Here is a 288,358-nt window from a genome sequence, read left to right as displayed (position 1 = left end):
TCTCGATTTAGAAGGACAATACATGGAACCCAGAGCATTTCATATGGACGCTAATTGTGTGTTAATTCGTCAATGTGAGGGAGCGAGGGATGCAGTAATCGAGGAATAATGCATCGGAAAAGAAAAACTCGTCTCCCAAAAGAAAATCCTATTGTTTCCGTAAAAACGTATCTCGAATTAGAAAGACAATGCAGGGAACCCAGAGTATTTCATATGGACGCTAATTGTGTGTTAATTAATCAATGTGAGGGAGCGAGGGATACAGTAAAGGAGGAATTATACATCGGAAAAGAGATACTCGTCTCCAAAAAGGAAATCCTGTCGTTTCCGTAGAAACGTATCTCGATTTAGAAGTAGATGGCACGGAACCCGAAGTATTTCATATGGACGCAAATTGTGCGTCAATTCTTCAATGTGAGGGAGCGAGGGATGCAGTAAAGGAGGAATAATGCATCGGAAAGGAGATACACGACTCCCAAAAGAAAATCCTATCGTTTCCGTAGAAACGTATCTCGATTTAGAAGGACAATTCAGGGAACCCAGAGTATTTCATATGGACGCTAACTGTGTGTTAATTCGTCAATGTGAGGGAGCGAGGGATGCAGTAAAGGAGGAATAATGCATCGGAAAAGAGATACTCGACTCCCAAAAGAAAATCCTATCGTTTCCGTAGAAACGTATCTCGATTTAGAAGGACAATGCAGGGAATCCAGAGTATTTCATATGGACGAAAATTGTAGGATAATTTGTCAATATGAGGGAGCGAGGGATGCATTAAAGGAGGAATAATGCATCGGATAAGAGATACTCGACCCACAAAAGAATATCCTTTCGTTTCCGCAGAAACGTATCTCGATTTAGAAGGACAATGCAGGGAACACAGAGAATTTCTTTTGGAAGCAAATTGTGTGTTATTTCGTCAATGTGAGGGAGCGGAGGATGCAGTAAAGGAGGAATAATCCATCGGAAAAGAGATACTCGACTCCAAAAGAAAATCGATTTAGAAGGACAATGCTGGGAAACCAGAGTATCTCATATGGAAGCTAATTGTGTGTTATTTCGATAATGTGAGGGAGCGAGGGATACAGTAAAGGAGGAATAATGCATCGGAATAGAGATACTCGACTCCAAAAAGAAAATGCTATCGTTTCCGTAGAAAAGTATCTCGATTTAGAAGTAGATGGCACTGAACACGAAGTATTTCATATGGACGCAAATTGTGCGTTAATTCTTCAATGTGAGGGAGCGAGGGATGCAGTAAAGGAGGAATAATGTATCGGAAAAGAAATACTCGACTCCCAAATGAAAATCCCATCGTTTCCATGGAAACGTATTCCGATTTAGAAGGACAATGCAGGGAACCCAGAGCAATTCATATGGACGCTAATTGTGTGTTAATTCGTCAATGTGAGAGAGCGAGGGATGCAGTAATCGAGGAATAATGCATCGGAAAAGAAAAACTCGACTCCCAAAAGAAAATCCTATCGTTTCCGTAGAAACGTATCTCCATCTAGAAGGACAATGCAGGGAACACAGAGTATTTCATATGGACGCAAATTGTGTGTTAATTCGTCTATGTGAGGGAGCGAGGGATGCAGTAAAGGAGGAATAATGCATCGGAAAGGAGATACACGACTCCCAAAAGAAAATCCTATCGTTTCCGTAGAAACGTATCTCGATTTAGAAGGACAATTCAGGGAACCCAGAGTATTTCATATGGACGCTAACTGTGTGTTAATTCGTCAATGTGAGGGAGCGAGGGATGCAGTAAAGGAGGAATAATGCATCGGAAAAGAGATACTCGACTCCCAAAAGAAAATCCTATCGTTTCCGTAGAAACGTATCTCGATTTAGAAGGACAATGCAGGGAATCCAGAGTATTTCATATGGACGAAAATTGTAGGATAATTTGTCAATATGAGGGAGCGAGGGATGCATTAAAGGAGGAATAATGCATCGGATAAGAGATACTCGACCCACAAAAGAATATCCTTTCGTTTCCGCAGAAACGTATCTCGATTTAGAAGGACAATGCAGGGAACACAGAGAATTTCTTTTGGAAGCAAATTGTGTGTTATTTCGTCAATGTGAGGGAGCGGAGGATGCAGTAAAGGAGGAATAATCCATCGGGAAAGAGATACTCGACTCCAAAAGAAAATCGATTTAGAAGGACAATGCTGGGAAACCAGAGTATCTCATATGGAAGCTAATTGTGTGTTATTTCGATAATGTGAGGGAGCGAGGGATACAGTAAAGGAGGAATAATGCATCGGAATAGAGATACTCGACTCCAAAAAGAAAATGCTATCGTTTCCGTAGAAAAGTATCTCGATTTAGAAGTAGATGGCACTGAACACGAAGTATTTCATATGGACGCAAATTGTGCGTTAATTCTTCAATGTGAGGGAGCGAGGGATGCAGTAAAGGAGGAATAATGTATCGGAAAAGAAATACTCGACTCCCAAATGAAAATCCCATCGTTTCCATGGAAACGTATTCCGATTTAGAAGGACAATGCAGGGAACCCAGAGCAATTCATATGGACGCTAATTGTGTGTTAATTCGTCAATGTGAGAGAGCGAGGGATGCAGTAATCGAGGAATAATGCATCGGAAAAGAAAAACTCGACTCCCAAAAGAAAATCCTATCGTTTCCGTAGAAACGTATCTCGATTTAGAAAGACAATGCAGGGAACCCAGAGTATTTCATATCGACGCAAATTGTGTGTTCATTCGTCAATGTGAGGGAGCGAGGGATGCAGTAAAGGAGGAGTAATGCATCGGAAAAGAGATACTCGTCTCCCAATAGAAAATCCTATCGTTTCCGTAGAAACGTATCTCGATTTAGAAGTAGATGGCAGGGAACCAAAAGTATTTCATATGGACGCAAATTGTGCGTTATTTCTTCAATGGGAGGGAGCGAGGGATGCAGTAAATGAGGAACAATGCATCGGAAAAGAGATACTCCACTCCCAAATGAAAATCCTACCGTTTCCGTGGAAACGTATCTCGAATTAGAAAGACATTGCAGGGAACGCAGAGCATTTCATATGGACGCTAATTGTGTGTTAATTCGTCCATGGGAGGGAGCGAGGGATGCAGTAATCGAGGAATAATGCACCGGAAAAGAAAAACTCGACTCCCAAAAGAAAATCCTATCGTTTCCGTAGAAACGTATCTCGATTTAGAAAGACAATGCAGGGAACCCAGAGTATTTCATATCGACGCAAATTGTGTGTTAATTCGTCAATGTGAGGGAGCGACGGATACAGTAAAGGAGGAATAAAGCATCGGAAAAGAGATTCTCGACTCCAATAAGAAAATCCTATCGTTTCCGTAGAAACGTATCTCGATTTAGATGTAGATGGCACGGAACCCGTAGTATTTTATATGGACACAAATTGTGCGTTAATTCTTCAATGTGAGGAAGCAAGGGATGCAGTAAAGGAGGAATAATGCATCGGAAAAGAGATACTCGACTCCCAAATGAAAATCCTATCGTTTCCGTGGAAACGTATCTCGATTTAGAAGGACAATGCAGGGAACCCAGAGCATTTCATATGGACGCTAATTGTGACGTTAATTGGTCAATGTGAGGGAGCGAGGGATGCAGTAATCGAGGAATAATGCATCGGAAAAGAAAACCTCGACTCCCAAAAGAAAATCCTATAGTTTCCGTAGAAACGTATCTCGATTTAGAAGGAGATGGCAGGGAACCAAGAGTATTTCATGTGGACGCAAATTGTGTGTTAATTCGTCAATGTGAGGGAGCGAGGGATGCAGTAAAGGAGGAATAATGCATTGGAAAAGAGATACTCGTCTCCCAAAAGAAAATCCTATCGTTTCCGTGGAAACGTATCTTGATTTAGAAATACAATGCAGGGAACACAGAGTATTTCATATGGACGCAAATTGTGTGTTAATTCGTCAATGTGAGGGAGCGAGGGATGCAGTAAAGGGGGAATAATACATCGGAAAAGAGATACTCGTCTCCAAAAAGGAAATCCTATCGTTTCCGTAGAAACGTATTTCGATTTAGAAGTAGATGTCACGGAACCCGAAGTATTTCATATGGACGCAAATTGTGCGTAAATTCTTCAATGTGAGAGAGCGAGGGATGCAGTAAAGGAGGAATAATGCATCGAAAAAGAGATACTCGTCTCCCAAAAGAAAATCCTATCGTTTCCGTAGAAACGTATCTCGATTTAGATGTAGATGGCACGGAACCCGAAGTATTTCATATGGACGCAAATTGTGCGTTAATTCTTCAATGTGAGGGAGCGAGGGATGCAGTAAAGGAGGAATAATGCATCGGAAAAGAGATACTCGACTCCCAAATGAAAATCCTATCGTTTCCGTGGAAACGTATCTCGATTTAGAAGGACAAAGCAGGAAACCCAGAGCATTTCATATGGACGCAAATTGTGTTAATTCGTCAATGTGAGGGAGCGAGGGATGCAGTAATCGAGGAATAATGCATCGGAAAAGAAAACTCGACTCCCAAAAGAAAATCCTATCGTTTCCGTAGAAACGTATCTCGATTTAGAAAGACAATGCAGGGAACCCAGAGTATTTCATATGGACACAAATTGTGTGTTAATTAGTCAATGTGAGGGAGGGAGGGATGCAGTAAAGGAGGAATAATGAATCGGAAAAGAGATACTCGTCTCCCAAAAGAAAATCCTATCGTTTCCGTAGGAACGTATCTCGATTTAGATGTAGATGGCACGCAACACGAAGTATTTCATATGGACGCAAATTGTGCGTTAATTCTTCAATGTGAGGGAGCGAGGGATGCAGTTAAATAGGAATAATGCATCGGAAAAGAGATACTCGACTCCCAAATGAAATTCCTATCGTTTCCGTGGAAACGTATCTCGATTTAGAAGGACAATACATGGAGCCCAGAGCATTTCATATGGACGCTAATTGTGTGTTAATTCGTCAATGTGAGGGAGCGAGGGATGCAGTAATCGAGGAATAATGCATCGGAAAAGAAAAACTCGTCTCCCAAAAGAAAATCCTATTGTTTCCGTAAAAACGTATCTCGAATTGGAAAGACAATGCAGGGAACCCAGAGTATTTCATATGGACGCTAATTGTGTGTCAATTAATCAATGTGAGGGAGCGAGGGATACAGTAAAGGAGGAATAATACATCGGAAAAGAGATACTCGTCTCCAAAAAGGAAATCCTGTCGTTTCCGTAGAAACGTATCTCGATTTAGAAGTAGATGGCACGGAACCCGAAGTATTTCATATGGACGCAAATTGTGCGTCAATTCTTCAATGTGAGGGAGCGAGGGATGCAGTAAAGGAGGAATAATGCATCGGAAAAGAGATACTCGACTCCCAAAGAAAATCCTATCGTTTCCGTAGAAACGTATCCCGATTTAGAAGGACAATGCAGGGAATCCAGAGTATTTCATATTGACGAAAATTGTGTGTTAATTTGTCAATGTGAGGGAGCGAGGGGATGCATTAAAGGAGGAATAATGCATCGGATAAGAGATACTCGACCCACAAAAGAATATCCTATCGTTTCCACAGAAACGTATCTCCATCTAGAAGGACAATGCAGGGAACACAGAGTATTTCATATGGACGCAAATTGTGTGTTAATTCGTCTATGTGAGGGAGCGAGGGATGCAGTAAAGGAGGAATAATGCATCGGAAAGGAGATACGCGACTCCCAAAAGAAAATCCTATCGTTTCCGTAGAAACGTATCTCGATTTAGAAGGACAATTCAGGGAACCCAGAGTATTTCATATGGACGCTAACTGTGTGTTAATTCGTCAATGTGAGGGAGCGAGGGATGCAGTAAAGGAGGAATAATGCATCGGAAAAGAGATACTCGACTCCCAAAAGAAAATCCTATCGTTTCCGTAGAAACGTTTCTCGATTTAGAAGGACAATGCAGGGAATCCAGAGTATTTCATATGGACGAAAATTGTAGGATAATTTGTCAATGTGAGGGAGCGAGGGATGCATTAAAGGAGGAATAATGCATCGGATAAGAGATACTCGACCCACAAAAGAATATCCTTTCGTTTCCGCAGAAACGTATCTCGATTTAGAAGGACAATGCAGGGAACACAGAGAATTTCTTTTGGAAGCAAATTGTGTGTTATTTCGTCAATGTGAGCTAGCGGAGGATGCAGTAAAGGAGGAATAATCCATCGGAAAAGAGATACTCGACTCCAAAAGAAAATCGATTTAGAAGGACAATGCTGGGAAACCAGAGTATCTCATATGGAAGCTAATTGTGTGTTATTTCGATAATGTGAGGGAGCGAGGGATACAGTAAAGGAGGAAGAATGCATCGGAATAGAGATACTCGACTCCAAAAAGAAAATCCTATCGTTTCCGTAGAAAAGTATCTCGATTTAGAAGTAGATGGCACTGAACACGAAGTATTTCATATGGACGCTAATTGTGTGTTAATTCGTCAATGTGAGAGAGCGAGGGATGCAGTAATCGAGGAATAATGCATCGGAAAAGAAAAACTCGACTCCCAAAAGAAAATCCTATCGTTTCCGTAGAAACGTATCTCGATTTAGAAAGACAATGCAGGGAACACAGAGTATTTCATATGGACGCAAATTGTGTGTTCATTCGTCAATGTGAGGGAGCGAGGGATGCAGTAAAGGAGGAGTAATGCATCGGAAAAGAGATACTCGTCTCCCAAAAGAAAATCCTATCGTTTCCGTAGAAACGTATCTCGATTTAGAAGTAGATGGCACGGAACCAAAAGTATTTCATATGGACGCAAATTGTGCGTTATTTCTTCAATGGGAGGGAGCGAGGGATGCAGTAAATGAGGAACAATGCATCGGAAAAGAGATACTCCACTCCCAAATGAAAATCCTACCGTTTCCGTGGAAACGTATCTCGAATTAGAAAGACATTGCAGGGAACGCAGAGCATTTCATATGGACGCTAATTGTGTGTTAATTCGTCCATGGGAGGGAGCGAGGGATGCAGTAATCGAGGAATAATGCACCGGAAAAGAAAAACTCGACTCCCAAAAGAAAATCCTATCGTTTCCGTAGAAACGTATCTCGATTTAGATGTAGATGGCACGGAACCCGTAGTATTTTATATGGACACAAATTGTGCGTTAATTCTTCAATGTGAGGAAGCAAGGGATGCTGTAAAGGAGGAATAATGCATCGGAAAAGAGATACTCGACTCCCAAATGAAAATCCTATCGTTTCCGTTGAAACGTATCTCGATTTAGAAGGACAATGCAGGGAACCCAGAGCATTTCATATGGACGCTAATTGTGAGTTAATTCGTCAATGTGAGGGAGCGAGGGATGCAGTAATCGAGGAATAATGCATCGGAAAAGAAAACCTCGACTCCCAAAAGAAAATCCTATAGTTTCCGTAGAAACGTATATCGATTTAGAAGGAGATGGCAGGGAACCAAGAGTATTTCATGTGGACGCAAATTGTGTGTTAATTCGTCAATGTGAGGGAGCGAGGGATGCAGTAAAGGAGGAATAATGCATTGGAAAAGAGATACTCGTCTCCCAAAAGAAAATCCTATCGTTTCCGTGGAAACGTATCTTGATTTAGAAATACAATGCAGGGAACACAGAGTATTTCATATGGACGCAAATTGTGTGTTAATTCGTCAATGTGAGGGAGCGAGGGATGCAGTAAAGGGGGAATAATACATCGGAAAAGAGATACTCGTCTCCAAAAAGGAAATCCTATCGTTTCCGTAGAAACGTATTTCGATTTAGAAGTAGATGTCACGGAACCCGAAGTATTTCATATGGACGCAAATTGTGCGTAAATTCTTCAATGTGAGAGAGCGAGGGATGCAGTAAAGGAGGAATAATGCATCGAAAAAGAGATACTCCTCTCCCAAAAGAAAATCCTATCGTTTCCGTAGAAACGTATCTCGATTTAGATGTAGATGGCACGGAACCCGAAGTATTTCATATGGACGCAAATTGTGCGTTAATTCTTCAATGTGAGGGAGCGAGGGATGCAGTAAAGGAGGAATAATGCATCGGAAAAGAGATACTCGACTCCCAAATGAAAATCCTATCGTTTCCGTGGAAACGTATCTCGATTTAGAAGGACAAAGCAGGAAACCCAGAGCATTTCATATGGACGCAAATTGTATTAATTCGTCAATGTGAGGGAGCGAGGGATGCAGTAATCGAGGAATAATGCATCGGAAAAGAAAACTCGACTCCCAAAAGAAAATCCTATCGTTTCCGTAGAAACGTATCTCGATTTAGAAAGACAATGCAGGGAACCCAGAGTATTTCATATGGACACAAATTGTGTGTTAATTAGTCAATGTGAGGGAGGGAGGGATGCAGTAAAGGAGGAATAATGAATCGGAAAAGAGATACTCGTCTCCCAAAAGAAAATCCTATCGTTTCCGTAGAAACGTATCTCCATTTAGATGTAGATGGCACGGAACACGAAGTATTTCATATGGACGCAAATTGTGCGTTAATTCTTCAATGTGAGGGAGCGAGGGATGCAGTTAAATAGGAATAATGCATCGGAAAAGAGATACTCGACTCCCAAATGAAATTCCTATCGTTTCCGTGGAAACGTATCTCGATTTAGAAGGACAATACATGGAACCCAGAGCATTTCATATGGACGCTAATTGTGTGTTAATTCGTCAATGTGAGGGAGCGAGGGATGCAGTAATCGAGGAATAATGCATCGGAAAAGAAAAACTCGTCTCCCAAAAGAAAATCCTATTGTTTCCGTAAAAACGTATCTCGAATTGGAAAGACAATGCAGGGAACCCAGAGTATTTCATATGGACGCTAATTGTGTGTCAATTAATCAATGTGAGGGAGCGAGGGATACAGTAAAGGAGGAATAATACATCGGAAAAGAGATACTCGTCTCCAAAAAGGAAATCCTGTCGTTTCCGTAGAAACGTATCTCGATTTAGAAGTAGAAGGCACGGAACCCGAAGTATTTCATATGGACGCAAATTGTGCGTCAATTCTTCAATGTGAGGGAGCGAGGGATGCAGTAAAGGAGGAACAATGCATCGGAAAAGAGTTACTCGACTCCCAAAGAAAATCCTATCGTTTCCGTAGAAACGTATCTCGATTTAGAAGGACAATGCAGGGAATCCAGAGTATTTCATATTGACGAAAATTGTGTGTTAATTTGTCAATGTGAGGGAGCGAGGGGATGCATTAAAGGAGGAATAATGCATCGGATAAGAGATACTCGACCCACAAAAGAATATCCTATCGTTTCCACAGAAACGTATCTCCATCTAGAAGGACAATGCAGGGAACACAGAGTATTTCATATGGACGCAAATTGTGTGTTAATTCGTCTATGTGAGGGAGCGAGGGATGCAGTAAAGGAGGAATAATGCATCGGAAAGGAGATACGCGACTCCCAAAAGAAAATCCTATCGTTTCCGTAGAAACGTATCTCGATTTAGAAGGACAATTCAGGGAACCCAGAGTATTTCATATGGACGCTAACTGTGTGTTAATTCGTCAATGTGAGGGAGCGAGGGATGCAGTAAAGGAGGAATAATGCATCGGAAAAGAGATACTCGACTCCCAAAAGAAAATCCTATCGTTTCCGTAGAAACGTTTCTCGATTTAGAAGGACAATGCAGGGAATCCAGAGTATTTCATATGGACGAAAATTGTAGGATAATTTGTCAATGTGAGGGAGCGAGGGATGCATTAAAGGAGGAATAATGCATCGGATAAGAGATACTCGACCCACAAAAGAATATCCTTTCGTTTCCGCAGAAACGTATCTCGGTTTAGAAGGACAATGCAGGGAACACAGAGAATTTCTTTTGGAAGCAAATTGTGTGTTATTTCGTCAATGTGAGGGAGCGGAGGATGCAGTAAAGGAGGAATAATCCATCGGAAAAGAGATACTCGACTCCAAAAGAAAATCGATTTAGAAGGACAATGCTGGGAAACCAGAGTATCTCATATGGAAGCTAATTGTGTGTTATTTCGATAATGTGAGGGAGCGAGGGATACAGTAAAGGAGGAAGAATGCATCGGAATAGAGATACTCGACTCCAAAAAGAAAATCCTATCGTTTCCGAAGAAAAGTATCTCGATTTAGAAGTAGATGGCACTGAACACGAAGTATTTCATATGGACGCAAATTGTGCGTTAATTCTTCAATGTGAGGGAGCGAGGGATGCAGTAAAGGAGGAATAATGTATCGGAAAAGAAATACTCGACTCCCAAATGAAAATCCCATCGTTTCCATGGAAACGTATTCCGATTTAGAAGGACAATGCAGGGAACCCAGAGCACTTCATATGGACGCTAATTGTGTGTTAATTCGTCAATGTGAGAGAGCGAGGGATGCAGTAATCGAGGAATAATGCATCGGACAAGAAAAACTCGACTCCCAAAAGAAAATCCTATCGTTTCCGTAGAAAAGTATCTCGATTTAGATAGACAATGCAGGGAACACAGAGTATTTCATATGGACGCAAATTGTGTGTTCATTCGTCAATGTGAGGTAGCGAGGGATGCAGTAAAGGAGGAGTAATGCATCGGAAAAGAGATACTCGTCTCCCAAAAGAAAATCCTATCGTTTCCGTAGAAACGTATCTCGATTTAGAAGTAGATGGCACGGAACCAAAAGTATTTCATATGGACGCAAATTGTGCGTTATTTCTTCAATGGGAGGGAGCGAGGGATGCAGTAAATGAGGAACAATGCATCGGAAAAGAGATACTCCACTCCCAAATGAAAATCCTACCGTTTCCGTGGAAACGTATCTCGAATTAGAAAGACATTGCAGGGAACGCAGAGCATTTCATATGGACGCTAATTGTGTGTTAATTCGTCCATGGGAGGGAGCGAGGGATGCAGTAATCGAGGAATAATGCACCGGAAAAGAAAAACTCGACTCCCTAAAGAAAATCCTATCGTTTCCGTAGAAACGTATCTCGATTTAGATGTAGATGGCACGGAACCCGTAGTATTTTATATGGACACAAATTGTGCGTTAATTCTTCAATGTGAGGAAGCAAGGGATGCAGTAAAGGAGGAATAATGCATCGGAAAAGAGATACTCGACTCCCAAATGAAAATCCTATCGTTTCCGTGGAAACGTATCTCGATTTAGAAGGACAATGCAGGGAACCCAGAGCATTTCATATGGACGCTAATTGTGAGTTAATTCGTCAATGTGAGGGAGCGAGGGATGCAGTAATCGAGGAATAATGCATCGGAAAAGAAAACCTCGACTCCCAAAAGAAAATCCTATAGTTTCCGTAGAAACGTATCTCGATTTAGAAGGAGATGGCAGGGAACCAAGAGTATTTCATGTGGACGCAAATTGTGTGTTAATTCGTCAATGTGAGGGAGCGAGGGATGCAGTAAAGGCGGAATAATGCATTGGAAAAGAGATACTCGTCTCCCAAAAGAAAATCCTATCGTTTCCGTGGAAACGTATCTTGATTTAGAAATACAATGCAGGGAACACAGAGTATTTCATATGGATGCAAATTGTGTGTTAATTCGTCAATGTGAGGGAGCGAGGGATGCAGTAAAGGGGGAATAATACATCGGAAAAGAGATACTCGTCTCCAAAAAGGAAATCCTATCGTTTCCGTAGAAACGTATTTCGATTTAGAAGTAGATGTCACGGAACCCGAAGTATTTCATATGGACGCAAATTGTGCGTAAATTCTTCAATGTGAGAGAGCGAGGGATGCAGTAAAGGAGGAATAATGCATCGAAAAAGAGATACTCGTCTCCCAAAAGAAAATCCTATCGTTTCCGTAGAAACGTATCTCGATTTAGATGTAGATGGCACGGAACCCGAAGTATTTCATATGGACGCAAATTGTGCGTTAATTCTTCAATGTGAGGGAGCGAGGGATGCAGTAAAGGAGGAATAATGCATCGGAAAAGAGATACTCGACTCCCAAATGAATATCCTATCGTTTCCGTGGAAACGTATCTCGATTTAGAAGGACAAAGCAGGAAACCCAGAGCATTTCATATGGACGCTAATTGTGTGTTAATTCGTCAATGTGAGGGAGCGAGGGATGCAGTAATCGAGGAATAATACATCGGAAAAGAAAAACTCGTCTCCCAAAAGAAAATCCTATTGTTTCCGTAAAAACGTATCTCGAATTAGAAAGACAATGCAGGGAACCCAGAGTATTTCATATGGACGCTAATTGTGTGTTAATTAATCAATGTGAGGGAGCGAGGGATACAGTAAAGGAGGAATAATACATCGGAAAAGAGATACTCGTCTCCAAAAAGGAAATCCTGTCGTTTCCGTAGAAACGTATCTCGATTTAGAAGTAGATGGCACGGAACCCGAAGTATTTCATATGGACGCAAATTGTGCGTCAATTCTTCAATGTGAGGGAGCGAGGGATGCAGTAAAGGAGGAATAATGCATCGGAAAAGAGATACTCGACTCCCAAAAGAAAATCCTATCGTTTCCGTAGAAACGTATCTCGATTTAGAAGGACAATGCAGGGAATCCAGAGTATTTCATATTGACGAAAATTGTGTATTAATTTGTCAATGTGAGGGAGCGAGGGGATGCATTAAAGGAGGAATAATGCATCGGATAAGAGATACTCGACCCCCAAAAGAATATCCTATCGTTTCCACAGAAACGTATCTCCATCTAGAAGGACAATGCTGGGAACACAGAGTATTTCATATGGACGCAAATTGTGTGTTAATTCGTCTATGTGAGGGAACGAGGGATGCAGTAAGGGAGGAATAATGCATCGGAAAGGAGATACGCGACTCCCAAAAGAAAATCCTATCGTTTCCGTAGAAACGTATCTCGATTTAGAAGGACAATTCAGGGAACCCAGAGTATTTCATATGGACGCTAACTGTGTGTTAATTCGTCAATGTGAGGGAGCGAGGGATGCAGTAAAGGAGGAATAATGCATCGGAAAAGAGATACTCGACTCCCAAAAGAAAATCCTATCGTTTCCGTAGAAACGTATCTCGATTTAGAAGGACAATGCAGGGAATCCAGAGTATTTCATATGGACGAAAATTGTAAGATAATTTGTCAATGTGAGGGAGCGAGGGATGCATTAAAGGAGGAATATGGCATCGGATAAGAGATACTCGACCCACAAAAGTATATCCTTTCGTTTCCGCAGAAACGTATCTCGATTTAGAAGGACAATGCAGGGTACACAGAGAATTTCTTTTGGAAGCAAATTGAATGTTATTTCGTCAATGTGAGGGAGCGGAAGATGCAGTAAAGGAGGAATAATCCATCGGAAAAGAGATACTCGACTCCAAAAGAAAATCGATTTAGAAAGACAATGCTGGGAAGCCAGAGTATCTCATATGGAAGCTAATTGTGTGTTATTTCGATAATGTGAGGGAGCGAGGGATACAGTAAAGGAGGAATAATGCATCGGAAAAGAAATACTCGACTCCAAAAAGAAAATCCTATCGTTTCCGTAGAAAAGTATCTCGATTTAGAAGTAGATGGCACTGAACACGAAGTATTTCATATGGACGCAAATTGTGCGTTAATTCTTCAATGTGAGGGAGCGAGGGATGCAGTAAAGGAGGAATAATGTATCGAAAAAGAAATACTCGACTCCCAAATGAAAATCCCATCGTTTCCATGGAAACGTATTCCGATTTAGAAGGACAATGCAGGGAACCCAGAGTAATTCATATGGACGCTAATTGTGTGTTAATTCGTCAATGTGAGAGGGCGAGGGATGCAGTAATAGAGGAATAATGCATCGGAAAAGAAAAACTCGACTCCCAAAAGAAAATCCTATCGTTTCCGTAGAAACGTATCTCGATTTAGAAGTAGATGGCACGGAACCAAAAGTATTTCATATGGACGCAAATTGTGCGTTATTTCTTCAATGGGAGGGAGCGAGGGATGCAGTAAATGAGGAACAATGCATCGGAAAAGAGATACTCCACTCCCAAATGAAAATCCTACCGTTTCCGTGGAAACGTATCTCGAATTAGAAAGACATTGCAGGGAACGCAGAGCATTTCATATGGACGCTAATTGTGTGTTAATTCGTCCATGGGAGGGAGCGAGGGATGCAGTAATCGAGGAATAATGCACCGGAAAAGAAAAACTCGACTCCCAAAAGAAAATCCTATCGTTTCCGTAGAAACGTATCTCGATTTAGAAAGACAATGCAGGGAACCCAGAGTATTTCATATCGACGCAAATTGTGTGTTAATTCGTTAATGTGAGGGAGCGACGGATACAGTAAAGGAGGAATAAAGCATCGGAAAAGAGATTCTCGACTCCAAAAAGAATATCCTATCGTTTCCGTAGAAACGTATCGCGATTTAGATGTAGATGGCACGGAACCCGTAGTATTTTATATGGACACAAATTGTACGTTAATTCTTCAATGTGAGGAAGCAAGGGATGCAGTAAAGGAGGAATAATGCATCGGAAAAGAGATACACGACTCCCAAATGAAAATCCTATCGTTTCCGTGGAAATGTATCTCGATTTAGAAGGACAATGCAGGGAACCCAGAGCATTTCATATGGACGCTAATTGTGAGTTAATTCGTCAATGTGAGGGGGCGAGGGATGCAGTAATCGAGGAATAATGCATCGGAAAAGAAATCCTCGACTCCCAAAAGAAAATCCTATAGTTTCCGTAGAAACGTATCTCGATTTAGAAGGAGATGGCAGGGAACCAAGAGTATTTCATGTGGACGCAAATTGTGTGTTAATTCGTCAATGAGAGGGAGCGAGGGATGCAGTAAAGGAGGAATAATGCATTGGAAAGGAGATACTCGTCTCCGAAAAGAAAATCCTATCGTTTCCGTGGAAACGTATCTTGATTTAGAAATACAATGCAGGGAACACAGAGTATTTCATATGGACGCAAATTGTGTGTTAATTCGTCAATGTGAGGGAGCGAGGGATGCAGTAAAGGGGGAATAATACATCGGAAAAGAGATACTCGTCTCCAAAAAGGAAATCCTATCGTTTCCGTAGAAACGTATTTCGATTTAGAAGTAGATGTCACGGAACCCGAAGTATTTCATATGGACGCAAATTGTGCGTAAATTCTTCAATGTGAGAGAGCGAGGGATGCAGTAAAGGAGGAATAATGCATCGAAAAAGAGATACTCCTCTCCCAAAAGAAAATCCTATCGTTTCCGTAGAAACGTATCTCGATTTAGATGTAGATGGCACGGAACCCGAAGTATTTCATATGGACGCAAATTGTGCGTTAATTCTTCAATGTGAGGGAGCGAGGGATGCAGTAAAGGAGGAATAATGCATCGGAAAAGAGATACTCGACTCCCAAATGAAAATCCTATCGTTTCCGTGGAAACGTATCTCGATTTAGAAGGACAAAGCAGGAAACCCAGAGCATTTCATATGGAAGCAAATTGTGTTAATTCGTCAATGTGAGGGAGCGAGGGATGCAGTAATCGAGGAATAATGCATCGGAAAAGAAAACTCGACTCCCAAAAGAAAATCCTATCGTATCCGTAGAAACGTATCTCGATTTAGAAAGACAATGCACGGAACCCGAAGTATTTCATATGGACGCAAATTGTGCGTTAATTCTTCAATGTGAGGGAGCGAGGGATGCAGTTAAATAGGAATAATGCATCGGAAAAGAGATACTCGACTCCCAAATGAAATTCCTATCGTTTCCGTGGAAACGTATCTCGATTTAGAAGGACAATACATGGAACCCAGAGCATTTCATATGGACGCTAATTGTGTGTTAATTCGTCAATGTGAGGGAGCGAGAGATGCAGTAATCGAGGAATAATGCATCGGAAAAGAAAAACTCGTCTCCCAAAAGAAAATCCTATTGTTTCCGTAAAAACGTATCTCGAATTAGAAAGACAATGCAGGGAACCCAGAGTATTTCATATGGACGCTAATTGTGTGTTAATTAATCAATGTGAGGGAGCGAGGGATGCAGTAAAGGAGGAATAATGCATCGGAAAAGAGATACTCGACTCCCAAAAGAAAATCCTGTCGTTTCCGTAGAAACGTATCTCGATTTAGAAGGACAATGCAGGGAATCCAGAGTATTTCATATTGACGAAAATTGTGTGTTAATTTGTCAATGTGAGGGAGCGAGGGGATGCATTAAAGGAGGAATAATGCATCGGATAAGAGATACTCGACCCCCAAAAGAATATCCTATCGTTTCCACAGAAACGTATCTCCATCTAGAAGGACAATGCAGGGAACACAGAGTATTTCATATGGACGCAAATTGTGTGTTAATTCGTCTATATGAGGGAGCGAGGGATGCAGTAAAGGAGGAATAATGCATCGGAAAGGAGATACGCGACTCCCAAAAGAAAATCCTATCGTTTCCGTAGAAACGTATCTCGATTTAGAAGGACAATTCAGGGAACCCAGAGTATTTCATATGGACGCTAACTGTGTGTTAATTCGTCAATGTGAGGGAGCGAGGGATGCAGTAAAGGAGGAATAATGCATCGGAAAAGAGATACTCGACTCCCAAAAGAAAATCCTATCGTTTCCGTAGAAACGTATCTCGATTTAGAAGGACAATGCAGGGAATCCAGAGTATTTCATATGGACGAAAATTGTAGGATAATTTGTCGATGTGAGGGAGCGAGGGATGCATTAAAGGAGGAATAATGCATCGGATAAGAGATACACGACCCACAAAAGAATATCCTTTCGTTTCCGCAGAAACGTATCTCGATTTAGAAGGACAATGCAGGGAACACAGAGAATTTCTTTTGGAAGCAAATTGTGTGTTATTTCGTCAATGTGAGGGAGCGGAGGATGCAGTAAAGGAGGAATAATCCATCGGAAAAGAGATACTCGACTCCAAAAGAAAATCGATTTAGAAGGACAATGCTGGGAAACCAGAGTATCTCATATGGAAGCTAATTGTGTGTTATTTCGATAATGTGAGGGAGCGAGGGAGACAGTAAAGGAGGAATATTGCATCGGAAAAGAGATACTCGACTCCAAAAAGAAAATCCTATCGTTTCCGTAGAAAAAGATCTCGATTTAGAAGTAGATGGCACTGAACACGAAGTATTTCATATGGACGCAAATTGTGCGTTAATTCTTCAATGTGAGGGAGCGAGGGATGCAGTAAAGGAGGAATAATGTATCGGAAAAGAAATACTCGACTCCCAAATGAAAATCCCATCGTTTCCATGGAAACGTATTCCGATTTAGAAGGACAATGCAGGGAACCCAGAGCAATTCATATGGACGCTAATTGTGTGTTAATTCGTCAATGTGAGAGGGCGAGGGATGCAGTAATCGAGGAATAATGCATCGGAAAAGAAAAACTCGACTCCCAAAAGAAAATCCTATCGTTTCCGTAGAAACGTATCTCGATTTAGAAAGACAATGCAGGGAACACAGAGTATTTCATATGGACGCAAATTGTGTGTTCATTCGTCAATGTGAGGGACCGAGGGATGCAGTAAAGGAGGAGTAATGCATCGGAAAAGAGATACTCGTCTCCCAAAAGAAAATCCTATCGTTTCCGTAGAAACGTATCTCGATTTAGAAGTAGATGGCACGGAACCAAAAGTATTTCATATGGACGCAAATTGTGCGTTATTTCTTCAATGGGAGGGAGCGAGGGATGCAGTAAATGAGGAACAATGCATCGGAAAAGAGATACTCGACTCCCAAATGAAAATCCTATCGTTTCCGTGGAAACGTATCTCGATTTAGAAGGACAATGCAGGGAACCCAGAGCATTTCATATGGACGCTAATTGTGAGTTAATTCGTCAATGTGAGGGAGCGAGGGATGCAGTAATCGAGGAATAATGCATCGGCAAAGAAAACCTCGACTCCCAAAAGAAAATCCTATAGTTTCCGTAGAAACGTATCTCGATTTAGAAGGAGATGGCAGGGAACCCAGAGTATTTCATGTGGACGCAAATTGTGTGTTAATTCGTCAATGTGATGGAGCGAGGGATGCAGTAAAGGAGGAATAATGCATTGGAAAAGAGATACTCGTCTCCCAAAAGAAAATCCTATCGTTTCCGTGGAAACGTATCTTGATTTAGAAATACAATGCAGGGAACACAGAGTATTTCATATGGACGCAAATTGTGCGTAAATTCTTCAATGTGAGAGAGCGAGGGATGCAGTAAAGGAGGAATAATGCATCGAAAAAGAGATACTCGTCTCCCAAAAGAAAATCCTATCGTTTCCGTAGAAACGTACCTCGATTTAGATGTAGATGGCACGGAACCCGAAGTATTTCATATGGACGCAAATTGTGCGTTAATTCTTCAATGTGAGGGAGCGAGGGATGCAGTAAAGGAGGAATAATGCATCGGAAAAGAGATACTCGACTCCCAAATGAAAATCCTATCGTTTCCGTGGAAACGTATCTCGATTTAGAAGGACAAAGCAGGAAACCCAGAGCATTTCATATGGAAGCAAATTGTGTTAATTCGTCAATGTGAGGGAGCGAGGGATGCAGTAATCGAGGAATAATGCATCGGAAAAGAAAACTCGACTCCCAAAAGAAAATCCTATCGTTTCCGTAGAAACGTATCTCGATTTAGAAAGACAATGCACGGAACGCGAAGTATTTCATATGGACGCAAATTGTGCGTTAATTCTTCAATGTGAGGGAGCGAGGGATGCAGTTAAATAGGAATAATGCATCGGAAAAGAGATACTCGACTCCCAAATGAAATTCCTATCGTTTCCGTGGAAACGTATCTCGATTTTGAAGGACAATACATGGAACCCAGAGCATTTCATATGGACGCTAATTGTGTGTTAATTCGTCAATGTGAGGGAGCGAGGGATGCAGTAATCGAGGAATAATGCATCGGAAAAGAAAAACTCCTCTCCCAAAAGAAAATCCTAATGTTTCCGTAAAAACGTATCTCGAATTAGAAAGACAATGCAGGGAACCCAGAGTATTTCATATGGACGCTAATTGTGTGTTAATTAATCAATGTGAGGGAGCGAGGGATACAGTAAAGGAGGAATAATACATCGGAAAAGAGATACTCGTCTCCAAAAAGGAAATCCTGTCGTTTCCGTAGAAACGTATCTCGATTTAGAAGTAGATGGCACGGAACCCGAAGTATTTCATATGGACGCAAATTGTGCGTCAATTCTTCAATGTGAGGGAGCGAGGGATGCAGTAAAGGAGGAATAATGCATCGGAAAAGAGATACTCGACTCCCAAAAGAAAATCCTATCGTTTCCGTAGAAACGTATCTCGATTTAGAAGGACAATGCAGGGAATCCAGAGTATTTCATATTGACGAAAATTGTGTGTTAATTTGTCAATGTGAGGGAGCGAGGGGATGCATTAAAGGAGGAATAATGCATCGGATAAGAGATACTCGACCCCCAAAAGAATATCCTATCGTTTCCGCAGAAACGTATCTCCATCTAGAAGGACAATGCAGGGAACACAGAGTATTTCATATGGACGCAAATTGTGTGTTAATTCGTCTATGTGAGGGAGCGAGGGATGCAGTAAAGGAGGAATAATGCATCGGAAAGGAGATACGCGACTCCCAAAAGAAAATCCTATCGTTTCCATAGAAACGTATCTCGATTTAGAAGGACAATTCAGGGAACCCAGAGTATTTCATATGGACGCTAACTGTGTGTTAATTCGTCAATGCGAGGGAGCGAGGGATGCAGTAAAGGAGGAATAATGCATCGGAAAAGAGATACTCGACTCCCAAAAGAAAATCCTATCGTTTCCGTAGAAACGTATCTCGATTTAGAAGGACAATGCAGGGAATCCAGAGTATTTCATATGGACGAAAATTGTAGGATAATTTGTCAATGTGAGGGAGCGAGGGATGCATTAAAGGAGGAATAATGCATCGGATAAGAGATACTCGACCCACAAAAGAATATCCTTTCGTTTCCGCAGAAACGTATCTCGATTTAGAAGGACAATGCAGGGAACACAGAGAATTTCTTTTGGAAGCAAATTGTGTGTTATTTCGTCAATGTGAGGGAGCGGAGGATGCAGTAAAGGAGGAATAATCCATCGGAAAAGAGATACTCGACTCCAAAAGAAAATCGATTTAGAAGGACAATGCAGGGAACACAGAGTATTTCAAATGGACGCAAATTGTGTGTTAATTCGGCTATGTGAGGGAGCGAGGGATGTAGTAAAGGAGCAATAATGCATCGGAAAAGAGATACGCGACTCTCAAAAGAAAATTTCTATCGTTTCCGTAGAAACGTATCTCGATTTAGAAGGACAATTCAGGGAACGCAGAATATTTGATATGGACGCAAATTGTGTAGTAATTCGTCAATGTGAGGGAGCGAGGGATGCAGTAAAGGAGGCATAATTAATCGGAAAAGAGATTCTCGACTCCCAAAAGAAAATCCTATCGTTTCCGTAGAAACGTATCTCGATTTAGAAGACCAATGCAGGGAATCCAGAGTATTTCATATGGACGCAAATTGTGTGTTAATTCGTCAATGTGAGGGAGCGAGGGATGCAGTAAAGGAGGAATAATGCATCGGAAAAGAGATACTCGACTCCCAAATGAAAATCCTACTGTTTCCGTGGAAACGTATCTCGATTTAGAAGGACAAAGCAGGAAACCCAGAGCATTTCATATGGACGCAAATTGTGTGTTAATTCGTCAATGTGAGGGAGCGAGGGATGCAGTAATCCAGGAATAAAGCATCGGAAAAGAAAACTCGACTCCCAAAAGAAAATCCTATCGTTTCCGTAGAAACGTATCTCGATTTAGAAAGACAATGCAGGGAACCCAGAGTATTTCATATGGACACAAATTGTGTGTGAATTAGTCAATGTGAGGGAGGGAGGGATGCAGTAAAGGAGGAATAATGTATCGGAAAAGAGATACTCGTCTCCCAAAAGAAAATCCTTTCGTTTCCGTAGAAACGTATCTCGATTTAGATGTAGATGGCACGGAACCCGAAGTATTTCATATGGACGCAAATTGTGCGTTAATTCTTCAATGTGAGGGAGCGAGGGATGCAGTTAAATAGGAATAATGCATCGGAAAAGAGATACTCGACTCCCAAATGAAATTCCTATCGTTTCCGTGGAAACGTATCTCGATTTAGAAGGACAATATATGGAACCCAGAGCATTTCATATGGACGCTAATTGTGTGTTAATTCGTCAGTGTGAGGGAGCGAGGGATGCAGTAATCGAGGAATAATGCATCGGAAAAGAAAAACTCGTCTCCCAAAAGAAAATCCTATTGTTTCCGTAAAAACGTATCTCGATTTAGAAGGACAATGCAGAAAACCCAGAGTATTTCATATGGACGCATATTGAGTTTATTCGTCAATGTTAGGGTGCTAGGGATCCAATAAATAAGGAATAATTCATCGGAATAGAGATACTCGACTCCCAAAAGAAAATCCCATCGTTTCCGTAGAAACGTATCTCGATTTAGAAGTAGATGGCACGGAACCCGAAGTATTTCATATGGACGCAAATTGTGCGTTAATTCTTCAATGTGAGGGAGCGAGGGATGCAGTAAAGGAGGAATAATGCATCGGAAAAGAGATACTCGACTCCAAAATGAAAATCCTAGCGTTTCCGTGGAAACGTACCTCGATTTAGAAGGACAATGCAGGGAACCCAGAGCATTTCGTATGGACGCTAATTGTGTATTAATTCGTCCATGGGAGGGAGCGAGGGATGCAGTAATCGAGGAATAATGCATCGGAAAAGAAAAACTCGACTCCCAAAAGAAAATCCTTTCGTTTCCGTAGAAACGTATCTCGAATTAGAAAGACAATGCAGGGAACCCAGAGTATTTCATATGGACGCTAACTGTGTGTTAATTCGTCAATGTGAGGGAGCGGAGGATGAAGTAAAGGAGGAATAATGCATCGGAAAAGAGATACTCGACTCCCAAAGTAAATCCTATCGTTTCCGTAGAAACGTATCCCGATTTAGAAAGAAAATTCAGGGAACCCAGAATATTTCATATGGACACAAATTGTGTTAATTCGTCAATGTGAGGGAGCGAGGGATGCAGTAAAGGAGGAATAATGCATCGGAAAAGAGATACTCGTCTATCAAAAGGAAATCCTATCGTTTCCGTAGAAACGTATCTCGATCTAGAAGGACAATGCAGGGAATCGAGAGTATTTCATATGGACGCAAATTGTGTGTTAATTTGTCAATGTGGGGGAGCGAGGGATGGATTAAAGGAGGAATAATGCATCGGTTAACAGATACTCGACTCCCAAAAGAACATCCTATCGATTCCGTAGAAACGTATCTCGATTTAGAAGGACAATGCAGGAAACCCAGAGTATTTCATATCGACGCAAATTGTGTGTTATTTCGTCAATGTGAGGGAGCGGAGGATGAAGTAAAGGAGGAATAATGCATCGGAAAAGAGATACTCGACTCCCAAAGTAAATCCTATCTTTTCCATGGAAACGTATCTCGATTTAGAAGGACAATGCAGGGAAATCAGAGTATCTCATATGGACGCAAATTGTGTGTTATTTCGATAATGTGAGGAGGCGAGGGATACAGTAAAGGAGGAATAATGCATCGGATAAGAGATAATCAACTCCAAAAGAAAATCCTATCGTTTCCGTAGAAACATATCTCGATTTAGAGAGATATGGCAGGGAACCCAGAGTACTTCATTTGGACGCAAATTGATTGTTAATTCGTCAATGTGAGGGAGCGAGGGATGCAGTAAAGGAAGAATAATGCATCGGAAAAGAGATATTCGACTCCCAAAAGAAAATCCTATCGTTTCCGTAGATACGTATCTCGATTTAGAAGGACAATGCAGGGAATCCAGAGTATTTCATATGGACGCAAATTGTGTGTTAATTCGTCAATGTGAGGGAGCGAGGGATGCAGTAAAGGAGGAATAATACATCGGAAAAGAGATACTCGTCTCCAAAAAGGAAATCCTATCGTTTCCGTAGAAACGTATCTCGATTTAGAAGTAGATGTCACGGAACCCGAAGTATTTCATATGGACGCAAATTGTGCGTAAATTCTTCAATGTGAGAGAGCGAGGGATGCAGTAAAGGAGGAATAATGCATCGGAAAAGAGATACTCGTCTCCCAAAAGAAAATCCTATCGTTTCCGTAGAAACGTATCTCGATTTAGATGTAGATGGCACGGAACCCGAAGTATTTCATAGGGACGCAAATTGTGCGTTAATTCTTCAATGTGAGGGAGCGAGGGATGCAGTAAAGGAGGAATAATGCATCGGAAAAGAGATACTCGACTCCCAAATGAAAATCCTACCGTTTCCGTGGAAACGTATCTCGATTTAGAAGGACAAAGCAGGAAACCCAGAGCATTTCATATGGACGCAAATTGTGTGTTAATTCGTCAATGTGAGGGAGCGAGGGATGCAGTAATCGAGGAATAATGCATCGGAAAAGAAAACTCGACTCCCAAAAGAAAATCCTATCGTTTCCGTAGAAAGGTATCTCGATTTAGAAAGACAATGCAGGGAACACAGAGTATTTCATATGGTTGCAAATTGTGTGTTAATTAGTCAATGTGAGGGAGCGAGGGATGCAGTAAAGGAGGAATAATGTATCGGAAAAGAGATACTCGTCTCCCAAAAGAAAATCCTATCGTTTCCGAAGAAACGCATCTCGATTTAGATGTAGATGGCACGGAACCCGAAGTATTTCATATGGACGCAAATTGTGCGTTAATTCTTCAATGTGAGGGAGCGAGGGATGAAGTTAAATAGGAATAATGCATCGGAAAAGAGATACTCGACTCCCAAATGAAATTCCTATCGTTTCCGTGGAAACGTATCTCGATTTAGAAGGACAATGCATGGAACCCAGAGCATTTCATATGGACGCTAATTGTGTGTTAATTTGTCAATGTGGGGGAGCGAGGGATGCATTAAAGGAGGAATAATGCGTCGGAAAACAGATACTCGACTCCCAAAAGAACATCCTATCGTTTCCGTAGAAACGTATCTCGATTTAGAAGGACAATGCAGGAAAACAGAGTATTTCATATCGACGCAAATTGTGTGTTATTTCGTCAATGTGAGGGAGCGGAGGATGAAGTAAAGGAGGAATAATGCATCGGAAAAGAGATACTCGACTCCCAAAGTAAATCCTATCGTTTCCATGGAAACGTATCTCGATTTAGAAGGACAATGCAGGGAAATCAGAGTATCTCATATGGACGCAAATTGTGTGTTATTTCGATAATGTGAGGAGGCGAGGGATACAGTAAAGGAGGAATAATGCATCGGATAAGAGATAATCAACTCCAAAAGAAAATCCTATCGTTTCCGGAGAAACATATCTCGATTTAGTAAGATATGGCAGGGAACCCAGAGTATTTCATATGGACGCAGATTGATTGTTAATTCGTCAATGTGAGGGAGCGAGGGATGCAGTAAAGGAAGAATAATGCATCGAAAAAGAGATATTCGACTCCCAAAATAAAATCCTATCGTTTCCGTAGAAACGTATCTCGATTTAGAAGGACAATGCACTGAATCAAGAGTATTTCATATGGATGCTAATTGTGTGTTAATTCGTCTATGTGAGGGAGCGAGGGAAGCAGTAAAGGAGGAACAATGCATCGGAAAAGAGATACGAGACTCCCAAAAGAAAATCCTATCGTTTCCGTAGAAGCGTATCTCGATTTTGAAGGACAATTCAGGGAACCCAGAGTATTTCATATAAACGCTAATTGTGTGTTAATTCGTCAATGTGAGGGAGCGAGGGCTGCAGTAAAGGAGGAATAATGCATCGGAAAAGAGATACTCGACTCCCAAAAGAGAATCCTATCGTTTCCGTAGAAACGTATCTCGATTTAGAAGGACAATGCAGGGAATCGAGAGTATTTCATGTGGACGCAAATTGTGTGTTACTTTGTCAATGTGAGGGAGCGAGGGATGCATTAAAGGAGGAATAATGCATCGGATAACAGATATATGACTCCCAAAAGAATTTCCTATCGTTTCCGTAGAAACGTATCTCGATTTAGAAGGACAATGCAGTGTAATCAGAGTATCTCATATGGACGGAAATTGTGTGTTATTTCGATAATGTGAGGAGGCGACGGATACAGTAAAGGAGGAATAATGCATCTGATAAGAGATACTCGATTCCAAAAAGAAAATCCTATCGTTTCCGTAGAAACGTGTCTCGATTTAGAAGTAGATGGCACGGAACCCGAAGTATTTCATATGGACGCTAATTGTGCGTTAATTCTTCAATGTGAGGGAGCGAGGGATGCAGTAAAGGAGGAATAATGCATCGGAAAAGAGATACTCGACTCCCAAATGAAAATCCTATCATTTCCGTGGAAACGTATCTCGATTTAGAAGGACAATGCAGGGAACCCAGAGCATTTCATATGCACGCTAATTGTGTGTTAATTCGTCCATGGGAGGGAGCGAGGGATGCAGTAATCGAGGAATAATGCATCGGAAAAGAAAAACTCGACTCCCAAAAGAAAATCCTATCGTTTCCGTAGAAACGTATCTCGATTTAGAAAGACAATGCAGGGAACACAGAGTATTTCATATGGACGCAAATTGTGCGTTAATTCTTCAATGTGAGGGAGCGAGGGATGCAGTAAAGGAGGAATAATGCATCGGAAAAGAGATAATCGACTCCCAAATGAAAATCCTATCGTTTCCGTGGAAACGTATCTCGATTTAGAAGGACAATGCAGGGAACCCAGAGCATTTCGTATGGACGCTAATTGTTTGTTAATTCGTCCATGGGAGGGAGCGAGGGATGCAGTAATCGAGGAATAATGCATCGGAAAAGAACAACTCGACTCCCAAAAGAAAATCCTTTCGTTTCCGTAGAAACGTAACTCGATTTAGAAAGACAATGCAGGGAACCCAGAGTATTTCATATGGACGCAAATTGTGTGTTCATTCGTCAATGTGAGGCAGCGAGGGATGCAGTAAAGGAGGAATAATGCATCGGAAAAGAGATACTCGTCTCCCAAAAGAAAATCCTCTCGTTTCCGTAGAAACGTATCTCGATTTAGAAGTAGATGGCACGGAACCCGAAGTATTTCATACGGTCGCAAATTGTGCGTTAATTCTTCAATGTGAGGGAGCGAGGGATGCAGTAAAGGAGGAATAATGCAACGGAATAGAGATACTCGACTCCCAAATGAAAATCCTACCGTTTCCGTGGAAACGTATCTCGATTTAGAAAGACAATGCAGGGAACCCAGAGCATTTCATATGGACGCTAATTGTGTGTTAATTCGTCAATGTGAGGTAGCGAGGGATGCAGTAATCGAGGAATAATGCATCGGAAGAGAAAAACTCGACTCCCAAAAGAAAATCCTATCGTTTCCGTAGAAACGTATCTCGAATTAGAAAGACAATGCAGGGAACCCAGAGTATTTCATATGGACGCTAATTGTGTGTTAATTAATCAATGTGAGGGAGCGAGGGATACAGTAAATGAGGAATAATACATCGGAAAAGAGATACTCGTCTCCAAAAAGGAAATAATATCGTTTCCGTAGAAACGTATCTCGATTTAGAAGTAGATGGCACGGAACCCTAAGTATTTCATATGGACGCAAATTGTGCGTAAATTCTATAATGTGAGGGAGCGAGGGATGCAGTAAAGGAGGAATAATGCATTGGAAAAGAGATACACGACTCCCAAATGAAAATCCTATCGTTTCTGTGGAAACGTATCTCGATTTAGGAGGACAAAGCAGGAAACCCAGAGCATTTCATATGGACGCTAATTGTGTGTTAATTCGTCAATGTGAGGGAGCGAGGGATGCAGTAATCGAGGAATAATGCATCGGAAAAGAATAAATTCGACTCCCAAAAGAAAATCCTATCGTTTCCGTAGAAACGTATCCCGATTTAGAAAGAAAATTCAGGGAACCCAGAATATTTCATATGGACACAAATTGTGTTAATTCGTCAATGTGAGGGAGCGAGGGATGCAGTAAAGGAGGAATAATGCATCGGAAAAGAGATACTCGTCTATCAAAAGGAAATCCTATCGTTTCCGTAGAAACGTATCTCGATCTAGAAGGACAATGCAGGGAATCGAGAGTATTTCATATGGACGCAAATTGTGTGTTAATTTGTCAATGTGGGGGAGCGAGGGATGCATTAAAGGAGGAATAACGCATCGGATAACAGATACTCGATTCCCAAAAGAACATCCTATCGTTTCCGTAGAAACGTATCTCGATTTAGAAGGACAATGCAGGAAACCCAGGTTATTTCATATCGACGCAAATTGTGTGTTATTTCGTCAATGTGAGGGAGCGGAGGATGAAGTAAAGGAGGAATAATGCATCGGAAAAGAGATACTCGACTCCCAAAGTAAATCCTATCGTTTCCATGGAAACGTATCTCGATTTAGAAGGACAATGCAGGGAAATCAGAGTATCTCATATGGACGCAAATTGTGTGTTATTTCGATAATGTGAGGAGGCGAGGGATACAGTAAAGGAGGAATAATGCATCGGATAAGAGATAATCAACTCCAAAAGAAAATCCTATCGTTTCCGTAGAAACATATCTCGATTTAGAAAGATATGGCAGGGAACCCAGAGTATTTCATATGGACGCAAATTGATTGTTAATTCGTCAATGTGAGGGAGCGAGGGATGCAGTAAAGGAAGAATAATGCACCGGGAAAGAGATATTCGACTCCCAAAAGAAAATCCTATCGTTTCCGTAGAAACGTATCTCGATTTAGAAGGACAATGCACTAAACCAAGAGTATTTCATATGGATGCAAATTGTGTGTTAATTCGTCTATGCGAGGGAGCGAGGGATGCAGTAAAGGAGGAATAATGCATCGGAAAAGAGATACTCGTCTCCCAAAAGAAAATCCTCTCGTTTCTGTAGAAACGTATCTCGATTTAGAAGTAGATGGCACGGAACCCGAAGTATTTCATACGGTCGCAAATTGTGCGTTAATTCTTCAATGTGAGGGAGCGAGGGATGCAGTAAAGGAGGAATAATGCAACGGAATAGAGATACTCGACTCCCAAATGAAAATCCTACCGTTTCCGTGGAAACGTATCTCGATTTAGAAAGACAATGCAGGGAACCCAGAGCATTTCATATGGACGCTAATTGTGTGTTAATTCGTCAATGTGAGGTAGCGAGGGATGCAGTAATCGAGGAATAATGCATCGGAAAAGAAAAACTCGACTCCCAAAAGAAAATCCTATCGTTTCCGTAGAAACGTATCTCGAATTAGAAAGACAATGCAGGGAACCCAGAGTATTTCATAAGGACGCTAATTGTGTGTTAATTAATCAATGTGAGGGAGCGAGGGATACAGTAAATGAGGAATAATACATCGGAAAAGAGATACTCGTCTCCAAAAAGGAAATAATATCGTTTCCGTAGAAACGTATCTCGATTTAGAAGTAGATGGCACGGAACCCTAAGTATTTCATATGGACGCAAATTGTGCGTAAATTCTCCAATGTGAGGGAGCGAGGGATGCAGTAAAGGAGGAATAATGCATTGGAAAAGAGATACACGACTCCCAAATGAAAATCCTATCGTTTCTGTGGAAACGTATCTCGATTTAGGAGGACAAAGCAGGAAACCCAGAGCATTTCATATGGACGCTAATTGTGTGTTAATTCGTCAATGTGAGGGAGCGAGGGATGCAGTAATCGAGGAATAATGCATCGGAAAAGAATAAATTCGACTCCCAAAAGGAAATCCTATCGTTTCCGTAGAAACGTATCCCGATTTAGAAAGAAAATTCAGGGAACCCAGAATATTTCATATGGACACAAATTGTGTTAATTCGTCAATGTGAGGGAGCGAGGGATGCAGTAAAGGAGGAATAATGCATCGGAAAAGAGATACTCGTCTATCAAAAGGAAATCCTATCGTTTCCGTAGAAACGTATCTCGATCTAGAAGGACAATGCAGGGAATCGAGAGTATTTCATATGGACGCAAATTGTGTGTTAATTTGTCAATGTGGGGGAGCGAGGGATGCATTAAAGGAGGAATAACGCATCGAATAACAGATACTCGATTCCCAAAAGAACATCCTATCGTTTCCGTAGAAACGTATCTCGATTTAGAAGGACAATGCAGGAAACCCAGGGTATTTCATATCGACGCAAATTGTGTGTTATTTCGTCAATGTGAGGGGGCGGAGGATGAAGTAAAGGAGGAATAATGCATCGGAAAAGAGATACTCGACTCCCAAAGTAAATCCTATCGTTTCCATGGAAACGTATCTCGATTTAGAAGGACAATGCAGGGAAATCAGAGTATCTCATATGGACGCAAATTGTGTGTTATTTCGATAATGTGAGGAGGCGAGGGATACAGTAAAGGAGGAATAATGCATCGGATAAGAGATAATCAACTCCAAAAGAAAATCCTATCGTTTCCGTAGAAACATATCTCGATTTAGAAAGATATGGCAGGGAACCCAGAGTATTTCATATGGACGCAAATTTATTGTTAATTCGTCAATGTGAGGGAGCGAGGGATGCAGTAAAGGAAGAATACTGCATCGGAAAAGAGATATTCGACTCCCAAAAGAAAATCCTATCGTTTCCGTAGAAACGTATCTCGATTTAGAAGGACAATGCACTAAACCAAGAGTATTTCATATGGATGCAAATTGTGTGTTAATTCGTCTATGCGAGGGAGCGAGGGATGCAGTAGAGGAGGAATAATGCATCGGAAAAGAGATTCTCGACTCCCAAAAGAAAATCCTATCGTTTCCGTAGAAACGTATCTCGATTTAGAAGGACAATGCAGGGAATCCAGAGTATTTCATATGGACGCAAATTGTGTGTTAATTCGTCAATGTGAGGGAGCGAGGGATGCAGTAAAGGAGGAATAATACATCGGAAAAGAGATACTCGTCTCCAAAAAGGAAATCCTATCGTTTCCGTAGAAACGTATCTCGATTTAGAAGTAGATGTCACGGAACCCGAAGTATTTCATATGGACGCAAATTGTGCGTAAATTCTTCAATGTGAGAGAGCGAGGGATGCAGTAAAGGAGGAATAATGCATCGGAAAAGAGATACTCGTCTCCCAAAAGAAAATCCTCTCGTTTCCGTAGAAACGTATCTCGATTTAGAAGTAGATGGCACGGAACCCGAAGTATTTCATACGGTCGCAAATTGTGCGTTAATTCTTCAATGTGAGGGAGCGAGGGATGCAGTAAAGGAGGAATAATGCAACGGAAAAGAGATACTCGACTCCCAAATGAAAATCCTACCGTTTCCGTGGAAACGTATCTCGATTTAGAAAGACAATGCAGGGAACCCAGAGCATTTCATATGGACGCTAATTGTGTGTTAATTCGTCAATGTGAGGGAGCGAGGGATGCAGTAATCGAGGAATAATGCATCGGAAAAGAAAAACTCGACTCCCAAAAGAAAATCCTATCGTTTCCGTAGAAACGTATCTCGAATTAGAAAGACAATGCAGGGAACCCAGAGTATTTCATATGGACGCTAATTGTGTGTTAATTAATCAATGTGAGGGAGCGAGGGATACAGTAAATGAGGAATAATACACTGGAAAAGAGATACTCGTCTCCAAAAAGGAAATATTATCGTTTCCGTAGAAACCTATCTCGATTTAGAAGTAGATGGCACGGAACCCTAAGTATTTCATATGGACGCAAATTGTGCGTAAATTCTTCAATGTGAGGGAGCGAGGGATGCAGTAAAGGAGGAATAATGCATTGGAAAAGAGATACACGACTCCCAAATGAAAATCCTATCGTTTCTGTGTAAACGTATCTCGATTTAGGAGGACAAAGCAGGAAACCCAGAGCATTTCATATGGACGCTAATTGTGTGTTAATTCGTCAATGTGAGGGAGCGAGGGATGCAGTAATCGAGGAATAATGCATCGGAAAAGAATAAATTCGACTCCCAAAAGAAAATCCTATCGTTTCCGTAGAAACGTATCCCGATTTAGAAAGAAAATTCAGGGAACCCAGAATATTTCATATGGACACAAATTGTGTTAATTCGTCAATGTGAGGGAGCGAGGGATGCAGTAAAGGAGGAATAATGCATCGGAAAAGAGATACTCGTCTATCAAAAGGAAATCCTATCGTTTCCGTAGAAACGTATCTCGATCTAGAAGGACAATGCAGGGAATCGAGTGTATTTCATATGGACGCAAATTGTGTGTTAATTTGTCAATGTGGGGGAGCGAGGGATGCATTAAAGGAGGAATAACGCATCGGATAACAGATACTCGATTCCCAAAAGAACATCCTATCGTTTCCGTAGAAACGTATCTCGATTTAGAAGGACAATGCAGGAAACCCAGGGTATTTCATATCGACGCAAATTGTGTGTTATTTCGTCAATGTGAGGGAGCGGAGGATGAAGTAAAGGAGGAATAATGCATCGGAAAAGAGATACTCGACTCCCAAAGTAAATCCTATCGTTTCCATGGAAACGTATCTCGATTTAGAAGGACAATGCAGGGAAATCAGAGTATCTCATATGGACGCAAATTGTGTGTTATTTCGATAATGTGAGGAGGCGAGGGATACAGTAAAGGAGGAATAATGCATCGGATAAGAGATAATCAACTCCAAAAGAAAATCCTATCGTTTCCGTAGAAACATATCTCGATTTAGAAAGATATGGCAGGGAACCCAGAGTATTTCATATGGACGCAAATTGATTGTTAATTCGTCAATGTGAGGGAGCGAGGGATGCAGTAAAGGAAGAATAATGCATCGGAAAAGAGATATTCGACTCCCAAAAGAAAATCCTATCCGTTCCGTAGAAACGTATCTCGATTTAGAAGGACAATGCACTAAACCAAGAGTATTTCATATGGATGCAAATTGTGTGTTAATTCGTCTATGCGAGGGAGCGAGGGATGCAGTAGAGGAGGAATAATGCATCGGAAAAGAGATTCTCGACTCCCAAAAGAAAATCCTATCGTTTCCGTAGAAACGTATCTCGATTTAGAAGGACAATGCAGGGAATCCAGAGTATTTCATATGGACGCAAATTGTGTGTTAATTCGTCAATGTGAGGGAGCGAGGGATGCAGTAAAGGAGGAATAATACATCGGAAAAGAGATACTCGTCTCCAAAAAGGAAATCCTATCGTTTCCGTAGAAACGTATCTCGATTTAGAAGTAGATGTCACGGAACCCGAAGTATTTCATATGGACGCAAATTGTGCGTAAATTCTTCAATGTGAGAGAGCGAGGGATGCAGTAAAGGAGGAATAATGCATCGGAAAAGAGATACTCGTCTCCCAAAAGAAAATCCTCTCGTTTCCGTAGAAACGTATCTCGATTTAGAAGTAGATGGCATGGAACCCGAAGTATTTCATACGGTCGCAAATTGTGCGTTAATTCTTCAATGTGAGGGAGCGAGGGATGCAGTAAAGGATTAATAATGCAACGGAAAAGAGATACTCGACTCCCAAATGAAAATCCTACCGTTTCCGTGGAAACGTATCTCGATTTAGAAAGACAATGCAGGGAACCCAGAGCATTTCATATGGACGCTAATTGTGTGTTAATTCGTCAATGTGAGGGAGCGAGGGATGCAGTAATCGAGGAATAATGCATCGGAAAAGAAAAACTCGACTCCCAAAAGAAAATCCTATCGTTTCCGTAGAAACGTATCTCGAATTAGAAAGACAATGCAGGGAACCCAGAGTATTTCATATGGACGCTAATTGTGTGTTAATTAAACAATGTGAGGGAGCGAGGGATACAGTAAATGAGGAATAATACATCGGAAAAGAGATACTCGTCTCCAAAAAGGAAATAATATCGTTTCCGTAGAAACCTATCTCGATTTAGAAGTAGATGGCACGGAACCCTAAGTATTTCATATGGACGCAAATTGTGCGTAAATTCTTCAATGTGAGGGAGCGAGGGATGCAGTAAAGGAGGAATAATGCATTGGAAAAGAGATACACGACTCCCAAATTAAAATCCTATCGTTTCTGTGGAAACGTATCTCGATTTAGGAGGACAAAGCAGGAAACCCAGAGCATTTCATATGGACGCTAATTGTGTGTTAATTCGTCAATGTGAGGGAGCGAGGGATGCAGTAATCGAGGAATAATGCATCGGAAAAGAATAAATTCGACTCCCAAAAGAAAATCCTATCGTTTCCGTAGAAACGTATCCCGATTTAGAAAGAAAATTCAGGGAACCCAGAATATTTCATATGGACACAAATTGTGTTAATTCGTCAATGTGAGGGAGCGAGGGATGCAGTAAAGGAGGAATAATGCATCGGAAAAGAGATACTCGTCTATCAAAAGGAAATCCTATCGTTTCCGTAGAAACGTATCTCGATCTAGAAGGACAATGCAGGGAATCGAGAGTATTTCATATGGACGCATATTGTGTGTTAATTTGTCAATGTGGGGGAGCGAGGGATGCATTAAAGGAGGAATAATGCATCGGATAACAGATACTCGACTCCCAAAAGAACATCCTATCGTTTCCGTAGAAACGTATCTCGATTTAGAAGGACAATTCAGGAAACCCAGAGTATTTCATATCGACGCAAATTGAGTGTTATTTCGTCAATGTGAGGGAGCGGAGGATGAAGTAAAGGAGGAATAATGCATCGGAAAAGAGATACTCGACTCCCAAAGTAAATCCTATCGTTTCCATGGAAACGTATCTCGATTTAGAAGGACAATGCAGGGAAATCAGAGTATCTCATATGGACGCAAATTGTGTGTTATTTCGATAATGTGAGGAGGCGAGGGATACAGTAAAGTAGGAATAATGCATCGGTTAAGAGATAATCAACTCCAAAAGAAAATCCTATCGTTTCCGTAGAAACATATCTCGATTTAGAAGTAGATGTCACGGAACCCGAAGTATTTCATATGGACGCAAATTGTGCGTAAATTCGTCAATGTGAGAGAGCGAGGGATGCAGTAAAGGAGGAATAATGCATCGGAAAAGAGATACTCGTCTCCCAAAAGAAAATCCTATCGTTTCCGCAGAAACGTATCTCGATTTAGATATAGATGGCACGGAACCCGAAGTATTTCATAGGGACGCAAATTGTACGTTAATTCTTCAATGTGAGGGAGCGAGGGATGCAGTAAAGGAGGAATAATGCATCGGAAAAGAGATACTCGACTCCCAAATGAAAATCCTACCGTTTCCGTGGAAACGTATCTCGATGTAGAAGGACAAAGCAGGAAACCCAGAGCATTTCATATGGACGCAAATTGTGTGTTAATTCGTCAATGTGAGGGAGCGAGGGATGCAGTAATCGAGGAATAATTCATCGGAAAAGAAAACTCGACTCCCAAAAGAAAATCCTATCGTTTCCGTAGAAAGGTATCTCGATTTAGAAAGACAATGCAGGGAACACAGAGTATTTCATATGGTTGCAAATTGTGTGTTAATTAGTCAATGTGAGGGAGCGAGGGATGCAGTAAAGGAGGAATAATGTATCGGAAAAGAGATACTCGTCTCCCAAAAGAAAATCCTATCGTTTCCGAAGAAACGCATCTCGATTTAGATGTAGATGGCACGGAACCCGAAGTATTTCATATGGACGCAAATTGTGCGTTAATTCTTCAATGTGAGGGAGCGAGGGATGAAGTTAAATAGGAATAATGCATCGGAAAAGAGATACTCGACTCCCAAATGAAATTCCTATCGTTTCCGTGGAAACGTATCTCGATTTAGAAGGACAATGCATGGAACCCAGAGCATTTCATATGGACGCTAATTGTGTGTTAATTTGTCAATGTGGGGGAGCGAGGGATGCATTAAAGGAGGAATAATGCGTCGGATAACAGATACTCGACTCCCAAAAGAACATCCTATCGTTTCCGTAGAAACGTATCTCGATTTAGAAGGACAATGCAGGAAACCCAGAGTATTTCATATCGACGCAAATTGTGTGTTATTTCGTCAATGTGAGGGAGCGGAGGATGAAGTAAAGGAGGAATAATGCATCGGAAAAGAGATACTCGACTCCCAAAGTAAATCCTATCGTTTCCATGGAAACGTATCTCGATTTAGAAGGACAGTGCAGGGAATCGAGAGTATTTCATATGGACGCAAATTGTGTGTTACTTTGTCAATGTGAGGGAGCGAGGGATGCATTAAAGGAGGAAAAATGCATCGGATAACAGATATATGACTCCCAAAAGAATATCCTATCGTTTCCGTAGAAACGTATCTCGATTTAGAAGGACAATGCAGTGTAATCAGAGTATCTCATATGGACGGAAATTGTGTGTTATTTCGATAATGTGAGGAGGCGAGGGATACAGTAAAGGAGGAATAATGCATCTGATAAGAGATACTCGATTCCAAAGAGAAAATCCTATCGTTTCCGTAGAAACGTGTCTCGATTTAGAAGTAGATGGCACGGAACCCCAAGTATTTCATATGGACGCAAATTGTGCGTTAATTCTTCAATGTGAGGGAGCGAGGGATGCAGTAAAGGAGGAATAATGCATCGGAAAAGAGATACTCGACTCCCAAATGAAAATCCTATCATTTCCGTGGAAACGTATCTCGATTTAGAAGGACAATGCAGGGAACCCAGAGCATTTCATATGGACGCTAATTGTGTGTTAATTCGTCCATGGGAGGGAGCGAGGGATGCAGTAATCGAGGAATAATGCATCGGAAAAGAAAAACTCGACTCCCAAAAGAAAATTCTATCGTTTCCGTAGAAACGTACCTCGATTTAGAAAGACAATGCAGGGAACACAGAGTATTTCATATGGACGCAAATTGTGCGTTAATTCTTCAATGTGAGGGAGCGAGTGATGCAGTAATCGAGGAATAATGCATCGGAAAAGAAAAACTCGTCTCCCAAAAGAAAATCCTATTGTTTCCGTAAAAACGTATCTCGATTTAGAAGGACAATGCAGAAAACCCAGAGTATTTCATATGGACGCATATTGAGTTTATTCGTCAATGTTAGGGTGCTAGGGATCCAATAAATAAGGAATAATTCATCGGAATAGAGATACTCGACTCCCAAAGGAAAATCCCATCGTTTCCGTAGAAACGTATCTCGATTTAGAAGTAGATGGCACGGAACCCGAAGTACTTCATATGGACGCAAATTGTGCGTTAATTCTTCAATGTGAGGGAGCGAGGGATGCAGTAAAGGAGGAATAATGCATCGGAAAAGAGATACTCGACTCCCAAATGAAAATCCTATCGTTTCCGTGGAAACGTATCTCGATTTAGAAGGACAATGCAGGGAACCCAGAGCATTTCGTATGGACGCTAATTGTTTGTTAATTCGTCCATGGGAGGGAGCGAGGGATGCAGTAATCGAGGAATAATGCATCGGAAAAGAACAACTCGACTCCCAAAAGAAAATCCTTTCGTTTCCGTAGAAACGTAACTCGATTTAGAAAGACAATGCAGGGAACCCAGAGTATTTCATATGGACGCAAATCGTCTGTTCATTCGTGAATGTGAGGCAGCGAGGGATGCAGTAAAGGAGGAATAATGCATCGGAAAAGAGATACTCGTCTCCCAAAAGAAAATCCTCTCGTTTCCGTAGAAACGTATCTCGATTTAGAAGTAGATGGCACGGAACCCGAAGTATTTCATACGGTCGCAAATTGTGCGTTAATTCTTCAATGTGAGGGAGCGAGGGATGCAGTAAAGGAGGAATAATGCAACGGAAAAGAGATAATCGACTCCCAAATGAAAATCCCACCGTTTGCGTGGAAACGTATCTCGATTTAGAAAGACAATGCAGGGAACCCAGAGCATTTCATATGGACGCTAATTGTGTGTTAATTCGTCAATGTGAGGGAGCGAGGGATGCAGTAATCGAGGAATAATGCATCGGAAAAGAAAAACTCGACTCCCAAAAGAAAATCCTATCGTTTCCGTAGAAACGTATCTCGAATTAGAAAGACAATGCAGGGAACCCAGAGTATTTCATATGGACGCTAATTGTGTGTTAATTAATCAATGTGAGGGAGCGAGGGATACAGTAAATGAGGAATAATACATCGGAAAAGAGATACTCGTCTCCAAAAAGGAAATAATATCGTTTCCGTAGAAACGTATCTCGATTTAGAAGTGGATGGCACGGAACCCTAAGTATTTCATATGGACGCAAATTGTGCGTAAATTCTTCAATGTGAGGGAGCGAGGGATGCAGTAAAGGAGGAATAATGCATTGGAAAAGAGATACACGACTCCCAAATGAAAATCCTATCGTTTCTGTGGAAACGTATCTCGATTTAGGAGGACAAAGCAGGAAACCCAGAGCATTTCATATGGACGCTAATTGTGTGTTAATTCGTCAATGTGAGGGAGCGAGGGATGCAGTAATCGAGGAATAATGCATCGGAAAAGAATAATTTCGACTCCCAAAAGAAAATCCTATCGTTTCCGTAGAAACGTATCCCGATTTAGAAAGAAAATTCAGGGAACCCAGAATATTTCATATGGACACAAATTGTGTTAATTCGTCAATGTGAGGGAGCGAGGGATGCAGTAAAGGAGGAATAATGCATCGGAAAAGAGATACTCGTCTATCAAAAGGAAATCCTATCGTTTCCGTAGAAACGTATCTCGATCTAGAAGGACAATGCAGGGAATCGAGAGTATTTCATATGGACGCAAATTGTGTGTTAATTTGTCAATGTGGGGGAGCGAGGGATGCATTAAAGGAGGAATAATGCATCGGATAACAGATACTCGGCTCCCAAAAGAACATCCTATCGTTTCCGTAGAAACGTATCTCGATTTAGAAGGACAATGCAGGAAACCCAGAGTATTTCATATCGACGCAAATTGTGTGTTACTTCGTCAATGTGAGGGAGCGGAGGATGAAGTAAAGGAGGAATAATGCATCGGAAAAGAGATACTCGACTCCGAAAGTAAATCCTATCGTTTCCATGGAAACATATCTCGATTTGGAAGGACAATGCAGGGAAATCAGAGTATCTCATATGGACGCAAATTGTGTGTTATTTCGATAATGTGAGGAGGCGAGGGATACAGTATAGGAGGAATAATGCATCGGATAAGAGATAATCAACTCCAAAAGAAAATCCTATCGTTTCCGTAGAAACATATCTCGATTTAGAAAGATATGGCAGGGAACCCAGAGTATTTCATATGGACGCAAATTGATTGTTAATTCGTCAATGTGAGGGAGCGAGGGATGCAGTAAAGGAAGAATAATGCATCGGAAAAGAGATATTCGACTCCCAAAAGAAAATCCTATCGTTTCCGTAGAAACATATCTCGATTTAGAAGGACAATGCACTGAACCAAGAGTATTTCATATGGATGCAAATTGTGTGTTAATTCGTCAATGTGAGGGAGCGAGGGATGCAGTAGAGGAGGAATAATGCATCGGAAAAGAGATTCTCGACTCCCAAAAGAAAATCCTATCGTATCCGTAGAAATGTATCTCGATTTAGAAGGACAATGCAGGGAATCCAGAGTATTTCATATGGACGCAAATTGTGCGTAAATTCTTCAATGTGAGAGAGCGAGGGATGCATTAAAGGAGGAATAATGCATCGGATAACAGATAGTCGACTCCCAAAAGAATATCCTATCGTTTCCGTAGAAACGTATCTCGATTTAGAAGGACAATGCAGGGAACCCAGAGCATTTCATATGGACGCTAATTGTGAGTTAATTCGTCAATGTGAGGGAGCGAGGGATGCAGTAATCGAGGAATAATGCATCGGAAAAGAAAACCTCGACTCCCAAAAGAAAGTCCTATCGTTTCCGTAGAAACGTATCTCGATTTAGAAGGAGATGGCAGGGAACCCAGAGTATTTCATGTGGACGCAAATTGTGTGTTAATTCGTCAATGTGAGGGAGCGAGGGATGCAGTAAAGGAGGAATAATGCATTGGAAAAGAGATACCCGTCTCCCAAAAGAAAATCCTATCGTTTCCGTGGAAATGTATCTTGATTTAGAAATACAATGCAGGGAACACAGAGTATTTCATATGGACGCAAATTGTGTGTTAATTCGTCAATGTGATGGAGCAAGGGATGCAGTAAAGGAGGAATAATGCATCGGAAAAGAGATACTCGAGTCCCAAAAGAAAATCTTATCGTTTCCGTAGAAACGTATCTCGATTTAGAAGGACAATGCAGGGAACCCAGAGCATTTCATATGGACGCTAATTGTGAGTTAATTCGTCAATGTGAGGGAGCGAGGGATGCAGTAATCGAGGAATAATGCATCGGAAAAGAAAACCTCGACTCCCAAAAGAAAATCCTATCGTTTCCGTAGAAACGTATCTCGATTTAGAAGGAGATGGCAGGGAACCCAGAGTATTTCATGTGGACGCAAATTGTGTGTTAATTCGTCAATGTGAGGGAGCGAGGGCTGCAGTAAAGGAGGAATAATGCATCGGAAAAGAGATACTCGACTCCCAAAAGAAAATCCTATCGTTTCCGTAGAAACGTATCTCGATTTAGAAGGACAATGCAGGGAATCGAGAGTATTTCATATGGACGCAAATTGTGTGTTACTTTGTCAATGTGAGGGAGCGAGGGATGCATTAAAGGAGGAATAATGCATCGGATAACAGATATATGACTCCCAAAAGAATATCCTATCGTTTCCGTAGAAACGTATCTCGATTTAGAAGGACAATGCAGTGTAATCAGAGTATCTCATATGGACGGAAATTGTGTGTTATTTCGATAATGTGAGGAGGCGAGGGATACAGTAAAGGAGGAATAATGCATCGGATAAGAGATACTCGATTCCAAAAAGAAATTCCTATCGTTTCCGTAGAAACGTGTCTCGATTTAGAAGTAGATGGCACGGAACCCGAAGTATTTCATATGGACGCAAATTGTGCGTTAATTCTTCAATGTGAGGGAGCGAGGGATGCAGTAAAGGAGGAATAATGCATCGGAAAAGAGATACTCGACTCCCAAATGAAAATCCTATCATTTCCGTGGAAACGTATCTCGAATTAGAAGGACAATGCAGGGAACCCAGAGCATATGATATGGACGCAAGTTGTGTGTTAATTCGTCCATGGGAGGGAGCGAGGGATGCAGTAATCGAGGAATAATGCATCGGAAAAGAAAAACTCGACTCCCAAAAGAAAATCCTATCGTTTCCGTAGAAACGTATCTCGATTTAGAAAGACAATGCAGGGAACACAGAGTATTTCATATGGACCCAAATTGTGTGTTCATTCGTCAATGTGAGGCAGCGAGGGATGCAGTAAAGGAGGAATAATGCATCGGAAAAGAGATACTCGTCTCCCAAAAGAAAATCCTATCCTATCCGTAGAAACGTATCTCGATTTAGAAGTAGATGGCACGGAACTCGAAGTATTTCATATGGGCGCAAATTGTGGGTAAATTCTTCAATGTGAGGGAGCGAGGGATGCAGTAAAGGAGGAACAATGCATCGGAAAACAGATACTCGACTCCCAAATGAAAATCCTATCGTTTCCGTGGAAATGTATCTCGATTTAGAAGGACATTGCAGGGAACCCAGAGCATTTCATATGGACGCTAATTGTGTGTTAATTCGTCAATGTGAGGGAGCGAGGGATGCAGTGATCGAAGAATAATGCCTCGGAAAAGAAAACCTCGACTCCCAAAAGAAAATCCTATCGTTTCCGTAGAAACGTATCTCGATTTAGAAAAACAATGCAGGGAACCCAGAGTATTTCATATGGACGCAAATTGTGTGTTAATTCGTCAATGTGAGGGAGCGAGGGATGCATTAAAGGAGGAATAATGCATCGGATAACAGATAGTCGACTCCCAAAAGAATATCCTATCGTTTCCGTAGAAACGTATCTCGATTTAGAAGGACAATGCAGGGAACCCAGAGCATTTCATATGGACGCTAATTGTGAGTTAATTCGTCAATGTGAGGGAGCGAGGGATGCAGTAATCGAGGAATAATGCATCGGAAAAGAAAACCTCGACTCCCAAAAGAAAGTCCTATCGTTTCCGTAGAAACGAATCTCGATTTAGAAGGACAATGCAGGGAATCGAGAGTATTTCATATGGACGCAAATTGTGTGTTAATTCGTCAATGTGAGGGAGCGAGGGATGCAGTAAAGGAGGAGTAATGCATTGGAAAAGAGATACTCGTCTCCCAAAAGAAAATCCTATAGTTTCCGTGGAAATGTATCTTGATTTAGAAATACAATGCAGGGAACACAGAGTATTTCATATGGACGCAAATTGTGTGTTAATTCGTCAATGTGATGGAGCAAGGGATGCAGTAAAGGAGGAATAATGCATCGGAAAAGAGAAACTCGAGTCCCAAAAGAAAATCTTATCGTTTCCGTAGAAACGTATCTCGATTTAGAAGGACAATGCAGGGAACCCAGAGCATTTCATATGGACGCTAATTGTGAGTTAATTCGTCAATGTGAGGGAGCGAGGGATGCAGTAATCGAGGAATAATGCATCGGAAAAGAAAACCTCGACTCCCAAAAGAAAATCCTATCGTTTCCGTAGAAACGTATCTCGATTTAGAAGGAGATGGCAGGGAACCCAGAGTATTTCATGTGGACGCAAATTGTGTGTTAATTCGTCAATGTGAGGGAGCGAGGGATGCAGTAAAGGAGGAATAATGCATTGGAAAAGAGATACTCGTCTCCCAAAAGAAAATCCTATCGTTTTCGTGGAAATGTATCTTGATTTAGAAATACAATGCAGGAAACACAGAGTATTTCATATGGACGCAAATTGTGTGTTAATTCGTCAATGTGATGGAGCAAGGGATGCAGTAAAGGAGGAATAATGCATCGGAAAAGAGATACTCGAGTCCCAAAAGAAAATCTTATCGATTCCGTAGAAACGTATCTCGATTTAGAAGGACAATGCAGAAAACCCAGAGTATTTCATATGGACGCATATTGTGTGTTTATTCGTCAATGTGTGGGTGCTGGGTACCAATAAAGGAGGAATAATGCATCGGAATAGAGATACTCGACTCCCAAAAGAAAATCCTATCGTTTCCGTAGAAACATATCTCGATTTAGAAGGATAATGCAGGGAACCCAGAGTATTTCATATGGACGCAAATTGATTGTTAATTCGTCAATGTGAGGGAGCGAGGGATGCAGTAAAGGAGGAATAATGCATCGGAAAAGACATATTCGACTCCCAAAAGAAATTCTATCGTTTCCGTAGAAACGTATCTCGACTTAGAAGGACAATGCAGGGAACCCAGAGTATTTCATATGGACGCAAATTGTGTGTTAATTCGTCTATGTGTGGGAGCGAGGGTTCCAGTAAAGGAGGAATAATGCATCGGAAAAGAGATACGCGACTCCCAAAAGAAAATTTCTATCGTTTCCGTAGAAACGTATCTCGATTTAGAAGGACAATTCAGGGAACGCAGAGTATTTGATATGGACGCAAATTGTGTGTTAATTCGTCAATGTGAGGGAGCGAGGGATGCAGTAAAGGAGGAATAATTCATCGGAAAAGAGATTCTCGACTCCCAAAAGAAAATCCTATCGTTTCCGTAGAAACGTATCTCGATTTAGAAGGACAATGCAGGGAATCCAGAGTATTTCATATGGACGCAAATTGTGTGTGAATTCGTCAATGTGAGGGAGCGAGGGATGCAGTAAAGGAGGAATAATACATCGGAAAAGAGATACTCGTCTCCAAAAAGGAAATCCTATCGTTTCCGTAGAAACGTATCTCGATTTAGAAGTAGATGTCACGGAACCCGAAGTATTTCATATGGACGCAAATTGTGCGTAAATTCTTCAATGTGAGAGAGCGAGGGATGCAGTAAAGGAGGAATAATGCATCTGAAAAGAGATACTCGTCTCCCAAAAGAAAATCCTATCGTTTCCGTAGAAACGTATCTCGATTTAGATGTAGATGGCACGGAACCCGAAGTATTTCATAGGGACGCAAATTGTGCGTTATTTCTTCAATGTGAGGGAGCGAGGGATGCAGTAAAGGAGGAATAATGCATCGGAAAAGAGATACTCGACTCCCAAATGAAAATCCTACCGTTTCCGTGGAAACGTATCTCGATTTAGAAGGACAAAGCAGGAAACCCAGAGCATTTCATATGGACGCAAATTGTGTGTTAATTCGTCAATGTGAGGGAGCGAGGGATGCAGTAATCGAGGAATAATGCATCGGAAAAGAAAACTCGACTCCCAAAAGAAAATCCTATCGTTTCCGTAGAAACGTATCTCGATTTAGAAAGACAATGCAGGGAACACAGAGTATTTCATATGGACGCAAATTGTGTGTTAATTAGTCAATGTGAGGGAGCGAGGGATGCAGTAAAGGAGGAATAATGTATCGGAAAAGAGATACTCGTCTCCCAAAAGAAAATCCTATCGTTTCCGAAGAAACGCATCTCGATTTAGATGTAGATGGCACGGAACCCGAAGTATTTCATATGGACGCAAATTGTGCGTTAATTCTTCAATGTGAGGGAGCGAGGGATGCAGTTAAATAGGAATAATGCATCGGAAAAGAGATACTCGACTCCCAAATAAAATTCCTATCGTTTCCGTGGAAACGTATCTCGATTTAGAAGGACAATGCATGGAACCCAGAGCATTTCATATGGACGCTAATTGTGTGTTAATTCGTCAATGTGAGGGAGCGAGGGATGAAGTAATCGAGGAATAATGCATCGGAAAAGAAAAACTCGTCTCCCAAAAGAAAATCCTATTGTTTCCGTAAAAACGTATCTCGATTTAGAAGGACAATGCAGAAAACCCAGAGTATTTCATATGGACGCATATTGAGTTTATTCGTCAATGTTAGGGTGCTAGGGATCCAATAAATAAGGAATAATTCATCGGAATAGAGATACTCGACTCCCAAAAGAAAATCCTTTCGTTTCCGTAGAAACGTATCTCGATTTAGAAGTAGATGGCACGGAACCCGAAGTATTTCATATGGACGCAAATTGTGCGTTAATTCTTCAATGTGTGGGAGCGAGGGATGCAGTAAAGGAGGAATAATGCATCGGAAAAGAGATACTCGACTCCCAAATGAAAATCCTATCGTTTCCGTGGAAACGTATCTCGATTTAGAAGGACAATGCAGGGAACCCAGAGCATTTCATATGGACGCTAATTGTGTGTTAATTCGTCCATGGGAGGGAGCGAGGGATGCAGTAATCGAGGAATAACGCATCGGAAAAGAAAAACTCGACTCCCAAAAGAAAATCCTTTCGTTTCCATAGAAACGCATCTCGATTTAGAAAGACAATGCATGGAACCCAGAGTATTTCATATGGACGCAAATTGTTTGTTCATTCGTCAATGTGAGGCAGCGAGGGATGCAGTAAAGGAGGAATAATGCATCGGAAATGAGATACTCGTCTCCCAAAAGAAAATTCTCTCGTTTCCGTAGAAACGTATCTCGATTTAGAAGTAGATGGCACGGAACCCGAAGTATTTCATACGGTCGCAAATTGTGCGTTAATTATTCAATGTGAGGGAGCGAGGGATGCAGTAAAGGAAAAATAATGCATCGGAAAAGAGATACTCGACTCCCAAATGAAAATCCTACCGTTTCCGTGGAAACGTATCTCGATTTAGAAAGACAATGCAGGGAACCCAGAGCATTTCATATGGACGCTAATTGTGTGTTAATTCGTCAATGTGAGGGAGCGAGGGATGCAGTAATCGAGGAATAATGCATCGGAAAAGAAAAACTCGACTCCCAAAAGAAAATCCTATCGTTTCCGTAGAAACGTATCTCGAATTAGAAAGACAATGCAGGGACAGCAGAGTATTTCATATGGACGCTAATTGTGTGTTAATTAATCAATGTGAGGGAGCGAGGGATACATTAAAGGAGGAATAATACATCGGAAAAGAGATACTCGTCTCCAAAAAGGAAATCCTGTCGTTTCCGTAGAAACGTATCTCGATTTAGAAGTAGATGGCACGGAACCCGAAGTATTTCATATGGACGCAAATTGTGCGTAAATTCTTCAATGTGAGGGAGCGAGGGATGCAGTAAAGGAGGAATAATGCATTGGAAAAGAGATACACGACTCCCAAATGAAAATCCTATCGTTTCTGTGGAAACGTATCTCGATTTAGAAGGAAAAAGGAGGAAACTCAGAGCATTTCATATGGACGCTAATTGTGTGTTAATTCGTCAATGTGAGGGAGCGAGGGATGCAGTAATCGAGGAATAATGCATCGGAAAAGAAAAACTCGACTCCCAAAAGAAAATCCTATCGTTTCCGTAGAAACGTATCTCGATTTAGAAAGAAAATGCAGGGAACCCAGAATATTTCATATGGACACAAATTGTGTTAATTCGTCAATGTGAGGGAGCGAGGGATGCAGTAAAGGAGGAATAATGCATCGGAAAAGACATACTCGTCTCCCAAAAGGAAATCCTATCGTTTCCGTAGAAACGTATCTCGATTTAGAAGTAGATGGCACGTAACACAAAGTATTTCATATGGACGCAAATTGTGCGTAAATTCTTCAATGTGAGGGAGCAAGGGATGCAGTACAGGAGGAACAATGCATCGGAAAAGAGATACTCGACTCCCAAATGAAAATCCTATCTTTTCCGTGGAAATGTATCTCGATTTAGAAGGACAATGCAGGGAACCCAGAGCATTTCATATGGACGCTAATTGTGTGTTAATTCGTCCATGGGAGGGAGCGAGGGATGCAGTAATCGAGGAATAATGCATCGGAAAAGAAAAACTCGACTCCCAAAAGAAAATCCTATCGTTTCCGTAGAAACGTATCTCGATTTAGAAACACAATGCAGGGAACCCAGAGTATTTCATATGGACGCAAATTGTGTGTTCATTCGTCAATGTGAGGCAGCGAGGGATGCAGTAAAGGAGGAATAATGCATCGGAAAAGAGATACGCGTCTCCCAAAAGAAAATCCTCTCGTTTCCGTAGAAACGTATCTCGATTTAGAAGTAGATGGCACGGAACCCGAAGTATTTCATACGGTCGCAAATTGTGCGTTAATTCTTCCATGTGAGGGAGCGAGGGATGCAGTAAAGGAAAAATAATGCATCGGAAAAGAGATACTCGACTCCCAAATGAAAATCCTACCGTTTCCGTGGAAACGTATCTCGATTTAGAAAGACAATGCAGGGAACCCAGAGCATTTCATATGGACGCTAATTGTGTGTTAATTCGTCAATGTGAGGGAGCGAGGGATGCAGTAATCGAGGAATAATGCATCGGAAAAGAAAAACTCGACTCCCATAAGAAAATCCTATCGTTTCCGTAGAAACGTATCTCGAATTAGAAAGACAATGCAGGGAACCCAGAGTATTTCATATGGACGCTAATTGTGTGTTAATTAATCAATGTGAGGGAGCGAGGGATACAGTAAAGGAGGAATAATACATCGGAAAAGAGATACTCGTCTCCAAAAAGGAAATCCTGTCGTTTCCGTAGAAACGTATCTCGATTTAGAAGTAGATGGCACGGAACCCGAAGTATTTCATATGGACGCAAATTGTGCGTAAATTCTTCAATGTGAGGGAGCGAGGGATGCAGTAAAGGAGGAATAATGCATTGGAAAAGAGATACACGACTCCCAAATGAAAATCCTATCGTTTCTGTGGAAACGTATCTCGATTTAGAAGGAAAAAGCAGGAAACCCAGAGCATTTCATGTGGACGCTAATTGTGTGTTAATTCGTCAGTGTAAGGGAGCGAGGGATGCAGTTATCGAGGAATAATGCATCGGAAAAGAAAAACTCGACTCCCAAAAGAAAATCCTATCGTTTCCGTAGAAACGTATCTCGATTTAGAAAGAAAATGCAGGGAACCCAGAATATTTCATATGGACACAAATTGTGTTAATTCGTCAATGTGAGGGAGCGAGGGATGCAGTAAAGGAGGAATAATGCATCGGAAAAGAGATACTCGTCTCCCAAAAGGAAATCCTATCGTTTCCGTAAAAACGTATCTCGATTTAGAAGTAGATGGCACGTAACACAAAGTATTTCATATGGACGCAAATTGTGCGTAAATTCTTCAATGTGAGGGAGCAAGGGATGCAGTAAAGGTGGAACAATGCATCGGAAAAGAGATACTCGACTCCCAAATGAAAATCCTACCTTTTCCGTGGAAATGTATCTCGATTTAGAAGGACAATGCAGGGAACCCAGAGCATTTCATATGGACGCCAATTGTGTGTTAATTCGTCAATGTGAGGGAGCGAGGGATGCAGTAATCGAGGAATAATGCTTCGGAAAAGAAAACCTCGACTCCCAAAAGAAAATCCTATCGTTTCCGTAGAAACGTATCTCGATTTAGAAAAACAATGCAGGGAACCCAGAGTATTTCATATGGACGCAAATTGTGTGTTAATTCGTCAATGTGAGGGAGCGAGGGATGCAGTAGAGGAGGAATAATGCATCGGAAAAGAGATACTCGTCTCCCAAAAGAAAATCTTAGCGTTTCCGTAGAAACGTCTCTCGATCTAGAAGGACAATGCAGGGAATCGAGAGTATTTCATATGGACGCAAATTGTGTGTTAATTTGTTAATGTGGGGGAGCGAGGGATGCATTAAAGGAGGAATAATGCATCGGATAACAGATACTCGACTCCCAAAAGAACATCCTATCGTTTCCGTAGAAACGTATCTCGATTTAGAAGGACAATGCAGGGAACCCAGAGCATTTCATATGGACGCCAATTGTGTGTTAATTCGTCAATGTGAGGGAGCGAGGGATGCAGTAATCGAGGAATAATGCTTCGGAAAAGAAAACCTCGACTCCCAAAAGAAAATCCTATCGTTTCCGTGGAAACGTATCTCGATTTAGAAAAACAATGCAGGGAACCCAGAGTATTTCATATGGACGCAAATTGTGTGTTAATTCGTCAATGTGAGTGAGCGAGGGATGCAGTAGAGGAGGAATAATGCATCGGAAAAGAGATACTCGTCTCCCAAAAGAAAATCTTAGCGTTTCCGTAGAAACGTCTCTCGATCTAGAAGGACAATGCAGGGAATCGAGAGTATTTCATATGGACGCAAATTGTGTGTTAATTTGTCAATGTGGGGGAGCGAGGGATGCATTAAAGGAGGAATAATGCATCGGATAACAGATACTCGACTCCCAAAAGAACATCCTATCGTTTCCGTAGAAACGTATCTCGATTTAGAAGGACAATGCAGGAAACCCAGAGTATTTCATATGGACGCAAATTGTGTGTTATTTCGTCAATGTGAGGGAGTGGAGGATGAAGTAAAGGAGGAATAACGCATCGGAAAAGAGATACTCGACTCCCAAAGTAAATCCTATCGTTTCCATGGAAACGTATCTCGATTTAGAAGGACAATGCAGGGAAATCAGAGTATCTCATATGGACGCAAATTGTGTGTTACTTCGATAATGTGAGGAGGCGAGGGATACAGCAATGGAGGAATAATGCATCGGATAAGAGATAATCAACTCCAAAAGAAAATCCTATCGTTTCCGTAGAAAGATATCTCGATTTAGAAAGATAATGCAGGGAACCCAGAGTATTTCATATGGACGCAAATCGATTGTTAATTCGTCAATATGAGGGAGCTAGGGATGCAGTAAAGGAAGGATAATGCATCGGAAAAGAGATATTCGACTCCCAAAAGAAAATCCTATCGTTTCCGTAGAAACGTATCCCGATTTAGAAGGACAATGCACTGAACCCAGAGTATTTCATATGGACGCAAATTGTGTGTTAATTCGTCTATGTGAGGGAGCGAGGGATGCAGTAATGGAGGAACAATGCATCGGAAAAGAGATACGAGACTCCCAAAAGAAAATCCTATCGTTTCCGTAGAAACGTATCTCGATTTTGAAGCACAATTCAGGGAACCCAGAGTATTTCATATAAACGCTAATTGTGTGTTAATTCGTCAATGTGAGGGAGCGAGGGCTGCAGTAAAGGAGGAATAATGCATCGGAAAAGAGATACTCGACTCCCAAAAGAAAATCCTATCGTTTCCGTAGAAACCTATATCGATTTAGAAGGACAATGCAGGGAATCGAGAGTATTTCATATGGACGCAAATTGTGTGTTACTTTGTCAATGTGAGCGAGCGAGGGATGCATTAAAGGAGGAATAATGCATCGGATAACAGAAATATGACTCCCAAAAGAATATTCTATCGTTTCCGTAGAAACGTATCTCGATTTAGAAGGACAATGCAGTGAAATCAGAGTATCTCATATGGACGGAAATTGTGTGTTATTTCGATAATGTGAGGAGGCGAGGGATACAGTAAAGGAGGAATAATGCATCTGATAAGAGATACTCGATTCCAAAAAGAAAATCCTATCGTATCCGTAGAAACGTGTCTCGATTTAGAAGTAGATGGCACGGAAGCCGAAGTATTTCATATGGACGCAAATTGTGCGTTAATTCTTCAATGTGAGGGAGCGAGGGATGCAGTAAAGGAGGGATAATGCATCGGAAAAGAGATACTCGACTCCCAAATGAAAATCCTATCGTTTCCGTGGAAACGTATCTCGATTTAGAAGGACAATGCAGGGAACCCAGAGCATTTCATATGGACGCTAATTGTGTGTTAATTCGTCCATGGGAGGGAGCGAGGGATGCAGTAATCGAGGAATAATGCATCGGAAAAGAAAAACTCGACTCCCAAAAGAAAATCCTATCGTTTCCGTAGAAACGTATCTCGATTTAGAAAGACAATGCAGGGAACCCAGAGTATTTCATATGGACGCAAATTGTGTGTTCATTCGTCAATGTGAGGCAGCGAGGGATGCAGTAAAGGAGGAATAATGCATCGGAAAAGAGATACTCGTCTCCCAAACGAAAATCCTATCCTATCCGTAGAAACGTATCTCGATTTAGAAGTAGATGGCACGGAACTCGAAGTATTTCATATGGACGCAAATTGTGCGTAAATTCTTCAATGTGAGGGAGCGAGGGATGCAGTAAAGGAGGAACAATGCATCGGAAAAGAGATACTCGTCTCCCAAATGAAAATCCTATCGTTTCCGTGGAAATGTATCTCGATTTAGAAGGACAATGCAGGGAACCCAGAGCATTTCATATGGACGCTAATTGTGTGTTAATTCGTCAATGTGAGGAGGCGAGGGATACAGTAAAGGAGGAATAATGCATCGGATAAGAGATAATCGACTCCAAAAGAAAATGCTACCGTTTACGTGGAAACGTATCTCGATTTGGAAAGATAATGCAGGGAACCCAGAGCATTTCATATGGAGGCTAGTTGTGTGTTAATTCGTCAATGTGAGGGAGCGAGGGATGCAGTAATCGAGGAATAATGCTTCGGAAAAGGAAACCTCGACTCCCAAAAGAAAATCCTATCGTTTCCGTAGAAACGTTTTCGATTTAGAAAAACGATGCAGGGAACCCAGAGTATTTCTTATGGACGCAAATTGTGTGTTAATTCGTCAATGTGAGGGAGCCAGGGATGCAGTAGAGGAGGATTAATGTATCGGAAAAGTGATACTCGTCTCCCAAAAGAAAATCCTATCGTTTCCGTAGAAACGTATCTCGATTTAGAAGGACAATGCAGGGAATCGAGAGTATTTCAAATGGACGCAAATTGATTGTTAATTCGTCAATGTGAGGGAGCGACGGATGCAGTAAAGGAGGAATAATGCATCGGAAAAGAGATACTCGACTCCCAAATGAAAATCCTATCGTTTCCGTGTAAACGTATCTCGATATAGAAGGACAATGCAGGGAAACCAGAGCATTTCATATGGACGCTAATTGTGTGTTAATTCGTCCATGGGAGGGAGCGAGGGATGCAGTAATCGAGGAATAATGCATCGGAAAAGAAAAACTCGACTCTCAAATGAAAATCCTATCGTTTACGTAGAAACGTATCTCGATTTAGAAAGACAATGCAGGGAACCCAGAGTATTTCATATGGACGCAAATTGTGTGTTCATTCGTCAATGTGAGGCAGCGAGGGATGCAGTAAAGGAGGAATAATGCATCGGAAAAGAGAGACTCGTCTCCCAAAACAAAATCCTATCGTTTCCGTAGAAACGTATCTCGATTTAGAAGTAGATGGCACGTAACACAAAGTATTTCATATGGACGCAAATTGTGCGTAAATTCTTCAATGTGAGGGAGCAAGGGATGCAGTAAAGGAGGGATAATGCATCGGAAAAGAGATACTCGACTCCCAAATGAAAATCCTATCGTTTCCGTGGAAACGTATCTCGATTTAGAAGGACAATGCAGGGAACCCAGAGCATTTCATATGGACGCTAATTGTGTGTTAATTCGTCCATGGGAGGGAGCGAGGGATGCAGTAATCGAGGAATAATGCATCGGAAAAGAAAAACTCGACTCCCAAAAGAAAATCCTATCGTTTCCGTAGAAACGTATCTCGATTTAGAAAGACAATGCAGGGAACCCAGAGTATTTCATATGGACGCAAATTGTGTGTTCATTCGTCAATGTGAGGCAGCGAGGGATGCAGTAAAGGAGGAATAATGCATCGGAAAAGAGATACTCGTCTCCCAAACGAAAATCCTATCCTATCCGTAGAAACGTATCTCGATTTAGAAGTAGATGGCACGGAACTCGAAGTATTTCATATGGACGCAAATTGTGCGTAAATTCTTCAATGTGAGGGAGCGAGGGATGCAGTAAAGGAGGAACAATGCATCGGAAAAGAGATACTCGTCTCCCAAATGAAAATCCTATCGTTTCCGTGGAAATGTATCTCGATTTAGAAGGACAATGCAGGGAACCCAGAGCATTTCATATGGACGCTAATTGTGTGTTAATTCGTCAATGTGAGGAGGCGAAGGATACAGTAAAGGAGGAATAATGCATCGGATAAGAGATAATCGACTCCAAAAGAAAATCCTACCGTTTACGTGGAAACGTATCTCGATTTGGAAAGATAATGCAGGGAACCCAGAGCATTTCATATGGACGCTAGTTGTGTGTTAATTCGTCAATGTGAGGGAGCGAGGGATGCAGTAATCGAGGAATAATGCTTCGGAAAAGGAAACCTCGACTCCCAAAAGAAAATCCTATCGTTTCCGTAGAAACGTTTTCGATTTAGAAAAACGATGCAGGGAACCCAGAGTATTTCATATGGACGCAAATTGTGTGTTAATTCGTCAATGTGAGGGAGCCAGGGATGCAGTAGAGGAGGATTAATGCATCGGAAAAGTGATACTCGTCTCCCAAAAGAAAATCCTATCGTTTCCGTAGAAACGTATCTCGATTTAGAAGGACAATGCAGGGAATCGAGAGTATTTCAAATGGACGCAAATTGATTGTTAATTCGTCAATGTGAGGGAGCGACGGATGCAGTAAAGGAGGAATAATGCATCGGAAAAGAGATACTCGACTCCCAAATGAAAATCCTATCGTTTCCGTGTAAACGTATCTCGATTTAGAAGGACAATGCAGGGAAACCAGAGCATTTCATATGGACGCTAATTGTGTGTTAATTCGTCCATGGGAGGGAGCGAGGGATGCAGTAATCGAGGAATAATGCATCGGAAAAGAAAAACTCGACTCTCAAATGAAAATCCTATCGTTTACATAGAAACGTATCTCGATTTAGAAAGACAATGCAGGGAACCCAGAGTATTTCATATGGACGCAAATTGTGTGTTCATTCGTCAATGTGAGGCAGCGAGGGATGCAGTAAAGGAGGAATAATGCATCGGAAAAGAGAGACTCGTCTCCCAAAACAAAATCCTATCGTTTCCGTAGAAACGTATCTCGATTTAGAAGTAGATGGCACGAAACTCGAAGTATTTCATATGGACGCAAATTGTGCGTTAATTCTTCAATGTGAGGGAGCGAGGGATGCAGTAAAGGAGTAATAATGCATCGGAAAAGAGATACTCGTCTTCCAAATGAAAATCATACCGTTTACGTGGAAACGAATCTCGATTTAGAAAGACAATGCAGGGAACCCAGAGCTTTTCATATGGACGCTAATTGTGTGTTAATTCGTCAATGTGAGGGAGCGAGGGATGCAGTAATCGAGGAATAATGCTTCGGAAAAGAAATCCTCGACTCCCAAAAGAAAATCCTATCGTTTCCGTAGAAACATATCTCGATTTAGAAAAACAATGCAGGGAACCCAGAGTATTTCATATGGACGCAAATTGTGTGTTAATTCGTCAATGTGAGGGAGCGAGGGCTGCAGTAAAGGAGGAATAATGCATCGGAAAAGATATACTCGACTCCCAAAAGAAAATCCTATCGTTTCCGTGGAAACGTATCTCGATTTAGAAGGACAATGCAGGGAACCCAGAGCATTTCATATGGACGCTAATTGTGTGTTAATTCGTCCATGGGAGGGAGCGAGGGATGCAGTAATCGAGGAATAACGCATCGGAAAAGAAAAACTCGACTCCCAAAAGAAAATCCTGTCGTTTCCATAGAAACGCATCTCGATTTAGAAAGACAATGCAGGGAACCCAGAGTATTTCATATGGACGCAAATTGTTTGTTCATTCGTCAATGTGAGGCAGCGAGGGATGCAGTAAAGGAGGAATAATGCATCGGAAAAGTGATACTCGTCTCCCAAAAGAAAATCCTCTCGTTTCCGTAGAAACGTATCTCGATTTAGAATTAGATGGCACGGAACCCGAAGTATTTCATACGGTCGCAAATTGTGCGTTAATTCTTCAATGTGAGGGATCGAGGGATGCAGTAAAGGAAAAATAATGCATCGGAAAAGAGATACTCGACTCCCAAATGAAAATCCTACCGTTTCCGTGGAAACGCATCTCGATTTAGAAAGACAATGCCGGGAACCCAGAGCATTTCATATGGACGCTAATTGTGTGTTAATTCGTCAATGTGAGGGAGCGAGGGATGCAGTAATCGAGGAATAATGCATCGGAAAAGAAAAACTCGACTCCCAAAAGAAAATCCTATCGTTTCCGTAGAAACGTATCTCGAATTAGAAAGACAATTCAGGGAACCCAGAGTATTTCATATGGACGATAATTGTGTGTTAATTAATCAATGTGAGGGAGCGAGGGATACAGTAAAGGAGGAATAATACATCGGAAAAAAGATACTCGTCTCCAAAAAGGAAATCCTGTCGTTTCCGTAGAAACGTATCTCGATTTAGAAGTAGATGGCACGGAACCCTAAGTATTTCATATGGACGCAAATTGGGCGTAAATTCTTCAATGTGAGGGAGCGATGGATGCAGTAAAGGAGGAATATTGCATTCGAAAAGAGATACACGACTCCCAAATGAAAATCCTATCGTTTCTGTGGAAACGTATCTCGATTTAGAAGGAAAAAGCAGGAAACCCAGAGCATTTCATATGGACGCTAATTGTGTGTTAATTCGTCAGTGTGAGGGAGCGAGAGATGCAGTAATCGAGGAATAATGCATCGGAAAAGAAAAACTCGACTCGCAAAAGAAAATCCTATCGTTTCCGTAGAAACGTATCTCGATTTAGAAAGAAAATGCAGGGAACCCAGAATATTTCATATGGACACAAATTGTGTTAATTCGTCAATGTGAGGGAGCGAGGGATGCAGTAAAGGAGGAATAATGCATCGGAAAAGAGATACTCGTCTCCCAAAAGGAAATCCTATCGTTTCCGTAGAAATGTATCTCGATTTAGAAGGACATTGCAGGGAACCCAGAGCATTTCATATGGACGCTAATTGTGTGTTAATTCGTCAATGTGAGGGAGCGAGGGATGCAGTGATCGAGGAATAATGCATCGGAAAAGAAAAACTCGACTCCCAAAAGAAAATCCTATCGTTTCCGTAGAAACGTATCTCGAATTAGAAAGACAATTCAGGGAACCCAGAGTATTTCATATGGACGCTAATTGTGTGTTAATTAATCAATGTGAGGGAGCGAGGGATACAGTAAAGGAGGAATAATACATCGGAAAAAAGATACTCGTCTCCAAAAAGGAAATCCTGTCGTTTCCGTAGAAACGTATCTCGATTTAGAAGTAGATGGCACGTAACACAAAGTATTTCATATGGACGCAAATTGTGCGTAAATTCTTCAATGTGAGGGAGCAAGGGATGCAGTAAAGGAGGAACAATGCATCGGAAAAGAGATACTCGACTCCCAAATGAAAATCCTATCTTTTCCGTGGAAATGTATCTCGATTTAGAAGGACAATGCAGGGAACCCAGAGCATTTCATATGGACGCCAATTGTGTGTTAATTCGTCAATGTGAGGGAGCGAGGGATGCAGTAATCGAGGAATAATGCTTCGGAAAAGAAAACCTCGACTCCCAAAAGAAAATCCTATCGTTTCCGTAGAAACGTATCTCGAATTAGAAAAACAATGCAGGGAACCCAGAGTATTTCATATGGACGCAAATTGTGTGTTAATTCGTCAATGTGAGGGAGCGAGGGATGCAGTAGAGGAGGAATAATGCATCGGAAAAGAGATACTCGTCTCCCAAAAGAAAATCTTAGCGTTTCCGTAGAAACGTATCTCGATCTAGAAGGACAATGCAGGGAATCGAGAGTATTTCATATGGACGCAAATTGTGTGTTAATTTGTCAATGTGGGGGAGCGTGGGATGCATTAAAGGAGGAATAATGCATCGGATAACAGATACTCGACTCCCAAAAGAACATCCTATCGTTTCCATAGAAACGTATCTCGATTTAGAAGGACAATGCAGGAAACCCAGAGTATTTCATATGGACGCAAATTGTGTGTTATTTCGTCAATGTGAGGGAGCGGAAGATGAGGTAAAGGAGAGAATAACGCATCGGAAAAGAGATACTCGACTCCCAAAGTAAATCCTATCGTTTCCATGGAAACGTATCTCGATTTAGAAGGACAATGCAGGGAAATCAGAGTATCTCATATGGACGCAAATTGTGTGTTATTTCGATAATGTGAGGAGGCGAGGGATACAGCAATGGAGGAATAATGCATCGGATAAGAGATAATCAACTCCAAAAGAAAATCCTATCGTTTCCGTAGAAACATATCTCGATTTAGAAGGACAATGCAGGGAATCGAGAGTATTTCAAATGGACGCAAATTGATTGTTAATTCGTCAATGTGAGGGAGCGACGGATGCAGTAAAGGAGGAATAATGCATCGGAAAAGAGATACTCGACTCCCAAATGAAAATCCTATCGTTTCCGTGTAAACGTATCTCGATTTAGAAGGACAATGCAGGGAAACCAGAGCATTTCATATGGACGCTAATTGTGTGATAATTCGTCCATGGGAGGGAGAGAGTGATGCAGTAATCGAGGAATAATGCATCGGAAAAGAAAAACTCGACTCTCAAATGAAAATCCTATCGTTTACGTAGAAACGTATCTCGATTTAGAAAGACAATGCAGGGAACCCAGAGTATTTCATATGGACGCAAATTGTGTGTTCATTCGTCAATGTGAGGCAGCGAGGGATGCAGTAAAGGAGGAATAATGCATCGGAAAAGAGAGACTCGTCTCCCAAAACAAAATCCTATCGTTTCCGTAGAAACGTATCTCGATTTAGAAGTAGATGGCACGAAACTCGAAGTATTTCATATGGACGCAAATTGTGCGTTAATTCTTCAATGTGAGGGAGCGAGGGATGCAGTAAAGGAGTAATAATGCATCGGAAAAGAGATACTCGTCTTCCAAATGAAAATCCTACCGTTTACGTGGAAACGAATCTCGATTTAGAAAGACAATGCAGGGAACCCAGAGCTTTTCATATGGACGCTAATTGTGTGTTAATTCGTCAATGTGAGGGAGCGAGGGATGCAGTAATTGAGGAATAATGCTTCGGAAAAGAAATCCTCGACTCCCAAAAGAAAATCCTATCGTTTCCGTAGAAACATATCTCGATTTAGAAAAACAATGCAGGGAACCCAGAGTATTTCATATGGACGCAAATTGTGTGTTAATTCGTCAATGTGAGGGAGCGACGGCTGCAGTAAAGGAGGAATAATGCATCGGAAAAGATATACTCGACTCCCAAAAGAAAATCCTATCGTTTCCGTGGAAACGTATCTCGATTTAGAAGGACAATGCAGGGAACCCAGAGCATTTCATATGGACGCTAATTGTGTGTTAATTCGTCCATGGGAGGGAGCGAGGGATGCAGTAATCGAGGAATAACGCATCGGAAAAGAAAAACTCGACTCCCAAAAGAAAATCCTGTCGTTTCCATAGAAACGCATCTCGATCTAGAAAGACAATGCAGGGAACCCAGAGTATTTCATATGGACGCAAATTGTTTGTTCATTCGTCAATGTGAGGCAGCGAGGGATGCAGTAAAGGAGGAATAATGCATCGGAAAAGTGATACTCGTCTCCCAAAAGAAAATCCTCTCGTTTCCGTAGAAACGTATCTCGATTTAGAATTAGATGGCACGGAACCCGAAGTATTTCATACGGTCGCAAATTGTGCGTTTATTCTTCAATGTGAGGGAGCGAGGGATGCAGTTAAGGAAAAATAATGCATCGGAAAAGAGATACGAGACTCCCAAAAGAAAATCCTATCGTTTCCGTAGAAACGTATCTCGATTTTGAAGGACAATTCAGGGAACCCAGACTATTTCATATAAACGCTAATTGTGTGTTAATTCGTCAATGTGAGGGAGCGAGGGATGCAGTAATCGAGGAAGAATGCATCGGAAAAGAAAAACTCGACTCCCAAAAGAAAATCCTATCGTTTCCGTAGAAACGTATCTCGAATTAGAAAGACAATTCAGGGAACCCAGAGTATTTCATATGGACGCTAATTGTGTGTTAACTAATCAATGTGAGGGAGCGAGGGATACAGTAAAGGAGGAATAATACATCGGAAAAGAGATACTCGTCTCCAAAAAGGAAATCCTGTCGTTTCCGTAGAAATGTATCTCGATTTAGAAGTAGATGGCACGGAACCCGAAGTATTTCATATGGACGCAAATTGGGCGTAAATTCTTCAATGTGAGGGAGCGATGGATGCAGTAAAGGAGGAATAATGCATTGGAAAAGAGATACACGACTCCCAAATGAAAATCCTATCGTTTCTGTGGAAACGTATCTCGATGTAGAAGGAAAAAGCAGGAAACCCAGAGCATTTCATATGGACGCTAATTGTGTGTTAATTCGTCAGTGTGAGGGAGCGAGGGATGCAGTAATCGAGGAATAATGCATCGGAAAAGAAAAACTCGACTCGCAAAAGAAAATCCTATCGTTTCCGTAGAAACGTATCTCGATTTAGAAAGAAAATGCAGGGAACCCAGAATATTTCATATGGACACAAATTGTGTTAATTCGTCAATGTGAGGGTGCGAGGGATGCAGTAAAGGAGGAATAATGCATCGGAAAAGAGATACTCGTCTCCCAAAAGGAAATCCTATCGTTTCCGTAGAAACGTATCTCGATTTAGAAGTAGATGGCACGTAACACAAAGTATTTCATATGGACGCAAATTGTGCGTAAATTCTTCAATGTGAGGGAGCAAGGGATGCAGTAAAGGAGGAACAATGCATCGGAAAAGAGATACTCGACTCCCAAATGAAAATCCTATCTTTTCCGTGGAAATGTGTCTCGATTTAGAAGGACAATGCAGGGAACCCAGAGCATTTCATATGGACGCCAATTGTGTGTTAATTCGTCAATGTGAGGGAGCGAGGGATGCAGTAATCGAGGAATAATGCTTCGGAAAAGAAAACCTCGACTCCCAAAAGAAAATCCTATCGTTTCCGTAGAAACGTATCTCGAATTAGAAAAACAATGCAGGGAACCCAGAGTATTTCATATGGACGCAAATTGTGTGTTAATTCGTCAATGTGAGGGAGCGAGGGATGCAGTAGAGGAGGAATAATGCATCGGAAAAGAGATACTCGTCTCCCAATAGAAAATCTTAGCGTTTCCGTAGAAACGTATCTCGATCTATAAGGACAATGCAGGGAGTCGAGAGTATTTCATATGGACGCAAATTGTGTGTTAATTTGTCAATGTGGGGGAGCGTGGGATGCATTAAAGGAGGAATAATGCATCGGATAACAGATACTCGACTCCCAAAAGAACATCCTATCGTTTCCGTAGAAACGTATCTCGATTTAGAAGGACAATGCAGGAAACCCAGAGTATTTCATATGGACGCAAATTGTGTGTTGTTTCGTCAATGTGAGGGAGCGGAAGATGAGGTAAAGGAGGAATAACGCATCGGAAAAGAGATACTCGACTCCCAAAGTAAATCCTATCGTTTCCATGGAAACGTATCTCGATTTAGAAGGACAATGCAGGGAAATCAGAGTATCTCATATGGACGCAAATTGTGTGTTATTTCGATAATGTGAGGAGGCGAGGGATACAGCAATGGAGGAATAATGCATCGGATAAGAGATAATCAACTCCAAAAGAAAATCCTATCGTTTCCGTAGAAACATATCTCGATTTAGAAAGATAATGCAGGGAACCCAGAGTATTTCATATGGACGCAAATTGATTGTTAATTCGTCAATGTGAGGGAGCGAGGGATGCAGTAAAGGAAGGATAATGCATCGGAAAAGAGATATTCGACTCCCAAAAGAAAATCCTATCGTTTCCGTAGAAACGTATCTCGATTTAGAAGGACAATGCAGGGAATCGAGAGTATTTCATATGGACGCAAATTGTGTGTTACTTTGTCAATGTGAGGGAGCGAGGGATGCATTAAAGGAGGAATAATGCATCGGATAACAGATATATGACTCACAAAAGAATATCCTATCGTTTCCGTAGAAACGTATCTCGATTTAGAAGGACAATGCAGTGAAATCAGAGTATCTCATATGGACGGAAATTGTGTGTTATTTCGATAATGTGAGGAGGCGAGGGATACAGTAAAGGAGGAATAATGCATCTGATAAGAGATACTCGATTCCAAAAAGAAAATCCTATCGTTTCCGTAGAAACGTGTCTCGATTTAGAAGTAGATGGCACGGGACCCAAAGTATTTCATATGGACGCAAATTGTGCGTTAATTCTTCAATGTGAGGGAGCGAGGGATGCAGTAAAGGAGGAACAATGCATCGGAAAAGAGATACGAGACTCCCAAAAGAAAATCCTATCGTTTCCGCAGAAACGTATCTCGATTTTGAAGGACAATTCAGGGAACCCAGAGTATTTCATATAAACGCTAATTGTGTGTTAATTCGTCAATGTGAGGGAGCGAGGTCTGCAGTAAAGGAGGAATAATGCATCGGAAAAGAGATACTCGACTCCCAAAAGAAAATCCTATCGTTTCCGTAGAAACGTATCTCGATTTAGAATGACAATGCAGGGAACCCAGAGCATTTCATATGGACGCTAATTGTGTGTTAATTCGTCAATGTGAGGAGGCGAGGGATACAGTAAAGGAGGAATAATGCATCGGATAAGAGATAATCGACTCCAAAAGAAAATCCTACCGTTTACGTGGAAACGTATCTCGATTTAGAAAGATAATGCAGGGAACCCAGAGCATTTCATATGGACGCTAATTGTGTGTTAATTCGTCAATGTGAGGGAGCGAGGGATGCAGTAATCGAGGAATAATGCTTCGGAAAAGGAAACCTCGACTCCCAAAAGAAAATCCTATCGTTTCCGTAGAAACGTTTTCGATTTAGAAAAACGATGCAGGGAACCCAGAGTATTTCATATGGACGCAAATTGTGTGTTAATTCGTCAATGTGAGGGAGCGAGGGATGCAGTAGAGGAGGAATAATGCATCGGAAAAGTGATACTCGTCTCCCAAAAGAAAATCCTATCGTTTCCGTAGAAACGTATCTCGATTTAGAAGGACAATGCAGGGAATCGAGAGTATTTCAAATGGACGCAAATTGATTGTTAATTCGTCAATGTGAGGGAGCGACGGATGCAGTAAAGGAGGAATAATGCATCGGAAAAGAGATACTCGACTCCCAAATGAAAATCCTATCGTTTCCGTGTAAACGTATCTCGATTTAGAAGGACAATGCAGGGAACCCAGAGCATTTCATATGGACGCTAATTGTGTGATAATTCGTCCATGGGAAGGAGCGAGGGATGCAGTAATCCAGGAATAATGCATCGGAAAAGAAAAACTCGACTCTCAAATGAAAATCCTATCGTTTCCGTAGAAACGTATCTCGATTTAGAAAGACAGTGCAGGGAACCCAGAGTATTTCATATGGACGCAAATTGTGTGTTCATTCCTCAATGTGAGGAAGCGAGGGATGCAGTAAAAGAGGAATAATGCATCGGAAAAGATATACTCGTCTCCCAAAAGAAAATCCTATCCTATCCGTAGAAACGTATCTCGATTTAGAAGTAGATGGCACGGAACTCGAAGTATTTCATATGGACGCAAATTGTGCGTAAATTCTTCAATGTGAGGCAGCGAGGGATGCAGTAAAGGAGGAACAATGCATCGGAAAAGAGATACTCGACTCCCAAATGAAAATCCTATCGTTTCCGTGGAAATGTATCTCGATTTAGAAGGACAATGCAGGGAACACAGAGCATTTCATATGGACGCTAATTGTGTGTTAATTCGTCAATGTGAGGAGGCGAGGGATACAGTAAAGGAGGAATAATGCATCGGATAAGAGATAATCGACTCCAAAAGAAAATCCTACCGTTTACGTGGAAACGTATCTCGATTTAGAAAGATAATGCAGGGAACCCAGAGCATTTCATATGGACGCTAATTGTGTGTTAATTCGTCAATGTGAGGGAGCGAGGGATGCAGTAATCGAGGAATAATGCTTCGGAAAAGGAAACCTCGACTCCCAAAAGAAAATCCTATCGTTTCCGTAGAAACGTTTTCGATTTAGAAAAACGATGCAGGGAACCCAGAGTATTTCATATGGACGCAAATTGTGTGTTAATTCATCAATGTGAGGAGCGAGGGATGCAGTAGAGGAGGAATAATGCATCGGAAAAGTGATACTCGTCTCCCAAAAGAAAATCCTATCGTTTCCGTAGAAACGTATCTCGATTTAGAAGGACAATGCAGGGAATCGAGAGTATTTCAAATGGACGCAAATTGATTGTTAATTCGTCAATGTGAGGGAGCGACGGATGCAGTAAAGGAGGAATAATGCATCGGAAAAGAGATACTCGACTCCCAAATGAAAATCCTATCGTTTCCGTGTAAACGTATCTCGATTTAGAAGGACAATGCAGGGAACCCAGAGCATTTCATATGGACGCTAATTGTGTGATAATTCGTCCATGGGATGGAGCGAGGGATGCAGTAATCGAGGAATAATGCATCGGAAAAGAAAAACTCGACTCTCAAATGAAAATCCTATCGTTTCCGTAGAAACGTATCTCGATTTAGAAAGACAGTGCAGGGAACCCAGAGTATTTCATATGGACGCAAATTGTGTGTTCATTCGTCAATGTGAGGCAGCGAGGGACGCAGTAAAGGAGGAATAATGCATCGAAAAAGAGAGACTCGTCTCCCAAAAGAAAATCCTATCGTTTCCGTAGAAACGTATCTCGATTTAGAAGTAGAAGGCACGGAACTCGAAGTATTTCATATGGACGTAAATTGTGCGTTAATTCTTCAATGTGAGGGAGCGAGGGATGCAGTAAAGGAGTAATAATGCATCGGAAAAGAGATACTCGTCTTCCAAATGAAAATCCTACCGTTTACTTTGAAACGTATCTCGATTTAGAAAGACAATGCAGGGAACCCAGAGCTTTTCATATGGACGCTAATTGTGTGTTAATTCGTCAATGTGAGGGAGCGAGGGATGCAGTAATCGAGGAATAATGCTTCGGAAAAGAAATCCTCGACTCCCAAAAGAAAATCCTATCGTTTCCGTAGAAACGTATCTCGATTTAGAAGGACAATGCAGGGAATCGAGAGTATTTCATATGGACGCAAATTGTGTGTTACTTTGTCAATGTGAGGGAGCGAGGGATGCATTAAAGGAGGATTAATGCATCGGATAACAGGTATATGACTCCCAAAAGAATATCCTATCGTTTCCGTAGAAACGTATCTCGATTTAGAAGGACAATGCAGTGAAATCAGAGTATCTTATATGGACGGAAATTGTGTGTTATTTCGATAATGTGAGGAGGCGAGGGATACAGTAAAGGAGGAATAATGCATCTGATAAGAGATACTCGATTCCAAAAAGAAAATCCTATTGTTTCCGTAGAAAGGTGTCTCGATTTAGAAGTAGATGGCACGGAACCCGAAGTATTTCATATGGACGCAAATTGTGCGTTAATTCTTCAATGTGAGGGAGCGAGGGATGCAGTAAAGGAGGAAAAATGCATCGGAAAAGAGATACTCGACACCCAAATGAAAATCCTATCGTTTCCGTGGAAACGTATCTCGATTTAGAAGGACAATGCAGGGAACCCAGAGCATTTCATATGGACGCTAATTGTGTGTTAATTCGTCCATGGGAGGCAGCGAGGGATGCAGTAATCGAGGAATAATGCATCGGAAAAGAAAAACTCGACTCCCAAAAGAAAATCCTATCGTTTCCGTAGAAACGTATCTCGATTTAGAAAGACAATGCAGGGAACCCAGAGTATTTCATACGGACGCAAATTGTGTGTTCATTAGTCAATGTGAGGCAGCGAGGGATGCAGTAAAGGAGGAATAATGCATCGGAAAAGAGATACTCGTCTCCCAAAAGAAAATCCTATCCTATCCGTAGAAACGTATCTCGATTTAGAAGTAGATGGCACGGAACTCGAAGTATTTCATATGGACGCAAATTGTGCGTAAATTCTTCAATGTGAGGGAGCGAGGGATGCAGTAAAGGAGGAACAATGCATCGGAAAAGTGATACTCGACTCCCAAATGAAAATCCTATCGTTTCCGTGGAAATGTATCTCGATTTAGAAGGACAATGCAGGGAACCCAGAGCATTTCATATGGACGCTAATTGTGTGTTAATTCGTCAATGTGAGGAGGCGAGGGATACAGTAAAGGAGGAATAATGCATCGGATAAGAGATAATCGACTCCAAAAGAAAATCCTACCGTTTACGTGGAAACGTATCTCGATTTAGAAAGATAATGCAGGGAACCCAGAGCATTTCATATGGACGCTAATTGTGTGTTAATTCGTCAATGTGAGGGAGCGAGGGATGCAGTAATCGAGGAATAATGCTTCGGAAAAGGAAACCTCGACTCCCAAAAGAAAATCATATCGTTTCCGTAGAAACGTTTTCGATTTAGAAAAACGATGCAGGTAACCCAGAGTATTTCATATGGACGCAAATTGTGTGTTAATTCGTCAATGTGAGGGAGCGAGGGATGCAGTAGAGGAGGAATAATGCATCGGAAAAGTGATACTCGTCTCCCAAAAGAAAATCCTATCGTTTCCGAAGAAACGTATCTCGATTTAGAAGGACAATGCAGGGAATCGAGAGTATTTCAAATGGACGCAAATTGATTGTTAATTCGTCAATGTGAGGGAGCGACGGATGCAGTAAAGGAGGAATAATGCATCGGAAAAGAGATACTCGACTCCCAAATGAAAAGCCTATCGTTTCCGTGTAAACGTATCTCGATTTAGAAGGACAATGCAGGGAACCCAGAGCATTTCATATGGACGCTAATTGTGTGTTAATTCGTCCATGGGAGGGAGCGAGGGTTGCAGTAATCGAGGAATAATGCATCGGAAAAGAAAAACTCGACTCCCAAAACAATATCCTATCGTATCCGTAGAAACATATCTCGATTTAGAAAGATAATGCAGGGAACCCAGAGCATTTCATATGGACGCTAATTGTGTGTTAATTCGTCAATGTGAGGGAGCGAGGGATGCAGTAATCGAGGAATAATGCTTCGGAAAAGGAAACCTCGACTCCCAAAAGAAAATCCTATCGTTTCCGTAGAAACGTTTTCGATTTAGAAAAACGATGCAGGGAACCCAGAGTATTTCATATGGACGCAAATTGTGTGTTAATTCGTCAATGTGAGGGAGCGAGGGATGCAGTAGAGGAGGAATAATGCATCGGAAAAGTGATACTCGTCTCCCAAAAGAAAATCCTATCGTTTCCGTAGAAACGTATCTCGATTTAGAAGGACAATGCAGGGAATCGAGTGTATTTCAAATGGACGCAAATTGATTGTTAATTCGTCAATGTGAGGGAGCGACGGATGCAGTAAAGGAGGAATAATGCATCGGAAAAGAGATACTCGACTCCCAAATGAAAATCCTATCGTTTCCGTGTAAACGTATCTCGATTTAGAAGGACAATGCAGGGAACCCAGAGCATTTCATATGGACGCTAATTGTGTGATAATTCGTCCATGGGAAGGAGCGAGGGATGCAGTAATCGAGGAATAATGCATCGGAAAAGAAAAACTCGACTCTCAAATGAAAATCCTATCGTTTCCGTAGAAACGTATCTCGATTTAGAAAGACAGTGCAGGGAACCCTGAGTATTTCATATGGACGCAAATTGTGTGTTCATTCGTCAATGTGAGGCAGCGAGGGATGCAGTAAAGGAGGAATAATGCATCGAAAAAGAGAGACTCGTCTCCCAAAAGAAAATCCTATCGTTTCCGTAGAAACGTATCTCGATTTAGAAGTAGAAGGCACGGAACTCGAAGTATTTCATATGGACGTAAATTGTGCGTTAATTCTTCAATGTGAGGGAGCGAGGGATGCAGTAAAGGAGTAATAATGCATCGGAAAAGAGATACTCGTCTTCCAAATGAAAATCCTACCGTTTAGGTTGAAACGTATCTCGATTTAGAAAGACAATGCAGGGAACCCAGAGCTTTTCATATGGACGCTAATTGTGTGTTAGTTCGTCAATGTGAGGGAGCGAGGGATGCAGTAATCGAGGAATAATGCTTCGGAAAAGAAATCCTCGACTCCCAAAAGAAAATCCTATCGTTTCCGTAGAAAAGTATCTCGATTTAGGAAAACAATGCAGGGAACCCAGAGTATTTCATATGGACGCAAATTGTGTGTTAATTCGTCAATGTGAGGGAGCGAGGGCTGCAGTAAAGGAGGAATAATGCATCGGAAAAGAGATACTCGAATCCCAAAAGAAAATCCTATCGTTTCCGTAGAAACGTATCTCGATTTAGAAGGACAATGCAGGGAATCGAGAGTATTTCATATGGACGCAAATTGTGTGTTACTTTGTCAATGTGAGGGAGCGAGGGATGCATTAAAGGAGGATTAATGCATCGGATAACAGATATATGACTCCCAAAAGAATATCCTATCGTTTCCGTAGAAACGTATCTCGATTTAGAAGGACAATGCAGTGAAATCAGAGTATCTTATATGGACGGAAATTGTGTGTTATTTCGATAATGTGAGGAGGCGAGGGATACAGTAAAGGAGGAATAATGCATCTGATAAGAGATACTCGATTCCAAAAAGAAAATCCTATCGTTTCCGTAGAAACGTGTCTCGATTTAGAAGTAGATGGCACGGAACCCGAAGTATTTCATATGGGCGCAAATTGTGCGTTAATTCTTCAATGTGAGGGAGCGAGGGATGCAGTAAAGGAGGAATAATGCATCGGAAAAGAGATACTCGACTCCCAAAAGAAAATCCTATCGTTTCCGTGGAAACGTATCTCGATTTTGAATTACAATGCAGGGAACCCAGAGCATTTCATATGGACGCTAATTGTGTGTTAATTCGTCCATGGGAGGCAGCGAGGGATGCAGTAATCGAGGAATAATGCATCGGAAAAGAAAAACTCGACCCCCAAAAGAAAATCCTATCGTTTCCGTAGAAACGTATCTCGATTTAGAAAGACAATGCAGGGAACCCAGAGTATTTGATACGGACGCAAATTGTGTGTTCATTAGTCAATGTGAGGCAGCGAGGGATGCAGTAAAGGAGGAATAATGCATCGGAAAAGAGATACTCGTCTCCCAAAAGAAAATCCTATCCTATACGTAGAAACGTATCTCGATTTAGAAGTAGATGGCACGGAACTCGAAGTATTTCATATGGACGCAAATTGTGCGTAAATTCTTCAATGTGAGGGAGCGAGGGATGCAGTAAAGGAGGAACAATGCATCGGAAAAGTGATACTCGACTCCCAAATGAAAATCCTATCGTTTCCGTGGAAATGTATCTCGATTTAGAAGGACAATGCAGGGAACCCAGAGCATTTCATATGGACGCTAATTGTGTGTTAATTCGTCAATGTGAGGAGGCGAGGGATACAGTAAAGGAGGAATAATGCATCGGATAAGAGATAATCGACTCCAAAAGAAAATCCTACCGTTTACGTGGAAACGTATCTCGATTTAGAAAGATAATGCAGGGAACCCAGAGCATTTCATATGGACGCTAATTGTGTGTTAATTCGTCAATGTGAGGGAGCGAGGGATGCAGTAATCGAGGAATAATGCTTCGGAAAAGGAAACCTCGACTCCCAAAAGAAAATCATATCGTTTCCGTAGAAACGTTTTCGATTTAGAAAAACGCTGCAGGTAACCCAGAGTATTTCATATGGACGCAAATTGTGTGTTAATTCGTCAATGTGAGGGAGCGAGGGATGCAGTAGAGGAGGAATAATGCATCGGAAAAGTGATACTCGTCTCCCAAAAGAAAATCCTATCGTTTCCGAAGAAACGTATCTCGATTTAGAAGGACAATGCAGGAAATCGAGAGTATTTCAAATGGACGCAAATTGATTGTTAATTCGTCAATGTGAGGGAGCGACGGATGCAGTAAAGGAGGAATAATGCATCGGAAAAGAGATACTCGACTCCCAAATGAAAAGCCTATCGTTTCCGTGTAAACGTATCTCGATTTAGAAGGACAATGCAGGGAACCCAGAGCATTTCATATGGACGCTAATTGTGTGTTAATTCGTCCATGGGAGGGAACGAGGGATGCAGTAATCGAGGAATAATGCATCGGAAAAGAAAAACTCGACTCCCAAAACAATATCCTATCGTATCCGTAGAAACATATCTCGATTTAGAAAGATAATGCAGGGAACCCAGAGCATTTCATATGGACGCTAATTGTGTGTTAATTCGTCAATGTGAGGGAGCGAGGGATGCAGTAATCGAGGAATAATGCTTCGGAAAAGGAAACCTCGACTCCCAAAAGAAAATCCTATCGTTTCCGTAGAAACGTTTTCGATTTAGAAAAACGATGCAGGGAACCCAGAGTATTTCATATGGACGCAAATTGTGTGTTAATTCGTCAATGTGAGGGAGCGAGGGATGCAGTAGAGGAGGAATAATGCATCGGAAAAGTGATACTCGTCTCCCAAAAGAAAATCCTATCGTTTCCGTAGAAACGTATCTCGATTTAGAAGGACAATGCAGGGAATCGAGAGTATTTCAAATGGACGCAAATTGATTGTTAATTCGTCAATGTGAGGGAGCGACGGATGCAGTAAAGGAGGAATAATGCATCGGAAAAGAGATACTCGACTCCCAAATGAAAATCCTATCGTTTCCGTGTAAACGTATCTCGATTTAGAAGGACAATGCAGGGAACCCAGAGCATTTCATATGGACGCTAATTGTGTGATAATTCGTCCATGGGAAGGAGCGAGGGATGCAGTAATCGAGGAATAATGCATCGGAAAAGAAAAACTCGACTCTCAAATGAAAATCCTATCGTTTCCGTAGAAACGTATCTCGATTTAGAAAGACAGTGCAGGGAACCCAGAGTATTTCATATGGACGCAAATTGTGTGTTCATTCGTCAATGTGAGGGAGCCTGGGATGCAGTAAAGGAGGAATAATGCATCGAAAAAGAGAGACTCGTCTCCCAAAAGAAAATCCTATCGTTTCCGTAGAAACGTATCTCGATTTAGAAGTAGAAGGCACGGAACTCGAAGTATTTCATATGGACGTAAATTGTGCGTTAATTCTTCAATGTGAGGGAGCGAGGGATGCAGTAAAGGAGTAATAATGCATCGGAAAAGAGATACTCGTCTTCCAAATGAAAATCCTACCGTTTACGTTGAAACGTATCTCGATTTAGAAAGACAATGCAGGGAACCCAGATCTTTTCATATGGACGCTAATTGTGTGTTAATTCGTCAATGTGAGGGAGCGAGGGATGCAGTAATCGAGGAATAATGCTTCGGAAAAGAAATCCTCGACTCCCAAAAGAAAATCCTATCGTTTCCGTAGAAAAGTATCTGGATTTAGGAAAACAATGCAGGGAACCCAGAGTATTTCATATGGACGCAAATTGTGTGTTAATTCTTCAATGTGAGGGAGCGAGGGCTGCAGTAAAGGAGGAATAATGCATCGGAAAAGAGATACTCGAATCCCAAAAGAAAATCCTATCGTTTCCGTAGAAACGTATCTCGATTTAGAAGGACAATGCAGGGAATCGAGAGTATTTCATATGGACGCAAATTGTGTGTTACTTTGTCAATGTGAGGGAGCGAGGGATGCATTAAAGGAGGATTAATGCATCGGATAACAGATATATGACTCCCAAAAGAATATCCTATCGTTTCCGTAGAAACGTATCTCGATTTAGAAGGACAATGCAGTGAAATCAGAGTATCTTATATGGACGGAAATTGTGTGTTATTTCGATAATGTGAGGAGGCGAGGGATACAGTAAAGGAGGAATAATGCATCTGATAAGAGATACTCGATTCCAAAAAGAAAATCCTATCGTTTCCGTAGAAACTTGTCTCGATTTAGAAGTAGATGGCACGGAACCCGAAGTATTTCATATGGACGCAAATTATGCGTTAATTCTTCAATGTGAGGGAGCGAGGGATGCAGTAAAGGAGGAATAATGCATCGGAAAAGAGATACTCGACTCCCAAATGAAAATCCTATCGTTTCCGTGGAAACGTATCTCGATTTAGAAGGACAATGCAGGGAACCCAGAGCATTTCATATGGACGCTAATTGTGTGTTAATTCGTCCATGGGAGGCAGCGAGGGATGCAGTAATCCAGGAATAATGCATCGGAAAAGAAAAACTCGACTCCCAAAAGAAAATCCTATCGTTTCCGTAGAAACGTATCTCGATTTAGAAAGACAATGCAGGGAACCCAGAGTATTTCATACGGACGCAAATTGTGTGTTCATTAGTCAATGTGAGGCAGCGAGGGATGCAGTAAAGGAGGAATAATGCATCGGAAAAGAGATACTCGTCTCCCAAAGGAAAATCCTATCCTATCCGTAGAAACGTATCTCGATTTAGAAGTAGATGGCACGGAACTCGAAGTATTTCATATGGACGCAAATTGTGCGTAAATTCTTCAATGTGAGGGAGCGAGGGATGCAGTAAAGGAGGAACAATGCATCGGAAAAGTGATACTCGACTCCCAAATGAAAATCCTATCGTTTCCGTGGAAATGTATCTCGATTTAGAAGGACAATGCAGGTAATCGAGAGTATTTCAAATGGACGCAAATTGATTGTTAATTCGTCAATGTGAGGGAGCGACGGATGCAGTAAAGGAGGAATAATGCATCGGAAAAGAGATACTCGACTCCCAAATGAAAAGCCTATCGTTTCCGTGTAAACGTATCTCGATTTAGAAGGACAATGCAGGGAACCCAGAGCATTTCATATGGACGCTAATTGTGTGTTAATTCGTCCATGGGAGGGAGCGAGGGATGCAGTAATCGAGGAATATTGCATCGGAAAAGAAAAACTCGACTCCCAAAACAATATCCTATCGTATCCGTAGAAACATATCTCGATTTAGAAAGATAATGCAGGGAACCCAGAGCATTTCATATGGACGCTAATTGTGTGTTAATTCGTCAATGTGAGGGAGCGAGGGATGCAGTAATCGAGGAATAATGCTTCGGAAAAGGAAACCTCGACTCCCAAAAGAAAATCCTATCGTTTCCGTAGAAACGTTTTCGATTTAGAAAAACGATGCAGGGAACCCAGAGTATTTCATATGGACGCAAATTGTGTGTTAATTCGTCAATGTGAGGGAGCGAGGGATGCAGTAGAGGAGGAATAATGCATCGGAAAAGTGATACTCGTCTCCCAAAAAAAAATCCTATCGTTTCCGTAGAAACGTATCTCGATTTAGAAGGACAATGCAGGGAATCGAGAGTATTTCAAATGGACGCAAATTGATTGTTAATTCGTCAATGTGAGGGAGCGACGGATGCAGTAAAGGAGGAATAATGCATCGGAAAAGAGATACTCGACTCCCAAATGAAAATCCTATCGTTTCCGTGTAAACGTATCTCGATTTAGAAGGACAATGCAGGGAACCCAGAGCATTTCATATTTACGCTAATTGTGTGTTAATTCGTCCATGGGAGGGTGCGAGGGATGCAGTAATCGAGGAATAATGCATCGGAAAAGAAAAACTCGACTCTCAAATGAAAATCCTATCGTTTCCGTAGAAACGTATCTCGATTTAGAAAGACAATGCAGGGAACCCAGAGTATTTCATATGGACGCAAATTGTGTGTTCATTCGTCAATGTGAGGCAGCGAGGGATGCAGTAAAGGAGGAATAATGCATCGGAAAAGAGAGACTCGTCTCCCAAAAGAAAATCCTATCGTTTCCGTAGAAACGTATCTCGATTTAGAAGTAGATGGCACGTAACACAAAGTATTTCATATGGACGCAAATTGTGCGTAAATTCTTCAATGTGAGGGAGCAAGGGATGCAGTAAAGGAGGAACAATGCATCGGAAAAGAGATACTCGACTCCCAAATGAAAATCCTATCTTTTCCGTGGAAATGTATCTCGATTTAGAAGGACAATGCAGGGAACCCAGAGCATTTCATATGGACGCCAATTGTGTGTTAATTCGTCAATGTGAGGGAGCGAGGGATGCAGTAATCGAGGAATAATGCTTCGGAAAAGAAAACCTCGACTCCCAAAAGAAAATCCTATCGTTTCCGTAGAAACGTATCTCGATTTTGAAAAACAATGCAGGGAACCCAGAGTATTTCATATGGACGCAAATTGTGTGTTAAATCGTCAATGTGAGGGAGCGAGGGATGCAGTAGAGGAGGAATAATGCATCGGAAAAGAGATACTCGTCTCCCAAAAGAAAATCTTAGCGTTTCCGTAGAAACGTATCTCGATCTAGAAGGACAATGCAGGGAATCGAGAGTATTTCATATGGACGCAAATTGTGTGTTAATTTGTCAATGTGGGGGAGCGTGGGATGCATTAAAGGAGGAATAATGCATCGGATAACAGATACTCGACTCCCAAAAGAACATTCTATCGTTTCCGTAGAAACGTATCTCGATTTAGAAGGACAATGCAGGAAACCCAGAGTATTTCATATGGACGCAAATTGTGTGTTATTTCGTCAATGTGAGGGAGCGGAGGATGAAGTAAAGGAGGAATAACGCATCGGAAAAGAGATACGCGACTTCCAAAGTAAATCCTATCGTTTCCATGGAAACGTATCTCGATTTAGAAGGACAATGCAGGGAAATCAGAGTATCTCATATGGACGCAAATTGTGTGTTATTTCGATAATGTGAGGAAGCGAGGGATACAGCAATGGAGGAATAATGCATCGGATAAGAGATAATCAACTCCAAAAGAAAATCCTATCGTTTCCGTAGAAACATATCTCGATTTAGAAAGATAATGCAGGGAACCCAGAGTATTTCATATAAACGCTAATTGTGTGTTAATTCGTCAATGTGAGGGAGCGAGGGCTGCAGTAAAGGAGGAATAATGCATCGGAAAAGAGATACTCGACTCCCAAAAGAAAATCCTATCGTTTCCGTAGAAATGTATCTCGATTTAGAAGGTCAATGCAGGGAATAGAGAGTATTTCATATGGACGCAAATTGTGTGTTACTTTGTCAATGTGAGGGAGCGAGGGATGCATTAAAGGAGGAATAATGCATCGGATAACAGATATATGACTCCCAAAAGAATATCCTATCTTTTCCGTAGAAACGTATCTCGATTTAGAAGGACAATGCAGTGAAATCAGAGTATCTCATATGGACGGAAATTGTGTGTTATTTCGATAATGTGAGGAGGCGAGGGATACAGTAAAGGAGGAATAATGCATCTGATAAGAGATACTCGATTCCAAAAAGAAAATCCTATCGTTTCCGTAGAAACGTGTCTCGATTTAGAAGTAGATGGCACGGAACCCGAAGTATTTCATATGGACGCAAATTGTGCGTTAATTCTTCAATGTTAGGGAGCGAGGGATGCAGTAAAGGAGGAATAATGCATCGGAAAAGAGATACTCGACTCCCAAATGAAAATCCTATCGTTTCCGTGGAAACGTATCTCGATTTAGAAGGACAATGCAGGGAACCCAGAGCATTTCATATGGACGCTAATTGTGTGTTAATTCGTCCATGGGAGGGAGCGAGGGATGCAGTAATCGAGGAATAATGCATCGGAAAAGAAAAACTCGACTCCCAAGAGAAATTCCTATCCTATCCGTAGAAACGTATCTCGATTTAGAAGTAGATGGCACGGAACTCGAAGTATTTCATATGGACGCAAATTGTGCGTAAATTCTTCAATGTGAGGGAGCGAGGGATGCAGTAAAGGAGGAACAATGCATCGGAAAAGAGATACTCGACTCCCAAATGAAAATCCTATCGTTTCCGTGGAAATGTATCTCGATTTAGAAGGACAATGCAGGGAACCCAGAGCATTTCATATGGACGCTAATTGTGTGTTAATTCGTCAATGTGAGGAGGCGAGGGATACAGTAAAGGAGGAATAATGCATCGGATAAGAGATAATCGACTCCAAAAGAAAATCCTACCGTTTACGTGGAAACGTATCTCGATTTAGAAAGATAATGCAGGGAACACAGAGCAATTCATATGGACGCAAATTGTGTGTTAATTCGTCTATGTGAGGGAGCGAGGGATGCAGTAAAGGAGGAACAATGCATCGGAAAAGAGATACGAGACTCCCAAAAGAAAATCCTATCGTTTCCGTAGAAACGTATCTCGATTTTGAAGGACAATTCAGGGAACCCAGAGTATTTCATATAAACGCTAATTGTGTGTTAATTCGTCAATGTGAGGGAGCGAGGGCTGCAGTAAAGGAGGAATAATGCATCGGAAAAGAGATACTCGACTCCCAAAAGAAAATCCTATCGTTTCCGTAGAAATGTATCTCGATTTAGAAGGTCAATGCAGGGAATCGAGAGTATTTCATATGGACGCAAATTGTGTGTTACTTTGTCAATGTGAGGGAGCGAGGGATGCATTAAAGGAGGAATATTGCATCGGATAACAGATATATGACTCCCAAAAGAATACCCTATCGTTTCCGTAGAAACGTATCTCGATTTGGAAGGACAATGCAGTGAAATCAGAGTATCTCATATGGACGGAAATTGTGTGTTATTTCGATAATGTGAGGAGGCGAGGGATACAGTAAAGGAGGAATAATGCATCTGATAAGAGATACTCGATTCCAAAAAGAAAATCCTATCGTTTCCGTAGAAACGTGTCTCGATTTAGAAGTAGATGGCACGGAACCCGAAGTATTTCATATGGACGCAAATTGTGCGTTAATTCTTCAATGTGAGGGAGCGAGGGATGCAGTAAAGGAGGAATAATGCATCGGAAAAGAGATACTCGAATCCAAAAAGAAAATCCTATCGTTTCCGTAGAAACGTATCTTGATTTAGAAGTAGATGGCACGGAACCCGAAGTATTTCATATGGACGCAAATTGTGCGTTAATTCTTCAATGTGAGGAAGCGAGGGATGCAGTAAAGGAGGAATAATGCATCGGAAAAGAGATACTCGACTCCCAAATGAAACTCCAATCGTTTCCGTGGAAACGTTTCTCGATTTAGAAGGACAATGCAGGGAAACCAGAGCATTTCATATGGACGCTAATTGTGTGTTAATTCGTCCATGGGAGGGAGCGAGGGATGCAGTAATCGAGGAATAATGCATCGGAAAAGAAAAACTCGACTCCCAAAAGAAATCCTATCGTTTCCGTAGAAACGTATCTCGATTTAGAAAGACAATGCAGGGAACCCAGAGTATTTCGTATGGACGCAAATTGTGTGTTAATTCGTCAATGTGAGGGAGCGAGGGATGCAGTAAAGGAGGAATAATGCATCGGAAAAGAATACTCGTCTCCCAAAAGAAAATCCTATCGTTTCTGTAGAAACGTATCTCGATTTAGAAGTAGTTGGCACGGAAACCGAAGTATTTCATATGGACGCAAATTGTGCGTTAATTCTTCAATGTGAGGGAGCGAGGGATGCAGTAAAGGAGGAATAATGCATCGGAAAAGAGATACTCGACTCCCAAATGAAAATCCAATCGTTTCCGTGAAAACGTATCTCGATTTAGAAGGACAATGCAGGGAAACCAGTGCATTTCATATGGACGCTAATTGTGTGTTAATTCGTCAATGTGAGGGAGCGAGGGATGCAGTAATCGAGGAATAATGCTTCGGAAAAGGAAACCTCGACTCCCAAAAGAAAATCCTATCGTTTCCGTAGAAACGTTTTCGATTTGGAAAAACGATGCAGGGAACCCAGAGTATTTCATATGGACGCAAATTGTGTGTTAATTCGTCAATGTGAGGGAGAGAGGGATGCAGTAGAGGAGGAATAATGCATCGGAAAAGTGATACTCGTCTCCCAAAAGAAAATCCTATCGTTTCCGTAGAAACGTATCTCGATTTAGAAGGACAATGCAGGGAATCGAGAGTATTTCAAATGGACGCAAATTGATTGTTAATTCGTCAATGTGAGGGAGCGACGGATGGAGTAAAGGAGGAATAATGCATCGGAAAAGAGATACTCGACTCCCAAATGAAAATTCTATCGTTTCCGTGTAAACGTATCTCGATTTAGAAGGACAATGCAGGGAACCCAGAGCATTTCATATGGACGCTAATTGTGTGTTAATTCGTCCATGGGAGGGAGCGAGGGATGCAGTAATCGAGGAATAATGCATCGGAAAAGAAAAACTCGACTCCCAAAACAATATCCTATCGTATCCGTAGAAACATATCTCGATTTAGAAAGATAATGCAGGGAACCCAGAGCATTTCATATGGACGCTAATTGTGTGTTAATTCGTCAATGTGAGGGAGCGAGGGATGCAGTAATCGAGGAATAATGCTTCGAAAAAGGAAACCTCGACTCCCAAAAGTAAATCCTATCGTTTCCGTAGAAACGTTTTCGATTTAGAAAAACGATGCAGGGAACCCAGAGTATTTCATATGGACGCAAATTGTGTGTTAATTCGTCAATGTGAGGGAGCGAGGGATGTAGTAGAGGAGGAATAATGCATCGGAAAAGTGATACTCGTCTCCCAAAAAAAATCCTATCATTTCCGTAGAAACGTATCTCGATTTAGAAGGACAATGCAGGGAATCCAGAGTATTTCAAATGGACGCAAATTGATTGTTAATTCGTCAATGTGAGGGAGCGACGGATGCAGTAAAGGAGGAATAATGCATCGGAAAAGAGATACTCGACTCCCAAATGAAAATCCTATCGTTTCCGTGTAAACGTATCTCGATTTAGAAGGACAATGCAGGGAACCCAGAGCATTTCATATGGACGCTAATTGTGTGTTAATTCGTCCATGGGAGGGAGCGAGGGATGCAGTAATCGAGGAATAATGCATCGGAAAAGAAAAACTCGACTCTCAAATGAAAATCCTATCGTTTCCGTAGAAACGTATCTCGATTTAGAAAGACAATGCAGGGAACCCAGAGTATTTCATATGGACGCAAATTGTGTGTTCATTCGTCAATGTGAGGCAGCGAGGGATGAGTAAAGGAGGAATAATGCATCGGAAAAGAGAGACTCGTCTCCCAAAAGAAAATCCTATCGTTTCCGTAGAAACGTATCTCGATTTAGAAGTAGATGGCACGTAACACAAAGTATTTCATATGGACGCAAATTGTGCGTAAATTCTTCAATGTGAGGGAGCAAGGGATGCAGTAAAGGAGGAACAATGCATCGGAAAAGAGATACTCGACTCCCAAATGAAAATCCTATCTTTTCCGTGGAAATGTATCTCGATTTAGAAGGACAATGCAGGGAACCCAGAGCATTTCATATGGACGCCAATTGTGTGTTAATTCGTCAATGTGAGGGAGCGAGGGATGCAGTAATCGAGGAATAATGCTTCGGAAAAGAAAACCTCGACTCCCAAAAGAAAATCCTATCGTTTCCGTAGAAACGTATCTCGATTTAGAAAAACAATGCAGGGAACCCAGAGTATTTCATATGGACGCAAATTGTGTGTTAAATCGTCAATGTGAGGGAGCGAGGGATGCAGTAGAGGAGGAATAATGCATCGGAAAAGAGATACTCGTCTCCCAAAAGAAAATCTTAGCGTTTCCGTAGAAACGTATCTCGATCTAGAATGACAATGCAGGGAATCGAGAGTATTTCATATGGACGCAAATTGTGTGTTAATTTGTCAATGTGGGGGAGCGTGGGATGCATTAAAGGAGGAATAATGCATCGGATAACAGATACTCGACTCCCAAAAGAACATCCTATCGTTTCCGTAGAAACGTATCTCGATTTAGAAGGACAATGCAGGAAACCCAGAGTATTTCATATGGACGCAAATTGTGTGTTATTTCGTCAATGTGAGGGAGCGGAGGATGAAGTAAAGGAGGAATAACGCATCGGAAAAGAGATACTCGACTTCCAAAGTAAATCCTATCGTTTCCATGGAAACGTATCTCGATTTAGAAAGACAATGCAGGGAAATCAGAGTATCTCATATGGACGCAAATTGTGTGTTATTTCGATAATGTGAGGAGGCGAGGGATACAGTAAAGGAGGAATAATGCATCTAATAAGAGATACTCGATTCCAAAAAGAAAATCCTATCGTTTCCGTAGAAACGTGTCTCGATTTAGAAGTAGATGGCACGGAACCCGAAGTATTTGATATGGACGCAAATTGTGCGTTAATTCTTCAATGTGAGGGAGCGAGGGATGCAGTAAAGGAGGAATAATGCATCGGAAAAGAGATACTCGACTCCCAAATGAAAATCCTATCGTTTCCGTGGAAACGTATCTCGATTTAGAAGGACAATGCAGGGAACCCAGAGCATTTCATATGGACGCTAATTGTGTGTTAATTCGTCCATGGGAGGGAGCGAGGGATGCAGTAAAGGAGGAATAATGCATCGGAAAAGAAAAACTCGACTCCCAAAAGAAAATCCTATCCTATCCGTAGAAACGTATCTCGATTTAGAAGTAGATGGCACGGAACTCGAAGTATTTCATATGGACGCAAATTGTGCGTAAATTCTTCAATGTGAGGGAGCGAGGGATGCAGTAAAGGAGGAACAATGGATCGGAAAAGAGATACTCGACTCCCAAATGAAAATCCTATCGTTTCCGTGGAAATGTATCTCGATTTAGAAGGACAATGCAGGGAACCCAGAGCATTTCATATGGACGCTAATTGTGTGTTAATTCGTCAATGTGAGGAGGCGAGGGATACAGTAAAGGAGGAATAATGCATCGGATAAGAGATAATCGACTCCAAAAGAAAATCCTACCGTTTACGTGGAAACGTATCTCGATTTAGAAAGATAATGCAGGGAACACAGAGCAATTCATATGGACGCAAATTGTGTGTTAATTCGTCTATGTGAGGGAGCGAGGGATGCAGTAAAGGAGGAACAATGCATCGGAAAAGAGATACGAGACTCCCAAAAGAAAATCCTATCGTTTCCGTAGAAACGTATCTCGATTTTGAGGGACAATTCAGGGAACCCAGAGTATTTCATATAAACGCTAATTGTGTGTTAATTCGTCAATGTGAGGGAGCGAGGGCTGCAGTAAAGGAGGAATAATGCATCGGAAAAGAGATACTCGACTCCCAAAAGAAAATCCTATCGTTTCCGTAGAAATGTATCTCGATTTAGAAGGTCAATGCAGGGAATCGAGAGTATTTCATATGGACGCAAATTGTGTGTTACTTTGTCAATGTGAGGGAGCGAGGGATGCATTAAAGGAGGAATATTGCATCGGATAACAGATATATGACTCCCAAAAGAATATCCTATCGTTTCCGTAGAAACGTATCTCGATTTAGAAGGACAATGCAGTGAAATCAGAGTATCTCATATGGACGGAAATTGTGTGTTGTTTCGATAATGTGAGGAGGCGAGGGATACAGTAAAGGAGGAATAATGCATCTGATAAGAGATACTCGATTCCAAAAAGAAAATCCTATCGTTTCCGTAGAAACGTGTCTCGATTTAGAAGTAGATGGCACGGAACCCGAAGTATTTCATATGGACGCAAATTGTGCGTTAATTCTTCAATGTGAGGGAGCGAGGGATGCAGTAAAGGAGGAATAATGCATCGGAAAAGAGATACTCGAATCCAAAAAGAAAATCCTATCGTTTCCGTAGAAACGTATCTTGATTTAGAAGTAGATGGCACGGAACCCGAAGTATTTCATATGGACGCAAATTGTGCGTTAATTCTTCAATGTGAGGGAGCGAGGGATGCAGTAAAGGAGGAATAATGCATCGGAAAAGAGATACTCGACTCCCAAATGAAAATCCAATCGTTTCCGTGGAAACGTATCTCGATTTAGAAGGACAATGCAGGGAAACCAGTGCATTTCATATGGACGCTAATTCTGTGTTAATTCGTCCATGGGAGGGAGCGAGGGATGCAGTAATCGAGGAATAATGCATCGGAAAAGAAAAACTCGACTCCCAAAAGAAATCCTATCGTTTCCGTAGAAACGTATCTCGATTTAGAAAGACAATGCAGGGAACCCAGAGTATTTCGTATGGACGCAAATTGTGTGTTAATTCGTCAATGTGAGGGAGCGAGGGATGCAGTAGAGGAGGAATAATGCATCGGAAAAGTGATACTCGTCTCCCAAAAGAAAATCCTATCGTTTCCGTAGAAACGTATCTCGATTTAGAAGGACAATGCAGGGAATCGAGAGTATTTCAAATGGACGCAAATTGATTGTTAATTCGTCAATGTGAGGGAGCGACGGATGGAGTAAAGGAGGAATAATGCATCGGAAAAGAGATACTCGACTCCCAAATGAACATTCTATCGTTTCCGTGTAAACGTATCTCGATTTAGAAGGACAATGCAGGGAACCTAGAGCATTTCATATGGACGCTAATTGTGTGTTAATTTGTCCATGGGAGGGAGCGAGGGATGCAGTAATCGAGGAATAATGCATCGGAAAAGAAAAACTCGACTCCCAAAAGAAAATCCTATCGTATCCGTTGAAACATATCTCGATTTAGAAAGATAATGCAGGGAACCCAGAGCATTTCATATGGACGCTAATTGTGTGTTAATTCGTCAATGTGAGGGAGCGAGGGATGCAGTAATCGAGGAATAATGCTTCGGAAAAGAAATCCTCGACTCCCAAAAGAAAATCCTATCGTTTCCGTAGAAACGTATCTCGATTTAGAAAAACAATGCAGGGAACCGAGAGTATTTCATATGGACGCAAATTGTGTGTTAATTCGTCAATGTGAGGGAGCGAGGGATGCAGTAGAGGAGGAATAATGCATCGGAAAAGAGATACTCGTCTCCCAAAAGAAAATCCTATCGTTTCCGTAGAAACGTATCTCGATTTAGAAGGACAATGCAGGCAATCGAGAGTATTTCATATGGACGCAAATTGTGTGTTAATTTGTCAATGTGAGAGAAGCGAGGGATGCATTAAAGGAGGAATAATGCATCGGATAACAGATAGTCGACTCCCAAAAGAATATCCTATCGTTTCCGCAGAAACGTATCTCGATTTAGAAGGACAATGCAGGGAACCCAGAGTATTTCATATGGACGCAAATTGTGTGTTATTTCGTCAATGTGAGGGTGCGGAGGATGAAGTAAAGGCGGAATAATGCATCGGAAAAGAGTTACACGACTCCCAAAGTAAATCCTATCGTTTCCGTGGAAACGTATCTAGATTTAGAAGGACAATGCAGGGAAATCAGAGTATCTCATATGGACGCAAATTGTGTGTTATTTCGATAATGTGAGGAGGCAAGGGATACAGTAAAGGAGGAATAATGCATCGGATAAGAGATACTCGAATCCAAAAAGAAAATCCTATCGTTTCCGTAGAAACGTATCTTGATTTAGAAGTAGATGGCACGGAACCCGAAGTATTTCATATGGACGCAAATTGTGCGTTAATTCTTCAATGTGAGGGAGCGAGGGATGCAGTAAAGGAGGAATAATGCATCGGAAAAGAGATACTCGACTCCCAAATGAAAATCCAATCGCTTCAGTGGAAACGTATCTCGATTTAGAAGGACAATGCACGGAAACCAGTGCATTTCATATGGACGCTAATTGTGTGTTAATTCGTCCATGGGAGGGAGCGAGGGATGCAGTAATCGAGGAATAATGCATCGGAAAAGAAAAACTCGACTCCCAAAAGAAATCCTATCGTTTCCGTAGAAACGTATCTCGATTTAGAAAGACAATGCAGGGAACCCAGAGTATTTCGTATGGACGCAAATTGTGTGTTAATTCGTCAATGTGAGGGAACGAGGGATGCAGTAAAGGAGGAATAATGCATCGGAAAAGAATACTCGTCTCCCAAAAGAAAATCCTATCGTTTCTGTAGAAACGTATCTCGATTTAGAAGTAGATGGCACGGAACCCGAAGTATTTCATATGGACGCAAATTGTGCGTTAATTCTTCAATGTGAGGGAGCGAGGGATGCAGTAAAGGAGGAATAATGCATCGGAAAAGAGATACTCGACTCCCAAATGAAAATCCAATCGTTTCCGTGAAAACGTATCTCGATTTAGAAGGACAATGCAGGGAAACCAGTGCATTTCATATGGACGCTAATTGTGTGTTAATTCGTCCATGGGAGGGAGCGAGGGATGCAGTAATCGAGGAATAATGCATCGGAAAAGAAAAACTCGACTCCCAAAAGAAATCCTATCGTTTCCGTATTAACGTATCTCGATTTAGAAAGACAATGCAGGGAACACAGAGTATTTCGTATGGATGCAAATTGTGTGTTAATTCGTCAATGTGAGGGAGCGAGGGATGCAGTAAAGGAGGAATAATGCATCGGAAAAGAATACTCGTCTCCCAAAAGAAAATCCTATCGTTTCCGTAAAAACGTATCTCGATTTAGAAGTAGATGGCACGGAACCCGAAGTATTTCATATGGACGCAAATTGTGCGTTAATTCTTCAATGTGAGGGAGCGAGGGATGCAGTAAAGGACGAATAATGCATCGGAAAAGAGATACTCGACTCCCAAAAGAAAATCCTACAGTTTCCGTGGAAACGTATCTCGATTTAGAAAGACAATGCAGGGAAACCAGAGCATTTCATATGGACGCAAATTGTGTGTTAATTTGTCAATGTGCGGAAGCGAGGGATGCAGTAATCGAGGAATAATGCATCGGAAAAGAAAAACTCGACTCCCAAAAGAAAATCCTATCGTTTCCGTAGAAACGTATCTCGAATTAGAAAGACAATGCAGGGAACACAGAGTATTTCATATTGACGCTAATTGTGTGTTAATTAATCAATGTGAGGGAGCGAGGGATGCAGTAAAGGAGGAATAATGCATCGGAAAAGAGATACTCGACTCCAAAAAGAAAATCCTATCGCTTCCGTAGAAACGTATCTCGATTTAGAAGTAGATGGATCGGAACCCGAAGTATTTCATATGGACGCAAATTGTGCGTTAATTCTTCAATGTGAAGGAGCGGGGGATGCAGTAAAGGAGGAATAATGCATCGGAAAAGAGATACTCGACTCCCAAATGGAAATCCTATCGTTTCCACGGAAACGTATCTCGATTTAGAAGGACAATGCAGGGAACCCAGAGCATTTCATATGGACGCTAATTGTGTGTTAATTCGTTCATGGGAGGGAGCGAGGGTTGCAGTAATCGAGAAATAATGCATCGGAGAAGAAAAACTCGACTCCAAAAAGAAAATCCTATCGTTTCCGTAGCAACGTTTCTCGATTTAGAAAGACATTGCAGGGAACCCAGAGTATTTCATATGGACGCAAATTGTGTGTTCATTCGTCAATGTGAGGCAACGAGGGATACAGTAAAGGAGGAATAATGCATCGGAAAAGAGATACTCGTCTCCCAAAAGAAAATCCTATCGTTTCCGTAGAAACGTATCTCGATTTAGAAGTAGATGGCACGGTACCCGAAGTATTTCTTATGGACGCAAATTGTGCGTTAATTCTTCAATGTGAGGGAGCGAGGGATGCAGTAAAGGAGGAATAATGCATCGGAAATGAGATACTCGACTCCCAAATGAAAATCCTACCGTTTCCGTGGAAACGTATCTCGATTTAGAAAGACAATGCAGGGAACCCAGAGCATTTCATATGGACGCTAATTGTGTGTTAATTCGTCAATGTGAGGGAGCGAGGGATGCAGTAATCGAAGAATAATGCATCGCAAAAGAAAAACTCGACTCCCAAAAGAAAATCCTATCGTTTCCGTAGAAACGTATCTCGAATTAGAAAGACAATGCAGGGAACACAGAGTATTTCATATAGACGCTAATTGTGTGTTAATTAATCAATGTGAGGGAGCGAGGGATACAGTAAAGGAGGAATAATGCATCGGAAAAGAGATACTCGACTACAAAAAGAAAATCCTATTGGTTCCGTAGAAACGTATCTCGATTTAGAAGTAGATGGCACGGAACCCGAAGTATTGCATATGGACGCAAATTGTGCGTTAATTCTTCAATCTGAGGGAGCGAGTGATGCAGTAAAGGAGGAATAATGCATCGGAAAAGAGACACTCGACTCCCAAATGAGAATCCTATCGTTTCCGTGGAAAAGTATCTCGATTTAGAAGGACAATGCAGGGAACCCAGAGCATTTCATATTGACGCTAATTGTGTGTTAATTCGTCAATGTGAGGGAGCGAGGGATGCAGTAATCGAGGAATAATGCATCGGAAAAGAAAAACTCGACTCCCAAAAGAAAATCCTATCGTTTCCGTAGAAACGTATCTCGAATTAGAAAGACAATGCAGGGAACCCAGAGTATTTCATATGGACGCAAATTGTGTGTTATTTCGATAATGTGAGGAGGCGAGGGATACAGTAAAGGAGGAATAATGCATCGGAAAAGAGATACTCGACTCCAAAAAGAAAATCCTATCGTTTCCGTAGAAACGTATCTCGATTTAGAAGGACAATGCAGGGAACCCAGAGCAGTTCATATGGACGCTAATTGTGTGTTATTTCGTCAATGTGACGGAGCGAGGGAAGCAGTAAAGGAGGAATAATGCATCGGAAAAGAAAAAATCGACTCCCAAAAGAAAATCCTATCGTTTCCGTAGAAACGTATCTAGATTTAGAAAGACAATGCAGGGAACCCAGAGTATTTCATATGGTCGCAAATTGTGTGTTAATTCGTCAATGTGAGGGAGCGAGGGATGCAGTAAAGAGGAATAATGCATCAGAAAAGAGATACTCTACTCCCAAATGAAAATCCTATCGTTTCCGTGGAAACGTATCTCGATTTAGAAGGACAATGCAGGGAAAATACAGCATTTCATATGGACGCTAATTGTGTGTTAATTCGTCAATGTGAGGGAGCGAGGGATGCAGTAATCGAGGAATAATGCATCGGAAAAGAAAACCTCGACTCCCAAAAGAAAATCCTATCGTTTCCGTAGGAACGTATATCGAATTAGAAAAACAATGCAGGGAACCCAGAGTATTTCATATGGACGCAAATTGTGTGTTAATTCGTCAATGTGAGGGAACGAGGGATGCAGTTAAGCTGGAATAATGCATCGGAAAAGCGATACTCGTCTCCCAAAAGAAAATCCTTTCGTTTCCGTAGAAACATATCTCGAATTAGAAGTAGATGGCACGGAATCCGAAGTATTTCATATGGACGCAAATTGTGCGTTAATTCTTATATGTGAGGGAGCGCGGGATGCAGTTAAATAGGAATAATGCATCGGAATAGAGATACTCGACTCCCAAATGAAATTCCTATCGTTTCCGTGGAAACGTATCTCGATTTAGAAGGACAATGCAGGGAACCCAGAGCATTTCATATGGACGCTAATTGTGCGTTAATTCGTCAATGTGAGGGAGCGAGGGATGCAGTAATCGTGGAATAATGCATCGGAAAAGAAAAACTCGACTCCCAAAAGAAAATCCTATCGTTTCCGTAGAAACGTATCTCGATTCAGAAAGACAATGCCGGGAACCGGGAGTATTTCATATGGACGCTAATTGTTTGTTAATTCGTCAATGTGTGGGTGCGAGGGATACAGTAAAGGAGGAATAATGCATCGGAAAAGAGATACTCGACTCCAAAAATCCTATCGTTTCCGTAGAAACGTATCTCGATTTAGAAGTAGATGGCACGGAACCCGAAGTATTTCATATGGACGCAAAATGTGCGTTAGTTCTTCAATGTGAGGGAGCGAGGGATGCAGTAAAGGAGGAATAATGCATCAGGAAAAGAGATACTCGAATCCCAAATGAAAATCCTATCGTTTCCGTAGAAACGTATCTCGATTTAGAAAAACAATGCAGGGAACCCAGAGTATTTCATATGGACGCAAATTGTGTGTTAATTCGTCAATGTGAGGGAGCGAGGGATGCAGTAGAGGAGGAATAATGCATCGGAAAAGAGATACTCGTCTCCCAAAAGAAAATCCTATCGTTTCCGTAGAAACGTATCTCGATTTAGAAGGACAATGCAGGGAATCGAGGGTATTTCATATGGACGCAAATTGTGTGTTAATTTGTCAATGTGAGGGAGCGAGGGATGCATTAAAGAAGGAATAATGCATCGGAAAAGAGATACTCGACTCCCAAAGTAAATCCTATCGTTTCCGTGGAAACGTATCTCGAGTCAGAAGGACAATGCAGGGAAATCAGAGTATCTCATATGGACGCAAAGTGTGTGTTATTTCGATAATGTGAGGAGGCGAGGGATACAGTAAAGGAGGAATAATGCATCAGATAAGAGATAATCCACTCCAAAAGGAAATCCTATCGTTTCCGTAGAAATGTTTCTCGATTTAGAAGTATATGGCACGGAACCCGAAGTATTTCATATGGACGCAAATTGTGCGTTAATTCTTCAATGTGAGGGAGCGGGGGATGCAGTAAAGGAGGAACAATGCATCGGAAAAGAGATACTCGACTCCCAAATGGAAATCCTATCGTTTCCACGGAAACGTATCTCGATTTAGAAGGACAATGCAGGGAACCCAGAGCATTTCATATGGACGCTAATTGTGTGTTAATTCGTTCATGGGAGGGAGCGAGGTTTGCAGTAATCGAGAAATAATGCATCGGAGAAGAAAAACTCGACTCCAAAAAGAAAATCCTATCGTTTCCGTAGAAACGTTTCTCGATTTAGAAAGACATTGCAGGGAACCCAGAGTATTTCATATGGACGCAAATTGTGTGTTCATTCGTCAATGTGAGGCAACGAGGGATACAGTAAAGGAGGAATAATGCATCGGAAAAGAGATACTCGTCTCCCAAAAGAAAATCCTATCGTTTCCGTAGAAACGTATCTCGATTTAGAAGTAGATGGCACGGTACCCGAAGTATTTCTTATGGACGCAAATTGTGCGTTAATTCTTCAATGTGAGGGAGCGAGGGATGCAGTAAAGAGGAATAATGCATCGGAAATGAGATACTCGACTCCCAAATGAAAATCCTACCGTTTCCGTGGAAACGTATCTCGATTTAGAAAGACAATGCAGGGAACCCAGAGCATTTCATATGGACGCTAATTGTGTGTTAATTCGTCAATGTGAGGGAGCGAGGGATGCAGTAATCGAAGAATAATGCATCGCAAAAGAAAAACTCGACTCCCAAAAGAAAATCCTATCGTTTCCGTAGAAACGTATCTCGAATTAGAAAGACAATGCAGGGAACACAGAGTATTTCATATAGACGCTAATTGTGTGTTAATTAATCAATGTGAGGGAGCGAGGGAAACAGTAAAGGAGGAATAATGCATCGGAAAAGAGATACTCGACTACAAAAAGAAAATCCTATTGGTTCCGTAGAAACGTATCTCGATTTAGAAGTAGATGGCACGGAACCCGAAGTATTGCATATGGACGCAAATTGTGCGTTAATTCTTCAATCTGAGGGAGCGAGGGATGCAGTAAAGGAGGAATAATGCATCGGAAAAGAGACACTCGACTCCCAAATGAGAATCCTATCGTTTCCGTGGAAAAGTATCTCGATTTAGAAGGACAATGCAGGGAACCCAGAGCATTTCATATTGACGCTAATTGTGTGTTAATTCGTCAATGTGAGGGAGCGAGGGATGCAGTAATCGAGGAATAATGCATCGGAAAAGAAAAACTCGACTCCCAAAAGAAAATCCTATCGTTTCCGTAGAAACGTATCTCGAATTAGAAAGACAATGCAGGGAACCCAGAGTATTTCATATGGACGCAAATTGTGTGTTATTTCGATAATGTGAGGAGGCGAGGGATACAGTAAAGGAGGAATAATGCATCGGAAAAGAGATACTCGACTCCAAAAAGAAAATCCTATCGTTTCCGTAGAAACGTATCTCGATTTAGAAGGACAATGCAGGGAACCCAGAGCAGTTCATATGGACGCTAATTGTGTGTTATTTCGTCAATGTGACGGAGCGAGGGAAGCAGTAAAGGAGGAATAATGCATCGGAAAAGAAAAAATCGACTCCCAAAAGAAAATCCTATCGTTTCCGTAGAAACGTATCTAGATTTAGAAAGACAATGCAGGGAACCCAGAGTATTTCATATGGTCGCAAATTGTGTGTTAATTCGTCAATGTGAGGGAGCGAGGGATGCAGTAAAGAGGAATAATGCATCAGAAAAGAGATACTCTACTCCCAAATGAAAATCCTATCGTTTCCGTGGAAACGTATCTCGATTTAGAAGGACAATGCAGGGAAAATACAGCATTTCATATGGACGCTAATTGTGTGTTAATTCGTCAATGTGAGGGAGCGAGGGATGCAGTAATCGAGGAATAATGCATCGGAAAAGAAAACCTCGACTCCCAAAAGAAAATCCTATCGTTTCCGTGGAAACGTATCTCGATTTAGAAGGACAATGCAGGGAACCCAGAGCATTTCATATGGACGCTAATTGTGCGTTAATTCGTCAATGTGAGAGAGCGAGGGATGCAGTAATCGTGGAATAATGCATCGGAAAAGAAAAACTCGACTCCCAAAAGAAAATCCTATCGTTTCCGTAGAAACGTATCTCGATTCAGAAAGACAATGCCGGGAACCGGGAGTATTTCATATGGACGCTAATTGTTTGTTAATTCGTCAATGTGTGGGTGCGAGGGATACAGTAAAGGAGGAATAATGCATCGGAAAAGAGATACTCGACTCCAAAAATCCTATCGTTTCCGTAGAAACGTATCTCGATTTAGAAGTAGATGGCACGGAACCCGAAGTATTTCATATGGACGCAAAATGTGCGTTAGTTCTTCAATGTGAGGGAGCGAGGGATGCAGTAAAGGAGGAATAATGCATCAGGAAAAGAGATACTCGAATCCCAAATGAAAATCCTATCGTTTCCGTAGAAACGTATCTCGATTTAGAAAGACAATGCAGGGATCCCAGAGTATTTCATATGGACGCAAATTGTGTGTTAATTCGTCAATCTGAGGGAGCGAGGGATGCAGTAAAGGAGGAATAATGCATCGGAAAAGAATACTCGTCTCCCAAAAGAAAATCCTATCAGTTCCGTAGAAACGTATCTCGATTTAGAAGTAGATGGCACGGAACCCGAAGTATTTCATATGGACGCAAATTGTGCGTAAATTCTTCAATTTGAGGGAGCGAGGGATGCAGTAAAGGAGGAATAATGCATCGGAAATGAGATACTCGACTCCCAAATGAAAATCCTATCGTTTCCGTGGAAACGTATCTCGATTTAGAAGGACAATGCAGGGAACACAGAGCATTTCATATGGACGCTAATTGTGTGTTAATTCGTCAATGTGAGGGAGCGAGGGATGCAGTAATCGAGGAATAATGCATCGGAAAATAAAACCTCGACTCCCAAAAGAAAATCCTATCGTTTCCGTAGAAACGTATCTCGATTTAGAAAGACTTTGCAGGGAACCCAGAGTATTTCATATGGACGCTAATTGTTTGTTAATTCGTCAATGTGAGGGAGCGAGGGATGCAGTAAAGGAGGAATAATGAATCGGAAAAGAGATACTCGTCTCCCAAAAGAAAATCCTATCGTTTCCGTAGTAACGTATCTCGATTTAGAAGTAGATGGCACGGAACCCGAAGTATTTCATATGGACGGAAATTGTGCGTTAATTCTTCAATGTGAGGGAGCGAGGGATGCAGTAAAGGAGGAATAATGCATCGGAAAAGAAAACCTCGACTCCCAAAAGAAAATCCTATCGTTTCCGTAGAAACGTATATCGAATTAGAAAAACAATGCAGGGAACCCAGAGTATTTCATATGGACGCAAATTGTGCATTAATTGTTATATGTGAGGGAGCGAGGGATGCAGTTAAATAGGAATAATGCATCGGAAAAGAGATACTCGACTCCCAAATGAAATTCCTATCGTTTCCGTGGAAACGTACCTCGATTTAGAAGGACAATGCAGGGAACCCAGATCATTTCACATGGACGCTAATTGTGCGTTAATTCGTCAATGTGAGGGACCGAGGGATGCAGTAATCGAGGAATAATGCATCGGAAAAGAAAAACTCGACTCCCAAAAGAAAATCCTATCGTTTCCGTAGAAACGTATCTCGATTCAGAAAGACAATGCAAAGAACCGGGAGTATTTCATATGGATGCTAATTGTTTGTTAATTCGTCAATGTGTGGGAGCGAGGGATACAGTAAAGGAGGAATAATGCATCGGAAAAGAGATACTCGACTCCAAAAATCCTATCGTTTCCGTAGAAACGTATCTCGATTTAGAAGTAGATGGCACGGAACCCGAAGTATTTCATATGGACGCAAATTGTGCGTAAATTCTTCAATTTGAGGGTGCGAGGGATGCAGTAAAGGAGGAATAATGCATCGGAAATGAGATACTCGACTCCCAAATGAAAATCCTATCATTTCCGTGGAAACGTATCTCGATTTAGAAGGACAATGCAGGGAGCACAGAGCATTTCATATGGATGCTAATTGTGTGTTAATTCGTCAATGTGAGGGAGCGAGGGATGCAGTAATCGAGGAATAATGCATCGGAAAAGAAAACCTCGACTCCCAAAAGAAAATCCTATCGTTTCCGTAGAAAAGTATCTCGATTTAGAAAGACTTTGCAGGGAACCCAGAGTATTTCATATGGACGCTAATTGTGTGTTAATTCGTCAATGTGAGGGAGCGAGGGATGCAGTAAAGGAGGAATAATGAATCGGAAAAGAGATACTCGTCTCCCAAAAGAAAATCCTATCGTTTCCGTAGTAACGTATCTCGATTTAGTAGTAGATGGCACGGAACCCGAAGTATTTCAGATGGACGCAAATTGTGCGTTAATTCTTCAATGTGAGGGAGCGAGGGATGCAGTAAAGGAGGAATATGCATCGGAAAAGAGATACTCGACTCCCAAATGAAAATCCTATCGTTTCCGTGGAAACGTATCTCGTTTTAGAAGGACAATGCAGGGAACGCAGAGTCTTTCATATGGACGCTAATTGTGTGTTGATTCATCAATGTGAGGGAGCGAGGGATGCAGTAATCGAGGAATAATGTATCGGAAAAGAAAAACTCGACTCCCAAAATAAAATCCTATGGTTTCCGTAGAAACGTATCTCGAATTAGAAAGACAATGCAGGGAACCCAGAGTATTTCATATGGACGCAAATTGTGTGTTATTTCGATAATGTGAGGAGGCGAGGGATACAGTAAAGGAGGAATAATGCATCGGAAAAGAGATACTCGACTACAAAAAGAAAATCCTATCGTTTCCGTAGAAACGTATCTCGATTTAGAAGGACAATGCAGGGAACTGAGAGCATTTCATATGGACGCTAATTGTGTGTTAATTCGTCAATGTGAGGGAGCGAGGGAAGCAGTAAAGGAGGAATAATGCATCGGAAAAGAAAAAATCGACTCCCAAAAGAAAATCCTATCGTTTCCGTGGAAACGTATCTAGATTTAGAAAGACAATGCAGGGAACCCAGAGTATTTCATATGGTCGCAAATTGTGTGTTAATTCGTCAATGTGAGGGAGCGAGGGATACAGTAAAGGAGGAATAATGCATCGGAAAAGAGATACTCGACTCCAAAAAGAGAATCCTATCGTTTCCGTAGAAACGTATCTCGATTTAGAAGGACAATGCAGGGAACACAGAGCATTTCATATGGACGCTAGTTGTGTGTTAATTCGTCAATGTGAGGGAGCGAGGTATGCAGTAATCGAGGAATAATGCATCGGAAAAAAAAACCTCGACTCCCAAAAGAAAATCCAATCGTTACCGTAGAATCGTATATCGAATTAGAAAAACAATGCAGGGAACCCAGAGTATTTCATATGGACGCAAATTGTGCATTAAATCTTATATGTGAGGGAGCGAGGGATGCAGTTAAATAGGAATAATGCATCGGAAAAGAGATACTCGACTCCCAAATGAAATTCCTATCGTTTCCGTGGAAACGTACCTCGATTTAGAAGGACAATGCAGGGAACCCAGATCATTTCATATGGACGCTAATTGTGCGTTATTTCGTCAATGTGAGGGACCGAGGGATGCAGTAATTGAGGAATAATGCATCGGAAAAGAAAAACTCGACTCCCAAAAGAAAATCCTATAGTTTCCGTAGAAACGTATCTCGATTCAGAAAGACAAGCCAAAGAACCGGGAGTTTTTCATATGGACGCTAATTGTTTGTTAATTCGTCAATGTGTGGGAGCGAGGGATACAGTAAAGGAGGAATAATGCATCGGCAAAGAGATACTCGACTCCAAAAATCCTATCGTTTCCGTAGAAACGTATCTCGATTTAGAAGTAAATGGCACGGAACCCGAAGTATTTCATATGGACGCAAATTGTGCGTAAATTCTTCAATTTGAGGGTGCGAGGGATGCAGTAAAGGAGGAATAATGCATCGGAAATGAGATACTCGACTCCCAAATGAAAATCCTATCGTTTCCGTGGAAACGTATCACGATTTAGAAGGACAATGCAGGGAACACAGAGCATTTCATATGGATGCTAATTGTGTGTTAATTCGTCAATGTGAGGGAGCGAGGGATGCAGTAATCGAGGAATAATGCATCGGAAAAGAAAACCTCGACTCCCAAAAGAAAATCCTATCGTTTCCGTAGAAAAGTATCTCGATTTAGAAAGACTTTGCAGGGAACCCAGAGTATTTCATATGGACGCTAATTGTGTGTTAATTCGTCAATGTGAGGGAGCGAGGGATGCAGTAAAGGAGGAATAATGAATCGGAAAAGAGATACTCGTCTCCCAAAAGAAAATCCTATCGTTTCCGTAGTAACGTATCTCGATTTAGTAGTAGATGGCACGGAACCCGAAGTATTTCATATGGACGCAAATTGTGCGTTAATTCTTCAATGTGAGGGAGCGAGGGATGCAGTAAAGGAGGAATATGCATCGGAAAAGAGATACTAGACTCCCAAATGAAAATCCTATCGTTTCCGTGGAAACGTATCTCGTTTTAGAAGGACAATGCAGGGAACGCAGTGCCTTTCATATGGTCGCTAATTGTGTGTTGATTCATCAATGTGTGGGAGCGAGGGATGCAGTAATCGAGGAATAATGCATCGGAAAAGAAAAAAACTCGACTCCCATAAGAAAATCCTATGGTTTCCGTAGAAACGTATCTCGAATTAGAAAGACAATGCAGGGAACCCAGAGTATTTCATATGGACGCAAATTGTGTGTTATTTCGAATTTGTGAGGAGGCGAGGGATACAGTAAAGGAGGAATAATGCATCGGAAAAGAAAAAATCGACTCCCAAAAGAAAATCCTATCGTTTCCGTAGAAACGTATCTAGATTTAGAAAGACAATGCAGGGAACCCAGAGTATTTCATATGGTCGCAAATTGTGCGTAAATTCTTCAATGTGAGGGAGCGAGGGATGCAGTAAAGGAGGAATAATGCATCGGAAAAGAGATACTCGAATCCCAAATGAAAATCCTATCGTTTCCGTTGAAACGTACCTCGATTTAGAAGGACAATGCAGGGAACCCAGATCATTTCACATGGACGCTAATTGTGCGTTAATTCGTCAATGTGAGGGACCGAGGGATGCAGTAATCGAGGAATAATGCATCGGAAAAGAAAAACTCGACTCCCAAAAGAAAATCCTATCGTTTCCGTAGAAACGTATCTCGATTCAGAAAGACAATGCAAAGAACCGGGAGTATTTCATATGGATGCTAATTGTTTGTTAATTCGTCAATGTGTGGGAGCGAGGGATACAGTAAAGGAGGAATAATGCATCGGAAAAGAGATACTCGACTCCAAAAATCCTATCGTTTCCGTAGAAACGTATCTCGATTTAGAAGTAGATGGCACGGAACCCGAAGTATTTCATATGGACGCAAATTGTGCGTAAATTCTTCAATTTGAGGGTGCGAGGGATGCAGTAAAGGAGGAATAATGCATCGGAAATGAGATACTCGACTCCCAAATGAAAATCCTATCATTTCCGTGGAAACGTATCTCGATTTAGAAGGACAATGCAGGGAGCACAGAGCATTTCATATGGATGCTAATTGTGTGTTAATTCGTCAATGTGAGGGAGCGAGGGATGCAGTAATCGAGGAATAATGCATCGGAAAAGAAAACCTCGACTCCCAAAAGAAAATCCTATCGTTTCCGTAGAAAAGTATCTCGATTTAGAAAGACTTTGCAGGGAACCCAGAGTATTTCATATGGACGCTAATTGTGTGTTAATTCGTCAATGTGAGGGAGCGAGGGATGCAGTAAAGGAGGAATAATGAATCGGAAAAGAGATACTCGTCTCCCAAAAGAAAATCCTATCGTTTCCGTAGTAACGTATCTCGATTTAGTAGTAGATGGCACGGAACCCGAAGTATTTCATATGGACGCAAATTGTGCGTTAATTCTTCAATGTGAGGGAGCGAGGGATGCAGTAAAGGAGGAATATGCATCGGAAAAGAGATACTCGACTCCCAAATGAAAATCCTATCGTTTCCGTGGAAACGTATCTCGTTTTAGAAGGACAATGCAGGGAACGCAGAGCCTTTCATATGGACGCTAATTGTGTGTTGATTCATCAATGTGAGGGAGCGAGGGATGCAGTAATCGAGGAATAATGCATCGGAAAAGAAAAACTCGACTCCCAAAAGAAAATCCTATGGTTTCCGTAGAAACGTATCTCGAATTAGAAAGACAATGCAGGGAACCCAGAGTATTTCATATGGACGCAAATTGTGTGTTATTTCGATAATGTGAGGAGGCGAGGGATACAGTAAAGGAGGAATAATGCATCGGAAAAGAGATACTCGACTCCAAAAAGAAAATCCTATCGTTTCCGTAGAAACGTATCTCGATTTAGAAAAACAATGCAGGGAACCGAGAGCATTTCATATGGACGCTAATTGTGTGTTAATTCGTCAATGTGAGGGAGCGAGGGAAGCAGTAAAGGAGGAATAATGCATCGGAAAAGAAAAAATCTACTCCCAAAAGAAAATCCTATCGTTTCCGTAGAAACGTATCTAGATTTAGAAAGACAATGCAGGGAACCCAGAGTATTTCATATGGTCGCAAATTGTGTGTTAATTCGTCAATGTGAGGGAGCGAGGGATACAGTAAAGGAGGAATAATGCATCGGAAAAGAGATACTCGACTCCAAAAAGAGAATCCTATCGTTTCCGTAGAAACGTATCTCGATTTAGAAATAGATGGCACGGAACCCGAAGTATTTCATATGGACGCAAATTGTGCGTAAATTCTTCAATGTGAGGGAGCGAGGGATGCAGAAAAGGAGGAATAATGCATCGGAAAAGAGATACTCGAATCCCAATTGAAAATCCTATCGTTTCCGTTGAAACGTATCTCGATTTAGAAGGACAATGCAGGGAACACAGAGCATTTCATATGGACGCTAGTTGTGTGTTAATTCGTCAATGTGAGGGAGCGAGGTATGCAGTAATCGAGGAATAATGCATCGGAAAAAAAACCTCGACTCCCAAAAGAAAATCCAATCGTTACCGTAGAATCGTATATCGAATTAGAAAAACAATGCAGGGAACCCAGAGTATTTCATATGGACGCAAATTGTGCATTAATTCTTATATGTGAGGGAGCGAGGGATGCAGTTAAATAGGAATAATGCATCGGAAAAGAGATACTCGACTCCCAAATGAAATTCCTATCGTTTCCGTGGAAACGTACCTCGATTTAGAAGGACAATGCAGGGCACCCAGATCATTTCATATGGACGCTAATTGTGCGTTAATTCGTCAATGTGAGGGACCGAGGGATGCAGTAATTGAGGAATAATGCATCGGAAAAGAAAAACTCGACTCCCAAAAGAAAATCCTATAGTTTCCGTAGAAACGTATCTCGATTCAGAAAGACAATGCAAAGAACCGGGAGTTTTTCATATGGACGCTAATTGTTTGTTAATTCGTCAATGTGTGGGAGCGAGGAATACAGTAAAGGAGGAATAATGCATCGGAAAAGAGATACTCGACTCCAAAAATCCTATCGTTTCCGTAGAAACGTATCTCGATTTAGAAGTAGATGGCACGGAACCCGAAGTATTTCATATGGACGCAAATTGTGCGTAAATTCTTCAATTTGAGGGTGCGAGGGATGCAGTAAAGGAGGAATAATGCATCGGAAATGAGATACTCGACTCCCAAATGAAAATCCTTTCGTTTCCGTGGAAACGTATCTCGATTTAGAAGGACAATGCAGGGAACACAGAGCATTTCATATGGATGCTAATTGTGTGTTAATTCGTCAATGTGAGGGAGCGAGGGATGCAGTAATCGAGGAATAATGCATCGGAAAAGAAAACCTCGACTCCCAAAAGAAAATCCTATCGTTTCCGTAGAAAAGTATCTCGATTTAGAAAGACTTTGCAGGGAACCCAGAGTATTTCATATGGACGCTAATTGTGTGTTAATTCGTCAATGTGAGGGAGCGAGGGATGCAGTAAAGGAGGAATAATGAATCGGAAAAGAGATACTCGTCTCCCAAAAGAAAATCCTATCGTTTCCGTAGTAACGTATCTCGATTTAGTAGTAGATGGCACGGAACCCAAAGTATTTCATATGGACGCAAATTGTGCGTTAATTCTTCAATGTGAGGGAGCGAGGGATGCAGTAAAGGAGGAATATGCATCGGAAAAGAGATACTAGACTCCCAAATGAAAATCCTATCGTTTCCGTGGAAACGTATCTCGTTATAGAAGGACAATGCAGGGAACGCAGAGCCTTTCATATGGTCGCTAATTGTGTGTTGATTCATCAATGTGTGGGAGCGAGGGATGCAGTAATCGAGGAATAATGCATCGGAAAAGAAAAAAACTCGACTCCCAAAAGAAAATCCTATGGTTTCCGTAGAAACGTATCTCGAATTAGAAAGACAATGCAGGGAACCCAGAGTATTTCATATGGACGCAAATTGTGTGTTATTTCGATAATGTGAGGAGGCGAGGGATACAGTAAAGGAGGAATAATGCATCGGAAAAGAGATACTCGACTCCAAAAAGAAAATCCTATCGTTTCCGTAGAAACGTATCTCGATTTAGAAGGACAATGCAGGGAACCGAGAGCATTTCATATGGACGCTAATTGTGTGTTAATTCGTCAATGTGAGGGAGCGAGGGAAGCAGTAAAGGAGGAATAATGCATCGGAAAAGAAAAAATCGACTCCCAAAAGAAAATCCTATCGTTTCCGTAGAAACGTATCTAGATTTAGAAAGACAATGCAGGGAACCCAGAGTATTTCATATGGTCGCAAATTGTGCGTAAATTCTTCAATGTGAGGGAGCGAGGGATGCAGTAAAGGAGGAATAATGCATCGGAAAAGAGATACTCGAATCCCAAATGAAAATCCTATCGTTTCCGTTGAAAAGTATCTCGATTTAGAAGGACAATGCAGGGAATCCAGAGCATTTCATATGGACGCTAATTGTGTGTTAATTCGTCAATGTGAGGGAGCGAGGGTTGCAGTAATCGAGGAATAATGCATCGGAAAAGAAAACCTCGACTCCCAAAAGAAAATCCTATCGTTTCCGTAGAAACGTATATCGAATTAGAAAAACAATGCAGGGAACCCAGAGTATTTCACATGGACGCAAATTGTGCATTAATTCTTATATGTGAGGGAGCGAGGGATGCAGTTAAATAGGAATAATGCATCGGAAAAGAGATACTTGACTCAAAAATGAAATGCCTATCGTTTCCGTGGAAACGTATCTCGATTTAGAAGGACAATGCAGGGAACCCAGAGCATTTCATATGGACGCTAATTGTGCGTTAATTCGTCAATGTGAGGGAGCGAGGGATGCAGTAATCGAGGAATAATGCATCGGAAAAGAAAAACTCGACTCCCAAAAGAAAATCCTATCGTTTCCGTAGAAAAGTATTTCGATTTAGAAAGACTTTGCAGGGAACCCAGGGTATTTCAAATGGACGCATATTGTTGTGTTAATTCGTCAATGTGAGGGAGCGAGGGATACAGTAAAGGAGGAATAATGCATCGGAAAAGAGATACTCGACTCCAAAAAGAGAATCCTATCGTTTCCGTAGAATCGTATCTCGATTTAGAAGGACAATGCAGGGAACACAGAGCATTTCATATGGACGCTAATTGTGTGTTAATTCGTCAATGTGAGGGAGCGAGGGATGCAGTAATCGAGGAATAATGCATCGGAAAAGAAAGCCTCGACTCCCAAAAGAAAATCCTATCGTTTCCGTAGTAACGTATCTCGATTTAGTAGTAGATGGCACGGAACCCGAAGTATTTCATATGGACGCAAATTGTGCGTTAATTCTTCAATGTGAGGGAGCGAGGGATGCAGTAAAGGAGGAATATGCATCGGAAAAGAGATACTCGACTCCCAAATGAAAATCCTATCGTTTCCGTGGAAACGTATCTCGTTTTAGAAGGACAATGCAGGGAACGCAGAGCCTTTCATATGGACGCTAATTGTGTGTTGATTCATCAATGTGTGGGAGCGAGGGATGCAGTAATCGAGGAATAATGCATCGGAAAAGAAAAACTCGACTCCCAAAAGAAAATCCTATGGTTTCCGTAGAAACGTATCTCGATTTAGAAAGACAATGCAGGGAACCCAGAGTATTTCATATGGACGCAAATTGTGTGTTATTTCGATAATGTGAGGAGGCGAGGGATACAGTAAAGGAGGAATAATGCATCGGAAAAGAGATACTCGACTCCAAAAAGAAAATCCTATCGTTTCCGTAGAATCGTATCTCGATTTAGAAGGACAATGCAGGGAACCGAGAGCATTTCATATGGTCGCTAATTGTGTGTTAATTCGTCAATGTGAGGGAGCGAGGGAAGCAGTAAAGGAGGAATAATGCATCGGAAAAGAAAAAATCGACTCCCAAAAGAAAATCCTATCGTTTCCGTAGAAACGTATCTAGATTTAGAAAGACAATGCAGGGAACCCAGAGTATTTCATATGGTCGCAAATTGTGTGTTAATTCGTCAATGTGAGGGAGCGAGGGATACAGTAAAGGAGGAATAATGCATCGGAAAAGAGATACTCGACTCCAAAAAGAGAATCCTTTCGTTTCCGTAGAAACGTATCTCGATTTAGAAATAGATGGTACGGAACCCGAAGTATTTCATATGGACGCAAATTGTGCGTAAATTCTTCAATGTGAGGGAGCGAGGGATGCAGTAAAGGAGGAATAATGCATCGGAAAAGAGATACTTGAATCCCAAATGAAAATCCTATCGTTTCCGTTGAAACGTATCTCGATTTAGAAGGACAATGCAGGGAACCCAGAGCATTTCATATGGACGCTAATTGTGCGATAATTCGTCAATGTGAGGGAGCGAGGGATGCAGTAATCGAGGAATAATGCATCGGAAAAGAAAAACTCGACTCCCAAAAGAAAATCCTATCGTTTCCGTAGAAACGTATCTCGATTCAGAAAGACAATGCAAGGAACCGGGAGTATTTCATATGGACGCTAATTGTTTGTTAATTCGTCAATGTGTGGGAGCGAGGGATACAGTAAAGGAGGAATAATGCATCGGAAAAGAGATACTCGACTCCAAAAATCCTATCGTTTCCGTAGAAACGTATCTCGATTTAGAAGTAGATGGCACGGAACCCGAAGTATTTCATATGGACGCAAATTGTGCGTAAATTCTTCAATTTGAGGCAGCGAGGGATACAGTAAAGGAAGAATAATGCATCAGGAGAAGAGATACTCGACTCCCAAATGAAAATCCTATCGTTTCTGTAGAAACGTATCTCGATTTAGAAAGACAATGCAGGGATCCCAGAGTATTTCATATGGACGCAAATTGTGTGTTAATTCGTCAATCTGAGGGAGCGAGGGATGCAGTAAAGGAGGAATAATGCATCGGAAAAGAATACTCGTCTCTCAAAAGAAAATCCTATCGTTTCCGTAGAAACGTATCTCGAGTTAGAAGTAGATGGCACGGAACCCGAAGTATTTCATATGGATGCAAATTGTGCGTAAATTCTTCAATTCGAGGGAGCGAGGGATGCAGTAAAGGAGGAATAATGCATCGGAAATGAGATACTCGACTCCCAAATTAAAATCCTATCGTTTCCGTGGAAACGTATCTCGATTTAGAAGGACAATGCAGGGAACACAGAGCATTTCATATGGACGCTAATTGTGTGTTAATTCGTCAATGTGAGGGAGCGAGGGATGCAGTAATCGAGGAATAATGCATCGGAAAAGGAAACCTCGACTCCCAAAAGATAATCCTATCGTTTCCGTAGAAACGTATCTCGATTTAGAAAGACTTTGCAGGGAACCCAGAGTATTTCATATGGACGCTAATTGTGTGTTAATTCGTCAATGTGAGGGAGCGAGGGATGCAGTAAAGGAGGAATAATGAATCGGAAAAGAGATACTCGTCTCCCAAAAGAAAATCCTATCGTTTCCGTAGTAACGTATCTCGATTTAGTAGTAGATGGCACGGAACCCGAAGTATTTCATATGGACGCAAATTGTGCGTTAATTCTTCAATGTGAGGGAGCGAGGGATGCAGTAAAGGAGGAATATGCATCGGAAAAGAGATACTAGACTCCCAAATGAAAATCCTATCGTTTCCGTGGAAACGTATCTCGTTTTAGAAGGACAATGCAGGGAACGCAGTGCCTTTCATATGGTCGCTAATTGTGTGTTGATTCATCAATGTGTGGGAGCGAGGGATGCAGTAATCGAGGAATAATGCATCGGAAAAGAAAAAAACTCGACTCCCATAAGAAAATCCTATGGTTTCCGTAGAAACGTATCTCGAATTAGAAAGACAATGCAGGGAACCCAGAGTATTTCATATGGACGCAAATTGTGTGTTATTTCGAATTTGTGAGGAGGCGAGGGATACAGTAAAGGAGGAATAATGCATCGGAAAAGAAAAAATCGACTCCCAAAAGAAAATCCTATCGTTTCCGTAGAAACGTATCTAGATTTAGAAAGACAATGCAGGGAACCCAGAGTATTTCATATGGTCGCAAATTGTGCGTAAATTCTTCAATGTGAGGGAGCGAGGGATGCAGTAAAGGAGGAATAATGCATCGGAAAAGAGATACTCGAATCCCAAATGAAAATCCTATCGTTTCCGTTGAAACGTACCTCGATTTAGAAGGACAATGCAGGGAACCCAGATCATTTCACATGGACGCTAATTGTGCGTTAATTCGTCAATGTGAGGGACCGAGGGATGCAGTAATCGAGGAATAATGCATCGGAAAAGAAAAACTCGACTCCCAAAAGAAAATCCTATCGTTTCCGTAGAAACGTATCTCGATTCAGAAAGACAATGCAAAGAACCGGGAGTGTTTCATATGGATGCTAATTGTTTGTTAATTCGTCAATGTGTGGGAGCGAGGGATACAGTAAAGGAGGAATAATGCATCGGAAAAGAGATACTCGACTCCAAAAATCCTATCGTTTCCGTAGAAACGTATCTCGATTTAGAAGTAGATGGCACGGAACCCGAAGTATTTCATATGGACGCAAATTGTGCGTAAATTCTTCAATTTGAGGGTGCGAGGGATGCAGTAAAGGAGGAATAATGCATCGGAAATGAGATACTCGACTCCCAAATGAAAATCCTATCATTTCCGTGGAAACGTATCTCGATTTAGAAGGACAATGCAGGGAGCACAGAGCATTTCATATGGATGCTAATTGTGTGTTAATTCGTCAATGTGAGGGAGCGAGGGATGCAGTAATCGAGGAATAATGCATCGGAAAAGAAAACCTCGACTCCCAAAAGAAAATCCTATCGTTTCCGTAGAAAAGTATCTCGATTTAGAAAGACTTTGCAGGGAACCCAGAGTATTTCATATGGACGCTAATTGTGTGTTAATTCGTCAATGTGAGGGAGCGAGGGATGCAGTAAAGGAGGAATAATGAATCGGAAAAGAGATACTCGTCTCCCAAAAGAAAATCCTATCGTTTCCGTAGTAACGTATCTCGATTTAGTAGTAGATGGCACGGAACCCGAAGTATTTCATATGGACGCAAATTGTGCGTTAATTCTTCAATGTGAGGGAGCGAGGGATGCAGTAAAGGAGGAATATGCATCGGAAAAGAGATACTCGACTCCCAAATGAAAATCCTATCGTTTCCGTGGAAACGTATCTCGTTTTAGAAGGACAATGCAGGGAACGCAGAGCCTTTCATATGGACGCTAATTGTGTGTTGATTCATCAATGTGAGGGAGCGAGGGATGCAGTAATCGAGGAATAATGCATCGGAAAAGAAAAACTCGACTCCCAAAAGAAAATCCTATGGTTTCCGTAGAAACGTATCTCGAATTAGAAAGACAATGCAGGGAACCCAGAGTATTTCATATGGACGCAAATTGTGTGTTATTTCGATAATGTGAGGAGGCGAGGGATACAGTGAAGGAGGAATAATGCATCGGAAAAGAGATACTCGACTCCAAAAAGAAAATCCTATCGTTTCCGTAGAAACGTATCTCGATTTAGAAAAACAATGCAGGGAACCGAGAGCATTTCATATGGACGCTAATTGTGTGTTAATTCGTCAATGTGAGGGAGCGAGGGAAGCAGTAAAGGAGGAATAATGCATCGGAAAAGAAAAAATCTACTCCCAAAAGAAAATCCTATCGTTTCCGTAGAAACGTATCTAGATTTAGAAAGACAATGCAGGGAACCCAGAGTATTTCATATGGTCGCAAATTGTGTGTTAATTCGTCAATGTGAGGGAGCGAGGGATACAGTAAAGGAGGAATAATGCATCGGAAAAGAGATACTCGACTCCAAAAAGAGAATCCTATCGTTTCCGTAGAAACGTATCTCGATTTAGAAATAGATGGCACGGAACCCGAAGTATTTCATATGGACGCAAATTGTGCGTAAATTCTTCAATGTGAGGGAGCGAGGGATGCAGAAAAGGAGGAATAATGCATCGGAAAAGAGATACTCGAATCCCAAAAGAAAATCCTATCGTTTCCGTTGAAACGTATCTCGATTTAGAAGGACAATGCAGGGAACACAGAGCATTTCATATGGACGCTAGTTGTGTGTTAATTCGTCAATGTGAGGGAGCGAGGTATGCAGTAATCGAGGAATAATGCATCGGAAAAAAAACCTCGACTCCCAAAAGAAAATCCAATCGTTACCGTAGAATCGTATATCGAATTAGAAAAACAATGCAGGGAACCCAGAGTATTTCATATGGACGCAAATTGTGCATTAATTCTTATATGTGAGGGAGCGAGGGATGCAGTTAAATAGGAATAATGCATCGGAAAAGAGATACTCGACTCCCAAATGAAATTCCTATCGTTTCCGTGGAAACGTACCTCGATTTAGAAGGACAATGCAGGGAACCCAGATCATTTCATATGGACGCTAATTGTGCGTTAATTCGTCAATGTGAGGGACCGAGGGATGCAGTAATTGAGGAATAATGCATCGGAAAAGAAAAACTCGACTCCCAAAAGAAAATCCTATCGTTTCCGTAGAAAAGTATCTCGATTTAGAAAGACTTTGCAGGGAACCCAGAGTATTTCATATGGACGCTAATTGTGTGTTAATTCGTCAATGTGAGGGAGCGAGGGATGCAGTAAAGGAGGAATAATGAATCGGAAAAGAGATACTCGTCTCCCAAAAGAAAATCCTATCGTTTCCGTAGTAACGTATCTCGATTTAGTAGTAGATGGCACGGAACCCAAAGTATTTCATATGGACGCAAATTGTGCGTTAATTCTTCAATGTGAGGGAGCGAGGGATGCAGTAAAGGAGGAATATGCATCGGAAAAGAGATAGTAGACTCCCAAATGAAAATCCTATCGTTTCCGTGGAAACGTATCTCGTTATAGAAGGACAATGCAGGGAACGCAGAGCCTTTCATATGGTCGCTAATTGTGTGTTGATTCATCAATGTGTGGGAGCGAGGGATGCAGTAATCGAGGAATAATGCATCGGAAAAGAAAAAAACTCGACTCCCAAAAGAAAATCCTATGGTTTCCGTAGAAACGTATCTCGAATTAGAAAGACAATGCAGGGAACCCAGAGTATTTCATATGGACGCAAATTGTGTGTTATTTCGATAATGTGAGGAGGCGAGGGATACAGTAAAGGAGGAATAATGCATCGGAAAAGAGATACTCGACTCCAAAAAGAAAATCCTATCGTTTCCGTAGAAACGTATCTCGATTTAGAAGGACAATGCAGGGAACCGAGAGCATTTCATATGGACGCTAATTGTGTGTTAATTCGTCAATGTGAGGGAGCGAGGGAAGCAGTAAAGGAGGAATAATGCATCGGAAAAGAAAAAATCGACTCCCAAAAGAAAATCCTATCGTTTCCGTAGAAACGTATCTAGATTTAGAAAGACAATGCAGGGAACCCAGAGTATTTCATATGGTCGCAAATTGTGCGTAAATTCTTTAATGTGAGGGAGCGAGGGATGCAGTAAAGGAGGAATAATGCATCGGAAAAGAGATACTCGAATCCCAAATGAAAATCCTATCGTTTCCGTTGAAAAGTATCTCGATTTAGAAGGACAATGCAGGGAATCCAGAGCATTTCATATGGACGCTAATTGTGTGTTAATTCGTCAATGTGAGGGAGCGAGGGTTGCAGTAATCGAGGAATAATGCATCGGAAAAGAAAACCTCGACTCCCAAAAGAAAATCCTATCGTTTCCGTAGAAACGTATATCGAATTAGAAAAACAATGCAGGGAACCCAGAGTATTTCACATGGACGCAAATTGTGCATTAATTCTTATATGTGAGGGAGCGAGGGATGCAGTTAAATAGGAATAATGCATCGGAAAAGAGATACTTGACTCAAAAATGAAATGCCTATCGTTTCCGTGGAAACGTATCTCGATTTAGAAGGACAATGCAGGGAACCCAGAGCATTTCATATGGACGCTAATTGTGCGTTAATTCGTCAATGTGAGGGAGCGAGGGATGCAGTAATCGAGGAATAATGCATCGGAAAAGAAAAACTCGACTCCCAAAAGAAAATCCTATCGTTTCCGTAGAAAAGTATTTCGATTTAGAAAGACTTTGCAGGGAACCCAGGGTATTTCAAATGGACGCATATTGTTGTGTTAATTCGTCAATGTGAGGGAGCGAGGGATACAGTAAAGGAGGAATAATGCATCGGAAAAGAGATACTCGACTCCAAAAAGAGAATCCTATCGTTTCCGTAGAATCGTATCTCGATTTAGAAGGACAATGCAGGGAACACAGAGCATTTCATATGGACGCTAATTGTGTGTTAATTCGTCAATGTGAGGGAGCGAGGGATGCAGTAATCGAGGAATAATGCATCGGAAAAGAAAGCCTCGACTCCCAAAAGAAAATCCTATCGTTTCCGTAGTAACGTATCTCGATTTAGTAGTAGATGGCACGGAACCCGAAGTATTTCATATGGACGCAAATTGTGCGTTAATTCTTCAATGTGAGGGAGCGAGGGATGCAGTAAAGGAGGAATATGCATCGGAAAAGAGATACTCGACTCCCAAATGAAAATCCTATCGTTTCCGTGGAAACGTATCTCGTTTTAGAAGGACAATGCAGGGAACGCAGAGCCTTTCATATGGACGCTAATTGTGTGTTGATTCATCAATGTGTGGGAGCGAGGGATGCAGTAATCGAGGAATAATGCATCGGAAAAGAAAAACTCGACTCCCAAAAGAAAATCCTATGGTTTCCGTAGAAACGTATCTCGATTTAGAAAGACAATGCAGGGAACCCAGAGTATTTCATATGGACGCAAATTGTGTGTTATTTCGATAATGTGAGGAGGCGAGGGATACAGTAAAGGAGGAATAATGCATCGGAAAAGAGATACTCGACTCCAAAAAGAAAATCCTATCGTTTCCGTAGAATCGTATCTCGATTTAGAAGGACAATGCAGGGAACCGAGAGCATTTCATATGGTCGCTAATTGTGTGTTAATTCGTCAATGTGAGGGAGCGAGGGAAGCAGTAAAGGAGGAATAATGCATCGGAAAAGAAAAAATCGACTCCCAAAAGAAAATCCTATCGTTTCCGTAGAAACGTATCTAGATTTAGAAAGACAATGCAGGGAACCCAGAGTATTTCATATGGTCGCAAATTGTGTGTTAATTCGTCAATGTGAGGGAGCGAGGGATACAGTAAAGGAGGAATAATGCATCGGAAAAGAGATACTCGACTCCAAAAAGAGAATCCTTTCGTTTCCGTAGAAACGTATCTCGATTTAGAAATAGATGGTACGGAACCCGAAGTATTTCATATGGACGCAAATTGTGCGTAAATTCTTCAATGTGAGGGAGCGAGGGATGCAGTAAAGGAGGAATAATGCATCGGAAAAGAGATACTTGAATCCCAAATGAAAATCCTATCGTTTCCGTTGAAACGTATCTCGATTTAGAAGGACAATGCAGGGAACCCAGAGCATTTCATATGGACGCTAATTGTGCGATAATTCGTCAATGTGAGCGAGCGAGGGATGCAGTAATCGAGGAATAATGCATCGGAAAAGAAAAACTCGACTCCCAAAAGAAAATCCTATCGTTTCCGTAGAAACGTATCTCGATTCAGAAAGACAATGCAAGGAACCGGGAGTATTTCATATGGACGCTAATTGTTTGTTAATTCGTCAATGTGTGGGAGCGAGGAATACAGTAAAGGAGGAATAATGCATCGGAAAAGAGATACTCGACTCCAAAAATCCTATCGTTTCCGTAGAAACGTATCTCGATTTAGAAGTAGATGGCACGGAACCCGAAGTATTTCATATGGACGCAAATTGTGCGTAAATTCTTCAATTTGAGGCAGCGAGGGATACAGTAAAGGAAGAATAATGCATCAGGAGAAGAGATACTCGACTCCCAAATGAAAATCCTATCGTTTCTGTAGAAACGTATCTCGATTTAGAAAGACAATGCAGGGATCCCAGAGTATTTCATATGGACGCAAATTGTGTGTTAATTCGTCAATCTGAGGGAGCGAGGGATGCAGTAAAGGAGGAATAATGCATCGGAAAAGAATACTCGTCTCTCAAAAGAAAATCCTATCGTTTCCGTAGAAACGTATCTCGAGTTAGAAGTAGATGGCACGGAACCCGAAGTATTTCATATGGATGCAAATTGTGCGTAAATTCTTCAATTCGAGGGAGCGAGGGATGCAGTAAAGGAGGAATAATGCATCGGAAATGAGATACTCGACTCCCAAATTAAAATCCTATCGTTTCCGTGGAAACGTATCTCGATTTAGAAGGACAATGCAGGGAACACAGAGCATTTCATATGGACGCTAATTGTGTGTTAATTCGTCAATGTGAGGGAGCGAGGGATGCAGTAATCGAGGAATAATGCATCGGAAAAGGAAACCTCGACTCCCAAAAGATAATCCTATCGTTTCCGTAGAAACGTATCTCGATTTAGAAAGACTTTGCAGGGAACCCAGAGTATTTCATATGGACGCTAATTGTGTGTTAATTCGCCAATGTGAGGGAGCGAGGGATGCAGTAATGGAGGAATAATGAATCGGAAAAGAGATACTCGTCTCCCAAAAGAAAATCCTATCGTTTCCGTAGTAACGTATCTCGATTTAGAAGTAGATGGCACGGAACGCTAAGTATTTCATATGGACGCAAATTGTGCGTTAATTCTTCAATGTGAGGGAGCGAGGGATGCAGTAAAGGAGGAATAATGCATCGGAAAAGAGATACTCGATTCCCAAATGAAAATCCTATTGTTTCCGTGGAAACGTATCTCGGTTTAGAAGGACAATGCAGGGAACGCAGAGCCTTTCATATGGACGCTAATTGTGTGTTAATTCGTCAATGTGTGGGAGCGAGGGATGCAGTAATCGAGGAATAATGCATCGGAAAAGAAAAACTCGACTCCCAAAAGAAAATCCTATCGTTTCCGTAGAAACGTATCTCGATTTAGGAAGACAATGCAGGGAAATCAGAGTATCTCATATGGACGCAAATTGTGTGTTAATTCGTCAATGTGAGGGAGCGAGGGATGCAGTAAAGGAGGAATAATGCATCGGAAAAGAATACTCGTCTCCCAAAAGAAAATCCTATCGTTTCCGTAGAAACGTATCTCGATTTAGAAGTAGATGGCACGGAACCCGAAGTAATTCATATGGACGCAAATTGTGCGTAAATTCTTCAATGTGAGGGAGCGAGGGATGCAGTAATGGAGGAATAATGCATCGGAAAAGAGATACTCGACTCCCAAATGAAAATCCTATCGTTTCCGTGGAAACGTATCTCGTTTTAGAAGGACAATGCAGGGAACGCAGAGCCTTTCATATGGACGCTAATTGTGTGTTGATTCATCAATGTGTGGGAGCGAGGGATGCAGTAATCGAGGAATAATGCATCGGAAAAGAAAAACTCGACTCCCAAAAGAAAATCCTATGGTTTCCGTAGAAATGTATCTCGATTTAGAAAGACAATGCAGGGAACCCAGAGTATTTCATATGGACGCAAATTGTGTGTTATGTCGATAATATGAGGAGGCGAGGGATACAGTAAAGGAGGAATAATGCATCGGAAAAGAGATACTCGACTCCAAAAAGAAAATCCTAACGTTTCCGTAGAATCGTATCTCGATTTAGAAGGACAATGCAGGGAACCGAGAGCATTTCATATGGTCGCTAATTGTGTGTTAATTCGTCAATGTGAGGGAGCGAGGGAAGCAGTAAAGGAGGAATAATGCATCGGAAAAGAAAAAATCGACTCCGAAAAGAAAATCCTATCGTTTCCGTAGAATCGTATCTAGATTTAGAAAGACAATGCAGGGAACCCAGAGTATTTCATATGGTCGCAAATTGTGTGTTAATTCGTCAATGTGAGGGAGCGAGGGATACAGTAAAGGAGGAATAATGCATCGGAAAAGAGATACTCGACTCCAAAAAGAGAATCCTTTCGTTTCCGTAGAAACGTATCTCGATTTAGAAATAGATGGCACGGAACCCGAAGTATTTCATATGGACGCAAATTGTGCGTAAATTCTTCATTGTGAGGGAGCGAGGGATGCAGTAAAGGAGGAATAATGCATCGGAAAAGAGATACTTGGATCCCAAATGAAAATCCTATCGTTTCCGTTGAAACGTATCTCGATTTAGAAGGACAATGCAGGGAACCCAGAGCATTTCATATGGACGCTAATTGTGCGATAATTCGTCAATGTGAGGGAGCGAGGGATGCAGTAATCGAGGAATAATGCATCGGAAAAGAAAAACTCGACTCCCAAAAGAAAATCCTATCGTTTCCGTAGAAACGTATCTCGATTCAGAAAGACAATGCAAGGAACCGGGAGTATTTCATATGGACGCTAATTGTTTGTTAATTCGTCAATGTGTGGGAGCGAGGGATACAGTAAAGGAGGAATAATGCATCGGAAAAGAGATACTCGACTCCAAAAATCCTATCGTTTCCGTAGAAACGTATCTCGATTTAGAAGTAGATGGCACGGAACCCGAAGTATTTCATATGGACGCAAATTGTGCGTTAATTCTTCAATGTGAGGGAGCGAGGGATGCAGTAAAGGAGGAATATGCATCGGAAAAGAGATACTCGACTCCCAAATGAAAATACTATCGTTTCCGTGGAAACGTATCTCGATTTAGAAAGACTTTGCAGGGAACCCAGAGTATTTCATATGGACGCTAATTGTGTGTTAATTCGCCAATGTGAGGGAGCGAGGGATGCAGTAATGGAGGAATAATGAATCGGAAAAGAGATACTCGTCTCCCAAAAGAAAATCCTATCGTTTCCGTAGAAACGTATCTCGATTTAGGAAGACAATGCAGGGATATCAGAGTATCTCATATGGACGCAAATTGTGTGTTAATTCGTCAATGTGAGGGAGCGAGGGATGCAGTAAAGGAGGAATAATGCATCGGAAAAGAATACTCGTCTCCCAAAAGAAAATCCTATCGTTTCCGTAGAAACGTATCTCGATTTAGAAGTAGATGGCACGGAACCGGAAGTAATTCATATGGACGCAAATTGTGCGTAAATTCTTCAATGTGAGGGAGCGAGGGATGCAGTAATGGAGGAATAATGCATCGGAAAAGAGATACTCGACTCCCAAATGAAAATTCCTATCGTTTCCGTGGAAACGTATCTCGATTTAAAAAGACAATGCAGGGAACCCAGAGCATTTCATATGGACGCTAATTGTGTGTTAATTCGGCAATGTGAGGGGGCGAGGGATGCAGTAATCGAGGAATAATGCATCGGAAAAGAAAAACCTGACTCCCAAAAGAAAATCCTATTGTTTCCGTAGAAACGTATCTCGATTTAGAAAGACAATGCAGGGAACCCAGAGTATTTCATATGGACGCAAATTGTGCGTTAATTCTTCAATGTGAGGGAGCGAGGGATGCAGTTAAATAGGAATAATGCATCGGAAAAGAGATACTCGACTCCCAAATGAAATTCCTATCGTTTCCGTGGAAACGTATCTCGATTTAGAAGGACAATTCAGGGAACACAGAGCATTTCATATGGACGCTAATTGTGTGTTAATTCGTCAATGTGAGGGAGCGAGGGATGCAGTAATCGAGGAATAATGCATCGGAAAAGAAAACCTCGACTCCCAAAAGAAAATCCTATCGTTTCCGTAGAAAAGTATCTCGATTTAGAAAGACTTTGCAGGGAACCCAGAGTATTTCATATGGACGCTAATTGTGTGTTAATTCGTCAATGTGAGGGAGCGAGGGATGCAGTAAAGGAGGAATAATGAATCGGAAAAGAGATACTCGTCTCCCAAAAGAAAATCCTATCGTTTCCGTAGTAACGTATCTTGATTTAGTAGTAGATGGCACGGAACCCGAAGTATTTCATATGGACGCAAATTGTGCGTTAATTCTTCAATGTGAGGGAGCGAGGGATGCAGTAAAGGAGGAATATGCATCGGAAAAGAGATACTCGACTCCCAAATGAAAATCCTATCGTTTCCGTGGAAACGTATCTCGTTTTAGGAGGACAATGCAGGGAACGCAGAGCCTTTCATATGGACGCTAATTGTGTGTTGATTCATCAATGTGTGGGAGCGAGGGATGCAGTAATCGAGGAATAATGCATCGGAAAGGAAAAACTCGACTCCCAAAAGAAAATCCTATCGTTTCCGTAGAAAAGTATTTCGATTTAGAAAGACTTTGCAGGGAACCCAGGGTATTTCAAATGGACGCATATTGTTGTGTTAATTCGTCAATGTGAGGGAGCGAGGGATACAGTAAAGGAGGAATAATGCATCGGAAAAGAGATACTCGACTCCAAAAAGAGAATCCTATCGTTTCCGTAGAATCGTATCTCGATTTAGAAGGACAATGCAGGGAACACAGAGCATTTCATATGGACGCTAATTGTGTGTTAATTCGTCAATGTGAGGGAGCGAGGGATGCAGTAATCGAGGAATAATGCATCGGAAAAGAAAACCTCGACTCCCAAAAGAAAATCCTATCGTTTCCGTAGTAACGTATCTCGATTTAGTAGTAGATGGCACGGAACCCGAAGTATTTCATATGGACGCAAATTGTGCGTTAATTCTTCAATGTGAGGGAGCGAGGGATGCAGTAAAGGAGGAATATGCATCGGAAAAGAGATACTCGACTCCCAAATGAAAATCCTATCGTTTCCGTGGAAACGTATCTCGTTTTAGAAGGACAATGCAGGGAACGCAGAGCCTTTCATATGGACGCTAATTGTGTGTTGATTCATCAATGTGTGGGAGCGAGGGATGCAGTAATCGAGGAATAATGCATCGGAAAAGAAAAACTCGACTCCCAAAAGAAAATCCTATGGTTTCCGTAGAAACGTATCTCGATTTAGAAAGACAATGCAGGGAACCCAGAGTATTTCATATGGACGCAAATTGTGTGTTATTTCGATAATGTGAGGAGGCGAGGGATACAGTAAAGGAGGAATAATGCATCGGAAAAGAGATACTCGACTCCAAAAAGAAAATCCTATCGTTTCCGTAGAATCGTATCTCGATTTAGAAGGACAATGCAGGGAACCGAGAGCATTTCATATGGTCGCTAATTGTGTGTTAATTCGTCAATGTGAGGGAGCGAGGGAAGCAGTAAAGGAGGAATAATGCATCGGAAAAGAAAAAATCGACTCCCAAAAGAAAATCCTATCGTTTCCGTAGAAACGTATCTAGATTTAGAAAGACAATGCAGGGAACCCAGAGTATTTCATATGGTCGCAAATTGTGTGTTAATTCGTCAATGTGAGGGAGCGAGGGATACAGTAAAGGAGGAATAATGCATCGGAAAAGAGATACTCGACTCCAAAAAGAGAATCCTTTCGTTTCCGTAGAAACGTATCTCGATTTAGAAATAGATGGTACGGAACCCGAAGTATTTCATATGGACGCAAATTGTGCGTAAATTCTTCAATGTGAGGGAGCGAGGGATGCAGTAAAGGAGGAATAATGCATCGGAAAAGAGATACTTGAATCCCAAATGAAAATCCTATCGTTTCCGTTGAAACGTATCTCGATTTAGAAGGACAATGCAGGGAACCCAGAGCATTTCATATGGACGCTAATTGTGCGATAATTCGTCAATGTGAGGGAGCGAGGGATGCAGTAATCGAGGAATAATGCATCGGAAAAGAAAAACTCGACTCCCAAAAGAAAATCCTATCGTTTCCGTAGAAACGTATCTCGATTCAGAAAGACAATGCAAGGAACCGGGAGTATTTCATATGGACGCTAATTGTTTGTTAATTCGTCAATGTGTGGGAGCGAGGGATACAGTAAAGGAGGAATAATGCATCGGAAAAGAGATACTCGACTCCAAAAATCCTATCGTTTCCGTAGAAACGTATCTCGATTTAGAAGTAGATGGCACGGAACCCGAAGTATTTCATATGGACGCAAATTGTGCGTAAATTCTTCAATTTGAGGCAGCGAGGGATACAGTAAAGGAAGAATAATGCATCAGGAGAAGAGATACTCGACTCCCAAATGAAAATCCTATCGTTTCTGTAGAAACGTATCTCGATTTAGAAAGACAATGCAGGGATCCCAGAGTATTTCATATGGACGCAAATTGTGTGTTAATTCGTCAATCTGAGGGAGCGAGGGATGCAGTAAAGGAGGAATAATGCATCGGAAAAGAATACTCGTCTCTCAAAAGATAATCCTATCGTTTCCGTAGAAACGTATCTCGATTTAGAAGTAGATGGCACGGAACCCGAAGTAATTCATATGGACGCAAATTGTGCGTAAATTCTTCAATGTGAGGGAGCGAGGGATGCAGTAATGGAGGAATAATGCATCGGAAAAGAGATACTCGACTCCCAAATGAAAATCCTATCGTTTCCGTGGAAACGTATCTCGTTTTAGAAGGACAATGCAGGGAACGCAGAGCCTTTCATATGGACGCTAATTGTGTGTTGATTCATCAATGTGTGGGAGCGAGGGATGCAGTAATCGAGGAATAATGCATCGGAAAAGAAAAACTCGACTCCCAAAAGAAAATCCTATGGTTTCCGTAGAAACGTATCTCGATTTAGAAAGACAATGCAGGGAACCCAGAGTATTTCATATGGACGCAAATTGTGTGTTATGTCGATAATATGAGGAGGCGAGGGATACAGTAAAGGAGGAATAATGCATCGGAAAAGAGATACTCGACTCCAAAAAGAAAATCCTAACGTTTCCGTAGAATCGTATCTCGATTTAGAAGGACAATGCAGGGAACCGAGAGCATTTCATATGGTCGCTAATTGTGTGTTAATTCGTCAATGTGAGGGAGCGAGGGAAGCAGTAAAGGAGGAATAATGCATCGGAAAAGAAAAAATCGACTCCGAAAAGAAAATCCTATCGTTTCCGTAGAATCGTATCTAGATTTAGAAAGACAATGCAGGGAACCCAGAGTATTTCATATGGTCGCAAATTGTGTGTTAATTCGTCAATGTGAGGGAGCGAGGGATACAGTAAAGGAGGAATAATGCATCGGAAAAGAGATACTCGACTCCAAAAAGAGAATCCTTTCGTTTCCGTAGAAACGTATCTCGATTTAGAAATAGATGGCACGGAACCCGAAGTATTTCATATGGACGCAAATTGTGCGTAAATTCTTCATTGTGAGGGAGCGAGGGATGCAGTAAAGGAGGAATAATGCATCGGGAAAGAGATACTTGGATCCCAAATGAAAATCCTATCGTTTCCGTTGAAACGTATCTCGATTTAGAAGGACAATGCAGGGAACCCAGAGCATTTCATATGGACGCTAATTGTGCGATAATTCGTCAATGTGAGGGAGCGAGGGATGCAGTAATCGAGGAATAATGCATCGGAAAAGAAAAACTCGACTCCCAAAAGAAAATCCTATCGTTTCCGTAGAAACGTATCTCGATTCAGAAAGACAATGCAAGGAACCGGGAGTATTTCATATGGACGCTAATTGTTTGTTAATTCGTCAATGTGTGGGAGCGAGGGATACAGTAAAGGAGGAATAATGCATCGGAAAAGAGATACTCGACTCCAAAAATCCTATCGTTTCCGTAGAAACGTATCTCGATTTAGAAGTAGATGGCACGGAACCCGAAGTATTTCATATGGACGCAAATTGTGCGTTAATTCTTCAATGTGAGGGAGCGAGGGATGCAGTAAAGGAGGAATATGCATCGGAAAAGAGATACTCGACTCCCAAATGAAAATACTATCGTTTCCGTGGAAACGTATCTCGATTTAGAAAGACTTTGCAGGGAACCCAGAGTATTTCATATGGACGCTAATTGTGTGTTAATTCGCCAATGTGAGGGAGCGAGGGATGCAGTAATGGAGGAATAATGAATCGGAAAAGAGATACTCGTCTCCCAAAAGAAAATCCTATCGTTTCCGTAGAAACGTATCTCGATTTAGGAAGACAATGCAGGGATATCAGAGTATCTCATATGGACGCAAATTGTGTGTTAATTCGTCAATGTGAGGGAGCGAGGGATGCAGTAAAGGAGGAATAATGCATCGGAAAAGAATACTCGTCTCCCAAAAGAAAATCCTATCGTTTCCGTAGAAACGTATCTCGATTTAGAAGTAGATGGCACGGAACCGGAAGTAATTCATATGGACGCAAATTGTGCGTAAATTCTTCAATGTGAGGGAGCGAGGGATGCAGTAATGGAGGAATAATGCATCGGAAAAGAGATACTCGATTCCCAAATGAAAATTCCTATCGTTTCCGTGGAAACGTATCTCGATTTAAAAAGACAATGCAGGGAACCCAGAGCATTTCATATGGACGCTAATTGTGTGTTAATTCGGCAATGTGAGGGGGCGAGGGATGCAGTAATCGAGGAATAATGCATCGGAAAAGAAAAACCTGACTCCCAAAAGAAAATCCTATTGTTTCCGTAGAAACGTATCTCGATTTAGAAAGACAATGCAGGGAACCCAGAGTATTTCATATGGACGCAAATTGTGCGTTAATTCTTCAATGTGAGGGAGCGAGGGATGCAGTAAAGGAGGAATAATGAATCGGAAAAGAGATACTCGTCTCCCAAAAGAAAATCCTATCGTTTCCGTAGTAACGTATCTTGATTTAGTAGTAGATGGCACGGAACCCGAAGTATTTCATATGGACGCAAATTGTGCGTTAATTCTTCAATGTGAGGGAGCGAGGGATGCAGTAAAGGAGGAATATGCATCGGAAAAGAGATACTCGACTCCCAAATGAAAATCCTATCGTTTCCGTGGAAACGTATCTCGTTTTAGGAGGACAATGCAGGGAACGCAGAGCCTTTCATATGGACGCTAATTGTGTGTTGATTCATCAATGTGTGGGAGCGAGGGATGCAGTAATCGAGGAATAATGCATCGGAAAGGAAAAACTCGACTCCCAAAAGAAAATCCTATCGTTTCCGTAGAAAAGTATTTCGATTTAGAAAGACTTTGCAGGGAACCCAGGGTATTTCAAATGGACGCATATTGTTGTGTTAATTCGTCAATGTGAGGGAGCGAGGGATACAGTAAAGGAGGAATAATGCATCGGAAAAGAGATACTCGACTCCAAAAAGAGAATCCTATCGTTTCCGTAGAATCGTATCTCGATTTAGAAGGACAATGCAGGGAACACAGAGCATTTCATATGGACGCTAATTGTGTGTTAATTCGTCAATGTGAGGGAGCGAGGGATGCAGTAATCGAGGAATAATGCATCGGAAAAGAAAACCTCGACTCCCAAAAGAAAATCCTATCGTTTCCGTAGTAACGTATCTCGATTTAGTAGTAGATGGCACGGAACCCGAAGTATTTCATATGGACGCAAATTGTGCGTTAATTCTTCAATGTGAGGGAGCGAGGGATGCAGTAAAGGAGGAATATGCATCGGAAAAGAGATACTCGACTCCCAAATGAAAATCCTATCGTTTCCGTGGAAACGTATCTCGTTTTAGAAGGACAATGCAGGGAACGCAGAGCCTTTCATATGGACGCTAATTGTGTGTTGATTCATCAATGTGTGGGAGCGAGGGATGCAGTAATCGAGGAATAATGCATCGGAAAAGAAAAACTCGACTCCCAAAAGAAAATCCTATGGTTTCCGTAGAAACGTATCTCGATTTAGAAAGACAATGCAGGGAACCCAGAGTATTTCATATGGACGCAAATTGTGTGTTATTTCGATAATGTGAGGAGGCGAGGGATACAGTAAAGGAGGAATAATGCATCGGAAAAGAGATACTCGACTCCAAAAAGAAAATCCTATCGTTTCCGTAGAATCGTATCTCGATTTAGAAGGACAATGCAGGGAACCGAGAGCATTTCATATGGTCGCTAATTGTGTGTTAATTCGTCAATGTGAGGGAGCGAGGGAAGCAGTAAAGGAGGAATAATGCATCGGAAAAGAAAAAATCGACTCCCAAAAGAAAATCCTATCGTTTCCGTAGAAACGTATCTAGATTTAGAAAGACAATGCAGGGAACCCAGAGTATTTCATATGGTCGCAAATTGTGTGTTAATTCGTCAATGTGAGGGAGCGAGGGATACAGTAAAGGAGGAATAATGCATCGGAAAAGAGATACTCGACTCCAAAAAGAGAATCCTTTCGTTTCCGTAGAAACGTATCTCGATTTAGAAATAGATGGTACGGAACCCGAAGTATTTCATATGGACGCAAATTGTGCGTAAATTCTTCAATGTGAGGGAGCGAGGGATGCAGTAAAGGAGGAATAATGCATCGGAAAAGAGATACTTGAATCCCAAATGAAAATCCTATCGTTTCCGTTGAAACGTATCTCGATTTAGAAGGACAATGCAGGGAACCCAGAGCATTTCATATGGACGCTAATTGTGCGATAATTCGTCAATGTGAGGGAGCGAGGGATGCAGTAATCGAGGAATAATGCATCGGAAAAGAAAAACTCGACTCCCAAAAGAAAATCCTATCGTTTCCGTAGAAACGTATCTCGATTCAGAAAGACAATGCAAGGAACCGGGAGTATTTCATATGGACGCTAATTGTTTGTTAATTCGTCAATGTGTGGGAGCGAGGGATACAGTAAAGGAGGAATAATGCATCGGAAAAGAGATACTCGACTCCAAAAATCCTATCGTTTCCGTAGAAACGTATCTCGATTTAGAAGTAGATGGCACGGAACCCGAAGTATTTCATATGGACGCAAATTGTGCGTAAATTCTTCAATTTGAGGCAGCGAGGGATACAGTAAAGGAAGAATAATGCATCAGGAGAAGAGATACTCGACTCCCAAATGAAAATCCTATCGTTTCTGTAGAAACGTATCTCGATTTAGAAAGACAATGCAGGGATCCCAGAGTATTTCATATGGACGCAAATTGTGTGTTAATTCGTCAATCTGAGGGAGCGAGGGATGCAGTAAAGGAGGAATAATGCATCGGAAAAGAATACTCGTCTCTCAAAAGAAAATCCTATCGTTTCCGTAGAAACGTATCTCGATTTAGAAGTAGATGGCACGGAACCCGAAGTAATTCATATGGACGCAAATTGTGCGTAAATTCTTCAATGTGAGGGAGCGAGGGATGCAGTAATGGAGGAATAATGCATCGGAAAAGAGATACTCGACTCCCAAATGAAAATCCTATCGTTTCCGTGGAAACGTATCTCGTTTTAGAAGGACAATGCAGGGAACGCAGAGCCTTTCATATGGACGCTAATTGTGTGTTGATTCATCAATGTGTGGGAGCGAGGGATGCAGTAATCGAGGAATAATGCATCGGAAAAGAAAAACTCGACTCCCAAAAGAAAATCCTATGGTTTCCGTAGAAACGTATCTCGATTTAGAAAGACAATGCAGGGAACCCAGAGTATTTCATATGGACGCAAATTGTGTGTTATGTCGATAATATGAGGAGGCGAGGGATACAGTAAAGGAGGAATAATGCATCGGAAAAGAGATACTCGACTCCAAAAAGAAAATCCTAACGTTTCCGTAGAATCGTATCTCGATTTAGAAGGACAATGCAGGGAACCGAGAGCATTTCATATGGTCGCTAATTGTGTGTTAATTCGTCAATGTGAGGGAGCGAGGGAAGCAGTAAAGGAGGAATAATGCATCGGAAAAGAAAAAATCGACTCCGAAAAGAAAATCCTATCGTTTCCGTAGAATCGTATCTAGATTTAGAAAGACAATGCAGGGAACCCAGAGTATTTCATATGGTCGCAAATTGTGTGTTAATTCGTCAATGTGAGGGAGCGAGGGATACAGTAAAGGAGGAATAATGCATCGGAAAAGAGATACTCGACTCCAAAAAGAGAATCCTTTCGTTTCCGTAGAAACGTATCTCGATTTAGAAATAGATGGCACGGAACCCGAAGTATTTCATATGGACGCAAATTGTGCGTAAATTCTTCATTGTGAGGGAGCGAGGGATGCAGTAAAGGAGGAATAATGCATCGGGAAAGAGATACTTGGATCCCAAATGAAAATCCTATCGTTTCCGTTGAAACGTATCTCGATTTAGAAGGACAATGCAGGGAACCCAGAGCATTTCATATGGACGCTAATTGTGCGATAATTCGTCAATGTGAGGGAGCGAGGGATGCAGTAATCGAGGAATAATGCATCGGAAAAGAAAAACTCGACTCCCAAAAGAAAATCCTATCGTTTCCGTAGAAACGTATCTCGATTCAGAAAGACAATGCAAGGAACCGGGAGTATTTCATATGGACGCTAATTGTTTGTTAATTCGTCAATGTGTGGGAGCGAGGGATACAGTAAAGGAGGAATAATGCATCGGAAAAGAGATACTCGACTCCAAAAATCCTATCGTTTCCGTAGAAACGTATCTCGATTTAGAAGTAGATGGCACGGAACCCGAAGTATTTCATATGGACGCAAATTGTGCGTTAATTCTTCAATGTGAGGGAGCGAGGGATGCAGTAAAGGAGGAATATGCATCGGAAAAGAGATACTCGACTCCCAAATGAAAATACTATCGTTTCCGTGGAAACGTATCTCGATTTAGAAAGACTTTGCAGGGAACCCAGAGTATTTCATATGGACGCTAATTGTGTGTTAATTCGCCAATGTGAGGGAGCGAGGGATGCAGTAATGGAGGAATAATGAATCGGAAAAGAGATACTCGTCTCCCAAAAGAAAATCCTATCGTTTCCGTAGAAACGTATCTCGATTTAGGAAGACAATGCAGGGATATCAGAGTATCTCATATGGACGCAAATTGTGTGTTAATTCGTCAATGTGAGGGAGCGAGGGATGCAGTAAAGGAGGAATAATGCATCGGAAAAGAATACTCGTCTCCCAAAAGAAAATCCTATCGTTTCCGTAGAAACGTATCTCGATTTAGAAGTAGATGGCACGGAACCGGAAGTAATTCATATGGACGCAAATTGTGCGTAAATTCTTCAATGTGAGGGAGCGAGGGATGCAGTAATGGAGGAATAATGCATCGGAAAAGAGATACTCGATTCCCAAATGAAAATTCCTATCGTTTCCGTGGAAACGTATCTCGATTTAAAAAGACAATGCAGGGAACCCAGAGCATTTCATATGGACGCTAATTGTGTGTTAATTCGGCAATGTGAGGGGGCGAGGGATGCAGTAATCGAGGAATAATGCATCGGAAAAGAAAAACCTGACTCCCAAAAGAAAATCCTATTGTTTCCGTAGAAACGTATCTCGATTTAGAAAGACAATGCAGGGAACCCAGAGTATTTCATATGGACGCAAATTGTGCGTTAATTCTTCAATGTGAGGGAGCGAGGGATGCAGTTAAATAGGAATAATGCATCGGAAAAGAGATACTCGACTCCCAAATGAAATTCCTATCGTTTCCGTGGAAACGTATCTCGATTTAGAAGGACAATTCAGGGAACACAGAGCATTTCATATGGACGCTAATTGTGTGTTAATTCGTCAATGTGAGGGAGCGAGGGATGCAGTAATCGAGGAATAATGCATCGGAAAAGAAAACCTCGACTCCCAAAAGAAAATCCTATCGTTTCCGTAGAAAAGTATCTCGATTTAGAAAGACTTTGCAGGGAACCCAGAGTATTTCATATGGACGCTAATTGTGTGTTAATTCGTCAATGTGAGGGAGCGAGGGATGCAGTAAAGGAGGAATAATGAATCGGAAAAGAGATACTCGTCTCCCAAAAGAAAATCCTATCGTTTCCGTAGTAACGTATCTTGATTTAGTAGTAGATGGCACGGCACCCGAAGTATTTCATATGGACGCAAATTGTGCGTTAATTCTTCAATGTGAGGGAGCGAGGGATGCAGTAAAGGAGGAATATGCATCGGAAAAGAGATACTCGACTCCCAAATGAAAATCCTATCGTTTCCGTGGAAACGTATCTCGTTTTAGGAGGACAATGCAGGGAACGCAGAGCCTTTCATATGGACGCTAATTGTGTGTTGATTCATCAATGTGTGGGAGCGAGGGATGCAGTAATCGAGGAATAATGCATCGGAAAGGAAAAACTCGACTCCCAAAAGAAAATCCTATGGTTTCCGTAGAAACGTATCTCGAATTAGAAAGACAATGCGGGGAACCCAGAGTATTTCATATGGACGCAAATTGTGTGTTATTTCGATAATGTGAGGAGGCGAGGGATACAGTAAAGGAGGAATAATGCATCGGAAAAGAGATACTCGACTCCCGAAAGAAAATCCTATCGTTTCCGTAGAAACGTATCTCGATTTAGAAGGACAATGCAGGGAACACAGAGCATTTCATATGGACGCTAATTGTGTGTTAATTCGTCAATGTGAGGGAGCGAGGGATGCAGTAATCGAGGAATATTGCATCGGAAAAGAAAACCTCGACTCCCAAAAGAAAATCCTATCGTTTCCGTAGAAACGTATATCGAATTAGAAAAACAATGCAGGGAACCCAGAGTATTTCACATGGACGCAAATTGTGCATTAATTCTTATATGTGAGGGAGCGAGGGATGCTGTTAAATAGGAATAATGCATCGGAAAAGAGATACTTGACTCAAAAATGAAATTCCTATCGTTTCCGTGGAAACGTATCTCGATTTAGAAGGACAATGCAGGGAACCCAGAGCATTTCATATGGACGCTAATTGTGCGTTAACTCGTCAATGTGAGGGAGCGAGGGATGCAGTAATCGAGGAATAATGCATCGGAAAAGAAAAACTCGACTCCCAAAAGAAAATCCTATCGTTTCCGTAGAAACGTATCTCGATTCAGAAAGACAATGCAAGGAACCGGGAGTATTTCATATGGACGCTAATTGTTTGTTAATTCGTCAATGAGTGGGAGCGAGGGATACAGTAAAGGAGGAATAATGCATCGGAAAAGAGATACTCGACTCCAAAAATCCTATCGTTTCCGTAGAAACGTATCTCGAGTTAGAAGTAGATGGCACGGAACCCGAAGTATTTCATATGGACGCAAATTGTGCGTAAATTCTTCAATTTGAGGGAGCGAGGGATGCAGTAAAGGAGGAATAATGCATCGGAAATGAGATACACGACTCCCAAATGAAAATCCTATCGTTTCCGTGGAAACGTATCTCGATTTAGAAGGACAATGCAGGGAACACAGAGCATTTCATATGGACGCTAATTGTGTGTTAATTCGTCAATGTGAGGGAGCGAGGTATGCAGTAATCGAGGAAATATGCATCGGAAAAGAAAACCTCGACTCCCAAAAGAAAATCCTATCGTTTCCGTAGAAAAGTATCTCGATTTAGAAAGACTTTGCAGGGAACCCAGAGTATTTCATATGGACGCTAATTGTGTGTTAATTCGTCAATGTGAGGGAGCGAGGGATGCAGTAAAGGAGGAATAATGAATCGGAAAAGAGATACTCGTCTCCCAAAAGAAAATCCTATCGTTTCCGTAGTAACGTATCTCGATTTAGTAGTAGATGGCACGGAACCCGAAGTATTTCATATGGACGCAAATTGTGCGTTAATTCTTCAATGTGAGGGAGCGAGGGATGCAGTAAAGGAGGAATATGCATCGGAAAAGAGATACTCGACTCCCAAATGAAAATCCTATCGTTTCCGTGGAAACATATCTCGTTTTAGAAGGACAATGCAGGGAACGCAGAGCCTTTCATATGGACGCTAATTGTGTGTTGATTCATCAATGTGTGGGAGCGAGGGATGCAGTAATCGAGGAATAATGCATCGGAAAAGAAAAACTCGACTCCCAAAAGAAAATCCTGTGGTTTCCGTAGAAACGTATCTCGAATTAGAAAGACAATGCAGGGAACCCAGAGTATTTCATATGGACGCAAATTGTGTGTTATTTCGATAATGTGAGGAGGCGAGGGATACAGTAAAGTAGGAATAATGCATCGGAAAAGAGATACTCGACTCCAAAAAGAAAATCCTATCGTTTCCGTAGAATCGTATCTCGATTTAGAAGGACAATGCAGGGAACCGAGAGCATTTCATATGGTCGCTAATTGTGTGTTAATTCGTCAATGTGAGGGAGCGAGGGAAGCAGTAAAGGAGGAATAATGCATCGGAAAAGAAAAAATCGACTCCCAAAAGAAAATCCTATCGTTTCCGTTGAAACATATCTCGATTTAGAAGGACAATGCAGGGAACCCAGAGCATTTCATATGGACGCTAATTGTGTGTTAATTCGTCAATGTGAGGGAGCGAGGGATGCAGTAATCGAGGAATAATGCATCGGAAAAGAAAACCTCGACTCCCAAAAGAAAATCCTATCGTTTCCGTAGGAACGTATATCGAATTAGAAAAACAATGCAGGGAACCCAGCGTATTTCATATGGACGCAAATTGTGCATTAATTCTTATATGTGAGGGAGCGAGGGATGCAGTTAAATAGGAATAATGCATCGGAAAGAGATACATGACTCCCAAATGAAATTCCTATCGTTTCCGTGGAAACGTATCTCGATTTAGAAGGACAATGCAGGGAACACAGAGCATTTCATATGGACGCTAATTGTGTGTTAATTCGTCAATGTGAGGGAGCGAGGGATGCAGTAATCGAGGAATAATGCATCGGAAAAGAAAACCTCGACTCCCAAAAGAAAATCCTATCGTTTCCGTAGAAACGTATCTCGATTTAGAAAGACTTTGCAGGGAACCCAGAGTATTTCATATGGACGCTAATTGTGTGTTAATTCGTCAATGTGAGGGAGCGAGGGATGCAGTAAAGGAGGAATAATGAATCGGAAAAGAGATACTCGTCTCCCAAAAGAAAATCCTATCGTTTCCGTAGTAACGTATCTCGATTTAGAAGTAGATGGCACGGAACTCTAAGTATTTCATATGGACGCAAATTGTGCGTTAATTCTTCAATGTGAGGGAGCGAGGGATGCAGTAAAGGAGGAATAATGCATCGGAAAAGAGATACTCGATTCCCAAATGAAAATCCTATTGTTTCCGTGGAAACGTATCTCGATTTAGAAGGACAATGCAGGGAACGCAGAGCCTTTCATATGGACGCTAATTGTGTGTTAATTCGTCAATGTGTGGGAGCGAGGGATGCAGTAATCGAGGAATAATGCATCGGAAAAGAAAAACTCGACTCCCAAAAGAAAATCCTATCGTTTCCGTAGAAACGTATCTCGATTTAGGAAGACAATGCAGGGAAATCAGAGTATCTCATATGGACGCAAATTGTGTGTTAATTCGTCAATGTGAGGGAGCGAGGGATGCAGTAAAGGAGGAATAATGCATCGGAAAAGAATACTCGTCTCCCAAAAGAAAATCCTACCGTTTCCGTAGAAACGTATCTCGATTTAGAAGTAGATGGCACGGAACCCGAAGTAATTCATATGGACGCAAATTGTGCGTAAATTCTTCAATGTGAGGGAGCGAGGGATGCAGTAATGGAGGAATAATGCATCGGAAAAGAGATACTCGACTCCCAAATGAAAATCCTATCGTTTCCGTGGAAACGTATCTCGATTTAGAAGGACAATGCAGGGAACCCAGAGCATTTCATATGGACGCTAATTGTGTGTTAATTCGTCAATGTGAGGCAGCGAGGGATGCAGTAATCGAAGAATAATGCATCGGAAAAGAAAAACTCGACTCCCAAAAGAAAATCCTATCGTTTGCGTAGAAACGTATCTCGATTTAGAAAGACAATGCAGGGAACCCAGAGTATTTCATATGGACGCAAATTGTGTGTTAATTCGTCAATGTGAGGGAGCGAGGGATGCAGTAAAGGAGGAATAATGCATCGGAAAAGAGATACTCGTCTCCCAAAAGAAAATCCTATCGTTTCCGTAGAAACGTATCTCGATTTAGAAGTAGATGGCACGGAACCCGAAGTATTTCATATGGACGCAAATTGTGCGTTAATTCTTCAATGTGAGGGAGCGAGGGATGCAGTAAAGGAGGAATAATGCATCGGAAAAGAGATATTCGACTCCCAAATGAAAATTCCTATCGTTTCCGTGGAAACGTATCTCGATTTAGAAAGACAATGCAGGGAACCCAGAGCATTTCATATGGACGCTAATTGTGTGTTAATTCGGCAATGTGAGGGGGCGAGGGATGCAGTAATCGAGGAATAATGCATCGGAAAAGAAAAACCTGACTCCCAAAAGAAAATCCTATTGTTTCCGTAGAAACGTATCTCGATTTAGAAAGACAATGCAGGGAACCCAGAGTATTTCATATGGACGCAAATTGTGCGTTAATTCTTCAATGTGAGGGAGCGAGGGATGCAGTTAAATAGGAATAATGCATCGGAAAAGAGATACTCGACTCCCAAATGAAATTCCTATCGTATCCGTGGAAACGTATCTCGATTTAGAAGGACAATGCAGGGAACACAGAGCATTTCATATGGACGCTAATTGTGTGTTAATTCGTCAATGTGAGGGAGCGAGGGATGCAGTAATCGAGGAATAATGCATCGGAAAAGAAAACCTCGACTCCCAAAAGAAAATCCTATCGTTTCCGTAGAAAAGTATCTCGATTTAGAAAGACTTTGCAGGGAACCCAGAGTATTTCATATGGACGCTAATTGTGTGTTAATTCGTCAATGTGAGGGAGCGAGGGATGCAGTAAAGGAGGAATAATGAATCGGAAAAGAGATACTCGTCTCCCAAAAGAAAATCCTATCGTTTCCGTAGTAATGTATCTCGATTTAGTAGTAGATGGCACGGAACCCGAAGTATTTCATATGGACGCTAATTGTGCGTTAATTCTTCAATGTGAGGGAGCGAGGGATGCAGTAAAGGAGGAATAATGCATCGGAAAAGAGATACTCGACTCCCAAATGAAAATCCTATCGTTTCCGTGGAAACGTATCTCGTTTTAGAAAGACAATGCAGGGAACGCAGAGCCTTTCATATGGACGCTAATTGTGTGTTAATTCGTCAATGAGTGGGAGCGAGGGATGCAGTAATCGAGGAATAATGCATCGGAAAAGAAAAACTCGACTCCCAAAAGAAAATCCTATCGTTTCCGTAGAAACGTATCTCGAATTAGAAAGACAATGCAGGGAACCCAGAGTATTTCATATGGACGCAAATTGTGTGTTATTTCGATAATGTGAGGAGGCGAGGGATACAGTAAAGGAGGAATAATGCATCGGAAAAGAGATACTCGACTCCAAAAAGAAAATCCTATCGTTTCCGTAGAAACGTATCTCGATTTAGAAGGACAATGCAGGGAAGCGAGAGCATTTCATATGGACGCTAATTGTATGGTAATTCGTCAATGTGAGGGAGCGAGGGAAGCAGTAAAGGAGGAATAATGCATCGGAAAAGAAAAAATCGACTCCCAAAAGAAAATCCTATCGTTTCCGTAGAAACGTATCTAGATTTAGAAAGACAATGCAGGGAACCCAGAGTATTTCATATGGTCGCAAATTGTGTGTTAATTCGTCAATGTGAGGGAGCGAGGGATACAGTAAAGGAGGAATAATGCATCGGAAAAGAGATACTCGACTCCAAAAAGAGAATCCTATCGTTTCCGTAGAAACGTATCTCGATTTAGAAATAGATGGCACGGAACCCGAAGTATTTCATATGGACGCAAATTGTGCGTAAATTCTTCAATGTGAGGGAGGGAGGGATGCAGTAAAGGAGGAATAATGCATCGGAAAGGAGATACTCGACTCCCAAATGAAAATCCTATCGTTTCCGTGGAAACGTATCTCGATTTAGAAGGACAATGCAGGGAACCCAGAGCATTTCATATGGACGCTAATTGTGTGTTAATTCGTCAATGTGAGGGAGCGAGGGATGCAGTAATCGAGGAATAATGCATCGGAAAAGAAAACCGCGACTCCCAAAAGAAAATCCTATCGTTTCCGTAGAAACGTATATCGAATTAGAAAATCAATGCAGGAACCCAGAGTATTTCATATGGACGCAAATTGTGCATTAATTCTTATATGTGAGGTAGCGAGGGATGCAGTTAAATAGGAATAATGCATCGGAAAAGAGATACTCGACTCCCAAATGAAATTCCTATCGTTTCCGTGGAAACGTATCTCGATTTAGAAGGACAATGCAGGGAACCCAGAGCATTTCATATGGACGCTAATTGTGCGTTAATTCGTCAATGTGAGGGAGCGAGGGATGCAGTAATCGAGGAATAATGCATCGGAAAAGAAAAACTCGACTCCCAAAAGAAAATCCTATCGTTTACGTAGAAACTGATCTCGATTCAGAAAGACAATGCAAGGAACCGGGAGTATTTCATATGGACGCTATTTGTTTGTTAATTCGTCAATGTGTGGGAGCGAGGGATACAGTAAAGGAGGAATAATGCATCGGAAAAGAGATACTCGACTCCAAAAATCCTATCGTTTCCGTAGAAACGTATCTCGATTTAGAAAGACAATGCAGGGATCCCACAGTATTTCGTATGGACGCAAATTGTGTGTTAATTCGTCAATCTGAGGGAGCGAGGGATGCAGTAAAGGAGGTATAATGCATCGGAAAATAATACTCATCTCCCAAAAGAAAATCCTATCGTTTCCGTAGAAACGTATCTCGATTTAGAAGTAGATGGCACGGAACCCGAAGTATTTCATATGGACGCAAATTGTGCGTAAATTCTTCAATTTGAGGGAGCGAGGGATGCAGTAAAGGAGGAATAATGCATCGGAAATGAGATACACGACTCCCAAATGAAAATCCTATCGTTTCCGTGGAAACGTATCTCGATTTAGAAGGACAATGCAGGGAACACAGAGCATTTCATATGGACGCTAATTGTGTGTTAATTCGTCAATGTGAGGGAGCGAGGGATGCAGTAATCGAGGAATAATGCATCGGAAAAGAAAACCTCGACTCCCAAAAGAAAATCTTATCGTTTCTGTAGAAACGTATCTCGATTTAGAAAGACTTTGCAGGGAACCCAGAGTATTTCATATGGACGCTAATTGTGTGTTAATTCATCAATGTGAGGGAGCGAGGGATGCAGTAAAGGAGGAATAATGAATCGGAAAAGAGATACTCGTCTCCCAAAAGAAAATCCTATCGTTTCCGTAGTAACGTATCTCGATTTAGAAGTAGATGGCACGGAACGCTAAGTATTTCATATGGACGCAAATTGTGCGTTAATTCTACAATGTGAGGGAGCGAGGGATGCAGTAAAGGAGGAACAATGCATCGGAAAACAGATACTCCACTCCCAAATGAAAATCCTATCGTTTCCGTGGAAACGTATCTCGATTTAGAAGGACAATGCAGGGAACGCAGAGCCTTTCATATGGACGCTAATTGTGTGTTAATTCGTCAATGTGTGGGAGCGAGGGATGCAGTAATCGAGGAATAATGCATCGGAAAAGAAAAACTCGACTCCCAAAAGAAAATCCTATCGTTTCCGCAGAAACGTATCTCGATTTAGAAAGACAATGCAGGGAACCCAGAGTATTTCATATGGACGCTAATTGTGTGTTAATTCGTCAATGTGAGGGAGCGAGGGATGCAGTAAAGGAGGAATAATGCATCGGAAAAGAATACTCGTCTCCCAAAAGAAAATCCTATCGTTTCCGTAGAAACGTATCTCGATTTAGAAGTAGATGGCACGGAACCCGAAGTAATTCATATGGACGCAAATTGTGCGTAAATTCTTCAATGTGAGGGAGCGAGGGATGCAGTAATGGAGGAATAATGCATCGGAAAAGAGATACTCGACTCCCAAATGAAAATCCTATCGTTTCCGTGGAAACGTATCTCGATTTAGAAGGACAATGCAGGGAACCCGGAGCATTTCATATGGACGCTAATTGTGTGTTAATTCGTCAATGTGAGGGAGCGAGGGATGCAGTAATCGAAGAATAATGCATCGGAAAAGAAAAACTCGACTCCCAAAAGAAAATCCTATCGTTTGCGTAGAAACGTATCTCGATTTAGAAAGACAATGCAGGGAACCCAGAGTATTTCATATGGACGCAAATTGTGTGGTAATTCGTCAATGTGAGGGAGCGAGGGATGCAGTAAAGGAGGAATAATGCATCGGAAAAGAGATACTCGTCTCCCAAAAGAAAATCCTATCGTTTCCGTAGAAACGTATCTCGATTTAGAAGTAGATGGCACGGAACCCGAAGTATTTCATATGGACGCAAATTGTGCGTTAATTCTTCAATGTGAGGGAGCGAGGGATGCAGTAAAGGAGGAATAATGCATCGGAAAAGAGATATTCGACTCCCAAATGAAAATTCCTATCGTTTCCGTGGAAACGGATCTCGATTTAGAAAGACAATGCAGGGAACCCAGATCATTTCATATGGACGCTAATTGTGTGTTAATTCGGCAATGTGAGGGAGCGAGGAATGCAGTAATCGAGGAATAATGCATCTGAAAAGAAAAACCTGACTCCCAAAAGAAAATCCTATTGTTTCCGTAGAAAAGTCTCTCGATTTAGAAAGACAATGCAGGGAACCCGGAGTATTTCATATGGACGCAAATTGTGCGTTAATTCTTCAATGTGAGGGAGCGAGGGATGCGGTTAAATAGGAATAATGCATCGGAAAAGAGATACTCGACTCCCAAATGAAATTCCTATCGTTTCCGTGGAAACGTATCTCGATTTAAAAGGACAATGCAGGGAACACAGAGCATTTCATATGGACGCTAATTGTGTGTTAATTCGTCGAATTAGGGAGCGAGGGATGCAGTATCGAGGAATAATGCATCGGAAAAGGAAAACTCGACTCCCAAAATAAATTCCTATCGTTTCCGTAGAAACGTATCTCGATTCAGAAAGACAATGCAGGGAACCCAGAGTATTTCATATGGACGCTAATTGTGTGTTAATTCGTCAATGTGAGGGAGCGAGGGACACAGTAAAGGTTGAATAATGCATCGGAAAAGAGTTACTCGACTCCAAAAAGAAAATCCTATCGTTTCCGTAGAAACGTATCTCGATTTAGAAGTAGATGGCACGGAACCCGAAGTATTTCATATGGACGCAAATTGTGCGTTTGTTCTTCAATGTGAGGGAGCGAGGGATGCAGTAAAGGAGGAATAATGCATCGGAAAAGAAATACTCGACTCCCAAATGAAAATCCTATCGTTTCCGTGGAAACGTATCTCGATTTAGAAGGACAAAGCAGTGAACCCAGAGTATCTCATATGGACGCAAATTGTGTGTTCATTCGTCAATGTGAGGGAGCGAGGGATGCAGTAAAGGAGGAATAATGCATCGGAAAAGAGATACTCGTCTCCCAAAAGAAAATCCTATCGTTTCCGTAGAAACATATCTCGATTTAGAAGTAGATGGCACGGAACCCGAAGTATTTCATATGGACGCAATTTGTGCGTTAATTCTTCAATGTGAGGGAGCGAGGGATGCAGTAAAGGAGGAATAATGCATTTGAAAAGAGATACTCGAGTCCCAAAAGAAAATCCTATCGTTTCCATAGAAACGTATCTTGAATTAGAAATACAAAGCAGAGAACCCAGAGTATTTCATATGGACGCAAATTGTGTGTTAATTCGTCAATGTGACGGAGCGAGAGATGCAGTAGAGGTGGAATAATGCATCGGAAAAGAGATACTCGACTCCCAAAAGAAAATCCTATCGTTTCCGTAGAAACGCATCTCGATTTAGAAGGACAGTGCAGGGAACCGAGAGTATTTCATTTGGACGCAAATTGTGTGTCAATTCGTCAATGTGAGGGAGCGAGGGATGCAGAAAAGGAGGAATAAGGCATCGGAAAAGAGATACTCGACTCCCAAAAGAAAATCCTATCGTTTCCGTAGAAACGTATCTTGATTTAGAAATACAACGCAGGGAACCCAGAGTATTTCATATGGACGCAAATTGTGTGTTAATTCGTCAGTGTGAGGGAGCGAGGGATGCAGTAAAGGAGGAATAATGCAATTGAAAAGAGATACTCGACTCCCAAAAGAAAATCCTATCGTTTCCGTAGAAACGTATCTCGATTTAGAAGGACAATGCAGAAAACCCAGAGTATTTCATATGGACGCATATTGTTTGTTTATTCGTCAAAGTGAGGGAGCGAGGGATGCAGTAAAGGAGGAATAATGCATCGGAAAAGAGGTACTCGATTCCCAAAAGAAAATCCTATCGTTTCCGTAGAAACGTAAATCGATTTAGAAGGACAATGCAGGGAATCCAGAGTATTTCATATGGACGCAAATTGTGTGTTAATTTGTCAATGTGAGGAAGCGAGGGATGCAGTAAAGGAGCAATAATGCATCGGAAAAACGATACTCGACTCCAAAAAGAAAATCCTATCGTTTCCGTAGAAACGTATATCGATTTAGATGTAGATTGCACGGAACCCAAAGTATTTCATATGGACGCAAATTGTGCGTTAATTCTTCAATGTGAGGGAACAAGGGATGCAGTAAAGGAGGAATAATGCATCGGAAAAGAGATACTCGACTCCCAAATGAAAATTCTATCGTTTCCGTGGAAACGTATCTCGATTTAGAAGGACAATTCAGGGAACCCAGAGCATTTCATATGGACGCTAATTGTGTGTTAATTCGTCAATGTGAGGGAGCGAGGGATGCAGTAAAGGAGGAATAATGCATCGGAAAAGAGATACTCCTCTCCCAAAGAAAATCCTATCGTTTCCGTAGACATGTATCTCGATTTAGAAGTAGATGGCACGGAACCCAAAGTATTTCATATGGACGCAAATTGTGCGTTAATTCTTCAATTCGAGGGAGCGAGGGATGCAGTAAATGAGGAATAATGCGTCAGAAAAGAAATACTCGACTACCAAACGAAAATCCTGCCGTTTCCGTGGAAACGTATCTCGATCTAGAGAGACAATGCAGGGAACCCAGAGCATTTCTTATGGATGCTAATTGTGTGTTAATTCCTCAATGTGAGGGATCGAGGGATGCAGTAATCGAGGAATAATGCATTGGAAAACAAAAACTCGACTCCCAAAAGAAAATCCTATCGTTTCCGTAGAAACGTATCTCGATTTAGATGTAGTTGGCACGGAACACGAAATATTTTATATGGACGCAAATTGTGCTTTTTTTCTTCAATGTGAGAGAGCGAGGGATGCAGTAAAGGACGAATAATGCATCGGAAAAGAGATACTCGACTCCCGAATGAAAATCCTATCGTTTCCGTGGAAACGTATCTCTATTTAGAAGGTCAATGCAGGGAACCCAGAGCATTTCATATGGACGCTAATTGTGTGTTAATTCGTCAATGTGAGGGAGCGAGGGATGCAGTAATCGAGGAATAATGCATCGGAAAAGAAAAACTCGAGTCCCAATAGAAAATCCAATCACTTCCGTAGAAACGTATCTCGATTTGGAAAGACAATGCAGGGAACCCAGAGTATTTCATATGGACGCAAATTGTGTGTTAATTCGTCAATGTAAAGGAGCGAGGGATACAGTAAAGGAGGAATAATGCATCGGAAAAGAATACTCGTCTCCCAAAAGAAAATCCTATCGTTTCCGTAGAAACGTATCTCGATTTAGAAGTAGATGGCACGGAACCCGAAGTAATTCATATGGACGCAAATTGTGCGTTAATTCTTCAATGTGAGGGAGCGAGGGATGCAGTAATGGAGGAATATTGCATCGGAAAAGAGATACTCGACTCCCAAATGAAAATCCTATCGTTTCCGTGGAAACGTATCTCGATTTAGAAGGACAATGCAGGGAACCCAGAGCATTTCATATGGACGCTAATTGTGTGTTAATTCGTCAGTGTGAGGGAGCGAGGGATGCAGTAATCGAAGAATAATGCATCGGAAAAGAAAATCTCGACTCCCAAAAGAAAATCCTATCGTTTGCGTAGAAACGTATCTCGATTTCGAAAGACAATTCAGGGAACCCAGAGTATTTCATATGGACGCAAATTGTGTGTTAATTCGTCAATGTGAGGGAGCGAGGGATGCAGTAAAGGAGGAATAATGCATCGGAAAAGAGATATTCGACTGCCAAATGAAAATTCCTCTCGTTTCCGTGGACACGTATCTCGATTTCGAAAGACAATGCAGGGAACACAGAGCATTTCATATGGACGCTAATTGTGTGTTAATTCGTCAATGTGAGGGAGCGAGGGATGCAGTAATCGAGGAATAATACATCGGAAAAGAAAAACCTGACTCCCAAAAGAAAATCCTATTGTTTCCGTAGAAACGTATCTCGATTTAGAAAGACAATGCAGGGAACCCAGAGTATTTCATATGGACGCAAATTGTGCGTTAATTCTTCAATGTGAGGGAGCGAGGGATGCAGTTAGATAGGAATAATGCATCGGAAAAGAGATACTCGACTCCCAAATGAAATTTCTATCGTTTCCGTGGAAACGTATCTCGATTTAGAAGGACAATGCAGGGAACACAGAGCATTTCATATGGACGCTAATTATGTGTTAATTCGTCAATGTGAGGGAGCGAGGGATGCAGTATCGAGGAATAATGCATCGGAAAAGAAAAACTCGACTCCCAAAAGAAAATCCTATCGTTTCCGTAGAAACGTATCTCGATTCAGAAAGACAATGCAGGGAACCCAGAGTATTTCATATGGACGCAAATTGTGTGTTAATTCGTCAATGTGAGGGAGCGAGGGATACAGTAAAGGAGGAATAATGCATCGGAAAAGAGATACTCGACTCCAAAAAGAAAATCCTATCGTTTCCGTAGAAACGTATCTCGATTTAGAAGTAGATGGCACGGAACCCGAAGTATTTCATATGGACGCAAATTGTGCGTTAGTTCTTCAATGTGAGGGAGCGAGGGATGCAGTAAAGGAGGAATAATGCATCGGAAAAGAAATACTCGAATCCCAAATGAAAATCCTATCGTTTCCGTAGAAACGTATCTCGATTTAGAAGTAGATGGCACGGAACCCGAAGTATTTCATATGGACGCAATTTGTGCGTTAATTCTTCAATGTGAGGGAGCGAGGGATGCAGTAAAGGAGGAATAGTGCATTTGAAAAGAGATACTCGAGTCCCAAAAGAAAATCCTATCGTTTTCGTAGAAACGTATCTTGATTTAGAAATACAACGCCGAGAACCCAGAGTATTTCATATGGACGCAAATTGTGTGTTAATTCGTCAATGTGAGGGAGCGAGAGATGCAGTAGAGGTGGAATAATGCATCGGAAAAGAGATACTCGACTCCCAAAAGAAAATCCTATCGTTTCCGTAGAAACGCATCTCGATTTAGAAGGACAGTAAAGGGAACCGAGTGTATTTCATATGGACGCAAATTGTGTGTCAATTCGTCAATGTGAGAGAGCGAGGGATGCAGAAAAGGAGGAATAAGGCATCGGAAACGATATACTCGACTCCCAAAAGAAAATCCTATCGTTTCCGTAGAAACGTATCTTGATTTAGAAATACAACGCAGGGAACCCAGAGTATTTCATGTGGACGCAAATTGTGTGTTAATTCGTCAGTGTGAGGGAGCGAGGGATGCAGTAAAGGAGGAATAATGCAATTGAAAAGAGATACTCGAGTCCCAAAAGAAAATCCTATCGTTTCCGTAGAAACGTATCTCGATTTAGAAGGACAATGCAGAAAACCCAGAGTATTTCATATGGACGCATATTGTTTGTTTATTCGTCAATGTGAGGGAGCGAGGGATGCAGTAAAGGAGGAATAATGCATCGGAAAAGAGATACTCGATTCCCAAAAGAAAATCCTATCGTTTCCGTAGAAACGTAAATCGATTTAGAAGGACATTGCAGGGAATCCAGAGTATTTCATATGGACGCAAATTGTGTGTTAATTTGTCAATGTGAGGAAGTGAGGGATGCAGTAAAGGAGGAATAATGCATCGGATAAGAGATACTCGACTCCCAAAAGACTATCCTATCCTTTCGGTAGAAACGTAACTCGATTTAGAAGGACAATGCAGGGAACCCAGAGTATTTCATACGGAAGCAAATTGTGTGTTAATTCGTCAGTGTGAGGGAGCGAGGGATGCAGTAAAGGAGGAATAATGCAATTGAAAAGAGATACTCGAGTCCCAAAAGAAAATCCTATCGTTTCCGTAGAAACGTATCTCGATTTAGAAGGACAATGCAGAAAACCCAGAGTATTTCATATGGACGCATATTGTTTGTTTATTCGTCAATGTGAGGGAGCGAGGGATGCAGTAATGGAGGAATAATGCATCGGAAAAGAGATACTCGATTCCCAAAAGAAAATCCTATCGTTTCCGTAGAAACGTAAATCGATTTAGAAGGACAATGCAAGGAATCCAGAGTATTTCATATGGACGCAAATTGTGTGTTATTTCGTCAATGTGAGGGCGCGGAGGATGCATTAAAGGACGAATAATGCATCGGAAAAGAGATACTCGACTCCAAAAGAAAATCCTATCGTTTCCATGGAATCGTATCTCGATTTAGAAGGACAATGCAGGGAAACCAGAGTATCTTATATGGACGCAAATTGTGTGTTATTTCGTCAATGTGAGGGAGCGAGGGATACAGTAAAGGAGCAATATTGCATCGGAAAAGAGATACTCGACTCCAAAAAGAAAATCCTATCGTTTCCGTAGAAACGTATATCGATTTAGAAGTAGATTGCACGGAACCCGAAGTATTTCATATGGAAGCAAATTGTGCGTTAATTCTTCAATGTGAGGGAAGAAGGGATGCAGTAAAGGAGGAATAATGCATCGGAAAAGAGATACTCGACTCCCAAATGAAAATTTTATCGTTTCCGTGGTAACGTATCTCGATTTAGAAGGACAATTCAGGGAACCCAGAGCATTTCATATGGACGCTAATTGTGTCTTAATTCGTCAATGTGAGGGAGCGAAGGATGCAGTAAAGGAGGAATAATGCATCGGAAAAGAGATACTCGTCTCCCAAAGAAAATCCTATCGTTTCCGTAGAAACGTATCTCGATTTAGAAGTAGATGGCACGGAACACAAAGTATTTCATAAGGACGCAAATTGTGCGTTAACTCATCAATTCGAGGGAGCGAGGGATGCAGTAAAGGAGGAAAAATGCATCGGAAAAGAAATACTCGACTACCAAACGAAAATCCTACCGTTTCCGTGGAAACGTATCTCGATCTAGAAAGACAATGCAGGGAACCCAGAGTATCTCATATGGACGCCAATTGTGTGTTAATTCGTCAATGTGAGGGAGCGAGGGATACAGTAAAGGAGGAATAATGCATCGGAAAAGAGATACTCGACTCCAAAAAGAAAATCCTATCGTTTCCGTAGAAACGTATCTCGATTTAGATGTAGTTGGCACGGAACACGAAATATTTTATATGGACGCAAATTGTGCGTTAATTCTTCAATGTGAGAGAGCGAGGGATGCAGTAAAGGACGAATAATGCATCGGAAAAGAGATACTCGACTCCCAAATGAAAATCCTATCGTTTCCGTGGAAACGTATCTCTATTTAGGAGGACAATGCAGGGAACCCAGAGCATTTCATATGGACGCTAATTGTGTGTTAATTCGTCAATGTGAGGGAGCGAGGGATGCAGTAATCGAGGAATAATGCATCGGAAAAGAAAAACTCGACTCCCAAAAGAAAATCCAATCGCTTCCGTAGAAACGTATCTCGATTTAGAAAGACAATGCAGGGAACCCAGAGTATTTCATATGGACACAAATTGTGTGTTAATTTGTCAATGTGAGGGAGCGAGGGATGCGGTGAAGGAGGAATAATGCATCGGAAAAGAGATACTCGTCTCCCAAAAGAAAATCCTATCGTTTCCGTAGAAACGTATCTCGATTTAGAAATAGATGCCACGGAACCCGAAGTATTTCATATGGACGCAAATTGTGCGTTACTTCTTCAATGTGAGGGAGCGAGGGATGCAGTTAAATAGGAATAATGCATCGGAAAAGAGATACTCGTATCCCAAAAGAAAATCCTATCGTATCCGTAGAAACGTATCTCGATTTAGAAGTGGATGGCACGGAACCCGAAGTATTTCATATGGACGCAATTTGTGCGTTACTTCTTCAATGTGAGGGAGCGAGGGATGCAGTAAAGGAGGAATAATGCATCGGAAAAGAGATATTCGACTCCCAAAAGAAAATCCTATCGTTTCCGTAGAAAAGTATCTCGATTTAGAAGGACAATGCAGGGAACCCAGAGTATTTCATATGGACGCAAATTTGTGTTAATTCGACTATGTGAGGGAGCGAGGGATGCAGTAAAGGAGGAATAATGCATCGGAAAAGAGAAACTCGACTCCCAAAAGAAAATCCGATCGTCTCCGTAGAAACGTATCTCGATTTAGAAGGACAATTCAGGGAACACAGAGTATTTCATATGGACGCTAATTGTGTGTTAATTCTTCAATGTGAGGGAGCATGGGATGCAGTAAAGGAGGAATAATGCATCGGAAAAGAGATACTCGACTCCCAAATGAAAATCCTATCGTTTCCGTGGAAACTATCTCGATTTAGAAGGACAATGCAGGGAACCCAGAGCATTTCATATGGACGCTAATTGTGTGTTAATTCGTCAATGTGAGGGAGTGAGGGATGCAGTAATCGAGGAATAATGCATCGTAAAAGAAAAACTCGACTCCCAAAAAAAATCCTATCGTTTCCATAGAAACGTATCTCGATTTAGATGTAGTTGGCACGGAACACGAAGTATTTTATATGGACGCAAATTGTGCGTTAATTCTTCAATGTGAGAGAGCGAGGGATGCAGTAAAGGACGAATAATGCATCGGAAAAGAGATACTCGTCCCCAAAAGAAAATCCTATCGTTTCCGTAGAAACGTATCTCGATTTAGGTGTAGATGGCACGGAACACGAAGTATTTTATATGAACGCAAATTGTGCGTTAATTCTTCAATGTGAGAGAGCGAGGTATGCGGTAAAGGACGAATAATGCATCGGAAAAGAGATACTCGACTCCCAAATGAATATCCTATCGTTTCCGTGGAAACGTATCTCGATTTAGAAGGACAATGCAGGGAACCCAGAGAATTTCATATGGACGCTAATTGTGTGTTAATTCGTCAATGTGAGGGAGCGAGGGATGCAGTAATCGAGGAATAATGCATCGGAAAAGAAAAACTCGACTCCCAAAAGAAAATCCAATCGCTTCCGTAGAAACGTATCTCGATTTAGAAAGACAATGCAGGGAACCCAGAGTATTTCATATGGACGCCAATTGTGTGTTAATTCGTCAATGTGAGGGAGCGAGGGATTCAGTAAAGGAGCAATAACGCATCGGAAAAAAGATACTCGACTCCAAAAAGAAAATCCTATCGTTTCCGTAGAAACGTATCTCGATTTAGAAGTAGATGGCACGGAACCCGAAGTATTTCATATGGACGCAAATTGTGCGTTGATTCTTCAATGTGAGGGAGCGAGGGATGCAGTAAAGGAGGAATAATTCATCGGAAAAGGGATACTCGACTACCAAATGAAAATCCTATCGTTTCCGTGGAAACGTATCTCGATTTAGAAAGACAATGCAGGGAACCCAGAGCATTTCATATGGACGCTAATTGTGTCTTAATTGGTCAATGTGAGGGAGCGAGGGATGCGGTAACGGAGGAATAATGCATCGGAAAAGAGATACTCGTCTCCCAAAAGAAAATCCTGTCGTTTCCGTAGAAACGTATCTCGATTTAGAAGTAGATGGCACGGGATTCGAAGTATTTCATATGGACGCAAATTGTGCGTTAATTCTTCAATTTGATGGAGCGAGGGATGCAGTAAAGTAGGAATAATGCATCGGAAAAGAGATACTCGACTACCAAATGAAAATCATACCGTTTCCGTGGAAACGTATCTCGATTTAGAAGTGGATGGCACGGAACCCGAAGTATTTCATATGGACGCAAATTGTGCACTAATTCTTCAATGTGAGGGAGCGAGGGATGCAGTAAAGGAGGAAGAATATATCGGAAAAGAGATACTCGACTCCCAAATGAAAATCCTATCGATTCCGTGGAAACGTATCTCGATTTAGAAGGACAATGCAGGGAACCCAGAGCATTTCATATGGACGCTAATTGTGTGTTAATTCGGCAATGTGAGGGAGCGAGGGATGCAGTAATCGATGAATAATGCATCGGAAAAGAAAAACTCGACTCCCAAAAGAAAATCCTATCGTTTCCGTAGAAACGTTTCTCAATTTAGAAAGACAATGCAGGGAACCCAGAGTATTTCATATGGACGCAAATTGTGTGTTAATTCGTCAATGTGAGGGAGCGAGGGATGCAGTAAAGGAGGAATAATGCATCGGAAAAGAGATACACGCCTCCCAAAAGAAAATCCTATCGTTTCCGTAGAAACGTATCTCGATTTAGAAGTAGATGGCACGGAACCCGAAGTATTTCATATGGACGCAAATTGTGCGTTAATTCTTCAATGTGAGGGAGCGAGGGATGCAGTAAAGGAGGAATAACGCATCGGAAAAGAGATACTCGACTCCCAAATGAAAATCCTATCGTTTCCGTGGAAACGTATCTCTATTTAGATGGTCAATGCAGGGAACCCAGAGCATTTCATATGGACGCTAATTGTGTGTTAATTCGTCAATGTGAGGGAGCGAGGGATGCAGTAAAGGAGGAATAATGCGTCGGAAAAGAAAAACTCGACTCCCAAAAGAAAATCCAGTCGCTTCCGTAGAAACGTATCTCGATTTAGAAAGACAATGCAGGGAACCCAGAGTATTTCATATTGACGCAAATTGTGTGTTAATTCGTCAATGTGAGGGAGCGAGGGATGCGGTAACGGAGGAATAATGCATCGGAAAAGAGATACTCGTCTCCCAAAAGAAAATCCTGTCGTTTCCGTAGAAACGTATCTCGATTTAGAAGTAGATGGCCCGGAACCCGAAGTATTTCATATGGACGCAAATTGTGCGTTACTTCTTCAATGTGAGGGAGCGAGGGATGCAGTTAAATAGGAATAATGCATCGGAAAAGAGATACTCGTCTCCCAAAAGAAAATCCTATCGTTTCCGTAGAAACGTATCTCGATTTAGAAGTAGATGGCACGGAACCCGAAGTATTTCATATGGACGCAATTTGTGCGATAATTCTTCAATGTGAGGGAGCGAGGGATGCAGTAAAGGAGCAATAATGCATCGGAAAAGAGATACTCGACTCCAAATGAAAATCCTATCATTTCCGTGGAAACGTATCTCGATTTAGAAGGACAATGCAGGGAACCCAGAGCATTTCATATGGACGCTAATTGTGTGTTAATTCGTCAATGTGAGGGAGCGAGGGATGCAGTAATCGACGAGTAATGCATCGGAAAAGAAAAACTCGACTCCCAAAGAAAATCCTATCGTTTCCGTAGAAACGTATCTCGATTTAGAAAGACAATGCAGGGAACCCAGAGTATTTCATATGGACGCAAATTGTGTGTTAATTCGTCAATGTGAGGGAGCGAGAGATGCTGTAGAGGAGGAATAATGCATCCGAAAAGAGATGCTCAAGTCCCAAAAGAAAATCCTATCGTTTCCGTAGAAACGCATCTCGATTTAGAAGGACAATGCAGGGAACCGAGAGTATTTAATATGGACGCAAATTGTGTGTCAATTCGTCAATGTGAGGGAGCGAGGGATGCAGTAAAGGTGGAATAATGGATCGGAAAAGAGATACTCGACTCCCAAAAGAAAATCCTATCGTTGCCGTAGAAACGTATCTTGATTTAGAAATACAACGCAGGGAACCCAGAGTATTTCATATGGACGCAAATTGTGTTAATTCGTCTATGTGAGGGAGCGAGGGATGCAGTAAAGGAGGAATAATGCATCGGAAAAGAGATATTCGACTCCAAAAAGAAAATCCTATCGTTTCCGTAGAAAAGTATCTCGATTTAGAAGGACAATGCAGGGAACCCAGAGTATTTCATATGGACGCAAATTGTGTGTTAATTCGTCTATGTGAGGGAGCGAGGGATGCAGTAAAGGAGGAATAATGCATCGGAAAAGAGAAACTCGACTCCCAAAAGAAAATCCGATCGTCTCCGTAGAAACGTATCTCGATTTAGAAGGACAATTCAGGGAACCCAGAGTATTTCATATGGACGCTAATTGTGTGTTAATTCTTCAATGTGAGGGAGCGAGGGATGCAGTAAAGGAGGAATAATGCATCGGAAAAGAGATACTCGACTCCCAAATGGAAATCCTATCGTTTCCGTGGAAACTATCTCGATTTAGAAGGACAATGCAGGGAACCCAGAGCATTTCATATGGACGCTAATTGTGTGTTAATTCGTCAATGTGAGGGAGTGAGGGATGCAGTAATCGAGGAATAATGCATCGTAAAAGAAAAACTCGACTCCCAAAAAAAATCCTATCGTTTCCATAGAAACGTATCTCGATTTAGAAAGACAATGCAGGGAACCCAGAGTATTTCGTATGGACGCAAATTGTGTGTTCATTCGTCAATGTGAGGGAGCGAGCGATGCAGTAAAGGAGGAATAATGCATCGGAAAAGAGATACTCGATTCCAAAAAGAAAATCCTATCGTTTCCGTAGAAACGTGTCTCGATTTAGAAGTAGATGGCACGGAACGCGAAGTATTTCATATGGACGCAAATTGTGCGTTAATTCTTCAATTCGAGGGAGCGAGGGATGCAGTACAGGAGGAATAATGCATCGGAAAAGAGATACTCGACTACCAAACGAAAATCCTACCGTTTCCGTGGAAACGTATCTCGATTTAGAAAGACAATGCAGGGAACCCAGAGCATTTCATATGGACGCTAATTGTGTGGTAATTCGTCAATGTGAGGGAGCGAGGGATGCAGTAATCGAGGAATAATGGATCGGAAAAGAAAAACTCGACTCCCAAAAGAAAATCCTATCGTTTCCGTAGAAACGTATCTCGATTTATAAAGACAATGCAGGGACCACAGAATATCTCATATGGACGCCAATTGTTTGTTAATTCGTCAATGTGAGGGAGCGAGGGATACAGTAAAGGAGGAATAATGCATCGGAAAAGAGATACTCGACTCCAAAAAGAAAATCCTATCGTTTCCGTAGAAACGTATCTCGATTTAGATGTAGTTGGCACGGAACACGAAGTATTATATATGGACGCAAATTGTGCGTTAATTCTTCAATGTGAGAGGGCGAGGGATGCAGTAAAGGACGAATAAAGCATCGGAAAAGAGATACTCGTCCCCAAAAGAAAATCCTATCGTTTCCGTAGAAACGTATCTCGATTTAGATGTAGATGGCACGGAACACGAAGTATTTTATATGAACGCAAATTGTGCGTTAATTCTTCAATGTGAGAGAGCGAGGGATGCGGTAAAGGACGAATAATGCATCGGAAAAGAGATACTCGACTCCCAAATGAAAATCCTATCGTTTCCGTGGAAACGTATCTCGATTTAGAAGGACAATGCAGGGAACCCAGAGAATTTCATATGGACGCTAATTGTGTGTTAATTCGTCAATGTGAGGGAGCGAGGGATGCAGTAATCGAGGAATAATGCATCGGAAAAGAAAAACTCGACTCCCAAAAGAAAATCCAATCGCTTCCGTAGAAACGTATCTCGATTTAGAAAGACAATGCAGGGAACCCAGAGTATTTCATATGGACGCCAATTGTGTGTTAATTCGTCAAAGTGAGGGAGCGAGGGATACAGTAAAGGAGCAATAACGCATAGGAAAAAAGATACTCGACTCCAAAAAGAAAATCCTATCGTTTCCGTAGAAACGTATCTCGATTTAGAAGTAGATGGCACGGAACCCGAAGTATTTCATATGGACGCAAATTGTGCGTTGATTCTTCAATGTGAGGGAGCGAGGGATGCAGTAAAGGAGGAATAATGCATCGGAAAAGAGATACTCGACTCCGAAAAGAAAATCCTATCGTTTCCGTAGAAACGCATCTCGATTTAGAAGGACAATGCAGGGAACCCAGAGTATTTAATATGGACGCAAATTGTGTGTTAATTCGTCAATGTGAGGGAGCGAGAGATGCAGTAGAGGAGGAATAATGCATCCGAAAAGAGATACTCAAGTCCCAAAAGAAAATCCTATCGTTTCCGTAGAAACGCATCTCGATTTAGAAGGACAATGCAGGGAACCGAGAGCATTTCATATGGACGTTAATTGTGTGTTAATTCGTCAATGTGAGGGAGCGAGGGATGCAGTAATCGACGAATAATGCATCGGAAAAGAAAAACTCGACTCCCAGAGAAAATCCTATCGTTTCCGTAGAAACGTATCTCGATTTAGAAAGACATTGCAGGGAACCCAGAGTATTTAATATGGACCCAAATTGTGTGTTAATTCGTCAATGTGAGGGAGCGAGAGATGCAGTAGAGGAGGAATAATGCATCCGAAAAGAGATACTCAAGTCCCAAAAGAAAATCCTATCGTTTCCGTAGAAACGCATCTCGATTTAGAAGGACAATGCAGGGAACCGAGAGTATTTCATATGGACGCAAATTGTGTGTCAATTCGTCAATGTGAGGGAGCGAGGGATGCAGTAAAGGAGGAATAATGCATCGGAAAAGAGATACTCGACCGCCAAAAGAAAATCCTGTCTTTCCGTAGAAACTAATCTCGATTTAGGAGGAGAAGGGAAGAAACCCAGAGTATTTCATATGGACGCAAATTGTGTGTTAATTCATCAATGTGAGGGAGCGATGGATGCAGTAAAGGAGGAATAATGCATCGGAAAAGAGACACTCGACTCCCAAAAGAAAATCCTATCGTTTCCGTAGAAACGTATCTCGATTTATAAGGACAATGCAGGGAACCCAGAGTAATTTATATGGGCGCAAATTGTGTGTTAATTCGTCAATCTGAGCGAGCGAGGGATGCAGTAGAGGAGGAATAAAGCATCGGAAAACAGATACACGACTCCAAAAAGAAATTCCTGTCGTTTCCGTTGAACCGTATCTCGATTTAGAATGACAGTACAGGGAAACCTGAGTATTTCATATGGACACAAATTGTGTGTTAATTCGTCAATGTGGGGGAGCGAGGGATGCAGTAAAAGAGGAATAATGCATCGGAAAAGAGATACCCAAATCCCAAAAGAAAATCCTATTGTTTCAGTAGCAACGTATCTCGATTTAGAAGGAGATGTCAGGGAACCCAGATTATTTCATATGGACGCAAATTGTGTATTAATTCAACAATGTGAGGGAGCGAGGGATGCAGTAAAGGAGGAATAATGCATCGGAAAAGAGATAATCGACTCCCAAAAGAAAATCCTATCGTTTCCGTAGAAACGTACCTCGATTTAGAAGGACATTGCAGGGAACCCAGAGTATTTCATATGGGTGCAAATTGTGTGTTAATTCGTCAATGTGAGGGAGCGAGGAATGCAGTAAAGTAGGAATAATGCATCGGAAAACAGATACTCGACTCCCAAAAGAAAATCCTGTCGTTTCCGTAGAAACATATCTCGATTTAGAAGGAGATGGCAAGAAACCCAGAGTATGTCATATGGACGCAAATTGTGTGTTAATTCGTCAATGTGAGGGAGCGAGGGATGCAGTCAAGGAGGAATAATGCTTCGGAAAAGAGATACTCGACTCCCAAACGAAAATCCTCTCGTTTCCGAAGAAACGTATCTCGATTTAGAAGGACAATGGAGGGAACACTGAGTTTTTTATATGGACGCAAATTGTGTGTTAATTCGTCAATGTGGGGGAGCGAGGGATGCAGTAAAGGAGGAATAATGCATCGGAAAAGAGATCCCCAATTCCCAAAAGAAAATTCTATTGTTTCCGTAGAAACGTATCTCGATTTATAAGGACAATGCAGGGAACCCAGAGTATTTCATACGGACGCAAATTGTGTGTTAATTCGTCAATGTGAGGGAGCGAGTGATGCAGTAAAGGATGAATCATGCATCGGAAAAGAGATACTCGACTCCCAAACGAAAATCCTATCGTTTCCGTAGAAACGTATCTCGATTTAGAAGGACAATGCAGGGAACCCAGAGAATTTTATATGGACGCAAATTGTGCGTTAATTCGTTAATGTGAGGGAGCGAGGGATGCAGTAGAGGTGGAATAAAGCATCGGAAAAGAGATACACGACTCCCAAAAGAAAATCCTGTCGTTTCCGTAGAATCGTATCTCGATTTCGAAGGACAGTACAGGGAATCCAGAGTATTTCATATGGACGCAAATTATATGTTAATTCGTCAGTGTGGGGGAGCGAGGGATGCAGTAAAGGAGGAATAATGCATCGGAAAAGAGATACCCCAATCCCAAAAGAAAATCCTAATGTTTCCGTAGAATCGAATCTCGATTATGAAGGACAATGCAGGGAACCCAGAGTATTTCATATGAACGCAAATTGTGTGTTATTTCGTCAATGTGAGGGAGCGAGGGATGCAGTAAAGGAGGAATAATGCATCGGAAAAGAAATACTCGACTCCCAATAAAAAATCCTATCGTTTCAGAAGAAACGTATCTCGATTTAGAAGGACAATGCAGGGAACCCAGAGTATTTCATATGAACACAAATTATGTGTTAATTCGTCAATATGAGGGAGCGAGGAATGCAGTAAAGGAGGAGTAATCCATCGGAAAAGATATACTCGATTCCCAAATGAAAATCCTATTGTTTCCGTAGAATCGAATCTCGATTTAGGAGGAGATGGCAGGGAACCCAGAGTATTTCATAAGGACGCAAATTGTGTGTTAGTTCGTCAATGTGAGGGACCGAGGGATGCAGTGAAGGTGGAATAATGCATCGGAAAAGAGATACTCGACTCCCAACCGAAAAACCTATCGCTTCCGTAGAATCGAATCTGGATTTAGAAGGACAATGCAGGGAACCCAGAGTATTTCATATGGACGCAAATTGTGTGTTAGTTCGTCAATGTGAGGGACCGAGGGATGCAGTGAAGGTGGAATAAAGCATCGGAAAAGAGATACTCGACTCCCAACCGAAAATCCTATCGTTTCCGTAGAATCGAATCTCGATTTAGAAGGACAATGCAGGGAACCCAGAGTATTTCATATGGATGCAAATTGTGTGTTAATTCGTCAATGTGAGGGAGCGAGGAATGCAGTAGAGGAGGAATAAAGCATCGGATAAGAGATACACGACTCCCAAAAGAAAATCCTGTCGTTTCCGTAGAACAGTATCTCGATTTAGAAGGAGATGTCAGGGAACCCAGATTATTTCATATTGAAACAAATTTTTCTTTAATTCATCAATGTGAGGGAGCGAGGGATGCAGTAAAGGAGGAATAATGCATCGGAAAAGAGATAATCGACTCCCAAAAGAAAATCCTATCGTTTCCGTAGAAACGTACCTCGATTTAGAAGGACAATGCAGGGAACCCAGAGTATTTCATATGGATGCAAATTGTGTGTTAATTCGTCAATGTGAGGGAGCGAGGAATGCAGTAAAGGAGGAATAATGCATCGGAAAAGAGATACTCGACTCCCAAAAGAAAATCCTGTCGTTTCCGTTGAAACGTATCTCGATTTAGAAGGAGATGGCAAGAAACCCAGAGTATATCATATGGACGCAAATTGTGTGTTAATTCGTCAATGCGAGGGAGCGAGGGATGCAGTCAAGGAGGAATAATGCATCGGAAAAGAGATACTCGACTCCCAAAAGAAAATCCTATCGTTTCCGTAAAAACGTATCTCGATATATAAGGACAATGCAGGGAACCCAGAGTATTTGATATGGACGCAAATTGTGTTTTAATTCATCAATGTGAGGGGGCGAGGGATGCAGTAAAGGAGGAATAATGCATCGGAAAAGAGATACCCATATCCCAAAAGAAAATCCTATTGTTTCCGTAGCAACGTATCTCGATTTAAAAGGAGATGTCAGGGAACCCAGATTATTTCACATGGACGCAAATTTTGTGTTAATTCATCAATGTGACGAGCGAGGGATGCAGTAAAGGAGGAATAATGCATCGGAAAAGAGATAATCGACTCCCAAAAGAAAATCCTATCGTTTCCGTAGAAACGTACCTCGATTTAGAAAGACAATGCAGGGAACCCAGAGTATTTCATATGGACGCAAATTGTGTGTTAATTCGTCAATGTGAGGGAGCGAGAGATGCAGTAGTGGAGGAATAATGCATCCGAAAAGAGATACTCAAGTCCCAAAAGAAAATCCTATCGTTTCCGTAGAAACGCATCTCGATTTAGAAGGACAATGCAGGGAACCGAGAGTATTTCATATGGACGCAAATTGTGTGTCAATTCGTCAATGTGAGGGAGCGAGGGATGCAGTAAAGGAGGAATAATGCATCGGAAAAGAGATACTCGACTGCCAAAAGAAAATCCTGTCTTTCCGTAGAAACTAATCTCGATTTAGGAGGAGAAGGGAAGAAACCCAGAGTATTTCATATGGACGCAAATTGTGTGTTAATTCATCAATGTGAGGGAGCGATGGATGCAGTAAAGGAGGAATAATGCATCGGAAAAGAGACACTCGACTCCAAAAAGAAATTCCTGTCGTTTCCGTTGAACCGTATCTCGATTTAGAATGACAGTACAGGGAAACCTGAGTATTTCATATGGACACAAATTGTGTGTTAATTCGTCAATGTGGGGGAGCGAGGGATGCAGTAAAAGAGGAATAATGCATCGGAAAAGAGATACCCAAATCCCAAAAGAAAATCCTATTGTTTCCGTAGCAACGTATCTCGATTTAGAAGGAGATGTCAGGGAACCCAGATTATTTCATATGGACGCAAATTGTGTATTAATTCAACAATGTGAGGGAGCGAGGGATGCAGTAAAGGAGGAATAATGCATCGGAAAAGAGATAATCGACTCCCAAAAGAAAATCCTATCGTTTCCGTAGAAACGTACCTCGATTTAGAAGGACAATGCAGGGAACTCAGAGTATTTCATATGGGTGCAAATTGTGTGTTAATTCGTCAATGTGAGGGAGCGAGGAATGCAGTAAAGTAGGAATAATGCATCGGAAAACAGATACTCGACTCCCAAAAGAAAATCCTGTCGTTTCCGTAGAAACGTATCTCGATTGAGAAGGAGATGGCAAGAAACCCAGAGTATGTCATATGGACGCAAATTGTGTGTTAATTCGTCAATGTGAGGGAGCGAGGGATGCAGTCAAGGAGGAATAATGCTTCGGAAAAGAGATACTCGACTCCCAAATGAAAATCCTATCGTTTCCGTAGAAACGTATCTCGATTTAGAAGGACAATGGAGGGAACACTGAGTTTTTTATATGGACGCAAATTGTGTGTTAATTCGTCAATGTGGGGGAGCGAGGGATGCAGTAAAGGAGGAATAATGCATCGGAAAAGAGATCCCCAATTCCCAAAAGAAAATTCTATTGTTTCCGTAGAAACGTATCTCGATTTATAAGGACAATGCAGGGAACCCAGAGTATTTCATACGGACGCAAATTGTGTGTTAATTCGTCAATGTGAGGGAGCGAGTGATGCAGTAAAGGAGGAATCATGCATCCGAAAAGAGATACTCGACTCCCAAACGAAAATCCTATCGTTTCCGTAGAAACGTATCTCGATTTAGAAGGACAATGCAGGGAACCCAGAGAATTTTATATGGACGCAAATTGTGCGTTAATTCGTTAATGTGAGGGAGCGAGGGATGCAGTAGAGGTGGAATAAAGCATCGGAAAAGAGATACACGACTCCCAAAAGAAAATCCTGTCGTTTCCGTAGAATCGTATCTCGATTTCGAAGGACAGTACAGGGAATCCAGAGTATTTCATATGGACGCAAATTATATGTTACTTCGTCAGTGTGGGGGAGCGAGGGATGCAGTAAAGGAGGAATAATGCATCGGAAAAGAGATACCCCAATCCCAAAAGAAAATCCTATTGTTTCCGTAGAATCGAATCTCGATTTAGAAGGACAATGCAGGGAACCCAGAGTATTTCATATGAACGCAAATTGTGTGTTATTTCGTCAATGTGAGGGAGCGAGGGATGCAGTAAAGGAGGAATAATGCATCGGAAAAGAAATACTCGACTCCCAATAAAAAATCCTATCGTTTCAGAAGAAACGTATCTCGATTTAGAAGGACAATGCAGGGAACCCAGAGTATTTCATATGAACACAAATTGTGTGTTAATTCGTCAATATGAGGGATCGAGGGATGCAGTGAAGGTGGAATAATGCATCGGAAAAGAGATACTCGACTCCCAACCGAAAAACCTATCGTTTCCGTAGAATCGAATCTGGATTTAGAAGGACAATGCAGGGAACCCAGAGTATTTCATATGGACGCAAATTGTGTGTTAGTTCGTCAATGTGAGGGACCGAGGGATGCAGTGAAGGTGGAATAATGCATCGGAAAAGAGATACTCGACTCCCAACAGAAAATCCTATCGTTTCCGTAGAATCGAATCTCGATTTAGGAGGACAATGCAGGGAACCCAGAGTATTTCATATGGACGCAAATTGTGTGTTAATCCGTCAATGTGAGGGAGCGAGGGATGCAGTAGAGGAGGAATAAAGCATCGGATAAGAGATACACGACTCCCAAAAGAAAATCCTGTCGTTTCCGTAGAATCGTATCTCGATTTAGAAGGAGATGTCAGGGAACCCAGATTATTTCATATTGACACAAATTTTTCTTTAATTCATCAATGTGAGGGAGCGAGGGATGCAGTAAAGGAGGAATAATGCATCGGAAAAGAGATAATCGACTCCCAAAAGAAAATCCTATCGTTTCCGTAGAAACGTACCTCGATTTAGAAGGACAATGCAGGGAACCCAGAGTATTTCATATGGATGCAAATTGTGTGTTAATTCGTCAATGTGAGGGAGCGAGGAATGCAGTAAAGGAGGAATAATGCATCGGAAAAGAGATACTCGACTCCCAAAAGAAAATCCTGTCGTTTCCGTTGAAACGTATCTCGATTTAGAAGGAGATGGCAAGAAACCCAGAGTATATCATATGGACGCAAATTGTGTGTTAATTCGTCAATGCGAGGGAGCGAGGGATGCAGTCAAGGAGGAATAATGCATCGGAAAAGAGATACTCGACTCCCAAAAGAAAATCCTATCGTTTCCGTAAAAACGTATCTCGATTTATAAGGACAATGCAGGGAACCCAGAGTATTTCATATGGACGCAAATTGTGTGTTAATTCATCAATGTGAGGGGGCGAGGGATGCAGTAAAGGAGGAATAATGCATCGGAAGAGAGATACCCATATCCCAAAAGAAAATCCTATTGTTTCCGTAGCAACGTATCTCGATTTAAAAGGAGATGTCAGGGCACACAGATTATTTCACATGGACGCAAATTTTGTGTTAATTCATCAATGTGACGAGCGAGGGATGCAGTAAAGGAGGAATAATGCATCGGAAAAGAGATAATCGACTCTCAAAATAAAATCCTATCGTTTCCGTAGAAACGTACCTCGATTTAGAAGGACAATGCAGGGAACCCAGAGTATTTTATATGGACGCAAATTGTGTGTTAATTCGTTAATGTGAGGGAGCGAGGGATGCAGTAGAGTAGGAATAAAGCATCGGAAAAGATATACACGACTCCCAAAAGAAAAACCTGTCGTTTCCGCAGAATCGTATCGCGATTTAGAAGGACAGTACAGGGAAACCAGAGGATTTCATATGGACGCAAATTGTGTGTTAATTCATCAATGTGAGGGAGCGAGTGAAGCAGTAAAGGACGAATAATGCATCGGAAAAGGGATACCCAAATCCGAAAAGAAAATTCAATTGTTTCCGTAGAAACGTATCTCGATTTAGAAGGACAATGCAGGGAACATAGAGTATTTCATATGGACGCAAATTGTGTGTTAATTCGTCAATGTGAGGGACAGAGGAATGCAGTGAAGGTGGAATAATGCATCGGAAAAGAGATACTCGACTCCCAAAAGAAAATCCTATCGTTTCTGTAGAGACGTATCTCGATTTAGAAGGACAATGCAGGGAACCCAGAGTATTTCATATGGACGCAATTTGTGTGTTAATTCGTCAATGTGAGGGAGCGAGGGATGCAGTAACGGAGGAATAACGAATCGGAAAAGAGATACCCGACTCCCAAAAGAAAATCCTATCGTTTCCGTAGAATCGAATCTAGATTTTGAAGGACAGTGCAGGGAACCCAGAGAATTTCATATGGACGCAAATTGTGTGTTAATTCGTCAATGTGAGTGAGCGAGGAATGCAGTAAAGGAGGAGTAATCCATCGGAAAAGAGATACACGACTCCCAAAAGAAAATCCTTTCGTTTCCGTAGAATCGACTCTCGATTTAGAAGGACAGTGCTGGGAACCCAGAGTATTTCAAATGGACGCTAATTGTGTGTTAATTCGTCAATGTGGGGGAGCGAGGAATGCAGTAAAGGAGGAATAATGCATCGGAAAAGAGATACTCGACTCCCAATAAAATATCCTATCGTTTAAGTAGAAACATATCTCGATTTAGAAAGACAATGCAGGGAACCCAGAGTATTTCATATGAACGCAAATTGTGTGTTAATTCGTCAATGTGACGGAGCGAGGAATGCAGTAAAGGAGGAGTAATCCATCGGAAAAGAGATACTCGATTCCCAAATGAATATCCTATCGTTTCTGTAGAGACGTATCTCGATTTAGAAGGACAATGCAGGGAATCCAGAGTATTTCATATGGACGCAATTTGTGTGTTAATTCGTCAATATGAGGGAGCGAGGAATGCAGTAAAGAAGGAGTAATCCATCGGAAAAGAGATACTCGATTACCAAATGAAAATCCTATCGTTTCCGTAGAATCGAACCTCGATTTAGGGGGAGATGGCCGGGAACCCAGAGTATTTCATATGGACTCAAATTGTGTGTTAATTCGTCAATGTTAGGGACCGAGGGTTGCAGTGAAGGTGGAATAATGCATCGGAAAAGAGATACTCGACTCCCAAAAGAAAATCCTATCGTTTCTGTAGAGACGTATCTCGATTTAGAAGGACAATGCAGGGAACCCAGAGTATTTCATATGGACACAAATTGTGTGTTAATTCGTCAATGTGGGGGAGCGAGGGATGCAGTAGAGGAAGAATAATGCATCGGAAAAGAGATACTCGACTCCCAATAAAAATTCCTATCGTTTCAGTAGAAACGTATCTCGATTTTGATGGACAATGCAGGGAATCGAGAGTTTTTCATATGAACGCAAATTGTGTGTTAAGTCGTCAATGTGAGGGAGCGAGGGATGCAGTAGAGGAGGAATAAAGCATCGGAAAAGAGATACACGACTCCCAAAAGAAAATCCTGTCGTTTCCGTAGAATCGTATCGCGATTTAGAAGGACAACGCAGGGAACCCAGAGTATGTCATATGGATGCAAGTTGTGTGTTAATTCGTCAATGTGAGGGAGCGAGGAATGCAGTAAAGGAGGAATAATGCATCGGAAAAGAGATACTCGACTCCCAAAAGAAAATCCTGTCGTTTCCATAGAAACGTATCTCGATTTAGAAGGAGATGGCAAGAAACCCAGAGTATTTCATATGGACGCAAATTGTGTGTTAATTCGTCAATGTGAGGGAGCGAGGGATGCAGTAAAGGAGTAATAATGCATCGGAAAAGAGATACTCGACTCCCAAAAGAAAATCCTATCGTTTCCGTAAAAACGTATCTCGATTTAGAAGGACAATGCAGGGAACCCAGAGTATTTCATATGGACGCAAATTGTGTGTTAATTCGTCAATATGAGGGAGCGAGTGATGCAGTAAAGGAGGAATAATGCATGGGAAAAGAGATACTCGACTCCCAAAAGAAAATCCTAACGTTTCCGTAGAAACGTATCTCGATTTAGAAGGACATTGCAGGGAACCCAGAGTATTTTATATGGATGCAAATTGTGTGTTAATTCGTCAATGTGAGGGAGCGAGGGATGCAGTAGTGGAGGAGTAAAGCATCGGAAAAGAGATACACGACTCCCAAAAGAAATTCTTATCGTTTTCGTAGAAACGTATCTCGATTTAGAAGGACAATGCAGGGAACCCCGAGTATTTCATATGGACGCAAATTGTGTGTTAATTCGTCAATGTGGGGGAGCGAGGGATGCAGTAAAGGAGGAATATTGCATCGGAAAAGAGATACTCGACTCCCAATAAAAAATCCTATCGTTTAAGTAGAAACATATCTCGATTTAGAAAGACAATGCAGGGAACCCAGAGTATTTCATATGAACGCAAATTGTGTGTTAAATCGTCAATGTGACGGAGCGAGGAATGCAGTAAAGGAGGAGTAATCCATCGGAAAAGAGATACTCAATTCCCAAATGAAAATCCTATCGTTTCTGTAGAGACGTATCTCGATTTAGAAGGACAATGCAGGTAATCCAGAGTATTTCATATGGACGCAATTTGTGTGTTAATTCGTCAATATGAGGGAGCGAGGAATGCAGTAAAGGAGGAGTAATCCATCGGAAAAGAGATACTCGATTACCAAATGAAAATCCTATCGTTTCCGTAGAATCGAATCTCGATTTAGGGGGAGATGGCCAGGAACCCAGAGTATTTCATATGGACTCAAATTGTGTGTTAATTCGTCAATGTTAGGGACCGAGGGTTGCAGTGAAGGTGGAATAATGCATCGGAAAAGAGATACTCGACTCCCAAAAGAAAATCCTATCGTTTCAGTAGAAACGTATCTCGATTTAGATGGACAATGCAGGGAATCGAGAGTTTTTCATATGAACGCAAATTGTGTGTTAATTCGTCAATGTGAGGGAGCGAGGGATGCAGTAGAGGAGGAATATAGCATCGGAAAAGAGATACACGACTCCCAAAAGAAAATCCTGTCGTTTCCGTAGAATCGTATCGCGATTTAGAAGAACAATGCAGGGAACCCAGAGTATGTCATATGGATGCAAGTTGTGTGTTAATTCGTCAATGTGAGGGAGCGAGGAATGCAGTAAAGGAGGAATAATGCATCGGAAAAGAGATACTCGACTCCCAAAAGAAAATCCTGTCGTTTCCATAGAAACGTATCTCGATTTAGAAGGAGATGGCAAGAAACCCAGAGTATTTCATATGGACGCAAATTGTGTGTTAATTCGTCAATGTGAGGGAGCGAGGGATGCAGTAAAGGAGTAATAATGCATCGGAAAAGAGATACTCGACTCCCAAAAGAAAATCCTATCGTTTCCGTAAAAACGTATCTCGATTTAGAAGGACAATGCAGGGAACCCAGAGTATTTCATATGGACGCAAATTGTGTGTTAATTCGTCAATGTGAGGGAGCGAGTGATGCAGTAAAGGAGGAATAATGCATCGGAAAAGAGATACTCGACTCCCAAACGAAAATCCTATCGTTTCCGTAGAAACGTATCTCGATTTAGAAGGACAATGCAGGGAACGCAGAGTATTTTATATGGACGCCAATTGTGTGTTAATTCATCAATGTGAGGGATCGAGGGATGCAGTAAAGGAGGAATAAAGCATCGGAAAAGAGATACTCGACTCCCAAAAGAAATTCTTATCGTTTTCGTAGAAACGTATCTCGATTTAGAAGGACAATGCAGGGAACCCCGAGTATTTCATATGGACGCAAATTGTGTGTTAATTCGTCAATGTGGGGGAGCGAGGGATGCAGTAAAGGAGGAATAATGCATCGGAAAAGAGATACTCGACTCCCAATAAAAAATCCTATCGTTTAAGTAGAAACATATCTCGATTTAGAAAGACAATGCAGGGAACCCAGAGTATTTCATATGAACGCAAATTGTGTGTTAAATCGTCAATGTGACGGAGCGAGGAATGCAGTAAAGGAGGAGTAATCCATCGGAAAAGAGATACTCAATTCCCAAATGAAAATCCTATCGTTTCTGTAGAGACGTATCTCGATTAAGAAGGACAATGCAGGTAATCCAGAGTATTTCATATGGACGCAATTTGTGTGTTAATTCGTCAATATGAGGGAGCGAGGAATGCAGTAAAGGAGGAGTAATCCATCGGAAAAGAGATACTCGATTACCAAATGAAAATCCTATCGTTTCCGTAGAATCGAATCTCGATTTAGGGGGAGATGGCCAGGAACCCAGAGTATTTCATATGGACTCAAATTGTTTGTTAATTCGTCAATGTTAGGGACCGAGGGTTGCAGTGAAGGTGGAATAATGCATCGGAAAAGAGATACTCGACTCCCAAAAGAAAATCCTATCGTTTCTGTAGAGACGTATCTCGATTTAGAAGGACAATGCAGGGAACCCAGAGTATTTCATATGGACACAAATTGTGTGTTAATTCGTCAATGTGGGGGAGCGAGGGATGCAGTAGAGGAAGAATAATGCATCGGAAAAGAGATACTCGACTCCCAATAAAAATTCCTATCGTTTCAGTAGAAACGTATCTCGATTTAGATGGACAATGCAGGGAATCGAGAGTTTTTCATATGAACGCAAATTGTGTGTTAATTCGTCAATGTGAGGGAGCGAGGGATGCAGTAGAGGAGGAATAAAGCATCGGAAAAGAGATACACGACTCCCAAAAGAAAATCCTGTCGTTTCCGTAGAATCGTATCGCGATTTAGAAGGACAATGCAGGGAACCCAGAGTATGTCATATGGATGCAAGTTGTGTGTTAATTCGTCAATGTGAGGGAGCGAGGAATGCAGTAAAGGAGGAATAATGCATCGGAAAAGAGATACTCGACTCCCAAAAGAAAATCCTGTCGTTTCCATAGAAACGTATCTCGATTTAGAAGGAGATGGCAAGAAACCCAGAGTATTTCATATGGACGCAAATTGTGTGTTAATTCGTCAATGTGAGGGAGCGAGGGATGCAGTAAAGGAGTATTAATGCATCGGAAAAGAGATACTCGACTCCCAAAAGAAAATCCTATCGTTTCCGTAAAAACGTATCTCGATTTAGAAGGACAATGCAGGGAACCCAGAGTATTTCATATGGACGCAAATTGTGTGTTAATTCGTCAATGTGAGGGAGCGAGTGATGCAGTAAAGGAGGAATAATGCATGGGAAAAGAGATACTCGACTCCCAAAAGAAAATCCTATCGTTTCCGTAGAAACGTATCTCGATTTAGAAGGACATTGCAGGGAACCCAGAGTATTTTATATGGATGCAAATTGTGTGTTAATTCGTCAATGTGAGGGAGCGAGGGATGCAGTAGTGGAGGAGTAAAGCATCGGAAAAGAGATACACGGCTCCCAAAAGAAAATCCTATCGTTTCCGTAGAATCGTATCGCGATTTAGAAGGACAGTACAGGGAAGGCAGAGTATTTCATATGGACGCAAATTGTGTGTTAATTCGTCAATGTGAGGGAGCAAGTGATGCAGTAAAGGAGGAATAATGCATCGGAAAAGAGATACTCGACTCCCAAACGAAAATCCTATCGTTTCCGTAGAAACGTATCTCGATTTAGAAGGACAATGCAGGGAACGCAGAGTATTTTATATGGACGCCAATTGTGTGTTAATTCATCAATGTGAGGGATCGAGGGATGCAGTAAAGGAGGAATAAAGCATCGGAAAAGAGATACTCGACTCCCAAAAGATATTCTTATCGTTTTCGTAGAAACGTATCTCGATTTAGAAGGACAATGCAGGGAACCCCGAGTATTTCATATGGACGCAAATTGTGTGTTAATTCGTCAATGTGGGGGAGCGAGGGATGCAGTAAAGGAGGAATAATGCATCGGAAAAGAGATACTCGACTCCCAATAAAAAATCCTATCGTTTAAGTAGAAACATATCTCGATTTAGAAAGACAATGCAGGGAACCCAGAGTATTTCATATGAACGCAAATTGTGTGTTAAATCGTCAATGTGACGGAGCGAGGAATGCAGTAAAGGAGGAGTAATCCATCGGAAAAGAGATACTCGATTCCCAAATGAAAATCCTATCGTTTCCGTAGAATCGAATCTCGATTTAGGGGGAGATGGCAGGGAAGCCAGGGTATTTCATATGGACTCAAATTGTGTGTTAATTCGTCAATGTTAGGGACCGAGGGTTGCAGTGAAGGTGGAATAATGCATCGGAAAAGAGATACTCGACTCCCAAAAGAAAATCCTATCGTTTCTGTAGAGACGTATCTCGATTTAGAAGGACAATGCAGGGAACCCAGAGTATTTCATATGGACGCAAATTGTGTGTTAATTCGTCAATGTGGGGGAGCGAGGGATGCAGTAGAGGAAGAATAATGCATCGGAAAAGAGATACTCGACTCCCAATAAAAATTCCTATCGTTTCAGTAGAAACGTATCTCGATTTAGATGGACAATGCAGGGAATCGAGAGTTTTTCATATGAACGCAAATTGTGTGTTAATTCGTCAATGTGAGGGAGCGAGGGATGCAGTAGAGGAGGAATAAAGCATCGGAAAAGAGATACACGACTCCCAAAAGAAAATCCTGTCGTTTCCGTAGAATCGTATCGCGATTTAGAAGGACAGTACAGGGAAACCGGAGTATTTCATATGGACGCAAATTGTGTGTTAATTCGTCAATGTGGGGGAGCGAGGGATGCAGTAATGGAGGAATAATGCATCGGAAAAGTGATACCTAAATCCCAAAAGAAAATCCTATTGTTTACCGTAGTAACGTATCTCGATTTAGAAGGAGATGTCAGGAAACCCAGATTATTTCACATGGACGCAAATTGTGTGTTAATTCATCAATGTGAGGGAGCGAGGGATGCAGTAAAGGAGGAATAATGCATCGGAAAAGAGATAATCGACTCCCAAAAGAAAATCCTATCGTTTCTGTAGAGACGTATCTCGATTTAGAAGGACAATGCAGGGAACCCAGAGTATTTCATATGGACGCAATTTGTGTGTTAATTCGTCAATATGAGGGAGCGAGGAATGCAGTAAAGGAGGAGTAATCCATCGGAAAAGAGATACTCGATTACCAAATGAAAATCCTATCGTTTCCGTAGAATCGAATCTCGATTTAGGGGGAGATGGCAGGGAAGGCAGAGTATTTCATATGGACTCAAATTGTGTGTTAATTCGTCAATGTTAGGGACCGAGAGTTGCAGTGAACGTGGAATAATGCATCGGAAAAGAGATACTCGACTCCCAAAAGAAAATCCTATCGTTTCTGTAGAGACGTATCTCGATTTAGAAGGTCAATGCAGGGAACCCAGAGTATTTCATATGGACGCAAATTGTGTGTTAATTCGTCAATGTGAGGGAGCGAGGAATGCAGTAAAGGAGGAATAATGCATCGGAAAAGAGATACTCGACTCCCAAAAGAAAATCCTGTCGTTTCCATAGAAACGTATCTCGATTTAGAAGGAGATGGCAAGAAACCCAGAGTATTTCATATGGACGCAAATTGTGTGTTAAATCGTCAATGTGACGGAGCGAGGAATGCAGTAAAGGAGGAGTAATCCATCGGAAAAGAGATACTCGATTCCCAAATGAAAATCCTATCGTTTCTGTAGAGACGTATCTCGATTTAGAAGGACAATGCAGGTAATCCAGAGTATTTCATATGGACGCAATTTGTGTGTTAATTCGTCAATATGAGGGAGCGAGGAATGCAGTAAAGGAGGAGTAATCCATCGGAAAAGAGATACTCGATTACCAAATGAAAATCCTATCGTTTCCGTAGAATCGAATCTCGATTTAGGGGGAGATGGCAGGGAAGCCAGGGTATTTCATATGGACTCAAATTGTGTGTTAATTCGTCAATGTTAGGGACCGAGGGTTGCAGTGAAGGTGGAATAATGCATCGGAAAAGAGATACTCGACTCCCAAAAGAAAATCCTATCGTTTCTGTAGAGACGTATCTCGATTTAGAAGGACAATGCAGGGAACCCAGAGTATTTCATATGGACGCAAATTGTGTGTTAATTCGTCAATGTGGGGGAGCGAGGGATGAAGTAGAGGAAGAATAATTCATCGGAAAAGAGATACTCGACTCCCAATAAAAATTCCTATCGTTTCAGTAGAAACGTATCTCGATTTAGATGGACAATGCAGGGAATCGAGAGTTTTTCATATGAACGCAAATTGTGTGTTAATTCGTCAATGTGAGGGAGCGAGGGATGCAGTAGAGGAGGAATAAAGCATCGGAAAAGAGATACACGACTCCCAAAAGAAAATCCTGTCGTTTCCGTAGAATCGTATCGCGATTTAGAAGGACAGTACAGGGAAACCGGAGTATTTCATATGAACGCAAATTGTGTGTTAATTCGTCAATGTGGGGGAGCGAGGGATGCAGTAATGGAGGAATCATGCATCGGAAAAGTGATACCCAAATCCCAAAAGAAAATCCTATTGTTTCCGTAGCAACGTATCTCGATTTAGAAGGAGATGTCAGGAAACCCAGATTATTTCACATGGACGCAAATTGTGTGTTAATTCATCAATGTGAGGGAGCGAGGGATGCAGTAAAGGAGGAATAATGCATCGGAAAAGAGATAATCGACTCCCAAAAGAAAATCCTATCGTTTCTGTAGAGACGTATCTCGATTTAGAAGGACAATGCAGGGAACCCAGAGTATTTCACATGGACGCAATTTGTGTGTTAATTCGTCAATATGAGGGAGCGAGGAATGCAGTAAAGGAGGAGTAATCCATCGGAAAAGAGATACTCGATTACCAAATGAAAATCCTATCGTTTTCGTAGAATCGAATCTCGATTTAGGGGGAGATGGCAGGGAAGGCAGAGTATTTCATATGGACTCAAATTGTGTGTTAATTCGTCAATGTTAGGGACCGAGGGTTGCAGTGAACGTGGAATAATGCATCGGAAAAGAGATACTCGACTCCCAAAAGAAAATCCTATCGTTTCTGTAGAGACGTATCTCGATTTAGAAGGACAATGCAGGGAACCCAGAGTATTTCATATGGACGCAAATTGTGTGTTAATTCGTCAATGTGAGGGAGCGAGGGATGCAGTAGTGGAGGAGTAAAGCATCGGAAAAGAGATACACGACTCCCAAAAGAAAATCCTATCGTTTCGTAGAATCGTATCGCGATTTAGAAGGACAGTACAGGGAAGCCAGAGTATTTCATATGGACGCAAATTGTGTGTTAATTCGTCAATGTGAGGGAGCGAGGGATGCAGTAAAGGAGGAATAATGCATCGGAAAAGAGATACTCGACTCCCAAACGAAAATCCTATCGTTTCCGTAGAAACGTATCTCGATTTAGAAGGACAATGCAGGGAACGCAGAGTATTTTATATGGACGCAAATTGTGTGTTAATTCATCAATGTGAGGGATCGAGGGATGCAGTAAAGGAGGAATAAAGCATCGGAAAAGAGATACTCGACTCCCAAAAGAAATTCTTATCGTTTTCGTAGAAACGTATCTCGATTTAGAAGGACAATGCAGGGAACCCCGAGTATTTCATATGGACGCAAATTGTGTGTTAATTCGTCAATGTGAGGGACCGAGGGATGCAGTGAAGGTAGAATAATGCATGGGAAAAGAGATACTCGACTCCCAAAAGAAATTCCTATCGTTTCTGTAGAGACGTATCTCGATTTAGAAGCACAATGCAGGGAACCCAGAGTATTTCATATGGACGCAAATTGTGTGTTAATTCGTCAATGTGGGGGAGCGAGGGATGCAGTAGAGGAAGAATAATGCATCGGAAAAGAGATACTCGACTCCGAATAAAAAATCCTATCGTTTCAGTAGAAACGTATCTCGATTTAGAAGGACAATGCAGGGAATCGAGAATATTTCATATCAACGCAAATTGTGTGTTAATTCGTCAATGTGAGGGAGCGAGGGATGCAGTAGAGGAGGAATAAAGCATCGGAAAAGAGATACACGACTCCCAAAAGAAAATCCTGTCGTTTCCGTAGAATCGTATCGCGATTTAGAAGGACAGTACAGGGAAACCGGAGTATTTCATATGGACGCAAATTGTGTGTTAATTCGTCAATGTGGGGGAGCGAGGGATGCAGTAATGCAGGAATAATGCATCGGAAAAGTTGATACCCAAATCCCAAAAGAAAATCCTATTGATTCCGTAGCAACGTACCTCGAACTAGAAGGAGATGTCAGGAAACCCAGATTATTTCACATGGACGCAAATTGTGTGTTAATTCATCAATGTGAGGGAGCGAGGGATGCAGTAAAGGAGGAATAATGCATCGGAAAAGAGATAATCGACTCCCAAAAGAAAATCCTATCGTTTCCGTAGAAACGTACATCGATTTAGAAGGACAATGCAGGGAACCCAGAGTATTTCATATGGCTGCAAATTGTGTGTTAATTCGTCAATGTGAGGGAGCGAGGAATGCAGTAAAGGAGGAATAATGCATCGGAAAAGAGATACTCGACTCCCAAAAGAAAATCCTGTCGTTTCCATAGAAACGTATCTCGATTTAGAAGGAGATGGCAAGAAACCCAGAGTATTTCATATGGACGCAAATTGTGTGTTAATTCGTCAATGTGAGGGAGCGAGGGATGCAGTAAAGGAGTAAAAATGCATCGGAAAAGAGATACTCGACTCCCAAAAGAAAATCCTATCGTTTCCGTAAAAACGTATCTCGATTGATAAGGACAATGCAGGGAACCCAGAGTATTTCATATGGACGCAAATTGTGTGTTAATTCGTCAATGTGAGGGAGCGAGTGATGCAGTAAAGGAGGAATAATGCATCGGAAAAGAGATACTCGACTCCCAAACGAAAATCCTATCGTTTCCGTAGAAACGTATCTCGATTTAGAAGGACAATGCAGGGAACGCAGAGTATTTTATATGGACGCAAATTGTGTGTTAATTCATCAATGTGAGGGATCGAGGGATGCAGTAAAGGAGGAATAAAGCATCGGAAAAGAGATACTCGACTCCCAAAAGAAATTCTTATCGTTTTCGTAGAAACGTATCTCGATTTAGAAGGACAATGCAGGGCACCCCGAGTATTTCATATGGACGCAAATTGTGTGTTAATTCGTCAATGTGAGGGACCGAGGGATGCAGTGAAGGTGGAATAATGCATGGAAAAAGAGATACTCGACTCCCAAAAGAAAATCCTTTCGTTTCCGTAGAAACGTATCTCGATTTACAAGGACATTGCAGGGAACCCAGAGTATTTTATATGGATGCAAATTGTGTGTTAATTCGTCAATGTGAGGGAGCGAGGGATGCAGTAGTGGAGGAGTAAAGCATCGGAAAAGAGATTCACGACTCCCAAAAGAAAATCCTATCGTTTCCGTAGAATCGTATCGCGATTTAGAAGGACAGTACAGGGAAGCCAGAGTATTTCATATGGACGCAAATTGTGTGTTAATTCGTCAATGTGAGGGAGCGAGTGATGCAGTAAAGGAGGAATAATGCATCGGAAAAGAGATACTCGACTCCCAAACGAAAATCCTATCGTTTCCGTAGAAACGTATCTCGATTTAGAAGGACAATGCAGGGAACGCAGAGTATTTTATATGGACGCAAATTGTGTGTTAATTCATCAATGTGAGGGATCGAGGGATGCAGTAAAGGAGGAATAAAGCATCGGAAAAGAGATACTCAACTCCCAAAAGAAATTCTTATCGTTTTCGTAGAAACGTATCTCGATTTAGAAGGACAATGCAGGGCACCCCGAGTATTTCATATGGACGCAAATTGTGTGTTAATTCGTCAATGTGATGGACCGAGGGATGCAGTGAAGGTGGAATAATGCATGGAAAAAGAGATACTCGACTCCCAAAAGAAAATCCTTTCGTTTCCGTAGAAACGTATCTCGATTTACAAGGACATTGCAGGGAACCCAGAGTATTTTATATGGACGCAAATTGTGTGTTAATTCGTCAATGTGAGGGAGCGAGTGATGCAGTAAAGGAGGAATAATGCATCGGAAAAGAGATACTCGACTCCCAAACGAAAATCCAATCGTTTCCGTAGAAACGTATCTCGATTTAGAAGGACAATGCAGGGAACGCAGAGTATTTTATATGGACGCAAATTGTGTGTTAATTCATCAATGTGAGGGATCGAGGGATGCAGTAAAGGAGGAATAAAGCATCGGAAAAGAGATACTCGACTCCCAAAAGAAATTCTTATCGTTTTCGTAGAAACGTATCTCGATTTAGAAGGACAATGCAGGGCACCCCGAGTATTTCATATGGACGCAAATTGTGTGTTAATTCGTCAATGTGAGGGACCGAGGGATGCAGTGAAGGTGGAATAATGCATGGGAAAAGAGATACTCGACTCCCAAAAGACAATCCTATCGTTTCTGTAGAGACGTATCTCGATTTAGAAGGACAATGCAGGGAACCCAGAGTATTTCATATGGACGCAAATTGTGTGTTAATTCGTCAATGTGGGGGAGCGAGGGATGCAGTAGAGGAAGAATAATGCATCGGAAAAGAGATACTCGACTCCCAATAAAAAAATCCTATCGTTTCCGTAGAAACGTATCTCGATTTAGAAGGACAATGCAGGGAACGCAGAGTATTTTATATGGCCGCAAATTGTGTGTTAATTCATCAATGTGAGGGATCGAGGGATGCAGTAAAGGAGGAATAAAGCATCGGAAAAGAGATACTCGACTCCCAAAAGAAATTCTTATCGTTTTCGTAGAAACGTATCTCGATTTAGAAGGACAATGCAGGGAACGCAGAGTATTTTATATGGACGCAAATTGTGTGTTAATTCGTCAATGTGAGGGAGCTAGGAATGCAGTAAAGGAGGAATAATGCATCGGAAAAGAGATACTCGACTCCCAAAAGAAAATCCTGTCGTTTCCATAGAAACGTATCTCGATTTAGAAGGAGATGGCAAGAAACCCAGAGTATTTCATATGGACGCAAATTGTGTGTTAATTCGTCAATGTGAGGGAGCGAGGGATGCAGTAAAGGAGTAAAAATGCATCGGAAAAGAGATACTCGACTCCCAAAAGAAAATCCTATCGTTTCCGTAAAAACGTATCTCGATTGATAAGGACAATGCAGGGAACCCAGAGTATTTCATATGGACGCAAATTGTGTGTTAATTCGTCAATGTGAGGGAGCGAGTGATGCAGTAAAGGAGGAATAATGCATCGGAAAAGAGATACTCGACTCCCAAACGAAAATCCTATCGTTTCCGTAGAAACGTGTCTCGAATTAGAAGGACAATGCAGGGAACGCAGAGTATTTTATATGGACGCAAATTGTGTGTTAATTCATCAATGTGAGGGATCGAGGGATGCAGTAAAGGAGGAATAAAGCATCGGAAAACAGATACTCGACTCCCAAAAGAAATTCTTATCGTTTTCGTAGAAACGTATCTCGATTTAGAAGGACAATGCAGGGCACCCCGAGTATTTCATATGGACGCAAATTATGTGTTAATTCGTCAATGTGAGGGACCTAGGGATGCAGTGAAGGTGGAATAATGCATGGGAAAAGAGATACTCGACTCCCAAAAGAAAATCCTATCGTTTCTGTAGAGACGTATCTCGATTTAGAAGGACAATGCAGGGAACCCAGAGTATTTCATATGGACGCAAATTGTGTGTTAATTCGTCAATGTGGGGGAGCGAGGGATGCAGTAGAGGAAGAATAATGCATCGGAAAAGAGATACTCGACTCCCAATAAAAAATCCTATCGTTTCAGTAGAAACGTATATCGATTTAGAAGGACAATGCAGGGAACCCCGAGTATTTCATATGGACGCAAATTGTGTGTTAATTCGTCAATGTGAGGGACCGGGGGATGCAGTGAAGGTGGAATAATGCATGGGAAAAGAGATACTCGACTCCCAAAAGAAAATCCTCTCGTTTCTGTAGAGACATATCTCGATTTAGAAGGACAATGCAGGGAACTCAGAGTATTTCATATGGACGCAATTTGTGTGTTAATTCGTCAATGTGGGGGAGCGAGGGATGCAGTAATGCAGGAATAATGCATCGGAAAAGTGATACCCAAATCCCAAAAGAAAATCCTATTGTTTCCGTAGCAACGTATCTCGAAATAGAAGGAGATGTCAGGAAACCCAGATTATTTCACATGGACGCAAATTGTGTGTTAATTCATCAATGTGAGGGAGCGAGGGATGCAGTAAAGGAGGAATAATGCATCGGAAAACAGATAATCGACTCCCAAAAGGAAATCCTATCGTTTCCGTAGAAACGTACATCGATATAGAAGGACAATGCAGGGAACCCAGAGTATTTCATATGGATGCAAATTGTGTGTTAATTCGTCAATGTGAGGGAGCGAGGAATGCAGTAAAGGAGGAATAATGCATCGGAAAAGAGATACTCGACTCCCAAAAGAAAATCCTGTCGTTTCCATAGAAACGTATCTCGATTTAGAAGGAGATGGCAAGAAACCAAGAGTATTTCATATGGACGCAAATTGTGTGTTAATTCGTCAATGTGAGGGAGCGAGGGATGCAGTAAAGGAGTAATAATGCATCGGAAAAGAGATACTCGACTCCCAAAAGAAAATCCTATCGTTTCCGTAAAAACGTATCTCGATTTATAAGGACAATGCAGGGAACCCAGAGTATTTCATATGGACGCATATTGTGTGTTAATTCGTCAATGTGAGGGAGCGAGTGATGCAGTAAGGGAGGAATAATGCATGGGAAAAGAGATACTCGACTCCCAAAAGGAAATCCTATCGTTTCCGTAGAAACGTATCTCGATTTACAAGGACATTGCAGGGAACCCAGAGTATTTTATATGGATGCAAATTGTGTGTTAATTCGTCAATGTGAGGGAGCGAGGGATGCAGTAGTGGAGGAGTAAAGCATCGGAAAAGAGATACACGACTCCCAAAAGAAAATCCTATCGTTTCCGTAGAATCGTATCGCGATTTAGAAGGACAGTACAGGGAAGCCAGAGTATTTCATATGGACGCAAATTGTGTGTTATATCGTCAATGTGAGGGAGCGAGTGATGCAGTAAAGGAGGAATAATGCATCGGAAAAGAGATACTCGACTCCCAAACGAAAATCCTATCGTTTCCGTAGAAACGTATCTCGATTTAGAAGGACAATGCAGGGAACGCAGAGTATTTTATATGGACGCAAATTGTGTGTTAATTCATCAATGTGAGGGATCGAGGGATGCAGTAAAGGAGGAATAAAGCATCGGAAAAGAGATACTCGACTCCCAAAAGAAATTCTTATCGTTTTCGTAGAAACGTATCTCGATTTAGAAGGACAATGCAGGGCACCCCGAGTATTTCATATGGACGCAAATTGTGTGTTAATTCGTCAATGTGAGGGACCGAGGGATGCAGTGAAGGTGGAATAATGCATGGGAAAAGAGATACTCGACTCCCAAAAGAAAATCCTATCGTTTCTGTAGAGACGTATCTCGATTTATAAGGACAATGCAGGGAACCCAGAGTATTTCATATGGACGCAATTTGTGTGTTCATATGTCAATGTGAGGGAGCGAGGGATGCAGTAAAGGAGGAATAATGGATCGGAAAAGAGATACCCGACTCCCAAAAGAAAATCCTGTCGTTTCCGTAAAATCGTATCTCGATTTAGAAGGACAGTACAGGGAATCCAGATTATTTCATATGGACGCAAATTGTGTGTTAATTCATCAATGTGAGGGAGCGAGGGATGCAGTAAAGGAGGAATAATGCATCGGCAAAGAGATACGCAAATCCCAAAAGAAAATCTAATTGTTTCCGTAGCAACGTATCTCGATTTAGAAGGAGATGTCAGGGTACCCAGATTATTTCATATGGATGCAAATTGTGTGTTAATTCGTCAATGTGAGGGAGCGAGGAATGCAGTAAAGGAGGAATAATGCATCGGAAAAGAGATACTCGACTCCCAAAAGAAAATTCTGTCGTTTCCGTAGAAACGTATCTCGATTTAGAAGGAGATGGCAAGAAACCCAGAGTATTTCATATGGACGCAAATTGTGTGTTAATTCGTCAATGTGAGGGAGCGAGGGATGCAGTCAAGGAGGAATAATGCATCGGAAAAGAGATACTCGACTCCCAAACGAAAATCCTATCGTTTCCATAGAAACGTATCTCGACTTAGAAGGACAAAGCAGGGAACCCAGAGCATTTTATATGGACGCAAATTGTGTGTTAATTCGTTAATGTGAGGGAGCGAGGGATGCAGTAGAGGAGGAATAAAGCATCGGAAAAGAGATACACGACTCCCAAAAGAAAATCCTGTCGTTTCCGTAGAATCGTATCTCGATTTCGAAGGACAGTACAGGGAAACCAGAGTATTTCATATGGACGAAAATAATATGTTAATTCGTCAGTGTTGGGGAGCGAGGGATGCAGTAAAGTAGGAATAATGCATCGGAAAAGAGATACCCAAATCCCAAAAGAAAATCCTATTGATTCCGTAGAATCGAATCTCGATTTAGAAGGACAATGCAGGGAACCCAGAGTATTTCATATGAACGCAAATTGTGTGTTATTTCGTCAATGTGAGCGAGCGAGGGATGCAGTAAAGGAGGAATAATGCATCGGAAAAGAGATACTCGACTCCCAGTAAAAAATCCTATCGCTTCAGAAGAAACGTATCTCGATTTAGAAGGACAATGCAGGGAAACCAGAGTATTTCGTATGAACGCAAATTGTGTGTTAATTCGTCAATGTGACGGAGCGAGGAAATCAGTAATGGAGGAGTAATCCATCGGAAAAGATATACTCGATTCCCAAATGAAAACCCTATCGTTTCCGTAGAATCGAATCTCGATTTAGGAGGAGATGGCAGGGAACCCAGAGTATTTCATAAGGATGCAAATTGTGCGTTAGTTCGTCAATGTGAGGGTTCGAGGGATGCAGTGAAGGTGGAATAATGCATCGGAAAAGAGATACTCGACTCCCAAACGAAAATCCTATCGTTTCCGTAGAATCGAATCTCGATTTAGAAGGACAATGCAGGGAACCCAGAGTATTTCATATGGACGCAAATTGTGTGTTAATTCGTCAATTAGAGGGAACGAGGGATACAGTGAAGGTGGAATAATGCATCGGAAAAGAGATACTCGACTCCCAAACGAAAATACTATCGTTTCCGTAGAATCGAATCTCGATTTAGAAGGACAATGCTGGGAACCCAGAGTATTTCATATGGACGCAATTTGTGTGTTAATTCGTCAATGTGAGGGAGCTAGGGATGCAGTAAAGGAGGAATAATGAATCGGAAAAGAGATACTCGACTCCAAAAAGAAAATCCTATCGTTTCCGTAGAATCGAATCTCGATTTAGAAAACCAATGCAGGGAACCGAGAGTATTTCATATGGGCGCAAATTGTGTGTTAATTGGTCAATGTGAGGGAGCGAGGAATGCAGTAAAGGAGGATTAATCCATCGGAAAAGAGATACACGACTCCCAAAAGAAAATCCTGTCGTTTCCGTAGAATCGAATCTCGAATTAGAAGGACAGTGCTGGGAACCCAGAGTATTTTATATGGACGCAAATTGTGTGTTAATTCGTCAATGTGAGGGAGCGAGGGATGCAGTAGAGGAGGAATAAAGCATCGGAAAAGAGATACACGACTCCCAAAAGAAAATCCTGTCGTTTCCGTAGAATCGTATGTCGATTTAGAAGGAGATGTCAGGGAACCCAGATTATTTCATATTGACACAAATTTTTCTTTAATTCTTCAATGTGAGGGAGCGAGGGTTGCAGTAAAGGAGGAATAATGCATCGGAAAAGAGATAATCGACTCCCAAAAGAAAATCCTATCGTTTCCGTAGAAACGTACCTCGATTGAGAAGGACAATGCAGGGAACCCAGAGTATTTCATATGGATGAAAATTGTGTGTTAATTCGTCAATGTGAGGGAGCGAGGAATGCAGTAAAGGAGGAATAATGCATCGGAAAAGAGATACTCGACTCCCAACAGAAAATCCTGTCGTTTCCGTAGAAACGTATCTCGATTTAGAAGGAGATGGCAAGAAACCCAGAGTATATCATATGGACGCAAATTGTGTGTTAATTCGTCAATGTGAGGGAGCGAGGGATGCAGTCAAGGAGGAATAATGCATCGGAATAGAGGTACTCGACTCCCTAAAGAAAATCCTATCGTTTCCGTAAAAACGTATCTCGATTTATAAGGACAATGCAGGGAACCCAGAGTATTTCATATGGACGCAAATTGTGTGTTAATTCATCAATGTGAGGGAGCGTGGGATGCAGTAAAGGAGGAATAATGCATCGGAAAAGAGATACCCAAATCCCAAAAGAAAATCCTATTGTTTCCGTAGCAACGTATCTCGATTTAGAAGGAGATGTCAGGGAACCCAGATTATCTCACATGGACGCAAATTTTGTGTTAATTCATCAATGTGAGGGAGCGAGGGATGCAGTAAAGGAGGAATAATGCATCGGAAAAGAGATAATCGACTCCCAAAAGAAAATCCTTTCGTTTCCGTAGAAACGTACCTCGATTTAGAAGGACAATGCAGGGAACCCAGAGTATTTTATATGGACGCAAATTGTGTGTTAATTCGTCAATGTGAGGGACAGAGGGATGCAGTGAAGGTGGAATAATGTATCGGAAAAGAGATACTCGACTCCCAAAAGAAAATCCTATCGTTTCTGTAGAGACGTATCTCGATTTAGAAGGACAATGCAGGGAACCCAGAGTATTTCATATGGACGCAATTTGTGTGTTAATTCGTCAGTGTGAGGGAGCGAGGGATGCAGTAACGGAGGAATAACGAATCGGAAAAGAGATACCCGACTCCCAAAAGAAAATCCTATCGTTTCCGTAGCATCGAATCTAGATTTAGAAGGACAGTGCAGGGAACCCAGAGTATTTCATATGGACGCAAATTGTGTGTTAATTCGTCAATGTGAGGGACCGAGGAATGCAGTAAAGGAGGAGTAATCCATCGGAAAAGAGATACACGACTCCCAAAAGAAAATTCTGTCGTTTCCGTAGAATCGAATCTCGATGTAGAAGGACGGTGCTGGGAACCCAGAGTATTTCATATGGACGCAAATTGTGTGTTAATTCGTCAATGTGGGGGAGCGAGGGATGCAGTAAAGGAGGAATAATGCATCGGAAAAGAGATACTCGACTCCCAAAAAAAATCCTATCGTTTCAGTAGAAACATATCTCGATTTAGAAGACAATGCAGGGAACCCAGAGTATTTCATATGAACGCAAATTGTGTGTTAATTCGTCAATGTGACGGAGCGAGGAATGCAGTAAAGGAGGAGTAATCCATCGGAAAAGAGATACTCGATTCCCAAATGAAAATCCTATCGTTTCCGTAGAATCGAATCTCGATTTAGGGGGAGATGGCAGGGAACCCAGAGTATTTCATATGGACGCAAATTGTGTGTTAATTCGTCAATGTGGGGGACCGAGGGTTGCAGTGAAGGTGGAATAATGCATCGGAAAAGAGATACTCGACTTCCAAAAGAAAATCCTATGGTTTCTGTAGAGACGTATCTCGATTTAGAAGGACAATGCAGGGAATCCAGAGTATTTCATATGGACGCAATTTGTGTGTTAATTCGTCAATGTGAGGGAGCGAGGAATGCAGTAAAGGAGGAGTAATCCATCGGAAAAGAGATACTCGATTACCAAATGAAAATCCTATCGTTTCCGTAGAATCGAATCTCGATTTAGGGGGAGATGGCAGGGAACCCAGAGTATTTCATATGGACGCAAATTGTGTGTTAATTCGTCAATGTTAGGGACCGAGGGTTGCAGTGAAGGTGGAATAATGCATCGGAAAAGAGATACTCGACTCCCAAAAGAAAATCCTATCGTTTCTGTAGAGACGTATCTCGATTTAGAAGGAAAATGCAGGGAACCCAGAGTATTTCATATGGACGCAAATTGTGTGTTACTTCGTCAATGTGGGGGAGCGAGGGATGTAGTAGAGGAAGAATAATGCATCGGAAAAGAGATACTCGACTCCCAATAAAAAATCCTATCGTTTCAGTAGAAACGTATCTCGACTTAGAACGACAATGCAGGGAATCGAGAGTATTTCATATGAATGCAAATTGTGTGTTAATTAGTCAATGTGAGGGAGCGAGGGATGCAGTAGAGGAGGAATAAAGCATCGGAAAAGAGATACACGACTCCCAAAAGAAAATCCTGTCGTTTCCGTAGAATCGTATCGCGATTTAGAAGGACAGTACAGGGAAACCAGAGTATTTCATATGGACGCAAATTGTGTGTTAATTCGTCAATGTGGGGGAGCGAGGGATGCAGTAATGGAGGAATAATGCATCGGAAAAGAGATACCCAAATCCCAAAAGAAAATCCTATTGTTTCCGTAGCAACGTATCTCGATTTAGAAGGAGATGTCAGGGAACCCAGATTATTTCACATGGACGCAAATTTTGTGTTAATTCATCAATGTGAGGGAGCGAGGGATGCAGTAAAGGAGGAATAATGCATCGGAAAAGAGATAATCGACTCCCAAAAGAAAATCCTATCGTTTCCGTAGAAACGTACATCGATTTAGAAGGACAATGCAGGGAACCCAGAGTATTTCATATGGATGCAAGTTGTGAGTTAATTCGTCAATGTGAGGGAGCGAGGAATGCAGTAAAGGAGGAATAATGCATCGGAAAAGAGATACTCGACTCCCAAAAGAAAATCCTGTCGTTTCCGTAGAAACGTATCTCGATTTGGAAGGAGATGGCAAGAAACCCAGAGTATTTCATATGGACGCAAATTGTGTGTTAATTCGTCAATGTGAGGGAGCGAGTGATGCAGTAAAGGAGGAATAATGCTTGGGTAAAGAGATACTCGACTCCCAAAAAAAAATCCTATCGTTTCCGTAGAAACGTATCTCGATTTAGAAGGACATTGCAATGAACCCAGAGTATTTTATATGGATGCAAATTGTGTGTTAATTCGTCAATGTGAGGGAGCGAGGGATGCAGTAGTGGAGGAGTAAAGCATCGGAAAAGAGATACACGACTCCCAAAAGAAAATCCTATCGTTTCCGTAGAATCGTATCGCGATTTAGAAGGACAGTACAGGGAAGCCAGAGTATTTCATATGGACGCAAATTGTGTGTTAATTCGTCAATGTGAGGGAGCGAGTGATGCAGTAAAGGAGAAATAATGCATCGGAAAAGAGATACTCGACTCCCAAACGAAAATCCTATCGTTTCCGTAGAAACGTATCTCGATTTAGAAGGACAATGCAGGGAACACAGAGTATTTTATATGGACGCAAATTGTGTGTTAATTCATCAATGTGAGGGATCGAGGGATGCAGTAGAGGAGGAATAAAGCATCGGAAAAGAGATACTCGACTCCCAAAAGAAATTCCTATCGTTTTCGTAGAAACGTATCTCGATTTAGAAGGACAATGCAGGGAACCCCGAGTATTTCATATGGACGCAAATTGTGTGTTAATTCGTCAATGTGAGGGACCGGGGGATGCAGTGAAGGTGGAATAATGCAAGGGAAAAGAGATACTCGACTCCCAAAAGAAAATCCTCTCGTTTCTGTAGAGACATATCTCGATTTAGAAGGACAATGCAGGGAACTCAGAGTATTTCATATGGACGCAAATTGTGTGTTAATTCGTCAATGTGAGGGAGCGAGTGATGCAGTAAAGGAGGAATAATGCATCGGAAAAGAGATACTCGACTCCCAAACGAAAATCCAATCGTTTCCGTAGAAACGTATCTCGATTTAGAAGGACAATGCAGGGAACCCAGAGTATTTTATATGGACACAAATTGTGTGTTAATTCGTCAATGTGAGGGAGCGAGGGATGCAGTAGAGGAGGAATAAAGCATCGGAAAAGCGATACACGACTCCCAAAAGAAAATCCTGTCGCTTCCGTAAAATCGTATCTCGATTTAGAAGGACAGTACAGGGAATCCAGATTATTTCATATGGACGCAAATTGTGTGTTAATTCATCAATGTGAGGGAGCGAGGGATGCAGTAAAGGAGGAATAATGCATCGGCAAAGAGATACCCAAATCCCAAAAGAAAATCTAATTGTTTCCGTAGCAATGTATCTCGAATTAGAAGGAGATGTCAGGGAACCCAGATTATTTCATATGGATGCAAATTGTGTGTTAATTCGTCAATGTGAGGGAGCGAGGAATGCAGTAAAGGAGGAATAATGCATCGGAAAAGAGATACTCGACTCCCAAAAGAAAATCCTGTCGTTTCCGTAGAAACGTATCTCGATTTAGAAGGAGATGGCAAGAAACCCAGAGTATTTCATATGGACGCAAATTGTGTGTTAATTCGTCAATGTGAGGGAGCGAGGGATGCAGTCAAGGAGGAATTATGCATCGGGAAAGAGATACTCGACTCCCAAAAGAAAATCCTATCGTTTCCGTAAAAACGTATCTCGATTTATAAAGACAATGCAGGGAACCCAGAGTATTTCATATGGACGCAAATTGTGTGTTAATTCGTCAGTGTGAGGGAGCGAGTGATGCAGTAAAGGAGGAATAATGCATCGGAAATGAGATACACGACTCCCAAAAGAAAATCCTGTCGTTTCCGTAAAATCGTATCGCGATTTAGAAGGACAGTACAGGGAAACCAGAGTATTTCATATGGACGCAAATTGTGTGTTAATTCGTCAATGTGAGGGAGCGAGTGATGCAGTAAAGGAGGAATAATGCATCGGAAAAGAGATACTCGACTCCCAAACGAAAATCCTATCGTTTCCGTAGAAACGTATCTCGATTTAGAAGGACAATGCAGGGAACCCAGAGTATTTCATATGAACACAAATTGTGTGTTAATTCGTCAATGTGAGGGAGCGAGGAATGCAGTAAAGGAGGAGTAATCCATCGGAAAAGAGATACTCGATTCCCAAATGAAAATCCTATCGTTTCCGTAGAATCGAATCTCGATTTACGAGGAGATGGCGGGGAACCCAGAGTATTTCATATGGACGCAAATTGTGTGTTAATTCGTCAATGTGAGGGACCGAGGGTTGCAGTGAAGGTGGAATAATGCATCGGAAAAGAGATACTCGACTCCCAAAAGAAAATCCTATCGTTTCTGTAGAGAAGTCTCTCGATTTAGAAGGACAATGCAGGGAATCCAGAGTATATCATATGGACGCAATTTGTGTGTTAATTCGTCAATGTGAGGGAGCGAGGGATGCAGTAATGGAGGAATAATGAATCGGAAAAGAGATACTCGACTCCCAAAAGAAAATCCTATCGTTTCCGTAGAATCGAATGTCGATTTAGAAGGACAATGCAGGGAACCCAGAGTATTTCATATGGACGCAAATTGTGTGTTAATTCGTCTATGTGAGGGAGCGAGGAATGCAGTAAATGAAGAGTAATCCATCGGAAAAGAGATACACGAATCCCAAAAGAAAATCCTGTCGTTTCCGTAGAATCGAATCTCGATTTAGAAGGACAGTGCTGGGAACCCAGAGTATTTCATATGGACGCAAATTGTCTGTTAATTCCTCAATGTGGGGGAGCGAGGGATGCACTAAAGGAGGAATAATGCATCGGAAAAGAGATACTCGACTCCCAAAAGAAAATCCTATCGTTTCAGTAGAAACGTATCTCGATTTAGAAGGAAAATGCAGGGAATCCAGAGTATTTCATATGAACGCAAATTGTGTGTTAATTCGTCAATGTGAGGGAGCGAGGGATGCTGTAGAGGAGGAATAAAGCATCGGAAAAGAGATACACGACTCCCAAAAGAAAATTCTGTCGTTTCCGTAGAATCGAATGTCGATTTAGATGGACAGTACAGGGAAACCAGAGTATTTCATATGGACGCAATTTGTGTGTTAATTCGTCAATGTGAGGGAGCGAGGGATGCAGTAAAGGAGGAATAATGAATCGGAAAAGAGATACTCGACTCCCAAAAGGAAATCCTATCGTTTCCGTAGAATCGAATCTCGATTTAGAAGGACAATGCAGGGAACCCAGAGTATTTCATATGGACGCAAATTGTGTGTTAATTCGTCAATGTGAGGGAGCGAGTGATGCAGTAAATTAGGAATAATGCATCGGAAAAGAGATACTCGACTCCCAAACGAAAATCCAATCGTTTCCGTAGAAACGTATCTCGATTTAGAAGGACAATGCAGGGAACCCAGAGTATTTTATATGGACACAAATTGTGTGTTAATTCGTCAATGTGAGATAGCGAGGGATGCAGTAGAGGAGGAATAAAGCATCGGAAAGCAGATACACGACTCCCAAAAGATAATCCTGTCGTTTCCGTAAAATCGTATCTCAATTTAGAAGGACAGTACAGGGAATCCAGATTATTTCATATGGACGCAAATTGTGTGTTCATTCGTCAAAGTGAGGGAGCGAGGGATGCAGTAGGGGAGGAATAAAGCATAGGAAAAGAGATACACGACTCCCAAAAGAAAGTCCTCTCGTTTCCGTAGAATCGTATCGCGATTTAGAAGGATAGTACAGGGACACCAGAGTATTTCATATGGACGCAAATTGTGTGTTAATTCGTCAATGTGAGGGAGCGAGTGATGCAGTAAAGGAGGAATAATGCATCGGAAAAGGTATACTCGACTCCCAAACGAAAATCCAATCGTTTCCGTAGAAACGTATCTCGATTTAGAAGGACAATGCAGGGAACCCAGAGTATTTTATATGGACACAAATTGTGTGTTAATTCGTCAATGTGAGGGAGCGAGGGATGCAGTAGAGGAGGAATAAAGCATCGGAAAAGAGATACACGACTCCCAAAAGAAAATCCTGTCGTTTCCGTAAAATCGTATCTCGATTTAGAAGGACAGTACAGGGAATCCAGATTATTTCATATGGACGCAAATTGTGTGTTAATTCATCAATGTGAGGGAGCGAGGGATGCAGTAAAGGAGGAATAATGCATCGGCAAAGAGATACCCAAATCCCAAAGAAAATCTAATTGTTTCCGTAGCAACGTATCTCGATTTAGAAGGAGATGTAAGGGAACCCAGATTATTTCATATGGATGCAAATTGTGTGTTAATTCGTCAATGTGAGGGAACGAGGAATGCAGTAAAGGAGGAATAATGCATCGGAAAAGAGATACTCGACTCCCAAAAGAAAATCCTGTCGTTTCCGTAGAAACGTATCTCGATTTAGAAGGAGATATCAAGAAACCCAGAGTATTTCATATGGACGCAAATTGTGTGTTAATTCGTCAATGTGAGGGAGCGAGGGATGCAGTCAAGGAGGAATTATGCATCGGGAAAGAGATACTCGACTCCCAAAAGAAAATCCTATCGTTTCCGTAAAAACATATCTCGATTTATAAAGACAATGCAGGGAACCCAGACTATATCATATGGACGCAAATTGTGTGTTAATTCGTCAATGTGAGGGAGCGAGGAATGCAGTAAAGGAGGAGTAATCCATCGGAAAAGAGATACTCGATTCCCAAATGAAAATCCTACCGTTTCCGTAGAATCGAATCTCGATTTAGGAGGAGATGGCGGGGAACCCAGAGTATTTCATATGGACGCAAATTGTGTCTTAATTCGTCAATGTGAGGGACCGAGTGTTGCAGTGAAGGTGGAATAATGCATCGGAAAAGAGATACTCGACTCCCAAAAGAAATTCCTATCGTTTCTGTAGAGGCGTATCTCGATTTAGAAAGAAAATGCAGGGAATCGAGAGTATTTCAAATGAACGCAAATTGTGTGTTAATTCGTCAATGTGAGGGAGCGAGGGATGCAGTAGAGGAGGAATAAAGCATCGGAAAAGAGATACACGACCCCCAAAAGAAAATCCTGTCGATTCCGTAGAATCGAATGTCGATTTAGAAGGACAGTACAGGGAAACCAGAGTATTTCATATGGACGCAATTTGTGTGTTAATTCGTCAATGTGAGGGAGCGAGGGATGCAGTAAAGGAGGAATAATGAATCGGAAAAGAGATACTCGACTCCCAAAAGAAAATCCTATCGTTTCCGTAGAATCGAATCTCGATTTAGAAGGACAATGCAGGGAACCCAGAGTATTTCATATGGACGCAAATTGTGTGTTAATTCGTCAATGTGAGGGAGCGAGTGATGCAGTAAAGGAGGAATAATGCATCGGCAAAGAGATACTCAAATCCCAATAGAAAATCTAATTGTTTCCGTAGCAACGTATCTCGATTTAGAAGGAGATGTAAGGGAACCCAAATTATTTCATATGGATGCAAATTGTGTGTTAATTCGTCAATGTGAGGGAACGAGGAATGCAGTAAAGGAGGAATAATGCATCGGAAAAGAGATACTCGACTCCCAAAAGAAAATCCTGTCGTTTCCGTAGAAACGTATCTCGATTTAGAAGGAGTTGGCAAGAAACCCAGAGTATTTCATATGGACGCAAATTGTGTGTTCATTCGTCAATGTGGGGGAGCGAGGGATGCAGTAAAGGAGGAATAATGCATCGGAAAAGAGATACTCGACTCCCAATAAAAAATCCTATCGTTTCAGTAGAAACGTATCTCGATTTAGAAGGACAATGCAGGGAATCCAGAGTATTTCATATGAACGCAAATTGTGTGTTAATTCGTCAAAGTGAGGGAGCGAGGGATGCAGTAGAGGAGGAATAAAGCATAGGAAAAGAGATACACGACTCCCAAAAGAAAGTCCTGTCGTTTCCGTAGAATCGTATCGCGATTTAGAAGGATAGTACAGGGACACCAGAGTATTTCATATGGACGCAAATTGTGTGTTAATTCGTCAATGTGAGGGAGCGAGTGATGCAGTAAAGGAGGAATAATGCATCGGAAAAGGTATACTCGACTCCCAAACGAAAATCCAATCGTTTCCGTAGAATCGAATCTCGATTTAGAAGGACAATGCAGGGAACCCAGAGTATTTCATATGAACGCAAATTGTGTGTTAATTCGTCAATGTGAGGGAACGAGGAATGCAGTAAAGGAGGAATAATGCATCGGAAAAGAGATACTCGACTCCCAAAAGAAAATCCTGTCGTTTCCGTAGAAACGTATCTCGATTTAGAAGGAGATATCAAGAAACCCAGAGTATTTCATATGGACGCAAATTGTGTGTTAATTCGTCAATGTGAGGGAGCGAGTGATGCAGTCAAGGAGAAATAATGCATCGTATAAGAGATACTCGACTCCCAAAAGAAAATCCTATCGTTTCCGTAAAAACATATCTCGATTTATAAAGACAATGCAGGGAACCGAGAGTATATCATATGGACGCAAATTGTGTGTTAATTCGTCAATGTGAGGGAGCGAGTGATGCAGTAAAGGAGGAATAATGCATCGGAAATGAGATACTCGACTCCCAATAGAAAATCCTGTCGTTTCCGTAAAATCGTATCGCGATTTAGAAGGACAGTACAGGGAAACCAGAGTATTTCATATGGACGCAATTTGTGTGTTAATTCGTCAATGTGAGGGAGCGAGGGATGCAGTAAAGGAGGAATAATGAATCGGAAAAGAGATACTCGACCCCCCGAAAGAAAATCCTATCGTTTCCGTAGAATCGAATCTCGATTTAGAAAGACAATGCAGGGAACCCAGAGTATTTCATATGAACGCAAATTGTGTGTTAATTCGTCAATGTGAGGGAGCGAGGAATGCAGTAAAGGAGGAGTAATCCATCGGAAAAGAGATACTCGATTCCCAAATGAAAATCCTATCGTTTCCGTAGAATCGAATCTCGATTTAGGAGGAGATGGCGGGGAACCCAGAGTATTTCATATGGACGCAAATTGTGTGTTAAATCGTCAATGTGAGGGACCGAGTGTTGCAGTGAAGGTGGAATAATGCATCGGAAAAGAGATACTCGACTCCCAAAAGAAAATCCTATCGTTTCTGTAGAGGCGTATCTCGATTTAGAAAGAAAATGCAGGGAATCGAGAGTATTTCAAATGAACGCAAATTGTGTGTTAATTCGTCAATGTGAGGGAGCGAGGGATGCAGTAGAGGAGGAATAAAGCATCGGAAAAGAGATACACGACCCCCAAAAGAAAATCCTGTCGATTCCGTAGAATCGAATGTCGATTTAGAAGGACAGTACAGGGAAACCAGAGTATTTCATATGGACGCAATTTGTGTGTTAATTCGTCAATGTGAGGGAGCGAGGGATGCAGTAAAGGAGGAATAATGAATCGGAATAGAGATACTCGACTCCCAAAAGAAAATCCTATAGTTTCCGTAGAATCGAATCTCGATTTAGAAGGACAATGCAGGGAACCCAGAGTATTTCATATGGACGCAAATTGTGTGTTAATTCGTCAATGTGAGGGAGCGACTGATGCAGTAAAGGAGGAATAATGCATCGGCAAAGAGATACTCAAATCCCAAAAGAAAATCTAATTGTTTCCGTAGCAACGTATCTCGATTTAGAAGGAGATGTAAGGGAACCCAAATTATTTCATATGGATGCAAATTGTGTGTTAATTCGTCAATGTGAGGGAACGAGGAATGCAGTAAAGGAGGAATAATGCATCGGAAAAGAGATACTCGACTCACAAAAGAAAATCCTGTCGTTTCCGTAGAAACGTATCTCGATTTAGAAGGAGTTGGCAAGAAACCCAGAGTATTTCATATGGACGCAAATTGTGTGTTAATTCGTCAATGTGAGGGAGCGAGTGATGCAGTAAAGGAGGAATAATGCATCGGAAATGAGATACTCGACTCCCAAAAGAAAATCCTGTCGTTTCCGTAAAATCGTATCGCGATTTAGAAGGACAGTACAGGGAAACCAGAGTATTTCATATGGACGCAATTTGTGTGTTAATTCGTCAATGTGAGGGAGCGAGGGATGCAGTAAAGGAGGAATAATGAATCGGAAAAGAGATACTCGACCCCCCAAAAGAAAATCCTATCGTTTCAGTAGAATCGAATCTCGATTTAGAAGGACAATGCAGGGAACCCAGAGTATTTCATATGAACGCAAATTGTGTGTTAGTTCGTCAATGTGAGGGAGCGAGGAATGCAGTAAAGGAGGAGTAATCCGTCGGAAAAGAGATACTCGATTCCCAAATGAAAATCCTATCGTTTCCGTAGAATCGAATCTCGATTTAGGAGGAGATGGCGGGGAACCCAGAGTATTTCATATGGACGCAAATTGTGTCTTAATTCGTCAATGTGAGGGACCGAGTGTTGCAGTGAAGGTGGAATAATGCATCGGAAAAGAGATACTCGACTCCCAAAAGAAATTCCTATCGTTTCTGTAGAGGCGTATCTCGATTTAGAAAGAAAATGCAGGGAATCGAGAGTATTTCAAATGAACGCAAATTGTGTGTTAATTCGTCAATGTGAGGGAGCGAGGGATGCAGTAGAGGAGGAATAAAGCATCGGAAAAGAGATACACGACCCCCAAAAGAAAATCCTGTCGATTCCGTAGAATCGAATGTCGATTTAGAAGGACAGTACAGGGAAACCAGAGTATTTCATATGGACGCAATTTGTGTGTTAATTCGTCAATGGGAGGGAGCGAGGGATGCAGTAAAGGAGGAATAATGAATCGGAAAAGAGATACTCGACTCCCAAAAGAAAATCCTATCGTTTCCGTAGAATCGAATCTCGATTTAGAAGGACAATGCAGGGAACCCAGAGTATTTCATATGGACGCAAATTGTGTGTTAATTCGTCAATGTGAGGGAGCGAGTGATGCAGTAAAGGAGGAATAATGCATCGGCAAAGAGATACTCAAATCCCAATAGAAAATCTAATTGTTTCCGTAGCAACGTATCTCGATTTAGAAGGAGATGTAAGGGAACCCAAATTATTTCATATGGATGCAAATTGTGTGTTAATTCGTCAATGTGAGGGAACGAGGAATGCAGTAAAGGAGGAATAATGCATCGGAAAAGAGATACTCGACTCCCAAAAGAAAATCCTGTCGTTTCCGTAGAAACGTATCTCGATTTAGAAGGAGTTGGCAAGAAACCCAGAGTATTTCATATGGACGCAAATTGTGTGTTCATTCGTCAATGTGGGGGAGCGAGGGATGCAGTAAAGGAGGAATAATGCATCGGAAAAGAGATACTCGACTCCCAATAAAAAATCCTATCGTTTCAGTAGAAACGTATCTCGATTTAGAAGGACAATGCAGGGAATCCAGAGTATTTCATATGAACGCAAATTGTGTGTTAATTCGTCAAAGTGAGGGAGCGAGGGATGCAGTAGAGGAGGAATAAAGCATAGGAAAAGAGATACACGACTCCCAAAAGAAAGTCCTGTCGTTTCCGTAGAATCGTATCGCGATTTAGAAGGATAGTACAGGGACACCAGAGTATTTCATATGGACGCAAATTGTGTGTTAATTCGTCAATGTGAGGGAGCGAGTGATGCAGTAAAGGAGGAATAATGCATCGGAAAAGGTATACTCGACTCCCAAACGAAAATCCAATCGTTTCCGTAGAATCGAATCTCGATTTAGAAGGACAATGCAGGGAACCCAGAGTATTTCATATGAACGCAAATTGTGTGTTAATTCGTCAATGTGAGGGAACGAGGAATGCAGTAAAGGAGGAATAATGCATCGGAAAAGAGATACTCGACTCCCAAAAGAAAATCCTGTCGTTTCCGTAGAAACGTATCTCGATTTAGAAGGAGATATCAAGAAACCCAGAGTATTTCATATGGACGCAAATTGTGTGTTAATTCGTCAATGTGAGGGAGCGAGTGATGCAGTCAAGGAGAAATAATGCATCGTAAAAGAGATACTCGACTCCCAAAAGAAAATCCTATCGTTTCCGTAAAAACATATCTCGATTTATAAAGACAATGCAGGGAACCCAGAGTATATCATATGGACGCAAATTGTGTGTTAATTCGTCAATGTGAGGGAGCGAGTGATGCAGTAAAGGAGGAATAATGCATCGGAAATGAGATACTCGACTCCCAATAGAAAATCCTGTCGTTTCCGTAAAATCGTATCGCGATTTAGAAGGACAGTACAGGGAAACCAGAGTATTTCATATGGACGCAATTTGTGTGTTAATTCGTCAATGTGAGGGAGCGAGGGATGCAGTAAAGGAGGAATAATGAATCGGAAAAGAGATACTCGACCCCCCAAAAGAAAATCCTATCGTTTCCGTAGAATCGAATCTCGATTTAGAAGGACAATGCAGGGAACCCAGAGTATTTCATATGAACGCAAATTGTGTGTTAATTCGTCAATGTGAGGGAGCGAGGAATGCAGTAAAGGAGGAGTAATCCATCGGAAAAGAGATACTCGATTCCCAAATGAAAATCCTATCGTTTCCGTAGAATCGAATCTCGATTTAGGAGGAGATGGCGGGGAACCCAGAGTATTTCATATGGACGCAAATTGTGTGTTAAATCGTCAATGTGAGGGACCGAGTGTTGCAGTGAAGGTGGAATAATGCATCGGAAAAGAGATACTCGACTCCCAAAAGAAAATCCTATCGTTTCTGTAGAGGCGTATCTCGATTTAGAAAGAAAATGCAGGGAATCGAGAGTATTTCAAATGAACGCAAATTGTGTGTTAATTCGTCAATGTGAGGGAGCGAGGGATGCAGTAGAGGAGGAATAAAGCATCGGAAAAGAGATACACGACCCCCAAAAGAAAATCCTGTCGATTCCGTAGAATCGAATGTCGATTTAGAAGGACAGTACAGGGAAACCAGAGTATTTCATATGGACGCAATTTGTGTGTTAATTCGTCAATGTGAGGGAGCGAGGGATGCAGTAAAGGAGGAATAATGAATCGGAAAAGAGATACTCGACCCCCCAAAAGAAAATCCTATCGTTTCAGTAGAATCGAATCTCGATTTAGAAGGACAATGCAGGGAACCCAGAGTATTTCATATGAACGCAAATTGTGTGTTAGTTCGTCAATGTGAGGGAGCGAGGAATGCAGTAAAGGAGGAGTAATCCATCGGAAAAGAGATACTCGATTCCCAAATGAAAATCCTATCGTTTCCGTAGAATCGAATCTCGATTTAGGAGGAGATGGCGGGGAACCCAGAGTATTTCATATGGACGCAAATTGTGTCTTAATTCGTCAATGTGAGGGACCGAGTGTTGCAGTGAAGGTGGAATAATGCATCGGAAAAGAGATACTCGACTCCCAAAAGAAATTCCTATCGTTTCTGTAGAGGCGTATCTCGATTTAGAAAGAAAATGCAGGGAATCGAGAGTATTTCAAATGAACGCAAATTGTGTGTTAAATCGTCAATGTGAGGGAGCGAGGGATGCAGTAGAGGAGGAATAAAGCATCGGAAAAGAGATACACGACCCCCAAAAGAAAATCCTGTCGATTCCGTAGAATCGAATGTCGATTTAGAAGGACAGTACAGGGAAACCAGAGTATTTCATATGGACGCAATTTGTGTGTTAATTCGTCAATGGGAGGGAGCGAGGGATGCAGTAAAGGAGGAATAATGAATCGGAAAAGAGATACTCGACTCCCAAAAGAAAATCCTATCGTTTCCGTAGAATCGAATCTCGATTTAGAAGGACAATGCAGGGAACCCAGAGTATTTCATATGGACGCAAATTGTGTGTTAATTCGTCAATGTGAGGGAGCGAGTGATGCAGTAAAGGAGGAATAATGCATCGGCAAAGAGATACTCAAATCCCAATAGAAAATCTAATTGTTTCCGTAGCAACGTATCTCGATTTAGAAGGAGATGTAAGGGAACCCAAATTATTTCATATGGATGCAAATTGTGTGTTACTTCGTCAATGTGAGGGAACGAGGAATGCAGTAAAGGAGGAATAATGCATCGGAAAAGAGATACTCGACTCCCAAAAGAAAATCCTGTCGTTTCCGTAGAAACGTATCTCGATTTAGAAGGAGTTGGCAAGAAACCCAGAGTATTTCATATGGACGCAAATTGTGTGTTCATTCGTCAATGTGGGGGAGCGAGGGATGCAGTAAAGGAGGAATAATGCATCGGAAAAGAGATACTCGACTCCCAATAAAAAATCCTATCGTTTCAGTAGAAACGTATCTCGATTTAGAAGGACAATGCAGGGAATCCAGAGTATTTCATATGAACGCAAATTGTGTGTTAATTCGTCAAAGTGAGGGAGCGAGGGATGCAGTAGAGGAGGAATAAAGCATAGGAAAAGAGATACACGACTCCCAAAAGAAAGTCCTGTCGTTTCCGTAGAATCGTATCGCGATTTAGAAGGATAGTACAGGGACACCAGAGTATTTCATATGGACGCAAATTGTGTGTTAATTCGTCAATGTGAGGGAGCGAGTGATGCAGTAAAGGAGGAATAATGCATCGGAAAAGGTATACTCGACTCCCAAACGAAAATCCAATCGTTTCCGTAGAATCGAATCTCGATTTAGAAGGACAATGCAGGGAACCCAGAGTATTTCATATGAACGCAAATTGTGTGTTAATTCGTCAATGTGAGGGAACGAGGAATGCAGTAAAGGAGGAATAATGCATCGGAAAAGAGATACTCGACTCCCAAAAGAAAATCCTGTCGTTTCCGTAGAAACGTATCTCGATTTAGAAGGAGATATCAAGAAACCCAGAGTATTTCATATGGACGCAAATTGTGTGTTAATTCGTCAATGTGAGGGAGCGAGTGATGCAGTCAAGGAGAAATAATGCATCGTAAAAGAGATACTCGACTCCCAAAAGAAAATCCTATCGTTTCCGTAAAAACATATCTCGATTTATAAAGACAATGCAGGGAACCCAGAGTATATCATATGGACGCAAATTGTGTGTTAATTCGTCAATGTGAGGGAGCGAGTGATGCAGTAAAGGAGGAATAATGCATCGGAAATGAGATACTCGACTCCCAATAGAAAATCCTGTCGTTTCCGTAAAATCGTATCGCGATTTAGAAGGACAGTACAGGGAAACCAGAGTATTTCATATGGACGCAATTTGTGTGTTAATTCGTCAATGTGAGGGAGCGAGGGATGCAGTAAAGGAGGAATAATGAATCGGAAAAGAGATACTCGACCCCCCAAAAGAAAATCCTATCGTTCCCGTAGAATCGAATCTCGATTTAGAAGGACAATGCAGGGAACCCAGAGTATTTCATATGAACGCAAATTGTGTGTTAATTCGTCAATGTGAGGGAGCGAGGAATGCAGTAAAGGAGGAGTAATCCATCGGAAAAGAGATACTCGATTCCCAAATGAAAATCCTATCGTTTCCGTAGAATCGAATCTCGATTTAGGAGGAGATGGCGGGGAACCCAGAGTATTTCATATGGACGCAAATTGTGTGTTAAATCGTCAATGTGAGGGACCGAGTGTTGCAGTGAAGGTGGAATAATGCATCGGAAAAGAGATACTCGACTCCCAAAAGAAAATCCTATCGTTTCTGTAGAGGCGTATCTCGATTTAGAAAGAAAATGCAGGGAATCGAGAGTATTTCAAATGAACGCAAATTGTGTGTTAATTCGTCAATGTGAGGGAGCGAGGGATGCAGTAGAGGAGGAATAAAGCATCGGAAAAGAGATACACGACCCCCAAAAGAAAATCCTGTCGATTCCGTAGAATCGAATGTCGATTTAGAAGGACAGTACAGGGAAACCAGAGTATTTCATATGGACGCAATTTGTGTGTTAATTCGTCAATGTGAGGGAGCGAGGGATGCAGTAAAGGAGGAATAATGAATCGGAAAAGAGATACTCGACTCCCAAAAGAAAATCCTATAGTTTCCGTAGAATCGAATCTCGATTTAGAAGGACAATGCAGGGAACCCAGAGTATTTCATATGGACGCAAATTGTGTGTTAATTCGTCAATGTGAGGGAGCGACTGATGCAGTAAAGGAGGAATAATGCATCGGCAAAGAGATACTCAAATCCCAAAAGAAAATCTAATTGTTTCCGTAGCAACGTATCTCGATTTAGAAGGAGATGTAAGGGAACCCAAATTATTTCATATGGATGCAAATTGTGTGTTAATTCGTCAATGTGAGGGAACGAGGAATGCAGTAAAGGAGGAATAATGCATCGGAAAAGAGATACTCGACTCCCAAAAGAAAATCCTGTCGTTTCCGTAGAAACGTATCTCGATTTAGAAGGAGTTGGCAAGAAACCCAGAGTATTTCATATGGACGCAAATTGTGTGTTAATTCGTCAATGTGAGGGAGCGAGGGATGCAGTCAAGGAGGAATAATGCATCGGAAAAGAGATACTCGACTCCCAAAAGAAAATCCTATCGTTTCCGTAAAAACGTATCTCGATTTATAATGACAATGCAGGGAACCCAGAGTATATCATATGGACGCAAATTGTGTGTTAATTCGTCAATGTGAGGGAGCGAGTGATGCAGTAAAGGAGGAATAATGCATCGGAAATGAGATACTCGACTCCCAAAAGAAAATCCTGTCGTTTCCGTAAAATCGTATCGCGATTTAGAAGGACAGTACAGGGAAACCAGAGTATTTCATATGGACGCAATCTGTGTGTTAATTCGTCAATGTGAGGGAGCGAGTGATGCAGTAAAGGAGGAATAATGAATCGGAAAAGAGATACTCGACTCCCAAAAGAAAATCCTATCGTTTCCGTAGAATCGAATCTCGATTTAGAAGGACAATGCAGGGAACCCAGAGTATTTCATATGAACGCAAATTGTGTGTTAATTCGTCAATGTGAGGGAGCGAGGAATGCAGTAAAGAAGGAGTAATCCATCGGAAAAGAGATACTCGATTCCCAAATGAAAATCCTATCGTTTCCGTAGAATCGAATCTCGATTTAGGAGGAGATGGCGGGGAACCCAGAGTATTTCATATGGACGCAAATTGTGTGTTAATTCGTCAATGTGAGGGACCGAGTGTTGCAGTGAAGGTGGAAAAATGCATCGGAAAAGAGATACTCGACTCCCAAAAGAAAATCCTATCGTTTCTGTAGAGGCGTATCTCGATTTAGAAAGAAAATGCAGGGAATCGAGAGTATTTCAAATGAACGCAAATTGTGTGTTAATTCGTCAATGTGATGGAGCGAGGAATGCTGTAAAGGAGGAGTAATCCATCGGAAAAGAGATACACGACTCCCAAAAGAAAATCCTGTCGTTTCCGTAAAATCGTATCGCGATTTAGAAGGACAGTAAAGGGAAACCAGAGTATTTCATATGGACGCAAATTGTGTGTTAATTCGTCAATGTGAGGGAGCGAGTGATGCAGTAAAGGACGAATAATGCATCGGAAAAGAGATACCCAAATCCCAAAAGAAAATTCTATTGTTTCCGTAGAAACGTATCTCGATTTAGAAGGACAGTACAGGGAACCCAGATTATTTCATATGGACTCAAATTGTGTGTTAATTCATCAATGTGAGGGAGCGAGGGATGCAGTAAAGGAGGATAAATGCATCGGAAAAGAGATACTCGACTCCCAAAAGAAATTCCTATCGTTTTCGTAGAAACATATCTCGATTTAGAAGGACAATGCAGGGAACCCAGAGTATTTCATATGGACGCAAATTGTGTGTTAATTCGTCAATGTGAGGGACCGAGGGATGCAGTGAAGGTGGAATAATGCATCGGAAAAGAGATACTCGACTCCCAAAAGAAAATCCCATCGTTTCTGTAGAGACGTATCTCGATTTAGAAGGACAATGCAGGGAACCCAGAGTATTTCATATGGACGCAAATTGTGTGTTCATTCGTCAATGTGGGGGAGCGAGGTATGCAGTAAAGGAGGAATAATGCATCGGAAAAGAGATACTCGACTCCCAATAAAAAATCCTATCGTTTCAGTAGAAACGTATCTCGATTTAGAAGGACAATGCAGGGAATCCAGAGTATTTCATATGAACGCAAATTGTGTGTTAATTCGTCAATGTGAGGGAGCGAGGGATGCAGTAGAGGAGGAATAAAGCATAGGAAAAGAGATACACGACTCCCAAAAGAAAGTCCTGTCGTTTCCGTAGAATCGTATCGCGATTTAGAAGGACAGTACAGGGACACCGGTGTATTTCATATGGACGCAAATTGTGTGTTAATTCGTCAATGTGAGGGAGCGAGTGATGCAGTAAAGGAGGAATAATGTATCGGAAAAGGGATACTCGACTCCCAAACGAAAATCCAATCGTTTCCGTAGAAACGTATCTCGATTTAGAAGGACAATGCAGGGAACCCAGAGTATTTTATATGGACACAAATTGTGTGTTAATTCGACAATGTGAGGGAGCGAGGGATGTAGTAGAGGAGGAATAAAGCATTGGAAAAGAGATACACGACTCCCAAAAGAAAATCCTGTCGTTTCCGTAAAATCGTATCTCGATTTAGAAGGACAGTACAGGGAATCCACATTATTTCATATGGACGCAAATTGTGTGTTAATTCATCAATGTGAGGGAGCGAGGGATGCAGTAAAGGAGGAATAATGCATCGGCATAGAGATACCCAAATCCCAAAAGAAAATCTAATTGTTTCCGTAGCAACGTATCTCGATTTAGTAGGAGATGTAAGGGAACCCAGATTATTTCATATGGATGCAAATTGTGTGTTAATTCGTCAATGTGAGGGAACGAGGAATGCAGTAAAGGAGGAATAATGCATCGGAAAAGAGATACTCGACTCCCAAAAGAAAATCCTGTCGTTTCCGTAGAAACGTATCTCGATTTAGAAGGAGATATCAAGAAACCCAGAGTATTTCATATGGACGCAAATTGTGTGTTAATTCGTCAATGTGAGGGAGCGAGGGATGCAGTCAAGGAGAAATAATGCATCGGAAAAGAGATACTCGACTCACAAAAGAAAATCCTATCGTTTCCGTAAAAACATATCTCGATTTATAAAGACAATGCAGGGAACCCAGAGTATATCATATGGACGCAAATTGTGTGTTAATTCGTCAATGTGAGGGAGCGAGTGATGCAGTAAAGGAGGAATAATGCATCGGAAATGAGATACTCGACTCCCAAAAGAAAATCCTGTCGTTTCCGTAAAATCGTATCGCGATTTAGAAGGACAGTCCAGGGAAACCAGAGTATTTCATATGGACGCAATTTGTGTGTTAATTCGTCAATGTGAGGGAGCGAGGGATGCAGTAAAGGAGGAATAATGAATCGGAAAAGAGATACTCGACCCCCCAAAAGAAAATCCTATCGTTTCCGTAGAATCGAATCTCGATTTAGAAGGACAATGCAGGGAACCCAGAGTATTTCATATGAACGCAAATTGTGTGTTAATTCGTCAATGTGAGGGAGCGAGGAATGCAGTAAAGGAGGAGTAATCCATCGGAAAAGAGATACTCGATTCCCAAATGAAAATCCTACCGTTTCCGTAGAATCGAATCTCGATTTAGGAGGAGATGGCGGGGAACCCAGAGTATTTCATATGGACGCAAATTGTGTGTTAATTCGTCAATGTGAGGGACCGAGTGTTGCAGTGAAGGTGGAATAATGCATCGGAAAAGAGATACTCGACTCCCAAAAGAAAATCCTATCGTTTCTGTAGAAGCGTATCTCGATTTAGAAAGAAAATGCAGGGAATCGAGAGTATTTCAAATGAACGCAAATTGTGTGTTAATTCGTCAATGTGAGGGAGCGATGGATGCAGTAGAGGAGGAATAAAGCATCGGAAAAGAGATACACGACCCCCAAAAGAAAATCCTGTCGATTCCGTAGAATCGAATGTCGATTTAGAAGGACAGTACAGGGAAACCAGAGTATTTCATATGGACGCAATTTGTGTGTTAATTCGTCAATGTGAGGGAGCGAGGGATGCAGTAAAGGAGGAATAATGAATCGGAAAAGAGATACTCGACTCCCAAAAGAAAATCCTATCGTTTCCGTAGAATCGAATCTCGATTTAGAAGGACAATGCAGGGAACCCAGAGTATTTCATATGGACGCAAATTGTGTGTTAATTCGTCAATGTGAGGGAGCGAGTGATGCAGTAAAGGAGGAATAATGCATCGGCAAAGAGATACTCAAATCCCAAAAGAAAATCTAATTGTTTCCGTAGCAACGTATCTCGATTTAGAAGGAGATGTAAGGGAACCCAAATTATTTCATATGGATGCAAATTGTGTGTTAATTCGTCAATGTGAGGGAACGAGGAATGCAGTAAAGGAGGAATAATGCATCGGAAAAGAGATACTCGACTCCCAAAAGAAAATCCTGTCGTGTCCGTAGAAACGTATCTCGATTTAGAAGGAGTTGGCAAGAAACCCAGAGTATTTCATATGGACGCAAATTGTGTGTTAATTCGTCAATGTGAGGGAGCGAGGGATGCAGTCAAGGAGGAATAATGCATCGGAAAAGAGATACTCGACTCCCAAAAGAAAATCCTATCTCTTCCGTAAAAACGTATCTCGATTTATAAAGACAATGCAGGGAACCCAGAGTATATCATATGGACGCAAATTGTGTGTTAATTCGTCAATGTGAGGGAGCGAGTGATGCAGTAAAGGAGGAATAATGCATCGGAAATGAGATACTCGACTCCCAAAAGAAAATCCTGTCGTTTCCGTAAAATCGTATCGCGATTAAGAAGGACAGTACAGGGAAACCAGAGTATTTCATATGGACGCAATTTGTGTGTTAATTCGTCAATGTGAGGGAGCGAGAGATGCAGTAAAGGAGGAATAATGAATCGGAAAAGAGATACTCGACTCCCAAAAGAAAATCCTATCGTTTCCGTAGAATCGAATCTCGATTTAGAAGGACAATGCAGGGAACCCAGAGTATTTCATATGAACGCAAATTGTGTGTTAATTCGTCAATGTGAGGGAGCGAGGAATGCAGTAAAGAAGGAGTAATCCATCGGAAAATAGATACTCGATTCCCAAATGAAAATCCTATCGTTTCCGTAGAATCGAATCTCGATTTAGGAGGAGATGGCGGGGAACCCAGAGTATTTCATATGGACGCAAATTGTGTGTTAATTCGTCAATGTGAGGGACCGAGTGTTGCAGTGAAGGTGGAATAATGCATCGGAAAAGAGATACTCGACTCCCAAAAGAAAATCCTATCGTTTCTGTAGAGGCGTATCTCGATTTAGAAAGAAAATGCAGGGAATCGAGAGTATTTCAAATGAACGCATATTGTGTGTTAATTCGTCAATGTGAGGGAGCGAGGGATGCAGTAGAGGAGGAATAAAGCATCGGAAAAGAGATACACGACCCCCAAAAGAAAATCCTGTCGATTCCGTAGAATCGAATGTCGATTTAGAAGGACAGTACAGGGAAACCAGAGTATTTCATATGGACACAATTTGTGTGTTAATTCGTCAATGTGAGGGAGCGAGGGATGCAGTAAAGGAGGAATAATGAATCGGAAAAGAGATACTCGACTCCCAAAAGAAAATCCTATCGTTTCCGTAGAATCGAATCTCGATTTAGAAGGACAATGCAGGGAACCCAGAGTATTTCATATGGACGCAAATTGTGTGTTAATTCGTCAATGTGAGGGAGCGAGTGATGCAGTAAAGGAGGAATAATGCATCGGAAAAGAGATACTCGACTCCCAAACGAAAATCCAATCGTTTCCGAAGAAACGTATCTCGATTTAGAAGGACAATGCAGGGAACCCAGAGTATTTTATATGGTCACAAATTGTGTGTTAATTCGTCAATGTGAGGGAGCGAGGAATGCTGTAAAGGAGGAGTAATCCATCGGAAAAGAGATACTCGATTCCCAAATGAAAATCCTATCGTTTCCGTAAAATCGTATCGCGATTTAGAAGGACAGTCCAGGGAAACCAGAGTGTTTCATATGGACGCAATTTGTGTGTTAATTCGTCAATGTGAGGGAGCGAGGGATGCAGTAAAGGAGGAATAATGAATCGGAAAAGAGATACTCGACCCCCCAAAAGAAAATCCTATCGTTTCCGTAGAATCGAATCTCGATTTAGAAGGACAATGCAGGGAACCCAGAGTATTTCATATGAACGCAAATTGTGTGTTAATTCGTCAATGTGAGGGAGCGAGGAATGCAGTAAAGGAGGAGTAATCCATCGGAAAAGAGATACTCGATTCCCAAATGAAAATCCTACCGCTTCCGTAGAATCGAATCTCGATTTAGGAGGAGATGGCGGGGAACCCAGAGTATTTCATATGGACGCAAATTGTGTGTTAATTCGTCAATGTGTGGGACCGAGTGTTGCAGTGAAGGTGGAATAATGCATCGGAAAAGAGATACTCGACTCCCAAAAGAAAATCCTATCGTTTCTGTAGAGGCGTATCTCGATTTAGAAAGAAAATGCAGGGAATCGAGAGTATTTCAAATGAACGCAAATTGTGTGTAAATTCGTCAATGTGAGGGAGCGATTGATGCAGTAGAGGAGGAATAAAGCATCGGAAAGGAGATACACGACCCCCAAAAGAAAATCCTGTCGATTCCGTAGAATCGAATGTCGATTTAGATGGACAGTACAGGGAAACCAGAGTATTTCATATGGACGCAATTTGTGTGTTAATTCGTCAATGTGAGGGAGCGAGGGATGCAGTAAAGGAGGAATAATGAATCGGAAAAGAGATACTCGACTCCCAAAAGAAAATCCTATCGTTTCCGTAGAATCGAATCTCGATTTAGAAGGACAATGCAGGGAACCCAGAGTATTTCATATGGACGCAAATTGTGTGTTAATTCGTCAATGTGAGGGAGCGAGTGATGCAGTAAAGGAGGAATAATGCATCGGCAAAGAGATACTCAAATCCCAAAAGAAAATCTAATTGTTTCCGTAGCAACGTATCTCGATTTAGAAGGAGATGTAAGGGAACCCAAATTATTTCATATGGATGCAAATTGTGTGTTAATTCGTCAATGTGAGGGAACGAGGAATGCAGTAAAGGAGGAATAATGCATCGGAAAAGAGATACTCGACTCCCAAAAGAAAATCCTGTCATTTCCGTAGAAACGTATCTCGATTTAGAAGGAGTTGGCAAGAAACCCAGAGTATTTCATATGGACGCAAATTGTGTGTTAATTCGTCAATGTGAGGGAGCGAGGGATGCAGTCAAGGAGGAATAATGCATCGGAAAAGAGATACTCGACTCCCAAAAGAAAATCCTATCGTTTCCGTAAAAACGTATCTCGATTTATAAAGACAATGCAGGGAACCCAGAGTATATCATATGGACGCAAATTGTGTGTTAATTCGTCAATGTGAGGGAGCGAGTGATGCAGTAAAGGAGGAATAATGCATCGGAAATGAGATACTCGACTCCCAAAAGAAAATCATGTCGTTTCCGTAAAATCGTATCGCGATTAAGAAGGACAGTACAGGGAAACCAGAGTATTTCATATGGACGCAATTTGTGTGTTAATTCGTCAATGTGAGGGAGCGAGTGATGCAGTAAAGGAGGAATAATGAATCGGAAAAGAGATACTCGACTCCCAAAAGAAAATCCTATCGTTTCCGTAGAATCGAATCTCGATTTAGAAGGACAATGCAGGGAACCCAGAGTATTTCATATGAACGCAAATTGTGTGTTAATTCGTCAATGTGATGGAGCGAGGAATGCAGTAAAGAAGGAGTAATCCATCGGAAAATAGATACTCGATTCCCAAATGAAAATCCTATCGTTTCCGTAGAATCGAATCTCGATTTAGGAGGAGATGGCGGGGAACCCAGAGTATTTCATATGGACGCAAATTGTGTGTTAATTCGTCAATGTGAGGGACCGAGTGTTGCAGTGAAGGTGGAATAATGCATCGGAAAAGAGATACTCGACTCCCAAAAGAAAATCCTATCGTAAATACGCTTCTCGGGTTTGCCGCCGGATCGTATTGTGTAAATCGTACAATATTTCCTCGATGCAACTGCTCGACATCATCAGGTGGTGGTAGCTGCTGCTGTCACTGCTGCAGCAGTGACAGCAGCAGCTACCACCACCTGATGATGTCGAGCAGTTGCATCGAGGAAATATTGTACGATTTACACAATACGATCCGGCGGCAAACCCGAGAAGCGTATTTGCAACAGATCCGTCGGGAAAGCATGAAAAGTCAAAATCCTATCGTTTCTGTAGAGGCGTATCTCGATTTAGAAAGAAAATGCAGGGAATCGAGAGTATTTCAAATGAACGCAAATTGTGTGTTAATTCGTCAATGTGAGGGAGCGAGGGATGCAGTAGAGGAGGAATAAAGCATCGGAAAAGAGATACACGACCCCCAAAAGAAAATCCTGTCGATTCCGTAGAATCGAATGTCGATTTAGAAGGACAGTACAGGGAAACCAGAGTATTTCATATGGACACAATTTGTGTGTTAATTCGTCAATGTGAGGGAGCGAGGGATGCAGTAAAGGAGGAATAATGAATCGGAAAAGAGATACTCGACTCCCAAAAGAAAATCCTATCGTTTCCGTAGAATCGAATCTCGATTTAGAAGGACAATGCAGGGAACCCAGAGTATTTCATATGGACGCAAATTGTGTGTTAATTCGTCAATGTGAGGGAGCGAGTGATGCAGTAAAGGAGGAATAATGCATCGGAAAAGAGATACTCGACTCCCAAACGAAAATCCAATCGTTTCCGAAGAAACGTATCTCGATTTAGAAGGACAATGCAGGGAACCCAGAGTATTTTATATGGACACAAATTGTGTGTTAATTCGTCATTGTGAGGGAGCGAGGAATGCTGTAAAGGAGGAGTAATCCATCGGAAAAGAGATACTCGATTCCCAAATGAAAATCCTATCGTTTCCGTAGAATCGAATTTCGATTTAGGAGGAGATGGCGGGAAACACAGAGTATTTCATATGGACGCAAATTGTGTGTTAATTCGTCAATGTGAGGGACCGAGGGTTGCAGTGAAGGTGGAATAATGCATCGGAAAAGAGATACTCGACTCCCAAAAGAAAATCCTACCGTTTCTGTAGAGACGTATCTCGATTTAGAAGGACAATGCAGGGAAACCAGAGTATTTCATATGGACGCAATTTGTGTGGTAATTCGTCAATGTGAGGGAGCGAGGGATGCAGTAAAGGAGGAATAATGAATCGGAAAAGAGATACTCGACTCCCAAAAGAAAATCCTATCGTTTCCGTAGAATCGAATGTCGATTTAGAAGGACAATGCAGGGAACCCAGAGTATTTCATATGGACGCAAATTGTGTGGTAATTCGTCTATGTGAGGGAGCGAGGAATGCAGTAAATGAAGAGTAATCCATCGGAAAAGAGATACACGAATCCCAAAAGGAAATCCTGTCGTTTCCGTAGAATCAAATCTCGATTTAGAAGGACAGTGCTGGGAACCCAGAGTATTTCATATGGACGCAAATTGTGTGTTAATTCCTCAATGTGCGGGAGCGAGGGATGCAGTAAAGGAGGAATAATGCATCGGAAAAGAGGTACTCGACTCAAAAAAGAAAATCCTATAGTTTCAGTAGAAACGTATCTCGATTTAGAAGGAAAATGCAGGGAATCGAGAGTATTTCATATGAACGTAAATTGTGTGTTAATTCGTCAATGTGAGGGAGCGAGGGATGCAGTAGAGGAGGAATAAAGCATCGGAAAAGAGATACACGACCCCCAAAAGAAAATCCTGTCGATTCCGTAGAATCGAATGTCGATTTAGAAGGACAGTACAGGGAAACCAGAGTATTTCATATGGACGCAATTTGTGTGTTAATTCGTCAATGTGAGGGAGCGAGGGATGCAGTAAAGGAGGAATAATGAATCGGAAAAGAGATACTCGACTCCCAAAAGAAAATCCTATCGTTTCCGTAGAATCGAATCTCGATTTAGAAGGACAATGCAGGGAACCCAGAGTATTTCATATGGACGCAAATTGTGTGTTAATTCGTCAATGTGAGGGAGCGAGTGATGCAGTAAAGGAGGAATAATGCATCGGCAAAGAGATACTCAGATCCCAAAAGAAAATCTAATTGTTTCCGTAGCAACGTATCTCGATTTAGAAGGAGATGTAAGGGAACCCAAATTATTTCATATGGATGCAAATTGTGTGTTAATTCGTCAATGTGAGGGAACGAGGAATGCAGTAAAGGAGGAATAATGCATCGGAAAAGAGATACTCGACTCCCAAAAGAAAATCCTGTCGTTTCCGTAGAAACGTATCTCGATTTAGACGGGGTTGGCAAGAAACCCAGAGTATTTGATATGGACGCAAATTGTGTGTTATTTCGTCAATGTGAGGGAGCGAGTGATGCAGTAAAGGAGGAATAATGCTTGGGTAAAGAGATACTCGACTCCCAAAAAAAAATCCTATCGTTTCCGTAGGAACGTATCTCGATTTAGAAGGACATTGCAATGAACCCAGAGTATTTTATATGGATGCAAATTGTGTGTTAATTCGTCAATGTGAGGGAGCGAGGGAAGCAGTAGTGGAGGAGTAAAGCATCGGAAAAGAGATACACGACTCCCAAAAGAAAATCCTATCGTTTCCGTAGAATCGTATCGCGATTTAGAAGGACAGTACAGGGAAGCCAGAGTATTTCATATGGACGCAAATTGTGTGTTAATTCGTCAATGTGAGGGAGCGAGTGATGCAGTAAAGGAGAAATAATGCATCGGAAAAGAGATACTCGACTCCCAAACGAAAATCCTATCGTTTCCGTAGAAACGTATCTCGATTTAGAAGGACAATGCAGGGAACACAGAGTATTTTATATGGACGCAAATTGTGTGTTAATTCATCAATGTGAGGGATCGAGGGATGCAGTAGAGGAGGAATAAAGCATCGGAAAAGAGATACTCGACTCCCAAAAGAAATTCCTATCGTTTTCGTAGAAACGTATCTCGATTTAGAAGGACAATGCAGGGAACCCCGAGTATTTCATATGGACGCAAATTGTGTGTTAATTCGTCAATGTGAGGGACCGGGGGATGCAGTGAAGGTGGAATAATGCATGGGAAAAGAGATACTCGACTCCCAAAAGAAAATCCTCTCGTTTCTGTAGAGACATATCTCGATTTAGAAGGACAATGCAGGGAACTCAGAGTATTTCATATGGACGCAAATTGTGTGTTAATTCGTCAATGTGAGGGAGCGAGTGATGCAGTAAAGGAGGAATAATGCATCGGAAAAGAGATACTCGACTCCCAAACGAAAATCCAATCGTTTCCGTAGAAACGTATCTCGATTTAGAAGGACAATGCAGGGAACCCAGAGTATTTTATATGGACACAAATTGTGTGTTAATTCGTCAATGTGAGGGAGCGAGGGATGCAGTAGAGGAGGAATAAAGCATCGGAAAAGCGATACACGACTCCCAAAAGAAAATCCTGTCGCTTCCGTAAAATCGTATCTCGATTTAGAAGGACAGTACAGGGAATCCAGATTATTTCATATGGACGCAAATTGTGTGTTAATTCATCAATGTGAGGGAGCGAGGGATGCAGTAAAGGAGGAATAATGCATCGGCAAAGAGATACCCAAATCCCAAAAGAAAATCTAATTGTTTCCGTAGCAATGTATCTCGATTTAGAAGGAGATGTCAGGGAACACAGATTATTTCATATGGATGCAAATTGTGTGTTAATTCGTCAATGTGAGGGAGCGAGAAATGCAGTAAAGGAGGAATAATGCATCGGAAAAGAGATACTCGACTCCCAAAAGAAAATCCTGTCGTTTCCGTAGAAACGTATCTCGATTTAGAAGGAGATGGCAAGAAACCCAGAGTATTTCATATGGACGCAAATTGTGTGTTAATTCGTCAATGTGAGGGAGCGAGGGATGCAGTCAAGGAGGAATTATGCATCGGGAAAGAGATACTCGACTCCCAAAAGAAAATCCTATCGTTTCCGTAAAAACGTATCTCGATTTATAAAGACAATGCAGGGAACCCAGAGTATTTCATATGGACGCAAATTGTGTGTTAATTCGTCAATGTGAGGGAGCGAGTGATGCAGTAAAGGAGGAATAATGCATCGGAAATGAGATACTCGACTCCCAAACGAAAATCCTATCGTTTCCGTAGGAACGTATCTCGATTTAGAAGGACAATGCAGGGAACCCAGAGTATTTCATATGAACGCAAATTGTGTGTTAATTCGTCAATGTGATTGAGCGAGGAATGCAGTAAAGGAGGAGTAATCCATCGGAAAAGAGATACTCGATTCCCAAATGAAAATCCTATCGTTTCCGTAGAATCGAATCTCGATTTACGAGGAGATGGCGGGGAACCCAGAGTATTTCATATGGACGCAAATTGTGTGTTAATTCGTCAATGTGAGGGACCGAGGGTTGCAGTGAAGGTGGAATAATGCATCGGAAAAGAGATACTCGACTCCCAAAAGAAAATCCTATCGTTTCTGTAGAGAAGTCTCTCGATTTAGAAGGACAATGCAGGGAATCCAGAGTATATCATATGGACGCAATTTGTGTGTTAATTCGTCAATGTGAGGGAGCGAGGGATGCAGTAAAGGAGGAATAATGAATCGGAAAAGAGATACTCGACTCCCAAAAGAAAATCCTATCGTTTCCGTAGAATCGAATGTCGATTTAGAAGGACAATGCAGGGAACCCAGAGTATTTCATATGGACGCAAATTGTGTGTTAATTCGTCTATGTGAGGGAGCGAGGAATGCAGTAAATGAAGAGTAATCCATCGGAAAAGAGATACACGAATCCCAAAAGAAAATCCTGTCGTTTCCGTAGAATCGAATCTCGATTTAGAAGGACAGTGCTGGGACGCCAGAGTATTTCATATGGACGCAAATTGTCTGTTAATTCCTCAATGTGGGGGAGCGAGGGATGCACTAAAGGAGGAATAATGCATCGGAAAAGAGATACTCGACTCCCAAAAGAAAATCCTATCGTTTCAGTAGAAACGTATCTCGATTTAGAAGGAAAATGCAGGGAATCCAGAGTATTTCATATGAACGCAAATTGTGTGTTAATTCGTCAATGTGAGGGAGCGAGGAATGCTGTAGAGGAGGAATAAAGCATCGGAAAAGAGATACACGACTCCCAAAAGAAAATCCTGTCGTTTCCGTAGAATCGAATGTCGATTTAGATGGACAGTACAGGGAAACCAGAGTATTTCATATGGACGCAATTTGTGTGTTAATTCGTCAATGTGAGGGAGCGAGTGATGCAGTAAAGGAGGAATAATGAATCGGAAAAGAGATACTCGACTCCCAAAAGGAAATCCTATCGTTTCCGTAGAATCGAATCTCGATATAGAAGGACAATGCAGGGAACCCAGAGTATTTCATATGGACGCAAATTGTGTGTTAATTCGTCAATGTGAGGGAGCGAGTGATGCAGTAAATTAGGAATAATGCATCGGAAAAGAGATACTCGACTCCCAAACGAAAATCCAATCGTTTCCGTAGAAACGTATCTCGATTTAGAAGGATAATGCAGGGAACCCAGAGTATTTTATATGGACACAAATTGTGTGTTAATTCGTCAATGTGAGATAGCGAGGGATGCAGTAGAGGAGGAATAAAGCATCGGAAAACAGATACACGACTCCCAAAAGAAAATCCTGTCGTTTCCGTAAAATCGTATCTCGATTTAGAAGGACAGTACAGGGAACCCAGATTATTTAATATGGACACAAATTGTGTGTTAATTCATCAATTTGAGGGAGCGAGGGATGCAGTAAAGGAGGAATCATGCATCGGCAAGGAGATACCCAAATCCCAAATGAAAATCTAATTGTTTCCGTAGCAACGTATCTCGATTTAGAAGGAGATGTCATGGAACCCAGATTATTTCATATGGATGCAAATTGTGTGTTAATTCCTCAATGTGAGGGAGCGAGGAATGCAGTAAAGGAGGAATAATGCATCGGAAAAGAGATACTCGACTCCCAAAAGAAAATCCTGTCGTTTCCGTAGAAACGTATCTCGATTTAGAAGGAGATGGCAAGAAACCCAGAGTATTTCATATGGACGCAAATTGTGTGTTAATTCGTCAATGTGAGGGAGCGAGGGATGCAGTCAAGGAGGAATAATGCATCGGAAAAGAGATACTCGACTCCCAAAGGAAAATCCTATCGTTTCCGTAAAAACGTATCTCGATTTATAAAGACAATGCAGGGAACCCAGAGTATTTCATATGGACGCAAATTGTGTGTTAATTCGTCAATGTAAGGGAGCGAGTGATGCAGTAAAGGAGGAATAATGCATCGGAAAAGAGATACTCGACTCCCAAACGAAAATCCAATCGTTTCCGTAGAAACGTATCTCGATTTAGAAGGACAATGCAGGGAACCCAGAGTATTTTATATGGACACAAATTGTGTGTTAATTCGTCAATGTGAGGGAGCGAGGGATGCAGTAGAGGAGGAATAAAGCATCGGAAAAGCGATACACGACTCCCAAAAGAAAATCCTGTCGCTTCCGTAAAATCGTATCTCGATTTAGAAGGACAGTACAGGGAATCCAGATTATTTCATATGGACGCAAATTGTGTGTTAATTCATCAATGTGAGGGTGCGAGGGATGCAGTAAAGGAGGAATAATGCATCGGCAAAGAGATACCCAAATCCCAAAAGAAAATCTAATTGTTTCCGTAGCAATGTATCTCGATTTAGAAGGAGATGTCAGGGAACCCAGATTATTTCATATGGATGCAAATTGTGTGTTAATTCGTCAATGTGAGGGAGCGAGGAATGCAGTAAAGGAGGAATAATGCATCGGAAAAGAGATACTCGACTCCCAAAAGAAAAACCTGTCGTTTCCGTAGAAACGTATCTCGATTTAGAAGGAGATGGCAAGAAACCCAGAGTATTTCATATGGACGCAAATTGTGTGTTAATTCGTCAATGTGAGGGAGCGAGGGATGCAGTCAAGGAGGAATTATGCATCGAGAAAGAGATACTCGACTCCCAAAAGAAAATCCTATCGTTTCCGTAAAAACGTATCTCGATTTATAAAGACAATGCAGGGAACCCAGAGTATTTCATATGGACGCAAATTGTGTGTTAATTCGTCAATGTGAGGGAGCGAGTGATGCAGTAAAGGAGGAATAATGCATAGGAAATGAGATACACGACTCCCAAAAGAAAATCCTGTCGTTTCCGTAAAATCGTATCGCGATTTAGAAGGACAGTACAGGGAAACCAGAGTATTTCATATGGACGCAAATTGTGTGTTAATTCGTCAATGTGAGGGAGCGAGTGATGCAGTAAAGGAGGAATAATGCATCGGAAAAGAGATACTCGACTCCCAAACGAAAATCCTATCGTTTCCGTAGAAACGTATCTCGATTTAGAAGGACAATGCAGGGAACCCAGAGTATTTCATATGAACGCAAATTGTGTGTTAATTCGTCAATGTGAGGGAGCGAGGAATGCAGTAAAGGAGGAGTAATCCATCGGAAAAGAGATACTCGATTCCCAAATGAAAATCCTATCGTTTCCGTAGAATCGAATCTCGATTTACGAGGAGATGGCGGGGAACCCAGAGTATTTCATATGGACGCAAATTGTGTGTTAATTCGTCAATGTGAGGGACCGAGGGTTGCAGTGAAGGTGGAATAATGCATCGGAAAAGAGATACTCGACTCCCAAAAGAAAATCCTATCGTTTCTGTAGAGAAGTCTCTCGATTTAGAAGGACAATGCAGGGAATCCAGAGTATATCATATGGACGCAATTTGTGTGTTAATTCGTCAATGTGAGGGAGCGAGGGATGCAGTAATGGAGGAATAATGAATCGGAAAAGAGATACTCGACTCCCAAAAGAAAATCCTATCGTTTCCGTAGAATCGAATGTCGATTTAGAAGGACAATGCAGGGAACCCAGAGTATTTCATATGGACGCAAATTGTGTGTTAATTCGTCTATGTGAGGGAGCGAGGAATGCAGTAAATGAAGAGTAATCCATCGGAAAAGAGATACACGAATCCCAAAAGAAAATCCTGTCGTTTCCGTAGAATCGAATCTCGATTTAGAAGGACAGTGCTGGGAACCCAGAGTATTTCATATGGACGCAAATTGTTTGTTAATTCCTCAATGTGGGGGAGCGAGGGATGCACTAAAGGAGGAATAATGCATCGGAAAAGAGATACTCGACTCCCAAAAGAAAATCCTATCGTTTCAGTAGAAACGTATCTCGATTTAGAAGGAAAATGCAGGGAATCCAGAGTATTTCATATGAACGCAAATTGTGTGTTAATTCGTCAATGTGAGGGAGCGAGGGATGCTGTAGAGGAGGAATAAAGCATCGGAAAAGAGATACACGACTCCCAAAAGAAAATCCTGTCGTTTCCGTAGAATCGAATGTCGATTTAGATGGACAGTACAGGGAAACCAGAGTATTTCATATGGACGCAATTTGTGTGTTAATTCGTCAATGTGAGGGAGCGAGGGATGCAGTAAAGGAGGAATAATGAATCGGAAAAGAGATACTCGACTCCCAAAAGGAAATCCTATCGTTTCCGTAGAATCGAATCTCGATTTAGAAGGACAATGCAGGGAACCCAGAGTATTTCATATCGACGCAAATTGTGTGTTAATTCGTCAATGTGAGGGAGCGAGTGATGCAGTAAATTAGGAATAATGCATCGGAAAAGAGATACTCGACTCCCAAACGAAAATCCAATCGTTTCCGTAGAAACGTATCTCGATTTAGAAGGACAATGCAGGGAACCCAGACTATTTTATATGGACACAAATTGTGTGTTAATTCGTCAATGTGAGATAGCGAGGGATGCAGTAGAGGAGGAATAAAGCATCGGAAAACAGATACACGACTCCCAAAAGAAAATCCTGTCGTTTCCGTAAAATCGTATCTCGATTTAGAAGGACAGTACAGGGAACCCAGATTATTTAATATGGACACAAATTGTGTGTTAATTCATCAATTTGAGGGAGCGAGGGATGCAGTAAAGGAGGAATCATGCATCGGCAAGGAGATACCCAAATCCCAAAAGAAAATCTAATTGTTTCCGTAGCAACGTATCTCGATTTAGAAGGAGATGTCATGGAACCCAGATTATTTCATATGGATGCAAATTGTGTGTTAATTCGTCAATGTGAGGGAGCGAGGAATGCAGTAAAGGAGGAATAATGCATCGGAAAAGAGATACTCGACTCCCAAAAGAAAATCCTGTCGTTTCCGTAGAAACGTATCTCGATTTAGAAGGAGATGGCAAGAAACCCAGAGTATTTCATATGGACGCAAATTGTGTGTTAATTCGTCAATGTGAGGGAGCGAGGGATGCAGTCAAGGAGGAATAATGCATCGGAAAAGAGATACTCGACTCCCAAAGGAAAATCCTATCGTTTCCGTAAAAACGTATCTCGATTTATAAAGACAATGCAGGGAACCCAGAGTATTTCATATGGACGCAAATTGTGTGTTAATTCGTCAATGTAAGGGAGCGAGTGATGCAGTAAAGGAGGTATAATGCTTCGGAAAAGAGATACACGACTCCCAAAAGAAAATCCTGTCGTTTCCGTAAAATCGTATCGCGATTTAGAAGGACAGTACAGGGAAACCAGAGTATTTCATATGGACGCAAATTGTGTGTTAATTCGTCAATGTGAGGGAGCGAGTGATGCAGTAAAGGACGAATAATGCATCGGAAAAGAGATACCCAAATCCCAAGAGAAAATTCTATTGTTTCCGTAGAAACGTATCTCGATTTAGAAGGACAGTACAGGGAACCCAGATTATTTCATATGGACTCAAATTGTGTGTTAATTCATCAATGTGAGGGAGCGAGGGATGCAGTAAAGGAGGATAAATGCATCGGAAAATTGATACTCGACTCCCAAAAGAAATTCCTATCGTTTTCGTAGAAACATATCACGATTTAGAAGTTCAATGCAGGGAACCCATAGTATTTCATATGGACGCAAATTGTGTGTTAATTCGTCAATGTGAGGGACCGAGGGATGCAGTGAAGGTGGAATAATGCATCAAAAAAGAGATACTCGACTCCCAAAAGAAAATCCTGTCGTTTCCGTAGAAACGTATCTCGATTTAGAAGGAGATGGCAAGAAACCCAGAGTATTACATATGGACGCAAATTGTGTGTTAATTCGTCAATGTGAGGGAGCGAGGGATGCAGTCAAGGAGGAATAATGCATCGGAAAAGAGATACTCGACTCCCAAAGGAAAATCCTATCGTTTCCGTAAAAACGTATCTCGATTTATAAAGACAATGCAGGGAACCCAGAGTATTTCATATGGACGCAAATTGTGTGTTAATTCGTCAAAGTGAGGGAGCGAGGGATGCAGTAGAGGAGGAATAAAGCATAGGAAAAGAGATACACGACTCCCAAAAGAAAGTCCTGACGTTTCCGTAAAATCGTATCGCGATTTAGAAGGATAGTACAGGGACACCAGAGTATTTCATATGGACGCAAATTGTGTGTTAATTCGTCAATGTGAGGGAGCGAGTGATGCAGTAAAGGAGGAATAATGCATCGGAAAAGGTATACTCGACTCCCAAACGAAAATCCAATCGTTTCCGTAGAAACGTATCTCGATTTAGAAGGACAATGCAGGGAACCCAGAGTATTTTATATGGACACAAATTGTGTGTTAATTCGTCAATGTGAGGGAGCGAGGGATGCAGTAGAGGAGGAATAAAGCATCGGAAAAGAGATACACGACTCCCAAAAGAAAATCCTGTCGTTTCCGTAAAATCGTATCTCGATTTAGAAGGACAGTACAGGGAATCCAGATTATTTCATATGGACGCAAATTGTGTGTTAATTCATCAATGTGAGGGAGCGAGGGATGCAGTAAAGGAGGAATAATGCATCGGCAAAGAGATACCCAAATCCCAAAGAAAATCTAATTGTTTCCGTAGCAACGTATCTCGATTTAGAAGGAGATGTAAGGGAACCCAGATTATTTCATATGGATGCAAATTGTGTGTTAATTCGTCAATGTGAGGGAACGGGGAATGCAGTAAAGGAGGAATAATGCATCGGAAAAGAGATACTCGACTCCCAAAAGAAAATCCTGTCGTTTCCGTAGAAACGTATCTTGATTTAGAAGGAGATATCAAGAAACCCAGAGTATTTCATATGGACGCAAATTGTGTGTTAATTCGTCAATGTGAGGGAGCGAGGGATGCAGTCAAGGAGAAATAATGCATCGGAAAAGAGATACTCGACTCCCAAAAGAAAATCCTATCGTTTCCGTAAAAACATATCTCGATTTATAAAGACAATGCAGGGAACCAAGAGTATATCATATGGACGCAAATTGTGAGTTAATTCGTCAATGTGAGGGAGCGAGTGATGCAGTAAAGGAGGAATAATGCATCGGAAATGAGATACTCGACTCCCAAAAGAAAATCCTGTCGTTTCCGTAAAATCGTATCGCGATTTAGAAGGACAGTACAGGGAAACCAGAGTATTTCATATGGACGCAATTTGTGTGTTAATTCGTCAATGTGAGGGAGCGAGGGATGCAGTAAAGGAGGAATAATGAATCGGAAAAGAGATACTCGACCCCCCAAAAGAAAATCCTATCGTTTCCGTAGAATCGAATCTCGATTTAGAAGGACAATGCAGGGAACCCAGAGTATTTCATATGAACGCAAATTGTGTGTTAATTCGTCAATGTGAGGGAGCGAGGAATGCAGTAAAGGAGGAGTAATCCATCGGAAAAGAGATACTCGATTCCCAAATGAAAATCTATCGTTTCCGTAGAATCGAATCTCGATTTAGGCGGAGATGTCGCGGAACCCAGAGTATTTCATATGGACGCAAATTGTGTGTTAATTCGTCAATGTGAGGGACCGAGTGTTGCAGTGAAGGTGGAATAATGCATCGGAAAAGAGATACTCGACTCCCAAAAGAAATTCCTATCGTTTCTGTAGAGGCGTATCTCGATTTAGAAAGAAAATGCAGGGAATCGAGAGTATTTCAAATGAACGCAAATTGTGTGTTAATTCGTCAATGTGAGGGAGCGAGGGATGCAGTAGAGGAGGAATAAAGCATCGGAAAAGAGATACACGACCCCCAAAAGAAAATCCTGTCGATTCCGTAGAATCGAATGTCGAATTAGAAGGACAGTACAGGGAAACCAGAGTATTTCATATGGACGCAATTTGTGTGTTAATTCGTCAATGTGAGGGAGCGAGGGATGCAGTAAAGGAGGAATAATGAATCGGAAAAGAGATACTCGACTCCCAAAAGAAAATCCTATAGTTTCCGTAGAATCGAATCTCGATTTAGAAGGACAATGCAGGGAACCCAGAGTATTTCATATGGACGCAAATTGTGTGTTAATTCGTCAATGTGAGGGAGCGAGTGATGCAGTAAAGGAGGAATAATGCATCGGCAAAGAGATACTCAAATCCCAATAGAAAATCTAATTGTTTCCGTAGCAACGTATCTCGATTTAGAAGGAGATGTAAGGGAACCCAAAATATTTCATATGGATGCAAATTGTGTGTTAATTCGTCAATGTGAGGGAACGAGGAATGCAGTAAAGGAGGAATAATGCATCGGAAAAGAGATACTCGACTCCCAAAAGAAAATCCTGTCGTTTCCGTAGAAACGTATCTCGATTTAGAAGGAGTTGGCAAGAAACCCAGAGTATTTCATATGGACGCAAATTGTGTGTTTATTCGTCAATGTGGGGGAGCGAGGGATGCAGTAAAGGAGGAATAATGCATCGGAAAAGAGATACTCGACTCCCAATAAAAAATCCTATCGTTTCAGTAGAAACGTATCTCGATTTAGAAGGACAATGCAGGGAATCCAGAGTATTTCATATGAACGCAAATTGTGTGTTAATTCGTCAAAGTGAGGGAGCGAGGGATGCAGTAGAGGAGGAATAAAGCATAGGAAAAGAGATACACGACTCCCAAAAGAAAGTCCTGTCGTTTCCGTAGAATCGTATCGCGATTTAGAAGGATAGTACAGGGACACCAGAGTATTTCATATGGACGCAAATTGTGTGTTAATTCGTCAATGTGAGGGAGCGAGTGATGCAGTAAAGGAGGAATAATGCATCGGAAAAGGTATACTCGACCCCCAAACGAAAATCCAATCGTTTCCGTAGAAACGTATCTCGATTTAGAAGGACAATGCAGGGAACCCAGAGTATTTTATATGGACACAAATTGTGTGTTAATTCGTCAATGTGAGGGAGCGAGGGATGCAGTAGAGGAGGAATAGAGCATCGGAAAAGAGATACACGACTCACAAAAGAAAATCCTGTCGTTTCCGTAAAATCGTATCTCGATTTAGAAGGACAGTACAGGGAATCCAGATTATTTCATATGGACGCAAATTGTGGGGTAATTCATCAAAGTGAGGGAGCGAGGGATGCAGTAAAGGAGGAATAATGCATCGGCAAAGAGATACCCAAATCCCAAAGAAAATCTAATTGTTTCCGTAGCAACGTATCTCGATTTAGAAGGAGATGTAAGGGAACCCAGATTATTTCATATGGATGCAAATTGTGTGTTAATTCGTCAATGTGAGGGAACGAGGAATGCAGTAAAGGAGGAATAATGCATCGGAAAAGAGATACTCGACTCCCAAAAGAAAATCCTGTCGTTTCCGTAGAAACGTATCTCGATTTAGAAGGAGATATCAAGAAACCCAGAGTATTTCATATGGACGCAAATTGTGTGTTAATTCGTCAATGTGAGGGAGCGAGTGATGCAGTCAAGGAGAAATAATGCATCGGAAAAGAGATACTCGACTCCCAAAAGAAAATCCTATCGTTTCCGTAAAAACATATCTCGATTTATAAAGACAATGCAGGGAACCCAGAGTATATCATATGGACGCAAATTGTGTGTTAATTCGTCAATGTGAGGGAGCGAGTGATGCAGTAAAGGAGGAATAATGCATCGGAAATGAGATACTCGACTCCCAAAAGAAAATCCTGTCGTTTCCGTAAAATCGTATCGCGATTTAGAAGGACAGTACAGGGAAACCAGAGTATTTCATATGGACGCAATTTGTGTGTTAATTCGTCAATGTGAGGGAGCGAGGGATGCAGTAAAGGAGGAATAATGAATCGGAAAAGAGATACTCGACCCCCCAAAAGAAAATCCTATCGTTTCCGTAGAATCGAATCTCGATTTAGAAGGACAATGCAGGGAACCCAGAGTATTTCATATGAACGCAAATTGTGTGTTAATTCGTCAATGTGAGGGAGCGAGGAATGCAGTAAAGGAGGAGTAATCCATCGGAAAAGAGATACTCGATTCCCAAATGAAAATCCTATCGTTTCCGTAGAATCGAATCTCGATTTAGGAGGAGATGGCGGGGAACCCAGAGTATTTCATATGGACGCAAATTGTGTGTTAATTCGTCAATGTGAGGGACCGAGTGTTGCAGTGAAGGTGGAATAATGCATCGGAAAAGAGATACTCGACTCCCAAAAGAAAATCCTATCGTTTCTGTAGAGGCGTATCTCGATTTAGAAAGAAAATGCAGGGAATCGAGAGTATTTCAAATGAACGCAAATTGTGTGTTAATTCGTCAATGTGAGGGAGCGAGGGATGCAGTAGAGGAGGAATAAAGCATCGGAAAAGAGATACACGACCCCCAAAAGAAAATCCTGTCGATTCCGTAGAATCGAATGTCGATTTAGAAGGACAGTACAGGGAAACCAGAGTATTTCATATGGACGCAATTTGTGTGTTAATTCGTCAATGTGAGGGAGCGAGGGATGCAGTAAAGGAGGAATAATGAATCGGAAAAGAGATACTCGACTCCCAAAAGAAAATCCTATAGTTTCCGTAGAATCGAATCTCGATTTAGAAGGACAATGCAGGGAACCCAGAGTATTTCATATGGACGCAAATTGTGTGTTAATTCGTCAATGTGAGGGAGCGAGTGATGCAGTAAAGGAGGAATAATGCATCGGCAAAGAGATACTCAAATCCCAAAAGAAAATCTAATTGTTTCCGTAGCAACGTATCTCGATTTAGAAGGAGATGTAAGGGAACCCAAATTATTTCATATGGATGCAAATTGTGTGTTAATTCGTCAATGTGAGGGAACGAGGAATGCAGTAAAGGAGGAATAATGCATCGGAAAAGAGATACTCGACTCCCAAAAGAAAATCCTGTCGTTTCCGTAGAAACGTATCTCGATTTAGAAGGAGTTGGCAAGAAACCCAGAGTATTTCATATGGACGCAAATTGTGTGTTAATTCGTCAATGTGAGGGAGCGAGGGATGCAGTAAAGGAGGAATAATGCATCGGAAAAGAGATACTCGACTCCCAAAAGAAAATCCTATCGTTTCTGTAGAGGCGTATCTCGATTTAGAAAGAAAATGCAGGGAATCGAGAGTATTTCAAATGAACGCAAATTGTGTGTTAATTCGTCAATGTGAGGGAGCGAGGAATGCTGTAAAGGAGGAGTAATCCATCGGAAAAGAGATACACGACTCCCAAAAGAAAATCCTGTCGTTTCCGTAAAATCGTATCGCGATTTAGAAGGACAGTAAAGGGAAACCAGAGTATTTCATATGGACGCAAATTGTGTGTTAATTCGTCAATGTGAGGGAGCGAGTGATGCAGTAAAGGACGAATAATGCATCGGAAAAGAGATACCCAAATCCCAAAAGAAAATTCTATTGTTTCCGTAGAAACGTATCTCGATTTAGAAGGACAGTACAGGGAACCCAGATTATTTCATATGGACTCAAATTGTGTGTTAATTCATCAATGTGAGGAAGCGAGGGATGCAGTAAAGGAGGATGAATGCATCGGAAAAGAGATACTCGACTCCCAAAAGAAATTCCTATCGTTTTCGTAGAAACATATCTCGATTTAGAAGGACAATGCAGGGAACCCAGAGTATTTCATATGGACGCAAATTGTGTGTTAATTCGTCAATGTGAGGGACCGAGGGATGCAGTGAAGGTGGAATAATGCATCGGAAAAGAGATACTCGACTCCCAAAAGAAAATCCCATCGTTTCTGTAGAGACGTATCTCGATTTAGAAGGACAATGCAGGGAACCCAGAGTATTTCATATGGACGCAAATTGTGTGTTCATTCGTCAATGTGGGGGAGCGAGGGATGCAGTAAAGGAGGAATAATGCATCGGAAAAGAGATACTCGACTCCCAATAAAAAATCCTATCGTTTCAGTAGAAACGTATCTCGATTTAGAAGGACAATGCAGGGAATCCAGAGTATTTCATATGAACGCAAATTGTGTGTTAATTCGTCAATGTGAGGGAGCGAGGGATGCAGTAGAGGAGGAATAAAGCATAGGAACAGAGATACACGACTCCCAAAAGAAAATCCTGTCGTTTCCGTAGAATCGTATCGCGATTTAGAAGGACAGTACAGGGACACCAGAGTATTTCATATGGACGCAAATTGTGTGTTAATTCGTCAATGTGAGGGAGCGAGTGATGCAGTAAAGGAGGAATAATGTATCGGAAAAGGGATACTCGACTCCCAAACGAAAATCCAATCGTTTCCGTAGAAACGTATCTCGATTTAGAAGGACAATGCAGGGAACCCAGAGTATTTTATATGGACACAAATTGTGTGTTAATTCGACAATGTGAGGGAGCGAGGGATGTAGTAGAGGAGGAATAAAGCATCGGAAAAGAGATACACGACTCCCAAAAGAAAATCCTGTCGTTTCCGTAAAATCGTATCTCGATTTAGAAGGACAGTACAGGGAATCCAGATTATTTCATATGGACGCAAATTGTGTGTTAATTCATCAATGTGAGGGAGCGAGGGATGCAGTAAAGGAGGAATAATGCATCGGCATAGAGATACCCAAATCCCAAAAGAAAATCTAATTGTTTCCGTAGCAACGTATCTCGATTTAGTAGGAGATGTAAGGGAACCCAGATTATTTCATATGGATGCAAATTGTGTGTTAATTCGTCAATGTGAGGGAACGAGGAATGCAGTAAAGGAGGAAAAATGCATCGGAAAAGAGATACTCGACTCCCAAAAGAAAATCCTGTCGTTTCCGTAGAAACGTATCTCGATTTAGAAGGAGATATCAAGAAACCCAGAGTATTTCATATGGACGCAAATTGTGTGTTAATTCGTCAATGTGAGGGAGCGAGGGATGCAGTCAAGGAGAAATAATGCATCGGAAAAGAGATACTCGACTCCCAAAAGAAAATCCTATCGTTTCCGTAAAAACATATCTCGATTTATAAAGACAATGCAGGGAACCAAGAGTATATCATATGGACGCAAATTGTGAGTTAATTCGTCAATGTGAGGGAGCGAGTGATGCAGTAAAGGAGGAATAATGCATCGGAAATGAGATACTCGACTCCCAAAAGAAAATCCTGTCGTTTCCGTAAAATCGTATCGCGATTTAGAAGGACAGTACAGGGAAACCAGAGTATTTCATATGGACGCAATTTGTGTGTTAATTCGTCAATGTGAGGGAGCGAGGGATGCAGTAAAGGAGGAATAATGAATCGGAAAAGAGATACTCGACCCCCCAAAAGAAAATCCTATCGTTTCCGTAGAATCGAATCTCGATTTAGAAGGACAATGCAGGGAACCCAGAGTATTTCATATGAACGCAAATTGTGTGTTAATTCGTCAATGTGAGGGAGCGAGGAATGCAGTAAAGGAGGAGTAATCCATCGGAAAAGAGATACTCGATTCCCAAATGAAAATCTATCGTTTCCGTAGAATCGAATCTCGATTTAGGAGGAGATGTCGGGGAACCCAGAGTATTTCATATGGACGCAAATTGTGTGTTAATTCGTCAATGTGAGGGACCGAGTGTTGCAGTGAAGGTGGAATAATGCATCGGAAAAGAGATACTCGACTCCCAAAAGAAATTCCTATCGTTTCTGTAGAGGCGTATCTCGATTTAGAAAGAAAATGCAGGGAATCGAGAGTATTTCAAATGAACGCAAATTGTGTGTTAATTCGTCAATGTGAGGGAGCGAGGGATGCAGTAGAGGAGGAATAAAGCATCGGAAAAGAGATACACGACCCCCAAAAGAAAATCCTGTCGATTCCGTAGAATCGAATGTCGAATTAGAAGGACAGTACAGGGAAACCAGAGTATTTCATATGGACGCAATTTGTGTGTTAATTCGTCAATGTGAGGGAGCGAGGGATGCAGTAAAGGAGGAATAATGAATCGGAAAAGAGATACTCGACTCCCAAAAGAAAATCCTATAGTTTCCGTAGAATCGAATCTCGATTTAGAAGGACAATGCAGGGAACCCAGAGTATTTCATATGGACGCAAATTGTGTGTTAATTCGTCAATGTGAGGGAGCGAGTGATGCAGTAAAGGAGGAATAATGCATCGGCAAAGAGATACTCAAATCCCAATAGAAAATCTAATTGTTTCCGTAGCAACGTATCTCGATTTAGAAGGAGATGTAAGGGAACCCAAATTATTTCATATGGATGCAAATTGTGTGTTAATTCGTCAATGTGAGGGAACGAGGAATGCAGTAAAGGAGGAATAATGCATCGGAAAAGAGATACTCGACTCCCAAAAGAAAATCCTGTCGTTTCCGTAGAAACGTATCTCGATTTAGAAGGAGTTGGCAAGAAACCCAGAGTATTTCATATGGACGCAAATTGTGTGTTTATTCGTCAATGTGGGGGAGCGAGGGATGCAGTAAAGGAGGAATAATGCATCGGAAAAGAGATACTCGACTCCCAATAAAAAATCCTATCGTTTCAGTAGAAACGTATCTCGATTTAGAAGGACAATGCAGGGAATCCAGAGTATTTCATATGAACGCAAATTGTGTGTTAATTCGTCAAAGTGAGGGAGCGAGGGATGCAGTAGAGGAGGAATAAAGCATAGGAAAAGAGATACACGACTCCCAAAAGAAAGTCCTGTCGTTTCCGTAGAATCGTATCGCGATTTAGAAGGATAGTACAGGGACACCAGAGTATTTCATATGGACGCAAATTGTGTGTTAATTCGTCAATGTGAGGGAGCGAGTGATGCAGTAAAAGAGGAATAATGCATCGGAAAAGGTATACTCGACCCCCAAACGAAAATCCAATCGTTTCCGTAGAAACGTATCTCGATTTAGAAGGACAATGCAGGGAACCCAGAGTATTTTATATGGACACAAATTGTGTGTTAATTCGTCAATGTGAGGGAGCGAGGGATGCAGTAGAGGAGGAATAGAGCATCGGAAAAGAGATACACGACTCACAAAAGAAAATCCTGTCGTTTCCGTAAAATCGTATCTCGATTTAGAAGGACAGTACAGGGAATCCAGATTATTTCATATGGACGCAAATTGTGGGTTAATTCATCAAAGTGAGGGAGCGAGGGATGCAGTAAAGGAGGAATAATGCATCGGCAAAGAGATACCCAAATCCCAAAGAAAATCTAATTGTTTCCGTAGCAACGTATCTCGATTTAGAAGGAGATGTAAGGGAACCCAGATTATTTCATATGGATGCAAATTGTGTGTTAATTCGTCAATGTGAGGGAACGAGGAATGCAGTAAAGGAGGAATAATGCATCGGAAAAGAGATACTCGACTCCCAAAAGAAAATCCTGTCGTTTCCGTAGAAACGTATCTCGATTTAGAAGGAGATATCAAGAAACCCAGAGTATTTCATATGGACGCAAATTGTGTGTTAATTCGTCAATGTGAGGGAGCGAGTGATGCAGTCAAGGAGAAATAATGCATCGGAAAAGAGATACTCGACTCCCAAAAGAAAATCCTATCGTTTCCGTAAAAACATATCTCGATTTATAAAGACAATGCAGGGAACCCAGAGTATATCATATGGACGCAAATTGTGTGTTAATCGTCAATGTGAGGGAGCGAGTGATGCAGTAAAGGAGGAATAATGCATCGGAAATGAGATACTCGACTCCCAAAAGAAAATCCTGTCGTTTCCGTAAAATCGTATCGCGATTTAGAAGGACAGTACAGGGAAACCAGAGTATTTCATATGGACGCAATTTGTGTGTTAATTCGTCAATGTGAGGGAGCGAGGGATGCAGTAAAGGAGGAATAATGAATCGGAAAAGAGATACTCGACCCCCCAAAAGAAAATCCTATCGTTTCCGTAGAATCGAATCTCGATTTAGAAGGACAATGCAGGGAACGCAGAGTATTTCATATGAACGCAAATTGTGTGTTAATTCGTCAATGTGAGGGAGCGAGGAATGCAGTAAAGGAGGAGTAATCCATCGGAAAAGAGATACTCGATTCCCAAATGAAAATCCTATCGTTTCCGTAGAATCGAATCTCGATTTAGGAGGAGATGGCGGGGAACCCAGAGTATTTCATATGGACGCAAATTGTGTGTTAATTCGTCAATGTGAGGGACCGAGTGTTGCAGTGAAGGTGGAATAATGCATCGGAAAAGAGATACTCGACTCCCAAAAGAAAATCCTATCGTTTCTGTAGAGGCGTATCTCGATTTAGAAAGAAAATGCAGGGAATCGAGAGTATTTCAAATGAACGCAAATTGTGTGTTAATTCGTCAATGTGAGGGAGCGAGGGATGCAGTAGAGGAGGAATAAAGCATCGGAAAAGAGATACACGACCCCCAAAAGAAAATCCTGTCGATTCCGTAGAATCGAATGTCGATTTAGAAGGACAGTACAGGGAAACCAGAGTATTTCATATGGACGCAATTTGTGTGTTAATTCGTCAATGTGAGGGAGCGAGGGATGCAGTAAAGGAGGAATAATGAATCGGAAAAGAGATACTCGACTCCCAAAAGAAAATCCTATAGTTTCCGTAGAATCGAATCTCGATTTAGAAGGACAATGCAGGGAACCCAGAGTATTTCATATGGACGCAAATTGTGTGTTAATTCGTCAATGTGAGGGAGCGAGTGATGCAGTAAAGGAGGAATAATGCATCGGCAAAGAGATACTCAAATCCCAAAAGAAAATCTAATTGTTTCCGTAGCAACGTATCTCGATTTAGAAGGAGATGTAAGGGAACCCAAATTATTTCATATGGATGCAAATTGTGTGTTAATTCGTCAATGTGAGGGAACGAGGAATGCAGTAAAGGAGGAATAATGCATCGGAAAAGAGATACTCGACTCCCAAAAGAAAATCCTGTCGTTTCCGTAGAAACGTATCTCGATTTAGAAGGAGTTGGCAAGAAACCCAGAGTATTTCATATGGACGCAAATTGTGTGTTAATTCGTCAATGTGAGGGAGCGAGGGATGCAGTCAAGGAGGAATAATGCATCGGAAAAGAGATACTCGACTCCCAAAAGAAAATCCTATCGTTTCCGTAAAAACGTATCTCGATTTATAATGACAATGCAGGGAACCCAGAGTATATCATATGGACGCAAATTGTGTGTTAATTCGTCAATGTGAGGGAGCGAGTGATGCAGTAAAGGAGGAATAATGCATCGGAAATGAGATACTCGACTCCCAAAAGAAAATCCTGTCGTTTCCGTAAAATCGTATCGCGATTTAGAAGGACAGTACAGGGAAACCAGAGTATTTCATATGGACGCAATCTGTGTGTTAATTCGTCAATGTGAGGGAGCGAGTGATGCAGTAAAGGAGGAATAATGAATCGGAAAAGAGATACTCGACTCCCAAAAGAAAATCCTATCGTTTCCGTAGAATCGAATCTCGATTTAGAAGGACAATGCAGGGAACCCAGAGTATTTCATATGAACGCAAATTGTGTGTTAATTCGTCAATGTGAGGGAGCGAGGAATGCAGTAAAGAAGGAGTAATCCATCGGAAAAGAGATACTCGATTCCCAAATGAAAATCCTATCGTTTCCGTAGAATCGAATCTCGATTTAGGAGGAGATGGCGGGGAACCCAGAGTATTTCATATGGACGCAAATTGTGTGTTAATTCGTCAATGTGAGGGACCGAGTGTTGCAGTGAAGGTGGAATAATGCATCGGAAAAGAGATACTCGACTCCCAAAAGAAAATCCTATCGTTTCTGTAGAGGCGTATCTCGATTTAGAAAGAAAATGCAGGGAATCGAGAGTATTTCAAATGAACGCAAATTGTGTGTTAATTCGTCAATGTGAGGGAGCGAGGAATGCTGTAAAGGAGGAGTAATCCATCGGAAAAGAGATACACGACTCCCAAAAGAAAATCCTGTCGTTTCCGTAAAATCGTATCGCGATTTAGAAGGACAGTAAAGGGAAACCAGAGTATTTCATATGGACGCAAATTGTGTGTTAATTCGTCAATGTGAGGGAGCGAGTGATGCAGTAAAGGACGAATAATGCATCGGAAAAGAGATACCCAAATCCCAAAAGAAAATTCTATTGTTTCCGTAGAAACGTATCTCGATTTAGAAGGACAGTACAGGGAACCCAGATTATTTCATATGGACTCAAATTGTGTGTTAATTCATCAATGTGAGGAAGCGAGGGATGCAGTAAAGGAGGATGAATGCATCGGAAAAGAGATACTCGACTCCCAAAAGAAATTCCTATCGTTTTCGTAGAAACATATCTCGATTTAGAAGGACAATGCAGGGAACCCAGAGTATTTCATATGGACGCAAATTGTGTGTTAATTCGTCAATGTGAGGGACCGAGGGATGCAGTGAAGGTGGAATAATGCATCGGAAAAGAGATACTCGACTCCCAAAAGAAAATCCCATCGTTTCTGTAGAGACGTATCTCGATTTAGAAGGACAATGCAGGGAACCCAGAGTATTTCATATGGACGCAAATTGTGTGTTCATTCGTCAATGTGGGGGAGCGAGGGATGCAGTAAAGGAGGAATAATGCATCGGAAAAGAGATACTCGACTCCCAATAAAAAAATCCTATCGTTTCAGTAGAAACGTATCTCGATTTAGAAGGACAATGCAGGGAATCCAGAGTATTTCATATGAACGCAAATTGTGTGTTAATTCGTCAATGTGAGGGAGCGAGGGATGCAGTAGAGGAGGAATAAAGCATAGGAACAGAGATACACGACTCCCAAAAGAAAATCCTGTCGTTTCCGTAGAATCGTATCGCGATTTAGAAGGACAGTACAGGGACACCAGAGTATTTCATATGGACGCAAATTGTGTGTTAATTCGTCAATGTGAGGAAGCGAGTGATGCAGTAAAGGAGGAATAATGTATCGGAAAAGGGATACTCGACTCCCAAACGAAAATCCAATCGTTTCCGTAGAAACGTATCTCGATTTAGAAGGACAATGCAGGGAACCCAGAGTATTTTATATGGACACAAATTGTGTGTTAATTCGACAATGTGAGGGAGCGAGGGATGTAGTAGAGGAGGAATAAAGCATCGGAAAAGAGATACACGACTCCCAAAAGAAAATCCTGTCGTTTCCGTAAAATCGTATCTCGATTTAGAAGGACAGTACAGGGAATCCAGATTATTTCATATGGACGCAAATTGTGTGTTAATTCATCAATGTGAGGGAGCGAGGGATGCAGTAAAGGAGGAATAATGCATCGGCATAGAGATACCCAAATCCCAAAAGAAAATCTAATTGTTTCCGTAGCAACGTATCTCGATTTAGTAGGAGATGTAAGGGAACCCAGATTATTTCATATGGATGCAAATTGTGTGTTAATTCGTCAATGTGAGGGAACGAGGAATGCAGTAAAGGAGGAATAATGCATCGGAAAAGAGATACTCGACTCCCAAAAGAAAATCCTGTCGTTTCCGTAGAAACGTATCTCGATTTAGAAGGAGATATCAAGAAACCCAGAGTATTTCATATGGACGCAAATTGTGTGTTAATTCGTCAATGTGAGGGAGCGAGGGATGCAGTCAAGGAGAAATAATGCATCTGAAAAGAGATACTCGACTCACAAAAGAAAATCCTATCGTTTCCGTAAAAACATATCTCGATTTATAAAGACAATGCAGGGAACCCAGAGTATATCATATGGACGCAAATTGTGTGTTAATTCGTCAATGTGAGGGAGCGAGTGATGCAGTAAAGGAGGAATAATGCATCGGAAATGAGATACTCGACTCCCAAAAGAAAATCCTGTCGTTTCCGTAAAATCGTATCGCGATTTAGAAGGACAGTCCAGGGAAACCAGAGTATTTCATATGGACGCAATTTGTGTGTTAATTCGTCAATGTGAGGGAGCGAGGGATGCAGTAAAGGAGGAATAATGAATCGGAAAAGAGATACTCGACCCCCCAAAAGAAAATCCTATCGTTTCCGTAGAATCGAATCTCGATTTAGAAGGACAATGCAGGGAACCCAGAGTATTTCATATGAACGCAAATTGTGTGTTAATTCGTCAATGTGAGGGAGCGAGGGATGCAGTCAAGGAGGAATAATGCATCGGAAAAGAGATACTCGACTCCCAAAAGAAAATCCTATCGTTTCCGTAAAAACGTATCTCGATTTATAAAGACAATGCAGGGAACCCAGAGTATATCATATGGACGCAAATTGTGTGTTAATTCGTCAATGTGAGGGAGCGAGTGATGCAGTAAAGGAGGAATAATGCATCGGAAATGAGATACTCGACTCCCAAAAGAAAATCCTGTCGTTTCCGTAAAATCGTATCGCGATTAAGAAGGACAGTACAGGGAAACCAGAGTATTTCATATGGACGCAATTTGTGTGTTAATTCGTCAATGTGAGGGAGCGAGTGATGCAGTAAAGGAGGAATAATGAATCGGAAAAGAGATACTCGACTCCCAAAAGAAAATCCTATCGTTTCCGTAGAATCGAATCTCGATTTAGAAGGACAATGCAGGGAACCCAGAGTATTTCATATGAACGCAAATTGTGTGTTAATTCGTCAATGTGAGGGAGCGAGGAATGCAGTAAAGAAGGAGTAATCCATCGGAAAATAGATACTCGATTCCCAAATGAAAATCCTATCGTTTCCGTAGAATCGAATCTCGATTTAGGAGGAGATGGCGGGGAACCCAGAGTATTTCATATGGACGCAAATTGTGTGTTAATTCGTCAATGTGAGGGACCGAGTGTTGCAGTGAAGGTGGAATAATGCATCGGAAAAGAGATACTCGACTCCCAAAAGAAAATCCTATCGTTTCTGTAGAGGCGTATCTCGATTTAGAAAGAAAATGCAGGGAATCGAGAGTATTTCAAATCAACGCAAATTGTGTGTTAATTCGTCAATGTGAGGGAGCGAGGGATGCAGTAGAGGAGGAATAAAGCATCGGAAAAGAGATACACGACCCCCAAAAGAAAATCCTGTCGATTCCGTAGAATCGAATGTCGATTTAGAAGGACAGTACAGGGAAACCAGAGTATTTCATATGGACACAATTTGTGTGTTAATTCGTCAATGTGAGGGAGCGAGGGATGCAGTAAAGGAGGAATAATGAATCGGAAAAGAGATACTCGACTCCCAAAAGAAAATCCTATCCTTTCCGTAGAATCGAATCTCGATTTAGAAGGACAATGCAGGGAACCCAGAGTATTTCATATGGACGCAAATTGTGTGTTAATTCGTCAATGTGAGGGAGCGAGTGTTGCAGTAAAGGAGGAATAATGCATCGGAAAAGAGATACTCGACTCCCAAACGAAAATCCAATCGTTTCCGAAGAAACGTATCTCGATTTAGAAGGACAATGCAGGGAACCCAGAGTATTTTATATGGACACAAATTGTGTGTAAATTCGTCAATGTGAGGGAGCGAGGAATGCTGTAAAGGAGGAGTAATCCATCGGAAAAGAGATACTCGATTCCCAAATGAAAATCCTATCGTTTCCGTAGAATCGAATCTCGATTTAGGAGGAGATGGCGGGAAACACAGAGTATTTCATATGGACGCAAATTGTGTGTTAATTCGTCAATGTGAGGGACCGAGGGTTGCAGTGAAGGTGGAATAATGCATCGGAAAAGAGATACTCGACTCCCAAAAGAAAATCCTACCGTTTCTGTAGAGACGTATCTCGATTTAGAAGGACAATGCAGGGAAACCAGAGTATTTCATATGGACGCAATTTGTGTGGTAATTCGTCAATGTGAGGGAGCGAGGGATGCAGTAAAGGAGGAATAATGAATCGGAAAAGAGATACTCGACTCCCAAAAGAAAATCCTATCGTTTCCGTAGAATCGAATGTCGATTTAGAAGGACAATGCAGGGAACCCAGAGTATTTCATATGGACGCAAATTGTGTGTTAATTCGTCTATGTGAGGGAGCGAGGAATGCAGTAAATGAAGAGTAATCCATCGGAAAAGAGATACACGAATCCCAAAAGGAAATCCTGTCGTTTCCGTAGAATCAAATCTCGATTTAGAAGGACAGTGCTGGGAACCCAGAGTATTTCATATGGACGCAAATTGTGTGTTAATTCCTCAATGTGGGGAGCGAGGGATGCAGTAAAGGAGGAATAATGCATCGGAAAAGAGGTACTCGACTCCCAAATGAAAATCCTATAGTTTCAGTAGAAACGTATCTCGATTTAGAAGGAAAATGCAGGGAATCGAGAGTATTTCATATGAACGCAAATTGTGTGTTAATTCGTCAATGTGAGGGAGCGAGGGATGCAGTAGAGCAGGAATAAAGCATCGGAAAAGAGATACACGACCCCCAAAAGAAAATCCTGTCGATTCCGTAGAATCGAATGTCGATTTAGAAGGACAGTACAGGGAAACCAGAGTATTTCATATGGACACAATTTGTGTGTTAATTCGTCAATCTGAGGGAGCGAGGGATGCAGTAAAGGAGGAATAATGAATCGGAAAAGAGATACTCGACTCCCAAAAGAAAATCCTATCGTTTCCGTAGAATCGAATCTCGATTTAGAAGGACAATGCAGGGAACCCAGAGTATTTCATATGGACGCAAATTGTGTGTTAATTCGTCAATGTGAGGGAGCGAGTGATGCAGTAAAGGAGGAATAATGCATCGGAAAAGAGATACTCGACTCCCAAAAGAAATTCCTATCGTTTTCGTAGAAACATATCTCGATTTAGAAGGACAATGCAGGGAATCCAGAGTATTTCATATGGACGCAAATTGTGTGTTAATTCGTCAATGTGAGGGACCGAGGGATGCAGTGAAGGTGGAATAATGCATCGGAAAAGAGATACTCGACTCCCAAAAGAAAATCCTATCGTTTCTGTAGAGACGTATCTCGATTTAGAAGGACAATGCAGGGAACCCAGAGTATTTCATATGGACGCAAATTGTGTGTTCATTCGTCAATGTGGGGGAGCGAGGGATGCAGTAAAGGAGGTATAATGCATCGGAAAAGAGATACTCGACTCCCAATAAAAAATCCTATCGTTTCAGTAGAAACGTATCTCGATTTAGAAGGACAATGCAGGGAATCCAGAGTATTTCATATGAACGCAAATTGTGTGTTAATTCGTCAATGTGAGGGAGCGAGGGATGCAGTAAAGGAGGAATAATGCATCGGAAATGAGATACTCGACTCCCAAAAGAAAATCCGGTCGTTTCCGTAAAATCGTATCGCGATTTAGAAGGACAGTACAGGGAAACCAGAGTATTTCATATGGACGCAATTTGTGTGTTAATTCGTCAATGTGAGGGAGCGAGGGATGCAGTAAAGGAGGAATAATGAATCGGAATAGAGATACTCGACCCCCCAAAAGAAAATCCTATCGTTTCCGTAGAATCGAATCTCGATTTAGAAGGACAATGCAGGGAACCCAGAGTATTTCATATGAACGCAAATTGTGTGTTAATTCGTCAATGTGAGGGAGCGAGGAATGCAGTAAAGGAGGAGTAATCCATCGGAAAAGAGATACTCGATTCCCAAATGAAAATCCTATCGTTTCCGTAGAATCGAATCTCGATTTAGGAGGAGATGGCGGGGAACCCAGAGTATTTCATATGGACGCAAATTGTGTGTTAATTCGTCAATGTGAGGGACCGAGGGTTGCAGTGAAGGTGGAATAATGCATCGGAAAAGAGATACTCGACTCCCAAAGGAAAATCCTATCGTTTCTGTAGAGGCGTATCTCGATTTAGAAAGAAAATGCAGGGAATCGAGAGTATTTCAAATGAACGCAAATTGTGTGTTAATTCGTCAATGTGAGGGAGCGAGGGATGCAGTAGAGGAGGAATAAAGCATCGGAAAAGAGATACACGACCCCCAAAAGAAAATCCTGTCGATTCCGTAGAATCGAATGTCGATTTAGAAGGACAGTACAGGGAAACCAGAGTATTTCATATGGACGCAATTTGTGTGATAATTCGTCAATGTGAGGGAGCGAGGGATGCAGTAAAGGAGGAATAATGAATCGGAAAAGGGATACTCGACTCCCAAAAGAAAATCCTATCGTTTCCGTAGAATCGAATCTCGATTTAGAAGGACAATGCAGGGAACCCAGAGTATTTCATATGGACGCAAATTGTGTGTTAATTCGTCAATGTGAGGGAGCGAGTGATGCAGTAAAGGAGGAAAAATGCATCGGCAAAGAGATACTCAAATCCCAGAAGAAAATCTAATTGTTTCCGTAGCAACGTATCTCGATTTAGAAGGAGATGTAAGGGAACCCAAATTATTTCATATGGATGCAAATTGTGTGTTAATTCGTCAATGTGAGGGAACGAGGAATGCAGTAAAGGAGGAATAATGCATCGGAAAAGAGATACTCGACTCCCAAAAGAAAATCCTGTCGTTTCCGTAGAAACGTATCTCGATTTAGAAGGAGTTGGCAAGAAACCCAGAGTATTTCATATGGACGCAAATTGTGTGTTAATTCGTCAATGTGAGGGAGCGAGGGATGCAGTCAAGGAGGAATAATGCATCGGAAAAGAGATACTCGACTCCCAAAAGAAAATCCTATCGTTTCCGTAAAAACGTATCTCGATTTATAAAGACAATGCAGGGAACCCAGAGTATATCATATGGACTTAAATTGTGTGTTAATTCGTCAATGTGAGGGAGCAAGTGATGCAGTAAAGGAGGAATAATGCATCGGAAATGAGATACTCGACTCCCAATAGAAAATCCTGTCGTTTCCGTAAAATCGTATCGCGATTTAGAAGGACAGTACAGGGAAACCAGAGTATTTCATATGGACGCAATTTGTGTGTTAATTCGTCAATGTGAGGGAGCGAGTGATGCAGTAAAGGAGGAATAATGAATCGGAAAAGAGATACTCGACTCCCAAAAGAAAATCCTATCGTTTCCGTAGAATCGAATCTCGATTTAGAAGGACAATGCAGGGAACTCAGAGTATTTCATATGAACGCAAATTGTGTGTTAATTCGTCAATGTGAGGGAGCGAGGAATGCAGTAAAGAAGGAGTAATCCATCGGAAAAGAGATACTCGATTCCCAAATGAAAATCCTATCGTTTCCGTAGAATCGAATCTCGATTTAGGAGGAGATGGCGGGGAACCCAGAGTATTTCATATGGACGCAAATTGTGTGTTAATTCGTCAATGTGAGGGACCGAGTGTTGCAGTGAAGGTGGAATAATGCATCGGATAAGAGATACTCGACTCCCAAAAGAAAATCCTATCGTTTCTGTAGAGGCGTATCTCGATTTAGAAAGAAAATGCAGGGAATCGAGAGTATTTCAAATGAACGCAAATTGTGTGTTAATTCGTCAATGTGAGGGAGCGAGGGATGCAGTAGAGGAGGAATAAAGCATCGGAAAAGAGATACACGACCCCCAAAAGAAAATCCTGTCGATTCCGTAGAATCGAATGTCGATTTAGAAGGACAGTACAGGGAAACCAGAGTATTTCATATGGACACAATTTGTGTGTTAATTCGTCAATGTGAGGGAGCGAGGGATGCAGTAAAGGAGGAATAATGAATCGGAAAAGAGATACTCGACTCCCAAAAGAAAATCCTATCGTTTCCGTAGAATCGAATCTCGATTTAGAAGGACAATGCAGGGAACCCAGAGTATTTCATATGGACGCAAATTGTGTGTTAATTCGTCAATGTGAGGGAGCGAGTGATGCAGTAAAGGAGGAATAATGCATCGGAAAAGAGATACTCGACTCCCAAACGAAAATCCAATCGTTTCCGAAGAAACGTATCTCGATTTAGAAGGACAATGCAGGGAACCCAGAGTATTTTATATGGACACAAATTGTGTGTTAATTCGTCAATGTGAGGGAGCGAGGAATGCTGTAAAGGAGGAGTAATCCATCGGAAAAGAGATACTCGATTCCCAAATGAAAATCCTATCGTTTCCGTAGAATCGAATCTCGATTTAGGAGGAGATGGCGGGAAACCCAGAGTATTTCATATGGACGCAAATTGTGTGTTAATTCGTCAATGTGAGGGACCGAGGGTTGCAGTGAAGGTGGAATAATGCATCGGAAAAGAGATACTCGACTCCCAAAAGAAAATCCTACCGTTTCTGTAGAGACGTATCTCGATTTAGAAGGACAATGCAGGGAATCCAGAGTATTTCATATGGACGCAATTTGTGTGTTAATTCGTCAATGTGAGGGAGCGAGGGATGCAGTAAAGGAGGAATAATGAATCGGAAAAGAGATACTCGACTCCCAAAAGAAAATCCTATCGTTTCCGTAGAATCGAATGTCGATTTAGAAGGACAATGCAGGGAACCCAGAGTATTTCATATGGACGCAAATTGTGTGTTAATTCGTCTATGTGAGGGAGCGAGGAATGCAGTAAATGAAGAGTAATCCATCGGAAAAGAGATACACGAATCCCAAAAGGAAATCCTTTCGTTTCCGTAGAATCAAATCTCGATTTAGAAGGACAGTGCTGGGAACCCAGAGTATTTCATATGGACGCAAATTGTGTGTTAATTCCTCAATGTGGGGGAGCGAGGGATGCAGTAAAGGAGGAATAATGCATCGGAAAAGAGGTACTCGACTCCCAAAAGAAAATCCTATAGTTTCAGTAGAAACGTATCTCGATTTAGAAGGAAAATGCAGGGAATCGAGAGTATTTCATATGAACGCAAATTGTGTGTTAATTCGTCAATGTGAGGGAGCGAGGGATGCAGTAGAGGAGGAATAAAGCATCGGAAAAGAGATACACGACCCCCAAAAGAAAATCCTGTCGTTTCCGTAGAATCTAATGTCGATTTAGAAGGACAGTACAGGGAAACCAGAGTATTTCATATGGACGCAATTTGTGTGTTAATTCGTCAATGTGAGGGAGCGAGGGATGCAGTAAAGGAGGAATAATGAATCGGAAAAGAGATACTCGACTCCCAAAAGAAAATCCTATCGTTTCCGTAGAATCGAATCTCGATTTAGAAGGACAATGCAGGGAACCCAGAGTATTTCATATCGACGCAAATTGTGTGGTAATTCGTCAATGTGAGGGAACGAGTGATGCAGTAAAGGAGGAATAATGCATCGGAAAAGAGATACTCGACTCCCAAACGAAAATCCAATCGTTTCCGTAGAAACGTATCTCGATTTAGAAAGACAATGCAGGGAACCCAGAGTATTTTATATGGACACAAATTGTGTGTTAATTCGGCAATGTGAGATAGCGAGGGATGCAGTAGAGGAGGAATAAAGCATCGGAAAAGAGATACTCGACTCCCAAAAGAAAATCCTGTCGTTTCCGTAAAATCGTTTCTCGATTTAGAAGGATAGTACAGGGAACCCAGATTATTTAATATGGACGCAAATTGTGTGTTAATTCATCAATGTGAGGGAGCGAGGGATGCAGTAAAGGAGGAATCATGCATCGGCAAAGAGATACCCAAATCCCAAAAGAAAATCTAATTGTTTCCGTAGCAACGTATCTCGATTTAGAAGGAGATGTCAGGGAACCCAGATTATTTCATATGGATGCAAATTGTGTGTTAATTCGTCAATGTGAGGCAGCGAGGAATGCAGTAAAGGAGGAATAATGCATCGGAAAAGAGATACTCGACTCCCAAAAGAAATTCCTGTCGTTTCCGTAGAAACGTATCTCCATTTAGAAGGAGATGGCAAGAAACCCAGAGTATTTCATATGGACGCAAATTGTGTGTTAATTCGTCAATGTGAGGGAGCGAGGGATGCAGTCAAGGAGGAATAATGCATCGGAAAAGAGATACTCGACTCCCAAAAGAAAATCCTATCGTTTCCGTAAAAACGTATCTCGATTTAGAAAGACAATGCAAGGAACCCAGAGTATTTTATATGGACACAAATTGTGTGTTAATTCGTCAATGTGAGGGAGCGAGTGATGCAGTTGAGGAGGAATAAAGCATCGGAAAAGAGATACACGACCCCCAAAAGAAAATCCTGTCGTTTCCGTAGAATCGAATGTCGATTTAGAAGGACAGTACAGGGAAACCAGAGTATTTCATATGGACGCAAATTGTGTGTTAATTCGTCAATGTGAGGGAGCGAGTGTTGCAGTAAAGGACGAATAATGCATCGGAAAAGAGATTCCCAAATCCCAAAAGAAAATTCTATTGTTTCCGTAGAAACGTATCTCGATTTAGAAGGACAGTACAGGGAACCCAGATTATTTCATATGGACTTAAATTGTGTGTTAATTCATCAATGTGAGGGAGCGAGGGATGCAGTAATGGAGGATAAATGCATCGGAAAAGAGATACTCGACTCCCAAAAGAAATTCCTATTGTTTTCGTAGAAACATATCTCGATTTAGAAGGACAAAGCAGGGAACCCAGAGTATTTCATATGGACGCAAATTGTGTGTTAATTCGTCAATGTGAGGGACCGAGGGCTGCAGTGAAGGTGGAATAATGCATCGGAAAAGAGATACTCGACTCCCAAAAGAAAATGCTATCGTTTCTGTAGAGACGTATCTCGATTTAGAAGGACAATGCAGGGAACCCAGAGTATTTCATATGGACGCAATTTGTGTGTTAATTCGTCAATGTGAGAGAGCGAGGGATGCAGTAAAGGAGGAATAATGAATCGGAAAAGAGATACTCGACTCCCAAAAGAAAATCCTATCGTTTCCGTAGAATCGAATCTCGATTTAGAAGGACAATGCAGGGAACCCAGAGTATTTCATATGAACGCAAATTGTGTGTTAATTCGTCAATGTGAGGGAGCGAGGAATGCAGTAAAGGAGGAGTAATCCATCGGAAAAGAGATACTCGATCCCAAATGAACATCCTATCGTTTCCGTAGAATCGAATCTCGATTTAGGAGGAGATGGCGGGGAACCCAGAGTATTTCATATGGACGCAAATTGTGTGTTAATTCGTCAATGTGAGGGACCGAGTGTTGCAGTGAAGGTGGAATAATGCATCGGAAAAGAGATACTCGACTCCCAAAAGAAAATCCTATCGTTTCTGTAGAGGCGTATCTCGATTTAGAAAGAAAATGCAGGGAATCAAGAGTATTTCAAATGAACGCAAATTGTGTGTTAATTCGTCAATGTGAGGGAGCGAGGGATGCAGTAGAGGAGGAATAAAGCATCGGAAAATATATACACGACCCCCAAAAGAAAATCCTGTCGATTCCGTAGAATCGAATGTCGATTTAGAAGGACAGTACATGGAAACCAGAGTATTTCATATGGACGCAATTTGTGTGTTAATTCGTCAATGTGAGGGAGCGAGGGATGCAGTAAAGGAGGAATAATGAATCGGAAAAGAGATACTCGACTCCCAAAAGAAAATCCTATCGTTTCCGTAGAATCGAATCTCGATTTAGAAGGACAATGCAGGGAACCTAGAGTATTTCATATGGACGCAAATTGTGTGTTAATTCGTCAATGTGAGGGAGCGAGTGATGCTGTAAAGGAGGAGTAATCCATCGGAAAAGAGATACTCGATTCCCAAATGAAAATCCTATCGTTTCCGTAGAATCGAATCTCGATTTAGGAGGAGATGGCGGGGAACCCAGAGTATTTCATATGGACGCAAATTGTGTGTTAATTCGTCAATGTGATGGACCGAGGGTTGCGGTGAAGGTGGAATAATGCATCGGAAAAGAGATACTCGACTCCCAAAAGAAAATCCTATCGTTTCTGTAGAGACGTAACTTGATTTAGAAGGACAATTCAGGGAATCCAGAGTATTTCATATGGACGCAATTTGTGTGTTAATTCGTCAATGTGGGGGAGCGAGGGATGCAGTAAAGGACGAATAATGCATCGGAAAAGAGATACTCGACTCCCAAAAGAAAATCCTATAGTTTCAGTAGAAATGTATCTCGATTTAGAAGGAAAATGCAGGGAATCGAGAGTATTTCATATGAACGCAAATTGTGTGTTAATTCGTCAATGTGAGGGAGCGAGGGATGCAGTAGAGGAGGAATAAAGCATCGGAAAAGAGATACACGACCCCCAAAAGAAAATCCTGTCGTTTCCGTAGAATCTAATGTCGATTTAGAAGGACAGTACAGGGAAACCAGAGTATTTCATATGGACGCAATTTGTGTGTTAATTCGTCAATGTGGGGGAGCGAGGGATGCAGTAAAGGAGGAATAATGAATCGGAAAAGAGATACTCGACTCCCAAAGGAAAATCCTATCGTTTCCGTAGCATCGAATCTCGATTTAGAAGGACAATCCAGGGAACCCAGAGTATTTCATATGGACGCAAATTGTGTGGTAATTCGTCAATGTGAGGGAGCGAGTGATGCAGTAAAGGAGGAATAATGCATCGGAAAAGAGATACTCGACTCCCAAACGAAAATCCAATCGTTTCTGTAGAAACGTATCTCGATTTAGAAAGACAATGCAGGGAACCCAGAGTATTTTATATGCACACAAATTGTGTGTTAATTCGGCAATGTGAGATAGCGAGGGATGCAGTAGAGGAGGAATAAAGCATCGGAAAAGAGACACAACTCGACTCCCAAAAGAAAATCCTGTCGTTTCCGTAAAATCGTTTCTCGATTTAGAAGGATAGTACAGGGAACCCAGATTATTTAATATGGACGCAAATTGTGTGTTAATTCATCAATGTCAGGGAGCGAGGGATGCAGTAAAGGAGGAATCATGCATCGGCAAAGAGATACCCAAATCCCAAAAGAAAATCTAATTGTTTCCGTAGCAACGTATCTCGATTTAGAAGGAGATGTCAGGGAACCCAGATTATTTCATATGGATGCAAATTGTGTGTTAATTCGTCAATGTGAGGCAGCGAGGAATGCAGTAAAGGAGGAATAATGCATCGGAAAAGAGATACTCGACTCCCAAAAGAAATTCCTGTCGTTTCCGTAGAAACGTATCTCCATTTAGAAGGAGATGGCAAGAAACCCAGAGTATTTCATATGGATGCAAATTGTGTGTTAATTCGTCAATGTGAGGGAGCGAGGGATGCAGTCAAGGAGGAATAATGCATCGGAAAAGAGATACTCGACTCCCAAAAGAAAATCCTATCGTTTCCGTAAAAACGTATCTCGATTTAGAAAGACAATGCAGGGAACCCAGAGTATTTTATATGGACACAAATTGTGTGTTAATTCGTCAATGTGAGGGAGCGACGGATGCAGTAGAGGAGGAATAAAGCATCGGAAAAGAGATACACGACCCCCAAAAGAAAATCCTGTCGTTTCCGTAGAATCGAATGTCGATTTAGAAGGACAGTACAGGGAAACCAGAGTATTTCATATGGACGCAAATTGTGTGTTAATTCGTCAATGTGAGGGAGCGAGTGTTGCAGTAAAGGACGAATAATGCATCGGAAAAGAGATACTCGACTCCCAAAAGAAAATGCTATCGTTTCTGTAGAGACGTATCTCGATTTAGAAGGACAATGCAGGGAACCCAGAGTATTTCATATGGACGCAATTTGTGTGTTAATTCGTCAATGTGAGGGAGCGAGGGATGCAGTAAAGGAGGAATAATGAATCGGAAAAGAGATACTCGACTCCCAAAAGAAAATCCTATCGTTTCCGTAGAATCGAATCTCGATTTAGGACAATGCAAGGAACCCAGAGTATTTTATATGGACGCAAATTGTGTGTTAATTCGTCAATGTGAGGGAGCGAGGAATGCAGTAAAGGAGGAGTAATCCATCGGAAAAGAGATACACGACTCCCAAAAGAAAATCCTGTCGTTTCCGTAGAATCGAATCTCGATTTAGAAGGACAGTGCTGGGAACACAGAGTACTTCATATGGACGCAAATTGTGTGTTAATTACTCAATGTGGGGGAGCGAGGGATGCAGTAAAGGAGGAATAATGCATTGGAAAAGAGATACTCAACTCCCAATAAAAAATCCTATCGTTTCAGTAGACACGTATCTCGATTTAGAAGGAGAATTCAGGGAATCCAGAGTATTTCATACGAACGCAAATTGTGTGTTAATTCGTCAATGTGGGGGAGCGTGGGATGCACTAGAGGAGGAATAAAGCATCGGAAAAGAGATACACGACACCCAAAGGAAAATCCTGTCGTTTCCGTAGAATCGTATCGCGATTTAGAAGGACAGTACAGGGAAACCAGAGTATTTCATATGGACGCAAATTGTGTGTTAATTCGTCAATGTGAGGGAGCGAGTGATGCAGTAAAGGAGGAATAATGCATCGGAAAAGAGATACTCGACTCCCAAACGAAAATCCAATCGTTTCCGTAGAAACGTATCTCGATTTGGAAGGACAATGCAGGGAACCCGGAGTATTTTATATGGACGCAAATTGTGTGTTAATTCGTCAATGTGGGGGAGCGAGGGATGCAGTAAAGGAGGAATAATGCATCGGAAAAGAGTTATCCAAAACCCAACGAAAATCCTATTGTTTCCGTAGCAACATATCTCGATTTAGAAGAAGGTGTCAGGGAACCCAGATTATTTCATATGGACGCAAATTGTGTGTTAATTCATCAATGTGAGGTAGCGAGGGATGCAGTAAAGGAGGAATAATGCATCGGAAAAGAGATAATCGACTCCCAAAAGAAAATCCTATCGTTTCTGTAGAAACGTACCTCGATATAGAAGGACATTGCAGGGAACCCAGAGTATTTCATATGGACGCAAATTATGTGTTAATTCGTCAATGTGAGGGAGCGAGTGATGCAGTAAAGGAGGAATAATGCATCGGAAAAGAGATACTCGACTCCCAAACGAAAATCCTATCGTTTCCGTAGAAACGTATCTCGATTTAGAAGTACAATGCAGGGAACCCAGAGTATTTCATATGAACGCAAATTGTGTGTTAATTCGTCAATGTGAGGGAGCGAGGAATTCAGTAAAGGAGGAGTAATCCATCGGAAAAGAGATACTCGATTCCCAAATGAAAATCCTATCGTTTCCGTAGAATCGAATCTCGATTTAGGAGGAGATGGCGGGGAACCCAGAGTATTTCATATGGTCGCAAATTGTGTGTTAATTTGTCAATGTGAGGGACCGAGAGTTGCAGTGAATGTGGAATAATGCATCGGAAAAGAGATATTCGACTCCCGAAAGAAAATCCTATCGTTTCTGTAGAGACGTATCTCGATTTAGAAGGATAATGCAGGGAATCCAGAGTATTTCATATGGACGCAATTTGTGTGTTAATTCGTCAATGTGAGGGAGCGAGGGATGCAGTAAAGGAGGAATAATGAATCGGAAAAGAGATACTCGACTCCCAAAAGAAAATCCTATCGTTTCCGTAGAATCGAATGTCGATTTAGAAGGACAATGCAGGGAACACAGAGTATTTCATATGGACGCAAATTGTGTGTTAATTCGTCAATGTGAGGGAGCGAGGAATGCAGTAATTGAAGAGTAATCCATCGGAAAAGATATACACGACTCCCAATAGAAAATCCTGTCGTTTCCGTAGAATCGAATCTCGATTTAGAAGGACAGTGCTGGGAACCCAGAGTATTTCATATGGACGCAAATTGTGTGTTAATTCATCAATGTCAGGGAGCGAGGGATGCAGTAAAGGAGGAATAATGCATCGGAAAAGAGATAATCGACTCCCAAAAGAAAATCCTATCGTTTCCGTATAAACGTACCTCGATTTAGAAGGACATTGCAGGGAACTCAGAGTATTTCATAAGGACGCAAATTGTGTGTTAATTCGTCAACGTGAGGGAGCGTGGGATGCAGTAGAGGAGGAGAAAAGCATCGGAAAAGAGATACACGACTCCCAAAAGAAAATCCTGTCGTTTCCGTAGAATCGTATCGCGATTTAGAAGGACAATGCAGGGAACCCGGAGTATTTTATATGGACGCAAATTGTGTGTTAATTCGTCAATGTGGGGGAGCGAGGGATGCAGTAAAGGAGGAATAATGCATCGGAAATGAGATACCCAAAACCCAACGAAAATCCTATTGTTTCCGTAGCAACGTATCTCGATTTAGAAGGAGATGTCAGGGAACCCAGATTATTTCATATGGACGCAAATTGTGTGTCAATTCATCAATGTGAGGGAGCGAGGGATGCAGTAAAGGAGGAATAATGCATCGTAAAAGAGATAATCGACTCCCAAAAGAAAATCCTATCGTTTCTGTAGAAACGTACCTCGATATAGAAGGACATTGCAGGGAACCCAGAGTATTTCATATGGACGCAAATTGTGTGTTAATTCGTCAATGTGAGGGAGCGAGTGATGCAGTAAAGGAGGAATAATGCATCGGAAAAGAGATACTCGACTCCCAAACGAAAATCCTATCGTTTCCGTAGAAACGTACCTCGATTTAGAAGGACAATGCAGGGAACCCAGAGTATTTCATATGAACGCAAATTGTGTGTTAATTCGTCAATGTGAGGGAGCGAGGAATTGAGTAAAGGAGGAGTAATCCATCGGAAAAGAGATACTCGATTCCCAAATGAAAATCCTATCGTTTCCGTAGAATCGAATCTCGATTTAGGAGGAGATGGCGGGGAACCCAGAGTATTTCATATGGACGCAAATTGTGTGTTAATTCGTCAATGTGAGGGACCGAGGGTTGCAGTGAAGGTGGAATAATGCATCGGAAAAGAGATACTCGACTCCCGAAAGAAAATGCTATCGTTTCTGTAGAGACGTATCTCGATTTAGAAGGACAATGCAGGGAATCCAGAGTATTTCATATGGACGCAATTTGTGTGTTAATTCGTCAATGTGAGGGAGCGAGGGATGCAGTAAAGGAGGAATAATGAATCGGAAAAGAGATACTCGACTCCCAAAAGAAAATCCTATCGTTTCCGTAGAATCGAATGTCGATTTAGAAGGACAATGCAGGGAACACAGATTATTTCATATGGACGCAAATTGTGTGTTAATTCGTCAATGTGAGGGAGCGAGGAATGCAGTAATTGAAGAGTAATCCATCGGAAAAGATATACACGACTCCCAATAGAAAATCCTGTCGTTTCCGTAGAATCGAATCTCGATTTAGAAGGACAGTGCTGGGAACCCAGAGTATTTCATATGGACGCAAATTGTGTGTTAATTCATCAATGTCAGGGAGCGAGGGATGCAGTAAAGGAGGAATAATGCATCGGAAAAGAGATAATCGACTCCCAAAAGAAAATCCTATCGTCTCCGTATAAACGTACCTCGATTTAGAAGGACATTGCAGGGAACTCAGAGTATTTCATATGGACGAAAAATTGTGTGTTAATTCGTCAATGTGAGGGAGCGTGGGATGCTGTAGAGGAGGAGAAAAGCATCGGAAAAGAGATACACGACTCCCAAAAGAAAATCCTGTCGTATCCGTAGAATCGTATCGCGATTTAGAAGGACAATGCAGGGAACCCGGAGTATTTTATATGGACGCAAATTGTGTGTTAATTCGTCAATGTGGGGGAGCGAGGGATGCAGTAAAGGAGGAATAATGCATCGGAAAAGAGATACCCAAAACCCAACGAAAATCCTATTGTTCCCGTAGCAACGTATCTCGATTTAGAAGGAGATGTCAGGGAACCCAGATTATTTCATATGGACGCAAATTGTGTGTTAATTCATCAATGTGAGGGAGCGAGGGATGCAGTAAAGGAGGAATAATGCATCGGAAAAGAGATAATCGACTCCCAAAAGAAAATCCTATCGTTTCTGTAGAAACGTACCTCGATATAGAAGGACATTGCAGGGAACCCAGAGTATTTCATATGGACGCAAATTGTGTGTTAATTCGTCAATGTGAGGGAGCGTGGGATGCAGTAGAGGAGGAGAAAAGCATCGGAAAAGAGATAGACGACTCCCAAAAGAAAATCCTGTCGTTTCCGTAGAATCGTATCGCGATTTAGAAGGACAATGCAGGGAACTAAGAGTATTTCATATTGACGCAAATTGTGTGTTAATTCGTCGAGGGAGCGAGGAATGCAGTAAAGGAGGAGTAATCCATCGGAAAAGAGATACTCGATTCCCAAATGAAAATCCTATGGTTTCCGTAGAATCGAATCTCGATTTAGGAGGAGATGGCGGGAAACCCGGAGTATTTCATATGGACGCAAATTGTGTGTTAATTCGTCAATGTGAGGGACCGAGGGTTGCAGTGAAGGTGGTATAATGCATCGGAAAAGAGATACTCGACTCCCAAAAGAAAATCCTATCGTTTCTGTAGAGACGTATCTCGACTTAGAAGGACAATGCAGGGAATCCAGAGTATTTCATATGGACGCAATTTGTGTGTTAATTCGTCAATGTGAGGGAGCGAGGGATGCAGTAAAGGAGGAATAATGAATCGGAAAAGAGATACTCGACTCCCAAAAGAAAATCCTATCGTTTCCGTAGAATCGAATGTCGATTTAGAAGGACAATGCAGGGAACCCAGAGTATTTCATATGTACGCAAATTGTGTGTTAATTCGTCAATGTGAGGGAGCGAGGAATGCAGTAAAGGAGGAATAATGAATCGGAAAAGAGATACTCGACTCCCAAAAGAAAATCCTATCGTTTCCGTAGAATCGAATCTCGATTTAGAAGGACAATGCAGGGAACTTAGAGTATTTCATATTGACGCAAATTGTGTGTTAATTCGTCAATGTGAGGGAGCGAGGAATGCAGTAAAGGAGGAGTAATCCATCGGAAAAGAGATACACGACTCCCAAAAGAAAATCCTGTCGTTTCCGTAGAATCGAATCTCGATTTAGAAGGACAGTGCTGGGAACCCAGAGTATTTCATATGGACTCAAATTGTGTGTTAATTCCTCAATGTGGGGGAGCGAAGGATGCAGTAAAGGAGGAATAATGCATCGGAAAAGAGATACTCGACCCCCAATAAGAAATCCTATCGTTTCAGTAGAAATGTATCTCGATTTAGAATGACAATGCAGGGAATACAGAGTATTTCATACGAACGCAAATTGTGTGTTAATTCTTCAACGTGAGGGAGCGAGTGATGCAGTAAAGGAGGAATAATGCATCGGAAAAGAGATACTCGACACCCAAACGAAAATCCAATCGTTTACGTAGAAATGCATCTCGATTTAGAAGGACAATGCAGGGAACCCAGAGTATTTTATATGGACGCAAATTGTGTGTTAATTCGTTAATTTGAGGGAGCGAGGGATGCAGTAGAGGAGGAATAAAGCATCGGAAAAGAGATACACGACTCCCAAAAGAAAATCATGTCGTTTCCGTAGAATCGTATCTCGATTTCGAAGGGCAGTACAGGGAAACCAGAGTATTTCATATGGACGCAAATTGTGTGTTAATACATCAATGTGAGGGAGCGAGGGATGCAGTAAAGGAGGAATAATGCATTGGAAAAGAGATACTCGACTCCCAAAAGAAAATCCTATCGTTCCCATAGAAACGTATCTCGATTTAGAAGGACAATGCAGGGAACACAGAGTATTTCATATGAATGCAAATTATGTGTTAATGCGGCAGTGTGAGGGATCGAGGAATGCAGTAAAGGAGGAATAATGCATCGGAAAAGAGATACTCGACTCCCAATAGAAAATCCTGTCGTTCCGTAGAAACGTATCTCGATTTAGAAGGAGATGGCAAGAAACCCAGAGTACTTCATATGGACGCAAATTGTGTGTTAATTCGTCAATGTGAGGGAGCGAGGGATGCAGTCAAGGAGGAATAATGCATCGGAAAAGAGATACTCGACTCCCAAAAGAAAATCCTATCGTTTCCGTAGAAACGGATCTCGATTTAGAAGGATATTGCAGGGAACCCAGAGTATTTTATATGGACGCAAATTGTGAGTGAATTCGTCAATGTGAGGGAGCGAGGAATGCAGTAAAGGAGGAGTAATCCATCGGAAAAGAGATAATCGACTCCCAAAAGAAAATCCTATCGTTTCTGTAGAAACGTACCTCGATATAGAAGGACATTGCAGGGAACCCAGAGTATTTCATATGGACGCAAATTGTGTGTTAATTCGTCAATGTGAGGGAGCGTGGGATGCAGTAGAGGAGGAGAAAAGCATCGGAAAAGAGATAGACGACTCCCAAAAGAAAATCCTGTCGTTTCCGTAGAATCGTATCGCGATTTAGAAGGACAGTACAGGGAAACCAGAGTATTTCATATGGACGCAAATTGTGTGTTAATTCGTCAATGTGAGGGAGCGAGTGATGCAGTAAAGGAGGAATAATGCATCGGAAAAGAAATACTCGACTCCCAAACGAAAATCCTATCGTTTCCGTAGAAACGTATCTCGATTTAGAAGGACAATGCAGGGAACCCAGAGTATTTCATATGAACGCAAATTGTGTGTTAATTCGTCGAGGGAGCGAGGAATGCAGTAAAGGAGGAGTAATCCATCGGAAAAGAGATACTCGATTCCCAAATGAAAATCCTATGGTTTCCGTAGAATCGAATCTCGATTTAGGAGGAGATGGCGGGAAACCCGGAGTATTTTATATGGACGCAAATTGTGTGTTAATTCGTCAATGTGAGGGACCGAGGGTTGCAGTGAAGGTGGTATAATGCATCGGAAAAGAGATACTCGACTCCCAAAAGAAAATCCTATCGTTTCTGTAGAGACGTATCTCGACTTAGAAGGACAATGCAGGGAATCCAGAGTATTTCATATGGACGCAATTTGTGTGTTAATTCGTCAATGTGAGGGAGCGAGGGATGCAGTAAAGGAGGAATAATGAATCGGAAAAGAGATACTCGACTCCCAAAAGAAAATCCTATCGTTTCCGTAGAATCGAATGTCGATTTAGAAGGACAATGCAGGGAACCCAGAGTATTTCATATGTACGCAAATTGTGTGTTAATTCGTCAATGTGAGGGAGCGAGGAATGCAGTAAAGGAGGAATAATGAATCGGAAAAGAGATACTCGACTCCCAAAAGAAAATCCTATCGTTTCCGTAGAATCGAATCTCGATTTAGAAGGACAATGCAGGGAACTTAGAGTATTTCATATTGACGCAAATTGTGTGTTAATTCGTCAATGTGAGGGAGCGAGGAATGCAGTAAAGGAGGAGTAATCCATCGGAAAAGAGATACACGACTCCCAAAAGAAAATCCTGTCGTTTCCGTAGAATCGAATCTCGATTTAGAAGGACAGTGCTGGGAACCCAGAGTATTTCATATGGACTCAAATTGTGTGTTAATTCCTCAATGTGGGGGAGCGAAGGATGCAGTAAAGGAGGAATAATGCATCGGAAAAGAGATACTCGACCCCCAATAAGAAATCCTATCGTTTCAGTAGAAATGTATCTCGATTTAGAATGACAATGCAGGGAATACAGAGTATTTCATACGAACGCAAATTGTGTGTTAATTCTTCAACGTGAGGGAGCGAGTGATGCAGTAAAGGAGGAATAATGCATCGGAAAAGAGATACTCGACACCCAAACGAAAATCCAATCGTTTACGTAGAAATGCATCTCGATTTAGAAGGACAATGCAGGGAACCCAGAGTATTTTATATGGACGCAAATTGTGTGTTAATTCGTTAATTTGAGGGAGCGAGGGATGCAGTAGAGGAGGAATAAAGCATCGGAAAAGAGATACACGACTCCCAAAAGAAAATCATGTCGTTTCCGTAGAATCGTATCTCGATTTCGAAGGGCAGTACAGGGAAACCAGAGTATTTCATATGGACGCAAATTGTGTGTTAATACATCAATGTGAGGGAGCGAGGGATGCAGTAAAGGAGGAATAATGCATTGGAAAAGAGATACTCGACTCCCAAAAGAAAATCCTATCGTTCCCATAGAAACGTATCTCGATTTAGAAGGACAATGCAGGGAACACAGAGTATTTCATATGAATGCAAATTATGTGTTAATGCGGCAGTGTGAGGGATCGAGGAATGCAGTAAAGGAGGAATAATGCATCGGAAAAGAGATACTCGACTCCCAATAGAAAATCCTGTCGTTCCGTAGAAACGTATCTCGATTTAGAAGGAGATGGCAAGAAACCCAGAGTACTTCATATGGACGCAAATTGTGTGTTAATTCGTCAATGTGAGGGAGCGAGGGATGCAGTCAAGGAGGAATAATGCATCGGAAAAGAGATACTCGACTCCCAAAAGAAAATCCTATCGTTTCCGTAGAAACGGATCTCGATTTAGAAGGATATTGCAGGGAACCCAGAGTATTTTATATGGACGCAAATTGTGAGTGAATTCGTCAATGTGAGGGAGCGAGGAATGCAGTAAAGGAGGAGTAATCCATCGAAAAGAGATACACGACTCCCAAAAGAAAATCCTGTCGTTTCCGTAGAATCGAATATCGATTTAGAAGGACAGTGCTGGGAACATAGAGTATTTCATATGGACTCAAATTGTGTGTTAATTCCTCAATGTGGGGGAGCGAGGGATGCAGTAAAGGAGGAATAATGCATCGGAAAAGAGATACTCGACCCCCAATAAGAAATCCTATCGTTTCAGTAGAAATGTATCTCGATTTAGAAGGACAATGCAGGGAATCCAGAGTATTTCATATGAACGCAAATTGTGTGTTAATTCTTCAACGTGAGGGAGCGAGTGATGCAGTAAAGGAGGAATAATGCATCGGAAAATAGATACTCGACTCCCAAACGAAAATCCAATCGTTTCCGTAGAAATGCATCTCGATTTAGAAGGACAATGCAGGGAACCCAGAGTATTGTATATGGACGCAAATTGTGTGTTAATTCGTTAATGTGAGGGAGCGAGGGATGCAGTAGAGGAGGAATAAAGCATCGGAAAAGAGATACACGACTCCCAAAAGAAAATCATGTCGTTTCCGTAGAATCGTATCTCGATTTAGAAGGGCAGTACAGGGAAACCAGAGTATTTCATATGGACGCAAATTGTGTGTTAATACATCAATGTGAGGGAGCGAGGGATGCAGTAAAGGAGGAATAATGCATTGGAAAAGAGATACTCGACTCCCAAAAGAAAATCCTATCGTTTCCATAGAAACGTATCTCGATTTAGAAGGACAATGCAGGGAACACAGAGTATTTCATATGAATGCAAATTATGTGTTAATGCGGCAGTGTGAGGGATCGAGGAATGCAGTAAAGGAGGAATAATGCATCGGAAAAGAGATACTCGACTCCCAATAGAAAATCCTGTCGTTCCGTAGAAACGTATCTCGATTTAGAAGGAGATGGCAAGAAACCCAGAGTACTTCATATGGACGCAAATTGTGTGTTAATTCGTCAATGTGAGGGAGCGAGGGATGCAGTCAAGGAGGAATAATGCATCGGAAAAGAGATACTCGACTCCCAAAAGAAAATCCTATCGTTTCCGTAAAAACGTATCTTGATTTATAAGGACAATGCAGGGAACACAGAGTATTTCATATGGACGCAAATTGTGTGTTAATTCGTCAATGTGAGAGAGCGAGTGAAGCAGTAAAGGAGGAATAATGCATCGGAAAAGAGATACTCGACTCCCAAAAGAAAATCCTATCGTTTCCGTAGAAACGGATCTCGATTTAGAAGGACATTGCAGGGAACCCAGAGTATTTTATATGGACGCAAATTGTGTGTTAATTCGTCAATGTGAGGGAGCGACGGATGCAGTAGAGGAGGAAAGATGAGACACAGAAATCGCATCGGAATTAAAGATAAAAGACTCAATGCCGACATAAGGACAAGAAGAAGGAATCTTCTAAGAGTTTGTGCTTTGAGCGGCTCCTGGGAGACCGGTATTAGATTCCGATGCACCAGTGCAGGTTTACTGTATCCCTTGGACCTTCACATTGACGATGAAACACAGAAATCGCATCGGAATTGAATATAAAAGACACAATGGCGACTTAAGTATAAGAAGAGTGACTCTTCTATGAGTTTGTGCTTTGAGCGGCTCCTGGGAGACCACTATTAGATTCCAATGCACCAGTTCAGGTTTACTGTATCCCTTGGACCTTCACATTGACGATGAAACACAGAAATCGCATCGGAATTGAAGATTAAAGGCACAATGCCGACTTAAGTACAAGAAGAGTGAATCTTCTAAGAGTTTGTGCTTTGAGCGGCTCCTGGAAGACCAGTATTAGATTCCGATGCACCAGTGCAGGTTTACTGTATCCCTTGGACCTTCACATTGACGATGAAACACAGAAATCGCATCGGAATTGAATATAAGAGGCACAATGCCGACTTAAGTACAAGAAGAGTGAATCTTCAAAGAGTTTGTGCTTTGAGCGGCTCCTGGGAGACCAGTATTAGATTCCGATGCACCAGTGCAGGTTTACTGTATCCCTTGGACCTTCACATTGACGATGAAACACAGAAATCGCATCGGAATTAAATATAAAAGTCACAATGCCGACTTAAGTACAAGAAGAGTGAATCTTCTAAGAGTTTGTGCTTTGAGCGGCTAATGGGAGACCAGTATTAGATTCTGATGCACCAGTGCATGTTTACTGTATCCCTTGGACCTTCACATTGACGATGAAACACAGAAATCGAATCGGAATTGAATATAAAAAGCACAATACAAACTTAAATACAAGAAGAGTGAATCTTCTAAGAGTTTGTGGTTTGAGCGGCTCCTGGGAGACCAGTATTAGATTCCGGTGCACCAGTTCAGGTTTACTGTATCCGTTGGACCTTCACATTGACGATGAAACACAGAAATCGCATCGGAGTTGAATATAAAAGGCTCAATGCCGACTTAAGTACAAGAAGAGTGAATCTTCTAAGAGTTTGTGCTTTGAGCGGCTCCTGGGAGACCAGTATTAGATTCCGATGCACCAGTGCAGGTTCACTGTATCCCTTGGATCTTCACATTGACGATGAAACACAGAAATCACATTGAAATTGAATATAAAAGTCACAATGCCGACTTAAGTACAAGAACAGTGAATCTTCTAAGAGTTTGTGCTTTGAGCGGCTCCTGGGAGACCAGTATTAGATTCCGATGCACCAGTGGAGGTTTACTGTATCCCTTGGACCTTCACATTGACGATGAAACACAGAAATCGCATTGGAATTGAATATAAATGGCACAATGCCGACTTAAGTAGAAGAAGAGTGAATCTTCTAAGAGTTTGTGCTTTGAGCGGCTCCTGGGAGCCCAGTATTGGATTCCGATGCACCAGTGTAGGTTTACTGTATCCCTTGGACCTTCACATTGACGATGAAACACAGAAATCGCATCGGAATTGAATATAAAAAGCTCAAGGCCGACTTAAGTAGAAGAAGAGTGAATCTTGTAAGAGTTTGTGCTTTGAGCGGATCCTGGGAGACCAGTATTAGATTCCGATGCACCAGTGCAGGTTTACTGTATCCCTTGGACCTTCACATTGACGATGAAACATAGAAATCGCATCGGATTTGCATATAAAAGGCACAATGCCGACTTAAGTACAAGAAGAGTGAATCTTCTAAGAGTTTGTGCTTTGAGCGGCTCCTGGGAGACCAGTATTAGATTCCGATGCACCAGTGCAGGTTTACTGTATACTTGGACCTTCACATTGACGATGAAACACAGAAATCGCATCGGAATTGAATGGAAGAGGCAAATTGCCGACGTAAGTACAAGAAGAGTGAATCTTCTAAGAGTTTGTGCTCTGAGCGGCTCCTGGGAGACCACTATTAGATTACAATGCACCAGTTCAGGTTTACTGTATCCCTTGGACCTTCACATTGACGATGAAACACAGAAATCGCATCGGAATTGAATATTAAAAGCACAATGCCGACTTAAGTAGAAGTGAATCTTGTAAGAGTTTGTGCTTTGAGCGGCTCCTGGGAGACCAGTATTAGATTCCGATGCACCAGTGCACGTTTACTGTATCCCTTGGACCTTCACACTGACGATGAAACACAGAAATCGCAGCGGAATTGAATATAAAAGACACAATGCCGACTTAAGTATAAGAAGAGTGACTCTTCTATGTGTTTGTGCTTTGAGCGGCTCCTGACAGACCAGTATTAGATTCCGATGCACCAGTGCAGGTTTACTGTAACCCTTGGACCTTCACATTGACGATGAAACACAGAAATCGCATCGGAATTGAATATAAAAAGCACAATGCAGACTTAAGTAAAAGAAGAGTGAATCTTGTAAGAGTTTGTGGTTTGAGCGGCTCCTGGGAGACCAGTATTAGATTCCGATGCACCAGTGCAGGTTTACTGTTTCCCTTGGACCTTCACATTGACGATGAAACATAGAAATCGCATCTGATTTGAATATAAAAGGCACAATGCCGACTTAAGTACAAGAAGAGTGAATCTTGTAAGAGTTTGTGCTTTAAGCGGCTCCTGGGAGACCAGTATTAGATTCCGATGCACCAGTGCAGGTTTACTGTATCCCTTGGACCTTCTCATTGACGATGAAACACAGAAATCGCATCGGAATTGAATATAAGAGGCACAATGCCGACATAAGTACAACAAGAGTGAATCTTCCAAGAGTTTGTGCTTTGCGCGGCTCCTGGGAGACCACTATTAGATTTCATGCACCAGTTCAGGTTTAGTGTATCCCTTGGACCCTCACATTGACGATGAAACACAGAAATCGCATCGGAATTGAATATATAAGGCACAATGCCGACTTAAGTACAAGAAGAGTGAATCTTCTAAGAGTTTGTGCTTTGGGCGGCTCTTGGGAGACCAGTATTAGATTCCGATGCACCAGTGCAGGTTTACTGTATCCCTTCGACCTTCACATTGACGATGAAACACAGAAATCGCATCGGAATTGAATATAAGAGGCACAATGCGGACTTAAGTACAAGAAGAGTGAATCTTCTAAGAGTTTGTGGTTTGAGCGGCTCCTGGGAGACCAGTATTGGATTCCGATGCACCAGTGCAGGTTTACTGTATCACTTGGACCTTCGCATTGACGATGAAACACAGAAATCGCATCGGAATTGGGTATAAAAGGCACAATGCCGACTTAAGTACAAGAACAGTGAATCTTCTAAGAATTTGTGCTTTCAGCGGCTCCTGGGAGACAAGTATTAGATTCCGATGCAACAGTGCAGGTTTACTGTATCCCTTTGACCTTCACATTGACGATGAAACACAGAAATCGCATCGGAATTGAATATAAAAGGCACAATGCCGACTTAAGTACAAGAAGAGTGAATCTTCTAAGAGTTTGTGGTTTGAGCGGCTCCTGGGAGACCAGTATTAGATTCCGATGCACCACTGCAGGTTTACGTATCCCTTGTACCTTCACATTGACGATGAAAGACAGAAATCGCATCGGAATTTAATATAAAACGCACAATGCCGACTTAAGTACAAGTTAGTGAATCTTATAAGAGTTTGTGTTTTGTGCGGCTCCTGGGAGACCAGTATTAGATTCCGATGCACCAGTGCAGATTTACTGTATCCCTTGGACCTTCACATTGACGATGAAACATAGAAATCGCGTCCGAATTGAATATAAAAGGCACAATGCCGACTTAAGTACAAGAAGAGTGAATCTTCTAAGAGTTTGTGGTTTGAGCGGCTCCTGGGAGACCAGTATTAGATTCCGATGCACCAGTGCAGGTTTACTTTATCCCTTGGACCTTCCCATTGACGATGAAACACAGAAATCGCATCAGAATTGAATATAAAAGGCACAATGCCTACTTAAGTACATGAAGAGTGAATCTTCTAAGAGTTTGTGCTTTGAGCGGGTCCTGGGAGACAATTATTAGATTTCGATGCACCAGTGCAGGTTTACTGTATCGCTTGGACCTTCACATTGACGGTGAAACATAGATATCGCGTCCGAATTGAATATAAAAGGCACAATGCCGACTTAAGTACAAGAAGAGTGAATCTTATAAGAGTTTGTGCTTCGAGCGGCTCCTGGGAGGCCAGTATTAGATTCCGATGCACCAGTGCAGGTTTACTGTATCCCTTGGACCTTCACATTGACGAAGAAACACAGAAATCGCATCGGAATTGAATATAAAAGGAACAATACCAACTTAAGTACATGAAGAGTGAATCTTCTAAGAGTTTGTGCTTTGAGCGGTTCCTGGGAGACAATTATTAGATTCCGATGCACCAGTGCAGGTTTACTGTATCCCTTGGACCTTCACATTGACGATGAAACACAGAAATCGCATCGGAATTGAATATAAAAGACACAATGCCGAATCAAGTATAAGAAGAGTGTTTATTCTATGAGTTTGTGCTTTGAGCGGCTCCTGGGAGACCAGTATTAGATTCCGATGCAGCAGTGTAGCTTAACTGTATCCCTTGGACCTTCACATTGACGATGAAACACAGAAATCGCATCGGAATTGAATATAAAAGGCACAATACCGACTTAAGTACAAGAAGAGTGAATCTTCTAAGAGTTTGTGCTTTGAGCGGCTCCTGGGAGACCAGTATTGGATTCCGATGCACCACTGCAGGTTTACTGTATCCCTTGGACCTTTACATTGATGATGAGACACAGCAATCGCATCGGAATTAAATCTAAAAGACACAATGCCGACAAAAGTACAAGAAGAAAGAATCTTCTAAGAGTTTGTGCTTTCAGCGGCCCCAGGGAGACCAGTATTAGATTCCGATGCACCAGTGCAGGTTTACTGTATCCCTTGGACCTTCACATTGACGATGAAACACAGAAATCGCATCGGAATTGAATATAAAAGACACAATGCCGACTTAAGTATAAGAAGAGTGACTCTTCTATGAGTTTGTGCTTTGAGCGGATCCTGGGAGACCACTATTAGATTCCGATGCACCAGTGCAGGTTTACTGTATCCCTTGGACCTTCACATTGACGATGAAACACAGAAATCGCATCGGAATTGAATATAAAAAGCACAATGCCGACATAAGTAGAAGTGAATCTTGTAAGAGTTTGTGCTTTGAGCGGCTCCTGGGAGACCAGTATTAGATTCCGATGCACCAGTGCAGTTTTACTGTATCCCTTGGACCTTCACATTGACGATCAAACACAGAAATCGCATCGGAATTGGATAAAAAAAGCACAATGCCGACTTAAGTAGAAGAAGAGTGAATCTTGTAAGAGTTTGTGCTTTGAGCGGCTCCTGGGAGACCAGTATTAGATTCCGATGCACCAGTGCAGGTTTACTGTATCCCTTCGACCTTCACATTGACGATGAAACATAGAAATCGCATCGGATTTGAATATAAAAGGCACAATGCCGACTTAAGTACAAGAAGAGTGAATCTTCTAAGAGTTTGTGCTTTGAGCGGCTCCTGGGTGACCAGTATTAGATTCCGATGCACCAGTGCAGGTTTACTGTATCCCTTGGACCTTCACATTGACGATGAAACACAGAAATCGCATCGGAATTGAATATAAAAGACACAATGCCGAATCAAGTATAAGAAGAGTGTTTATTCTACGAGTTTGTGCTTTGAGCGGCTCCTGGGAGACCAGTATTAGATTCCGATGCAGCAGTGTAGCTTAACTGTATCCCTTGGACCTTCACATTGACGATGAAACACAGAAATCGCATCGGAATTGAATATAAAAGGCACAATACCGACTTAAGTACAAGAAGAGTGAATCTTCTAAGAGTTTGTGCTTTGAGCGGCTCCTGGGAGACCAGTATTGGATTCCGATGCACCACTGCAGGTTTACTGTATCCCTTGGACCTTTACATTGATGATGAGACACAGCAATCGCATCGGAATTAAATCTAAAAGACACAATGCCGACAAAAGTACAAGAAGAAAGAATCTTCTAAGAGTTTGTGCTTTCAGCGGCCCCAGGGAGACCAGTATTAGATTCCGATGCACCAGTGCAGGTTTACTGTATCCCTTGGACCTTCACATTGACGATGAAACACAGAAATCGCATCGGAATTGAATATAAAAGACGCAATGCCGACTTAAGTATAAGAAGAGTGACTCTTCTATGAGTTTGTGCTTTGAGCGGATCCTGGGAGACCAGTATTAGATTCTGATGCACCAGTGCAGGTTTACTGTATCCCTTGGACCTTCACATTGACGATGAAACACAGAAATCGCATCGGAATTGAATATAAAAAGCACAATGCCGACTTAAGTAGAAGTGAATCTTGTAAGAGTTTGTGCTTTGAGCGGCTCCTGGGAGACCAGTATTAGATTCCGATGCACCAGTGCAGTTTTACTGTATCCCTTGGACCTTCACATTGACGATCAAACACAGAAATCGCATCGGAATTGGATATAAAAAGCACAATGCCGACTTAAGTAGAAGAAGAGTGAATCTTGTAAGAGTTTGTGCTTTGAGCGGCTCCTGGGAGACCAGTATTAGATTCCGATGCACCAGTGCAGGTTTACTGTATCCCTTCGACCTTCACATTGACGATGAAACATAGAAATCGCATCGGATTTGAATATAAAAGGCACAATGCCGACTTAAGTACAAGAAGAGTGAATCTTCTAAGAGTTTGTGCTTTGAGCGGCTCCTGGGAGACCAGTATTAGATTCCGATGCACCAGTGCAGGTTTACTGTATCCCTTGGACCTTCACATTGACGATGAAACACAGAAATCGCATCGGAATTGAATATAAAAGACACAATGCCGACTTAAGTATAAGAAGAGTGACTCTTCTATGTGTTTGTGCTTTGAGCGGCTCCTGGGAGACCAGTATTAGACTCCGATGCACCAGTGCAGGTTTACTGTAACCCTTGGACCTTCACATTGACGATGAAACACAGAAATCGCATCGGAATTGAATATAAAAAGCACAATGCCGACTTAAGTAAAAGAAGAGTGAATCTTGTAAGAGTTTGTGCTTTAAGCGGCTCCTGGGAGACCAGTATTAGATTCCGATGCACCAGTGCAGGTTTACTGTATCCCTTGGACCTTCACATTGACGATGAAACATAGAAATCGCTTCTGATTTGAATATAAAAGGCACAATGCCGACTTAAGTACAAGAAGAGTGAATCTTGTAAGAGTTTGTGCTTTGAGCGGCTCCTGGGAGACCAGTATTAGATTCCGATGCACCAGTGCAGGTTTACTGTATCCCTTGGACCTTCACATTGACGATGAAACACAGAAATCGCATCGGAATTGAATATAAGAGGCACAATGCCGACATAAGTACAACAAGAGTGAATCTTCCAAGAGTTTGTGCTTTGCGCGGCTCCTGGGAGACCACTATTAGATTTCATGCACCAGTTCAGGTTTAGTGTATCCCTTGGACCCTCACATTGACGATGAAACACAGAAATCGCATCGGAATTGAATATATAAGGCACAATGCCGACTTAAGTACAAGAAGAGTGAATCTTCTAAGAGTTTGTGCTTTGGGCGGCTCTTGGGAGTCCAGTATTAGATTCCGATGCACCAGTGCAGGTTTACTGTATCCCTTGTACCTTCACATTGACGATGAAAGACAGAAATCGCATCGGAATTTAATATAAAACGCACAATGCCGACTTAAGTACAAGAAGAGTGAATCTTCTAAGAGTTTGTGCTTTGAGCGGCTCCTGGGAGACCAGTATTAGATTCCGATGCACCAGTGCAGGTTTACTGTATACTTGGACCTTCACATTGACGATGAAACACAGAAATCGCATCGGAATTGAATGGAAGAGGCAAATTGCCGACGTAAGTACAAGAAGAGTGAATCTTCTAAGAGTTTGTGCTCTGAGCGGCTCCTGGGAGACCACTATTAGATTACAATGCACCAGTTCAGGTTTACTGTATCCCTTGGACCTTCACATTGACGATGAAACACAGAAATCGCATCGGAATTGAATATTAAAAGCACAATGCCGACTTAAGTAGAAGTGAATCTTGTAAGAGTTTGTGCTTTGAGCGGCTCCTGGGAGACCAGTATTAGATTCCGATGCACCAGTGCACGTTTACTGTATCCCTTGGACCTTCACACTGACGATGAAACACAGAAATCGCAGCGGAATTGAATATAAAAGACACAATGCCGACTTAAGTATAAGAAGAGTGACTCTTCTATGTGTTTGTGCTTTGAGCGGCTCCTGACAGACCAGTATTAGATTCCGATGCACCAGTGCAGGTTTACTGTAACCCTTGGACCTTCACATTGACGATGAAACACAGAAATCGCATCGGAATTGAATATAAAAAGCACAATGCAGACTTAAGTAAAAGAAGAGTGAATCTTGTAAGAGTTTGTGCTTTGAGCGGCTCCTGGGAGACCAGTATTAGATTCCGATGCACCAGTGCAGGTTTACTGTTTCCCTTGGACCTTCACATTGACGATGAAACATAGAAATCGCATCTGATTTGAATATAAAAGGCACAATGCCGACTTAAGTACAAGAAGAGTGAATCTTGTAAGAGTTTGTGCTTTAAGCGGCTCCTGGGAGACCAGTATTAGATTCCGATGCACCAGTGCAGGTTTACTGTATCCCTTGGACCTTCTCATTGACGATGAAACACAGAAATCGCATCGGAATTGAATATAAGAGGCACAATGCCGACATAAGTACAACAAGAGTGAATCTTCCAAGAGTTTGTGCTTTGCGCGGCTCCTGGGAGACCACTATTAGATTTCATGCACCAGTTCAGGTTTAGTGTATCCCTTGGACCCTCACATTGACGATGAAACACAGAAATCGCATCGGAATTGAATATATAAGGCACAATGCCGACTTAAGTACAAGAAGAGTGAATCTTCTAAGAGTTTGTGCTTTGGGCGGCTCTTGGGAGACCAGTATTAGATTCCGATGCACCAGTGCAGGTTTACTGTATCCCTTCGACCTTCACATTGACGATGAAACACAGAAATCGCATCGGAATTGAATATAAGAGGCACAATGCGGACTTAAGTACAAGAAGAGTGAATCTTCTAAGAGTTTGTGGTTTGAGCGGCTCCTGGGAGACCAGTATTGGATTCCGATGCACCAGTGCAGGTTTACTGTATCACTTGGACCTTCGCATTGACGATGAAACACAGAAATCGCATCGGAATTGGGTATAAAAGGCACAATGCCGACTTAAGTACAAGAACAGTGAATCTTCTAAGAATTTGTGCTTTCAGCGGCTCCTGGGAGACAAGTATTAGATTCCGATGCAACAGTGCAGGTTTACTGTATCCCTTGGACCTTCACATTGACGATGAAACACAGAAATCGCATCGGAATTGAATATAAAAGGCACAATGCCGACTTAAGTACAAGAAGAGTGAATCTTCTAAGAGTTTGTGGTTTGAGCGGCTCCTGGGAGACCAGTATTAGATTCCGATGCACCACTGCAGGTTTACGTATCCCTTGTACCTTCACATTGACGATGAAAGACAGAAATCGCATCGGAATTTAATATAAAACGCACAATGCCGACTTAAGTACAAGTTAGTGAATCTTATAAGAGTTTGTGTTTTGTGCGGCTCCTGGGAGACCAGTATTAGATTCCGATGCACCAGTGCAGATTTACTGTATCCCTTGGACCTTCACATTGACGATGAAACATAGAAATCGCGTCCGAATTGAATATAAAAGGCACAATGCCGACTTAAGTACAAGAAGAGTGAATCTTCTAAGAGTTTGTGGTTTGAGCGGCTCCTGGGAGACCAGTATTAGATTCCGATGCACCAGTGCAGGTTTACTTTATCCCTTGGACCTTCCCATTGACGATGAAACACAGAAATCGCATCAGAATTGAATATAAAAGGCACAATGCCTACTTAAGTACATGAAGAGTGAATCTTCTAAGAGTTTGTGCTTTGAGCGGGTCCTGGGAGACAATTATTAGATTTCGATGCACCAGTGCAGGTTTACTGTATCGCTTGGACCTTCACATTGACGGTGAAACATAGATATCGCGTCCGAATTGAATATAAAAGGCACAATGCCGACTTAAGTACAAGAAGAGTGAATCTTATAAGAGTTTGTGCTTCGAGCGGCTCCTGGGAGGCCAGTATTAGATTCCGATGCACCAGTGCAGGTTTACTGTATCCCTTGGACCTTCACATTGACGAAGAAACACAGAAATCGCATCGGAATTGAATATAAAAGGCACAATACCAACTTAAGTACATGAAGAGTGAATCTTCTAAGAGTTTGTGCTTTGAGCGGTTCCTGGGAGACAATTATTAGATTCCGATGCACCAGTGCAGGTTTACTGTATCCCTTGGACCTTCACATTGACGATGAAACACAGAAATCGCATCGGAATTGAATATAAAAGACACAATGCCGAATCAAGTATAAGAAGAGTGTTTATTCTATGAGTTTGTGCTTTGAGCGGCTCCTGGGAGACCAGTATTAGATTCCGATGCAGCAGTGTAGCTTAACTGTATCCCTTGGACCTTCACATTGACGATGAAACACAGAAATCGCATCGGAATTGAATATAAAAGGCACAATACCGACTTAAGTACAAGAAGAGTGAATCTTCTAAGAGTTTGTGCTTTGAGCGGCTCCTGGGAGACCAGTATTGGATTCCGATGCACCACTGCAGGTTTACTGTATCCCTTGGACCTTTACATTGATGATGAGACACAGCAATCGCATCGGAATTAAATCTAAAAGACACAATGCCGACAAAAGTACAAGAAGAAAGAATCTTCTAAGAGTTTGTGCTTTCAGCGGCCCCAGGGAGACCAGTATTAGATTCCGATGCACCAGTGCAGGTTTACTGTATCCCTTGGACCTTCACATTGACGATGAAACACAGAAATCGCATCGGAATTGAATATAAAAGACACAATGCCGACTTAAGTATAAGAAGAGTGACTCTTCTATGAGTTTGTGCTTTGAGCGGATCCTGGGAGACCACTATTAGATTCCGATGCACCAGTGCAGGTTTACTGTATCCCTTGGACCTTCACATTGACGATGAAACACAGAAATCGCATCGGAATTGAATATAAAAAGCACAATGCCGACTTAAGTAGAAGTGAATCTTGTAAGAGTTTGTGCTTTGAGCGGCTCCTGGGAGACCAGTATTAGATTCCGATGCACCAGTGCAGTTTTACTGTATCCCTTGGACCTTCACATTGACGATCAAACACAGAAATCGCATCGGAATTGGATAAAAAAAGCACAATGCCGACTTAAGTAGAAGAAGAGTGAATCTTGTAAGAGTTTGTGCTTTGAGCGGCTCCTGGGAGACCAGTATTAGATTCCGATGCACCAGTGCAGGTTTACTGTATCCCTTCGACCTTCACATTGACGATGAAACATAGAAATCGCATCGGATTTGAATATAAAAGGCACAATGCCGACTTAAGTACAAGAAGAGTGAATCTTCTAAGAGTTTGTGCTTTGAGCGGCTCCTGGGTGACCAGTATTAGATTCCGATGCACCAGTGCAGGTTTACTGTATCCCTTGGACCTTCACATTGACGATGAAACACAGAAATCGCATCGGAATTGAATATAAAAGACACAATGCCGAATCAAGTATAAGAAGAGTGTTTATTCTACGAGTTTGTGCTTTGAGCGGCTCCTGGGAGACCAGTATTAGATTCCGATGCAGCAGTGTAGCTTAACTGTATCCCTTGGACCTTCACATTGACGATGAAACACAGAAATCGCATCGGAATTGAATATAAAAGGCACAATACCGACTTAAGTACAAGAAGAGTGAATCTTCTAAGAGTTTGTGCTTTGAGCGGCTCCTGGGAGACCAGTATTGGATTCCGATGCACCACTGCAGGTTTACTGTATCCCTTGGACCTTTACATTGATGATGAGACACAGCAATCGCATCGGAATTAAATCTAAAAGACACAATGCCGACAAAAGTACAAGAAGAAAGAATCTTCTAAGAGTTTGTGCTTTCAGCGGCCCCAGGGAGACCAGTATTAGATTCCGATGCACCAGTGCAGGTTTACTGTATCCCTTGGACCTTCACATTGACGATGAAACACAGAAATCGCATCGGAATTGAATATAAAAGACGCAATGCCGACTTAAGTATAAGAAGAGTGACTCTTCTATGAGTTTGTGCTTTGAGCGGATCCTGGGAGACCAGTATTAGATTCCGATGCACCAGTGCAGGTTTACTGTATCCCTTGGACCTTCACATTGACGATGAAACACAGAAATCGCATCGGAATTGAATATAAAAAGCACAATGCCGACTTAAGTAGAAGTGAATCTTGTAAGAGTTTGTGCTTTGAGCGGCTCCTGGGAGACCAGTATTAGATTCCGATGCACCAGTGCAGTTTTACTGTATCCCTTGGACCTTCACATTGACGATCAAACACAGAAATCGCATCGGAATTGGATATAAAAAGCTCAATGCCGACTTAAGTAGAAGAAGAGTGAATCTTGTAAGAGTTTGTGCTTTGAGCGGCTCCTGGGAGACCAGTATTAGATTCCGATGCACCAGTGCAGGTTTACTGTATCCCTTCGACCTTCACATTGACGATGAAACATAGAAATCGCATCGGATTTGAATATAAAAGGCACAATGCCGACTTAAGTACAAGAAGAGTGAATCTTCTAAGAGTTTGTGCTTTGAGCGGCTCCTGGGAGACCAGTATTAGATTCCGATGCACCAGTGCAGGTTTACTGTATCCCTTGGACCTTCACATTGACGATGAAACACAGAAATCGCATCGGAATTGAATATAAAAGACACAATGCCGACTTAAGTATAAGAAGAGTGACTCTTCTATGTGTTTGTGCTTTGAGCGGCTCCTGGGAGACCAGTATTAGACTCCGATGCACCAGTGCAGGTTTACTGTAACCCTTGGACCTTCACATTGACGATGAAACACAGAAATCGCATCGGAATTGAATATAAAAAGCACAATGCCGACTTAAGTAAAAGAAGAGTGAATCTTGTAAGAGTTTGTGCTTTAAGCGGCTCCTGGGAGACCAGTATTAGATTCCGATGCACCAGTGCAGGTTTACTGTATCCCTTGGACCTTCACATTGACGATGAAACATAGAAATCGCTTCTGATTTGAATATAAAAGGCACAATGCCGACTTAAGTACAAGAAGAGTGAATCTTGTAAGAGTTTGTGCTTTGAGCGGCTCCTGGGAGACCAGTATAAGATTCCGATGCACCAGTGCAGGTTTACTGTATCCCTTGGACCTTCACATTGACGATGAAACACAGAAATCGCATCGGAATTGAATATAAGAGGCACAATGCCGACATAAGTACAACAAGAGTGAATCTTCCAAGAGTTTGTGCTTTGCGCGGCTCCTGGGAGACCACTATTAGATTTCATGCACCAGTTCAGGTTTAGTGTATCCCTTGGACCCTCACATTGACGATGAAACACAGAAATCGCATCGGAATTGAATATATAAGGCACAATGCCGACTTAAGTACAAGAAGAGTGAATCTTCTAAGAGTTTGTGCTTTGGGCGGCTGTTGGGAGACCAGTATTAGATTCCGATGCACCAGTGCAGGTTTACTGTATCGCTTGGACCTTCACATTGACGGTGAAACATAGATATCGCGTCCGAATTGAATATAAAAGGCACAATGCCGACTTAAGTACAAGAAGAGTGAATCTTATAAGAGTTTGTGCTTCGAGCGGCTCCTGGGAGGCCAGTATTAGATTCCGATGCACCAGTGCAGGTTTACTGTATCCCTTGGACCTTCACATTGACGAAGAAACACAGAAATCGCATCGGAATTGAATATAAAAGGCACAATACCAACTTAAGTACATGAAGAGTGAATCTTCTAAGAGTTTGTGCTTTGAGCGGTTCCTGGGAGACAATTATTAGATTCCGATGCACCAGTGCAGGTTTACTGTATCCCTTGGACCTTCACATTGACGATGAAACACAGAAATCGCATCGGAATTGAATATAAAAGACACAATGCCGAATCAAGTATAAGAAGAGTGTTTATTCTATGAGTTTGTGCTTTGAGCGGCTCCTGGGAGACCAGTATTAGATTCCGATGCAGCAGTGTAGCTTAACTGTATCCCTTGGACCTTCACATTGACGATGAAACACAGAAATCGCATCGGAATTGAATATAAAAGGCACAATACCGACTTAAGTACAAGAAGAGTGAATCTTCTAAGAGTTTGTGCTTTGAGCGGCTCCTGGGAGACCAGTATTGGATTCCGATGCACCACTGCAGGTTTACTGTATCCCTTGGACCTTTACATTGATGATGAGACACAGCAATCGCATCGGAATTAAATCTAAAAGACACAATGCCGACAAAAGTACAAGAAGAAAGAATCTTCTAAGAGTTTGTGCTTTCAGCGGCCCCAGGGAGACCAGTATTAGATTCCGATGCACCAGTGCAGGTTTACTGTATCCCTTGGACCTTCACATTGACGATGAAACACAGAAATCGCATCGGAATTGAATATAAAAGACACAATGCCGACTTAAGTATAAGAAGAGTGACTCTTCTATGAGTTTGTGCTTTGAGCGGATCCTGGGAGACCACTATTAGATTCCGATGCACCAGTGCAGGTTTACTGTATCCCTTGGACCTTCACATTGACGATGAAACACAGAAATCGCATCGGAATTGAATATAAAAAGCACAATGCCGACTTAAGTAGAAGTGAATCTTGTAAGAGTTTGTGCTTTGAGCGGCTCCTGGGAGACCAGTATTAGATTCCGATGCACCAGTGCAGTTTTACTGTATCCCTTGGACCTTCACATTGACGATCAAACACAGAAATCGCATCGGAATTGGATAAAAAAAGCACAATGCCGACTTAAGTAGAAGAAGAGTGAATCTTGTAAGAGTTTGTGCTTTGAGCGGCTCCTGGGAGACCAGTATTAGATTCCGATGCACCAGTGCAGGTTTACTGTATCCCTTCGACCTTCACATTGACGATGAAACATAGAAATCGCATCGGATTTGAATATAAAAGGCACAATGCCGACTTAAGTACAAGAAGAGTGAATCTTCTAAGAGTTTGTGCTTTGAGCGGCTCCTGGGTGACCAGTATTAGATTCCGATGCACCAGTGCAGGTTTACTGTATCCCTTGGACCTTCACATTGACGATGAAACACAGAAATCGCATCGGAATTGAATATAAAAGACACAATGCCGAATCAAGTATAAGAAGAGTGTTTATTCTACGAGTTTGTGCTTTGAGCGGCTCCTGGGAGACCAGTATTAGATTCCGATGCAGCAGTGTAGCTTAACTGTATCCCTTGGACCTTCACATTGACGATGAAACACAGAAATCGCATCGGAATTGAATAAAAAAAGCACAATACCGACTTAAGTACAAGAAGAGTGAATCTTCTAAGAGTTTGTGCTTTGAGCGGCTCCTGGGAGACCAGTATTGGATTCCGATGCACCACTGCAGGTTTACTGTATCCCTTGGACCTTTACATTGATGATGAGACACAGCAATCGCATCGGAATTAAATCTAAAAGACACAATGCCGACAAAAGTACAAGAAGAAAGAATCTTCTAAGAGTTTGTGCTTTCAGCGGCCCCAGGGAGACCAGTATTAGATTCCGATGCACCAGTGCAGGTTTACTGTATCCCTTGGACCTTCACATTGACGATGAAACACAGAAATCGCATCGGAATTGAATATAAAAGACGCAATGCCGACTTAAGTATAAGAAGAGTGACTCTTCTATGAGTTTGTGCTTTGAGCGGATCCTGGGAGACCAGTATTAGATTCCGATGCACCAGTGCAGGTTTACTGTATCCCTTGGACCTTCACATTGACGATGAAACACAGAAATCGCATCGGAATTGAATATAAAAAGCACAATGCCGACTTAAGTAGAAGTGAATCTTGTAAGAGTTTGTGCTTTGAGCGGCTCCTGGGAGACCAGTATTAGATTCCGATGCACCAGTGCAGTTTTACTGTATCCCTTGGACCTTCACATTGACGATCAAACACAGAAATCGCATCGGAATTGGATATAAAAAGCACAATGCCGACTTAAGTAGAAGAAGAGTGAATCTTGTAAGAGTTTGTGCTTTGAGCGGCTCCTGGGAGACCAGTATTAGATTCCGATGCACCAGTGCAGGTTTACTGTATCCCTTCGACCTTCACATTGACGATGAAACATAGAAATCGCATCGGATTTGAATATAAAAGGCACAATGCCGACTTAAGTACAAGAAGAGTGAATCTTCTAAGAGTTTGTGCTTTGAGCGGCTCCTGGGAGACCAGTATTAGATTCCGATGCACCAGTGCAGGTTTACTGTATCCCTTGGACCTTCACATTGACGATGAAACACAGAAATCGCATCGGAATTGAATATAAAAGACACAATGCCGACTTAAGTATAAGAAGAGTGACTCTTCTATGTGTTTGTGCTTTGAGCGGCTCCTGGGAGACCAGTATTAGACTCCGATGCACCAGTGCAGGTTTACTGTAACCCTTGGACCTTCACATTGACGATGAAACACAGAAATCGCATCGGAATTGAATATAAAAAGCACAATGCCGACTTAAGTAAAAGAAGAGTGAATCTTGTAAGAGTTTGTGCTTTAAGCGGCTCCTGGGAGACCAGTATTAGATTCCGATGCACCAGTGCAGGTTTACTGTATCCCTTGGACCTTCACATTGACGATGAAACATAGAAATCGCTTCTGATTTGAATATAAAAGGCACAATGCCGACTTAAGTACAAGAAGAGTGAATCTTGTAAGAGTTTGTGCTTTGAGCGGCTCCTGGGAGACCAGTATTAGATTCCGATGCACCAGTGCAGGTTTACTGTATCCCTTGGACCTTCACATTGACGATGAAACACAGAAATCGCATCGGAATTGAATATAAGAGGCACAATGCCGACATAAGTACAACAAGAGTGAATCTTCCAAGAGTTTGTGCTTTGCGCGGCTCCTGGGAGACCACTATTAGATTTCATGCACCAGTTCAGGTTTAGTGTATCCCTTGGACCCTCACATTGACGATGAAACACAGAAATCGCATCGGAATTGAATATATAAGGCACAATGCCGACTTAAGTACAAGAAGAGTGAATCTTCTAAGAGTTTGTGCTTTGGGCGGCTCTTGGGAGACCAGTATTAGATTCCGATGCACCAGTGCAGGTTTACTGTATCCCTTGTACCTTCACATTGACGATGAAAGACAGAAATCGCATCGGAATTTAATATAAAACGCACAATGCCGACTTAAGTACAAGTTAGTGAATCTTATAAGAGTTTGTGCTTTGTGCGGCTCCTGGGAGACCAGTATTAGATTCCGATGCACCAGTGCAGATTTACTGTATCCCTTGGACATTCACATTGACGATGAAACATAGAAATCGCGTCCGAATTGAATATAAAAGGCACAATGCCGACTTAAGTACAAGAAGAGTGAATCTTCTAAGAGTTTGTGCTTTGAGCGGCTCCTGGGAGACCAGTATTAGATTCCGATGCACCAGTGCAGGTTTACTGTATCCCTTGGACCTTCACATTGACGAAGAAACACAGAAATCGCATCGGAATTGAATATAAAAGGCACAATACCAACTTAAGTACATGAAGAGTGAATCTTCTAAGAGTTTGTGCTTTGAGCGGGTCCTGGGAGACAATTATTAGATTCCGATGCACCAGTGCAGGTTTACTGTATCCCTTGGACCTTCACATTGACGATGAAACACAGAAATCGCATCGGAATTGAATATAAAAGACACAATGCCGAATCAAGTATAAGAAGAGTGTTTATTCTATGAGTTTGTGCTTTGAGCGGCTCCTGGGAGACCAGTATTAGATTCCGATGCAGCAGTGTAGCTTAACTGTATCCCTTGGACCTTCACATTGACGATGAAACACAGAAATCGCATCGGAATTGAATATAAAAGGCACAATGCCGACTTAAGTACAAGAAGAGTGAATCTTCTAAGAGTTTGTGGTTTAAGCGGCTCCTGGGAGACCAGTATTAGATTCCGATGCACCACTGCAGGTTTACGTATCCCTTGTACCTTCACATTGACGATGAAAGACAGAAATCGCATCGGAATTTAATATAAAACGCACAATGCCGACTTAAGTACAAGTTAGTGAATCTTATAAGAGTTTGTGTTTTGTGCGGCTCCTGGGAGACCAGTATTAGATTCCGATGCACCAGTGCAGATTTACTGTATCCCTTGGACCTTCACATTGACGATGAAACATAGAAATCGCGTCCGAATTGAATATAAAAGGCACAATGCCGACTTAAGTACAAGAAGAGTGAATCTTCTAAGAGTTTGTGGTTTGAGCGGCTCCTGGGAGACCAGTATTAGATTCCGATGCACCAGTGCAGGTTTACTTTATCCCTTGGACTTTCCCATTGACGATGAAACACAGAAATCGCATCAGAATTGAATATAAAAGGCACAATGCCTACTTAAGTACATGAAGAGTGAATCTTCTAAGAGTTTGTGCTTTGAGCGGGTCCTGGGAGACAATTATTAGATTTCGATGCACCAGTGCAGGTTTACTGTATCGCTTGGACCTTCACATTGACGGTGAAACATAGATATCGCGTCCGAATTGAATATAAAAGGCACAATGCCGACTTAAGTACAAGAAGAGTGAATCTTATAAGAGTTTGTGCTTCGAGCGGCTCCTGGGAGGCCAGTATTAGATTCCGATGCACCAGTGCAGGTTTACTGTATCCCTTGGACCTTCACATTGACGAAGAAACACAGAAATCGCATCGGAATTGAATATAAAAGGCACAATACCAACTTAAGTACATGAAGAGTGAATCTTCTAAGAGTTTGTGCTTTGAGCGGTTCCTGGGAGACAATTATTAGATTCCGATGCACCAGTGCAGGTTTACTGTATCCCTTGGACCTTCACATTGACGATGAAACACAGAAATCGCATCGGAATTGAATATAAAAGACACAATGCCGAATCAAGTATAAGAAGAGTGTTTATTCTATGAGTTTGTGCTTTGAGCGGCTCCTGGGAGACCAGTATTAGATTCCGATGCAGCAGTGTAGCTTAACTGTATCCCTTGGACCTTCACATTGACGATGAAACACAGAAATCGCATCGGAATTGAATATAAAAGGCACAATACCGACTTAAGTACAAGAAGAGTGAATCTTCTAAGAGTTTGTGCTTTGAGCGGCTCCTGGGAGACCAGTATTGGATTCCGATGCACCACTGCAGGTTTACTGTATCCCTTGGACCTTTACATTGATGATGAGACACAGCAATCGCATCGGAATTAAATCTAAAAGACACAATGCCGACAAAAGTACAAGAAGAAAGAATTTTCTAAGAGTTTGTGCTTTCAGCGGCCCCAGGGAGACCAGTATTAGATTCCGATGCACCAGTGCAGGTTTACTGTATCCCTTGGACCTTCACATTGACGATGAAACACAGAAATCGCATCGGAATTGAATATAAAAGACACAATGCCGACTTAAGTATAAGAAGAGTGACTCTTCTATGAGTTTGTGCTTTGAGCGGATCCTGGGAGACCACTATTAGATTCCGATGCACCAGTGCAGGTTTACTGTATCCCTTGGACCTTCACATTGACGATGAAACACAGAAATCGCATCGGAATTGAATATAAAAAGCACAATGCCGACTTAAGTAGAAGTGAATCTTGTAAGAGTTTGTGCTTTGAGCGGCTCCTGGGAGACCAGTATTAGATTCCGATGCACCAGTGCAGTTTTACTGTATCCCTTGGACCTTCACATTGACGATCAAACACAGAAATCGCATCGGAATTGGATAAAAAAAGCACAATGCCGACTTAAGTAGAAGAAGAGTGAATCTTGTAAGAGTTTGTGCTTTGAGCGGCTCCTGGGAGACCAGTATTAGATTCCGATGCACCAGTGCAGGTTTACTGTATCCCTTCGACCTTCACATTGACGATGAAACATAGAAATCGCATCGGATTTGAATATAAAAGGCGCAATGCCGACTTAAGTACAAGAAGAGTGAATCTTCTAAGAGTTTGTGCTTTGAGCGGCTCCTGGGTGACCAGTATTAGATTCCGATGCACCAGTGCAGGTTTACTGTATCCCTTGGACCTTCACATTGACGATGAAACACAGAAATCGCATCGGAATTGAATATAAAAGACACAATGCCGAATCAAGTATAAGAAGAGTGTTTATTCTATGAGTTTGTGCTTTGAGCGGCTCCTGGGAGACCAGTATTAGATTCCGATGCAGCAGTGTAGCTTAACTGTATCCCTTGGACCTTCACATTGACGATGAAACACAGAAATCGCATCGGAATTGAATATAAAAGGCACAATACCAACTTAAGTACAAGAAGAGTGAATCTTCTAAGAGTTTGTGCTTTGAGCGGCTCCTGGGAGACCAGTATTGGATTCCGATGCACCACTGCAGGTTTACTGTATCCCTTGGACCTTTACATTGATGATGAGACACAGCAATCGCATCGGAATTAAATCTAAAAGACACAATGCCGACAAAAGTACAAGAAGAAAGAATCTTCTAAGAGTTTGTGCTTTCAGCGGCCCCAGGGAGACCAGTATTAGATTCCGATGCACCAGTGCAGGTTTACTGTATCCCTTGGACCTTCACATTGACGATGAAACACAGAAATCGCATCGGAATTGAATATAAAAGACGCAATGCCGACTTAAGTATAAGAAGAGTGACTCTTCTATGAGTTTGTGCTTTGAGCGGATCCTGGGAGACCAGTATTAGATTCCGATGCACCAGTGCAGGTTTACTGTATCCCTTGGACCTTCACATTGACGATGAAACACAGAAATCGCATCGGAATTGAATATAAAAAGCACAATGCCGACTTAAGTAGAAGTGAATCTTGTAAGAGTTTGTGCTTTGAGCGGCTCCTGGGAGACCAGTATTAGATTCCGATGCACCAGTGCAGTTTTACTGTATCCCTTGGACCTTCACATTGACGATCAAACACAGAAATCGCATCGGAATTGGATATAAAAAGCACAATGCCGACTTAAGTAGAAGAAGAGTGAATCTTGTAAGAGTTTGTGCTTTGAGCGGCTCCTGGGAGACCAGTATTAGATTCCGATGCACCAGTGCAGGTTTACTGTATCCCTTCGACCTTCACATTGACGATGAAACATAGAAATCGCATCGGATTTGAATATAAAAGGCACAATGCCGACTTAAGTACAAGAAGAGTGAATCTTCTAAGAGTTTGTGCTTTGAGCGGCTCCTGGGAGACCAGTATTAGATTCCGATGCACCAGTGCAGGTTTACTGTATCCCTTGGACCTTCACATTGACGATGAAACACAGAAATCGCATCGGAATTGAATATAAAAGGCACAATGCCGACTTAAGTATAAGAAGAGTGACTCTTCTATGTGTTTGTGCTTTGAGCGGCTCCTGGGAGACCAGTATTAGACTCCGATGCACCAGTGCAGGTTTACTGTAACCCTTGGACCTTCACATTGACGATGAAACACAGAAATCGCATCGGAATTGAATATAAAAAGCACAATGCCGACTTAAGTAAAAGAAGAGTGAATCTTGTAAGAGTTTGTGCTTTGAGCGGCTCCTGGGAGACCAGTATTAGATTCCGATGCACCAGTGCAGGTTTACTGTATCCCTTGGACCTTCACATTGACGATGAAACATAGAAATCGCTTCTGATTTGAATATAAAAGGCACAATGCCGACTTAAGTACAAGAAGAGTGAATCTTGTAAGAGTTTGTGCTTTGAGCGGCTCCTGGGAGACCAGTATTAGATTCCGATGCACCAGTGCAGGTTTACTGTATCCCTTGGACCTTCACATTGACGATGAAACACAGAAATCGCATCGGAATTGAATATAAGAGGCACAATGCCGACATAAGTACAACAAGAGTGAATCTTCCAAGAGTTTGTGCTTTGCGCGGCTCCTGGGAGACCACTATTAGATTTCATGCACCAGTTCAGGTTTAGTGTATCCCTTGGACCCTCACATTGACGATGAAACACAGAAATCGCATCGGAATTGAATATATAAGGCACAATGCCGACTTAAGTACAAGAAGAGTGAATCTTCTAAGAGTTTGTGCTTTGGGCGGCTCTTGGGAGACCAGTATTAGATTCCGATGCACCAGTGCAGGTTTACTGTATCCCTTGTACCTTCACATTGACGATGAAAGACAGAAATCGCATCGGAATTTAATATAAAACGCACAATGCCGACTTAAGTACAAGTTAGTGAATCTTATAAGAGTTTGTGCTTTGTGCGGCTCCTGGGAGACCAGTATTAGATTCCGATGCACCAGTGCAGATTTACTGTATCCCTTGGACATTCACATTGACGATGAAACATAGAAATCGCGTCCGAATTGAATATAAAAGGCACAATGCCGACTTAAGTACAAGAAGAGTGAATCTTCTAAGAGTTTGTGGTTTGAGCGGCTCCTGGGAGACCAGTATTAGATTCCGATGCACCAGTGCAGGTTTACTGTATCCCTTGGACCTTCACATTGACGAAGAAACACAGAAATCGCATCGGAATTGAATATAAAAGGCACAATACCAACTTAAGTACATGAAGAGTGAATCTTCTAAGAGTTTGTGCTTTGAGCGGGTCCTGGGAGACAATTATTAGATTCCGATGCACCAGTGCAGGTTTACTGTATCCCTTGGACCTTCACATTGACGATGAAACACAGAAATCGCATCGGAATTGAATATAAAAGACACAATGCCGAATCAAGTATAAGAAGAGTGTTTATTCTATGAGTTTGTGCTTTGAGCGGCTCCTGGGAGACCAGTATTAGATTCCGATGCAGCAGTGTAGCTTAACTGTATCCCTTGGACCTTCACATTGACGATGAAACACAGAAATCGCATCGGAATTGAATATAAAAGGCACAATACCGACTTAAGTACAAGAAGAGTGAATCTTCTAAGAGTTTGTGCTTTGAGCGGCTCCTGGGAGACCAGTATTGGATTCCGATGCACCACTGCAGGTTTACTGTATCCCTTGGACCTTTACATTGATGATGAGACACAGCAATCGCATCGGAATTAAATCTAAAAGACACAATGCCGACAAAAGTACAAGAAGAGGGAATCTTCTAAGAGTTTGTGCTTTCAGCGGCCCCAGGGAGACCAGTATTAGATTCCGATGCACAAGTGCAGGTTTACTGTATCCCTTGGACCTTCACATTGACGATGAAACACAGAAATCGCATCGGAATTGAATATAAAAGACACAATGCCGACTTAAGTATAAGAACAGTGACTCTTCTATGAGTTTGTGCTTTGAGCGGATCCTGGTAGACCAGTATTAGATTCCGATGCACCAGTGCAGGTTTACTGTATCCCTTGGACCTTCACATTGACGATGAAACACAGAAATCGCATCGGAATTGAATATAAAAAGCACAATGCCGACTTAAGTAGAAGTGAATCTTGTAAGAGTTTGTGCTTTGAGCGGCTCCTGGGAGACCAGTATTAGATTCCGATGCACCAGTGCAGTTTTACTGTATCCCTTGGACCTTCACATTGACGATCAAACACAGAAATCGCATCGGAATTGGATATAAACAGCACAATGCCGACTTAAGTAGAAGAAGAGTGAATCTTGTAAGAGTTTGTGCTTTGAGCGGCTCCTGGGAGACCAGTATTAGATTCCGATGCACCAGTGCAGGTTTACTGTATCCCTTCGACCTTCACATTGACGATGAAACATAGAAATCGCATCGGATTTGAATATAAAAGGCACAATGCCGACTTAAGTACAAGAAGAGTGAATCTTCTAAGAGTTTGTGCTTTGAGCGGCTCCTGGGAGACCAGTATTAGATTCCGATGCACCAGTGCAGGTTTACTGTATCCCTTGCACCTTCACATTGACGATGAAACACAGAAATCGCATCGGAATTGAATATAAAAGACACAATGCCGACTTAAGTATAAGAAGAGTGACTCTTCTATGTGTTTGTGCTTTGAGCGGCTCCTGGGAGACCAGTATTAGACTCCGATGCACCAGTGCAGGTTTACTGTAACCCTTGGACCTTCACATTGACGATGAAACACAGAAATCGCATCGGAATTGAATATAAAAAGCACAATGCCGACTTAAGTAAAAGAAGAGTGAATCTTGTAAGAGTTTGTGCTTTGAGCGGCTCCTGGGAGACCAGTATTAGATTCCGATGCACCAGTGCAGGTTTACTGTATCCCTTGGACCTTCACATTGACGATGAAACATAGAAATCGCTTCTGATTTGAATATAAAAGGCACAATGCCGACTTAAGTACAAGAAGAGTGAATCTTGTAAGAGTTTGTGCTTTGAGCGGCTCCTGGGAGACCAGTATTAGATTCCGATGCACCAGTGCAGGTTTACTGTATCCCTTGGACCTTCACATTGACGATGAAACACAGAAATCGCATCGGAATTGAATATAAGAGGCACAATGCCGACATAAGTACAACAAGAGTGAATCTTCCAAGAGTTTGTGCTTTGCGCGGCTCCTGGGAGACCACTATTAGATTTCATGCACCAGTTCAGGTTTACTGTATCCCTTGGACCCTCACATTGACGATGAAACACAGAAATCGCATCGGAATTGAATTTATAAGGCACAATGCCGACTTAAGTACAAGAAGAGTGAATCTTCTAAGAGTTTGTGCTTTGGGCGGCTCTTGGGAGTCCAGTATTAGATTCCGATGCACCAGTGCAGGTTTACTGTATCCCTTGGACCTTCACATTGACGATGAAACACAGAAATCGCATCGGAATTGAATATAAGAGGCACAATGCAGACTTAAGTACAAGAAGAGTGAATCTTCTAAGAGTTTGTGGTTTGAGCGGCTCCTGGGAGACCAGTATTGGATTCCGATGCACCAGTGCAGGTTTACTGTATCCCTTGGACCTTCGCATTGACGATGAAACACAGAAATCGCATCGGAATTGGGTATAAAAGGCACAATGCCGACTTAAGTACAAGAAGAGTGAATCTTCTAAGAGTTTGTGGTTTGAGCGGCTCCTGGGAGACCAGTATTAGATTCCGATGCACCACTGCAGGTTTACGTATCCCTTGTACCTTCACATTGACGATGAAAGACAGAAATCGCATCGGAATTTAATATAAAACGCACAATGCCGACTTAAGTACAAGTTAGTGAATCTTATAAGAGTTTGTGCTTTGTGCGGCTCCTGGGAGACCAGTATTAGATTCCGATGCACCAGTGCAGGTTTACTGTATCCCTTGGACCTTCACATTGACGATGAAACATAGAAATCGCGTCCGAATTGAATATAAAAGGCACAATGCCGACTTAAGTACAAGAAGAGTGAATCTTATAAGAGTTTGTGCTTCGAGCGGCTCCTGGGAGACCAGTATTAGATTCCGATGCACCAGTGCAGGTTTACTTTATCCCTTGGACCTTCCCATTGACGATGAAACACAGAAATCGCATCGGAATTGAATATAAAAGGCACAATGCCTACTTAAGTACATGAAGAATGAATCTTCTAAGAGTTTGTGCTTTGAGCGGGTCCTGGGAGACAATTATTAGATTCCGATGCACCAGTGCAGGTTTACTGTATCCCTTGGACCTTCACATTGACGGTGAAACATAGATATCGAGTCCGAATTGAATATAAAAGGCACAATGCCGACTTAAGTACAAGAAGAGTGAATCTTATAAGAGTTTGTGCTTCGAGCGGCTCCTGGGAGACCAGTATTAGATTGCGTTGCACCAGTGCAGGTTTACTGTATCCCTTGGACCTTCACATTGACGATGAAACACAGAAATCGCATCGGAATTGAATATAAAAGGCACAATACCAACTTAAGTACATGAAGAGTGAATCTTCTAAGAGTTTGTGCTTTGAGCGGGTCCTGGGAGACAATTATTTGATTCCGATGCACCAGTGCAGGTTTACTGTATCCCTTGGACCTTCACATTGACGATGAAACACAGAAATCGCATCGGAATTGAATATAAAAGACACAATGCCGAATCAAGTATAAGAAGAGTGTTTATTCTATGAGTTTGTGCTTTGAGCGGCTCCTGGGAGACAAGTATTAGATTCCGATGCAGCAGTGTAGCTTAACTGTATCCCTTGGACCTTCACATTGACGATGAATCACAGAAATCGCATCGGATCTGAATATAAAAGGCACAATACCGACTTAAGTACAAGAAGAGTGAATCTTCTAAGAGTTTGTGCTTTGAGCGGCTCCTGGGAGACCAGTATTGGATTCCGATGCACCACTGCAGGTTTACTGTATACCTTGGACCTTTACATTGTTGATGAGACACAGCAATTGCATCGGAATTAAATCTAAAAGACACAATGCCGACAAAAGTACAAGAAGAAAGAATCTTCTAACAGTTTGTGCTTTCAGCGGCCCCAGGGAGACCAGTATTAGATTCCGATGCACCAGTGCAGGTTTACTGTATCCCTTGGACCTTCACATTGACGATGAAACACAGAAATCGCATCGGAATTGAATATAAAAGACACAATGCCGACTTAAGTATAAGAAGAGTGACTCTTCTATGAGTTTGTGCTTTGAGCGGATCAAGGGAGACCAGTATTAGATTCCGATGCCCCAGTGCAGGTTTACTGTATCCCTTGGACCTTCACATTGACGGTGAAACACAGAAATCGCATCGGAATTGAATATTAAAAGCACAATGCCGACTTAAGTAGAAGTGAATCTTGTAAGAGTTTGTGCTTTGAGCGGCTCCTGGGAGACCAGTATTAGATTCCGATGCACCAGTGCACGTTTACTGTATCCCTTGGACCTTCACACTGACGATGAAACACAGAAATCGCAGCGGAATTGAATATAAAAGACACAATGCCGACTTAAGTATAAGAAGAGTGACTCTTCTATGTGTTTGTGCTTTGAGCGGCTCCTGAGAGACCAGTATTAGACTCCGATGCACCAGTGCAGGTTTACTGTAACCCTTGGACCTTCACATTGACGATGAAACACAGAAATCGCATCGGAATTGAATATAAAAAGCACAATGCAGACTTAAGTAAAAGAAGAGTGAATCTTGTAAGAGTTTGTGCTTTGAGCCGCTCCTGGGAGACCAGTATTAGATTCCGATGCACCAGTGCAGGTTTACTGTATCCCTTGGACCTTCACATTGACGATGAAACATAGAAATCGCATCTGATTTGAATATAAAAGGCACAATGCCGACTTAAGTACAAAAAGAGTGAATCTTGTAAGAGTTTGTGCTTTAAGCGGCTCCTGGGAGACCAGTATTAGATTCCGATGCACCAGTGCAGGTTTACTGTATCCCTTGGACCTTCACATTGACGATGAAACACAGAAATCGCATCGGAATTGAATATAAGAGGCACAATGCCGACATAAGTACAACAAGAGTGAATCTTCCAAGAGTTTGTGCTTTGCGCGGCTCCTGGGAGACCACTATTAGATTTCATGCACCAGTTCAGGTTTACTGTATCCCTTGGACCCTCACATTGACGATGAAACACAGAAATCGCATCGGAATTGAATATATAAGGCACAATGCCGACTTAAGTACAAGAAGAGTGAATCTTCTAAGAGTTTGTGCTTTGGGCGGCTCTTGGGAGACCAGTATTAGATTCCGATGCACCAGTGCAGGTTTACTGTATCCCTTGGACCTTCACATTGACGATGAAACACAGAAATCGCATCGGAATTGAATATAAGAGGCACAATGCGGACTTAAGTACAAGAAGAGTGAATCTTCTAAGAGTTTGTGGTTTGAGCGGCTCCTGGGAGACCAGTATTGGATTCCGATGCACCAGTGCAGATTTACTGTATCACTTGGACCTTCGCATTGACGATGAAACACAGAAATCGCATCGGAATTGGGTATAAAAGGCACAATGCCGACTTAAGTACAAGATCAGTGAATCTTCTAAGAATTTGTGCTTTCAGCGGCTCCTGGGAGACAAGTATTAGATTCCGATGCAACAGTGCAGGTTTACTGTATCCCTTGGACCTTCACATTGACGATGAAACACAGAAATCGCATCGGAATTGAATATAAAAGGCACAATGCCGACTTAAGTACAAGAAGAGTGAATCTTCTAAGAGTTTGTGGTTTGAGCGGCTCCTGGGAGACCAGTATTAGATTCCGATGCACCACTGCAGGTTTACGTATCCTTTGTACCTTCACATTGACGATGAAAGACAGAAATCGCATCGGAATTTAATATAAAACGCACAATGCTGACTTAAGTACAAGTTAGTGAATCTTATAAGAGTTTGTGCTTTGTGCGGCTCCTGGGAGACCAGTATTAGATTCCGATGCACCAGTGCAGATTTACTGTATCCCTTGGACCTTCACATTGACGATGAAACATAGAAATCGCGTCCGAAATGAATATAAAAGGCACAATGCCGACTTAAGTACAAGAAGAGTGAATCTTCTAAGAGTTTGTGGTTTGAGCGGCTCCTGGGAGACCAGTATTAGATTCCGATGCACCAGTGCAGGTTTACATTATCCCTTGGACCTTCCCATTGACGATGAAACACAGAAATCGCATCAGAATTGAATATAAAAGGCACAATGCCTACTTAAGTACATGAAGAGTGAATCTTCTAAGAGTTTGTGCTTTGAGCGGGTCCTGGGAGACAATTATTAGATTCCGATGCACCAGTGCAGGTTTACTGTATCCCTTGGACCTTCACATTGACGGTGAAACATAGATATCGCGTCCGAATTGAATATAAAAGGCACAATGCCGACTTAAGTACAAGAAGAGTGAATCTTATAAGAGTTTGTGCTGTGAGCGGCTCCTGGGAGACCAGTATTAGATTGCGTTGCATCAGTGCAGGTTTACTGTATCCCTTGGACCTTCACATTGACGAAGAAACACAGAAATCGCATCGGAATTGAATATAAAAGGCACAATACCAACTTAAGTACATGAAGAGTGAATCTTCTAAGAGTTTGTGCTTTCAGCGGGTCCTGGGAGACAATTATTAGATTCCGATGCACCAGTGCAGGTTTACTGTATCCCTTGGACCTTCACATTGACGATGAAACACAGAAATCGCATCGGAATTGAATATAAAAGACACAATGCCGAATCAAGTATAAGAAGAGTGTTTATTCTATGAGTTTGTGCTTTGAGCGGCTCCTGGGAGACCAGAATTAGATTCCGATGCAGCAGTGTAGCTTAACTGTATCCCTTGGACCTTCACATTGACGATGAAACACAGAAATCGCATCGGAATTGAATATAAAAGGCACAATACCGACTTAAGTACAAGAAGAGTGAATCTTCTAAGAGTTTGTGCTTTGAGCGGCTCCTGGGAGACCAGTATTGGATTCCGATTCACCACTGCAGGTTTACTGTATCCCTTGGACCTTAACATTGATGATGAGACACAGCAATCGCATCGGAATTAAATCTAAAAGACACAATGCCGACAAAAGTACAAGAAGAAAGAATCTTCTAAGAGTTTGTGCTTTCAGCGGCCTAAGGGAGACCAGTATTAGATTCCGATGCACCAGTGCAGGGTTAATGTATCCCTTGGACCTTCACATTGACGATGAAACACAGAAATCGCATCGGAATTGAATATAAAAGACACAATGCCGACTTAAGTATAAGAAGAGTGACTCTCCTATGAGTTTGTGCTTTGAGCGGATCCTGGGAGACCAGTATTAGATTCCGATGCACCAGTGCAGGTTTACTGTATCCCTTGGACCTTCACATTGACGATGAAACACAGAAATCGCATCGGAATTGTATATAAAAAGCACAATGCCGACTTAAGTAGAAGTGAATCTTGTAAGAGTTTGTGCTTTGAGCGGCTCCTGGGAGACCAGTATTAGATTCCGATGCACCAGTGCAGTTTTAATGTATCCCTTGGACCTTCACATTGACGATCAAACACAGAAATCGCATCGGAATTGGATATAAAAAGCACAATGCCGACTTAAGTAGAAGAAGAGTGAATCTTCTAAGAGTTTGTGCTTTGAGCGGCTCCTGGGAGACCAGTATTAGATTCCGATGCACCAGTGCAGGTTTACTGTATCCCTTCGACCTTCACATTGACGATGGAACATAGAAATCGCATCGGATTTGAATATAAAAGGCACAATGCCGACTTAAGTACAAGAAGAGTGAATCTTCTAAGAGTTTGTGCTTTGAGCGGCTCCTGGGAGACCAGTATTCGATTCCGATGCACCAGTGCAGGTTTACTGTATCCCTTGGACCTTCACATTGACGATGAAACACAGAAATCGCATCGGAATTGAATATAAAAGACACAATGCCGACTTAAGTATAAGAAGAGTGACTCTTCTATGTGTTTGTGCTTTGAGCGGCTCCTGGGAGACCAGTATTAGACTCCGATGCACCAGTGCAGGTTTACTGTAACCCTTGGACCTTCACATTGACGGTGAAACACAGAAATCGCATCGGAATTGAATATAAAAAGCACAATGCCGACTTAAGTAAAAGAAGAGTGAATCTTCTAAGAGTTTGTGGTTTGAGCGGCTCCTGGGAGACCAGTATTAGATTCCGATGCACCAGTGCAGGTTTACTGTATCCCTTGGACCTTCACATTGACGATGAAACATAGAAATCGCTTCTGATTTGAATATAAAAGGCACAATGCCGACTTAAGTACAAGAAGAGTGAATCTTGTAAGAGTTTGTGCTTTGAGCGGCTCCTGGGAGACCAGTATTAGATTCCGATGCACCAGTGCAGGTTTACTGTATCCCTTGGACCTTCACATTGACGATGAAACACAGAAATCGCATCGGAATTGAATATAAGAGGCACAATGCCGACATAAGTACAACAAGAGTGAATCTTCCAAGAGTTTGTGCTTTGCGCGGCTCCTGGGAGACCACTATTAGATTTCATGCACCAGTTCAGGTTTACTGTATCCCTTGGACCCTCACATTGACGATGAAACACAGAAATCGCATCGGAATTGAATTTATCAGGCACAATGCCGACTTAAGTACAAGAAGAGTGAATCTTCTAAGAGTTTGTGGTTTGAGCGGCTCCTGGGAGACCAGTATTGGATTCCGATGCACCAGTGCAGGTTTACTGTATCCCTTGGACCTTCGCATTGACGATGAAACACAGAAATCGCATCGGAATTGGGTATAAAAGGCACAATGCCGACTTCAGTACAAGAAGAGTGAATCTTCTAAGAGTTTGTGGTTTGAGCGGCTCCTGGGAGACCAGTATTAGATTCCGATGCACCACTGCAGGTTTACGTATCCCTTGTACCTTCACATTGACGATGAAAGACAGAAATCGCATCGGAATTTAATATAAAACGCACAATGCCGACTTAAGTACAAGTTAGTGAATCTTATAAGAGTTTGTGCTTTGTGCGGCTCCTGGGAGACCAGTATTAGATTCCGATGCACCAGTGCAGGTTTACTGTATCCCTTGGACCTTCACATTGACGATGAAACATAGAAATCGCGTCCGAATTGAATATAAAAGGCACAATGCCGACTTAAGTACAAGAAGAGTGAATCTTATAAGAGCTTGTGCTTCGAGCGGCTCCTGGGAGACCAGTATTAGATTCCGATGCACCAGTGCAGGTTTACTTTATCCCTTGGACCTTCCCATTGTCGATGAAACACAGAAATCGCATCGGAATTGAATATAAAAGGCACAATGCCTACTTAAGTACATGAAGAGTGAATCTTCTAAGAGTTTGTGCTTTGAGCGGGTCCTGGGAGACAATTATTAGATTCCGATGCACCAGTGCAGGTTTACTGTATCCCTTGGACCTTCACATTGACGGTGAAACATAGATATCGCGTCCGAATTGAATATAAAAGGCACAATGCCGACTTAAGTACAAGAAGAGTGACTCTTATAAGAGTTTGTGCTTCGAGCGGCTCCTGGGAGACCAGTATTAGATTGCGTTGCACCAGTGCAGGTTTACTGTATCCCTTGGACCTTCACATTGACGATGAAACACAGAAATCGCATCGGAATTGAATATAAAAGGCACAATACCAACTTAAGTACATGAAGAGTGAATCTTCTAAGAGTTTGTGCTTTGAGCGGGTCCTGGGAGACAATTATTAGATTCCGATGCACCAGTGCAGGTTTACTGTATCCCTTGGACCTTCACATTGACGATGAAACACAGAAATCGCATCGGAATTGAATATAAAAGACACAATGCCGAATCAAGTATAAGAAGAGTGTTTATTCTATGAGTTTGTGCTTTGAGCGGCTCCTGGGAGACCAGTATTAGATTCCGATGCAGCAGTGTAGCTTAACTGTATCCCTTAGACCTTCACATTGACGATGAATCACAGATATCGCATCGGAATTGAATATAAAAGGCACAATACCGACTTAAGTACAAGAAGAGTGAATCTTCTAAGAGTTTGTGCTTTGAGCGGCTCCTGGGAGACCAGTATTGGATTCCGATGCACCACTGCAGGTTTACTATATCCCTTGGACCTTTACATTGTTGATGAGACACAGCAATCGCATCGGAATTAAATCTAAAAGACACAATGCCGACAAAAGTACAAGAAGAAAGAATCTTCTAAGAGTTTGTGCTTTCAGCGGCCCCAGGGAGACCAGTATTAGATTCCGATGCACCAGTGCAGGTTTACTGTATCCCTTGGACCTTCACATTGACGATAAAACACAGAAATCGCATCGGAATTGAATATAAAAGACACAATGCCGACTGAAGTATAAGAAGAGTGAATCTTGTAAGTGTTTGTGCTTTGAGCGGCTCCTGGGAGACCAGTATTAGATTCCGATGCACCAGTGCAGGTTTACTGTATCCCTTCGACCTTCACATTGACGATGAAACATAGAAATCGCATCGGATTTGAATATAAAAGGCACAATGCCGACTTAAGTACAAGAAGAGTGAATCTTCTAAGGGTTTGTGCTTTGAGCGGCTCCTGGGAGACCAGTATTAGATTCCGATGCACCAGTGCAGGTTTACTGTATCCCTTGGACCTTCACATTGACGATGAAACACAGAAATCTCATCGGAATTGAATATAAAAGACACAATGCCGACTTAAGTATAAGAAGAGTGACTCTTCTATGTGTTTGTGCTTTGAGCGGCTCCTGGGAGACCAGTATTAGACTCCGATGCACCAGTGCAGGTTTACTGTAACCCTTGGACCTTCACATTGACGATGAAACACAGAAATCGCATCGGAATTGAATATAAAAAGCACAATGCCGACTTCAGTAGAAGAAGAGTGAATCTTGTAAGAGTTTGTGCTTTGAGCGGCTCCTGGGAGACCAGTATTAGATTCCGATGCACCAGTGCAGGTTTACTGTATCCCTTGGACGTTCACATTGACGATGAAACACAGAAATCGCATCTGATTTGAATATAAAAGGCACAATGCCGACTTAAGTACAAGAAGAGTGAATCATCTAAGAGTTTGTGCTTTGAGCGGCTCCTGGTAGACCACTATTAGATTCCGATGCAACAGTGCAGGTTTACTGTATCCCTTGGACCTTCACATTGACGATGAAACACACAAATCGCATCGGAATTGAATATAAGAGGAACAAGGCCGACTTAAGTACAAGAAGAGTGAACCTTCTAAGAGTTTGTGGTTAGAGCGGCTCCTGGGCGACCAGTATTAGATTCCGATGCACCAGTGCAGGTTTACTGTATCCCTTGGACATTCACATTGACGATGAAACACACAAATCGCATCGGAATTGAATATAAAAGGCACAATGCCGACTTAAGTACAAGAAGAGTGAATCTTGTAAGAGTTTGTGCTTTGAGCGGCTCCTGGGAGACCAGTATTAGATTCCGATGCACCAGTGCAGGTTTACTGTATCCCTTGGACCTTCACATTGACGATGAAACACAGAAATCGCATCGGAATTGAATATAAGAGGCACAATGCCGACATAAGTACAAGAAGAGTGAATCTTCCAAGAGTTTGTGCTTTGCGCGGCTCCTGATAGACCACTATTAGATTCCATGCACCAGATCAGGTTTACTGTATCCCTTGGACCTTCACATTGACGATGAAACACAGAAATCGCATCGGAATTGAATATATAAGGCACAATGCCGATTTAAGTACAAGAAGAGTGAATCTTCTAAGAGTTTCAGCTTTGAGCGGCTCCTGGAAGACCAGTATTAGATTCCGATGCACCAGTGCAGGTTTACTGTATCCCTTGGACCTTCACATTGACGATGAAACACAGAAATCACATTGGAATTGAATATAAAACGCAGAATGCCGACTTAAGTACAGGATGAGTGAATCTTCTAAGATTTTGTGCTGTGAGCGGCTCCTGGGAGACCAGTATTAGATTCCGATGCACCAGTGCAGGTTTACTGTATCCCTTGGACCTTCACATTGACGATGAAACACAGAAATCGCATCGGAATTGAATATAAAAGGCACAATGCCGACATAAGTACAAGAAGAGTGAATCGTCTGAGAGTTTGTGCTTTGGAGCGGCTCCTGGGAGACCAGTATTAGATTCCGATGCACCAGTGCAGGTTTACTGTATCCCTTGGACCTTCACATTGACGATGAAACACAGAAATCGCATCGGAATTGAATATAAAAGGCACAATGCCGACTTAAGTACAAGAAGAGTGAATCTTCTAAGAGTTTGTGCTGTGTGCGGCTCCTGGGAGACCAGTATTAGATTCCGATGCACCAGTGCAGGTTTACTGTATCCCTTCGACCTTCACATTGACGATGAAACACAGAAATCGCATTGGAATTGAATATAAATGGCACAATTCCGACTTAAGTAGAAGAAGAGTGAATCTTCTAAGAGTTTGTGCTTTGAGCGGCTCCTGGGAGACCTGTATTGGATTCCGATGCACCAGTGCAGGTTTACTGTATCCCTTGGACCTTCACATTGAGGATGAAACACAGAAATCGCATCGGAATTGAATATAAAAGGCACAATGCCGACTTAAGTACAAGAAGAGTGAATCTTCTAAGAGTTTGTGGTTTGGGCGGCTCCTGGGAGACCAGTATTAGATTCCGATGCACCAGTGCAGGTTTACTGTATCCCTTGGACCTTCACATTGACGATGAAAGACAGAAATCGCATCGGAATTGAATATAAAAGGCACAATGCCTACTTAAGTACATGAAGAGTGAATCTTCTAAGAGTTTGTGCTGTGAGCGGCTCCTGGGAGACCAGTATTAGATTCCGATGCACCAGTGCAGGTTTACTGTATCCCTTGGACCTTCACATTGACGATGAAACACAGAAATCGCATTGGAATTGAATATAAATCGCACAATTCCGACTTAAGTAGAAGAAGAGTGAATCTTCTAAGAGTTTGTGCTTTGAGCGGCTCCTGGGAGACCTGTATTGGATTCCGATGCACCAGTGCAGGTTTACTGTATCCCTTGGACCTTCACATTGAGGATGAAACACAGAAATCGCATCGGGATTGAATATAAAAGGCACAATGCCGACTTAAGTACAAGAAGAGTGAATCTTCTAAGAGTTTGTGGTTTGAGCGGCTCCTGGGAGACCAGTATTAGATTCCGATGCACCAGTGCAGGTTTACTGTATTCCTTGGACCTTCACATTGACGATGAAACACAGAAATCGCATCGGAATTGAATATAAAAGGCACAATGCCGACTTAAGTACAAGAAGAGTGAACTTCTAAGAGTTTGTGCTTTGAGCGGCTCCTGGGAGACCAGTATTAGATTCCGATGCACCAGTGCAGGTTTACTGTACCCCTTGGACCTTCACATTGACGATGAAACACAGAAATCACATTGGAATTGAATATAAAAGGCACAATGCCGACTTAAGTACAAGAAGAGTGAATCTTCTAAGAGTTTGTGCTGTGAGCGGCTCCTGGGAGACCAGTATTAGATTCCGATGCACCAGTGCAGGTTTACTCTGTTCCTTGTACCTTCACATTGACGATGAAACACAGAAATCGCATTGGAATTGAATATAAATGGCACAATGCCGACTTAAGTAGAAGAAGAGTGAATCTTCTAAGAGTTTGTGCTTTGAGCGGCTCCTGGGAGACCAGTATTGGATTCCGATGCACCAGTGTAGGTTTACTGTTTCCCTTGGACCTTCACATTGACGATGAAACACAGAAATCGCATCGGAATTGAATATAAAAGGCACAATGCCGACTTAAGTACAAGAAGAGTGAATCTTCTAAGAGTTTGTGCTGAGAGCGGCTCCTGGGAGACCAGTATTAGATTCCGATGCACCAGTGCAGGTTTACTGTATATCTTGGACCTTCACATTGACGATGAAACACAGAAATGGCATTGGAATTGAATATAAATGGCACTATGCCGACTTAAGTAGAAGAAGAGTGAATCTTCTAAGAGTTTGTGCTTTGAGCGGCTAATGGGAGACCAGTATTAAATTCCGATGCACCAGAGCAGGTGTACTGTATCCCTTGGACCTTCACATTGACGATGAAACACAGAAATCGAATTGGAATTGAATATAAAAGGCACAATGCCGACTTAAGTACAAGAAGAGTGAATCTTCCAAGAGTTTGTCCTTTTAGCGGCTCCTGGGAGACCAGTGTTAGATTCCGATGCACCAGTGGAGGTTTACTGTATCCCTTGGACCTTCACATTGACGATGAAACACAGAAATCGCATTGGAATTGAATATAAAAAGCACAATACCAACTTAAGTACAAGAAGAGTGAATCTTCTAAGAGTTTGTGCTTTGAGCGGGTCCTGGGAGACCAGTATTGGATTCCGGTGCACCAGTGCAGGTTTACTGTATCCCTTGGACCTTCACATTGACGATGAAACACAGAAATCGCATCGGATTTGAATATAAAAGGCACAATGCCGACTTAAGTACAAGAACAGTGAATCTTCTAAGAGTTTGTGCTTTCAGCGGCTCCTGGGAGACAAGTATTAGATTCCGATGCAACAGTGCAGGTTTACTGTATCCCTTGGACCTTTACATTGACGATGAAACACAGAAATCGCATCGGAATTGAATATAAAAGGCACAATGCCGACTTAAGTACAAGGAGAGTGAATCTTCTAAGAGTTTGTGGTTTGAGCGGCTCCTGGGAGACCAGTATTAGATTCCGATGCACCACTGCAGGTTTACGTATCCCTTGTACCTTCACATTGACGATGAAAGACAGAAATCGCATCGGAATTGAATATAAAACGCACAATGCCGACTTAAGTACAAGTTAGTGAATTTTATAAGAGTTTGTGCTTTGTGCGGCTCCTGGGAGACCAGTATTAGATTCCGATGCACCAGTGCACTTTTACTGTATCCCTTGGACCTTCACATTGACGATGAAAAACAGAAATCGCATCGGAATTGAATATAAAAGGCACAATGCCGAGTTAAGTACAAGAAGAGTGAGTCTTTTAAGAGATTGTGCTTTGAGCGGCTCCTGGGAGACCAGTATTAGATTCCGATGCACCAGTGCAGGTTTACTGTATCCCTTGGACCTTCACATTGACGATGAAACACAGAAATCACATCGGAATTGAAAATAAAAGGCACAATGCCGACTTAAGTACAAGAAGAGTGAGTCTTCTAAAAGTTCGTGCTTTGAGCGGCTCCTGGGAGACCAGGATTAGAATGCGATGCACCAGTGCAGGTTTACTGTATCCCTTGGACCTTCACATTGACGATGAAACACAGAAATCGCATAGGAATTGGGTATAAAAGGCACAATGCCTACTTAAGTACAAGAAGAGTGGATCTTCCAAGAGTTTGTGGTTTGAGCGGCTCCTGGGAGACCAGTGTTAGATTTCAATGCACCAGTGGAGGTTTACTGTATCCCTTGGACCTTCACATTGACGATGAAACACAGAAATCGCATCGCAATTGAATATAAAAGGCACAATGCCAACTTAAGTACAAGAAGAGTGAGTCTTCTAACAGTTTGTGCTTTGAGCGGCTCCTGAGAGACCAGTATTAGATTCCGATGCACCACTGCAGGTTTACTGTATCCCTTGGACCTTCACATTGACGATGAAACACAGAAATCACATTGGAATTGAATATAAAAGGCACAATGCCGACTTAAGGAGAAGAAGAGTGAATCTTCTAAGAGTTTGTAGTTTGAGCGGCTCCTGGGAGACCAGTATTGGATTCCGATGCACCAGTGTAGGTTTACTGTATCCCTTGGACCTTCACATTGTCGATTAAACACAGAAATCGCATCGGAATTGAATATAAAAGGCACAATGCCGGCTTAAGTACAAGAAGAGTGAATCTTCCAAGAGTTTGTGCTTTGAGCGGCTCCTGGGAGACCTGTATTATATTCCGATGCACCAGTGCAGGTTTACTGTATCCCTTGGACCTTCACATTGACGATGAAACACACAAATCGCATCGGAATTGAATATAAAAGGCACAATGCCGACTTAAGTACAAGAAGAGTGAATCTTCCAAGAGTTTGTGCTTTGAGCGGCTCCTGGGAGACCAGTATTAGATTCCGATGCACCAGTGCAGGTTTACTGTATCCCTTGGACCTTCACATTGACGATGAAACACAGAAATCACATTGGTATTGAATATAAAAGGCACAATGCCGACTTAAGTACAAGAAGAGTGAATCTTCTAAGAGTTTGTGCTGTGAGCGGCTCCTGGGAGACCAGTATTAGATTCCGATGCACCAGTGCATGTTTACTGTATCACTTGGACCTTCACATTGAGGATGAAACACAGAAATCGCATCGGAAGTGAATATAAAAGGCACAATGCCGACTTAAGTACAAGAAGAGTGAATCTTCTAAGAGTTTGTGCTTTGAGCGGCTAATGGGAGACCAGTATTAAATTCCGATGCACCAGTGGAGGTTTACTGTATCCCTTGGACCTTCACATTGACGATGAAACACAGAAATCGCATTGGAATTGAATATAAAAAGCACAATACCAACTTAAGTACAAGAAGAGTGAATCTTCTAAGAGCTTGTGGTTTGAGCGGCTCCTGGGAGACCAGTATTGGATTCCGGTGCACCAGTGCAGGTTTACTGTATCCCTTGGACCTTCACATTGACGATGAAACACAGAAATCGCATCGGATTTGAATATAAAAGGCACAATGCACACATAAGTACAAGAACAGTGAATCTTCTAAGAGTTTGTGCTTTCAGCGGCTCCTGGGAGACAAGTATTAGATTCCGATGCAACAGTGCAGGTTTACTGTATCCCTTGGACCTTTACATTGACGATGAAACACAGAAATCGCATCGGAATTGAATATAAAAGGCACAATGCCGACTTAAGTACAAGAAGAGTGAATCTTCTAAGAGTTTGTGGTTTGAGCGGCTCCTGGGAGACCAGTATTAGATTCCGATGCACCACTGCAGGTTTACGTATCCCTTGTACCTTCACATTGACGATGAAAGACAGAAATCGCATCGGAATTGAATATAAAACGCACAATGCCGACTTAAGTACAAGTTAGTGAATTTTATAAGAGTTTGTGCTTTGTGCGGCTCCTGGGAGACCAGTATTAGATTCCGATGCACCAGTGCACTTTTACTGTATCCCTTGGACCTTCACATTGACGATGAAAAACAGAAATCGCATCGGAATTTAATATAAAAGGCACAATGCCGACTTAAGTACAAGAAGAGTGAGTCTTTTAACAGTTTGTGCTTTGAGCGGCTCCTGGGACACCAGTATTAGATTCCGATGCACCAGTGCAGGTTTACTGTATCCCTTGGACCTTCACATTGACGATGAAACACAGAAATCGCATCGGAATTGAAAATAAAAGGCACAATGCCGACTTAAGTACAAGAAGAGTGAGTCTTCTAAAAGTTCGTGCTTTGAGCGGCTCCTGGGAGACCAGTATTAGATTGCGATGCACCAGAGCAGGTTTACTGTATCCCTTGGACCTTCACATTGACGATGAAACACAGAAATCGCATAGGAATTGGGAATAAAAGGCACAATGCCTACTTAAGTACAAGAAGAGTGGATCTTCCAAGAGTTTGTGGTTTGAGCGGCTCCTGGGAGACCAGTGTTAGATTTCAATGCACCAGTGGAGGTTTACTGTATCCCTTGGACCTTCACATTGACGATGAAACACAGAAATCGCATCGCAATTGAATATAAAAGGCACAATGCCAACTTAAGTACAAGAAGAGTGAGTCTTCTAACAGTTTGTGCTTTGAGCGGCTCCTGAGAGACCAGTATTAGATTCCGATGCACCACTGCAGGTTTACTGTATCCCTTGGACCTTCACATTGCCGATGAAACACAGAAATCACATTGGAATTGAATATAAAAGGCACAATGCCGACTTAAGTAGAAGAAGGGTGAATCTTCTAAGAGTTTGTGGTTTGAGCGGCTCCTGGGAGACCAGTATTGGATTCCGATGCACCAGTGTAGGTTTACTGTATCCCTTGGACCTTCACATTGCCGATTAAACACAGAAATCGCATCGGAATTGAATATAAAAGGCACAATGCCGACTTAAGTACAAGAAGAGTGAATCTTCCAAGAGTTTGTGCTTTGAGCGGCTCCTGGGAGACCTGTATTAGATTCCGATGCACCAGTGCAGGTTTACTGTATCACTTGGACCTTCACATTGAGGATGAAACACAGAAATCGCATCGGAAGTGAATATAAAAGGCACAATGCCGACTTAAGTACAAGAAGAGTGAATCTTCTAAGAGTTTGTGCTTTGAGCGGCTAATGGGAGACCAGTATTAAATTCCGATGCACCAGAGCAGGTGTACTGTATCCCTTGGACCTTCACATTGACGATGAAACACAGAAATCGCATTGGAATTGAATATAAAAAGCACAATACCAACTTAAGTACAAGAAGAGTGAATCTTCTAAGAGCTTGTGGTTTGAGCGGCTCCTGGGAGACCAGTATTGGATTCCGGTGCACCAGTGCAGGTTTACTGTATCCCTTGGACCTTCACATTGAGGATGAAACACAGAAATCGCATCGGATTTGAAGATAAAAGGCACAATGCCGACTTAAGTACAAGAACAGTGAATCTTCTAAGAGTTTGTGCTTTCAGCGGCTCCTGGGAGACAAGTATTAGATTCCGATGCAACAGTGCAGGTTTACTGTATCCCTTGGACCTTTACATTGACGATGAAACACAGAAATCGCATCGGAATTGAATATAAAAGGCACAATGCCGACTTAAGTACAAGAAGAGTGAATCTTCAAAGAGTTTGTGGTTTGAGCGGCTCCTGGGAGACCAGTATTAGATTCCGATGCACCACTGCAGGTTTACGTATCCCTTGTACCTTCACATTGACGATGAAAGACAGAAATCGCATCGGATTTGAATATAAAACGCACAATGCCGACTTAAGTACAAGTTAGTGAATTTTATAAGAGTTTGTGCTTTGTGCGGCTCCTGGGAGACCAGTATTAGATTCCGATGCACCAGTGCACTTTTACTGTATCCCTTGGACCTTCACATTGACGATGAAAAACAGAAATCGCATCGGAATTTAATGTAAAATGCACAATGCCGACTTAAGTACAAGAAGAGTGAGTCTTTTAAGAGTTTGTGGTTTGAGCGGCTCCTGGGACACCAGTATTAGATTCCGATGCACCAGTGCAGGTTTACTGTATCCCTTGGACCTTCACATAGACGATGAAACACAGAAATCGCATCGGAATTGAATAAAAAGGCACAATGCCGACTTAAGTACAAGAAGAGTGAGTCTTCTAAAAGTTCGTACTTTGAGCGGCTCCTGGGAGACCAGTATTAGATTGCGTTGCACCAGTGCAGGTTTACTGTATCCCTTGGACCTTCACATTGACGATGAAACACAGAAATCGCATCGGAATTGGGTATAAAAGGCACAATGCCTACTTAAGTACAAGAAGAGTGGATCTTCCAAGAGTTTGTGGTTTGAGCGGCTCCTGGGAGACCAGTGTTAGATTCCAATGCACCAGTGGAGGTTTTTCTGTATCCCTTGGACCTTCACATTGACGATGAAACACAGAAATCGCATCGCAATTGAATATAAAAGGCACAATGCCAACTTAAGTACAAGAAGAGTGAGTCTTCTAAGAGTTTGTGCTTTGAGCGGCTCCTGAGAGACCAGTATTAGATTCCGATGCACCACTGCAGGTTTACTGTATCCCTTGGACCTTCACATTGACGATGAAACACAGAAATCGCATCGGAATTGAATATAAAAGGCACAATGCCGACTTAAGTACAAGAAGTGTGAATCTTCCAGGAGTTTGTGCTTTGAGCGGCTCCTGGGAGACCAGTATTAGATTCCGATGCACCACTGCAGGTTTACTGTATCCCTTGGACCTTCACATTGACGATGAAACACAGAAATCGCATCGGATTTGAATATAAAAGGCACAATGCCAACTTAAGTACAAGAAGAGTGAATCTTCTAAGAGTTTGTGCATTGAGCGGCTCCTGGGGGACCAGTATTAGATTCCGATGCACCAGTGCAGGTTTACTGTATCCCTTGGACCTTCACATTGACGATGAAACACAGAAATCACATTGGTATTGAATATAAAAGGCACAATGCCGACTTAAGTACAAGAAGAGTGAATCTTCTAAGAATTTGTGCTTGAGCGGCTAATGGGAGACCAGTGTTAGATTCCGATGCACCAGTGGAGGTTTACTGTATCCCTTGGACCTTCACATTGACGATGAAACACAGAAATCGCATCGGAATTGAATATAAAAGACACAATGCCGACTCAAGTATAAGAAGAGTGATTCTTCAATGAGTTTGTGCTTTGAGCGGCTCCTGGAAGACCAGTATTAGATTCCGATGCACCAGTACAGGTTAACTGTATCCCTTGGACCTTCACATTGACGATGAAACACAGAAATCGCATCGGAATTGAATATAAAAGGCACAATGCCGCCTTAAGTACAAGAAGAGTGAATCTTCTAAGAGTTTGTGCTTTGAGCGGCTCCTGAGAGACCAGTATTAGATTCCGATGCACCAGTGCAGGTATACTGTATCCCTTGGACCTTCACATTGACGATGAAACACAGAAATCGCATTGGAATTGAATATAAAATGCACAATGCCGTTTTAAGTACAAGAAGAGTGAATCTTCTAAGAGTTTGTGCTGTGAGCGGCTCCTGGGAGACCAGTATTAGATTCCGATGCACCAGTGCAGGTTTACTGTATATCTTGGACCTTCACATTGACGACGAAACACAGAAATCACATTGGAATTGAATATAAAAAGGCACAATGCCGACTTAAGTACAAGAAGAGTGAATCTTCTAAGAGTTTGTGCTGTGAGCGGCTCCTGGGAGACCAGTATTAGATTCCGATGCACCAGTGCAGGTTTACTGTATATCTTGGACCTTCACATTGACGATGAAACACAGAAATGGCATTGGAATTGAATATAAATGGCACTATGCCGACTTAAGTAGAAGAAGAGTGAATCTTCTAAGAGTTTGTGGTTTGAGCGGCTCCTGGGAGACCAGTATTGGATTCCGATGCACCAGTGTAGGTTTACTGTATCCCTTGGACCTTCACATTGCCGATTAAACACAGAAATCGCATCGGAATTGAATATAAAAGGCACAATGCCGACTTAAGTACAAGAAGAGTGAGTCTTCTAACAGTTTGTGCTTTGAGCGGCTCCTGGGAGACCAGTATTAGATTCCGATGCACCACTGCTGGTTTACTGTATCCCTTGGACCTTCACATTGACGATGAAACACAGAAATCACATTGGAATTGAATATAAAAGGCACAATGCCGACTTAAGTACAAGAAGAGTGAATCTTCTAAGAGTTTGTGCTGTGAGCGGCTCCTGGGAGACCAGTATTAGATTCCGATGCACCAGTGCAGGTTTACTCTGTTCCTTGTACCTTCACATTGACGATGTAACACAGAAATCGCATTGGAATTGAATATAAATGGCACAATGCCGACTTAAGTAGAAGAAGAGTGAATCTTCTAAGAGTTTGTGCTTTGAGCGGCTCCTGGGAGACCAGTATTGGATTCCGATGCACCAGTGTATGTTTACTGTATCCCTTGGACCTTCACATTGACGATGAAACACAGAAATCGCATCGGAATTGAATATAAAAGGCACAATGCCGACTTAAGTACAAGAAGAGTGAATCTTCTAAGAGTTTGTGCTGTGAGCGGCTCCTGGGAGACCAGTATTAGATTCCGATGCACCAGTGCAGGTTTACTGTATATCTTGGACCTTCACATTGACGATGAAACACAGAAATGGCATTGGAATTGAATATAAATGGCACTATGCCGACTTAAGTAGAAGAAGAGTGAATCTTCTAAGAGTTTGTGGTTTGAGCGGCTCCTGGGAGACCAGTATTGGATTCCGATGCACCAGTGTAGGTTTACTGTATCCCTTGGACCTTCACATTGCCGATTAAACACAGAAATCGCATCGGAATTGAATATAAAAGGCACAATGCCGACTTAAGTACAAGAAGAGTGAATCTACCAAGAGTTTGTGCTTTGAGCGGCTCCTGGGAGACCAGTATTAGATTCCGATGCACCAGTGCAGGTTTACTGTATCCCTTGGACCTTCACATTGACGATGAAACACAGAAATCGCATCGGAATTGAATATAAAAGACACAATGCCGACTCAAGTATAAGAAGAGTGATTCTTCAATGAGTTTGTGCTTTGAGCGGCTCCTGGAAGACCAGTATTAGATTCCGATGCACCAGTACAGGTTAACTGTATCCCTTGGACCTTCACATTGACGATGAAACACAGAAATCGCATCGGAATTGAATATAAAAGGCACAATGCCGCCTTAAGTACAAGAAGAGTGAATCTTCTAAGAGTTTGTGCTTTGAGCGGCTCCTGAGAGACCAGTATTAGATTCCGATGCACCAGTGCAGGTATACTGTATCCCTTGGACCTTCACATTGACGATGAAACACAGAAATCGCATTGGAATTGAATATAAAATGCACAATGCCGTTTTAAGTACAAGAAGAGTGAATCTTCTAAGAGTTTGTGCTGTGAGCGGCTCCTGGGAGACCAGTATTAGATTCCGATGCACCAGTGCAGGTTTACTGTATATCTTGGACCTTCACATTGACGACGAAACACAGAAATCACATTGGAATTGAATATAAAAAGGCACAATGCCGACTTAAGTACAAGAAGAGTGAATCTTCTAAGAGTTTGTGCTGTGAGCGGCTCCTGGGAGACCAGTATTAGATTCCGATGCACCAGTGCAGGTTTACTGTATATCTTGGACCTTCACATTGACGATGAAACACAGAAATGGCATTGGAATTGAATATAAATGGCACTATGCCGACTTAAGTAGAAGAAGAGTGAATCTTCTAAGAGTTTGTGGTTTGAGCGGCTCCTGGGAGACCAGTATTGGATTCCGATGCACCAGTGTAGGTTTACTGTATCCCTTGGACCTTCACATTGCCGATTAAACACAGAAATCGCATCGGAATTGAATATAAAAGGCACAATGCCGACTTAAGTACAAGAAGAGTGAGTCTTCTAACAGTTTGTGCTTTGAGCGGCTCCTGGGAGACCAGTATTAGATTCCGATGCACCACTGCTGGTTTACTGTATCCCTTGGACCTTCACATTGACGATGAAACACAGAAATCACATTGGAATTGAATATAAAAGGCACAATGCCGACTTAAGTACAAGAAGAGTGAATCTTCTAAGAGTTTGTGCTGTGAGCGGCTCCTGGGAGACCAGTATTAGATTCCGATGCACCAGTGCAGGTTTACTCTGTTCCTTGTACCTTCACATTGACGATGTAACACAGAAATCGCATTGGAATTGAATATAAATGGCACAATGCCGACTTAAGTAGAAGAAGAGTGAATCTTCTAAGAGTTTGTGCTTTGAGCGGCTCCTGGGAGACCAGTATTGGATTCCGATGCACCAGTGTATGTTTACTGTATCCCTTGGACCTTCACATTGACGATGAAACACAGAAATCGCATCGGAATTGAATATAAAAGGCACAATGCCGACTTAAGTACAAGAAGAGTGAATCTTCTAAGAGTTTGTGCTGTGAGCGGCTCCTGGGAGACCAGTATTAGATTCCGATGCACCAGTGCAGGTTTACTGTATATCTTGGACCTTCACATTGACGATGAAACACAGAAATGGCATTGGAATTGAATATAAATGGCACTATGCCGACTTAAGTAGAAGAAGAGTGAATCTTCTAAGAGTTTGTGGTTTGAGCGGCTCCTGGGAGACCAGTATTGGATTCCGATGCACCAGTGTAGGTTTACTGTATCCCTTGGACCTTCACATTGCCGATTAAACACAGAAATCGCATCGGAATTGAATATAAAAGGCACAATGCCGACTTAAGTACAAGAAGAGTGAATCTACCAAGAGTTTGTGCTTTGAGCGGCTCCTGGGAGACCAGTATTAGTTTCCGATGCACCAGTGCAGGTTTACTGTATCCCTTGGACCTTCACATTGACGATGAAACACAGAAATCGCATCGGAATTGAATATAAAAGGCACAATGCCGACTTAAGTACAAGAATAGTGAATCTTCCAAGAGTTTGTGCTTTGAGCGGCTCCTGGGAGACCAGTATTAGATTCCGATGCACCAGTGCAGGTTTACTGTATCCCTTGGACCTTCACATTGACGATGAAACACAGAAATCACATTGGTATTGAATATAAAAGGCACAATGCCGACTTAAGTACAAGAAGAGTGAATCTTCTAAGAGTTTGTGCTGTGAGCGGCTCCTGGGAGACCAGTATTAGATTCCGATGCACCAGTGCAGGTTTACTGTATATCTTGGACCTTCACATTGACGATGAAACACAGAAATGGCATTGGAATTGAATATAAATGGCACTATGCCGACTTAAGTAGAAGAAGAGTGAATCTTCTAAGAGTTTGTGGTTTGAGCGGCTCCTGGGAGACCGGTATTGGATTCCGATGCACCAGTGTAGGTTTACTGTATCCCTTGGACCTTCACATTGCCGATTAAACACAGAAATCGCATCGGAATTGAATATAAAAGGCACAATGCCGACTTAAGTACAAGAAGAGTGAGTCTTCTAACAGTTTGTGCTTTGAGCGGCTCCTGAGAGACCAGTATTAGATTCCGATTCACCACTGCTGGTTTACTGTATCCCTTGGACCTTCACATTGACGATGAAACACAGAAATCACATTGGAATTGAATATAAAAGGCACAATGCCGACTTAAGTACAAGAAGAGTGAATCTTCTAAGAGTTTGTGCTGTGAGCGGCTCCTGGGAGACCAGTATTAGATTCCGATGCACCAGTGCAGGTTTACTCTGTTCCTTGTACCTTCACATTGACGATGAAACACAGAAATCGCATTGGAATTGAATATAAATGGCACAATGTCGACTTAAGTAGAAGAAGAGTGAATCTTCTAAGAGTTTGTGCTTTGAGCGGCTCCTGGGAGACCAGTATTGGATTCCGATGCACCAGTGTAGGTTTACTGTATCCCTTGGACCTTCACATTGACGATGAAACACAGAAATCGCATCGCAATTGAATATAAAAGGCACAATGCCGAATTAAGTACAAGAAGAGTGAATCTTCTAAGAGTTTGTGCTGTGAGCGGCTCCTGGGAGACCAGTATTAGATTCCGATGCACCAGTGCAGGTTTACTGTATATCTTGGACCTTCACATTGACGATGAAACACAGAAATCGCATCGGAATTGAATATAAAAGGCACAATGCCAACTTAAGTACAAGAAGAGTGAATCTTCTAAGAGTTTGTGCATTGAGCGGCTCCTGGGGGACCAGTATTAGATTCCGATGCACCAGTGCAGGTTTACTGTATCCCTTGGACCTTCACATTGACGATGAAACACAGAAATCACATTGGTATTGAATATAAAAGGCACAATGCCGACTTAAGTACAAGAAGAGTGAATCTTCTAAGAATTTGTGCTTGAGCGGCTAATGGGAGACCAGTGTTAGATTCCGATGCACCAGTGGAGGTTTACTGTATTCCTTGGACCTTCACATTGACGATGAAACACAGAAATCGCATCGGAATTGAATATAAAAGACACAATGCCGACTCAAGTATAAGAAGAGTGATTCTTCAATGAGTTTGTGCTTTGAGCGGCTCCTGGAAGACCAGTATTAGATTCCGATGCACCAGTACAGGTTAACTGTATCCCTTGGACCTTCACATTGACGATGAAACACAGAAATCGCATCGGAATTGAATATAAAAGGCACAATGCCGCCTTAAGTACAAGAAGAGTGAATCTTCTAAGAGTTTGTGCTTTGAGCGGCTCCTGAGAGACCAGTATTAGATTCCGATGCACCAGTGCAGGTATACTGTATCCCTTGGACCTTCACATTGACGATGAAACACACAAATCGCATTGGAATTGAATATAAAATGCACAATGCCGTTTTAAGTACAAGAAGAGTGAATCTTCTAAGAGTTTGTGCTGTGAGCGGCTCCTGGGAGACCAGTATTAGATTCCGATGCACCAGTGCAGGTTTACTGTATATCTTGGACCTTCACATTGACGACGAAACACAGAAATCACATTGGAATTGAATATAAAAAGGCACAATGCCGACTTAAGTACAAGAAGAGTGAATCTTCTAAGAGTTTGTGCTGTGAGCGGCTCCTGGGAGACCAGTATTAGATTCCGATGCACCAGTGCAGGTTTACTGTATATCTTGGACCTTCACATTGACGATGAAACACAGAAATGGCATTGGAATTGAATATAAATGGCACTATGCCGACTTAAGTAGAAGAAGAGTGAATCTTCTAAGAGTTTGTGGTTTGAGCGGCTCCTGGGAGACCAGTATTGGATTCCGATGCACCAGTGTAGGTTTACTGTATCCCTTGGACCTTCACATTGCCGATTAAACACAGAAATCGCATCGGAATTGAATATAAAAGGCACAATGCCGACTTAAGTACAAGAAGAGTGAGTCTTCTAACAGTTTGTGCTTTGAGCGGCTCCTGGGAGACCAGTATTAGATTCCGATGCACCACTGCTGGTTTACTGTATCCCTTGGACCTTCACATTGACGATGAAACACAGAAATCACATTGGAATTGAATATAAAAGGCACAATGCCGACTTAAGTACAAGAAGAGTGAATCTTCTAAGAGTTTGTGCTGTGAGCGGCTCCTGGGAGACCAGTATTAGATTCCGATGCACCAGTGCAGGTTTACTCTGTTCCTTGTACCTTCACATTGACGATGTAACACAGAAATCGCATTGGAATTGAATATAAATGGCACAATGCAGACTTAAGTAGAAGAAGAGTGAATCTTCTAAGAGTTTGTGCTTTGAGCGGCTCCTGGGAGACCAGTATTGGATTCCGATGCACCAGTGTATGTTTACTGTATCCCTTGGACCTTCACATTGACGATGAAACACAGAAATCGCATCGGAATTGAATATAAAAGGCACAATGCCGACTTAAGTACAAGAAGAGTGAATCTTCTAAGAGTTTGTGCTGTGAGCGGCTCCTGGGAGACCAGTATTAGATTCCGATGCACCAGTGCAGGTTTACTGTATATCTTGGACCTTCACATTGACGATGAAACACAGAAATGGCATTGGAATTGAATATAAATGGCACTATGCCGACTTAAGTAGAAGAAGAGTGAATCTTCTAAGAGTTTGTGGTTTGAGCGGCTCCTGGGAGACCAGTATTGGATTCCGATGCACCAGTGTAGGTTTACTGTATCCCTTGGACCTTCACATTGCCGATTAAACACAGAAATCGCATCGGAATTGAATATAAAAGGCACAATGCCGACTTAAGTACAAGAAGAGTGAATCTACCAAGAGTTTGTGCTTTGAGCGGCTCCTGGGAGACCAGTATTAGATTCCGATGCACCAGTGCAGGTTTACTGTATCCCTTGGACCTTCACATTGACGATGAAACACAGAAATCGCATCGGAATTGAATATAAAAGGCACAATGCCGACTTAAGTACAAGAAGAGTGAATCTTCCAAGAGTTTGTGCTTT

The sequence above is a fragment of the Schistocerca nitens genome, chromosome 5 (genome assembly GCF_023898315.1).
Source record: "Schistocerca nitens isolate TAMUIC-IGC-003100 chromosome 5, iqSchNite1.1, whole genome shotgun sequence".
NCBI classification, from domain to species: Eukaryota; Metazoa; Arthropoda; class Insecta; order Orthoptera; family Acrididae; genus Schistocerca; species Schistocerca nitens.
This window is presented reverse-complemented; position numbering follows the sequence as displayed.